Source organism: Coptis chinensis, chromosome 2, assembly GCF_015680905.1.
Source record: "Coptis chinensis isolate HL-2020 chromosome 2, ASM1568090v1, whole genome shotgun sequence".
Lineage (NCBI taxonomy): Eukaryota > Viridiplantae > Streptophyta > Magnoliopsida > Ranunculales > Ranunculaceae > Coptis > Coptis chinensis.
This window is the reverse complement of record NC_141457.1, coordinates 47,899,970-48,188,327: the sequence shown is the minus strand read 5'-3', so window position 1 is coordinate 48,188,327 and position 288,358 is coordinate 47,899,970. Positions and strand designations below refer to the sequence as shown.

The 288,358-nt window shown below is 37.1% G+C and overlaps 13 protein-coding genes, 5 long non-coding RNA genes, 2 other non-coding genes and 4 pseudogenes across 31 annotated transcripts; 13 read left to right on the top strand and 11 right to left on the bottom strand.

Moving 5' to 3' along the window:
• Window positions 1–63,916: 63,916 nt before the first annotated feature.
• On the bottom strand, window positions 63,917–64,665 carry LOC147516344 (uncharacterized). Its single transcript, XM_086588990.1, has one exon. The coding sequence runs from the start codon at window positions 64,591–64,593 to the stop codon at window positions 64,096–64,098; it is 498 nt and encodes a 165-aa protein (XP_086445116.1). The 5' UTR covers window positions 64,594–64,665; the 3' UTR covers window positions 63,917–64,095.
• Window positions 64,666–125,799: 61,134 nt separating this feature from the next.
• LOC147516343 (laccase-7-like) lies at window positions 125,800–128,825 on the top strand. Of its 2 annotated transcripts, none has more exons than XM_086588985.1 (7): window positions 125,800–125,986; window positions 126,137–126,263; window positions 126,358–126,509; window positions 126,838–127,082; window positions 127,196–127,324; window positions 127,421–128,407; window positions 128,518–128,825. In XM_086588985.1, exons 2-7 carry the CDS (start codon window positions 126,174–126,176, stop codon window positions 128,646–128,648), a joined length of 1,734 nt encoding a protein of 577 aa, XP_086445111.1. In that variant the 5' UTR covers window positions 125,800–125,986; window positions 126,137–126,173; the 3' UTR covers window positions 128,649–128,825. The 2 variants fall into 2 exon arrangements, with proteins under 2 accessions (XP_086445111.1, XP_086445112.1); XM_086588986.1 differs by having other exon boundaries at window positions 125,849–125,953.
• Window positions 128,812–130,393, bottom strand: LOC147516342 (Cysteine/Histidine-rich C1 domain family protein). Of its 2 annotated transcripts, none has more exons than XM_086588987.1 (2): window positions 129,458–130,393; window positions 128,812–129,345 (listed from the first exon to the last, which is right to left on the bottom strand). In XM_086588987.1, the coding sequence occupies exons 1-2, from the start codon at window positions 129,869–129,871 to the stop codon at window positions 129,004–129,006; spliced, it is 756 nt and encodes a 251-aa protein (XP_086445113.1). In that variant the 5' UTR covers window positions 129,872–130,393; the 3' UTR covers window positions 128,812–129,003. The 2 variants fall into 2 exon arrangements, with proteins under 2 accessions (XP_086445113.1, XP_086445114.1); XM_086588988.1 differs by having other exon boundaries at window positions 129,488–130,393.
• Window positions 130,394–136,713: 6,320 nt separating this feature from the next.
• LOC147516339 (pentatricopeptide repeat-containing protein At1g20230 pseudogene) lies at window positions 136,714–142,988 on the top strand (annotated as a pseudogene). The gene is made up of 3 exons (XR_015211018.1): window positions 136,714–140,544; window positions 141,665–141,990; window positions 142,074–142,988. The product of XR_015211018.1 is annotated as a pentatricopeptide repeat-containing protein At1g20230 pseudogene (transcript).
• On the top strand, window positions 136,961–137,063 carry LOC147516341 (U6 spliceosomal RNA). The gene has a single exon (XR_015214656.1). It is a non-coding gene; the product is annotated as a U6 spliceosomal RNA (small nuclear RNA).
• Window positions 139,814–140,251, top strand: LOC147516340 (uncharacterized). The gene has a single exon (XM_086593216.1). It carries the CDS (start codon window positions 139,814–139,816, stop codon window positions 140,249–140,251), a length of 438 nt encoding a protein of 145 aa, XP_086449342.1.
• Window positions 142,989–144,432: 1,444 nt separating the features above from the next.
• Window positions 144,433–155,000, bottom strand: LOC147516338 (uncharacterized). 3 transcript variants are annotated; one of them, XM_086588983.1, is made up of 5 exons: window positions 154,319–155,000; window positions 154,142–154,238; window positions 145,824–145,989; window positions 145,147–145,724; window positions 144,433–144,750 (listed from the first exon to the last, which is right to left on the bottom strand). In XM_086588983.1, the coding sequence occupies exons 3-5, from the start codon at window positions 145,827–145,829 to the stop codon at window positions 144,603–144,605; spliced, it is 732 nt and encodes a 243-aa protein (XP_086445109.1). In that variant the 5' UTR covers window positions 145,830–145,989; window positions 154,142–154,238; window positions 154,319–155,000; the 3' UTR covers window positions 144,433–144,602. The 3 variants fall into 3 exon arrangements, with proteins under 3 accessions (XP_086445109.1, XP_086445108.1, XP_086445110.1); XM_086588982.1 differs by having other exon boundaries at window positions 154,142–154,228; XM_086588984.1 differs by lacking the exons at window positions 154,142–154,238; window positions 154,319–155,000 and adding exons at window positions 146,890–147,501; window positions 147,582–147,965.
• Window positions 155,001–155,189: 189 nt separating this feature from the next.
• On the top strand, window positions 155,190–155,262 carry TRNAV-UAC (transfer RNA valine (anticodon UAC)). Its single transcript has one exon. It is a non-coding gene; the product is annotated as a tRNA-Val (tRNA).
• A 1,465-nt stretch (window positions 155,263–156,727) lies between these two features.
• TOM6 (translocase of the outer mitochondrial membrane 6) lies at window positions 156,728–157,952 on the bottom strand. The gene is made up of 2 exons (XM_086588981.1): window positions 157,699–157,952; window positions 156,728–156,943 (listed from the first exon to the last, which is right to left on the bottom strand). The coding sequence occupies exon 1, from the start codon at window positions 157,875–157,877 to the stop codon at window positions 157,716–157,718; it is 162 nt and encodes a 53-aa protein (XP_086445107.1). The 5' UTR covers window positions 157,878–157,952; the 3' UTR covers window positions 156,728–156,943; window positions 157,699–157,715.
• Window positions 157,953–159,720: 1,768 nt separating this feature from the next.
• Window positions 159,721–191,250, top strand: LOC147516335 (exocyst complex component SEC3A-like). Its single transcript, XM_086588977.1, is given in 26 exon segments — window positions 159,721–160,052; window positions 160,138–160,205; window positions 160,277–160,357; window positions 160,498–160,565; window positions 160,662–160,764; window positions 161,897–162,054; window positions 163,611–163,728; window positions 165,136–165,240; window positions 165,521–165,622; window positions 165,718–165,852; window positions 166,297–166,425; window positions 166,511–166,591; window positions 166,687–166,761; window positions 168,674–168,847; window positions 168,941–169,085; window positions 169,214–169,278; window positions 170,367–170,537; window positions 170,618–170,697; window positions 175,954–176,035; window positions 177,063–177,160; window positions 177,286–177,394; window positions 177,546–177,614; window positions 189,904–189,928; window positions 189,931–189,968; window positions 190,047–190,136; window positions 190,939–191,250. Coding segments are annotated over 26 exon segments (2,658 nt in total). The 5' UTR covers window positions 159,721–159,874; the 3' UTR covers window positions 191,050–191,250.
• A 120-nt stretch (window positions 191,251–191,370) lies between these two features.
• LOC147516334 (putative CoA ligase CCL6) lies at window positions 191,371–195,661 on the top strand (annotated as a pseudogene). The gene is made up of 10 exons (XR_015213024.1): window positions 191,371–192,993; window positions 193,291–193,354; window positions 193,533–193,625; window positions 193,707–193,763; window positions 194,138–194,186; window positions 194,364–194,440; window positions 194,740–194,776; window positions 194,871–194,965; window positions 195,117–195,281; window positions 195,567–195,661. The product of XR_015213024.1 is annotated as a putative CoA ligase CCL6 (transcript).
• An 85-nt stretch (window positions 195,662–195,746) lies between these two features.
• On the top strand, window positions 195,747–198,583 carry LOC147516333 (putative CoA ligase CCL6). Its single transcript, XM_086588980.1, has 9 exons — window positions 195,747–195,851; window positions 195,937–196,003; window positions 196,126–196,201; window positions 196,277–196,394; window positions 196,510–196,755; window positions 197,009–197,148; window positions 197,541–197,723; window positions 197,806–197,925; window positions 198,247–198,583. The coding sequence occupies exons 1-9, from the start codon at window positions 195,779–195,781 to the stop codon at window positions 198,292–198,294; spliced, it is 1,071 nt and encodes a 356-aa protein (XP_086445106.1). The 5' UTR covers window positions 195,747–195,778; the 3' UTR covers window positions 198,295–198,583.
• A 374-nt stretch (window positions 198,584–198,957) lies between these two features.
• Window positions 198,958–200,215, bottom strand: LOC147516332 (cold-regulated 413 plasma membrane protein 2-like). Its single transcript, XM_086588979.1, has 4 exons — window positions 199,853–200,215; window positions 199,648–199,755; window positions 199,476–199,546; window positions 198,958–199,370 (listed from the first exon to the last, which is right to left on the bottom strand). Exons 1-4 carry the CDS (start codon window positions 200,035–200,037, stop codon window positions 199,117–199,119), a joined length of 618 nt encoding a protein of 205 aa, XP_086445105.1. The 5' UTR covers window positions 200,038–200,215; the 3' UTR covers window positions 198,958–199,116.
• Window positions 200,216–202,861: 2,646 nt separating this feature from the next.
• On the top strand, window positions 202,862–204,706 carry LOC147516331 (octanoyltransferase LIP2p, chloroplastic-like). The gene is made up of 3 exons (XM_086588976.1): window positions 202,862–203,519; window positions 203,602–203,752; window positions 203,841–204,706. Exons 1-3 carry the CDS (start codon window positions 203,148–203,150, stop codon window positions 204,176–204,178), a joined length of 861 nt encoding a protein of 286 aa, XP_086445102.1. The 5' UTR covers window positions 202,862–203,147; the 3' UTR covers window positions 204,179–204,706.
• Window positions 204,702–206,213, top strand: LOC147516330 (pentatricopeptide repeat-containing protein At2g15690, mitochondrial pseudogene; annotated as a pseudogene). Its single transcript, XR_015211017.1, has one exon. The product of XR_015211017.1 is annotated as a pentatricopeptide repeat-containing protein At2g15690, mitochondrial pseudogene (transcript).
• Window positions 206,214–206,412: 199 nt separating this feature from the next.
• On the bottom strand, window positions 206,413–214,223 carry LOC147516329 (uncharacterized). Of its 3 annotated transcripts, none has more exons than XR_015211013.1 (4): window positions 213,039–214,223; window positions 212,731–212,850; window positions 212,229–212,272; window positions 206,413–206,982 (listed from the first exon to the last, which is right to left on the bottom strand). It is a non-coding gene; the product is annotated as an uncharacterized LOC147516329 (long non-coding RNA). The 3 variants fall into 3 exon arrangements; XR_015211014.1 differs by having other exon boundaries at window positions 212,731–213,170; window positions 213,365–214,223; XR_015211012.1 differs by having other exon boundaries at window positions 212,731–214,223.
• A 2,341-nt stretch (window positions 214,224–216,564) lies between these two features.
• LOC147516327 (uncharacterized) lies at window positions 216,565–219,474 on the top strand. Its single transcript, XR_015213641.1, has 3 exons — window positions 216,565–217,085; window positions 219,060–219,149; window positions 219,406–219,474. It is a non-coding gene; the product is annotated as an uncharacterized LOC147516327 (long non-coding RNA).
• LOC147516328 (uncharacterized) lies at window positions 217,275–219,065 on the bottom strand. The gene is made up of 2 exons (XR_015213642.1): window positions 218,537–219,065; window positions 217,275–217,850 (listed from the first exon to the last, which is right to left on the bottom strand). It is a non-coding gene; the product is annotated as an uncharacterized LOC147516328 (long non-coding RNA).
• Window positions 219,475–219,503: 29 nt separating the features above from the next.
• On the bottom strand, window positions 219,504–220,945 carry LOC147516326 (zinc finger CCCH domain-containing protein 24-like; annotated as a pseudogene).
• Window positions 220,946–223,964: 3,019 nt separating this feature from the next.
• LOC147516325 (uncharacterized) lies at window positions 223,965–225,007 on the top strand. 2 transcript variants are annotated; one of them, XR_015213639.1, is made up of 3 exons: window positions 223,965–224,005; window positions 224,132–224,299; window positions 224,412–225,007. It is a non-coding gene; the product is annotated as an uncharacterized LOC147516325 (long non-coding RNA). The 2 variants fall into 2 exon arrangements; XR_015213638.1 differs by having other exon boundaries at window positions 224,114–224,299.
• Window positions 225,008–228,911: 3,904 nt separating this feature from the next.
• On the bottom strand, window positions 228,912–238,911 carry LOC147516324 (uncharacterized). Of its 2 annotated transcripts, XR_015211016.1 has the most exons (7): window positions 238,265–238,911; window positions 237,549–237,611; window positions 236,279–236,703; window positions 235,706–235,785; window positions 234,706–234,903; window positions 234,475–234,539; window positions 228,912–229,030 (listed from the first exon to the last, which is right to left on the bottom strand). It is a non-coding gene; the product is annotated as an uncharacterized LOC147516324 (long non-coding RNA). The 2 variants fall into 2 exon arrangements; XR_015211015.1 differs by lacking the exon at window positions 234,706–234,903.
• Window positions 238,912–239,775: 864 nt separating this feature from the next.
• On the top strand, window positions 239,776–242,903 carry HCF164 (Thioredoxin superfamily protein). The gene is made up of 4 exons (XM_086588975.1): window positions 239,776–240,027; window positions 240,646–240,864; window positions 242,107–242,210; window positions 242,339–242,903. Exons 1-4 carry the CDS (start codon window positions 239,851–239,853, stop codon window positions 242,619–242,621), a joined length of 783 nt encoding a protein of 260 aa, XP_086445101.1. The 5' UTR covers window positions 239,776–239,850; the 3' UTR covers window positions 242,622–242,903.
• A 672-nt stretch (window positions 242,904–243,575) lies between these two features.
• Window positions 243,576–245,527, bottom strand: LOC147516322 (tRNA-processing ribonuclease BN). Its single transcript, XM_086588974.1, is given in 7 exon segments — window positions 243,576–243,980; window positions 243,983–244,046; window positions 244,129–244,197; window positions 244,199–244,254; window positions 244,257–244,289; window positions 244,292–244,468; window positions 244,943–245,527. Coding segments are annotated over 7 exon segments (960 nt in total). The 5' UTR covers window positions 245,352–245,527; the 3' UTR covers window positions 243,576–243,828.
• Window positions 245,528–247,445: 1,918 nt separating this feature from the next.
• On the bottom strand, window positions 247,446–251,383 carry LOC147516321 (wall-associated receptor kinase-like 14). Its single transcript, XM_086588972.1, is given in 4 exon segments — window positions 247,446–248,982; window positions 249,767–249,844; window positions 250,519–250,941; window positions 250,944–251,383. Coding segments are annotated over 4 exon segments (2,052 nt in total). The 5' UTR covers window positions 251,236–251,383; the 3' UTR covers window positions 247,446–247,723.
• Between the last annotated feature and the right edge of the window lie 36,975 nt (window positions 251,384–288,358).

Below are 288,358 nucleotides of genomic sequence, written 5' to 3'. Positions count from 1 at the left end.
TCTTTCAAACCTGGATGCCAATTTTGGCAAGTGAACTGCCAGAACAACCAGGGCGACAAGCTCTATGCAAAGACAGAAAGTTATAAAAACACCAAAATCATAACCATCATTGGACACAGCACGTAGACCAACTCTGCAAGCCCACAAGACATGATAAGTCATCATGCATCGACAAGTGGCAAGACACTTGTGTGCCACCTTGTAAATAAAGAAAAGACAAAAAAAAATTTAATACATGATTTGATGTTGCAAATGAAGAAAAAAAAACAAATTAAAACAAGAAAAGACAAACTTTGTTAATACAAAGTTTGGATTGTTAGTAATTGGAAAAATACAAAACAAAATAAAAAGGGGGTTTCACGTGAGGGGGCTATATATAGGATGGGAAGTTAGAGAAAAGAGACTTGGAGACTTTACATTCTTGCATATTTCCATCCGTAGTTTATATTTCCTTTTGTAGCTTTTCATTTCAAGCTTTTGTATCAAGTACTGTAAGTATTCACTTCAATAAAATCTATTTTCATTCAAGTGAAATTCCTGTTCTTCAGTTACTTCATTTTACTTATTCATTGTATACAGCAAAATTAATCAATTCATCCAAGGACCTTGAGCTAAAATCCTCCCAAGGGGAGGGTTAATGATGCTCATGTGAGGATCAGGTTGCCATTTAATGTTCCAGAATCGCTACTTAGGAATTAGGTTTAGATTATATATCCGGTCCTAAAATAATTAAGTCTGGCCAAGTTTGGAGTGCTGATGCTCCAGAACAGTCTCGCGAGAGACCTACTCAAGTCTCGCATGAGACCCTATGGTGGCTGTTAGCCCTCAGGTTTGTCCAACTATTGTAGAATCAAACCAGGAGCTGAAATGATATTCCAGAGATGGAATGTTACTTCAACTCCTTCTGCTAGTGAAATAAGCTTAGATATGAGTGCATCTCATTAGGGATCAATACTCGACGTCGTTTCGAGTTTGTCTATGAACTCGAAACGGATTAGAGTTGTAGAAATATGGTACTCTAACTTTGGAAACTGATTTTGCATGATTATGATTAACCTTTTTTCTGTATCTCTATCCCAATTTATTTTATGTAGAAATCAATCGTTGTTATTTTACGATACTTGCATTCCAAGTTTTAATTAAGCAACAAACTAAAATCCTACTCACTAATCCCTTAAGGTTGTAAATCCAGTTGTGAACCTTGCCTAATCATAAGGTATGGACGATCCCTTACTCAACCTATGCTACCAACCCACGTGAGTATGGTAACTTGACTAATCGGATGTTTATGGACTTTGGACTGCGAACTGCGGACTTTAAAGGACAAAACCTTAAAGGATTGATTATCATACTACAAGAACTGCGCTCACCCATTCACTATCTGAAATGGGGTATATAATGGCAGCATTAAGTAATCTCAAAACTTCCACTCTAACTACCTCTTTCATAGCAGGGTTCAAACTATGTTGTGGCTCATGGGAGGTTTTCGCATTATCCTCCAAATGTATGCGATGTTTGTATACGCTATGGTCAATACCTTTAATGTCGTCTAAAGACCAACCAATCGCAGAACGATGTTCACAAATAACCCTAATCAAGTTTGCCTCTTTAGTAGCAAATAACTGAGATGAGATAATAATCAGATGAGTGCCATCCAGATCAAGATGAATGTACTTTAACTCAGTGGGAATAGGTTTAAGCTCAGGGGTGGGAGGAGTGGGAATGAGGGATTTAGGAGGGTTTTCCTCCTCTACAACGCAAATTTGTTCAGGAATGAATTCTTCAAACTTAGGAGCTAGATCATGAATAAGAGTAGATTCTAAGAAGGCATGTACTTCTTGGATGTAAGAGTCTAGAGTATTGCCAAAGGAAAGAAATTGGTGCATCTGATTTTCTATAAAAGTTTTGTTAAAATAATCTTGAGCGAGGCTCTCTATCATGCCAATTTTGCCATCTATAGTCGTGTCTGGTGTCTGTTGCATCATCTTAAAAATATTTACCTCAACAGCAAGGTTTCCAAAGGAAATGGACATCGAACCATCGCGGCAATTAATGAGGGCATTGGCAATTGCCAAGAAAGGACGCCTTAAGATGATAGGAATAGAGTCATAAGCGACTTCTGTGTCTAGAATGACAAAATTGGCTAGGTAATAGAAGTCTTGTACTTTAACAAGAATATTTTCAACTACGCCCTTAGGATACTTAATCGAACAATCGGCTAACTGCAAAGTCATTTTAGTCGGTTTTAGATCGTGTATACCTAGTTGTTTCTAAAGGTAAAACAGGAGTAAGTTAACACTCGCCCCTAGATCTAGAAGAGCAGTTGTTGTGAAAGTATTGCCCAAGGTGCATTGTACAATGGGATGACCAGGGTCCTTGTACTTAATGATTATGTTATGCTCAGTTAAAGAGGGAAACTGTTCTGTTAAGAAAGCTTCTTTAGATAAATTTGTTTTCCTCTTTGTGGTGCACAAATCTTTAAGAAATTTAGCATGTTTTAGAAGACATTTTATGGCTTCGAGGAAAGGTAGGTTTATTGTTAAATTTTTAAAAACTTCCCTAATCTCGTCAAAGTTATTGTCCTTCTTTAACATAGCTAGTCTATGGGGAAACGATGGTTTTTCTCTATATTTAGCACAAAGGTCAATATGTGTACTGTCATTTTCTTTAGTTTTTGTCAGTTTCCCCTGAGGTTGAGGTTTAACTGGTACTTTTACCAGTTGTGGGGAATCCTCAGGCATTATTACTCTGTTGTCAACCACTTTCCCTGAACGGAGAGTAGTTATGACCTTTAGTTCTCCTTGTATTATATTTTCATTACTATAACTACCATTTAATTCAAAGGCTGTGTTTGTTGATTTTGGATTAAGTACGGGTTGACCTGGAAACACGCCTTTTTGTTGGGTTTTTTCTTGGGATAATTGTTGGATGGATTGTTGGATAGCTAGTAATATCTATTGTTGAGTTTGAGTTGCCACGGGTTGTGTAATAGGAACTATCTCACGTTGTTTATTAATGGGTGGATTTTGATAGTTGTTATTTACCGAGACTAAACTTCTATTATTATTATTATAATTATCTTGCCCTTGTCCTTGCCTTGGTTGATATTGATTATAGTTATTAGTAGACCTAACGTTTTGATTATTAAAACCTGGAGGTGCTCCTTGATGGTGATTACTACACCAACTAAAATTAGTATTTTGTCTCCAAGGTGCAATAGGTATATAATTAAAAGCACAGACATCTTCTGGTTGTGATTGTGGTTGTTCATAAGCAAGAGGACAATAATGATCGGAATGCTCAAGACTATAACATAAATTACAGCGGAGATAGGCGATTGGTGGGTGTAGGTGGTGTGTGTGTGGTGATTGGTGAATTTCTAGATAGGCGATTATTTTTGCATCTGCAAAAAACTAATATGGCAGGTTTATGTGTACCAGATCTTAATCTCATGCAAGTTTTAAGTCTAATATGCAATTCCTAACGAGCATACAAAAATAGCCAGATTATTACTAGAAATAGAATCCTCTGACAGTAGATTTGAGGATGTATAGAGGTGTTACCTGGAGCATCCTTGCTATGCGTATAAATAGCGTCTTCAATAGCCTTGAAGCACGTCTACGTTATTTGAACAATTGTACGAGTACTGGTTTGGGTACACGTTGTGGATTGTGAAGTCCTGTAAAAATATTAACCTTATTAGTTTTTAAAACTTTAAGAATTAGGAAAAGGTTTTTTACTAAGGACTTCGTGTTAGGCCTTGATGTCAGGCCTATGAATCGGGCTTTGGTAGTGGGTGGGTTTACTTACTAAACTAATATTTAATTAATTTTTTTTTTTTGTATTTTTTATCAAACCAATGGCCAGGTCACTTAGGAATTTGAGGGAGGTTGTCCGTGCATGCACATTCCTTAATTAGAGAACCCCAAATTCTGTCAGTTTGCTAGACACCGTTTAGAATGAAGAAAAATAATTTTTTAAAATTTTGTAGTTGATAGCATACAAGTATTGTACTACACTCGTGAGATAAGATTTCAAATAATATTAAAAAATTAATTTAATCTAATTAACCTAGGTGCGTGCACGCTTAGAATTAGGGCAAATTGGGCGCAGGTCGCATTTAAGATGTAGAAGGCGGGTCGCACTTAGTGAAGGCAATTTGAGGGGGTGTGCGCGCTCGTGAGTTAAAACTAGGGTTTCAAATTTTTAGGGTCAGGTCACGGGAGGGCAGGGAATTGGTTGAACAACTCGTATGCTCTCGAACAGTAGCAAAAAAATTCGAAGAAATTACGAACAGTGTTTTAGTGTGTGTTTTGTGAATAGTGAAAATAGTGTTTTGTAATCTAAACACGTGTAATGTAAGAGACTAGATGGCAAGTAGCGCCATTAATAATATATAATTGAAATGGATTAGAGAACAGTAGATATGGAGATGGAGAAACAGTAATTTATCAAGATATGAAACTCTCTAAATCATTTGAGATAGGGAGGAGTAGTTGTGTTCGCCAAACTCTAGTCGTACACTACTTGAATGCAAGTTTAGATTATCAATATACTTCACTAGTGTTAGTCAAAACAGTAGATTTGAGGGTGAAAACAATGAATTTAAATGATGAATAAAGATATAAGAAAGGGTTTAATCCGCCACGTGATTTGATTGACTATTAGTTAGTATCAAATCGCTTATATTGATTCCTAGTGAACACCAAGTCCTCTCGGATCAAGGCTTCACTAGCATGAGAGTGTAGCTCCACCACAAATCTCTTTGGTGATGGCTCTATACTCTAGTTCTCTGTTATGAGCTCTATCTCTAGTTACTCATAACAAAAAACTTGGCGTTCTTTTATGCAACATAATAAAACTAATAGCTACTCATCCTCACATGGCTTCATAAACCTCATCTAATGGAGGTTTAGCCTTGTGTCATAGGAATCATTATACTAAAGCAATAATAAGGAGACATAATTGAAAAGAAAATTGAATTGAAAATTAACTAAACCTTTTGATTGATGGGAATTAATAGTGGCTACAAACTAAATTATTCTAACCCTAAAGAAAGTAAAACTAATTAAAACTAAACTAAACTAATTATTAACTAAGGAGGGGAAGGAGAGAATAGGTTTAGCCTTAACCCTCTTTATATAGGAGAGGGTTAGGGTTACATTTTCGTGCATGGGCCAAAAAGGGGAACTTTGGGCCTCTAAAATGAGCCCAAAGTCCATTAGGTTAAGTCTAAAGAGGCCACAGCTGCTGGAAATTATTTGTGTGTCATTTTAGTCCATTTTTGCAGCTTTGATTGGGGAAAGGTTGAGTCCATTAGAAATATTATTCCGAGTTGGTCGTTTTGACATAAAGTAGGCCCAATTCCGAGGCCTGAGTCTGAGTCCAAAGATACAGCCTATTGAAGTTATGTTGACTTTTCTTTCCTTTTTCTACCCAAATTGACTTTGACTTCCGAACTTTAACTGGGCTTTTTCTCCATGATTCTTGGGCTTTAAATTTAGAACTTCCTTGGCAATCATCTTGACTCATTTTCCTTGCAAAAGTGGTGCATTTAGTCACCTAATCAACTTCAAGTCCTGAAATGCACAAAAAATACGTAAACAGTACTAACTCTCATTTATTATAAACATAATTGGCCTAAGTAAAATACTATTAAGGGGCTTAAAATACAATTTTAGGTGCTTATCACAAGATACAGTTCTTCAGTCAGAGTCCGAGTGAGACATTTTTTGAAGCATAGGATAGATTCTCTGACCTGCTACTTCATTCATGTTCTCACCATAAACTAGAAAAATCCACTCTTGTCCAATGTTTCTTCAAAGGCCTTCTCCTATAACACAAAGTAACCCTCGACATCATGAGTAATGGTAATTTTTTGGATAGAGGTGCAACTGAAACCTTAACCTTTCTTGAAAACCAAGCTAAAAAGAGTACCCATTAGGGCGACATAAACAATTCCAGAACAACCCAACCCAGTACATCTAAGGCTAGTGGTATTTTTTAGGTAAAATCATATCCATAAATCAAAACTTTGATCGAAACCCTCATAATAAAGATAGATGCCCTCACAACCAAACAAAAAGACCAAACTCCTCATCCTGTCATGAACATAAATACCTCACCATGCAATTTATGTCTAAGCTTAAATCATATAGATGTCACATGTCCCTTGATAAAAAAAAACATATCATCACTTCAGCTAGAAGAATTATGTGTGTTTTCAATATACCAAATTCCCCATGGAGGCAACATCCAAACTTCACATGGACTAACATTCTATAAAACCAACCACCTCCAAGTTTCAACAAACCAACAAATACATTCAAACAAGGACAAGGGCAAGGTACCTATAATAATCAGAACAGAGCATTGGTTCTATCCCAGTTTAACCAAAACTATCAAAACCCACCTGTCAACAACCAAAGAGACCTAGTTCCCATTACACAATCAACTAGTGTCCAAACAAATAAGCCCACCGAAATAATGTTATCTGTCATGCAACAACAAACCCAAATCGTAACATCCATGCAACAATCTCTGAACTTGTTAGCCCAAGATAAACCTCATAAATGTGTGTTCCCAGGTCAAGTTATTCCTAATCCTAAACCAATAAACACAGCTTTTGAAGCAACAAGTGACGTGAACAAAGTTGGAGCACTTAAAACTCTTTCTTAATCATCCCATCTACGAGGATTGAATACTCTTTTCTGATGTATTCCTTTCCCATTCCATTCCATCTTTTGCTTTAAGGGGATACATCAATAAGGTAACCAGACCTCTCAACTTGAAGGGTGTGGTTGTAAGTGTCGAAGCCTTAGTCTATAGTATATCTCGTATATTCTTCGTAATACACTTTTACTCGTCGTTAGAGTAAGTGTGAACCTGTGGAGCGAGTATACATTTTTTTTCTTTATTATACATTTCTTTTACAAAAATGTTTGTATTCTTTGTTTTGTTAATGATAAGACTCTAGATACATCAATAGTTAAGTGATTTTTCAAAACGGACAATGGATTTTACACAGACTAACTCCTAGAACAACGCAATCTAGGGGTGGTTTGAGATCAGCTTTGCTTACTAAGGGTCGCCTATATAATCGAGCTATTCGCCCGAGTCAGGACATTTCATGTCTTGTGCAGTAAATCCCCCAACTCGTGTAGCTGAATCTCTGTCTGTCTAGATTGGGTTCGCCACAGAGCAAACACGAAAGTTGCCTAAGATTATCTGTTATGGTTTGTTTTCAAATAGTAGCATCTAGAATCACAACTTTTGAGTACAAGTTTCTTCAAACATCTCTCTATAGTTTTCAAAACCAGATAATACAAAAATGAAAGTTATACGCCTCGGAGTAACCAAAATGATACCAGACTAACGTATAATTTTATCTTCTTGGCAAAACCTCTATATGGTTAGAGATATATTTTGATTGAGAAATCCAACTAAAAAAAACGGCGTCTCCAAACTAGAATTAAACAAATAGAGTAACCCAAAGTGATATTATCCTCTGTTTAATTCTATCTTTTGCCTCCACCTCTTTATTTTGTCTCGAGAATCTGAAGTTAAAAGACTTAAACTTGTACAAAATTTTCCTTTCTTAAAAATCTTTTCCCCTTCTCAATCCCTCTCTTTTCTAAAAAAAACTTTTCAAAAATTTCTTCTGTAGCAAACAAAAACCCTCCACCTAGCAAGACTAGATGGATCAGTTTCAATGATCATGTGCAAGCACTTCTTAGAGAACTGCAGCTTAAAATATGGACACATATACCAAAAATCATTCGTGGTTTAGGTATCATATGCACGTAAGAGATGAGCTATGAGAGAAAGCTAGTGCTTGAAATGTCAAACACCAACTTACCCCAGTCTTCAACCTCATAATAATTCTGTTTATAAAGCCTACATGTGTTATCCTCCAGTGCATTACGCTCGGTCTAAGAGAGTAATCCAGCCATCTGGTTGGGATTGACTCAAATTTTCAAAAACTTCCAAGTATTGGGGATCTGACTTAAAATAACCCACCTTTTTAAAATTTCAGTCGAACTTATGCAAAACCCAAAAAAAATTATTAATTAATTAAATTTTCCTTCTGTTATCAGTATATTTCCCTACATTTCCTTACAGTTCTTTCCATCATTTGTTTCTCATCCACCATTAGATGTAAGTGTATCCTACCCCATTAGGTTGAATTTTCAATGCTGATCGTTTTGGTATCTCACGAGTCAAGATCGGACGTGTAACGAAGCACAGATCGGCTCTTGAAGTTAGCAAGGCACTGAGGACAAGATCGGAATTTCCTGATTTCATTTGGGCTTGGGCCAAAATTTCAATTTCATTAAAGAGGCACGTGCCATCAAACTATTTAATCCATACGACTGCCCAACTTCCCTTCTTCTTCCTCACAAAATCCCCAACCCTAGCCGCCCACACCAGCTCGCGACCGCCCCTCATACACTCACGACCGCGACCTCACCTCAAAACACCACCACTCCAAATTTTTACAGCCTACTCCATTTTCAACCCTCATTCCAACTCAAAACCCTAATTTTATCAATCCTTACTCTAAATTACTCAAGTTCTTAAAATCGTGCCGGAGCAAAATTTTCAAAACCTCTTCAATTCCGATTTATGTGAAGTGCACTTCAAGGCTGAGATTAGAAGAAGAGGATGGGAACCCTTGGTTTTGTTGGAAAGTGCGGCGTATTCTCTCTCTCTTACTCTTTCATTTTATAACTGCATGCTTAGAGGGGAGGATGAACCGCCTCACGGTTGTCAAGGATGGACGTTCGCTTGAGCTCACCAAGGAGGTGATGAGTGGAGTTCTGGGGATTCCTCTGAGGGCTCACATTCAGATGGAACTATCCCCAGACAGTAAGACCATCAACATGATGATGGTAGAGACACTTCTTGAAGGGTGAAAAATCCCAAATCTCACTGCACTTTTCAGAGTTCGCTACGAAAGAACCAGTTGATAGTATCTCAGTGGACAGCCTACAACCTGCTAGGGTCAGCCAAGCCTTCGGATATAGGTAAGGCTATGCTTCATCTTTTATAGATTCTTCAAGAACAGAAGAATAGCTCCTGCATCAGCTCCTTTATCTTTGAGCAACTCTACAAACCAAAGAAGTCCACCGCTCCTTTACCAGTGCTGGTCACCAAGATCATGCAGCACTGGGGGTTCTAGCCCAGAAACGCCCTAGTGGAGGTCAAGGACGCTACCACAGGTCCTATATATATATGCCCACTGCATCAAGAAGTTATCGCTTCCACCTGAAGCTAGAGCCGCTGAGCAAGCACGCTCGACTGAGAAAGTGGATTACTTCGCTGAAGATGCCACTCGACAGTTCACTCAACCCATGGACGGAATTTACTTCCTCCATGGTGGTCAAAGGATTCTACATTCGTATCTCCACCAGCTCAGGTAAACTCAGGGAAACATTATAGCGGAACAGTAGACCCTCAGAGAGGAGCAGCGGTCCTTCTAGCAGGAGTAGCGACGTTTTTAGCACAATGACACTAGAACACTGCAGAGCATCAAAGATGCGCTCCCGCATAGTGATAGACATGTCAGGACCCAACGTCATCAAGGAGAAAGATCTTCTCGACGTCGAGACGAGTCATGCACAGATTCTGACTAGGCATTTCCCTAGTGTCGGTATAGTTGGATATATTTATTTTTCTTTTTTTCTTTCTTACGTGTATGATGTTAGTATAAGTTTAATTATATGATTAATATCATCTGCTTATTTTATTTTGTTTTTCTTGTGGAATTTGGTATATAAGTAGAAGGTAAAACAGATACATCATGCCAAAATATTTCCATTTTTCTTTTTTTGCATTTCATATATGTTTTCAAAAATATAAAAAGCCAAAAAGATTTCCTAGTAGAATAAATATCCCTAGTATAATAAACCATGTATTTCTCGTTCTATATATATCAAACAACCCACACCCCAAACTTATTTGGGGGTGGCGTATTTTCATCATGAAAAATAGAATATAGGTGTATCGTCATTTTTTCTCATGTTTCTATGGTAATCACTTTCCTTATCTCTTCATACTTTGAGAACAAGCACAGTAATATTTTGCAAAAACTAGGCATTTTCTATATAGTAGATTTAGTATATTTCTTCTTTTCTAAAAAAAAATTTGAAAAAGACCAAAAATATTTTTCCATTTAGTATTAAAAAGTCTTGTTTCCTTTTTCTATGATAAATAAAAAGTTTAGAAGTCTCATTATAGCAATAGAGTAAAGATTCGTTCTTCATACTTAGACTAATATACGTACAATAGTTTCTGCATCTTTCTATGAATGGCAAGCATCAACATTTGTTTGTATATAGTAGTGAGTTTCCGAAGCCAAGGTTAGAACAATTAAGTTCCATGTCCTGTGAGAATCTAGCCAAAAGCCTCATCTGAATGATTATTGAGTGATGACAGAAAAGATGTCCGGATAGAAAGACCACATGTCCACTTGCTTGATCACCACGCCATATCCTAAGAGAGAATTTAGGCCTTTTTTGGATAGATATATCCAAATAAATGTTAAAACCCCAAAAAGATAGTTTTCCTCTAGTTACCCCTTTTGAGCTTTCACCTTTTTCTAAAAGCCTTTTTATTCTTCACAAAAAAAATTTAACCCGTTACAACACACAATAAAAAGCTTACCCAGCTGACAAGTTGAGAACTGGATGGACATCAGAAAAATGAAAGAGAAGACCTTGTACAAAAATAGAACATTTATTTACTTCGAAAAGAAAAGAAAATAAAGACCCATCCAAGAACCAAAACTCCAAAAAAATCAAAGGAGTCAAAAAAATTGAATCTCCCAAAAGTTCAAAATCAAAAGGAGATGATATCAAAAACAAAAAGAAACAAAAGCAAAGTTAGACCTCCAAAAAATTCACAATCATATGGAGTCACAAAGCCAAAGGGCTAAAACAATGTATCACAATTTGGAAGCAAAAGAACAAAACGAGGTTCTTCTCTGGTTACAAGTATCTTGAAGACCCAGTTTCTTAACTTATCAGATTTTGTTTATCCCTTCATTTTTCTTTCTAAACCATCACCCTAGCCCCGTAACTCCTAATAAAAAACCTCTAGCTCGATTAGAAATAGGATGGTGTGATAGTAAGCAAGCATGATCAATCAACCCTAATTTCTTTAGACGTCATTTGAGTATGCGAGGAATATAAGTGCCCACTGCACTTAAGAGAACAAACCTTGAGTGAATCTATCAGAGAGTTGTGATTGCAACACCCCACTGAGAACCCACCTTAAAAATGCTCTCTGAAAGTCTCAGAAACAACTCTGCTTTTGCATTTCATTGTTCATGTTTTGCACATTTATCTTTAGATGATTAAATTACTGTACATATGTTATTCTAAGTTTAAATGAGCTTGTCCGTATTCTCCGCTAATGAGATGTATGAACTTCTGAGAATAAATAAGGAAACAAGACCTTTATACTAAATAGAAGAAGTTTGTGAGTACCTTCACTGGAAAACTCTCACGAAGCTTAAAGCTCATCTACTAGGGAATTCCTAGTAGTTTAAGGCCTTGTTGCATATGGTCAATGCAATCGCACTCTGCGAAACAAGATTAGTATAACTTATAATAAATCACTCATTTGTGATCTTAGTTTTTTCTCTTATCCTTGCTTGAAGACAAGCAAGATGCTATTTGGGGGTGGTGATCAGCTCCCAAATATGCATTTTATTACATTTATATTGCTGCATTACAGCTCATCTTATGCTTAACGAAAAAATAACTCATAGCTTTTATTGTCTTTTTCAGGATTTGGATAATTTCAGACCACTTATCATAAAAGTTGCGTCTTAGCACCAAAAGGAGCCTTAATCATGCTTATTATGAAGACCAGAAGCTGTTATGGAAAAGTGTTAAAAAAGTCAAAGTTAATAGTCAAAGTCAAAGGTCAATGTTAAAGGTCAAAGCCTGCTCAGAAGACCAGAGATGGAGGCCCTTATCTCAAAATATGATATTCTCCAAAACCTACCTTGGTTAAGAAAAAATCAAAAAGCAAAAGCAAAAGTGAAGTGTGAGGTGTGAGGTGTGAGGTGTCTCAAAAGTGATAGAGGAGGGCAAATCAGTAAAAGGCAAAAGTAGGGGTATATAATCTAAAAGTTAGGGAGAAAAAAAGCATCCATTGCTTTACGGTCCAAACCATTTGGTTTGTTTTAATTTTCTTGTCTAGTTTTTCAATTCAAGACCTTTACTTTATTATTGTTCATTTCCTTTTATTTAAATCTTTTTTATCTTGTTTTGTTTGTTTCAATCAATCAATCTTATCTTGTTGTTCTTATTTCAATCTTCAGTCAATACTTCTTTCAATGTTTTCATATCATTTCCATACCAAACAACTTGAGTTTTCATGTTTTTATTAGCTTAAAACTAATAAAATCTATACCAAGAGTCTACCTTTTTTCTTCTTAATTCCCACACTCAAACTCTAAACAATTTAGGATGAACCTCACTTCTTACAAACTCTTTTAAAGTTACACACCACAATATAAAAGCTTCATGCGCCACTTAAGCCTCCCTTAAAGCCGAATAACAACATTCGTCCAATAGCAGTAGGCATGGTTTGGCATTGTCTTGTACGTGTCTAAGATTGCTTTGAAAGGGGTGGCTAGTGATATGGTCCAGTGCCTGGGTGATTTTCAGTTTGGGGTTGGTATGTCTGGAGGAGCGAAAGTAATTCTGGATGTTGTTAATCGATTTGTACATGATAATGCGGATAATAGCTCTTTCTCTATGTTACTTGTGGATTTTCATAATGCCTTCAACCTTGTTGATCAAGCATCTATGTTGAATGAGGTTCTCTTACAATGCCTTTTGTTGGTTTATGGGTGGAATACCTATACAACCAACCAGCTAGGCTATACCCTGGGGGCAGATCACATTTGGCCCGTAACAGGAATTCAATAGGGTGACCCATTAGGCCCCCTTTCTTTTTTCACTAGTTTTACATCCACTACTGTTGTGTATTCAGTCTACTTATCATTTAGAGTTACAGGCATGGTACTTAGATTATGGAGCTGTGATTAGTGACACATAATAGGTTGCGACAGCTTTACACATTATCCAAGAAGCAAGGTCGTCATTAGGGCTTGTCCTTAATGAGACCAAGACAGAGATCTTTTGGCCATCAATGGACCCACGACACTCTAACCTTGCTCTTTTTGCTGCTAGTATATCTCGATGGTAACTTGGGGTCAAGTTACTTGGAAGAGTTGTCAGCATGGATATGATAGGATTTTAACCGGCCTAAATAAATAGACTAATTAAACTCTAATTGTAATACGCACAAGCGCACAAGGTCTATTGTAGTAGGTATGCAAATACGAGGTTTATCCCACAGACAATGCGTGTTGGGGACAATTGAGTTTTAAACTATTACCCAACCTAATTTGAACAATATGTTGTAGGAAATTTGAATTAACTATAACTAAAGCTATTTAATTTAATTACGAAAGCTATAAAATACTATTAATGGAGAAAATACTAAGGCATTCGAATCCACCCTAGACCGTTGTAGATTATTTGGGTTTAATTGATTAAAGTTCTCTTTTTATTACGAGTAGCATGAGGGAAATATAACCCTTGCTTGCTCGAAAATGTGAACGTGAAACTCTTATTGATTGAATTCCAGCAAACGTCAACCTTTTCATACTCTTTGAAGGCCACTAGCTAGTTGCAATGGCTTCTAGAGGAGAGAGAAGGTATGGATTTCTCTCACTATATTTTGGATAATCCTTATCTTTTATTGCTCTTTTAGGAATCTTCTCCATAGAAACATAACCTCCCTCTTAAAAGCTTCCTTTTTTAGTTATTTTTCTTCCCTTGACTTCAGTTGACTAAGCCTTTTTTTTTTCTTAGCTGACCAACTCTAAACTGGAGATCCTATATCCTTCCTAATTGATCTATCGATGGATAGCAGTATATCTTCTTTTCCTCCTCTTCCTTCCTATCCAACTCCACTTCCTCAGCCTCCTTATGCTGACCCTTCCCCCTCAGCAGATGATACACCGTCTAAGCCACTTATCTCCTCAGTGGCAGCACCTTCCTCAGCTGGAATTCCACCAATTGCTTCAGTGCCTACAACATCATCATGGAGTAGTTTATTCTTTCAAAATAGAGCGTCTGGTCTTAAAAAAAACACTAAAGCACTGCACTTTACAAGAAGTGAATGGTGTTACTTAGGTACTGATGGATCTGATTATGCAAGGATGTAATTAATGGAGTGACTACGTGGTGGGATTCTTTATAAAGCAACGCCTCTCATTCCCATATGTGAAAAACGTCCTTTAACAGCAATGGAAAGATAAAGGGACTTTTGAGATTATTGCGGATAAAGATCTGTTCTACTTCAAATTCTTGAGCAATGAAGCTCATCAAGAAGTTTTAGAGGAAGGTCTAATCTTTATTGGTAGTTGTTGCTTTATCATAAGTCCATGGACTCGAGGTGTTGAAAAACAGCGAGCAATGGTAACAACAATCCCTGTGTGGGTTAAATGTCACAACGTCCCTAAGGAGTTGTGGACTGATGCTGGTTTAGGGTTCGTAGCTAGCAAGGTGGGCATTCCTTTCAGTCAAGATGAAGCTACAAAGCAAAAGAAGCGAGTCGATTATGCTCGACTATGTATCGAGGTAAATGTTTCTGCCAAGCTTCCATTATAGTTGAACTAGCACCAAGAGATGAATGGCTTATCTCGTTTGAGTACCCTTGGATCCCAAAAATATGTGAGAAGTGTCAAAAGTTTGGGCATGAAACTAAGAAATGTTTGGGTGATGCAAATTTAGGGCGGAGGCTGAATACCACTAATAGAAGTGGAAGAATGAGTAGACTCAATACTATACAATCTACTGGATTGGATGCTAGTAACGTATGTTGGCAATGGAAGTGGAGAAGATGTGAATAGAAGAATATGGACAGTTATAAGTCGTCTTAGTGCCCTCTCTGAAGGTGCAAGAACAAGTTGCATAAGAAATGATAGAGGTGAAGAGATGGGAGCAGTCCACTAGTACAACTGCCCAACATGAACCAAATGGCCAGAGTAGTGGTGCTCAAGGGAATGGAACAGAGGTTGAAGAGCTCAATACTGGTGTACATGAGATTGGAACTGACTAGCAAAGTCAGTAAAACCTTTGGGTGATGATACCAGAGGTTTGGGGTTCGAACCCCGCCAACATCAAAAAGTTACTGATCTCATTTAAAACAGGCTTGCCAATCAAAAAAAAAAGACTAGAACCGATCCTTCCATCGAACTTCAGCTAGCACTTTATGTGCCTGTTAAGATAATAACTCCAATAGTAAATATGATTGGTGAAACTATAGATACTCCTTATGTGAACACCTTTTCGCAAAGAGGAACTTCAAGTAGCCAAAGAGATAAGAGTAATATGGTCACACCAATCTAGAGTCAGCCTAGAGTTATTCCGATTAACCAACTGCAAAGTAGTAGAAAACGAAACATGTATGAAAGGCTAGTTGCTGGAAATGAGGATGAAGATGATGATCTCTCAAAGAATGAGACTGAGTTCTTTACGGATGCAGTAGCCCCAACACTTATTTTGCGTAAGAGCTCATCAAGGTATGTAGCGCTTTCTAAGGATCAAAATCAATGGACCACTGTGAAGCCAAAAATAAGCAAACGGATCCAAAAGCGTTCTTCAGGAGAAATAAAGCCTACGCTTGCAATGATGAAGAAAGTAAAGCCACTAATGAAACAAAAATATGAGAAATCTTGAGGACTACACCAAAAAAAAATTGGATGATACTTTAGGACACACTTATGTGTGTTGTGCTTGCAAAAGTTTCTTTTGCAACTATGAGAAAGTGCAGACTCGTCTTAGGCAGGATCATTGATAAGCACCCAAAAGTGTATTATGAAACCCCATTGAGACATATAAATTTGGTTCATTATGTGTTTAATAATCATGAAATAAATATGTTTTCATACTTTTGCAGGTATTTGCAGTAAACATGGAAATATTGGTTAAACCTGCAATAAAGCACGAGGAACGGTATATATGAATTCTCCCAAATCCACGCCAAGCATCAAACTTCCAAAGCTCCTACCTCTCAACCGGGACTCGAATGCGACAAGAGAGCTGCTCGGACAATCGTATGATGAACTCTACGCGATAGGCGGAAGTTGTAAAACTGCCCAAAATACCGGATCACCATCGATCGCATTATGGACCCACTATCACGGGGCCACAAGATTGGATGAGTCATCAATCATGGAGCATGTCAAGACAAAGATAACAAATTATTGGTGCAAAGTTGACACCTTGCATGTAATAAATTAGATTAGGTGTTAATAGTGAGAAAAAGGCAAGGTGTCACTTTGTTTTAATGTGGTAGATAAAAATGAATCAATGTGGTTTGATAATTCACGTGGGAGGAAATGAGATTTCTCTCAAATAGAGAAGAAATTAGACAAAGGTGGGGGGATACTCCATTTACTCCCTTGACTTATTTTCCCTCATGGCATTATTTTAGTTCCTTAGTGAAAAAATGAGAAGTTAGTTTTAGTTTTTATTTTGCAAAAAGCTTGTAATAGTTTTAATGGAGGAACACTTGTTCTTCTAGAGATATAATAGAAGTGAGTTTGGTTGTTGTTAATTCTTCTCTCTCTCTCTTTTCTCTTTGAGTTTTTATTAGTTCATAAGTCCTTGTCCCAAGGATCATGAGCTAACTTCCCTTTGGGGAGTTAATCCAACTCATGTGAGGGAAAAACATTGGTTGTGAGTTTGGTAGGTTTTTAGGATGAACAACTAACACTACATCCTATCCCAAAATGATAGTTGGTGTAGTGTCTAGTTAGAAATCAAACAATGAGCTTAGAGATAAGTCATTGTTTGGTTTCACTTGCTAGCATGTATGAGCTCTTAAGCAGTGAGCCATGCATGCTAGGGATCAATTCTATTTTTCCATTAGGGACTTGTCTATGAGTCTAGGAAGAATCAAAACCTTTTTCAAATAAACAACTAATGATAGTTTCACATGAGGAGGATTAACTCTCCACCTTTCTTTTTAGTAATTTGTATTTTGTTTAAGTGCATGATTTCAAACTTAAATGTTTTGCTTTAATGTTTGTTAGGAAGAAACCTAGTATTATAACCTTACTCCTTAGTTCCCTTATTGTAACACCCAATTTGTAGTTGTTTTATACTTTAGGTAGTTCGAATCCTTATTCTAACTCTACTCAACGAAGATCGTGAGTAAGGAACCTTGATTTCTTTTGCTTCAATTTAGAGAGTTCTAAACTCTAAGTGGTCGTAAAAAGCATATATCAAATGGCGCCGCTGCTGTTCTAAAGCCATAGAACTTGGGCTACAAAGCGAAAGTTGCATCAAGGGGGAACCCCCATTCTCTTCATTCCTTTCCTTGTCGTTCGTTGCGTTTTTTTTCGTTCAATTTCGTTTTTTTTATAATACAATTGACCTGTTCGATAAAAAAAAATTCGTTCCACTTGCAGGTACCCAAAGTTAGGACTGGGAATCATCTTCGGCCCCCAGCATCTCCTGATCCACCTTGATTCATTTCCAGGCCTAAATATTAGGCCCTGTACCTGAAACATTCAATATTCCTTTGGGATTATTCGCGTTGACGGATCGAAACGTTCGTTTTCAATTCTTTGGCGAAAACGCGGGAAGCTACAGGTTCCAATTTTCAGTATTATTGTAATTTATTTATATTATTATTATTATGTTTTTCTGCATGTATGCCATGTATATAGTATTAGGAAAAATTTATGGATTATTATTTAAGCTTTAGCCTCGAATTATGCATGAATCAAATTCATATACCGGTAAATATTTATATACGATTACACGGACATGAATTGCATATGAATGTATATTTACATATTAATGGTATTGTATTGCATGGGTATATGTCTTTCTACGTATAAATGTTGCTTGTTAAATGTTTGATATTTCTCTACGTATACGTACACGGTATTGTCTAATATGTCGATTTTGTCAAGAAAGAGGAGAACATTCCAACGAGGGTTAAAATCTTAGTTGGGTAAGTTGTTTCTAAACCTACGGGGTAAAGCTGCTCTCTATAGGACATTCGCAATCTCAATGAGTATTGTCGAAATCGATTTATTATGCAATACAAGAGTCGTATTTTAGTTTGGGTATAATACTTTGCATGTTTAGTTTTGTCATCTATTCTGCGTATGTATACTGTATTCGTATGCTAAGGTATTTAGATACGTATGAGTGATTCAAATTCACCTGTTACTGTTGATATACATTTACGTAATATCGATTTACAAATTAGCGTACATATATATTACTGATGTATATTTGCCTGTACGTATGGAAATATTTATCGATGACACAAGCTTGCCTATTCAGATAGCCATAATGCATTTGAGTAGAGTATCTTCACATGCTACTGCACCTAGTATTGTATGAGTAGATCGTATTTGTATGTTTGTATTTTAAACATTGCATAAATCTTAAAAAAAAAAAAAAAAATTAAATTAAATTAAATTAAATTAAATTAAATTAAATTAAATTAAATTAAATTAAAATTAATTTAATACCACCTTTGCATAAATTTTAATTCCATAAATCTTAATCATATTCCAATGGTGTCTAGGAAACTTGAAAGATTGAGCTTACTTAATTAGAACCGTGCTTGCACGGAAATCCTCCCTCATATCTATCTTGTGACTGGCCGTTGGTTTTATGCACACGTATTCCTAGCTTCATCAAGCACGTTAGCGGCAGCTTTTAGGCATATGTTGTTCAACCCTAATGCTTAAGATAATAATAAAATTCGAGTCCTCATAATTCCTTCGTAAGTTAGATCTAATTTTATGCTTGCATGAGATTAAGGTCCGTTCTACTAAAGAAATTGAACAAACCTATCGTCGAAAAAAAAAATACGATAAGCAATTGCGTAAGTTCTCACATAAAAATTGTTCTTCTTCTCGCTAATTACCTTCATCATAATCCTTCGCCCATCAACTTCTGTCATTATGGCTAACGATCCTCCACCAGAGAAGCCCCTCTCGGATTTCTATATTTGCATTACATGAAGGACCTTCTTCCCCGCATCAAACTTGAGGACATTGTCGGTGATTTTCGTATCCCACCAAACGCTTTTCAGTTTACCAATATATCATGGTTTGGAGCACGAAAACCGCATAATCATCTTCGTAGACTTCAACAAGTGGCAACAACATTTCATCATCCAAATAGCCTCTAAGGAACAACTCTTTGCTTCGATCGCTTCCATTCACTTTAGCGAAAAGCGTCAATCTGCTAGCAGACAACAATCACAATCCATAGACACATGGAATAAACTAGTTCAAGCTTTCATGCTTCAGTTTTACACTCGAAGAAAACAACCAAATGCTTCGAAAATTCAATTCTTCCGCCAAAATCCTCATGAATCCTTTTTACGGAAGGCATGGAGTCGCTTTTATCGATCTTCGTTAGAATGTCCTCACCACCAACTAGAAAAAGTCGTCCTTGTTCGCTCATTCTTTAATGGCTCGTCTGATCATCAAAAAGAAACTCTTGATATAATGAACGGAGGTTGCTTCATGGACAAAGGAGCTAATGCTTATACTTTTCTTGAAAACAAGCTTAAAAAGGTACACACCGGGTAACACCGAGCCGCCTAGATCATCAAAGGATACTTTATTACAAAAGCCACATCTATTTTGAGGTAAAACCCGATCCTCGAAATAAAAAATTTGATAGAATCCCTAACTAAAAAGTAGATGCCCTTGCAGCTTCAAGTAAACGATCAACTACCAAAACCAAATCCATGAACGCTTGACACCGCCTCCTTGTGTCCTTTGTCTTAGTCCCGATCATCCCGATGCATATTGTCCCTTGTTATATGTTTCCCTACTCAACAAGCAGAGGAGGCATGTGCATTCAACATTCCCAATGCACCATGGAGACAACATCCGAATTTCGCTTTGGCCAAAATAACCAACAAATGGGGCTCCTCCCCGGTTTCGCTTAATCCACCGCTCGACCTACCAATAATTTTATTCCATACCGCCAAGGAAATAATCAACAATACCAACAAGGTCAATTTCAAAATAATTCCAATGCTAATTATCGACCAACCAAGCCTTGTTCCAAATTTAATCCAAATCCCAACTATAATCAACAACTTCTAAGCAATAATCGAGAACTACTACCTCATGCACAACTCGCTAACCATTACGGATAGAACAAATGAGACTTTCTTGGCTTACATGAACCAACAGCCTCAAATTTTAACGCCTATCCAACAATCACTTCAAAGAATCGGGCGCAAGAAAAGAGTCGAAGGCGCGTGTTTCCTCGCAACAAGCGCTCCAAACCCTAAACCAAAGAAACACGCCTTTGAACTCACCAATGCCCCCGTACAAGCACAACCAACCAAGGTGAGGTGCATGCAATCACTACTTTACGATCCGAAAAAAGTGTAGACAATCGATACGTGATGCCGATGATCAACAAAAGAAAAAGAAGGTTCCAAGGATTCTAGTTCTAATAATGAACCTACGGAAGATTCCCCTGATACAACAAAGTCAACACCTCCGAATGTAGGAAACAAGCAAGTAGACCCTTCGCTAAATTTCGACCTAAGGCACCGCTTTCCCTCGCGACGCTTTGGCAAAGAATAAACCCGATGACAATTTTGCTGAAATTCGAGACTTTTTTCAAAATTTAACAATCAACTTACCTTTTCTCGATGCCTTAAAATTACTACCAAAACATGCAAAATTTCTAAAAGATATGTGCACCACAAAAGGAGAACTAATGTTCCTCAACAAGCCGCCTCATCAACAGTTTCCTCCATCACCAAACACAATGGTATTGTAAAATACAAGGACCCCGGTCGACCAATCGGTTCCATGCACCTTAGGTGACAAATACACGGCTACTGCGCTATTAGACCTAGGAGCTAGCGTGAACTTACTTCCATATTATTTATTTAAACAATTAGGTCTTCATGAACTTAAACCTACCACCATGACTCTACAATTAGTAGATCGTTCCATAAAGTATCCAAAAGGAATTGTGGAAAACGTCCTTGTAAAAGTCCAAGATTTCTTCTATCCTGTAGACTTTGTTATTTTGGATACAGAAGTTGCTTGTGATTCCATTCCTATCATCTTAGGACGTCCGTTCCTTGCCACTGCTAATGCTCTTATTAACTGTCGAGATGGTTCCATGACCATGTCCTTTGGAAATCTTTCGGTCGAGGTGAATGTGTTCAAGTTAATGAAACAAATTCCGTGAGCCCCGACATTGATGGTGAAGTCAACAGATTGACAAAGATTCCGCAAAGAGTATTTCTCAAACTCTTTTCCCCGAGGATGAAGTGTACCAATTTCTTTCCTTTAGCGACTCGAGTTTGAGGACGATGATTATACAAACGGCGTAAATGAGTTATTAGAGTCGGTACCATTAATTGACCCTACAACAATGATGTCTAGTAACTTGATGATCATCCCTCTCAGATACTACATGGATGATGACCTTCCTCAAGAATCTTTAATACCCAATTCCACCCCCCCTTCATTAAAACCACTTCCTTCGAATTAAAATACGCATGACTTTGATGTCGATGGTCGCCACCCGCTTATTATTTCTTCACAATTAACCGACGATCGAAGCTCGCTTAATTAATGTCATTCAACAACATCGCTCGCTATTGGATGGTCCATCGATGACATTAAAGGCATTGAACCTAATGTGTGCACCCATCGCATACACCGAAGAAAATGCTAAGACGTCAAGCGTGACCACAAATACGCCTAAACCCTACCATGAAAGATGTGGTATGAGAAGAAGTGTTAAAATTACTAGATGTCGGGTATTATTTACCCTATCTCCTCGATAGTGTTTGGGTGAGTCCCGCATTAACGTAGTTCCAAAGAAATCTGCATTACAGTTTGTGCGAAATGATAAAGATGAATGCATTTCCGCCAGATCCCAAAGAAATGGCGAATATGCATTGACTATCGCGAAACTTAATGCCGCCCCACCGTAAGGATCACTTTCCACTTCCATTTATCGATCGATGCTCGAACGCTTAGCCACCATGCCTATTACCGTTTTCTTGATGGTTATTCAGGTTATTTTCGATAGTCATAGATCCTGGCCGATCAAGAAAAACAACGCTTCACCGGCCCATTTGGTACATTTGCATATAGATGAATGCCTTTCGCCTTTGCAATGCACCGGTACTTTCCAACGCCGCATGCTTCATATTTTTCAGTGATATGGTTGAACGGTTTATGGAAGTATTCATGGACGATTTCTCAATTTATGGAGATTCTTTCGATAGTCGCCTATCAAATCTTGAAAAGGTCTTTACACGCCAGGAAGAGAAAACCTTGTTCTTAATTGGGAAAAATGCCATTTCATGGTTACTAAAGGAATAGTTTTAGGACATATCGCTTCAAAGGACGGAATCGGCGTAGACAAAGCTAAGATAGAAAAAATTGCTTCACTTCCTATACCAAAAACTGTTCGAGACATTCACAATTCTTAGGACATGCAGGTTTTCTATAGAGATTTATTCAAGATTTCTCAAAGGTTGCTAGACCTTTAACCAATCTCCCCGCTTAAAGATGCCGCTTTTGATTTCAATTTCAGTTGCAAACAAGCCTTTGAGGTATTAAAACCGCATTAACTACCGCCCTATAATTCAACCACCGATTGGTCTAAACCTTTTGAATTAATGTGTGACGCAAGCTTAATATACTATTGAGTCGCTTCTAGGGCAACGCCGAGAAGATAAGCCGGTTGTCATTTACTATCGCGAGTAAAACCCTTTAATGAAGCTCAACGTAACTATACCACCACCGAAAAAGAGTTTCTTTGTTGTATAATGCTTAGATAAGTTTCGGCCCTTACCTAGTGGGTTCTCCAACTATTGTCTACACTCGACCATGCACTTCGTTATCTATTAGCTTAAAAATATGCAAAACAAAGGTTGATCCGATGGATTCTCCTTTTGCAAGAGTTTACTCGAAATTAGAGATAAAAAAGGTAGCGAAAATGTGGTTGCGCACCATTTATCAAGACTTGTAAGTGATGTTGATAATCGATACCCATCCTATCCTGTGATTCCTTTCCGGATGAACACTTGTACTCTATTTTTTTCGTCCCCTTGGTACGCCAGACATAGTAAATTACTTAGTTACCGAGGAAGTTCCTTTATCTTGGTCTCGTAAATGACCGGAAAAAGTTTTTATCCACTGTGGAAATTCTATTTCGATGATCCCTACCTCTTCAAGTATTGTTCGCACCAACTAATCCGCCAAGCATTCCCGATTTGGGAACACAACGATGTGTTATCCTTCTGCCATGAACAATCTTGTGGTGGTCATTTTAGTGGTAAGAAAACTGCGGCCAAGGTTCTACAATGTGGTTTTTATTGGTCAACACTGTTTAGAGATGCACATGAGCATTGCAAAGCATGCAATCATTGCCAGCAGTTAGGTCGCATTACTCAACGCAATATGATGCCCTTAAATCCTATTCTAATTGTGGAAATCTTTGATGTATGGGGCATCGACTTCATGGGTCCATTTCCAAATTCTCATGGCTTCCTATACATATTTGTAGCAGTTGACTATGTGTCAAAATGGATTGAGGCATTGGCATGTCGTGCTAACGATCATAAAACGGTAGTTTTGTTTGTAAAAGAAAATATTTTCTCTCGATTTGGTGTTCCAAAAGCTATAATTAGTGATGGGGGAAAACATTTCTGCAATAAAATTTTTGAATCATTAGTAAAGAAATATGGAGTCACGCACAAAGTGGCAACTCCGTTATCATCCTCAAACCAGTGGTCAAGTAGAAGTCTCTAATCGAGAAATAAAATCCATTTTGGAAAAACTGTCAATCCATCTAGGAAATACGGTCTTCTACGATTATCCGATGCCTTGTGGGCATACTGTAGCGACTTTTAAGACACCTATAGGGATGTCTCCGTATCGCCTCGCTTTTGGAAAACCTTGTCATCCGGCCGGGTTGAACTTGAGCACCGTGCCCTATGGGCCATCAAAAGCCTCAATTATAACACTAACGGGCGGGCTTAAAAGAGAAAATTGTAGTTAAATGAGCTTGAGGAAATTCGGAGTGATGCCTATGATCTCTCAAAATCTATAAAGCCAACATGAAAAGAGTGCATGACAAGCACATATTGCGAAAAAGAGTTCAAAAATCGGGTCAAAAAGTTTTGATGTACAACTCAAGATTACACATTTTTCCGTAAAAATTAAAAACTTCGATGGTCCGGTCCTTTCATCGTTCTCGGCTGTCACCCCTTTACGGGCTATCTCTCGTGAAAAACGTAAATGATGGTAGCTAATTCCAAGTAAATGGCCAAAGACCTTTAAACATTATCATGAGTTGCGCTTCCGGATGTCGAAGAGACTCTTCTCAATGATCCAAATCTACAATGCACTAATAGATTCACCGGGTGTACTTCTTTCCATGTATTTAAACAGAAAAGTATGCCATTAGGTAGTAGCCGGCCCTCTTCTATTTTCTTTTCTAAAATTCCCTAGAGTGTGTGGTTGCAAAGCCGGAACCTTAGTCCACAAAAACTCTAATTCAGAATCGAGTATAAATGTCTTCTCGATAATCGAGCAAACGCGGCCTCGTGAAAACAATGGGTACCAAAAATTTCAACTCCTTTTTTCTCTTCCCTTTTCTATTCTCTTCCTCGCGAACTCCAACTCATCATTTGGTCCAAATCTCACCCATCTCGAATTGGTAATGGTCGTAGTACTTTTGCTCGAAGCGGCGGCGTTTAAAAGGATGGGGTGGTGTATGAACTGGCAAACTCCTTTCTCGTCCGTGTCTTGATCTTTTATCCGAGATGAGCGGTATAAGGTATATTATTGTCCGACACCAGCCAACAGATAAACTTCGCCGCCGCCGTCCCGCCTTGCTCCCACGCTAGGTTGGGATTCGTCTTGAGGATCACGGCGTTAAAAGACTCACATTCGCCTTGAGGATCCGACGTTAAAAGACTCACATTCGCCTTGAGGATCCGACGTTAAAAGACTCAACATGTATATACTTTCGCTTTTTTATTAGCACCGGCAAAGATGGTGCCCAAAGAGAGTCGTGATATGCACCATCGGATATTTCATAGTTCAGACGGGCAATGGATTCCCCTGTGCCAACCCCGCTTCAGTTTTCTATGTGGATCGCTTTCGGGCGGTTTGAGGCTATACCATATGTACTAAGGGTAATATTATTATTAGACCATTGCACATTGGTCGGGGATGGTACCGCCCCGAACCCTAGGCCCCCCAAAACATAAAGGATAAGCCACACCGGGTTGGATTGGGTTCACCCAGAGCCGACATGAAAGTTGCCCGAAAGTTAAAATTTGTTTGTGATGTGTTGTTTTATTTGGATTTCCGTTGTTGTTGACACGCTCTTCTCGACTTGTACATTTGTATATAAAAGTATAAATAAATAAAAACCTAAGGTTGTAAAAATTTTAAAAAAAAAAAAAAAAAAAAAAAAAAAAAAAATTGAATGTGATTTTCATATTCTAATGGATGGCATTTTTAATAATCGATCGCTTTTGATATCTCATCGGTTAAATTCGAGTTGAAACGAATCAAATTTCCAAGTTTGAAGTTTCCGAACATTTCGACATAACAGAATTTCAGTAATTCATTTGTACTTGGGCCAAAATTTTGACCCGACCCAAAACCCAAGATCCGGTACAAAGCCCACGCCACAGGCACCCACGCCAGTTCCCCCTATTTTCTTCTCCCACAAAACCGGATCTTGGTCCCCACTATACACCTCAGCGACTACTATCGAAATCGACTCAAGACGCTGGCGTCAACCTCCACCAAACTCCACCCCTTCCCAGCAAAGAGCACCTCCTCCACCTCCTCTTACTATTTGCACTATCAAAATTCAATTTAAACCGCTATGGCAAAGAAAGAAAGACGAATTACAGTTGAGAGAAATTTCGCAAAATCTATATAATTCCGGATGTTTCACCCATTTTTGATGAGGAAATTGAAAGTAGAGAGTGGGAATATCTTTTGCATCAATCCCAGCTCAATATTCCGAAGATTTGGTGTTGAAATTTTATAACAATGGAGGTTTCCGGTGACGAATTTTGATTACGGGCGGATGGGATGGAACGTGAACTCACGCCGAGTTGATTTCGAATACCGCGACAGATTCCGATTAACTCGATAGCCCGACTTCGTTATTGTCGAGTATCCGACCACGAGGGATTTGATGTTTGACACGCTTCTCGAGGGAGAGTACAACAACACCGCTCGAATCATGCGGTACCAAAGATTCGCCGTGACGTAACCAATTAGCCGCCACTCAATGGTTGGCGACAATGTCATTGAACTTCAAAGACCTCCTCGACGTGAACAAGACTTTTTTTGCACCTCGCTGTGGATCCTACAGAGAGGAAGCACACTTTTCCGTATGGTCCATTTCCCCGACCATATTCTTACGACCGCCAAAAACAGGTCACCTCTTTCAGACTTGTACTGTTACCTTTTATGCTTAATTTAGGGTTCCATCATACTTTCATTGAAACAAGGGCTTTCGAGAATTTTGGAATTTTGAGACTTGTGTTTTGGACCATTGGGACCCAAGAGCTAGAGATGACATTGAGCATGATAACGCATCTCCTCCTCCTCTTCACCACCGATCGTTTTTAATGAAGATACCATGCTACTAATCAATACTCCTATGGATGCCTTGAGGAACATGAATTCTAGTATCGCTGTAGATGTTTCTTCGCCAGAAGAGATGATTACTTCCCTGCATCGAATTCCAAAGAAGAAATGAGAAATCGCCAAGGCCAATTCCGTGAGAATGATAATGGCAAATCAGCAAAGAATTCCAAGATCGGGCTTTTCTGCCTATAGGCCACATTCCCCGCCTACCAAATCAGTTCGTTCGTGGGGTCAAGACGTAGAAACCCGGGTTCTTCTTCCGCTAACCCGAGGATTCCCAAGATGTTTATTTTCTTTGGTTTAAAATGACTATGTCATTTATTTTCCTAATGCATTGCATTTTTATTTTTAGTGCTAAATTATTATATAACGGTTGATTTCTCATAATTTTGTATCTCCGTGACGGTTTGAATGAGAAATTATTTATGTTATGCTAATATAGTACTTTCAAAAAATATGAGATTGCTCCCTTGATTCATTGGGCCTACTCAAAGCCCAACGGTCGAACCCAACGGATCGATCCAAACGGTCGATGTCCAACGGTCGAAATCAAGTTATAAATACAACTCTCCTTTCCTCTTTCACTCATTCCCTTCTCTCAATCTTCACAACTTCTTCTTCACAAATTTTCAATTTCTTGACAATAATGAATAAACTAGAGCGATGGGAAAAGGAGCAACGCTAATGGGCTATCACATTAATTGTGATGACAAAGTGTTTATCATCATTCTCTTGTCACTCATGCATAACACGATGCAAAGATAACTAGATCTATGTAACCGCTTTTTTTTTTTTTTTTTCTGATTTTCATTTTGTATATTAGTATGGTGTGTTAAATAATTCTCACACATTTGTACCGGTTACGATATTAAATGGAGAAGTTCCAGATTAATTAGTTGTGTCTATTAGTTGTCTTTTTTTAGTCTCTAATAAATATATATATATATATAATAAAAAATAAAAAATATAAAAAATAAAACAATAAAAATAATAAAAAAATATATATATATAATAATAATAAGTAAATAAATAAGCAAACCATAACAAAGAAAGGCCATCCAAAAATTCACCAAAATCATTAATGGATACACATGGTGTTCGAGAAAATCACGACGCTTACAAGGTACACATAACATTTGTCACAGATGCATTTCGATTATTCTATCCATATTCTATTACCGAAGTTATGATCATCAATTCTGAAATTACGTGTAAGTTTAACTACCCCTGCGAAACTTTCCTCCGTATTTTCTAAACATTCAACAATCTCATTAATTATATTTGGATATCCGACATGACAAAGACTTACTGATCCCCTATGATGTCGCTCATAATCACATGGGTCATTAACTACACTTGACTCGTGATTGGCTATAAATCTCTTCTTTTTAAGCCATTCTTATTCATACAATTTTCACTATCCTTCCCTCAATAATGGCTCAACCAAGAAAAATAACGGGCAGAGAAAGACTACCCCGAAATCTTTCAAGAGGGGTCGGTTTTCTCCTTATTTTGACATCGAATCATTCGTCGGCGGTGGGGATCTCTTCTATATCATTCAAAGCAGCCTAGTTATTCCCGAATTGGTTTTGATGTTCTACCAATTTAGCGGTTATGAAGATGGAAGATTCTACTTCAATGCCTATGGACAACGCTTGAATTGAATAAGGACATGATCTCCGACATACTTCAAATCCCAATAAATAACCAGAGTCCCTTTTTCAAGAGTCATCATTTGATTCCGCAAAAAACTTTATCATGAAGCTACCAGATCTCATGGCGACACCGAAAATACACATCACATTGTTCTTCAACGCCTTTTGAAACAGAATCAACGTGTTGTGCTCCACTGGGTCGGGACATAATGTGTTAGGTACATCCCACCAATCTGAAGTCACAAAGCCTCGGCTTTTCACCTACTTTGGATTTTGCAAACTCGTAGAGATGACTTTTGTATGATCCAACACCTCCGAACGTAATCACCAAGAAAACAAGAAGGTCAGCAGCTCTACCCACTTTGGTTACGCTAGATTATGATGCGTTAGGGTTATCCAAGAATTTCTCCGAGACACCCTTCAAAGAGCATATATAAAGGTCTTTCAAACAGGCTACTCTGTTGGTTTTGGACCCCTAATACTCGACATAGATGAGCAGAACACCCAAGCTCAAATTGACCATTTATTTGATGAAAATGCCATGCTGAATATTATTAATCCTATGGATCGCATTAAACTCCTTCATCGGGTTTGAGGGAACTACACGCCAAATATATCATCATCACAACTCTTCAGATTTCCAAGATCGCCAAGCAACTCATGATGTTGAGCAGGGAAGAGATCTTGGAAACTCATTCTCAATCCTTGCAAAATCACGCCCTAATGGAAAATCAAATTGTACTCTCTCTCACAAAATGAAGGGACATTCAGATGCGCATTTCGGCTAACAAATAGAAGACCTAAAACAAATTGCAAAATATGCATCTCCTAGATCAATTTCAGATCCATGATATTACTAAGTCAATAAGTATATATTCATATATGTTATTACGCTTTTTCCGGCCAGACTATGTATTTTATCTTATCTTTTTGTTTTATTTTGTATGAAATGCTTAATAGGATTGTCATCATTTCCATTGTGACTAATATAATTGTAACATGTGCTACGGGGAGGGTCTATTTTCTTACATACTCATTTTTCCATCCAGGTTCCGCACCTAGTTTATTACTTCATCCACCATGGCATCTTCATCAAACACAAAGATCTTCATCATCCATGGTCCCTCCCAAACTCATTCCCCGAAAGCAATCCTTTCAGTCCTATGATGGATTCCAATGTCTATGGCCATCTTTTCCATGATTACATCACAAACATTGGGTGGTCTTCCCTAATTCTTCAACCCCGACCAAACTTATTCTCCTAGTTTGGCTGCATACTTTTATGCTAATATGGATGACACACCAAAGATTCAACCATGCGATGGTTTCTACTTTCAGACGGGTTCACAATCCGAAAGTTGATGACACACCTCATATCTTTTCGAACAACAACTTGCTCTATCTTTTGACCTCCCATATCACTTAACCAAATCAGATCTTGGCAAAGACATCTTTCATAATTCTTACCGCTCCTTTCGGTGGCAAGCGTTTAGCGACTCTTTATGGTGATGGTCTTGAGATCAAATGGGGAAGGGAGATGGCCATGTGCCATGGCGAAACATCACCATTCCATTAGCAAGCATGACCATGAACATGGGGGACCGCCATGTTATTTGTAATTCTAAACATTATGGGAGATTGGCATTTTTCTACGCGCCAATGAGGTCGCCATATTTGTATTCAAGTAAGCACTAGCTCGTGGTCATGCATTATTTAACATTATGGGTCAGGAAAGCATTCCAAATCGAAACGAGCTCGAACTTTTCAGATAAGTATATATTTTTACCAACACCCGCCATTTAATCATGAAAAACACATTTCCCACGCTTGCAACTACTTTTCATGACTGGGTCAAGGTGGATTCCATGTGCCCATCAAACGTAATCATTCGGCCATTGAGGTTTCACAATGGAAGCCATTCCGCCGATACACTTGGCATGTTCGAAGTGTTACCCAAAGGATCTAAAAGATGAAGACCAATTTGAGAGAATCCGAGACAAAGAATGGGCGTAAATTTGGCAACTATTATCTATTGGCGCCATGCTAAGGAAATGCATTTCCTTAAAGAGGACGACCTTCACGTCCTCACCGGATGGTAAACTTGAGTTTGCTTATCAGACATACGATAAGAGCCCAAAACTGTAGTTTTAACCCCTTAATAATCATACCGTTAGACCAATTATGTGAATAATAAGTAAGAGTTAATAATCGACACGTTTTTATGCATTTCGTGCTTCAAAGTCCATTATGTGCGAAATGTGCCATTTTAGCGAGATAAATGAGCAAAAGTCGGCAGAACTTCGAATGCCATATCTTTGACTCAGACTGGATTGAGGCCTACCTTATGTCAAAACGACCGCTCGGAAAGAGCTTTGCAATGGTCCAAGCCTTGACCCAATCAGAGGAGCAGAAGTGGACAAAAAGTCTATGGAAGCCAACTATAGCTGAAGAGGCCTTTTTGGATCGAAGACTGGGTTTCGGGGCCTCGATTCTCCGCCCAAAACATGGCTCCAAGCCCATGCACGATTTTGATCCGAATGTATAAAACAAAAGCTTAACTCTTTATTAATGGTAGCCAGAGTTAGATAATAGTAGATAGCTTAGAATAGAAAGTAGCCATTAAAATAGCTTCTAGATCTAGTTTTATTTAATTGTTTTTATTGCCAGGTTTCAATATCTAATTCATTTCATTAGATTAAACCTTGAATCTTGTTCTTCATTTGATTAGATCAATAAAGTAGTATTTCTATCCATTTCGATTTTGTGTATTTCCAATTTATAGATCTAATTTCAATTCATGTCCTTATTTTAATTTAGTCATTAAATTATATTTCATTATTGTTTAATTAAGTAAATTTCAATGCTTTATATTATGTTTAGTCTTAATCTAAATGGAAATGATTATGAATGATTCAAGGCTAAAACCTCCATTAGGGGGGCTGTGAAGCCTTGATGAAAGCTTGATTCCGATTATCGTGAGAGTCGCCGATTTTATATTCCACTCTAGAAATGATTAGTTCACCATGAGAATGGGTTTAATTGTTCACATGCTAGTTATGAATTGGTAGAAATGCCATTTATAATTAGGGATTAGGAATAACTAAATTGTTCTCAAGCATTTCATTCGATTACGACGATTCGCCGTTAGTGGATTAAGTTGAGTTAAGGTGGAATCAATCCCCTAACTCCTTATCATAGAATCAACGAGCATTCCCATAATTATTTAGATAATCGAATTAGTCATCTTCAGGGGTAGTTGCATCGTAGTATAATTCCCTTCAGAAAACTCTCATAGACTTAAAACCCACTAGTTAGATTAGAAAACATCCATGCTAGAGCACTAGGAGGGAACTAACTTATCTACTCCACTATATCTCATAGATCGAGAGTAGAATTTTGATAATTGAGACTCGTAAAAGTCAAGTTTTAGTTTACTTACGCCAGGAATTCATCGCTCATTTCAGAGGTAGACTATTCATTTTATATCTATCCAATGCCATTTGCCATCTTAGTTGCACTTTAGCATTGTTTTCATAATAGAATTAGTAATTTTAAGTCCCATTTCACCCACCCACCCTTGTTTGATTCATACCGCGGGTTGCCGCTTCAGTTTTGGAAAAATTCGAGGAAATATACCGATCTTTGATCAAAGAGATGCCTCGGCGCCGCGAGAGCGCCAATGTTACCGAATTTGATCAATATTACCGAAGACCTACGCTTCAAAGAGAGCCGCCCGAAATGGCGCGGAAGTTATCGGACTTTCGAATTTACAAAGAGCGCTACTATCGGAAGATAGAGCGCTCTTTTACCTTAAAAAAGAGCTACCAAGACCGGAAATTCCACAGCTTGATTCAAACTTCGAAGTTGTCAAGTTTTTCAGTGTTCTATTCTCTTATATACACTCAACACGCTGCATACAAGACGCTATTCATAAGCTAAGCAAGGACGAATCGGTATTCCTTTCTTCCACACCTCGTGATCTCCCCGTTAGAGGTTTATACTAGTACATCGTAATTGTTTGAGTGTCAGATGTTTAGTTAAGCCCGACTTAGTCTTGCATGAGATTAAGGTCCGCCAAACAAAACACCTAACGAAATACACAACAACAACATCAACAAACAAGTCTATCTAGTATACCACAAACTACACCTCTAGCTACTATTCCATCACACACACCACCCGATATAATGGGGAAGAAAGAGAGACTCCTCTCGACTTCTACAAAGCCTTGAGCGATAGCCCCAAATCTTGCATCGCTCTAGCAGACCCAATCGGGATTTCGAATCCTCCAAATATTTTTAATTTGTTACCCGCTTTTCATGGTTTAGACCATGAAAACCTTACCAAAGACACGCAGATTGAACAAGTCCTTAATAACATTCCACCATCCTACGGCTGGTTCGAACAAATTAAATTAAGGGTATTCCCTTTCACCTTAGTTTTGATAAGGCGGCGCCTTGGTTAACTCCTGTCCTTAATTTCAGGACTCGTGGGCTAAACTTGTTCAAATTGCTTATGGAACATTTTACCCACCCCTAAAGACGGATGAGATGCTTTCCAAGATTCATTTCTTTCGACAAAATCCTCATGAATCATTTTCGAGGGCTTGGAATCGCTTCACCGATCCGCTTTATAGAGTGTCCACACCATAACTTAGCAAAGACACGTTAGTTCGTGGCCTTTTCAAAGGACTTCAACATCACCATAAAGAAGTCCTTGACATAATGAATGGGGTAGTTTCTTAAGTAAAGGAGCCTCGAGGGCTTATAAATTTTAGAGGATCAAACTAAGCTTAAATAACAACCGGGGGTAGTGATGATATCCCCGCCCCCGCTAGTTCTTCTTCCACAGCTAAGGCTACCAAGATGTTTGAGGTTAAATCAGATCCCGAGCTTAAAACTCTAATTGAATCCCTCACTAAAAAGGTAGATGCCATTTCAGACAACAAAAGCCAATCCCCGCTATGAATGTAAATTCAAATCCATGTAGTTTCGTTGAGTCCCCGAGCATCCCGATTCCCATCGGCCTATAGCCTATGAACAGGCTTGTTCCATTAATAGTGAACCTAACTTTGAGACAAAATCCCAACTTCGGTTGGAGAAATAACCAAAACGTCACACCTCAAGGGTACAATCATCAATATGTTAGGCCTACGCAGAGCTTTAACCAAGCCCCACTACGACAAGGATGGTCGTGGTAATTTTAATAATTATAACAACCAAGTGCAACCTCCACAAGGTCAAGCACAAGGTCAAGGTAATTATAATAATTATAATACTAATAGAGGTATCGCTCCGAAATAATAACTACCAAAATCCACCCATAAATAATTCACGGAAATAGTTCCAAAGAATACCACCCGTGACCACTACACCCACACAACCGATCGCCTTGACACCTTTATACAAGTGAGCCAAAAACTTTTCCAAACCATGGCTCAATCCAACCAACAGCCTTCTACAATCCGTGAATAATTTAACCCAACAATTGGCTCAAGATAAAGCCCAACCCAAAGGTGTGTTTCCGTAACGCAATACCTAATCCTAAAACAACAAACACAAAACTTTGAGGTCACCGATAATACTAGTAATGAATATGAAAATGTAGGTGAGATAAATGCCATCACCACTCCGCTCGCAGAGTGGTTGATAACAAGGTAACTATGCCTATAGTTACCCCACCAAGAGTCTCCCTACACCTACTATTTTACTAGATAATCAAAATAGAAACCAAGAGCCTACCAATCGTAGAGGTACCAAGCATAACACAACCTAAGAAACATAAAGCCACGGTTAAACATCCAGTGATACCATTGCTAAATATAGACAAAACCACCGCTTCCACAAAAATTAGCCATGTTAACTAGGGATACAAATTACGAGGAGATTAGGGACGCCAAGAATCTAACTATAAACCTTCCTTTCCTCGGCTATAAAAAAAGCTACCACATCATGCTAAGTTTCTTAAGGAATTGTGTACTACTAGGCGAAGACAAATATACCAAAAGATGCTTTTTAATGTAAACAATTCCCAACCTTATCCGAACATAATGGAATTGTTAAGTACAAGGACCCCGTCGCCCTATCAGCATAATGCACCTTAGAGATTCCTATACTACGACCGCAAGTATTAGACACTGGGGCCAAGTGTTAACTTATTCCCATTTTATTTGTATAGACAAATAGGTCTAGACAAGATGCAACCCACTAAAATGACGCTTGCAATTAGTCGGATCGGTCTATTAAGTATCCTAAGGGTGTAGTCAAAAATGTGTTGGTAAAAGTTCAGATTTCTACTATCCGCTGATTTTGTAGTCCTCGATACAAAGTCGCTAACGACTGGTCCCGATCATTTTAGGGCGCCCTTTCCTCGGCAACCGCCAATGCGCCATTAATTGCCGTGGATGGTTCAATGTCCATGTCTTTTTTGGCCATCTTGTCAAGTGAAGTCAATGTTTTAAAACAAGGACACAGCTACCCGATTCGCCTATGGATGGAGAGGTTAGCATGATCGAGAGCTTTGCTCGAGATTATTTCAACAACACGCTCCCCGATAATCATATGCCAAACATTCTTTCCTTTGGAAAGTCGACTCCAACATTTTCCATTCCTACACTAGTCATACACATATTAGTGATGAGGATCGATAGATGACTTTCTCAAAGATGTAGAGGACTACCATAGTAATGTGGATATGACCAATCTTGATGAGGAATTTGATGAGTTTCTTCGAAAGTAGGTGACAATTCACCCTATCAAGAACTAACTTGCACAACATCCACCTCGATTCCTCCTTCCACCCTTTCAAAGGAATCTCGAGTTTGCACTCGATCCTTTTGTTTCTCCCCAGGTTTCATAATTTTTAAATCCTCCTAGCAAACGGATACTTCCGTATGACAAACTATTTGACACCTTCATTTTTAGAATTGAGACAAATCCCTACACACACAATGAATGAGTTCGCTAAAACCACATCCTCATTGAGTACAGTGCTGTCTTTCTACAACTTATCCATATCCACCATATTCTCCACAACCATTCACTTTTCCACACTTATTTACTAAAACACCCACTCATTCAAAAATTAAAAAGAAGGTGCATGATAGGTTACACAATAGGGTTAATCCGACTTCCCTTTCATTTCACTAGGTTAAGTCATAGGGAAAATTGGTGTTTGATTGTGTTTGGATATGTTTTCTGGGATATTTATTTATGGAATGATCCACAACTATTTCGTTGTCGATATATGATCAACCGTGATGTTCATACATATGTTTTAGATAAAGTCTCGAGTATCCGACTATAAAACCACTCAAATTTCTGTGTTGGTGCATTTCCTTTCATTCCAATATATTGGTGAGTGCACCATTAAGGTAACCGGCCCTCCCTATGGAGTGTGTGGTCAGTAAGTACCGGATCCTAAGTCCACGGTTCACATAGTTCACGCTTCCCACTCTTGCATGTTTTTCTCGGATTTTTAGTCATGTTTCTCTATGGTGTGAATTATGTCTTTATTGCTTATTGTTTTTCCTTCTAAAAATAAAATAAAAAAAAAAAAAATAAAATAAACATAGTAATCTAGGAAGTCTCGAATCGACTTTAAAAAAAGACCCATCGCTAAAAACAAATTTTCTAAGCTTCATTTGTAAAAAATTTGTTTGGGGGTGGGTGTTCGTGGTTTCCGCATTAAAAATGTTTTATGTCCCATTAGAGTTGCTTAGGCCGCTTTTATTGTATTACGATTCGATTGACATAATCTATTAATTTAGATTTCATTCGCTCACATAACTTACGCCATGCACGATTTCGGTATGTTTTCCACTATCACGTATGTCATCCTGAAGTCGGAATAGAGTGTTTTATGGATCATTTGGATAGGAAATTCTCTCCTGATCATTTCCATATCTCATTCGCAAAAAATCGGACATGTAACGGCTGGAATTTTGATTTGAAATTCGCGAAAAATCAAAAAATCAAAATTTCGATTTTGGCTTGGGGCCCAACCCGCCACCACACCGCCCATGGAGAGAGAAATGGAGAAGCCAAGGCCTTTACATTCTCACGAACAGTTCATCGCTTTTTCATCTTCCACCGCCATTAACACCAAGCTTAAAGCTTAAACCTAAAACAAAAATCAAAATAAAAGAAAACTAAAACAACCCATGCCAAAAATCAAATCCCAACCCCAATCGACTTCAAACACCAATCAAAACAAACTCCACCAATTTAACCCAAGAAAACCACCAAAAAAAACAAAAATTGGTGTCTACTTAACCACACCGCCACCACCACTGCTTTTCAATGGGTCAAGTTAAACCACCACTACCACACCTCTTTAAACCCCAAACCGTATTCCAAAACAAATGGCTCAACAACGCCAATCATACCGAGCAAGTTTTTCCTTTACCGACCATTTCGCCCGCTTTACGGTGTGACGAATGGCTAGTAGAGACTGAATAGTCTCGGTACATCGACCGAAGACTTCTACCATGAAGACTTGGTCCGACGGTTCTACAACACCGTGGAGTTGGAAGGGAGTAGGATTTTTGTGTTGGTGAAGAAGAAGAGGAGGAGTTGACTACGGATCGTTGGTGAGATTCTAGGCATTCCGCCTAGAATCCATCCGATGCCACTTTACAGATCCCCGCTTTGACGGGTAGAGCCGCTGATGGGCGCATCGCCATCAATGGGAGTTACAATCCAAACTCCCATTGTGTTCGCCAGTATCCTCAGACCAACCAACCGGCTACAGCTGGATTGGGTCGGAATGTCCTAGGCAAGGACAAGGTCAAGACATCGGTCCGACTCGGCTTCCACGCCCTATTGGGTACTCCAGAGCGAGCGGCATGATTTCTCAGATCCCGGAGTTTTTGGCCGAACATTATTAGGGGTTCGAAGGTCTTTGGCACCTCTCCCTCGTGGTTAATCACCAAGATCATGCAAGATGAAAGCAACTCCCCGGATCCGGAGAGGATTTACATTACCCCGCACCGTGAACACGCGTGATCTATAGGAGTGTGTCCAACAAGTTTGGAGGAGGGGGAGGATAGAGAGGAAGAAGAAGAGGATGGTGGGGCTCGGAATGAAGAGGAGGATGAGGATGCCTCGATGATTCGAGGAGGATGAGGAGGATGGGACTTGCTTTGATAGGATGCCTTCCGAGGTGTTGGGTTCGATGCCGAACGATGGCTATGCTTCATAGGGGCATGCTCACTAAATACTATCCAAGCAGACCTCCGGACTCGACAGCACTATTCATCACAACTTCGAGATCCGCACCCGTGAGGGGAGGATGAGAGATGGGAGCAGGCAGGGTCAGATGGAAGGAAGCCCCGGTTTAGAGTGGATATGCTAGCACGCTTCCCACCTCATACGCATCATCGGGCCTCGAGGACACAAAATTTTTAGGCATGAGCGCCGCCGACGGCGGACGATCACCTTTGGACCTTCCGGAGCCCGTGAGCCACCACTAGAGATCAGGTTCTCCCCACCAATCGGGCGAGGTGTTTAGAGAGGATGAGGAGTGATAGTCGAAGTTATTTTTGTTTTATAAGTTGTTGTTTTATTTATTTTGTTGTTTTATTGTAATGTAATTTTTATTCTCGTAATTTGAATTTTGTAAGTGAAAGGACCTCCGAATGAAAATTATAATATAAGGGGTTATTTTCAGATGTGTGCTTGTTTCATATTGATCCCACCTTCCCAACTTGTTCGGGGTGGTTTTATCATTTCAAGTCAGATTTTTATAAAACCCTAGTGTTAGAATTTACTATCATGAGTAAGGTGAAAATATGGAGTTTAGGCCTATCTATGATTGAGAATCATTGTAGGATGAAATCTAGATTAAATAGGTACATTCAATCATAAAAATCCAAATAAGAGATACCGGGTTTGAATTAGAATCCGTGATACGAAGTTGTTTCCGCTGAAGTTTGGAAATTTTAGATTTCCTAAACCGCCGTAATTAGTTTTGGCAACTTTCCCGATCCATTCTAGCAACTTTAAACCTATATAAACTTGATACAATCTACCCTCACAACTCACACTACACCTAAACCCCATCACTCACCCTTCACACCCGCATTCCCACGCTTTAATCTCCATTTTCACAAAAAAATCGCACCTCGAGCCACTACGCTTCTAGCCAGAGCCGCTCGCTCACACACTTCGCGAAAATTTGCTCGTGAGCTTCAAGTCAAGCCAAGCGCTTACCCGCTTGTTACCGGAATTTAAAATACAAAGAATACCAGCCAGCCTATTTGAGCGCCACGCGCTTCTCTTCTCCGACCAGAAAAATTCCAGTTTTTCGCCGCTATTATGCCCGGGCCGCTTTGCAACTATTCCAGAACGTAGTTTTGAGATGACATCTCCCATAATAATACCGAACAGTCTTTTCAAGATTTGTTCCAAAGCACTACTTACGGTGCTTGGTTTCATGAGGTGATCACATACGCCTAGGAACCTCTTATGGTAAGACCGGCCGAACTTTTATTCTCCAAAGACTTGCATCTTATTTTTATAATAACTGCATTTTCTTTGAGAGACCGGATGGAGAACAAGTGTTCTCCATCACCATTGACGATGAACCAATGGAAATTACCGTGTTCTTGCTAGCATTTGTTCTTGGACTTGCTATGCCCGAGATACAAGACCCATGGTGCTATTGGGTCGATAATATGCATGTCTATACTTATGAGTCTTTGCACGAGGCTTATGGGGCGTGCATTTTCCAGATTGAGGACCAAGGGGACTATAACGCCAGTTCTTGGTAGCCCGGCCCATGAACATAGGAACTGTTATGTTTTGGATTATGCTAAACATTTTAGGGGAATGGCATTTTTTCCTCGGAATGACGCCACTTGCAGCGCGTTTTCCTTTGCTTTAGCCAATGGACGCCGGTTCTATGACCTTCCCAGACTTTGATGTCTAGTTTAGCACGAGCCCATACCATGAGGCATAAGTACCTTCTTATGCCCTGTTTTAATTTCAATATTATGCTATGTTTCTTTCCCCGTTTTTGTACACGCTTCACGGATTGGATTAAGGTAGACACGGTGCGACCCACCAATAGTATTATTCAATCTTTCCGCAATGACTTGGCATGGGTGGCGGATACAACCTCACCAGTTGCACCCTACACCCCATCGCACCAAGTGGCACTTAATAGGTTAGCAACCATAGATGATAAATGGCGGAAGCCCGCAAATTATCATAGCATGGCAGACGCTGGGAACCTCACTTTTTATAGAAGTAGAGGATGACGAAGATGACGAATAACAACGGGAGTGGAGGTAAGTTTTAGTTCTTGTTAGTGTCCGCTTATGTCCCAAGCAATTTAATTATGTTAACCCCATAATGGGTAGAACTCGTTATAGAGTTGTGTCAGTTTTATTTCCTATATTAGTATCGCTTCTAACCTTGTTTTGCAGATGTTTCCCAATTTCACGCTTCAATGGTATTTTTCCTACCCTCTTTATTTACAATGCTTTGAGGACAAAGCATGCTTTTTGTTTGGGGGCATAGAAACACGGTAATTAAGACATCCGCTAGGATATAAATATATAATATGCATTTGTTTTCTAGTTAAAAATTTCAAAAATTTAAAAATATAAATAAATAAGTTATGCTATACACTTAGGAATATTGGTATTGTTTCTTTCTCCATGCTTTTAACAATCTAGAAGTCTCACATAGCAAGCCAGCATCGTAATAATTGTTAGAAACTTAGGTTAATACGTGAGGTAATAATCTTTGCATCTATCTATAAATATATTACATGAGTATCTATGATTGTTTGGCAGAAAGTTTTTCAAATCTAGGCTAGAGTACTTATTCTACAAATCCCGTGAGAATATAGCCTAAAGCCTTATATGAAGCCGAAACATTTGAGAAATGACACAAGGGAGAAGTAAAATCGGATAGAGAAATCACACGCCCACTTGCTTGATCACTAAACCATATCCTAAGTGAGAATTTAGGCCGCTCTTTGGATCGATATAGCCGTAAATTCAAACCTATGAATTATTTTCCGCTAGTCGCCACTCGAGCCTTTCATTAGCCCTCTTCCATAAACCACAATTCCTTTACCCTGCTACAAAACAAAAAACAAAAAAAAAAAAATATATATATATATATATATATATATATATATATATATATATATATATATATATATATATAATAAAATCAACCTACCCAATGAAGATAAGTCCGGAATAAAATGAGTGAAGAAAGAAGAAGAGAAAACCTGTGGTAAACAAAAAATTAGTTAGTTGCCATCCAAAGAAAAAGAAGTTTCCATCCAAGAAAGGAAAAAGAATAAAAAAAAATAAAAAAAAAAACTCCAAAAAAAATAGAATAAAAGGGAGTCAAAAGCCAAAGAAAAAGAAAAAAAAAATATATGCTAAGGATGAAAACAAATTGTAGAAAAAAGTAAATAACAAGGTTTTCTAGTTACATAATATGAAGACTCTATTATCTCGGACTTGTTCTTTTGAATATCCATTTCCTTCCTTCTTAAACCATCTCCTAATCCCCGTGAACACCTAATAAAGACCTCTAGCTCAATTAGGAATAGGTTAGTGTGATAGTAAGTGGCGATGTGTTTGATCGACCCGCTTCCTTGTTGTCATTGAGATTGTAAGGTAAAGTGTGCCCACTGTATTAATCGGAGTAGTGAAACTTGAGTGGAAAAATCAGAGTGTTGTTTCTTGACTATTATTGTGAGAACCTACTTAAGGACGCTTATTCCGAAGTTCTCAAAACAAACCTCGCTAAACATTTGATAGTACTACTTATTGTATATATGTTTATTGTAGATGATTGATTATTATGCATATATTAATTTAGGGTTTTGACTGGGTTATTCTTATGTAATTGCTAGAGAGATGTATAGATAGTTGAGCATGAATAAGGAAACAATAGTTTTATTTTCTTAGTCGTTGAAGTATAGATGAAGTTTGTGAGTACCTTCATCGAAAACTCTCACGAGGCTATAACTCGGCCCACTAGGGAATTCTTAGTGGTTTAAGGCCTTGTTGCATATGGTCAATGCAATCGCACTCAGCCGAAAACGAGAGTAGTTAGAACTCCATTTTGGTCACTTATTCTAATTTCTCATCTTTGCTTGAGGACAAGCAAAATGTTGTTTTGGGGTGGTTTGATAAGAGCCCAAAACTGTAGTTTTAACCCCTTGATAATCATACTGTTAGACCAATTATGTGAATAATAAGTAAGATTTAACACTTCTTACGTTTTTTATGCATTTCAGGCTTCAAAGTCCATTATGTGCGTAAATGTACCACTTTAGCGAGATAAAGGAGCAAAAGTCAGTGAGAACTTCCGAAGCCATATCTTTGGACTTAGACTTGAATTGGGCCTACCTTATGTCAAAACGACCGCTCGGAAAGAGCTTTGCAATGGTCCAAGCCTTGACCCAATCAGAGGAGCAAAAGTGGACGAAAAGTCTGTGGAAGCCAACTGCAGCTGAAGAAGCCTTTTTGGACTGAAAGAATTGGGTTTTGGGCCTGATTCTCTGGCCCAAACCCTGGCTCCAAGCCCATGCACGATTTTTAGATCTGGATGTATAAAAACAAAAGCTTGATTCTTTGTTAATGGTAGATGGTTAGGTTAGAAAATAGAGGTAGCTTAGAATAGAAAGTAGCCATTAAAATAGCTTCTAGATCTAGTTTTATTTAAGAGTTTTAATTAAGTTTAGTTCCATTTAAATTACTTTATTAGATTAAACCTTTGGATCTTGTTCTTCATTTGATTAGATCAATAAAGTAGTGTCCTTTATCAATTTCGTTTTTTTGTCATTTACAATTTATTAGATCTAAATTCAATTCTTGTTACCATTCAATTCTTAGTTATTAATTAGATTCCATTATTGTTTAATTAAGTAAATTTCAATGCTTTATATTATGTTTAGTTTAAATTTAAATGGAAATGATTGCGGGTATGATTCAAGGCTAAACCTCCATTAGAGGGGTTGAGAAGCCTTGATGAAAGATTCCGTTTAGCTTAACGTTAGTCGCCGTAATTTCTATTCCACTTAAAATAATTAGTTCACCATGAGAATGGGTTTAATTGTTCACATGCTAGTTATAAATTGGTAGAAATGCCATGTGTAATTAGGGATTAGGAAGAACCGATTGTTCTCGTGTAGCAGTTCAATTCGATTACTTAATTTTACTCGCCGCTAGTGGATTAAGTTGAGTTAAGGTGGAATCAATCCCCTCTAACTCCTTATCATCATCGAATCAACGTAGCATTCCCTTTAGTATTCTCGATAACCGACTAGTGCATTTCGTGGGTAGTTGCATCGTAGTCTAATTCCCTTCGTAAAACTCTCATTGACTTTAAAGTAGAGTATTGAGACTAGAAAACAAGCATACGGAAGGACTAAGAGTGGAACGAATCACTCTACTCCACTATATCGTACTATTGATCGAGAGTAGAAGCTTTGATAATTGAGATAGTAAAAGATAGTTATAATTTACTTACGTTGTGAATTCATCACTCATTTCGTAGGTAGACTATTCATTTTATAGTTATCATAGACCCCTTTGCCAAATTCCGCCCTAAGGCACCGCTTCTCCCGACGAGCAAAAAGAATAAACCCGATGGCAATTTTTTGAAATTCGAGAGACTTTTCAAAATTTAACAATCAACTTACCTTTTCTCGATGCCTTAAAACTATTACCAAAACATGCAAAATTTCTGAAAGATATGTGCACCACAAAAAGGAGAACTAATGTTCCTCAACAAGCGTTCCTCACTGACAGTTTCCCTCCATCACCGAACACAATGGTATAGTAAAATACAAGGACCACCGGTAGACCAACGGTTCCATGCACCTTAGGTGACAAATACACGGCTACTGCGCTTATTAGACCTAGGAGCTAGTGTGAACTTACTTCCATATTATTTATTTAAACAACTAGGTCTTCATGAGCTAAAACCTACCACCATGACTCTACAGTTAGCCGATCGTTCCATAAAGTATCCAAAAGGAATTGTGGAAAACGTCCTTGTAAAAGTCCAAGATTTCTTCTATCCCGTAGACTTTGTTATTTTGGACCACGAAGTTGCATGTGATTCCATTCCTATCATCTTAGGACGTTCGCTCCTTCCTCACCGCTAATGCTCTTATTAACTGTAGAGATGGTTCCATGACCATGTCCTTCGAAATCTTTTCGGTCGAGGTGAATGTGTTCAAGTTGATGAAACAACTTCCGTGAGCCCGACATTGATGGGAGGGTCAACAGGGTTGACAAAGATTCCGCAAAGAGTATTTCACAAACTCTTTTCCCGAAGATGAAGTGTACCAATTTCTTTCCTTTAGCGAATCGAGTTTGAGGACGATGATTACACACAAGAATTAAATGAGTTATTAGAGTCGATTACCATTATTTGACCCTACAACGGTGATGTCAAGTAACTTGATGATCATTAATCTGTTTACTACATGGATGATGACCTTCCTCAAGAATCTTTAATACCCACTTCCCCCCCCCAATTAAAACCACTTCCTTCGAATTAAAATACGCATGCTGACTTGATCGTGGGTCGCCACCCGCTTATTATTTCTTCACAATTAACTCCGACGATCGAAGCTCGCTTAATTAATGTCATTCAACAACATCGCTTACGCTATTGGATGGTCTCTCGATGACATTAAAGGCATTGAACCTAATGTGTAAGCCCATCGCGTACACTGAAGAAAATGCTAAGACGTCCGGCGTGAACCACAAATACGCTTAAACCCTACCATGAAAGACGTGGTCCGGAGGAAGTGTTAAAATTACTAGATCGCGGTATTATTTACCCTATCTCTCGATAGTGTTTGGGTGAGTCCCGCACCGTGGTTCCAAAGAAATCGCATTACAGTTGTGCGAAATGATAAAGATGAATGCATTTCCGCTCGTATCCCAGTAAAATGGCGAATATGCATTGACTATCGCAAACTTAATGCCGTCACTCGTAAGGATCACTTTCCACTTCAATTCATCGATTAGATGCTCGAACGTTTAGCCGGTCATGCCTATTACTGCTTTCTTGATGGTTATTCAGGTTATTTTCAGATAGTCATCGACCCTGCTGATCAAGAAAAGACAACGTTCACCTGTCCATTTGGTACATTTGCATATAGACGAATGCCTTTTGGCCTTTGCAATGCACCTGGTACTTTCCAACGCTGCATGCTTCATATTTTCAATGATATGGTTGAACGGTTTATGGAGGTATTCATGGACGACTTCTCAATTTATGGAGATTCTTTCGATAGTCGCCTATCAAATCTTGAAAAAGTCTTTACACGTTGTGAAGAGAAAAACTTTGTTCTTAATTGGGAAAAATGCCATTTCATGGTTACTAAAGGAATAGTTTTAGGACATATCGTTTCAAAGGGCCGGAATCGAAGTCGACAAAGCTAAGATAGAAAAAATTGCTTCACTTCCTATACCAAAACAGTTCGAGACATTCGCAAGATTCTTAGGACACGCAGGTTTCTATAGGAGATTTATTCAAGATTTCTCAAAGGTTGCTAGACCTTTAACCAATCTCCCCGCTTAAAGATGCCGCTTTTGATTTCAGTTTCAGTTGCAAACAAGCTTTTGAGTATTATTAAAACGCTTTAACTACCGCTCCCATAATTCAACCACCGATTGGTCTAAACCTTTTGAATTAATGTGTGACGCGAAAGACTATGCTATTGAGCTGCATCAGGGCAACGCCGAAGATAAGCCGGGTTGTCATTTATTATCGCGAGTAAAACCCTTAATGAAGCTCAACGTAACTATACCACCACCGAGAAAGAGTTTCGCCGTTGTATATCGTTAGATAAGTTTCGTCCCTACCTAGTGGGTTCTCCAACTATTGTCTACACCGACCATGCAAAGACTTCGTTATCCGTTAGCGAAAAAAGATGCAAAACAAAGGTTGATCCGATGGATTCTCTTTTGCAAGAGTTTACTCTCGAAATTAGAGATAAAAAAAAGGTAGCGAATTGAAAATGTGGTTGCAGACCATTTATCAAGACTTGTCGATGATGTTGATCGATATGCGAACCTATCCGTGATTCCTTTCCGGATGAACACTTGTACTCTATTTTTTCGTCCCTTGTGCACGCATTATAGTAAATTACTTAGTTAACCGGAATTTCCTTTATCTTGGTCTCGTAATGACCGGAAAAAGTTTTTATCCACTGTGAAATTCTATTTCTGGGATGATCCCTACCTTTTCAAGTATTGTTCAGACCAACTAATCCGCCGTTGCATTCCCGACTGGGAACACAACGATGTGTTATCCTTCTGCCATGAACAATCTTGTGGTGGTCATTTTAGTGGTAAGAAAACTGCGGCCAAGGTTCTACAATGTGGTTTTTATTGGCCAACACTGTTTAGAGATGCACATGAGCATTGCAAAGCATGCAATCGTTGCCCAGCTTAGGTCGCATTACTCAACGCAATATGATGCCCTTAAATCCCATTCTAATTGTGGAAATCTTTGATGTATGGGGCATCGACTTCATGGGTCCATTTCCAAATTCTCATGACTTCCTATACATACATTTAGCAGCAGTTGACTATGTGTCAAAATGGATTGAGGCATTGGCATGTCGTGCTAACGATCATAAAACGGTCGCTTTTTTTGTAAAAGAAAATATTTTCTCTCGATTTGGTGTTCCAAAAGCTATAATTAGTGACGGGGAAAACATTTCTGCAATAAAATTTTGAATCATTAGTAAAGAAATATGGAGTCATGCACAAAGTGGCAACTCCGTATCATCCTCAAACCGATTGGTCAAGTAGAAGTCTCTAATCGAGAAATAAAATCCATTTTGGAAAAAAGCGTCAATCCATCTAGGAAAGATCGGTCTCTACGATTATCGATGCCTTGTGGGCATACTGAACGACTTTTAAGACACCTATAGGGATGTCTCCGTATCGCCTCGCTTTTGGAAAACCCAATCATCCGCGGTTGAACTTGAGCACCGTGCTCTATGGGCCATCAAAAGCCTCAATTATAACACTAACGCGGCGGTAAAAAGAGAAAATTGCGATTAAATGAGCTTGAGGAAATTCGAGTGATGCCTATGATCTCTCGAAATCCTATAAAGCCAACATGAAAAGAGTGCATGACAAACACATATTGCGAAAAGAGTTCAAAGTCGGTCAAAAGTTTTGATGTACAACTCAAGATTACACATCTTTCCGTGAAAATTAAAAACTTCGATGGTCCGGTCCTTTCACTTTCTCTCTGCTGTCACTCCTTATGGGGCTATCTCTCGTGAAAAACGTAAATGATGGTAGCGAATTTCAAGTAAATGGCCACTTTAAACATTATCATGAGTTCAAGCTCTCCGGATGTCGAAGAGACTCTTCTCAATGATCCATCTACCACGGACTAATAGATTCACCTGGTGTACTTCTTTCCATGTATTTAAACAGAAAAAAAGTATGCCATTAGGGTAGCCGGGCCCTCTTCTATTTTCTTTTCTAACAATCCCTAGAGTGTGTGGTGGTTGCAAAAGCCGGAACCTTAGTCCACAAAAACTCTACTTCGTAATCCGAGTATAAATGTCTTCCGATAATCGAGCAAAACGCGTGCCTCCGTGAAAACAATGGGTACCAAAAATTTCAACTCCTTCTTTTCTCCTCCCTTTTCTATTCTCTTCCTCGCGAACTCCAACTCATCATTTGGTCCAAATCTCACCCATCTCGAATTGGTAATGGTCGTGTAGTACTTTTGCTTGAAAGCGGCGAATTTGAAAAGGATGGGGTGGTGAATGAACCGCAAAACTCCTTTCTGTCCGTGTCTTGATCTTTTATCCGGAGATGAGCCGGTATAAGGTATATTATTGTCGACACCCAGCTCAACAGGATAAACTTCGTTGTCGTCGTCCGTTGCTCCCGCAGTCGGGATTCGTCTTGAGGATCTGACGTTAAAAGACTCACATTCGTCTTGAGGATCTGACGTTAAAAGACTCACCACATTCGTCTTGAGGATCTGACGTTAAAAGACTCACATTCGTCTTGAGGATCTGACGTTAAAAGACTCAACATGTATATACTCGTTTTGTTTTATTAGCACCCAGCATGGTGCCCAAAGAGAGTCGTGATATGCACCATCGGACATTTCCTAGTTCAGATGCGGACAATGGATTCCACCAGGCCAACCCCGATCAGTTTTCTATGTGACTGTTTTGGGGCGGTTTGAGGCTATACCATATGTACTAAGGGTAATATTATTATTAGACCATTGCACATTGGTCAAGGATGGTACCGTCCTAAACCCTAGGCCCCCAAAACATAAAGGATAAGCCACAGTCTGGCTGGATTGGGTTCGCCCAGAGCCGACATGAAAGTTGCCTGAGTTAAGCTGTTGTGATGTGTTGTTTTATTTGGATTTCCGGTGTTGTTGACACGTTCTTCTCGACTTGTACATTTGTATATAAAAGTATAAATAAATAAAACCAAAAAAAAAAAAAAAAGTTTGAATGTGATTTTTCATATTCTAGTGGATGACATTTTTAATACTGATCGTTTCGATATCTCATCCGCTCAATTTGGAGTTGAAACGAATCAATTTCCACGCTTGAAATTTCGAAACATTTCGGACATAAGAGGAATTTTGTAATTCATTTGTACTTGGGCCAAAATTTTGACCCGACCCAAAAACCAAAGATCCGGGTACAAAGCCCATGCGCGGGGCACCCACGCGTCCACCCCCCTCACTTCTTCTTCCACAAAAATCGGATCTTGGTCCCCCCAATAATCCACTCAAGGCAGCGCATAATAAAGAATGAATTCGACCACCAAGACGCTGGCCAAACTCCACCAAACTCAACCCCTTCCTCCAAAGACCACCTCCTCCACCTCCTCTTGCTATTTGCACCATCAAAACTTAATTTACACCGCTATGGCATGGCAGCACGCGAAGAAGAATTACAGTTGAGAGAAATTTCACAAAATCTCTATAATTTCCGGATGTTTCACCCATTTTTCATGATGAAATTGCTGGTAGAGAGGGGAATATCTATTGCATCGAATCCCAGCTCAATATTCCGAAGAATTGGTGTTGAAATTTTATAACAATGGAGGTTTCCGGGGTGACGAATTTTGGATTACGGCGGATGGGATGGAACGTGAACTCACGCTGGAGTTGATTTCGAATACTGCGCAGATTCCGATTAACTCTGATAGCCCGACCCTGTTATTGTCAGAGTATCCGACCACGAGGGATTTGATGTTTGACACGCTTTCGAGGGAGTACAACACCGCTCGAACTGCGTGTACCAAAGATTCGCCGGATGTAACCAATTAGCCGTCCACTCAATGGGTCGGGCGACAACGCCATTGGAACTTCAAAGACGCCCGACGCGTGAACAAGACTTTCTTGCACCTGCCGTGGATCCTACAGAGAGGAAGCACACTTTCTGTATGGTCCATTTCACGGGCCATATTCTTACGACCGCTCGTCAAATAGGTCACCTCCTCTTGTTGTACTTGTTACTCGGCTTATGCTTAACTTAGGGTTCCAAATTTACTCTTTTCATTGAAACAAGGTCTTTTCGAGAATTTTGGAATTTTTGAGACTTGTGTTTTAGACCATTGGGACCCAAAGAGCTAGAGATGACATTGAGCATGATAACGCATCTCCTCCTCCTCCTTCACCACCGATCTGTTTTTAATGAAGATACCATCGCGGCTGAATCAATACTCCTATGGATGCCTTGAGGAACATGAATTCTAGTATCGCGCAGGATGTTTCTTCGCCAGAAGAGATGATTACTTCCCATAATGAATTCCAGCAAGAAATGAGAAAATCGCCAAGGCTAATTCCGGAGAATGATGATGGCAAATCAAAGCGAATTCAAGATCGGTTCTTTCTGATCTATAGGCCACATTCCGCACCGGTCATTTCGGCTTTGAAGTTAAATAAAGTGGCGAAGACGAAGAAACCCGTTCATCTTACGCTAACCCGGGAGGATTCACGGTAAGCTTTTATTTCTTTTGGTTTAGAAATGACTATGTCATTTATTTCCCTTATGCATTGCATTTTTATTTTTAAGCGCTAAATTATTATATATCAGTTGATTTCTCATAATTTTGTATCTCCAGACGGTTTGAATGAGAAATTATTTATGCGAATATAGTACTTCAAAAATATGAGTTTGCTCATTGATTCATTGGGCCTACTTTCAAAGCCCAACGGTCAGAACCCAACGGACTGATCCAAACGGTCAGATGCCCAACGGTCAGAAATCAAGTTATAAATACAACTCTCCTTTCCACTTTCACTCATTCCTTTCTCTCATTCTTCACAAATTCTTCTTCACAAATCCTAAATTTCTTGAACATAATGAATAAACTAGAGCGATGGGAAAAGGAGCAACGCGAATGGGCTATCACATTAATCGTGATAACAGTGTTTATCATTATTCTCTTGTCACTCATGCACAACATGATCCAGAACATCTAGATCTATGTAACCGTTTTCTTTTTTCTGATTTTCATTTTGTATATTAGTATGGTGTGTTAAATAATTCTCCCACATTTGTACGGGTTACGTATTAATTGGAGAAGTTCCGTATTAAATATTTGTGTATATTAGTTGTCTTTTCCTCTCTAAAAAATAATAATAATAATAATAATAATAATAATAATAATAATAATAATAATAATAAGTAAATAAATAAACAAACCATAACAAAGAAAGGTCATCCAAAACTCACCAAAATAATTAATGGATACACATAGTGTTCAGAGAAAATCGCGCACGCTACAAGGTACACATAACACTTGTCACACATGCAGCTCGATTATTCTATCCATATTCTATTACTGAGTTATGATCATAATTTCTGAAATTACGTGTAAGTTTAACTACCCTGTGAAACTTTCATCCGTATTTTCTAAACATTAAATCATCTCATTAATTGTATTTGGATATCTGACATGACAAAGACTTACTGTGGATCCCCTATGATGTTGTTCATAATCACATGGGTCATTAAATACACTTGGAATCCAGATTGGTATAGCCTCATAGATTGCTTATAAATCTCTTCTTTTTAAGCCATTCTTATTCATACAATTTTCACTATCCTTCCCTCAGTAATGGCTCAACCAAGAAAAATAACGGCAGAGAAAGACTACCTAAAAACTTTCGAAGAAGGCCGGTTTTCTCCTTATTTTGACACTGAAATCATAAGTCGCGGATGGACGCCTCTTCTATATCATTCAGCAGCTAGTTATTCCCACGAATTGGTTTTGATGTTCTACCAATTTAGCGGATATGAAGATGGAAAATTCTACTTCAATGCCTATGGACAACGATTGGAATTGAATAAGGAAATGATCTCCGACATACTTCAAATCCCAATAAAAACCCAGGAGTCCCTTGTTCAAGAGTCATCATTCGATTCCGCAAAAACTTTCATGAAGCTACCAGTATCTCATGGCGACGTCGAAAATACACATCACATGGTTCTTCAACGCTTTTGAAACGTAATCAACGTGTTGTGCTCCACACGTTGGGACATAATGTGGTAGGTACATCACACCAAACTGAAGTCACAAAGCCTCAACTTCACCTACTTTGGATTTTGCAAACTCAAAGAGATGACTTTTGTCCGATCTAACACCTCCGAACGTAATCACCAAGAAAACAAGAAGGTCAGCAGAGCTCTACCCACTTTGGTTACGCTTGATTATGATGACGCTGGGGTTATCCAATAATTTCTCCGAGACACCCCTTCAAAGAGCATATATAAAGGTACTTCAAAACGGACTACTCCGTTGGTTTTGGACCCTACCGATACTCGATAGATGAGCGTAACACCTCAAGCTCAAATTCACCATTTATTTGATGAAAATGCCATGTTTGAATATTATTAATCCCATGGAAGGCATTAAACTTCTTCATCGGGGTTTTGAGGGAACTACACGCTCGTCGAAATATCATCATCACAACTCTTCAGATTTCCAAGATCGTCAAGCAATGCATGATGTTGAAATGGGGAGGAGATCTTGGAAAATCATTCTCAATTCTTGCAAAATCATGCTCTCCTAATGGAAAATCAAACTGTACTCTCTGCCAGCCAAGGGGACATTCAGATGCAGCTCGGCCAACAAATAGAAGACCTAAACAGTTTGGTGCAAAATATGCATCTCCAAGAGCAATATAAGAATCCATGATATTACTAAGTCAATAAGTATATAATCATCTATGTTATTACGTTTTTCGTCTTACTATGTATTTTGTCTTATCTTTTTGTCTTCTTTTGTATGCAATGCTTAATAGGATTGTCATCATTTCCATTGTGACTAATATAATTTTAACATGTGCTACAGGAGGGTCTATTTTCTTACATACTCATTTTTCCATCCAGTTTGCCTGTATCGTTACCCATTTCTTTACTTCATCCACCATGGCATCTTCATCAAACATTGCATCTTCATCATCCATGGTACCTCCCAAACTCATTCCCCGAAAGCAATCCAATCCTTTCAGTCTATGATGGATTCCAATGCCTATGGCCATCTCTTCCATGATTACATCACAAACATTGGGTGGTCTTCCCTAATTCTTCAACCTGACCAAACTTATTCTCCAAGTTTGGCTGCATACTTTTATGCTAATATGGATGACACACCAAAGATTCAACCATGCGCATGGTTTCTACTTAGATGGGTTCACAATCCGAGTTGGTGACACACCTCATATCTTTTCCGAACAACAACTTGGTTTATCTTTGGACCTTCCATACCACGAACCCGCCGCATCTTGGCGAAGACATCTATCATAATTCTTACCGTTCCTTTCAGTGGCAAGCGTTTCGCGACTCTTATGGTGATGGTCTTGAGATCAAACGAGAAGGAGATGGCCATGTGCCATGGCGTAACATCACCATTCCATTAGCAAGCATGACCATGAACATGGGGATCGCCATGTTATTTGTACTCTAAACATTATGAGAGATTGGCATTTTTCTACCGCCAATGAGGTCACGCCATACAGATTCAGTGCACTAGCTCGTGGTCATGCATTATTTAACATTTTAGGTTGTGTTATCTCCAACTTTGAAACGAGCTCGCACTTTTCAGGATCAGTATATACTTTTACCAGTCACCGCTTGCCGGATCATGAAGACACATTTCCCACAGTTTGCAGCCACTTTTCATGACTGGGTCAAGGTAGATTCCATGTGCCCAGCAAACAGAATCATTCGCTCATTGAGGTTTCATCAATGGAAGCGTCCTGCTCGATACCTGAAGCATGTTCGATGTTACCCAAAGGACGAAAAGATGAAGACCAATTTGAGGGAATCCGGAGACAAAGAATGGGCAGAAATTTGGCAGACTATTATCTATTGGCGCGATGCTAAGGAAATACATTTCCTTAAAGAGGACGCCAGACCTTCACGTCCTGCTGGATGGTAAACTTGAGTTTGCCATTGTACATATATCTAGCTAAACCTTCACAAGGTGTGCTATGGTTTTCATGTTTCAGTATGCTATGGTTCATTATTTAGGTGTGCTATGTTTAGTGTGCTATTGAACATTTTCTTGTTCTTTCTGAATAATATATTATGATCTCCAACCTCTCTATTCCAGCAATCTAGCCCTAATTTTGCTCACGGTTCTCAGGTACTTTCTCTCTTTAATTATTGATCTTTCGAGGACTAAGCATCATTCCGTTTGGGGTGCTTTAAAACCTCAGAGCAAAAATTAGGCATCTTGTAGCCTATATATAGTTTTTATTTTCATATTAATAATTGTACTTAGTGACAAAGTCTTGTTTCCTTTTCAATGATGAAAATTGTCTAGAAATCTCACATTAGTATCCCAATTAGGATTTGTTTTAAGAAACTTTAGATAATACATATGCAATAGTTTATACATCTTTTCATGAATATTCATGTATCGAAAGTATCATTGATGGTACATAGCGGTAAGTTTCGAACCAACGGTTAGTTACTTAAACTATAAATCCTATGAGAATCTAACCAAAAGCCTTGATATGAGTGATTTGTGTGTGATGACACGGAGGAGTAGTTTTTCCGATTAGAGGAAATTACGATCTACTTACTTGATCACCACCAACCCTAAAGCGAGAATTTAGGCCTTCTTTGGATCGACATAGCTAAAAATTCATACTGTTACAAATATTACCGCTAGTCACTCCAATCGAACCGTTCATCAAACCTTTCACTTTCACCAAAAATTCCTTACCCATTTATTAAACCAAATGAAATAACCTACCTAAGTGATGAGTATGAGAAATAGGATGAAATGTGGAAAGAATAAAGAGAAAGACTTGTCCTAAATATAAGTCAGTTACTTACTTCAGGAAAGAAAAATAGAATCATGTTCTTAAGCCATATATATATATATATATATATATATATATATAAATAAATAAAATAAAAAACATCAGTATCCAGAGGCTTAAGAACAAGGTTGGAAAAACTCAGCTAGAAGAAGGAAAGAAAAACAAGGATTTCTCTAGTGTAAATATATGAAGACCCTATTCTCTCATACTCGTAAATTTTGATTATCCATTTCCATTTTCTTGTACACTATCACCTAAGCCCCCACAATACCTAATAAAGACCTCTAGCTCAATTAGGAGTAGGGTGGTGTGATAATAAGTAGTAGACGTGATTGATCGACATCGGCTCCTCTGACTGTCATTGAGATGTAAGGAAACGTGTGCCCACTGCACACTAGAGTTAGCAAAACCTGAGTGGAAATTTTTTGAGTGAATTTGTGTTTCGACATATACCTGTGAGAACCCATTTAGGTACGCTCTCCAAGGGATCCAGAAAAAAACTCTGCTAGTGTATTTCAATGAAAAGTTCACTGCATGAATAATCATATGTAGATGTTTTAATTATTGAATACATATTAACTTGAGTTTCAAAGAAATAAATCCTCATTCCCTGCTAAGGAGATGTATGGATATCTGAGATTAATTTAGGAAAACGAAGTTTACATCACCGAAGTCGTTGTAGTATAAATGAAGTTTGTGAGTATCTTTTCTGGAAAACTCTCACGAGGCTAGAACTCGTCCACTAGGGAATTCCTAGTGGTTTAAGGTCTTGTTGCATATGGTCAATGCAACCGCACTCTGGGAAACGAGAATTAGTTTAGGACTACACATATTTTGGCCACTTATCTATTTTAGTGTCTCTTCTTTGCTTGAGGACAAGCAAAGTGCTGTTTGGGGGTAATGTGATAAGCACCCAAAAGTGTATTATGAAACCCCATTGAGACATATAAATTTGGTTAATTATGTGTTTAATAATCATGAAATAAATATGTTTTCATACTTTTGCGGTATTTGCAAAGAAACATGGAAAATATTGGTTAAACTGAAATAAAGCACGAGGAACGGCATTATATCTGAATTCTCCCAAATCCACACAGAAGCATCAAACTTCCAAAGCTCCTACCTCTCGAACCAGGACTCCGAATGCGACACGAGAGATGCTCAGACAATCAGGGCGATGAACTCTACGCATAGGCGGGAAATTGTAACACTGCCCAAAATACGGGACGCCATCGGATCGCATGGACCCACTATCTTGGGGCCACAAGATTGGATGAGTCATCAATCATGGAGCATGTCAAGACAAAGATAATAAATTATTGGTGCAAAGTTGACACCTTGCATGTAATAAATTAGATTAGGTGTTAATAGTGAAAAAAAGGCAAGGTGTCACTTTGTTTTAATGTGGTAGATAAAAATGAATCAATGTGGTTTGATAATTCACGTGGGAGGAAATGAGATTTCTCTCAAATGGAGAAGAAATTAGACAAATGTGGGGACACTCCATTTACTCCCTTGACTTATTTTCCTCACATGACATTATTTTAGTTCCTTAGTGAAAAGGAGAAGTTAGTTTTAGTTTTTATGAAAAAAAAAGCTTGTAATAGTTTTAATAGAGGAACACTTGTTCTTCTAGAAAATAATAGAAGTGAGTTTGGTTGTTCATTTTCTCTATCTTTCTTCTCTCTCTCTCGCTCTCTTTTTTGTGTTTTTCTTAGTTCATAAATCTTTGTCCCAAGGATCATGAGCTAACTTCCCTTTTGGGGAGTTAATCCAACTCATGTGAGGGTAAACAAATTGTTGTTGGTTTGATAGGTTTAGGAAGAACAACTAACTCTACATCCTATCCCAAAATGGTAGTTGGTGTAGAGTTTAGTTAGGAATCAAGCAATGAGCTTAGAGATAAGTCATTGTTTAGTTTCACTTACTAGCATGTATGAGCTCTTTAGTGAGTCATGCATGTTAGGGATCAAATCTATTTTTCCATTAGGGACTTGTCTATGAGTCTAGGAAGAATCAAAACCTTTTTCAAATCAACACTAATGATAGTTTCACATGAGGAGGATTAACTCTCCACCTTCTCTTTCAAATCTTTATTTCGCATTAAGTGAATGTTTTCAAATGCTAATGTTTATGTAGGAAAGAAAAAAAATCTAGCATTTATATTATGACCTTTACTCCTTAGTTTCCCTTTAATTGTAAATTCCAATTTGTAGTTGTTCTAAGCTTTAGTTTAGTTCGAATCTTTATTCCAACTCTACGAAACGAAGATCGTGATTAAGGAACCTTGATTGCTTTTGCACCAATTTAGAGAGTTCAAAACTCTAAGTAGTGTTCTCCAAGCATATATCACTTTCATCCATCTCTCTTGCTCCTCCCACGTGTCCTCTACTACGTGGCATATCTGTCCACCACCTAGCCAATTATTTGATATCCTCCTCTCTATGGTTTCTGCGTACTCTTCCTCTTTGGACTTCGTCCTAACAGCCCATTCATTCCTCCGGACCTATGAAGCCCATTCAAATTAGACTGTCATAACAACCCATTCATTCCTCCAGACCTATGAAGCACATTAGGCTTAAACAAGACCATAACACTGTAAATATTAGATTTGATGCTGCTTTCAATAAGTAAGGGTGGAATTTGAGCCGAGGGTCGGAGCTTGGCTTGGGCTTGGCTCGAGCTCGCTAGTTTACTATATGAGCCAAGCTCGAGCTCAAATTAAAGCTCGTGTAACAAATGAGTTTGATGAAGCTCAGCTCGTTTAGCTTAAATAGCATATTTATAGTGTAAAATTACCGAGCGGCTCGGGCTCGTCTCGTTTAAGCTCAACTCGAGCTCGCTCGTTTAACTATATGAGTCGAGCTCAAGCTCAATTTAAAGCTCATGTAATTAGCGAGCCGAGCTTGAGCATGGTAAAGCTCGGCTTGTTTAGCTCGAATTCCACCCTTATCAATAAGAGATCTTTATTAGGAACTGCTGCTGCTATGACTTGGAATGAAGAAGGAGTTTTACTTGCTGCTGTAGTAAGGAGATTCAAAGCACAGTCAATAGAGGAGAGTGAACTTCTTGTAGCTGAAGTAGCAATGAAGTTGGCACAACACTTAGGAGGAGGAAAATTTATTTTTGAGGGTGACAACATCAACGTTATCAACAGTTTGAGCTCCCAGGAGCCTAGTATTACTTGGTATTTACAAAGCATTACAAAAGCAATTATCAGAACTGCTAATAAATTTCATTTTTCATGTTTTAGATGATTAAGAAGATGTTTTAATGAGGAGGTTCATGATCTAGCTAAATGGGCTTATAGCTCCTCTGACATGAATACTTTACCAAAATGTTGTTCAGACTTTCAGCTGTACTCTTTTAATTCTATAATATATATATATATATATATATATATATATATATGTGTGTGTGTGTGTGTGTGTGTGTGTGTGTGTGTGTGTGTGTGTGTGTGTGTGTGTGTGTGTGTGTGTGTGTGTGTGTGTGTGTGCTTTATAGCGAAAAAATATAACTATTGAGGAAAAAAAATGTTCGAAGTTACTACTTGTTGCTCACCAGCAACTATCCGCTTATAGCATATTTGCCCAAACATTTTCCAGGCTTAAGCCCTAATTCTGACCTGCCTTACGAGTTGGAGCTAAATAGTTTTCCTCAAATCCTACCTATATTAATATCTGTTTCTCCCAAGATGCTCATAGTGAGCCACATCAGCAAAGTTTTTAAAATAATCCCTATTTGAAAAATAATTACTTGCCTTCTTACCAAACTAACTCTGAATTTGGCTTGCTCTCTAATTTAATATAAATTAAAATTGTCTATGCTAAAACAAAAAACAAAGCTACGCATTATTTCATTATTTCAAATGTACGCATGGGATAAAAAAAAAAATCTAAAAAACAATGGATTAGTTAATTGATATGTATTAGTTATTGGATATGGATATGGATATGTATTAGTTAATAGATATAGATATGGATTAGTTAATGGATCATGATATGTATTATTTATTGGATATGGATATGTTAAATTTCCAAGTGCTTCCCTTAAATATAGGCCCATACATGATGGGTTTAAGAATAACAGGCCCGGCCACAGGTCGGGCTGCATGGCTAGTCCAATAGGAGTTTTAGGGAATGATGCGGTACAACACTATACTTTTTTTTTATAAGATCGGTACACGTATACCGTATATAACAATATTGATTTTTAGTTTCAGAACGACAATATCGATTAATACTTGCTAAAATATAAATATCCATATCAAAACAGAGCCTTAAGAATCGTACCCAATGCGGCAATGCCACTCTATGGTCATGGGTTCAATTCCCACATTTTTGTGCTCTCATCGTTGTCAAATGAGTCAATGACGTTGTGTTTAAGTAATCAAATTTGGTCAATTTCACTTGTCCATATTGTCATTTTATCCTATTGATAACACATTTGCTTCTATAATTTTTATGAGACATATCAACTTTATTTATATCAAATAAGTCTCAATTTGTTTCATTTTTAGACGCACATACGTTTTCTTGCTGTTCAATCCCCACATTTCAAGTTGATCAAGTTTTAGTTGGCAAATAAAAATAATCAAGCCAATTTATAACTAATAGTCTAATATCTTATCTTGCTCAAGTAAAACAATGTTAAAAGAAAGGGACTTTAGTTTAAATATCTAGAACACGGTTTCTTTGATAGGGACTTTAAATTTAAAATAATAAAATAAAAGGTAACAAGTAACATTACAACTGCTGAAACTTTGATTACATCGAGTTGACCTGCCTCATGAGTTGGACCTAAATAATTTCAGTTTTTGTCAAGTCCACTTAGTTTTTATGATTCCGAACGGAATGACGGAATTCCACCTGATATTTTGGTTTTTCAAAAAAATAGAAAAAAAAACATAGAGTCGAAATATTGATGACTCCAAAATTAATCGAAATCAAAATATGGCATAGGTTGAAATATTATAAATTTCAATTTTCTAGAATTCCGATAATTTTGAAATCCCAAACTATGAGTCCACTAGGAGTTTTGGCCCATGATGCGATACACGTACACTACTATACATTTTTGGTTTGAGAACAATAATCCGTCCTTGATAAGTATTTATCTCCACATTAAAACTTAAAACTATTCGACAATGTCACTCTATGTTCAATTCCCACACTTTTCTTTTTTGTGCTCCCATCTTTCTCGAAAAAGACTTCAGTCATCAGCGCTTAAGACCAAAGTGTGTCTAAAGCAGCTGAGGACCACACATTTGGTATTTTTTGTTTTTTTTAAATTTTTTTGAAGACTTTTTGTGTGAAAATGCTGATGTGGATACTAAATGTGTGGTCCTCATAAGACCCTATTTTTTGTGGATATGATCTTCTTACAATGGATAGCATACCCACAAATTTTCATCCTATTTGGATATGTCTAAATGTCCAACCTTGTGAAAACTAATGTTTAATTTTGAACTTTATCTAACGGTTTAGAATTTTCCAATTTCATAATAATATTTGATTAGGTTAGACATATTTGAATAACCAAAATTTGGTGGGCATGCTATTTATGATGGGGAGATCATATCTACAAAATATCAGCCTTTAATATAACTGGTAGGATGAGATACTCTGTACATTTTGGGAGTGGCTCTATCCCTCCCATATATAGAAATGATATACGCATTCCAAAAGCGGACTTGCACATTGAAATAGGGCTGATTTTTGGTAGAGGAGACTTACCTACCATGGATAGTATCCCACAAAAAATCAGCTCAATTGGATGTTTCTAGTCTTGTCAAAAAGGTGTTTAAATTCTGGACCGTCAGATAAATTTCTAACTTGAACTCAACTTTTGGTAGGGCTAGACATGTTCAAAGGAGCTGATTTTTTGTGAAGATCACATTCCCAGAAAATTAGCTTTTAGTTCATTGTGTAGGTAGGTAGGATTGCGTATGTCATTTCTATCAGTCCCGCTCTTAGAAGTACATATTTATTTTAGTGTGTAAGTAAAACTTCACCTATAAAATGAATTTAAACCTAATTTTTTGTGGATATAGTGTACTCACCATAATCTCTACAAAATTTTATCTCATTTGGAATATAGTCCGGCTCCTAAAAGGACCTTAAAATAAGTATTAAATCTAAAACAACCAATAACTTTTTTTTTTTATCGGCAACAACCAACAACTTCACCTGCAAAATGAATTAAATCCTAATTTTTTGTGGGTATGATCTACTAATCATAAATATCGTCTCTATAAAAATTCATCTCGTTTGATATCCTCTAACCTAGATAAAAATTGTTGTCCATTTTTGAAAAAATATCTAACAGTTCAGAAATGTCAAGTTTTGCCAATGTTAAAAATTGTCAAACGAGTTGAATTTTTATAGAAATGATTTTTATGGTCAGTAGATCATATCCATAAAAATTTAGGATTTAATTCATTTTGTAGGTGAAGTTGTGGGTTGTTTTAGATTTAATAGTTATATATATACACACACACACATTTACCAATATATATATATATAGTAAATGTGGAGCCCATGAAATTGACAAAAATAATGTTTTTTTCTTTTTTTGTAAATGAAAAATGATAATTTTTCCCATACAAAAATCTTTAAAAAAAAAAAAAAAAAAAAAAAAAAAAAAAATGCTTCGGTGATTTACAGTGGCGTTTATTGACACTCCCATTACGTCTGGGTAGTTTAGGTATTTATTGTACCACTGATGTCTCTACATTTGCTTTTGTGGCATCCCGCTTTCAAACTTCTGAGCTTCAGGACCATATTCTTAGGAGTTGTAGTACAGTGCCTTTGGATGATATTCTTAATGTTGCTAGCAGTGCATTAAGTCTCCACCTACCCGATTTTGACCTCAATTCTCTGGCTGCAAATGCTATCATCCCCTCAAAACCACAAAATTTTTTGGCGGAAGCGTTCTATAGTAAGATTGTTGCTGGTCTCGAGAGGGAGTCTGATTTATATGTTCGTCAAAAGGCAGTCATGGGATGCTTCCAGTCGGAACACGCAAAAGATTTTCTACTTGCTATTCCGATTGAGGGACTTGGATAGCGTATGTCGTCAGTGGAGTATCGTTCTATTCTTCGATACCGTCTCATGATTCCTTTTACTCTGGCTGTGGTTTATGCCTTGTTTGCAAAAATAGTAGATTAGATGCTTTCGGGGACCATGCAACACATTGTTGACATTTTTCAAGTTTCAAATACCGACATGATCATGTCAAAGACATTTTATGTGATGCATTTTGGAGGGCTGGGGAACAAGTGAAGAAAGAAGCTCCTGTTAACTTTATCACTGATCTGAATGAGGGAAGATCGACTCTTCGGCCTGCGGATATCTTGATTTACAGTTGGTCTGAGAGAAAACATGCATGTGTTGATATAACTGGAGTCTCTCCGTTGGTAGGTTGGGGAATGGTGACTTTGAGGTGGGAGAAGCAGCTAAGAGAGCAGCGACATGAAAGATAGAGAAGCATGAGAAAGTTTGCAAAGCTGACCAGCATTGTTTTATTCCGTTTAGTTTCGACACTTTCGGTTTCTTGGAACAACAGTCTCTTGAGCTTCTCAAGAAGAGACTTCATAAAGTTATGAACAGTAACATTATGACAGTTGGTTCTAACGAATTTGTTTTTAAAAGGATAGGATTTGTTATTCAGAAAGGACTTTTATCCTAATTATTTTGTAAAATTCGTTATCAGTATCAATAAAATTTCCACTTCAAATTAAAAAAAAAAAAAAATAGACAGTGAAATACCAAATTGTTCTTAGGATGTACACCAAAATATTGTTGATCGACTCCCATATTTTTCTCTAGTAAAGATATCAATTTCGATTTGTTCATTCCCATTTTAAGATGAACAAGTTTTACTTAGCAAAATAAACAATAATCAGGTCAATTGATTACTAATATCTTGCTCAAGTAAAACAGGATTAGAAGAAAGCTACTTTAGTTTAAATTAATATCTAAAACACGGTTTTCTTGATAGGGACTTGAAATTTAAGATAATAAAATGAAGGTACTTTGATTATATTATTATTAAATTGTTAATATAATTCCAACAATTTGGGAACCTAAAATTAATACTAGAATTTGACGAGAGGGACACACGAGGTGATCTGGATAAGATCACAGTAAGTGAACCCGACACTTAAGGTTTTTCGATAAAAATGATTTTATTTTCGATCTCATTAACGAAACGTTAAGCAACATAAAACCAAGATATAAGTCATATAACTATGCAAAGGCCACAATGGATGAACAAACAAGCAGGTGGAAATGTATCAGTGGATAATTTCGTAAGCATTTCTCAATATCACAACGTCGAGGTCTTTGTCATCTAGTTACTGATTTTTTGTATTACGCTTCCCATTGACACGGGAGGGTTTGGAGAGACATATATTATAAAAGCAAAACAAATAAACAAATTTAAAATTTTTAGATTAGTTTTTTTTTATATATGATCGATCTCCTCATTACGAAATAATCATGAATAATAAATAAATCTGATTTTCTAAACTTGCCAAATATAGTATCAATAATGGTGAAAAATAACAGTCCACAATTAGCTAAATTTTATAATTTTTGTAATTTATTGACTAGATTTGGCAAGTTTAGAAATTTTAATTTTTTAATTATTTGTGACAATGTTTAGAATAGCTAGGAGATAATATCTACAAAAAATTAGTTTAATCTAAAACTTATAAATACCCTACCGATTTTGAATTTGTTTATGTGTGTTTTTGTAAGATATGTCACTAGAATTCCTCCGTTTACATATCTCTATCGTCATAAGATTTTAGATGTTTTTTTAGAAGATTTGCGTTAAGTGTGATTCAAAGACGTGTCACTGTCTCCAACTAAGATTTCAAATCTTGAAATTGAGTAACAAAAAATAGTTGGATTAGCTAATTTTCTTTAGGCTGGGCTGTATCTGAATTATAACGATTGTGATTAATTTGTAAGTGCCAAATTTGAATTCCTCTCTGCCGTGTAAAATCAATGTACAAACAAAGTGCATTTCTCAAGATAATTCGGACGGGTGGATGAGGTGCTCTATGTCCAATGATGTGGACCTCCACATCGCCCATGTATATTGGTGAGGGGGAGAGGGTGCTGGTTGGTTTAGCCACCGCCCGCTATCAAAGAATTATGTACTGATTGGTATCAAGGCTCGACCCAGGCACCAACGATACGAGAGGAATTCTAGCAGGCAAGTGGCAACCCCCAACCTTAGTAAAGGATGCATTTTTTGTGGTAGGATATGAAATATATATCAAGTAATTGTTGGACCAAAGACGAAAAATGTCGGTTTGAGTTAGATGGCTTGTATGCAACTCTAGCATAACGCAAATACGCAATAGATCCCAAAAACAAATATCAGCACTGATTATTTCTCACCAAACCTAAATAACTATTGCGTATGTCCAACAGAGGCTTAAGGGACCATTCCTTGCCCCTCGTCCCCTTGCGAATGTCTCATTATCCTGAAACAGCTGTTTCATCACATCTTTGTCGCATTCCTTACTGTTTCTGCATGAACTATAAATTGGCGTTTTAGCTAGTTATAGCCATTGATTTTGTCGGATTTAAACCTGGCAACTGATTTGTTATAGGTGCTGCTGTCTTTGCTATTATAATTTCTCATTTTTTATTTCTTCCTTTCCCATTCTTAAGCCAGCACAAGTTATGGTTTTGGATAAGAAGTAACAACCATTATACTGTAGTCGCCAAGAATTAGATCCGAGATGGACCTCATTTTTTTTATCAGAAAGAAATCGAAATAAAAGTACTTCAAGAAAAGCCAAGAAGACATTAGAGTCTTCTTCCCTTGACACAGTGACTAAAAAGTGGCCGAAATTTGATTCCATTGGTAAACATAATTTCATGACGACAAGCCCTGTGATGTAAGCAGCATAATTCATCTGTTAGCTACTTCGCACTAAATTCCATACCCAAAAACGCTCGTCGTTTTCATGTTGTCCTTTGTTCATAAGACCGGCTCTCTAATTTTGTCAAGGTCATCATCTCTTCTTAATAGATCTGATATCCTACATATACGTACTTTGGTGTGTCTATAGACGTAATTTCGTAATTTGACAAGAGAACAACACATCATTCTAAGGTAAAATTGTACAGCAAAATGAGGGTCAGTGCACAAAATTATAGTTCAAATTTCACATTCTCATTTCTCAAATTTTTATCGCATCTACACATCTTGTAGGCTATGAACAAAATAATTTCCAAAATTTTCTACTTACAAAATTAACTCCGAACAAGATCCACATTCATGATTCATGTCAACACAGTAGTTCAAGTGCTTCTAGCTGCTCTATCTTTATTCATTCTGCAATAGCAGTCAAGTTAGTTGCAAATTTACGTCCACTACCCCTACAGTTACTAGTAGATCTCTTCTTTTTCACCACACCCCCAACACTACAACAAGTATCACCACCATTTCTTCTCCTTGTTTTTCCATCATAGTTCAAACTAACCATTGGATCAGCCCCATGAAGCCCACCACCGTATCCGTGCTTCATAAGAGCTAAACTAGCTTTAACAGCCAATGCAGCCATTTCATCAGCCTGAAGTGGGTATCGTAATTTGCTTAATGGAAGTAAGAAATAAAGATGACCAACTTGAAGTTCTTCATCTTCATCAAGTGCTGTAACAAAATCTTCAAACTCCATGTCATCAGAATTGCAAATGAAACTAGAAGGGTATTTTTGTAATAGGCAGGAAACTTTTACTGGGTATGGAAACTCTTGAAGTTGCCCATCTAGAAGTATAAGTTTTGAGGATGCTACTGATGTTGCATCAGTTGAACTGCAAATTCCCATTTTTGATCGGTATGTGACTCACACAGTTGTTGTTTTTGTTGTGTTTGATTGAGTAGCTTTGGTGAATGAAAGGTGGATTTTATAGATGGCAGAAATCATTCAGAATTTAAGATTATTAAAGTGCACCCACATGGAGTTTTGTCGTTTATGACGTTTGATTTCGAACGGGGTGCATGGAAAGTCAGTTTATACCCTTTAAACTTGTTGCTGATGATTACAGGTTGTAATGATTTGTGAAGTTACTACAGTGCACTTGGATTTGTGACCATATTACAGGAATAGCTTCATTTGGGAAAGGCAAGTTAGGAATTTGGAATTGTTTTTACAAAAGTATTGACGTCGATGAAAAAATAGAACATATATGGTCAAGAAATAACCATAAATTTATGTGTTTTACTCGTTTTAGATGGATTTGATGATGGGCAGTGAATAAAGAAATGGATTGGGCTGAATTTGATGTGGAATAGATCGTTCATATCCAAACATTTTGTTTTTCTGATGATGACTTGACGTGGAGATTGTAAATTATCGAGTACTTTTATATGTAATTTTTTTTTTTTAAAATCCATTAGAAAATGAACTAGAACAAGTTATTGAGCTTGGTAGGTCTTCTAACTACCAAAGCTTGATAGACAAATAATGCAAATTTTTTAGCTACCGAAAAAATATATGATGCGGATTTTATTTTGCAACATGCTAATTGATCTTATTTTACTACTCTAAACCTTAGAGTTGATTTTCATTTAAAAAAAAAAAAAACCAAATCATACTAGGAATCGCAGGATATTTTTATGATTCTATCATTATATGTGCATCTACTTTTGGTAATTGTTCCCCTTTAACATAGAGATCTACTTTTGAATTTTAAAAAAAAAATTAGCACATTAACTTAAATTTCGTTGAGGATTAAACTAGAGCCCGTACATTTATTTTCGTATACAGTATATAGCTTATTCCCACGTGCTTTCCAAGAAGAAACCAAATTTGCTTCAAAATAAAAAAGCACGTGTTAAGAATGAGTACACAGAAAAAAGCATGTGAATTAACAACTTTTTGAGTAGTGCAGCCTTTTTCAAAACTAATAATCGCACATTCATAAATGTATTTAATTTACAAAATAGTAATATCAATCCTAATCCGAAACCCTTTATTTGTGTCCTACGCATTATCAAGGCGTGTTAGCTGTCCACTATGCCTATAGTTCACTTGTTTAAACTTTAACGTGCTCCAACAAAGTACTTGGGGAATAAATATGGATAAACACATCGGAGCAGATTAGCATTACACAGTATGGACAATATAATTGGTCTCATTTTGTATAATTGGTCCCATTGTTGGAGCCTTTTATTTCAACCAGAACACTCAATTGGAATTGGTATAAATAATGCAGTCCATCTGCATGCTTTTATTTCCTTAAAGGCATAAAGACAATAATCATTAAGCGCCAACAGCATAGATATCCCATTATCACCAGGGTTTGTATGTAGTTTTTAAGCCTCATGGTTGAATTGAAGTGTTTAACCTACGTAGGCCCGAGTTGATTGAATTTTAATATGCAGAACATCTAAAAATGTACGCTAAACATGAAAAGAAATGCGCACTGCAGCCTCTAGCTAACTTAATTTCTGTTGCATGATTGTGTACGTATTCCTCAAAACAAGAATAAGTTGCTCCCTACAACTGGTCCGACCTTGGGTTTACTCTCCAATTTGGGCTTCACGTGGGTGCGAGTACTGGACTTGTTTTTGCAGAAAAATCTATTTTGGTCTTCCAAAATTGTTTCCATAAAATCAGAAAATCTTTCTTTCCTTAAACTGATCGAGTCAAACCAAATCACGTTTTTCTCGCATTCAAACTAGCCAGTATAGTCGTGCATTACTGGAGTGATTCTAGCTTGCCTTCAGTTGCGAGTGTAGGTTCTATAAAAAAAAGGTTTTCTTGTTTTATTAAACACGTTGAAAAGTTTCTCAAAAACCTGTTTTCTTCAAAAACATGTCTGAAGTGAGTTTCTGCAGGGTTTGTCATTTGCTTGTGACTTGCTCTTCCGCTGTTGTATCCTAGGAGGCGTGCACTTTAGGCTACCAGTTACCATACCGGCAGCATTTTTCGTCTTAAGATTGTATTAATCTTTGTGGGTAAAGGTTATTTAGATGAAGGCTTGTTCAAACTCAAAGTAACTGATTTTGAATTTAATAAAACATCTTCTTCTTCTTATATGGTTGAGTCCTTTGATCTGTGGCATAGTAGACTTGGACATGTTAATAATGTATAGATTAAAAAACGGACGCATCTAGGTAACATATCTAAGACTACTATTTTTTAAAACAAAAGATGTGAAGTATGTATAGAATCTAAATATGCTAGGAAACCTTTTAAAAAGGTAGAAAGAAACACTGATTTGTTGGCATTGATTCACACTAACTTATGTGATCTTAAAGGTTACATGACTAGAGGAGGTAATAAATATTTTGTTACATTAATTGATGATGCTTCACGTTTCTGCCATGTTTATCTTCTTAAGAGTAAGGATGATAACTTAGTTAGATTTATTTTCTTTAAAATTGAAGTTGAGAACCAGTTAGATAAGAAAATAAAAATAGTTAGGTCTGATAGGGGATAAATATTCTGACCCTTTCAATAAATTTTGTGAAGATAATGGTATAGTACATGAGACCACTGCCCCTTATGCTCCCCAATCCAATGGGATAGTAGAGAGAAAAAATAGGACTCTCAAAGATATAATCAATTCCATGATCAATAGCTCTAGGGCTTCTATGAACCTATGGGAGGAGGTTTTGCTAACAGCTTGTTATATTCTGAATAAGATACCTTTTAAAGACACAGATAAAACTCCATATGAGCTAGATGTGGAAAAATAGGACACCGTCTTCTAAATACTTTAAAGTGTGGGGGTGTTTGGCTAAGGTGTCTATACCAACACCCAAGAGGACTAAACTTGGCCTTAAAACTGTAGATTGTGTCTTTATTGGGTATGCACAGAATTTATTGATGATAATATCATTATTGAGTCTAGGGATGTTGTCTTTTTTAAGGATAAATTCCCATTTATTGAGAGGTCTGGAGGGATTCCAAGTTCTTTAAGACATGCTCCTAGAGTTCGGGAAGATTCTTCTGCTGAAGATGAAACTGAATTCAGGAGGAGCAAGAGACCCAAGACTACCACCTCTTTTGGACCTAATTTCTTAACTTTCTTGGTAGAGGATGATCCACATACATTTTCAGAGGTTATGTCATCTTCTTATGTTGTCTTGTGGAGGGAGGCCATTCTAAGTGAATATGAGTCCATTACAACCAATAACACTTGGGAGCTAGTTGACTTGCCCTCTAGTTGTAAAATAATTGGATATAAATGGTTATTTAGATAGAAACTTAAGGCAGATGGATCCATTGATAAATATAAAGAGAGATTAGTAGCAAAAGGCTATAAACAGAGAGAAGGGTTTGATTTCTTTGATACTTACTCTCCTGTGACAAGGATTGCATCCATTAAGATGTTAATAGCCTTTGTTTCTACTCATAATCTTGTAATTCACCAAATGGATGTTAAAACGACATTTCTTAATGGTGAATTACAAGAGGAGATATATATGGATCAGCAAGAAGGTTTTGTTTTAGAAGGTTTTGTTTTAGAAGGCTTTGAGAGAAAAGTTTGTAGACTAAAGAAATCTCTTTACAGTATCATACAAGCTCCAAAATAGTGGCATGAGAAATTTGACAGTGTGCTAAATGGTTTTATTATTAATGAGACGGATAAATGCATTTATTGTAAATTTGAGAAACAATTTGGTGTAATTATCTGTTTATATGTGGATGACATGTTGATCATCGGAACCGGCTTAGTGATCGTCAATAAGACTAAATCTTTTTTGAGTAAGCATTTTGACATGAAAGATTTGGGTATTGCTGATGTCATTCTTTGTATTAAGATTGTGTATAATTCTGATGGAATTACTTTGACTCAATCTCATTATGTGGAGAAAATGCTTAAATGATTTAATAAATTTGACTGTGTACCTGCCAGAACACCATATGATCCTAGTATACATTTGACAAAAAATATTGGATCAGGTGTATCTCCTTTAGAGATTTCTAGGGCTATAGGCAGTCTCATGTACCTTAAGAATTGTATTAGACCAGACATAGCTTACGCCGTAAGCAAACTAAGTAGATACACCATTAATTGCAACAATGAACATTGGGATGCTTTTATCAGAGTATTCAGATATTTTAAATATACATCAAATTATGGTCTTCATTATTGTAGATATCCAATTGTGTTTGAGGGGTACAGTGATGCCAATTGGATTGCTGATTCTCAGGAATCTAAATCCACTAGTGGTTATGTGTTCACTATGGCAGGGGGTGCAGTGTCTTGAAAATCTTCTAAGCAAACTTACATTGCCCGTTCCACTATGGAATCTGAGTTTATTAAGGAAGCAAAGTGGATCAGGAATTTTTTAATGGATATCCCGCTTTGGCCTAAACCTGTTCCACCTGCCTCTATTCACTGTGATAGCCAAACTGCTATCTTGAGGGCCAAAATAATTCCTATAATGGGAAATCTCGACATATTCGTCGAAGACATAACACTGTGCAGCAGTTGTTAAGAGATTGGATCATAGCTATTGACTTTGTGAGGTCAAAAAATAATTTAGCTGATTGATAAGAGCCCAAAACTGTAGTTTTAACCCTTTAATAGTATTATATTTAGACCAATTATATTTATAATAAATAAAAATTTGTATTGTTTACGTACTTTTGTGTGTTTCACGTCTTGGAATCAATTATGTGAAGAAATATGTCATTTTTACAAGAGAAAGGAGCAAAGATTGGTTGTTAAAAAGTTCTATGGTTAAAACCCAAGTTTCAAGGAGAAAAACCTTTTTAAAGCCCAGTCAAAACTAAAAAGTTAAAGTCAACGCGGACAGAAATAGCACATAAAAGTCAACAGAACTTCCGCAGGCCGTATATTTGGACATAGACCTCGGAATTGGGCCTATTATATGTCAAAATGACTGGCTCGAAAAACGCGTTCTAATGGTCCAAGCCTTGATCCAATCAGAATAGTAAAAGTAGACGAAAATGATATTTAAGTAAATTCCCACAGTGAAACCCTTTTTGGACTTAAGTAATTAAGTTTTGGGCTTGATTTAGTGGCCCAAAACACAGCTCCAAAACCCGTGAATGCAATTATAAACATAACTCTCTCCTATATAAAGAGGGTTAAAGCTAAACAAAACTAGACTACTCTCCTCTTTAGTTTAGTTGTAAATTGGGGAACTCTCTCCTCTCCTACCTCTTGTCTCTTAGTTTTTCTCTTTAGTAACCCTAGTTTATGTTTTATTTAGCCTAGCCACCATTAATTCAATTCAAGTTATTTTTAATAAAGTAGTTCTTTCATTATGTCTTCTTCTTTCTATTACTTATTCCATGATAGTCCTATGATTCATAGCTAAACCTCCATTAGAGGGGTTTGGTTGAAGCTTTGATGAAGACTTGATGTGTTAGTATAGAATCATTGTTTTTAAGAGTTTTAATTCTAGAAGGTAGTTCATTCACCATGAGAATGGGTTTAAACTTCTTCTCATGCTAATTATTAGTTAGTTAGAGATGTCATGAATAATTAGGGATAAAAAGACCTAACTTTTATGTTGAACCTTGTGTGAAAATATAAAGATTAGGGTTGCAATAAAAATCTATACTAGCATGTTAGGAATTAATCAAGGTGGATATTAAATCTCCCTAATTCCTTCTTTATATTCACATCTTAGTATTAAAATTGCCATAGTTAATTTAGAATATCTTTAATATTAGTTCTCGCCCTATATTTTTAGTACATCGAAATCCATTTATTTAAATCCCATTTTTGTGAATGGAGATCCTTCAAGGTTCAATGGGGAAACAAGTTATCTATTTGGGGGTACTACACCTAGAGTGAAAACTCAGATCCATCCATATGGGCTTGTTTTTTGTTTTATAGGGGTTTTCCCATTGCAGAAAATTCTCTTTTGGTCTTCCAAAATCAACAAAACACCAAGTGAAGGTTCAAGGTTCCATAAAATCAGAAAATCTTTCCTTAATTGATCGAGTCAAACCAAATCACGTTTTCTCGCATTCAATCTAGCCAGTAGAGTAGTTGCGCATCACTGGAGTGATTCTTGCCTTCAGTTGTGAGTGTAGGTTCTATAAAAGAAAGATTTTCCTGTTTTATCAAACACGCTGAAAAGTTTCTCAAAAACTTTTTTTCTTCAAAAACATGTCTCGAGTACTAAGAGTTTTTGCAGGGTTTGTCATTTGCTGGTGACTTGTTCTTCCGCTGTTATATCTTAGGAGGCATGCGCTTGAGGCTGGCAGCTACCATATTGATAGCGTTTTTCGTCTTAAGGAAATTGTGCCCAACACAATCCTCAATGATAAGTTTCTGATTGCAATCTTATTTCTGTTTTGCATACTAGATTAATACAAGGATTGCAGGAAAGAAAAGGAAGGGTGAACTGATCATGAAAAAGTTCGTTTTTCCCCGATAGTCCCATCATATCCTTCGTTTCATATTAAGTTCCAAATAAAGAGGGTTACAAGCACATGTAAGTTTGTGCTTCAATATATAAGATCAATGCGGATTATAATTGGTGCCTTGGTGGTGCGAACAGAAAAGAAGTGAACGTGGCATAATGAGATACATGCTAGTGTATGAGGAAGGACACTTGGCAAGAGTGCTTCTTAGGATGAAAGAAAACAAAACCAGATCTTTCAACCTCTACCAACCAACAAGCCCCAGACAAAAGGCCCAATGTACAGAGAAATAAGGTTGGCACTGTAGGGCAGAACACCGAAAATAGTCACATGGATTCTGGTGAGATCCTGACTTTCATTCTTTTGTTTTCATTATTAACAAGTTGGAGGCATTTGTCGACCTTAGCTTCGTAGAAAGATTTGAGTTTTTGTTGTGTCGTGCCTTTCCTGCTTTATAATTGCAATGTTGATTGTAAATTGATTAGAGATGGATTTAGTTAGATAATTTAATAGGAGAGGGGGGTTCCGGGAACATACTGATGTTGGACAAATGAACAGACTCATGAAATGTAAAATTTTACATACTTTTGCCCAATACAATCATGAACTAGTTTGTATCCAAATTATATTGTCTCCTGAACCGTTTCCATTTATGATCAACAAGTAAAAACTCATTGATTTTGTGAGTCAATGATTAACACAACACTGAATAGCTAAATTGAACTTGTTACAAAAAATAATAATTAAAACATTGAACAATCTATATATATATATATATATATATATATATATATATATATTTTTTTTTTTTTTTTTTTTTTTTTTTTTTTTTTTCTGTAGACAGATTGTAGATCATAGAGTCACCAACTATGTATGGACAAGCATATCCAGATCCATATATTTAAACAAATATGCAAATCATGCCACACATTGTTGTTGTTGTTTGTTTTTTTTTTTTTTTTTTTTTTTTAAGTCTTGAAACCCGCCCTTCGAGATTGATGGTTTTTTGAATTCTAATTGTAATTATATAGGAGAGGCTCATGTTATTATTATTTTATTTTATTTTATTTATTTATTATTACTATTATTATTATTATTATTATTATTATTATTGAGTATAATTATGTTTTTTTAAGTGACATTAGGGATATTTTTCTAAATCTTATATATAAAGCTGATACTGGATTTTCCAATTAGTTCCCGTATTTGCGGTTTTAGACCAAAGTTTTAAATATAAAGGGTACCGGAAAGTTGGACAACCACTTTTTTTTTACTCTTCGCTGAAAGGGTAAATTGGTAAACATGCTTCGCCCTTAAATTACAACCGCGAAAAAACGGAACAACCATACTCTTTCCTTCGCTCCTTAAATCAACGGAAACAAATAACTGCAAACGAATTATTTTCAACGTTTTTTCATCATCGACCCAACTCTCCTCTCCTCATCATCCGAAACTCTATCTCCCCCACTTTATTTTTTTATTTATTTTTTTTTAAGAAGTGGAAATTTTATTGATAATGATAACGAGTTACAAATAATTAAGACAAGTGTGCAACAAGCTGCGCCGCAAGTCCTTTCTGAATGACAAATCCTATCCTCATAAATACAGACTCGTTAGAATTGAACCAGCTGTCATTACGTTGCAGTCCATAACTTTCTGCAATCTTTTAAAGAGCTCAACAGACTATTGTGCCAAGAAACCAAAAGTGTCGAAACTGAACGAAAAAAAACAATGCTGGTTAGCCCTACAAGCCTCCTCGTGTTTCTCAATTTTTCCTACCGCTGCTCTATTAGTTGTGTCACCCACCTCAAAGACTCCATTCCCAATCCCTACCAACGGAGAGGCTCCAGTTACATCAACACACGCATGCCTCCCCTCAGACCAACTGTAGATCAATACATCCGCAGGCCGAAGTGTCGATCTTCCTTCATTCGGATCAGTGAGAAAATTGACGGGAGCCTCCTTCTTCACTTGTACCCCACCCCTCCAAAATGCTTCACATAAAATGTCTCTAACATGATCATGTCGATATTTGAAACCTGGAAAGTGTCGACAATGTGTTGCATGGTCCCCGAAAGCATCCAATCTACTCATTTTGCAAACAGGGCATAGACCACCGTCAGAGTACAAAGGAATCATGAGACGGTACCGGAGAATAGAGCGATACTCCACTGGCGACATACACTGACCAAGTCCCTCCATCAGAATAGCAAGTAGAAAATCATTTGCGTGTTCTGACTGCAAGCATCCAATGACTGCTTTTTGACGAGCAGATAACTCAAACTCCCTCTTAAGACTAGCAACAATCTTACCATAGAACACTTCCGCCAAAACTTTTTGTGGTTTTGAGGGGACGGTAGCATTCACAGCAAGAGAATTAAGGTCAAGATCGGGTAGACAGAAACTCAATGCACTGCTAGCAATATCAAGAATCGCATCAAAAGGCACTGGGCCACAACTCCTAAGAATGTGGTTCTGAAGCTCAGAAGTCTGACAACGGGAGGCCACGAAAGCAAAAGTAGAGACATCAGAAGCACAATAGATACCTAACCAACCAAGATGTAATGGGAGTGTCGATAAACGCCACTGCAAATCACCGAAGCCAGGACCATCAGAAACCACAATACCCTGGAGAACACTGCGGAGATGCCGATCAAAAGTCTTAGTTGCATATCTGAAAAGCGATGGTGGACAAGTATGAATCCCAAAGACCAACTTAGAGAGCCCAACACAAACTTGTAAAAGTTCTAACTCATACTGAGGATCTTCCAACACAGCTAAACGGTCCATCAAAGTCATAAAGATGTCGCCACCTGTTCTGTATCTCCAATCAGAGTCCTATCATCTAGGTACCAAGCCTGTAGCAATAACTGACAACTGGACTAGATCCGTAGAATCAGAGGATGCAACACCAGTGCAAAGAGAAGGGGACCCAAAGGGTCGCCTTGCTGGACCCCAGTAGAAGACCATATGTAGCCAAATATAACCTTGCAGGTTGACAATACAAGTACTCGACCCAAGGGGCAATAGCTAGGCACCGGATATGAACCTCTCTTAACATGGTAGTCCGATCAACCATGTTAAAGGCATTATGAAATCTACAAGCAGCATTGAAAGAGAGGTATTGTCATTGTTAGCATATAGGGTTGACAACGTGCAAAATTGCTTCTGTTCCACTAGAAACACCAACCCCATATTGAAAATCCTGTAAGTACCCTACCACATCTTTGGAAACTCTTTTCATTGCAATCTTGGAGACCAGACGACGCCAAACCATCCTCATAGCTATAGGGTGAATAATATTATCTGGCTTAAGAAGTGGAGTAAGCGGAGCACTCGTAATGAACTCCGCTAACGGCTGTGGACATCGTCCCTGTAACCAAAGATTCACCATAGGGGTCAATGCATCTAGCAAATCAGACAATATAGCTATTGCAGCACCACTCATGGCATCTGACAAGTGTTGAGCTCGAAGACCATCACGGCCACAAGAAGTGCCTTTCGGAAACGACCTAATACATGACAATAGGGCGTCTCTCTCTACCACTAAAGGGGGCTCAGCAAAAGAAACAGTTGGTCTTACAGGTGATTATCGCATCGGGCGCTTCTCCTCTAATGCACATATGGTCTCCGCAGTATTGGAGGCAACTCCTGATGAAGTAAACACTTTTACCGCTACAGCAAAATGTCCATCAGCAACTTTCTGCAAGCATCGACGCACATTATGAATGGGGACAGATCTCTGGGGTAGCTAGATTGAAGGAGGCTCTATTACAGACTCTAAGAGACAAAACATCCCACTAGGCTCATTTCATGTCGTCAAAGCATGGAGAATCTGTTTCTGCTAAAGGTTTTTTCTAGTACCAGAACAACGTTCCTGACGATTCTGTGGTTGAAAAACTTGTAGAGTACAACGCGACAGAAGAATGAGACGAACCCAGGGCATAACTGAACCAAGATCAACCGTAATATCCCAGAGAACAGATTTTAGTGCACTAGAAAAAGCCAAACGACAAGCACGTGGTATACTATTCATAATACGAAAATGTATATGGAATGCACTATCAAGTAATGTCTCATCAAGATGCGAAACATTACCAAGCTGATTAGAGATATCACCATCATCCCTGTGTGTCGTGAGTGTAAGATCTGTAGTGTTGGGCTTAGAGGGCAGCTGTGGTATGCCCACAATAACACATGCGGGTTCTCCACTCTCCATCAAAGCAAGTGATTCTATGGTATCATCTGGATGACGATACGGTATCCCAAGTGCATGGATGCAAAGATAAATGCCACAAATCCATTTGTCTACTGACCTTAAGGAGTTCTCTAGTGACAAATACAGTTCACGATCATCCTTAATCTCACCTCGTACCCTATCGATACTTAACTGGTAATCCAAATGTTGTTTATCGAAATGTGTGAAAATGTAGGGAACAGTAAACCCATTACCATTCACTCCATTGGTGCATCCATGACGCTCTCGGAAAGGACAATGGACATGTTTCTTAGGGGGTGGGGCACAGACCCCCGAAGAAGTAACTGAGAGGGCAAGATTTTTTTTCCCTCTCATAGCCAAATCCCGCAATCAGGTCAACAAATCCCAAACCAAACAAATCCCAAACTATACATATCCCATACCCCAAAACTCGTCGAACAACAACACACAAAACCCAATACAGACAAATCCCAAAACCAGTCCAACAAACAAATCCAAAACCAAATGCTGTCAGCAATTCAGCTTACTGGCGGGGAATTGGTTATGAATTCTTCGATTGCAAAAATAGACAAGACACTGTTCCAGCAAACAAAAATTCTGAAAAACAAAAACCAGTGAGTGCACTATTGCTGACTGTGGTGAGTGAGTGAGTAACAGTGCTACAACAATGATGCTGACGGTGGTGAGTGATGCTACGGCAAGCTTCGTTTTGCTCTTTTTTTTTTCTTTTTTTCTTTTTTTTAACAGTAATGGTGGTGGTGATGGTGGATGGTGGGGAGCAGGAAAGGATCGGGTTTTAATTTGGTGGATGAAGAAGTGGTGGCAAGTAGGTGGTGCACGGTGGGAGGGTAGCGTGTAGTGCTGCACCGTCGGGTTGTGTAAAGGATTTTTTTTTTGTGTGAAGAAGGGTCGGGTTTTTTTTTTCCAGTTGTGTAAAGGATTAGGGTAGTAGTGGGCAAATTGAGAGCAGGTTATGTCGGTTAGTGGTGGTGAGATGGTGCTAACGGATTGGTGGAGAACGTTTCACTGGTGGAGGCGAAGGAAAGAGATGGTGGAGGCAGCTATATGGTGGTGGTGGTGGAGATTGAAGGAGATGGTGGTGCTGAAATCTATGGTGGGGAGAGAAGGTGTTGGAGGACTGGTGGAAGTCGACGGTGGTGGAGGGTTGGTGGAAGCAAGTAGGTGATGGTGGAAAATGGTCGTGGTGGGATTCGACGGTCGTGGAGGGTTTGTGGAAGCAAGTAGGTGATGGTGGAAAATGGTGGTGGTGGGATTCGACGGTGGTGAAGGCAGCAACAAGTAAGTGCTGGTTGGAGATAGTGGGGTGATGGTGGCGGTAGTACAGAAGGGTGCAGCACAAGTAGTGCGGCGTTGGGGGTGCAGAACAAATTATTATTATTATTATTATTATTATTATTATTATTATTATTATTATTTTTTTATTTTTGGGTTCAGTTTCGCGAGAGAGATGGTACCCGCTAAAAAGATTTTTATTTTTATTTTTTTTATATTTTTGTAAATCTCTTTTAGTCAAAGTTACGATGCTAGATGTACTTTTTTTTTTCTTCCTTTCAATTACTACTTCCTCTGTGCCTTCATTTTAACATTTTCATTTTTGTGTTTTACAGAACCGAAGTGTTTCACATCAGCGACGCGGAACCAAACTTAGAAGAAGAGGTCCTGAAAATGACCAACAAAGACAAAGGTAGAAATAACTATCAAAGGCATATCAATCAACAACACTTATCTTCTACTGTTAATGAAGATTGGGTTTTTTCTTATTTCGTGTTAAAATTTTATTCTTTGACTCTGTCTAACTTATTCTTTCTTTTAACGCTTTTTAAAATATCAGATTCCCATCAACATCCTGTTCTTGCGAACACACGCCTATGACTAACAGCCTTATTGCGAATTGCTAGAAACATAATCGCGGATTTAGGTGACATTTATTGATGTTTCTATTTTTTTACACTTTAAGATTGACGCGTTTAGTTCTTCTACGTCGTTTGCTCCGACTGCTAAATTCGTACATTGTAATAAATAGTTTTTTTTTTCATTCAGTACAAAAGAATTTTCTGCATTTTCTTGACGTTTCTTTAAAGATTTACCTACGTTCATAATGTTATGTCATTTAGAAGAACTTTTCAATACCTTATGTGCTTATCTCTCTACTCGATCTACACTTTCCAGGGAATAATAGACTTAGTACGCATGTAATGTCAACAACTCTTCCATCTTCAAGACCGTCTAGGATAAGTAATGGGTTTTATAAATGTGCAAGAGGTTTTGTTTTTTATCAAAACTTCAAGCCTTACATGTTGCCCGAACCTACACTTTGTCACTACTGTGGAGCCAAACAATTCATTCACGAGACATCTGAGATATGTTGTGCAAAAGGTAGAATAACGCTTCCTAGGCCATCGGCGCCAGCCGAATTAGTGCAACTATTTCGTGATGGCGGTTAGCTTGGGAAACATTTCAAAGAAAACATCCGCTCCTACAATCATATATTTACGTTTACTTCAATGGGTGTTGATTTTGATCAAGAGCTTGTAAATGGTAAAGATGACGTCTTCTCATTTCGTGCAAGAGCTTCTATTTATCATAGGATTGGAAGTTTGTTGTCTGGGCCTTATAGGAAACCTAGATATTTACAGATGTACATCTATGACACTGACCATGAGATTGAGAATTGGAATGCTGAAAACCTTAAATTACGAGCGGGTGTTATATCTTGGTTGAAAAATATCCTAGATAATTGCAATAATCCCTTTGTCGGCATTTTTAGACAATTTGGACAGAGAAATGATTTACAAAGTTGTCGACTAATTATCAAAGAATTAAGGACAGACCGTCGGGAGCATGCACTACTAACAGCATCACAAGTGGTTGCAGTATTAATAGGAGATACTGATCCAGAGAGAATGGAAGCGAGAGATATTATTGTTCAAACACAGTCAGGTGAACTTCGCCCAATTCCTGACACTGCTAGATATTACGACCAGTTAGAATATCCTTTTATGCTTCCTTTTGGTGAATATGGTTGGGACTTGGGTGTTCATCGCAGTGGTACAAGAAGAATAAGTTGTCGCACCTACTATGCTTATATTTTGCAGGTATGCACAAAATTCATTCAACAACCTTTATATTGCTTATAAAAGTTTTCTTTTTTGAGAAATTGTTGTTGTTTGTAACTATTGCCATTGCTATTTTGTGACTTAGGAACTTAATAATATATATATGGAAATGTCATTCAACAATATGGTTTAAAAAAAATTGCTCACTTTAATCTTTGGTAGCATAAACCTTAGATAATGTAGAATGATATGCCCCTTTAACAATGTACAAAGATTAGAATAAGTTGTTTTCATTTTTATTTTGCATATATGGGATCATTTTTTTAATATATATATTGATTGACATGCCTTTCTGTTATTAGGCTGTATAATGTGTATAATGACTCTTCCATTGATAGTTCGTTACTTTGCATTCTAGCAACTAATATCAGTGTTTTTAAGTATATCTCTGAAACAACTGACCATGAAAGATTGAATTTTATTTATTTATGGCTTCAATTATTTTAATAGTTTATATATGAATTCTTCTTCGTGTTATTGTTTTCATGAGCTACTAGCCCGCCCCAAGTCACAAGCTTATATAAAACAAGCCCTATTGGTCAAACAACAATAAGTATTTGTTGTTGACGAGGTTAAACAAACTGTTAAACTACACATGACATTTCAATAAGCGCGACATACTTCTTTATTTTCAAAGTTGGGCACTGACATAGCCTCCGAGAGGACTAGAGGCAAAACATTGCCGTTTTAAATCAAATGGGATTAATGCATGATAACTTGATGACATCAGAGTTGAGGACATATAAGACAAATACAACAAATATTAGAATTTAATCTCATAGTTGTTTCAGAGAGTTAACAATGTTTTTAACAAAACCATATATTTAAAGATCTAATTTCTTGTGTTTCTTCATCTTTCAGATTCGTCTCATGGAAGTCTCATTGTTTTTTTTGGCATATCGCCTTTCGCAACAGTTTGTGGTTGATATGTGTGTCAAAATTGAAACAATGAAAATGAGGTATTATTGGGATAATCAACAGAATATTAGAGCTAAAATGTACCAAGGCAATCAAGATGCATTAAATATAGGGGAAACATCTGCAAGTGCATTATATTTTTCTATCTATATTCATATTATTTACTCATTGGCATTCTCTGTTTTAACTTTTTATCTATTGAAAACTAAATTATTTATACTTATGATTACTAGGCAACATTGGTAGAAGGATCATACTTCCACCATCTCATACGGGTAGCCCTTGGGATATGCATCACCGATATCAGGATGCAATGGCGTTAGTAAGGGCGTATGGAAAAACCAGATTTATTTATAACTATCACATTTAACTCATCTTGGCATGCGATAACATGAGAATTAGAGTTTGACCTGCGTACACAAGATAGACCAGATATGGCAACCAGAACATTCCTTTCTATTTTAGGAGAACTAAAACATGATTTATTTAACAAACACATATTAGGTAGAGTGATTGCATAAGTTCATGTTATATAATTTCAAAAAAGAGATCTTCCACATGCTCATTTTCTCATTATCCTTCATGAAGATGATAAAATAAATAATCCTAAAGATATATATAAGATTGTTTATGCTGAAATTCCAGATCCTGGTACGGATCCTGATTTGTATGCTACTGTTACAAATCATATGATGCATAACGCGTGTGGAACTCTTAATAGGAATGCAGTTTGTTTGAAAAATGGTAGATGTAAAAGTGCATTCCCTAAGTCATTTTTGCACTCGACTTCACATGGTACTGATTCATATGCTACATATATGAGCCGTGATAATGGAAGGCATATAAATGTTGGAAAATACACATTAGACAATAATCAACTCCCAAATGTGTGTTTTATTACCTTTATATTACTGCATTACAGCCCTTCTTACGCTTAATGAAAAGACAACTCATAGCTTTTATTGCCTTTTTCAGGTTACAGAGAATTTCATATCACTTATCATAAAAGTAGCGTCTTAGCACCAAAAGGAACCTTAATCACACTTATTATGAAGACCAGAAGCTGCTATGAAAAAGTGCTAAAAAATTCAAAGTCAACAGTCAAAATCAAAGATCAAAGCCCTCAACTCAGAAGACCAGAGATGGAGGCCCTTATCTCAAAATATGGCATTCTCCAAAACCTATCTTGGTCAAGAAGAAATCAAAAAGCAAAAGCAAAAGTAAAAAGTGATTTGTGAGGTGTCTCAATTATAATGGAGAAGGGCAAATTAATAAAAAGCAAAAGTAGGGGTATATAATCTAAAAGCTAAGGAGAGAGAAGACACCTAGACTTAATCTAGTGTCATGTAGGATTTAATTTCTAGTCATTTATTTTTCAAGTCTTTTTACTTTATTGTTCTTCATTTTCTTTTCATCTCAATCTTGTTATTTTGCTTATTTCAATCAATCAATCAATCTTATTTTGTTGTTTTTTGTTTCAATCTTCATTTCAATACTTTCCTTCATTGTTTTGAATCATTTCCATCTTAAACAACTTGAATTTCAATATTTTTCAATCATAAAATAAACTAGTTCTAAACTAAGAGTCTACCTTTTTCCTTCAAACTCCCATCATTCAAACTCTAAACAATCTAGGATGAACCATATCAAAAACATACTTTGAGATACTCTAATCTAGTCTACTTCAAATGGCGCCGCCGTCATGGATTCAAGGAGCAAGAGTGATTGGTTGAGCATCTAAGGAGGAAGCACTATTCTCACCTTTCCATTTCTATTTTTTTTTTTTTAAAATCGTTGTTTTATTTCACTGTTTTTTCGTTACTGACTTACTTTTTTGCAAATCAGGGTTCGGGATCAACAAGTTGGAGAGGAGCAGAAGCTTGAGAAGAAAAATGATAGAAGTTCACCGAAACTAGACGGGCGATCGCGCCCTAGCTGACGGGTGACTGCAGGCCCACGTCAGCACACCAATACCTGATTTTTTTTCCAGTGCCAGTTGTTTTTTGATGTATAGTTGAACTCCAGACCCGGATTTTGTAATAAAGTAAGATAAACCAGTGGAACTTGTTTGTAATAGTTAGAGATAAAAAGAAAAAAAAAAAAAAATAGGAAAAATGGTTTTTGATTGATTTTTGTGGATGAACATGAGTTGAACTTGGTTGAAGTTGTATACTTACAAAAGGATTAGAGTTTTCATTGCCTTGGGAAGGTCGAGTATGCGAGGCAAGTCGTGAATCATCGCTCGCACACTTTGAATCAACTTGGTAATCAACACTCTAAATCTATTTAACTCTAGTTAATCTAGATAATCAATCTAAACTAGTTAATCTATTAGATTAGAATAGTATTAGTTTAATTTTAAGTTTTAGGCCCTTGAAGGCAAAGTTGTTTAATTATAAAAAAACCCAACTTGTGGGCTTTTTAAGTGGACCTTTATTGTAACTTAAAACAGGATAAAGCTCGAAAGGTTGGGCCTGATTCTCAAATCACGCGCCAAACGATGTCGCCTTCTCCTCAAGCAGTGTGTAAGCACGGCTTGAAAGGTAAACTCTAAACCTCCTCGAAGCCCAAGTAAGAGGATACCTTGTGTGTTCAAGTATGTTTACGTGATTGTTTGAAATTTAATTTCCGCACTACAATTTACATTCACACATAAGGCTGAACCCGAGCCACATAACAACCATATTGGGAAGTCATTCCCCAATGTAGGTAAATTGGACATTGCTTGATTCTTGAAGCCCTAGACCAAAAAATTGAATTAAAATCAATCAACTAGAGCCCAAAGTAATCACACTCTTCCAGAAAAGGACAAAAATATAGCCATGAGGATTTAAAGTAATAAGTTACCAGATTCCGGTGGACCAACTACCTTCCTAACTCCCCTCCCCCAGATTCATCGTGAGTGAGATTCTTGGTAGCACACCACTTAGTGAAGTGATTGCCTACTCTTCTGAGACGTGTAGTAGAGCCATCCTAGTCTCGCACCCAATTGTTCCCTTGAATAGGGCATAGCAAATTATAGACCAAAGAAAAGTTTTCAAAACTCTATACTTGCAAAAACGAATTTCGATTGCTTGAGCATACATTGTACCGTTTGCGCATGTTAGGATAGTTTTGAGGTCTTGATAAAAGTGCATGATACTGCATTCAGGCACTACAGGTATTAGCAAGAATAAAATTTACTCACGTAGGAGAGCAAGTCGTCCTAGACAATCTCCTATTTTTAGTCATCCATCTACTAAGATGGCAGACGAAGTAGTGCAAGCTAAAGAGCATCTCTCCAACTTCTACACACCGTTGCAAGATGGACTTCCATCTTGTATATGACTCACACTGCTCACGAGCGATTTTTGCATTCTACCGAACGTGTTTAATCTTCTACCCATCGTCCACGACTTAGAACACGAGTTACCATATGAGCATCTACGCCGGATACATGAAGTATGTAATATTTTTCACCATCTGGGCGTCGCCGACAATCAGGTTAAGCTACGAGTGTTTCCTTTCACTCTAGCTGGTAAGAGTCACGTTTGGCTTCTTTCGCAGAAGGCCGATTTTTTCGATATATGGGAAAAGGTTGTGTTCTCCTTCATGAAGAAGTACTTTCTGTCGAAGAAAACAGAAGAGATAAGAAGCAAGATACAGTTCTTCAGACAGAGTCCGAGTGAGACATTTTCTGAAGCATGGGATAGATTATCTGACCTACTCCATTGATATCCTCACCATAAACTAGAAATATCCACCATTGCCCAATGTTTCTTCAAAAGTCTTCTCCCATAACACAAAGTAACCCTCAACATCATAAGTAATGGTAATTTTTTGGATAGAGATACAACCGAAGCCTTAAAGAGTACCCATTGGGGCGATATAAATAATTCCAAAATAGCCTAACCCAGTTCATCTAAGGCTAGTGGTATTTTTGAGGTGAAATCAGATCTAAAAATCAAAACCTTAATCGAAACCCTCACAAGAAAGATAGATGCCCTCACAACCAAACAAAAAGACCAAACCCCTTATCTTGTCATGAACATAAATACCTCACCATGCAATTTATGTCTAAGCCTAAGTCATATAGATGCCACCTGTTCCTTGATCACAAACTTATCATCACTTCAGCCAGAAGAAGTATGTGTTTTCAATGTACCAAATGCACCATGAAGACAACATCCAAACTTTGCATGGACCAACATTCCACAAAACCAACCACCTCCAGGTTTTAACAAACTAACAAATACATTTCGACAAGGACAAGGACAAGGTACCTATAACAATCAGAACAAAGAATTGGTTCCATTCCATTTCAACCAAAACTACCAACACCCACCTATCAACAACTAGAGAGACCTAGTTCCCATTACACCATCAACTAGTGTCCAAATAGATAAGCCCACCGAAATATTGTTATCTGTCATGCAACAACAAACCCAAATCCTAGGATCCATGCAACAATCTCTGAACTTGTTAGCCCAAGATAAAACCCAGAAAGGTGGGTTCCCAGGACAAGCTATTCCAAACCCTAAACCAACAAACATAACCTTTGAAGCAACAAGTGACATGAACGAAGCTGGAGCGCTAAAAACTCTTTCTTAATCATCCCATTTATGAGGATTAATTCCTCTTTTCCTATGTATTCCTTTCTCATTCCATTTCATCTTTTACTTTAAGGGAATACATAAATAAGGTAACTAGACCTCTCCACTTGGAGGGTATGGTTGTAAGTGCAAGAGCATTGAGTCCACAGTATATCTTGCACATTCCACATTAGCACTTTTACTCGTCGTTTAAGTAGTGTACCCCTATGGAGCAAGTATACAATTTTTATTTTATTTATTTTACACTTCTTTTTAAAATAGCTTTTCTATTCCTGTCATTTATGATACTTGTCTTTATTTTCATTTACCTGTTTTCTATTTTTACGTTTTCTATTTTTACATAAGCATTTTTCTTTCAGTCTTCACCTTTGACGCTGAGTAGTATTTCCTCTATAAAGAAAAGATGTGAAACAAAGCAGAAGGCAATGGGGATTGAGTGAAGGTGTCTTACGGTTGTCTCTCATGGTTGTTTAGTATGTCTCGTCTTCCATAGACATGTCATACCATGGGATGGTTGGCAGCTGGGGCCCTTGATTTCGAAAACTTTTTCCTTATATGGGTGATTTCTAATTGTTTCGAGCTTCATCTTTCTCTCTAGTTGGAATAGCTACAAAATAGGGCTAACTAGAGATTAGGAGGAGGAGAGACTAGATTATCTAGCAATAGAGCTAGTCCGCTTCACTAGATTCGCTTTCTTGCAAAAGAAGAAAGTGCACAATCTAGGGCAAGCCAAACCCCACGCAGGTTCCCAATTAGAATCACTTAATTTCAAGCACTTTATATTGGGAGGATCACTTTAGTCATAGTGATTTTTCTTAGTATTTTTATAGTTTATATTTTTCTATCATAGTAATTTAGGAACATAAAAACCAAAAAGCCAAAAACAAAATTTTCTTTCTTTAATAAAATTGTTGTTTTCACCGCGCTTATAATGATAGAAACTCGATACATCAATAGTTAAGTAATTTTTCAAAAACAAAACGGGCAATGTATTTTACACAGACCAACCCCTAGAACAACGCAATCTAGGGGTGCTTTGAGATCAATTTTTCTTACAAAGGGTCGCCTATATCACCGAGCTATTCGTCCGGGTCAGGACGACATTCCATGTCTTACGCAGTAAATCCCCCAACTCGCATAGCTGAAACTCTATCTGTCTAGATTAGGTTCGCCACAGAGTCGACACGAAAGTTGCATAAGATTATCTGTGATGGTTTGTTTTCAAATAGTAGCATCTAGAAACTTTTGAGTACGAGTTTTGTCAAACATCTCTCCATAGTTTTCAAAACTAGAGGATATAAAAATAAAAATTATACGCCCAGGAGTAACCAAAATGATACTGGATTCACGTATAATTTTATCTTCTTATCAAAACTTCTATATGGTTAGAGATATAGTTTTCTTGAGTAAACCAACAATCTAAAAAAAAAAATGTGAGGTGTCTCCAAACGAGAATTAAACAAATAGAGGTAACCCAAAGTGATACTATTCTCTATTTAATTCTATGTTTTGCCTCCACCTCTCTATTTTGTCTCGAGAATCTGACGTTAAAAGACTCAAACTTGTACACATTTTTAAAAAAATCCTTTCTTAAAAACCTTTTCCCTTTCGTTTAAAATTTTTCCCCTTCTCAATCTCTCTCTTTTCAAAAAAAACTTTCAAAAATGTCTTCTGTAGCAAACAAAAACCCTCCGCCTAGCAAGACTAGATGGATAAGTTTCAATGATCGTGTACAAGCACTTCCTAAAGAACTACAACCAAATATATGGACACATATACCAAAAATCATTCTTGGTTTAGGTATGAGTTCATACACACGTAAGAGACGAGCTATGAGAGAAGGCTGGTGCTTGAACTATCAAACATCAACTTGCCCCAGTCTTCAACCTCATAGTGAAGATTCAGTTTTTAAGGTTTTCATGTGCCAAACCACCTACTCATCGATCACAGCTAAAAAGAGTAATTCAGCAAACTGGTTGGGATTGACTCAAGTTTTCAAAAACTTTCAAGTCTTGGGGATCTGACTTTAAACGACCCACCTTTTTAAAAATTTTGTCAAACTTATTCAAAACCAAAAAAAATTAATAAAAATTTTCCTTCTGTTATCTGTACATATTTTCCTGCAATTCCTTTTCGTTTCTTTCCATCATCTATTTTTCATCCACCATTGGATGTGAGTGTACCCTATACCATTATATTATATTTTCAATGCTGATCGTTTTGGTACCTCACAAGTCAAGATCGGACTAGTAATGAAGCACGGATCGGCTCTTGAAGTTGGCAAGGCACTGAGGACAAGATCGAATTTCCTGATTTCATTTGGGCTTGGGCTAAAAATTCAATTTCACTTAAAAGGCACGTGCAAGGAACGTGCCATCAAATCTACTTAGCCCACGCGACAGCCCACATTCCCCTTCTTCCTCACAAAAATCCCCAACCCTAGCCTCCCACACCAGTTCGCGACCGCCCTCTTCTAGCTCGTGAGCCCATTCGCCCATACACACCACCACCCAATTTTTTCACAGCATGCTCTATTTTCAACCTTCATTCCAACTCAAAATGCAAATTTTATTAATCCCTACTCTAAATGGCTCGAGTTCTTAAAATCGTGCAAGAGCAAAATTTTCAAAACCTCTTCAATTATGATTTGGAGTGCACTTCAAGGTTGGGATTAGAAGAAGAGGATGGAAATCTTTGGTTTTGTTGGAAGGTGTAGCCTATTCTCCCTCTCTTACTCTTTCATTTTATAACTGCATGCTTAGAGGGGAGGATGACCACATCATAGTTGTCAAGGATGGTCGCTCGCTTAAGCTCACCAAGGAGGTAATGAGTAGAGTTCTGGGGATTCCTCTGAAGGCTTATGTTCAAATGGAACAGTCCCCGGATAACAAGACCATTGATGTGATGATGGTAGAGACACTTATCGAAAAACCCCAAGTCTCACTACGCGTTTCAGAGTTCGCTACGAAGGAATCAGTTGACAATATCTCAGTGGACAACCTACAACCTGCTAGGCTCAGCCAAGCCTTCTGATATCGGTAAGGCGATGCTCCATATTCAATGGATTCTTCAAGAGCATAAGAATAGCTTATGCACCGTCACCTTCGTTTGGGAGCAACTCTGTAAACCCAAGAAGTCCACCGCTCCTTTACCAGTGCTAGTCACCAGGATCATGCAGCACTAGGGGCTCCGAGGCCATAGACGCCCTAGTGGAGGTCAAGGACGCTACCACAGGTCCTATCTATGCCCACTGCGTCCAGAAATTATGGCTTCCACCTGCTGCTAGAGCCGCTGAGCAAGCATGCTCGACTGAGAAGGTGGATTACTTCGCTGAATATGCCACTCGACAGTTCACTCATCCCATGAATGGAATTCACTTCCTCCATGGAGGCCAGAGGATTATGCATGTGTATCTCCACTAGCTCAAGGAAACTCAAGGGAACATTATAGCAGAACAACAAACTATCAGAGCGGAGCAGCAATCCTTCTAGCAGGAGCAGCGACGTTTTTAGCATAGTGCCACTAGAACACTGCAGAGCATTAGAGACGCACTCCCGCGTAGTGATAAACATGCTAGGACCCGACGTCATCAAGAAGAAAGATCTTCTAGACGTTGAGACGAGTCACACACGGATTTTGACTAGGCATTTCCCTAGTGTCCATATAGTTGGATATATTTATTTCTATTTTTCTTTCTTACGTGTATGACGTTTAGTATAAGTTTAATTATATGTTTAATATTATATATGTTTGTTTTATTTGTTTTCTTGTGTAATTTGGTATATGAGTAGAAGGTAAAACAGATACATCATGCCAAAATTTTCCATTTTTCTTTCATGCATTTCATATATGTTTTCAAAAATACAAAAACCCAAAAAGATTTCATAGAAGAATAATTATCCCTAGTATAATAAACCATGTATTTATCGATCTATATCAAACAACCCACTCCCCAAACTTATTTGGGGGTGGCATATTTTCATCATGAAGAACAGACTACATGTGTATTGCCATTTTTGCTCATGTTTCTATGGTAATCTCTTTTCTTATCTCTTCATACTTTGAGAACAAAACATAGTTCTATTTGTGGGTGGTATAGTAACATTTTGCAAAAACTAGGGTTTTTCTATATAGTAAATATAATATAATATTTTTTCCTTTCTAATTTTTTTTTTCGAAAAAGACCAAAATTATATTTCTGTTTAGTATTAAAAAGTCTTGTTTCCTTTTTCTAGGATGAATAAAAAGTTTAGAATTCTCATTATAGCAATATAGTAAGGATTTGTTCTTCGTACTTAGACTAATATACGTACAATAGTTTCTACTTCTTTTCATGAATGACATACATCAGCATTTGTTTGTATATAGCAATGAGTTTCTGAGACCAAGGTTAGAACAATTAAGTTCCATATCCTGTGAGAATCTAGCCAAAAGCCTAATCTGAATGATTATTGAGTGATAACACAAAGGATATCTGGATAGAAAGACCACACGTCCACTTTCTTGGTCACCACACCATATCCTAAGAGAGAATTTATGCCCTTTTTGGATCGATATAGCCAAATAAACATTAAAACCCCAAAAATGTAGTTTTTCCTCTAGTTACTCATGTTGAGCCTTCACCCTTTTCTAAAAGCATTTTTGTTCTTCACCAAGAATGCCTAACTCGTTACAACACACAATAAAAAGCTTATCCAGCTGACAAGTTGAGAACTGGATTGATATCAGAAAAAGAAAAAAGAATACCTTGTACAAAAACATAATAGTTATTTTTGCTTCAAAAAAAAGGAAAGAGAAGAAAGAAAGACCCATCAAAAACCAAATGAGTCAAAAATCGAATCTCCCAAAAAAGTCAAATTCAAAAGGAGACAATATCATAAACAAAAACAAAAAGAAACAAAAGCAAGGTTAGAACTCTCAAAATTTCAAAATCATATGGAGTCACAAAGCCAAAGGGTTAAAAGAATATATCACAATTCAGAAGCAAAAGAACAAAACGAGGTTCTTCTCTGGTTACAAGTATCTTGAAAACCTAGTTTCTCAACTTATCAGATTTTGTTTTTTCTTCCTTTTTCTTTCTAAACCATCACCCTAGCCCCGTAACTCCTAATAAAAGACATCTAACTCAATTAGGAATAGGATAGTGTGATAGTAAGTGGAAAGCATGATCAATCGACCCCGGTTTCTTTGAACGTCATTTGATTATGCAAGGAATATAAGTGTTTGCTACACTTGAGAGAACGAACCTTGAGTGAAATGACAAATCATTGCTTTTATTGCCTTTTTCAGGTTACAGAGAATTTTAGACCACTTATTGATCATCTCCTAAATATGCGTTTTATTACCCATATATTGCTGCATTGCAGTCCCTCTTACACTTAACAAAAAGACAACTCATAGCTTTTACTATCTTTTCCATGTTAAGGAGTATTCCAGACCACTTATCATAAAAGCTGCGTCTTATCACCAAAAGGAGCATTAATCACGCTTATTATGAAGACCAATAGCTGCTATAGAAAAGTGCTGAAAAAGTCAAAGTCAACAGTCAAAGGACTCAAATCAGAAGACCAAAGATGGAGGCCCTTATTTGAAATTATGAAGACTTATCCCTAAACCTATCTGGTCAAGAAGGCACCAAAAAGCAAAAGCAAAAGCAAAAGTGAAAGGGGTGAGGTGTCTGTTTAGAATGGATGAGGGCAAATCTATAAATGGAAAAAATAGAGTATATAATCAAAAAGGAAAGAAGAAAGAACGCATCCATTGTCTTAGGATCCAAACTATTTTGTTTGTTTATTTTCTTGTCTTGTTTTTTCAATTCATGTTTTTAATTTCTTGTTATTTTATTTTATTTCAATCAACTTGTTATTTCACTTCCTTTATTTCAATCAACTTGTTGCTTGTTCTTTGTTTCAATCTTTCCTATTGTTTGCTTGTTTCATTTTAATGTTTTAATCAATCTTCATTTCATGTTTTCAAGTCATTTTAATCAACAATCAAAGCTTTCAAGTTCATTACCTTAGAACCATTCTAATATTCAAGAGTCTACCTTTCTTCTTCTATCTCCCTCATTCAAACTCTAAACAATTTAGGATGAACCTGAACTCTTAATCTAAACTTTTTTAAAGTATACTCACTACAATATTAAAGCTTCAAATGGCGCCGCTGTCATGGATTGAAGGAGTGAGAGTGATTGGTTGAGAATCTAAAAAGGGAGCATCATTCTCATCTCTCCATTTCTATTTTTTTTCGTCATTTCATTTTTATTGTTTCTCTATACTGATCTACTTTCTTGCAAATCAGGTTATGGAACAAAGAACCTGGAGAGGAGCTGAAGACACAGAAGAAAAACCAACAAAGTTCGCCGAAACCGGACGGGCGACCACCCGGCCACCTCAACAGAAGTGTGTGCTATTTTTTTATGGGCCGGTTCATTTATGACACAGTTGTATTCCGAGCCCGGATTTTGTAATAGAGTAGGAGAAAACAATGGAACTTGTTTGTAATAATTAGTGATAAAAAGAAAAACAAAAAAAAATTGGTTTTTGATTGATTTCTTATGATGAACTTGAGTTAAACTTGGTTTAAGTTTAATACTTACCAAGGGATTAAAGTTTTAATTGCCTTGAGAAGTTCAAGTGTGTGAGGCAAGTTGTGGATCATAGCCCACACACTTTGAATAAACTTGGTAATCAACGCTCTAAGTCTAATTTACTCTAGTTAATCTAGGTGATTAATCTAAAACTAGTTAATTAGATTAGTATAATCTTAGTTTAGTTTTAAGTTTGAGCCCTTGAAGGAAAAGTTGTATAAATTCTCAAAAACCCAACTTGTGGGTTTTTTAATAGGCTTTTATTTGTAACTTAAAACAGGGTAAAGCTCGAAAGGTTGGCCCGATTCTCAGATAAAGCGCCAACCGACAGCATCTTCTCCTCAAGCAGTGTGTAAGCACAACTTGATAGGTAAACTCTAAACCTCCTCGAAGCCCAAGTAAAAGGATATTTGTGTGTTCAAGCATGCTTACGTGATTGTTTAAAACAGACCTTCTCCAAATTTTTACGGCACCTTCCCCTAATCATCCCCTATTTAAACCCTTACCATTATTTAAAATCCAACCAAAAAATGGCCCGACCAATAAAAATCTTACCGAAATTCACATTTAACATGGAGATATTCTAACCATTCTATGGTATGGAGATGCGCGCTAGAGGGTCGAATAGAATGTGGTACTATACTGAGGAGTACTACCATGAGGATTTAGTGTTAAAGTTTTATCGGAATAAGAGGATACTTCTTTCAGGAAGGATGTTTGTTGATTTAGACAGAGTTCACCGGGATGTGACTCATGATTTGCTTGTTACCATCACTGGGATACCCGCTAAACAGGCCATCCTAATCTTATAGTGATCCCATTTTGATGGAGTGCATCAGCTGATGCTAGAGACGCTGCTTGAGGGTCGATACAATGATCGTTCTCACTATGTCAGGCAGCAGTCACTTAAGATTAACCACCTGGCTGTGACGCATTGGCTAAGCAAGAACGTATGTAGCACTTCAAAGCCGAGTGACATAAGCTTGTCTTTCTTGCACGTTCTTTAGGTTTTGTAGAACAGGAGGTATAGTTTTTGCCTCATTAATTTTCTGCATGATGAACTTATGGTTGTAGGCCTTAATATTGCACCCCTCCCTATTTTAATTACTAAGATTATGTTTTTTTGTGGTTGCTTGCCTGAGTCACCTAGGACTCATCTTAAGATTCACTCAAACGCAAAGGCGTATAGTGATTGTGTCCAAAGGAATTGGACACTCCCTGAAGAGATAGTTGATGGTTTATATCAGGATGAGGATGAAGATGAATATCCTGTTTGTTTTGTTGAGAATGTTATGGATCGTGCTTCTTCTGATTTTGCACATTTTTTACTACTCCATAGCGGGATGCGTACGCTTTATGATCATCAGTGAAACCTAACTATGCTTTGTGAATCGATACAGAGGCGTCACGGTTCCATTCAACGTGATCACCGCAACCTAGAGCATAACATTTGCACCATAGCCGATAACCATGCTGACATGTTTAACACTTTAGAGAATATGGAAAAGGCGCAGGTAGCTTTTCAGGCCGAGGTCTTGAGACGTTTGCCACAGCTAGGAGGTTCGCCTTCTTCTTCTGGCTCTAGACGTGAGTGTCGTCGTCCGTCTGATGGTTCAGAATCATCTTCTTCCCAGGGATAGCTGCTTTATATTTGAATTGTTGTGATGAATTTGATTTAGAATTATTCTTGTTTTGTAATAACTATTTAAATTCCATACTTATTTCAGTACTTTAGTTTAATTAATTGTTAATTTCATTTTTAGTTAAGTAGATAATATTTACTTGTTTATGTGATTATTTATATATGCACGTATTGTTAAATTTAATGCATGATTAATCACATATTCTTTACCATATAATTTTTCTGTTGACATTCCAAGATGTTTAGGTGATTTAATTGATCAATGTCATGACCCCCCCCCCCCTCTCAAATTGTTTGGGGATGGTATATTTTAATATATGTGAACGTATAAAATTGCATGCCTTAATCACATTTATATAAGTTTTGGGCCAAAATATAACGACCCTTGGGGCTTGTTTAATTAATTGGGACCACAATATAATTAGGTACCTGATATTTCAAGAAATTTCAAAGTTTTACGGAATTTCGGAAGCTAATCTAATAGATAAACCCATTATATGCAACCCACGGGCCTTGTTAAAATCAATTGGGATCCATAATGTAATTAGGAACCTTAAATTTCAGGGAATTTCAAAAGCTAATAATATATAGAAATTTCAAAAACTGAAATAGAATTCATGTATAAGAAACTATTCTAAAAATATGTTTTTTATTTTAGCAACAATCCGGCCTTAGATTTAGCAACCAAACACTATAAAATCAATCTCTAAGCATGTAGTTTCATAACTGAAAACCCTAAACACATCGCTGCATCTCAGAGCGCGCACGCACCTCTCACCAGACCAAACTTAGCGCGCACTGCGCTCGTATTAAATTGCTATCAACATTTTTTATCGCACACCGTGCCCACCCAAGGTTTATTCCAAGCGCGCGCGCGCCCTCACTGCAAACTTCCAAGCTCGGATATCCAGGTTCCACTTTTCTAAATTCCAGTACTTCAATTCATTACTTGTTTGCTATGTCTATTCCAAAAATTATACCGGAACAGTCTTTTGTGGACCTATTTCTCAATAGAAAGTAGTCATAGACATGCAAGACTTAAATGAGTCTCATTTCACAAGTGGGGAGCAATGGGAAGAAAATGTATGATTATAAACAACTATATATGGTAATATTTATATTTCTATTAGAGTCCGCTTATGTCCCAAGCGATTTTCTATTTACTGTTATCTCCATTATGGATGGAACTCATATAGGAGTTGCATCTTCATTTAATTCTTTATATTTATATCGTTTAACTTTCTTTACAGATGCTACCATTTACAAGCACGTTTCTATGGTACTCTCAATCCTTTATTTTCATTCCATACTTTGGGGACAAAGCATGATTCTGTTTGGGGGTGGTATAGAAATACGCTGTAAATGTTTAAGTACATATTAGGTTGTATATTACATATTATTTGTTGTATAAAAAAATATAAAAAACATAAAAATAATTTATACAATGCACTTAGGATAATGGTATTATTTCCTTTTCCATGATGAAATTAGTCTAGAAATCTCAAGTAGTAATAGAATTAAGTGTAGTTCTTATAAACTTAGGTTAATACATAGGTAATAGTCATTGCATCTTTTCATTAACATCTTGCATGAGCATGTATGAGTGTACTTGGCAATATTTTTCTGAGACCTAGGTTAGACTACTTAATTTTACATATCCTGTGAGATTCTAGCCTAAAAGCCTCATATGAGTGAGTATCTGAGTGATTACACAAAGGAGACATATAATATGAGTAAAGAAATTACACATCCACTTGCTTGATCACCATACCATATCTTAAGTGAGAATTTAGGCCCTCTTTGGATCGATATAGCTAAAAATTCATACATATAAATAATTATCCGCTAATCGCCCCTCTGAGCCTTTCAATTAACCTTTTCGCAACCACAAATCCTTGACCCATCTCTTAAACCAATAAAAATAAAAATAAACCTACCCATCTTTGAATGAGTTTGAGAATATGATGAGTAAAGAGAATAAAGAGAAAGACCTATGGAAAATCAAAAATTAGTTAGTTGCTTTAGAAAAGAAAAAGAAAAGAAGTTTCCATCCAAAGAAAATAAAACAAAAATAGAATAAAACAAAAACTCCAAAAATAGAATAAAATGAGTTAAAAAGCCAAAATAAAAAAGCTAAGGATGGAAACTAAGTAAGTGTAGAAGCAAATTAAGAACAAGGTTTTCTCTAGTTACATGTAATTGAAAACCCTATCATCTCAGACTTGTTTATTTGAATATCTATTCTGTTTCTTCTTAAACCATCACCTCAACCCCGTATCACCTAATAAAGATCTCTAGCTCAATTATGATTAATTTGGTATGATAGTAAGTGGTAGATGTGATTGATCCGCGGCTCCTTTGGACGTCATTGAGATTGTGAGGAAGCGTGTGCCCACTGCACACTGGAGTGAGCTAACTTGAGTCGAAAAATCAGAGTATTTTTGTCTTGACAAATTGTGAGGACCTACTTAAGGACGCTATTCCAAAAGTTTCATAAACGGACCTGCCATTGCATTTCATAATATAGTTCATAGCATGCATATATATTTTTAGATGATTTGATTATTATGCGTGTATTAGCTTAGGTTTCAAAGGCATGCATTGTTCTTATTATATTGTTATTGAGATGTATAAATATCTGAGATTAATTAGGAAATTTTATTTTTATCTCTTAGTCGTTGTAGTATAAATGAAGTTTGTAAGTACCTTCTTTGGAAAACTGTCACGAGGCTATCACTCGTCCACTAGGGAATTCCTAGTGGTTTAAGGCCTTGTTGTATATTGTCAATGCAATCGCACTCCGCGAAATGAGATTAGTTATTACCATATTTTTTGCCACTTATCAATTTTTATTTCTCATCTTTACTTGAGGACAAGCAAAATGATGTTTGGGGGTGGTATGATAAACACCCAAAAGTGTAGTTTAAACCCCTTAATAGTACTCTATTTAGGCAAATTATGTTTATAATAAATAAAAGTTAGTAATATTTACATGTTTTTGTGCATTTCAGAACTTGAAAGTTAATTAGGTGACTAAAAGCACCACTTTTACATGGAAAATGAGTCAAGATGATTGCCAAAGAAGTTCTACATTTTAAGCCCAAGAATCATGGAGAAAAGCCTTTTTCAAGCCCAGTCAAAGTAAATCCGGGTAGAAAAAGGACATAAAAGTCAGTAGAACTTCAACAAGTCGTATCTTTGGACTCGAGCCACGGAATTGGGCCTACTTTATGTCACAACGACCGGCTCAGAATCAGCTTTCCAATGGACATAGCCTTGTCCCAATCAGAGCTATAAACATAGATGAAAAAGGTGCTGAAGTAAGTTCCAGCAGCTATGGCCTTTTTAGACTCAACCTAATGGACTTTGGGCCCAAAGCCCCCCTTTTTGGCCCATGCACAAAAATGTAAACCTAACCCTCTCCTATATAAAGAGGGTTAAGGCTAAACTCCTCATCTCTTCCCCTCTTTAGTTAATAAGTAGTTTAGTTTAGTTTTAATTAGTTTTTACTTTTATTAGGGTTAGCATTGTAGCCTCCATTAGAACCTATCAATAAAAAGCTTAGTTCTTTAATATTCAATTCAATTCTCCTTACATTATGTCTTCTTATTATTGTCTTTATGTAATAATTCCTATGACACTATGCTAAACCTCCATTAGAGGAGGTTTATGAAGCCATGTGAGGATAATTAATCTTTAGGATTTATTGTTTTGCAAATAAGAACTTCAAGTTCTTCGTTATGAGTAACTAGAGATAGAGCTCATAACGGAGAACTATAGTATAGAGCCACCACTAAAGAGATTTGTGGTTAAGTTATACTCTCTTGCTAGTGAAATCTCGATCTGAGAGGACTTGGTATTCACTAGGGATTAACAAAGCGATTCGATACTAACTAATAGTAAATCGAATAGCATGGCGGATTAAACCCCTTCTAATTCCTTTATTCATTCTCTAAATTTACTGTTTTCACATCATATCTACTGTTTTGACTCTTATTAGTGAAGCATAATTGCAATCTAGATTCGCATCCAAGTAGTGTACGAATTAGAGTTTGGCAAACACGACTGCTCTCCTCTTTATCACATGATTTTGACTAGTTTTATCTACTATTTTTCCACCATAATTTAATGTTCATGATATTATATATTCACTATGCATCAATCAAACATTATTTATGTATTATCACAGTGGAACTAAACTGAAAATAAATCTCTAGGAAAATGCAATACAATTTATAGATAATGTGATTACGTATGCAACGAGCATACCGGTGTTGGTTGTCACTTCGCTAACTGTTAGAACCTATTATGGTGATTATATTGGATTTTTAATCTATATAGCACTATTTTTTTGCCTTACCTATTCAGTCTTAAATTCTTTCTTTCTCAGATCAATACTTCCTTAATTCAACAAGTGCAACCCAGATCTATGTCAACTGGAAATTCCCGAAGTGTTAGATTTACAAAACAGGTGATAAAAAAAATGGAAACTTATGAAAAATAGAATATACACTTTCATTAATTGGGCATTAATCAAGTATGACAAAAGATTTTATATTTTTACAGCAACAATTCAAAGAAAGAAATATTTCAATGCTACAAGGGTCATCATCAATTGAATGTAATATAAAGGACATATCTTTAAGAAACAAGAAAACGCTTTCACAAATTGTTTAGATGTTTGAACGCAGAATCTGTTGTAAGTTTACTCTCCATTTGCCTATTGGCCATATTTAATTTTACTTTTCTCAATATACTTACACTCCGTACAGGGACAAGTATTCCCATGCAAAGCAATTATTTATGATATTGTTCATGATTATGCACCGTTCTATAAGTCTTGCACCAAAATCGGCTATCGGAAAAAGTAATAAACAAAAGTGATCACTATTGGTGCAATAATTGCAACAACACGATTCCATCTCCAGATCCTAGGTGTGCATTGATATTCTTCTTTTTTTTTCAAGATATTCATTTAACACTTCTCCCAACTTTATGATTGTGATCTGATAGAAATTTATGTTAGATATCAACGGAAAGCTCGCATTCGAGATGACACAGAAAGTACCCTAATAACTATATTTGGCGATGAAGCAAAAGAACTGCTGAAACATCCAGCTTCTGAGTTAGAGAAGCTTATCGAATTGGTAAAACCATTACGACGCTATCACAATTTTCACATTCATTCTTTGTGCCATGCAATGTATCTTTACAAAATACATAATTGTGACTGAGTAATTATCATTTTTGGATTAGGAAAATGGTATCCAGACTGTTAAGTTCATAATAGATGAAATTATTGGTACTTCGATAGTGTTTGAGATAAAAATCAACCAATACAACATCCAAAGTCAAGGCAAGTATGGCTTTACAACTAATAAGGTTTTTCAGGTGGATTACAAACTTGATTCACACCAAATACAAGAACAAATTGAACAGGTAAATAGATATACAAACTTATCCTTTATGTATGTGTTTTATTTATTAAATACATACTTCATTTTTTTTCCCTTCGTACCCGTTCAATTTATTACACTAGCTAGCAATCATATGCTTATTTATCATTGGCTGATATTTTAATGTACACTCAGGTGACAGAGTCATATCAAATTTTAAATGATACCTTCCAAGCCCATCCACCTGACAACATGCATAAGAACAACTCAACTCTTATGAAAGAGAAGGTATTCATTTACTTTTACTCTACTTCCAATAACTAAATACCTATACAAAAAATATGCATATTCCTTTATTCAACGCTTTATTCGTATTATGCTCTTTTGTGTAGCAACAACTTTGTTTGCCAAGGTCCACTGACATTCCTCAATCCTCAAATAAAAAAAGCAGATCTAAGAAAACTTACAAAAAAAAAACTTATGTGGTATGTGTTTTACTTTTATATGTTTCCCTTTTTAATAAATACATAAACATTCACTAATCCTCTTTCTACTTATTTTTCGAAGGAATTTTCGACTGAATGAAGCTTCGAATGAAACATCCCAGACTTCAGCCAATAGAACTCCATCTAAAAGGGTGTGCAGGATAAAAGAATACAGGTATTTAAACATTACTTATAGTCAAAACAAATTTACCTTTACCACAATTCTTCATGATTCTTTTGACTGATTTGATTCACATCTACTTTTGCTTTGTCTGTAGGACTGAAGCTCAAATACGTCAAAGTGAATCATGCGATGGAGATATTTAATATTAATTTGTAGTTATTATTAGTTGTGTTCTTAAAAATAAAACTTATTATTCTATCTTCTGTAACTTTATTGCATTTAGATATGAAGTCCATCTCTATCGTACGTAGTAAAACTCACTATAATAATGTGCATAACTTTATTGCATTTATTGTGCTATCTTCTGTGAGTCTCTCTAAATTATTTCCATCTTACAGTATTAAAAGTCTATAACCATCCGTGAGCTAATCAAACACTTTCGTATATATAATCACTTTTGGTATTACAGAAGAAGAAGGGAGACCTACTGTCAAGGTTTCTAGATTTAAGTGATAAAGATCCAAGGAACTTGAGGGACATGTGTTCCAATTTCTTACATGCTGGAAGGGACACAAATGCTTCCACTATGTCATAGTTCATGTACATAATGTGCACACTTCCGCACTTGAAAGAAAAGGTTGTACAAGATATTAAGGAGGCATTCCAGCTTAAGTAAACTGCAACCGTTACCGAGTTCTTAGAAAAGGTGACCGACACTCGTGTTCTTGACAAGATGTAATATCTTCATGCTGCTCTATCTGAGCCTCTTAGACTCCACCCTCTAGTTCATGTGGTAAACTTACTGATAGATCTATACATTTATCTAACCTTGCATGCACAGATACACTTTTATTATTCCCAAGCTATTTGTGTTTACATGTGCTGATTATTAAAATATTGGCCCTGCTATGTTTTGTATGCAGAATGCCAAATATTGCTTTGGAGATGATACCTTGCCAGATGGGTTTCCATAAGGGTAACTTGAATTATCTCATCCTACGAAGTTCAAAATAAAAGCGAACATGCAAAATATATGATGAATGTTGATAAAGTTCTATGCTGGGAAATCTTTGTAGGTTTGTTATGCCCGCATATGCCCCACTTATCCTGCAAGGTCTCACATGCACTTTTCTTAGAGGCATGAAATCATGCAAGGTCTCACATATCCTGATAGATGGTGCTGATATATCCTTGATTGGACTGCGTGACCTACGGCTCAGGTTAAGCATAATCCCACAAGACCCAACCATGTTTGAGGGGACTGTGAGAAGCAACTTTGATCAACTTGAAGAGCACAAGGATGAAGAAATTTGGGAGGTAAGATATGTTTGAATGTTAGTAATTACATCATATTATGAGATATACTAAGAAGCCAACTCTTAAAAATTTGGTTCCTTTTTTCCAGCTGAGCAACTATTCCTCAATGGAGGGAGTTCTATACTGCAAACCTCACTTTGAGCACCTCTTCAAGGAGTCTGGGAATTTCAACTGGAACTTCCAGTCATGTATACCTTCTTAATCACATCATTTGAATTTATGTTGAATTTTTTACCAGTTGTATTTCTGTTTATTCACTCATTGCATCTTGATTTTCAGCGCTAACGAAGTCGGTTTCAAAGTTAACTCCAGAACTGGTGATTTTCCTCAAACACACCACTGTTGTTGGACAAGTTACTTGATGAAAGTTTTGATGCTCATAGTGGTGTACCTGACTCCTGATATGTTGTGTTGGTTTCAGGCAAGGTCACCTAGCAAAGCTGCTAGAATGTTTTCTGGGACACAAGACAAGTGTGTTACGTGTGGTAAAATGACTTATCCACTAGAAAAGGTAAGTGCTACAATTGTTATTCATCTGAATGAATTATGTGCTTCCTTTTACTTGGCTTCTGGTCTGTGGACTATCTTTGTCATTTTTATCACACAATAATGAGTCTTCTAATTATGGTTTTGACTTATTTATATTGTGGACCTAATAAAGTCCATGTTGTTAGAATGTAAATCTTATGAAAGCATATTACATGCTACAATGCAGAAGAGTCACTGGAGCATGTAAGGAGGAAAATGTGTCTTTTATCCATCACATATTCACATATCATGTTAGATAGTTAATTGTTGGAAAATCAAATTACTTGTTATGATGCACAAAAGGCATTGGAGCATGTGCGGAGCAAATAGTGTCAACTTTGTAAATTTTGAACTGCTTGGTTTTGATTGGCAATTAGTTCGAATTAATTGAATGCCAACCCACAAACAGTTACTGTATTTTGTTTATTCATTTGTAATTGTGCACGCCTCAGGCAGGAGATGGATGTGGCAGAAAGTGACCTTAATAGGGAAGAAGTGGAGAGAATCAAGGTTCTCATATTTGCTTCATTTGCAAATCTAATAGTAGCCTGATCCTTTATTTACTAGTTTTATGTAAAATTGTTTACAAAACAACTGGTAACCTTAGTTGTATTAATATGTAAAATGTATTTATGTCCGCATTTCTTATCAAAAAATTTGGATGGAAATCACTTACCAAGTTGTTGGTATTCTTCGTGGATTCGACCAGTTTATGAATTTGGTGTTAGAGAACACTATTGAGATGAATGGAAATGATAAAAATGACATAAGCATGGTGGTAAGTCAAAATCCTTGGTCGTTCATCACCATTGCTCGTTGTGTTTGGCGGTTTATTGCGAAGAAACATAATTGGCCGTCTGTGGGGACCTTAGAATTCATTATCCATGGAAACAATCAAGATGGTAAGCGAGAAAGCCGGACCAAATAGTCAACATATTCCTCCATAATAGGAATTGCAACCCTCGAAATTCAAATCGTGTCGGCCAATGGGATTTCCTTTAGTTTTACGATGATTCTGGGCATCGAAATCGATAAAATGTAAAACGAATAGTTTTACCTACGCATAAGCTACGAAACTCAAACGAAAGTAAAACTAAAACTGATTTACGCTTAATATTATCAAATTTTTCTACTCTCGATGATATTACAATATAGTTGGAATAGAAAGTTCGCTCCACTCCTAGTTCATTAGAATTCAATGTTAACTACGATTATCAGTCTATCAAAGTCAATTAGAGGACAGATTATGTAATTATTCTAACAACAATGGAAATGACATAATCGAAATGTTCTAAATACTAAGATGGCAATTAAAATACTAAGGTTCAATCTAGATAAAGAATTAGGGTGATTTGATTCCACCTTAACTCGACTTAATTTACTAACAAAGAATTGTCGTAATTCGAATTGCAATGCTTGTGCATAACAATTGGGTGTTTCTAATCCTTAATTGTTCATGGTAATCTCTACCAACTAACAACTAGCATGTGAAGCAATCAAACCCATTCTCATAGTAAAATAATTACTTTCTAGAATGGAATAGAATATTACGAACTATTCTACGCTAATCGAAATCAAGTTTTCATCAAGGCTTCTTCAAACGCCTTGAATCATTACACTATCATTTCCTAAACAAAAACAATTATAACAACTCATTATTGAATAAATAATTAAACTTTATAATCTAATTTAACAATAGTCTAAGATTCAAAATAGATTAAAATAAGATTTAAAACTAATTTAGAACTAAGATTATGAATACTAATTATTAAATTAAAACAAACTAATTATGAAGTTAAGACAACTAAATCTAAATAAGAATTGAATCAATAAACTAAATTGAAATAAAAAACTAATACTTTATTATAAAACTAAATCTGATTCTAAATAATAATCTACTTTATTCTAAAACTAATTAATTGAATGTAAAAACTAGATCTAAACAAAGTTATTGGATAATGGCTAACTAAAAAAACTAGATGCTTAAGAGCTAACTCTTGTGTCTTCCAATGGAGGAGACAAGATCCACTTTTTCATGCATGGGCTGAGAAGCCATGTTTTGGGTCGGAAAATCGAGCCCAAAACCCAATTTCTTCAGTCCACAGAGGCATTTTAAGTTAGATTTGACTTCAACAGCCTTTTTGACCACTTCTGCTTCTCTGATTAGGTCAATACTTGGACCATTAGAAAGATCGTTCCAAGCCGGTCATTTTGACATAAGGTAGGCCCAATTTCCGAGGTCTGAGTCCAAAGATATGGCTTCCGAAAGTTCTGCTAACTTTTGTGTGCTATTTCTACCCGCGTTGACTTTGACTTTTTAGCTTTGACCGGGCTTTAAATGGGCTTTTTGTCCTTGGAACTTGGCCTTTAATCATAGAACTTCTTAACAACCAACCCTTGCTCCATTATCTCGCAAAAAGGGCGCAAAGATTTTCTGCACATATTCGACTCTAATGCCTGAAATACTTAAAAACACGATAACAGTACTAACTCTTACTTCTTAATCACATAATTGGTCAAAAAACAATATTGTTAAAGGGTTAAAACTACAGTTTTGGGCTCTTATCAAACCACCCCCAAACAGTATTTTGCTTGTCTTCAAGCAAATATGAGAAATTAGAATAAGTGACCAAAAATGGAGTTCTAACTAATCTCGTTTCGCCAAGTGCGATTACATTGACCATATGCAACAAGGCCTTAAACCACTAGGAATTCCCTAGTGGACGAGTTATAACCTCGTGAGAGTTTTCCAGTGAAGGTACTCACAAACTTCATCTATACTACAACGACTAAGAAATAAAACTATTGTTTCCTTATTTATGTCTCAATGATCTATACATCTCACTAGCAATGAATACAGAATAATCAAGTCGAAACCTAAGCTAATATATGCATAATAATCAATCATCTACGAATAAACATATATACAATGAGTAATACTATGAAATGCACTAACAGGACCGTTTATGAAACTTTGGAATAGCGTCCTTAAGTAGGTCCTCACATAAATGTCAAGACAAAAACACTCTGATTTTTCCGCTCAAATTTCGCTACTCCAATGCACAGTGGGCACACTTTACCTTACAATCTAAATAACACACAAGGAAGCCAAAGTCGATCAAACACATCTGCCACTTACTATCACACTAACATATTCCTAATTGAGCTAGAGGTCTTATTTAGGTGTTGCGGGGATTAGGTGATGGTTTAAGAATGAAGGAAAGGGATATTCAAATAGAACCAGTCTGAGATAATATAGTCTTCATACTATGTAACTAGAGAAAACCTTGTTCTTTACTATTGCTTCTACACTTTGTTTCCATCCTTAGCCATTTTTTTCTTTTTCTTTGGCTTTTGACTCCTTTGATTCTGTTTTTGGAGTTCTATCTCTTTATTTATTTTATTTATTTATTTATTTTATTTTATTTTATTTGGATGGAAACTTTCTTTTCTTATTTGAAGTGACTAACAAATTCTTGATTGCAAAGGTCTTTCCTTTTTCTATTCTTCATCTCTATTCTCAGACTCGTTCTAAAATGGGTAGGTTGATTTTTTATTTGGTTTTGTTTTTGTAAAAGGGTAAAGGATTTGCGGTTTATGAAAGGCTAAAGAAAGGCTCAGAGGGGCGACTATTGGAAATTAATTCTTAGGTTTGAATTTTTGGCTATATCGATCCAAAAATGGCCTAAATTCTCGCTTAGGATATGGTATAGTGAGCAAGCAAGTGGACGTGTGATTTTTCTATCCGGATTTTACTTCTCCCTTGTGTCATTTCTCAAATGTTTCACTCATATAAAGCTTTAGGCTATATTCTCACCGGATTTGTAGAATAAGTACTCTAGCCTAGATTTTAGAAACTTACTGCCAAACAATCATAGATACTCATGCAATATATTTATAAAAAGATGCAAAGATTATTATCTACATATTAACCTAAGTTTCTAAAAACTATTCTAATGCAAAAGCTAACGTGAAACTTCTAGATTATTAAGAGTAGAGAGAAAGAAAACAATGTCAATATTCCTAAGTGTATAGCATAAACTTTTTATTTATATTTTTGAATTTTTGAAATTTTTGCTAGAAAACAAGTGCATATTGTACATATCTATATCCTAACATATGCCTTAATTACACGTGTTTCTATGCCACCCCCAAACAAGAAGCATGCTTTGTCCTCAAAGTATTAAAATAAAAAGGGTAGAAAAATACCATGGGAACTCGTAAAAGTTTGGAACATCTGCAAAACAAAGTTAAAACATACTAATATAGATAAAGAAAAACATACGTAACTCTATATGAGTTCCACCCGTTATGGGGTTAACAAGAAGTAAAGTACTTGGGACGTAAGTAGACACGAACTGAAACTAAAAACTTACCTTACCTCCATCGTTTAAGCGTCATCCTCCTCCTCTTCTATAAAGAAATGAGGTTCCTTCGCATCCTGCCACGCCATGATGATTTGTCAGGCTTCCCGCCATTTATCATCTATTATCGCTAACCTGTTAAACGCCACTTGGTCGGATGTGGTGTAAGGTGCAACCTGATGAGGTTGTATCCTCCACCCTTGCCAATTAATTGCACGGAAAGATCGAATAGTACAATTGGTGGGTCTCACAATGTCGACCCCAACCCAATCCGTGAAACGAGCACAAAAAACAGGGAAGAAACGTAGCATAATACGGCAAACTAAAACAGGCATAAGAAGGTACTTATGCCTCATGCTATGGGCTCGTGTTAAACTAGTCATTAGGGTCTGGGGAATATCATAGAGTATACGTCCCCCAGCTAAAGCAAGGAAAATATCACAAGTTTCATCATTCACAGAAGAATAACGTCATTCCCCTCTAATGTTTAGCATGATCCAAAACATAATAGTGCCCACGTTCATGGACAGGCTACCAAGGGCTATGTTATAACGCCCTTGGTCTATTACACGAAACACCCCTCCCCCATAATACTCGTGGAAATATGCATAGTCATAGAGGTATGCATTATCAGTCATATATCCCCACGTGTGTATAGGATTAGGCAAAGGCAATCCCGAAACCAAAGCTACCAAATTCTTACTAAATTCCATTGTCGTGTCATTAACTACGACGGAGAATTTTTATTCTCCATCTTGGTTACAATAGAATTTAACATTATTGTAGAAATAAGCAGTAAGCTGAGGTGAATACGAGTCGTCATCACATACCAGTAGATGCTACCATCCTAACTGCAAGATCCTGTCGCGGAACCAACCTCCGTAGGTCTCGCTTCCCAACAAGTCTTCGAAAGACTGCTCAAGTATGACCAGTAGCGGCGTCATTTGATAAAATGTAAAATGAATAGTTTTACCTACGCATAAGCTACGAAACTCAAACGCAAGTAAAACTAAAACTGATTTACGCTTAATATTATCAAAGTTTTCTACTCTCGATGCTATTGCAATATAGTTGGAATAGAAAGTTCGTTCCACTCCTAGTACTTTAGAATTCAATGTTAACTACGATTATCAGTCTATCAAAGTCAATGATAGTACGGATTATGTAATTATGCTAACAACAATGGAAATGACGTAATCGAAATGTTCTAAATACTAAGATGGCAATTAAAATACTAAGGTTCAATCTAGATAAAGAATTAGGGGGATTTGATTCCACCTTAACTCAACTTAATTTACTAACGAAGAATTGTCGTAATCCGAATTGCAATGCTTCCGCATAATAATTGGGTGTTTCTAATCCCTAATTGTTCATGGTAATCTCTATCAACTAATAACTAGCATGTGAAGCAATCAAACCCATTCTCATGGTGAAATAATTACTTTCTAGAATGGAATAGAACATTACGAACTATTCTACACTAATCGAAATCAAGTTTTCATCAAGGCTTCTTCAAACCCCTCTAATGGAGGTTTTAGCCTTGAATTATTACACTATCATTTCTTAAACAAGAACAATTATAACAACTCATTATTGAATAAATGATTAAACTTTATAATCTAATTTAACAATAGTCTAAGATTCAAAATGGATTAAAACAAGATTTAAAACTAATTTAGAACTAAGATTATGAATACTAATTATCAAATTAAAACAAACTAATTATGAAGTTAAGACAACTAAATCTAAATAAGAATTGAATCAATAAACTAAATTGAAATGAAAAACTAATACTTTATTATAAAACTAAATCTGATTCTAAATAATAATCTACTTTGTTCTAAAACTAATTAATTGAATGTAAAAACTAGATCTAAACTAAGTTATTGGATAATGGCTAACTAAAAACACTAGATGCTTAAGAGCTAAGTCTTGTGTCTTCCAATGGAGGAGACAAGATCCACTTTTTCGTGCATGGGCTGAGAAGCCATGTTTTAGGCTAGATTATTGAGCCCTAAACCTAATTTCTTCAGTCCACATAGGCCTTTTCAGTTGGATTTAACTTCAACAACATTTTCGTCCACTTTTTCTCCTCTGATTGGGTCAAGGCTTGGACCATTAGAAAGCTCATTCCGAGCCGGTCGTTTTGACATAAGTTAGGCCCAATTCTGGGTCTGAGTTCAAAGATACGACTTCCGAAAGTTCTGCTAACTTTTGTGCACTATTTCTACCTGCGTTAACTTTGACTTTTAACTTTGACCGGGCTTTAAATGGGCTTTTTGTCCTTGGATCTTGGCCTTTAATTATAAAACTTCTTAACAACCAACCCTTTCTCCATTATCTCGCAAAAAGGGCGCATTTCTACACATATTCGACTCCAATGCCTAAAATACATAAGAACACGATAACAGTACTAACTCTTACTTATTAATCACATAATTGGTCAAAAAGCAATATTGTTAAAGGGTTAAAACTACAGTTTTGGGCTCTTATCAATTACCTACTATCAATTTTCTCTTGAGTTAATTTTTTGGTGAACTTTCCTGCAGGTTAACAAGGGTAATAGTGTGGTTATGATTGAGGCCCTAAACCCTAGCCAAAGGGAAGAAATCCTTACGGCTGTCAAGAATGCCTCTGAAAAGAAACCAATTAACACAAGTTTTAAAGCTGATGAAAAAGGATATGAGCCATTCTCCAGAAGATGTACAAAGTCAAGAAATCATTTTGTATCAAACCCTTTCACAGAAGCTTCCAAAAAAGGCCATGTTGCTTCTAGATTATTAGAGTCAGGTGAAGGCAATGGGGTAGCAGGAGTAGCGGGGACAACTAATGTGGCAGTTTTGCTTACTGGCCTTCAACTCTCAGTTTTTGTATTTCGTCAAATTTTATTTTATTTTATTTTTGTGTTTGTTCCTGTGTTTTGACGAACAACAGAGTCGGCCAATCGGGTGTATGCAACAAATTACTGATACTCGAAGAAGACATCTGCGTAGTATTAGGGATAGAAATAGATATCAAAGGCGATTTCAAACCCCACATTCGTCTACTCCTGCTGAAGGTATTCACACAACATAATTTTTTTTATCAATTTCTCTTCTTTTTTTGGGGAGGGGGGCTTTGTTTATTGGCATTAATTTGTGTCGCTCACTGTTTTGTAGTTTCAACATCTCATACACAAACATACACTGTTGTTTGGAAGTTGGTAGATACAACATCCCTTGTAGATCAAGGTACAATGTCGAACTCATTGCACAACTTTAATCTGCCAATCTCACTAGCAGTGCTGAAGGATTTTGGAGGACTCGGTATTAGGATCGGCAATGGGTTGAAAAGAGAAAATAGGAATCCAACGTGGATCATGCACAAAGATACTTTTATTATTCCCAAGATATTTGTGTTTACATGTGCTAATTATTAAAATATTGGCCCTGCTCTTGGTTATGTGCAGAATGCCAAATATTGCTTTGGAATGATACCTTGCCAGATGGATTTAGTGTGAAGAAAGATGATTTGGAATCATATCAGCCTTATGCCATGGGACGAATGAAATATATTTGGGGTGAGGATGCAGAAGAATATCATCTAGAGAGGTGGATCGACGAAGATGGCAAGTGCTGCATGGAGAGCCCTTTCAAGTTCCCAGCCTTCCAGGTAAGAAATATTATTAAATAAACTTTTCCATTGGTACTAATTTGGACCTCTCGCACCTCTTAAATGAAAAACTCTTACTTTTATCCATGCCATTGTGATTTTTTAGACCAATTACAAACAATCTCTTCATTTTCTTTTTCTTTTTTTAATTTGTGGGAGCAAAGAGCCGAATACAACTAAATTCATGTTATTTCTTGCTTCTTAGGCTGGGCCACGAATTTGTGCTGGGAAAGAATTTGCTTTCTCGCAAATGAAGGTGTTCACTTCCGTCCTGTTACACTTCTTTGCTTTCGAGCTATGGGATAACAAGAAATTGGTCAACTACAAAACCATGATCACTCTTCACATTGATGGCCCTCTCAACCTCCGCGCATCTCCAAGAGTTTGAGGCAAATATTAAGAAGTTGATCAATAATCTTATGTTCCATTCTTTGTCATAAACTATCATATCCCTGGCTATCCTAGCTACCTTGCTTCTTCTTTTTTTGCAAAATTGGTTTATGTGGTTCTTGGTGCAACCAACTATGTTTTCGGCACAAGTTATGCCAATAAACTCGATCTGTATGTTTTCGGCATAATTCAGCAATGCAATATCTTTATAATTATGTATTGATGACAGTGTACATCAGTTTTTTTACTCCATCGTTGATCAGCTCCCAAATGTGCGTTTTATTACCCGTATATTGCCGCATTACAGCCTTTCTTACGCTTAATGAAAAGACAACTCATAGCTTTTATTGCCTTTTTTAGGTTATAGAGTATTTCAAACCACTTATCATAAAAGCTGCGTCTTAATACCAAAAGGAGCCTTAATCACGCTTATTATGAAGACCAGAAGCTGCTACGGAAAAATGCTAAAAAAGTCAAAGTCAACGGTCAAAGTCAAAGGTCAAAAGTCAAAGCCCTCAAATCAGAATACCAGAGATGGAGGCCCTTATCTCTAAATATGACATTCTTCCAAAACCTACCTTGGTCATGAAGAAACCAAAAAGCAAAAGCAAAAGTGAAGTGTGAGGTGTCTAATTTGTAACGGAGAAGGGCAAATCTATAAAAGACAAAAGTAGGGGTATATAATCAAAAAACAAGGGAGAGAGAAATCATCCATTGTCTTAGGATCCAAACCATTTGATTTGTTTAATTTCTTGTCCAGTTTTTCAATTCATGTTTTTACTTTCTTGTTATTTTATTTCCTTTCAATCAACTTGTTATTTACTTGTTCTTATTTCAATCAAACTTGTTATTTACTTGTTCTTATTTCAATCTTCCTTTCATCTTGTTGTTCTTATTTCAAGTTTTAATCAATCTTTCCTTCTATGTTTTCAAGTCATTTCAATCACAACAATCAAAGCTTTCAAGTTTTCATTAGCTTAGAACAATTCTAATCCATACAAGAGTCTACCTTTCCTTCACATCTCCCTCACTCAAACTATAAACAATTTAGGATGAACTTCACTTCTAAAAACAAACTATTTTGAAGTTACTACCACTATATATCTAAAGCTTCAATCGTGTCATCGATACTTACTACTATCTCAGTGACAAGCTTACATGGTTAACACCCTCAAATACACTAACATGGGACCTACTATCCCAATCTTATGTCTATGTTAGAGCAGTATAGAAGCTCACTTAGACACATATACTATTATAAGACTAATAGGATCCAAGTAGGTGATACCTCATTCATGAATCAATATAGCACTCTGATAAATTAAAAATAAATGTTTCCTACCTATGAATAATGATTTTTATGCTAGGAATAAGAAAGCTAGTTTTTCATGCTTTTGATCAAAGTTTCTACTCTCAATTATCAGGCAATAACGTGAGCAAAGATTCGTTCCACTTCTAGTTGTTTAGACGTAACAATTTCTCTAACTTAAATAATTCTACAATATCAATGAGAACAATGGTTTTATTATACTAAGATGGAGAAAATAACTAATTAAGATATTCTAAATTATACTATGGCAATTAAATATGAAGATGTGAATGAGAAGGACTTAGGGAGATTTATAATCCACCTTGATTAATCCCTAATATGCTAGTACGGAGTTGTTGCAACCCTAATCTTTAGGTTTTCACATAAAGATTAGGTCTTTTTATCTCTAATTATTCATGGCATCTCTACCAACTAATAATTAGCAAGTGAAATCCACCTTGATTAATCCTTAATATGCTAGTACGGAGTTGTTGCAACCCTAATCTTTAGGTTTTCCCATAAAAATTAGGTCTTTTTATCCCTAATTATTCATGGCATCTCTACCAACTAATAATTAGCAAGTGAGGCAATTGAAACTCATTCTCATGGTGAATTAACTACCATCTAGAGTGGAATATCTTACTATAACTATTCTACACTAACACATCAAGTCTTCATCAAAGCTTCAATCAAACCCTTCTAATAAAGGTTTAGCTATGAATCATGGGACTCTTATGAACATAATAATAGAAAAAAGAAGACATAATGAAGAACTACTTTATTAAAGATAACTTGAATTGAATTAATAGTGGCTAGGCTAATAAAACAATAACTAGGTTTTAAAACTAAAGAAGAAACTAATTTATTATCTAATGGGAGAGTTTTTTAGAGTTGTGCCTTAGTCCTCTTTATATAGGAGAGGGCTAGGTTTACAATTTCGTGCATGGGCTTTGGAGCTATGTTTTGGGCCATTAAATCAAGCCCAAAACCTAATTACTTAAGTCCAGAAAGGGTTTCTCTGCTGAAAATTACTGCAATAGCCTTTCTGTCCACTTTTACTCCTTTATTTGGATCAAAGCCTGGACCATTAGAAATCTTTTTCCGAGCCGGTCATTTTGACAAATAGTAGGCCCAATTCCAAGGTTTGAGTTCAAAGATACGACTGCTGGAAGTTCTGTTGACTTTTCTACTATATTTCTGCCCGCGTTGACTTTTACTTTTCAGCTTTGACTGGGATTTAAAAAGGTTTTTTCTCCTTGAAACTTGGGCTTTAACCATAGAACTTCTTAGTAACCAACCTTTGCTCCTTTATCTTGCAAAAGTGACATATTTCTTCACATAGTTGACTCCAAGACCTGAAATACACAAAAGTACATAAACAGTACTAACTCTTATTTATTATAAACGTAATTGGTCTAAATATAATAATATTAAGGGGTTAAAACTATAGTTTTGGGCTCTTACCAAACCACCCCCAAACAGCATCTTGCTTGTCCTCAAGCAAATATGAGAAATTAGAATAAGTGACCAAAAATGGAGTTCTAACTAATCTCGTTTCGCCGAGTGCGATTGCATTGACCATATGCAACAAGGCCTTAAACCACTAGGAATTCCCTAGTGGACGAGTTATAACCTTGTGAGAGTTTTTCAGTGAAGGTACTCACAAACTTCATCTATACTACAACGACTAAGAAATAAAACTATTGTTTCCTTATTTATGTCTCAATGATCTATACATCTCACTAGCAATGAATACAAAATAATCAAGTCGAAACCTAAGCTAATATATGCATAATAATCAATCATCTACGAATAAACATATATACAATGAGTAATACTATGAAATACACTAACAGGTCCGTTTCTGAAACTTTGGAATAGCGTCATTAAATAGGTCCTCACATAAATGTCAAGACAAAAACACTCTGATTTTTCCACTCAAGTTTCGCTACTCCAGTGTACAGTGGGCACACTTTACCTTACAATATCAATGACACACAAGGAAGCCGAAGTCGATCAAACACATCTGCCACTTACTATCACACTAACCTATTCCTAATTGAGCTAGAGGTCTTATTTAGGTGTTGCGGGGATTAGGTGATGGTTTAAGAATGAAGGAAATGTATATTCAAATAGAACCAGTCTGAGATAATAGAGTCTTCATATTATGTAACTAGAGAAAACCTTGTTCTTACTTTGCTTCTACACTTTGTTTCCATCCTTAGCCATTTTTTTTTCTTTTGGCTTTTGACTCCGTTGATTCTGTTTTTGGAGTTCTAACTTTTTATTTTATTTATCTATTTATTTTCTTTTCTTTAGATGGAAACTTTCTTTTCTTTTCTTATTTGAAGCAACTAACAAATTCTTGGTGTTCCACAGGTCTTTCTCTTTCTCTTTTCTTTTCTTCATTTCATCCTACTTCTCAGACTCATTCAAAAATGGGTAAGCTGATTTTATTTTTATTTTGTTTTTGTAAAAGGGTAAAGGATTGTGGTTTATGAAAAGGCTAAAGAAAGGCTTAGAGGGGCGACTAGCGGAAAATAATTTCATATAGGTTTGAATTTCTGGCTATATCGATCCAAAAAGGGTCTAAATTCTTGCTTAGGATATGGTATAGTGATCAAGCAAGTGGACATGTGATTTCTCTATTCAAAATTTACTTCTTCCTTGTGTCATTACTCATATATTTCACTCATAAAGCTTTTAGGCTATATTCTCACAAGATTTGTATAATAAGTACTTTAGCCTAGATTTCAGAAACTTACTGCCAATACAAACATAGATGTTCATGCAATATATTTATGGAAAGATGCAATTACTATTACCTACATATTAACCTATGTTTCTAAAAACTATTCTAATTTAAGAGCTAACGTGAAACTTCTAGACTACTATCATCACAAAAAAAGAAACAATACTAATATTCCTAAGTGCATAGTATAAATACTTATTATTTATATATATATTTTTTTTTGCCTTAAATTACGCATGTTTCTATGCCACCCCCAAACAAAAACATGTTTTGTCCTCAAAGTATAGAAATAAGAAGGATAGAAAATACCATGGAAATACGTAAAAATTTTAGAACACCTCATATCTAGCATTTAAGCGTTGTCCTCCTCTTCTATAAAGAAGTGAGGTTCCTTTGCATCCTGCCAAGCCATGATAATTTGTCAGGCCTCACGCCATTTATCATCAACCCGTGCTAACCTGTTAAGCGTCACTCAGTCTGATGGGGTGTAAAGGGCAACCCAATGAGGTTGTAGCCTCCACCTCGGCCAAGGCATAGCACGAAAAGAGCGTATAATGTAATTGGTGGGTCACATATATAATGTCAACCCCAACCCAATCCATGTAGCGGGTACAGAAATCAGGAAAAAAATATACCATGATGCAGCAAACCAAGACAGGCATAAAAAAGTACTTATGCTTCATACTATGGGCTCGTGCTAAACTGGACACTAAGGTCTAGGGAATGTCATATAGCATACGTCCCTCAACTAAAGCAAGAAAGACGTCACTAGCGGCATTATTTGCAAAAGAAAACCGCAATTCCCCTAAGATATTCAGCATGATAAAGAATATGATAATGCCTACGTTAAGGGACAGGCTACCAAAAACTTGCTGAAATCTATTGTTTTATCATCAATGTCAACAGAGAACACTTGTTCCCCATCTGGTCGATAAAAGAACTTACAATTATCATAGAAATAAGCAGTAAGTTTAGGAGAATAAAAGTCATCCGCACTTACCAGTAAAGTCTACCATCTTGACTGTACAATCCTGTCACGGAACCAGAATCCATAGGTGTCACTCTCGAGCAATTCTTTAAATGACTGTTTTGGTATGATTTGAGGAGATTTCATAGCAAACAAATACACTACTGAACTCCTGGAAGTGACTGCGGAGTGTTGAAGTCCGGAAAATAGAACTGGAGGTGTGTTGAAGTCCGGGCGCGGGCGCACTCAGAATGGCCTATGGAAGAGGGCGTGCGCGCTCAATTCTGACAAAGGAAAATTCTACGATCCATGACCTTGGGTGCGGGTGCACTCTGTTATAAAGCAAAAGAGAGGGCGTGCGCGCTCCGAGTACTGTCTGTATGTGGTAGGAATTGAGAGGTGTGGTGTGAAGTCTAGAGTGAACCATGTATTTATATAACCTAAGTTTCTTAATCTAAGTTCTCCAAGTTGCCCAAATTGTTAAGGCAAGATGATGGAAAAAGAAAATTTTCAAAAACCAAAATAGAAATAGACGAAATGCATAATCCAAAATCAAACTAATAGCTTTTTGGCTGGAATTAAAAATAGCAATCATCCAATTTCTAATCCTTGAGGTTGCACAAACCAAGGGTAGCTAATTCTAGCGACACTCTATCGGCATTTCTGGATGACAACAATTTTTATCTATGTTAGAGGTTTCCAAATGAGCTGAAATTTTGGGAAGATAATCATTATGGTGAGTGCTTCATAACCACAAAAAATTAGGTTTGAATTCATTTTATAGGTGAAATTTTACGTATATACTTATTTTAAGTTAACTTACGTAGCTACTTTTTAGAGAATTACTGTATCAGTCCTTCTCTAAAAAGTAGCTACTTAAGTTAACTTTAAAATAAGTACATAAGTAAAACTTCACCTACAAAATTAATTTAAAACTATTTTTGTGTGGATATAATATACTCAATATTAAGATCCTCTCTACAAAATTTCAACTCATTTGGAAATTTCTAACAATGGCAAAAACCGATTACAAAAATTCAACATTTCTAGACCGTTAGATTTCTTTTTAAAGATGACAACAATTTTTATCTATGTTAGAGGTTTCCAAATGAGCTGAAATTTTGGGAAGATAATCATTATGGTGAGTACTTCATAACTACAAAAAATTATGTTTGAATTCATTTTGTAGGTAAAGTTTTACATACATACTTATTTTAAGTTAACTTAAGTAGCTACTTTTTAGAGAATTACTATATATCAGTCCTTCTCTAAAAAGTAGATACTTAAGTTAACTTTAAAATAAGTACGTAAGTAAAAATTCACCTACAAAATGAATTTAAACCTATTTTTGTGTGGATATAATATATTCAATATTAAGATCATCTCTACAAAATTTCAGCTCATTTGGAAATTTCTAACAAATTTTAATACCTTCATATTAAGTTCCCAGCATAGCAAAATCTTTATATTAGGGAATCATTATTACCATATTAATCTTCCTTATTCAGTCCTTCTTAATTCAGATATTACCATTTGAAACTTCTACTAAAACGCCTAGAACCTCAACTAAGGAAACAAAGCCTAAATGGATGTGTAGCAAGTCTGAATGTTTGGTAAATATACAACCGCGGTGATTATTTACTATTTGCTTTTATCAATGCTTAATTCTTTATAAGTAACACAGGGAAAAAAAATATGCTTATTATGTTGGCACAGGAACGACTTTAACGAAACCGTGCAAACTTCAGACACTACTTTCTCATCTAAGAGAATCCGCAAACTTTACCAGGTAGGACACTTTAGTTATGGTCAAAAGAATGTTACACTTCCATCTATTATGATCTTTAGTTTTAATCAAAGTTTGACCAAAGAATATGTGGTTATAGGACTGAAGTCTGGAGATGGATTAGAGCATGTCAACGGACTTCATTATAAACAATGTAAAAGACATTAGAAAGGTATGCAAAAATTAGTAGGTATAGGTTCTTATGCCTTTATCAATCTCTGAGCACGAACTCGAATTAGTTCTCAAGTGATGAGGGCCCTGCTAGTATGTATTTTTCAGTTATTTTTCATTTTGGTGAATTGTGTATTATTAATTATGGTGATGGCAGCAACTCAATTGGAATCAAACTTTATGACTATATTTGGTTATTAGATAATTTTTTGTTGGATGGATTGTTAGAGCAGTATTTGAGTTCATTTTAAATATTTCCAAATTTGTTCCGACTGTTTTTATTGATTTTGTGCATTTTTCCCTCGCAAAATAATGCTCTAAAGCTGCTCTGATGGTTTTTACCATAACTTTTCCATTAAGCAATCATGAGTCCTAATTGATGAAGGTTTTTCTCCTCTTTTTTTTTTTTTTGGGACTGCCTTCAGTGTAAATCGTTTTTTATTTCTCCCATACTAAACTTATTCTAAATCTTGCAAGTAATAACCTGAGTTCAATATGAGTTCAGATTGAGGAGATTGTTTGAGGCTCAATTGGGCTATTCTGTTTGTGTTCCGTAAAGGGCAAGCCCAGATTCTCTAAAAAGAGGCACTGAAACAAGAAACGTCCATTCGACTCCGTCTGTACAATTTGCTTTCCATTATTGTACTAGCCCATAAGTGCAAACACCCTTTTCGATCCCTGTTCTCGCTAGAGGAGGAGTAGCAGCATTCCAATGTTTCTTATTATATGATTAATCATTTCCCTGCTCAAGGAATTTAGTCAAGGGTGGGAGCTTTCTCCCAACCTTAATTCTACTACTTGGGTGGCTTTCATCAAGGTTGTTCCACTTATATGTATAATCAAGTATGACTCGATATCTTTTCTATATATAGTCATTTAGCATGTCTTCTTTACAAATTTGGATTTGAGCAGTGGACGCAACTCTTTATTCCTCTCTAGGCAAGAATATAAGCTGGACATAAAGCCATTTAGTATTTTACATCTCAACACACTAAATTAAATGATTACTCTATTGTCACAGGCGTGTAAACCGTAAACTGATTACTAACTAATGCTAGATTGTTCTTGACTTATCAGAGAGTTATGTTTAGTCACATATACTTGGCCCTGCTATTAAAGGCACCTTAAACCTCCTTAGAGCTTGCCTAAGCGCAAAGTCGTGACTGTAGCAGGAAGGCAAGCGGTTGGGTAATGTGCTACTCCCTTTGTTGATCCAAATCATTAACACTAAAAAAATTGATCCGATAAATTATGCCCACTTTTGCAGCTCCACCAAACAAAACATAAAAAAACCTATATACCACAAGGAACAAACTATTAATAATTTGTCCTAGCAAGTGTATTTTCTTTTTACATCTTCTCCATCTTTAATCAAAATTTTTTCTCTCCCAAACTCTCTAACATCTTGCAATGCTTCTGCTGGTTAAGTGAGATTCGTTTGGCAATCTTAATCATGAAACCAATGGATTCGATTCATCATTTCAAATACAATAAGGTAAAAGTGGTTCTTATGATTCATCATATACATCTTTTACAATGTACATCGAAAAAAAATGAATTTATTACAAGCAAACAACTATTAATGTTTTTTCAGGACTTTGATTCACTAGAATCTAATAAATTTGCTCAGTCAATGCACAACTTCAAGAACCAAGTTATAACAACAGCGGCATCAAGGTCAATTCGAGTAATTTATTCTCATTTTTTCCCCTTATTTTATATATTAAGTTTTTTTTAATTAAATAGTTCCTTGCACAAGTACTAAAAACTTGCTAAATAAAAAACAGACAGCTAGATACCTTTTCAAATATATTTTTTTAGCACGTGAAAAGGCAAAAATGTGGATGACTAGAGATGAAGCTGCAGTTGAGAAAAACAATTAGTGTTTCCAAATTCATATCCAAAACAATAATGTTGCGAATTATTGTACTTACAATTATCTTATTATTTTGTCATATTAAATTTTATATAAATAAATCAACTATATGACTTACACATGCGAGCAACACACGTGCCCATTTACTAAGAGTTCCTTCAACACAATGAAACCTTTCAAGCCATAAAGGAAGCATAACCTCTCACACTATCGTTCCAGTCTCTGTAACTCCCATCAAAAACTTGGGGTCTCTTATCCCAAGTTAAAGTTCGTATAAATTGGTTTACTAGCTAGACTGTTTATCTTTATTTGTTCTGTGTGATGGTTGTTTTGTTTTCAACATCTTCAAGTTGCATATAAAAGCTACATATTGGTTGAGTATTATTTGCTTATTTATTTTTTGCTTTTGGCATAGTTATGTAGGAAATCATAATATGGAACATAAACAATAGAAAATATCCATCGTTTACTTCTTTGTTGAATCCTGAAACCTGCAAAAAATATTGCATGTGGAGTTGGGTGCTAATAACATTTTCATAATGGAGACCAATAACCAATGCAAGAATTGATCAAAGGATTGTGCGACTAACAACAGGGTGAAACAGATGTAATTTAGTGATGTGATGACTAGCATCCATAATTTCTTTCTTTTGTCGTCGCCTCCAAACAGATGGTTTGAAAAAAACATCGCTCCCTCATTTGAATCATTCAATCTCCATACACATGAAATAAGATCCACATTATATTGAAAGCTTTTAAATGGTAATTTTGCCACATAGACATCTTCCGGAAAGCTTTTATTTACATATTCAATTCACTCCACATATTATATCCGACTTAATAGATCTATAGAACAAATTTTAACAGTGTCCAATGTATTTTTTTTCTAATTGTTTCTCAATGTGATCATTTCTAAATATTTAAAAAAAAATTGTTAGCTAGGTACAATTTCTTTCTCTGTCCAAGCTACATGTTTATTTAATCACATAAAAAAAATAAAAAATAAAATAAAACTGATGGATTCGCTAGATCATTTTGAAGACAATGATAAAAAAAAAGGTTATTCTTCTTGCATATTTTTTTAGATATTTTATTCTCCAGTGTAGAATGACAATTATGTTGCACACCATGATATAATATTCTTATATCTTACAAGTAATACACTCATATGAATCCAACAATGTTCCTCAATCACATATAAATGCTCGACAAGATTTATTTGCAACATGGCAGAGCAGCAAAAATCAAATCGAACAAAGAACACAACTAGCATATTGAATTTTTTTTTCTTATTGAAGTACGTGTTTTGTCAGACCTCGACCTGTATTAATCTAAAATATGTTACATAATCCATTCAAACAAATGTAATATGTTACTATTCTAATTTACATGCATTCATTCCTTTGATTTTCTCCACCCCAATTTTCTCTCCTAGCACGTGCAACTTACGTGCCCGTTTACCAGTTTTATTAATATATATATATAAGAGGGCTTATTCTAATTTCAGTGAGGGAAATAGAGGGTTATTATATAATTTAAGTGACATTAGGGAGGTTCTTCTAAATTATTAATAAAATGGTGGGGAGTTGTTCTAATTTTTGTGAGGGAGGTGTTTTTAAATTGAGCAAATAGGAAGATCACAAATTACATACTCAGGATTCCTAAAAACCCGGCCTATCATATAGTGTAGAGATTGTATTTCGATTATCTAGCTGCATCTTGCAATTGAAAATGTGAGACACAAAACCTTTAAAAAACCTCGCTCAGTTGCAAAAATCAATAATTTCCCGAGTCAAATTCATTAGTCATTACACCCTAAATCAAAATCAACTAGATTATAAACTAGTAATGACACACAAGTAATTGACTTAGTTCTTAATTAAGTCTATATATCTATACTAATATATGCCCCAACATCCTTTGGACAACACAGACTAGATAGAGATTTATTTGTTGGAAGGAACAAATAAAATGCATTAGTTTGCGCACATTCAAACAGTAATATTGAGTTTACTCCTTAAGGCTAAGTCCAATGGTGCGCCATCCCACCAAATATGGCAAAAATCGTAATTCAATTGTGCGTCAAAACACCAACCCGTTAACACTATCTCTATTAATTTACCTATACAATAGCGTGAATTTTAGCAGAATGACATATGGTCTACATGCCACTTTGAAACGCGGGTAGAATATATTTTGTTGGCACGCTACTACGAATGGCGGGTAGAAGTGTTTGCACGCCACTAGGAGTGGTGTTTGGTAATACTTGCTTGATTTGGGCTACACACCATTGGGAGAGGCGGCAGAAACTCCAATATTTTTTCACGCCTTCGACACTGGCGGAGGGTTTAGAAATCATTGGGTGTGACTCACACCATCCCACTAACACTATCCATGTGTTATTGTGCTATAGTGGGATAGCGCAAAAAACCATTGGACTTAGCCTAAGTGGTTTGATTTCTAGTTGTTAGAGGATGCTGACAACATGAATTGATGTAGACTTAGTTGGAATCAATAGTAAATTAAGCTCGTTAAAAGATTCAGCATGGCCTGAAAGTTTAAATTTGAGTTTAAATTGCTTTTTTTTTACAAGTTTAAATTTGTGTTTAAACATGGAGGTTCATTTGCTTCAGCCTGTTTAGCTAGACTATGGGCCTCTACGTTGGTGTTTCTCGGACTAGGAGTATTTATAGGGGCGCAGTATTGGCACCACTTTATGGGATTGGTACCCATTTGGCAAAAAGTTGAACAATCATGGCTATTCCTTATATGTCCTTTTACACCCCACATGCCCGATAGTTCTACGGCATCGGGTTGCCGCGAGATCCCATTTCCCACGGTAGGCCGTTGCCACGAGATCGCACAATCTACGGTATCGGGTTGCCACGAGATCCTATATCCCACAGTAGGGAGTTGCCGCGGAAGATTTTTTTGCATTTTTTGTTTTTGTTTCACTTCAAATTTTGTGTATTAAACACACACGACATATATATGGATACCTCATTTTCTTCTTTAGAGCTTCTTTATACACTCCAAGAACAACACCAAAATCATGAAAAAAAAATGTACGGTCGAGGCATAATTTTGCTATCTCGCGGTAAATATTTTCATATGCTATAAGAAAAGCTTGTGGTCAAATTAATGAAGAAGAGTTTTGATAATTAACACAAGCAAAGACTCCATTTTAATGAACACAACCATCTCGCGGCAACTAACTTTTTTTACGGTGGCTATTAAAAAAAAATTAAAACAAAAAAGGACCCACGACAACAACATTCCGTGGGATATGATATGGGATCTCGCGGCAACCCAATGCCATGGATTGTGCGATCTCGTGACAACTTCTTGCCGTGGGTGTTTTTTAATGTGATTAATGGAGGGGTGCCAATAATACCTTAGAATTGGTCAAAAGGGTGTCAATCCCATAAAGTGGGGTGTCAATACCGCGACCCTATTTATATTCTTCATATGCAAAAGTTCAGCTCCATTCAATAGTTGTTGTTTTATAGGATCGACTATTCAAAAGTTAAAACCCCAATTCATTCAAGCCATGTAAATGAATTCACATGAAGTTCATGAGAAAACAAATATATCCATTAGGGCTGGAAATGGTATGGATTTGGGTCGGATTCTCACTCAAAACTCTTTACCATATCTAGATCCATCTAGAATAGGATCTTAATTCGGATATCCCATATACATTATATGATACAAAAAGTATATATACTACTTTAATGATTTCCGTATATATATGTAAGATATAAATTAATTTGTGGGCTTCAAAATATGAATATTGTTAAATGGTTCCGAATATTCTGGTTCGATTCTAGTCACAAACATAGAAACCATATTCGCTAAAATAGATACGGATAAGGGTGATAATTTGGCCTTCAGGCCCTCAACCCGGCCCTCAAAAATGCGTGTCAAAACCCTTAAAAGTTGGCCCTCACAAATTTGAGTGGCGGGCTAGGGTCTAGGTTCTGGAGCATGGACCTAGCCCTCATTTAGCCCTTCCAAGCCCTCACTTGGCCCTCAATACTCATAAGATATATTTTATTTTTTTTACATTATATATGTAGGGTACCACAATTATCCCTATTTGAACTAAATATTTTCACTACAAATGATGTTTAATAATGGTAGTTTACCACATATCATATGGGGTATTTTGTAATTTGAGTAAAAGAGGTCAAATATAAAAAGAAAAGTGAACTATGATTATTTTGTGTTATATATTTGTGTAAACCCTAAAAGAAAACCACGTTTTCTTGTTATTTTACATTATATTTATGTATTATACTATAATTATCTAAATTGTATAAAAAAATCATTAAATTAGTTTTCAATAGGGGATAAATTAAAACATAATATAACATATGCGCTTTTGTAATTGATTTAGTGATATATATATAAGTCATACATAAAAGCAAATCCAACCTAACAACATAGTTAAGTATGAAAAATATAGATGTTTTAAGAATATCATCTCTTCCACCATCCCTATCTATTTTTTTTCTAAAGACATAAGAATTAGTTTTGTATACTTAGTTAAAATTGATATTCATATTTCATAATCAAAGTATGATAAAAAATAAATAAATAAATAAATAAAAAGTAAACTAGTAAAGTATAATTAGACCGGGCCTGACCCGACCTCAAAAATGAGGGTCGAGGGGAAGGTTAAGGGCTTGAGTTTTCATACTTGACCTTACTCGACCCGGCCCTCAATACGAAATAGGGGCAAGCTGACCCGGCCTTCAATCATGAGGGCTTTTATGGTTTGAGGGGAGGGCTAGCCCGGCCCGGCCCTTTTATCACCCCTAGATACGGATATGGTCAGATTTAGGTTGAAACCCATACCATTCTCAACCCTAATACTCAAATTGGCAGCCACATACAAAGCCGTAGGGCACAGCAACTCGTAAAAAAAAAAAAAAGTTTTAGTATTACACTCTACACAATAGACCCACAATGAAACAGTCCACACAATTGGACAAAGAAAAAACTAATTGTTTAGGCAAATTTGGCCTACTACCCGTCTTCCCCACATGTTTCTAGTTTCTTCACTCAACCAAAAATCAAAACAACTCAACGTCTTACACTCACCTTCTCAACTTTAACTCAGCAATTCTCCAAAACTACCCATTGACCATTGATACAGGCGTACTGCGTACATAATACATCACCTAATCAGTAAACCCTTAAACCCGTGAATCATCCAAGGCTAGACATTTTAATACATTCAAACCCTCAATTTCTCTATGTAAAATTAAATTTAATTCCTAATTTATCATTTTTCGAAACTCAACTAGAGAATATGTTATTGCTTTATTTGTTTTTATTATTGATTATGTTTTGATAATGGGTTATAACTTAATTAATTTGTTTGGTAATTCAAATTTTTAAGGTTCTAAATTTTAAGTATAGTAGTATAAAAAAAATATTTTGAGTCTTTAATATGGAAGAAAAGTTCATAGCAAGGGGACGATCACACGACATAATGCTGAAGATATGACAAATCTTCATTATTATCATGTTGACTTATTCTACAAATGTATAGACTGACAGCTTCGTGAGTTAAATAGTCGGTTTGACAAAGTGAATACAGAATTGCTTCTTATTTGTGTTGCTTGCTTGAATTCAAGTGATTCCTTGCTTGCTTTTGATAAGAAGAGTTTAATACGTCTTACTGAATTTTATCCTAGTGATTTTTCACCTATTGATCTCTTGACCCTTCAAGATTAGCTAGATAATTATGTTGTCGATGTGTGCTCCGACCATCTATTTTCACAGTTGAAAAGGATTAGTGAACTTGCTAAGAAGATGGTAGGTATAAAGATGAAGAAAAATATTGTCTATCCACTAGTGTTCTTGCTGATGACATTGTCACTAATTCTGCCTGTTGCTACCGCCACTGTAGAGAGAACATTTTCTGCGATGCACATGATAAAAAATCGGTTACGCAACCAAATGAGAGATGAATGGTTGAACGATTGTTTGGTTACATACATAGAACGAGACATTTTTGATAGAATTGATGATGAAGCAATCGTTCAACGCTTCCAAAAGATGGGTCATTCACATCACCGAGGGCAGTTGTGAATTGTTAGGTTAGTAGAGTTGAAAAATGTTTTTATTTATTTACTTATTTTGCGTTTATACTATTTATATACAATCAATACTCATTTTCACGATCGTTTGTTGGGTGATCATTTCTAATACAAAGTATTAATTGTATAAGTTGTTACTATTGTTACAGTTGTTCTTTTTTTACTTATTTGTCGACTTGTCTTTACTAGTGGTCGCACTAGCGCCCTCTCCCCCACCCCCCCCCCCGGAAGAAATTTCTGGCTCCGCACCACTGCTAATACCCGTAATACAAATACAAAATATCACGATATATATCAAGAAATTAGGAAACGATATATAAATATCACGATATGCTCTTTCATATCAAAAATTCTACACTGACACAGAAAAACTGACATAGTTTACCAACACAGTGACATGACACTACAATTCTACAACATCAGTATTGTACCATGAAAAACCGTACTGTTACTACAATATCAATGTTGCAATGAGAAAGACCACTGGAACATCAATGTTGGACTATGAAAACCACTGCAACATCAATGTTGCATCATGAAAAATCATTAGAATGGATGGTTTACTATTAAAACATATGAAAATGGAAAAATGAGAATGAAAAGATGATATTGGAAAGAGAAAAAGTGCTTTGAGATAGAGAAATATTTTTTTTTTACTCGATCTTATTTTCACCACTGCCAACATCGATGTTGCAACATGTCACCTCACTATGTCTTGACTGTGTCATTTTTCCTGTGTTAACGTAGTATTACTATTTTCATATATTCTACATTTCTAATGTAAATATTGGTGGTATTTGTTGATATATATCAATGATATAAAAAGTATGTCAATATATTACCAAACAATTTAATTTATCGCGATATATCGATGGTATGAACTTTTCTTGTTTGTATCGGCAAAAATTATCATTATTGGTTGTGGTGGTGGATATTGAGGCCATTGTCACCAAATTCAGCGTTTTTTAAAAAAAAAAAAACGCGTTTAAAACCCGAGATATTGGCAAGGCATCTTGTTCCAGTTTAAAACTTGGGTTTTTCAAAAAAAAACGCGTTTTAAACTTAAAAAACGTTTAAAACCCAAGATTTTGAAAATCTCCCGTTTAAAACTTTATTAAAACTTTTTTTTTTTTAATAATCTAAAAGAAAACGCGAGAAGGGGTTTTGAAATTTACCTTTTTGAAGAGTGAGCATTAGATTGACTTATTGAGACAATTCTATTTTGTTTTGGACTATTAATAATTGGAAATTTTAAAGTTATTAACTTATTTGTAGTACTTGATTATGCCATTATAGTTGATAATTAGTAGTATCTTATTTAGAGTCGTGTTTTGGTACTCAATCTAAAACTTATAGTATTTGGATGAATAATGATAATTTGATACTTTCATGTATTTGAATTTTCTTTTATTTTTATTATTTTTATTTTTATTTTCTGTGCCTATTCTTTTTTCCACTAACAAATCAAATTCCTTATCTATCATATTCTTTATCATCGGTTTTTACCATTTCTTTTATGTATTATACGTTTTAAACCCGTTTTTTATGCTCCACATTTTTTTACGTTTTTTTTTCCGAAACGTTCCGTTTAAAACACGACCTAAGTTTTTTTTCAAATACACCATTTTAAACGTACTTGGTGACAATGATTGAGACAAGAGAATGAGCATCCTCATCCAACGGATGCCTCTCTTTTTCATTTCTATCAAAAAAAGAAATTTGTAATTGTAAATCATTATTCAAGATATTGTTTATTACTTTGTGTGTCATGTGCCACGCGATGTGAGAGACAATATATAATGTCCTAAAACAAAACTCTTAGCTAAGAATGCATATCTAAATAGTAAACAATGATTCAAGAAAAGAATATAAGACTCTAATCGTTAATGTAGGTGACTTCTACCGTGTAAGTTCATTTTCATTTCTTTAATAAAAATTTTAGGGGTTTTCAGCCCCTAAACCAGCCTTATTCACAAAATTGTGAAAATCCAATTTATCTAGGTTTTACATTCGCCCAAGGGAGAAAAAACATTGACATAATCACATATCCCACTTCTGATCCATATAAGATAGTGAAATGTGAGATCTTGTGAAATGATTTTCCGAAGGTTTCAAGTGATAACAATCATGTTATCAAATTTTACATAATAAAAAGGTAAATTTCGTGCGAAAACAATTATAAATGATAGGAGTTCCATAGTCAAGACAGATAACTTGGAATACATGGTCGATCACGACGTGAAATCCCTATCACATTGACTGGAACCACCTACTCTTCTACACCATTTTTTAACTCAAAAGATTTGGTCTCCGCACCCTATAACATATATATATTTTTTGTATCTTCGTACAAAAGAGGATGTTGCCTTTTAATAATTCAAATTTGTTATGAAATCCGTGGGCTTATATGATGCCCAACATTGATATGTGTTTATCCTGATAATCTTATATCTTGGTATCTTGGTGTTTATCATGATAATCTTTTATCTTGGTGTTTATCCTGGTAATCTTTTATTTTGCCTAGTTGTATATAAAGGTAACCTCCTCCCATTAACACTCACCTCAATGAATAATCATTCTCTCTATCTCATTCTCTCAATGATTAATACATGTTAAGTTAGTGTGGTGTTCTCTCCATATTGGTTTAATTCTAACAAAATTTGTGTTTTTATTTCTTGACTATTAGTTACTACGAGCCTACCACTGTCTCTAGTCTCTTGAACATGGGATGTACCATTTTTTTGGCTATTGTCTGTTCTCTTGCTTTGCTTTCGTCTACAACTTCGGCTGCTATAGTTGAACACACCTTCAATGTTGGTTAACAGTGATCTGCATCGCTTTTCTGGTTTCTTTGTCCCTCGGGTGTAGTCTGTTTCGTCTGACTGGCGTGTTTTTCTACACTTTCAGGTTAGTAATCGTGCCTTTCGTAAAGTGTGCGGAGAACAAGTGAAACCTGTGGTGAATGGCAGCATACCTGGTCCAACCATCAAAGCTTGTGAGGGTGACACAATTGTTATACACGTGATTAATAACTCACCGTATAAGATTACAATCCACTGGTACATGTTTTGGTTGTTTGATCATAAATATAAATTCTGGATTTATTGTCGTTGATCACAGGAACGGTTTAATTTGCTTCTTTGAACAGAAAATTGGGAGTTTTTTACACCAAGAAAAATGACTAGAACAGGGTATAATTAAGATGGAAATCTACGGAACACTTTGCTGCCAATCCAAAAATGTATTATTTACCCCGATTCACATCCTTTTTGGCAGAATTATAGTGTTGGAAGTACCTATTAACTCCTAGCTTGACTTCAAAATTTTAATCGAAAGGGCAGCCATCTATCCTCTTCTAAATGTGGTAATGGTGGTGCCGTGGTGCAGGCACGGCGTGTTTCAATTGTTTAGTGGATGGGCTGATGGACCTGCTTATGTAACCCAATGTCCAATAATTCCTGGAACCAGCTACACCTACAAATTCAATGTCACAAAGCAAGAAGGTACTCTTTGGTGGCATGCTCATTTCTCAATGCTTCGTGAAACAGTCTACGGTGCGCTCATAATTCACCCAAGGCGAGGTCATTCATATCCATTTTCAAAACCCTACAAGGAGGTTCCCATTTTGTTAGGTGCGCCTCTTAATTCAAGGCGTTCTGAATTGCCATACACCGACGTTTTCCATTTATATATACTAGCTGACCAAAAATTTCACTAACTTGTTTTTATTTTTTGATATCACTAGGTCAGTGGTGGAATGCCAATATTGTGGATATTGAGCAGGAATTTATGACTTATGGTGGGGAACCAATGCCTTCAGATGCTTTCACAATCAATGGCCGACCCGGCGATCTTTACCCCTGCTCAAGCAACAGTAAGACAAAATATGTGCACAGTGCAAAAATATATAAGTTTTATAAGTTGCTTTAGACATGAACTTGGTTTTCAAAAAATCTAATTTTGCTGCTAGAAACATTTAAGCTGAAGGTGGTGCAAGGCAAGACTTATCTTCTTCGAATGATCAATGCTGCAATGAGTGATCATCTTTTTTTCAAAATTGCGCAACACAGTTTCTCCGTTGTTGCAATTGATGCTCGATACACTGAACCATACCACACTGATGTCATCGTGATAGCACCGGGACAGTCAGCAGATGTTCTCTTCACAGCAAATCAACCTCTTGGTAACTACTACATGGCTGCTCATCCCTATACTACTACAGCACCCATGGAGTTAGCAGGTGCGACCACCACGGCCATTGTTCAGTACTCTGGTGCAACATCTTCAAAACCATTGATGCCGATTCTACCATGGTATAATGACACAATGATAGCTCACAAATTCTTTAGCAATCTCACAAGTCTTACAACAAATTCACATTGGCGGCCAGTCCCACAAAGTGTGGATGAACACATGTTTATAACCATCAATATGGGCCTTGAACCTTGTGGCCCCAATATTACTTGTAAAATGCCCATGGATAGTCAACCTAATGACATGGATATGGATAGTCAATATAAGGACTCTGCAAACATGAACAACGTATCCTTTCAATTTCCATCCAAGTTATCCATGTTGGAAGCATTTCACCATGGCGTCCAAGGGATCTACACCGAAGATTTTCCTAATTTTCCACCTCTTGAGTTTGATTACACAAATCCCAACATGACAATGAGCATGGAATTGCTAATGATCGCGAAGAAGGAGACACGTGTCAAGAGATTAAAGTACAACTCAGTTGTAGAGGTTGTGCTGCAGAACACGGCGTTGATGGCAACTGAAAATCACCCAATGCATATTCATGGATTTGATTTCTATGTTTTGGCGCAAGGGTTTGGGAATTATGATCCTATTAATGACCCAAAGAAGTTCAACTTGGTTAATCCACAAGAACGCAACACTATTGCCGTGCCTATTGCTGGATGGGCCGTAATCAGGTTCCGGGCCAATAATCCTGGTGAACTCTCACTTCTACTCGTCTCAGTACTCTTTTGTAGAATTAATCAACTTAACCAAAAAAGATATCCCTTGGCCTTGGCTAATCTTTCTAGCAATTGTGATTAACAGGTATGTGGCTGGTCCATTGTCACCGTGAACCTGATGTACTGCGGGGACAAAGTATGGCATTTCTAATAGAAAATGGGCCAACCCCTTCGGAATCTCTTCCCCTGCCACCTCTAGATCTTCCTCAGTGTTAGGTTTTTTCTCCATTCTTGAGCTCTAGTTTGTGTTGATTAAATATATATAGGTCCCAAATTTGTTACCATGGAATGGCAATGGGAGAATATAATATAGGGATCAGTGTGAACGTTGTTAATGTAAATACATGTTAACATGTCAATGAAAAAGTTACTAGGCATAGATAACAAACCAAACTCATATAAATGTCTTATGTACTCGGCCTATGAATGCATTGAAACCTAAGCATTGATAAACCATAAAGTCCTTCTATCCCTAAAAACCACTTTGATAATCCCTTACGAAATCCCAACCACTGAACCACCAAACAACAATCAATACAACTTCAAGAGTGGTACCATATGTCCATATATATTATTTAGACATCAAAGTCCCAACAACTCCAGCGATAATTGCTGAAGGATCGCCAAGCACAGCTGAGATAATGAACTGAACTGCCAATCCAGCCATCTCACAACATTTCTTCACCTTACTCTTACTTCTATGATGATTTTGAAGTGTTCCTTTTAGGCTAGGAATTCTAGTTTCCAACTTCTTATTTTTTGTTGTACCCCCTCCGTGCCCAAAGTATAGCTCATGCCAACTCTCTACCAACATTTCTTTCACACATGCCACATGCAAGTTATATTTCTTGCAAGGTGATCGATAACTCCAACTTCGACCTTTTCTTCCACATCGGTGGCATGCCGCACTTACCTATTATTTATTGAAAAAAGTTGAACTATATTAGTAAAAAGAAAGTTTATAAACAAAAAGAATCTCTAGTTGCATAGTAATTCAAATAATTACTAGATATACTGCTGCTTACAAATATACCGAGACATGGAGCTCCGCCTACCTTCCTATAGAGGAAAAGTTTAACTTCACCATCGTCAAGCATTTGTGGTAGTTTTGCGCAGCAGGGGTGAAGATCGAATCCACATAAATTGCAGTGGTAGACAAACCCTGTTACATCCTTTTCACAAGCATTGCAGAAGCGCGGAGTATTACCTGGTGGTCGACGAAGGAACTGGAAGGAACATTTATGATAGAAAGGGTGATTTATGCTGGCGGAAGGGAGAGCACAGTGCATATGGAGGTCGAAATCACAAGTGCTACATTTGTACCGTGACCCTATGCCCACTTCTTTGCACCCATCACACTTAAAAGGTACTTCTACGTACTCAAACCTTAGTTTGTGTTGAGGGTGGCTAAAGTGTGTAATCAACTCTCCATATCTCATGGTTTTGGTAACAAAAAAGAGGTGATAGGCGAGGTTTATATAAAGGGAGAGAACACCTGAACGTTGGTAAGATGAGAAGATAAAGAAAGACTAAAAGCTCTAGATAATACTTGAAGATTTAGTCAATTTCAAATGTTAAACTTATTATTATAAATAAAGGTAATAAGATTGATGGCTCTTGGCTTTTGAAAGAAGCGTGTTAGAGAATAATGCTAAGAATGGTGGTGGACTGGTGGTGCATATAAGTATTGGAAGCTTGGAACTAAGCACTTGGTGTACATAAGCATCCACTTCTACATCAGGATGGTAAATGGGCGGACAGAAAGTATCGAATTGGTTCACATATATAAAATCGAATTCTACACTTTATTTGATTAGCAATGTGATACTGACTTTGATACTGAGCAAGCTTGCACGCACCACCACCGCCATGTTGTACATATTCAAATAAGACAATATTCGTACAAAAATGTTTTAAACTAGCTGGCTTATTCATGGAATAAAAGGAATATTTTGTATGACTTTAACTAAATGATTGTCAAAGCTCCTCATGTCTAAGAGAAAACACGTGAGGAGCTCTAATCTTTGAAAAGTGACTCATTCGTGCAGTGTTTTCTTGTATTTTTAGTACACATTTTTATACTAAAAACAATAAAAATGTGAGTAAGAGTGAATTTCGTAAGAGCCGAAATGAAAAACTGGAACTGATGGGTATCTGCAAGGAACTGGTATCTGCAAGGAACTGGTGGTTATGGCCTTATGGGTACGGTTCCACAATTTTAAGAAATGCCAATAACCGTAACCGGAACTGGAACCACAAAAGTAAATGGTTCTTGGTTCTTACAACACTTACCCCATACTTACCCCATACCGAATTATTCCTTTGCCACAAGAGAATAACTAAATGAGTTGGAAATTATCCTCCACCACAGCATTTATGCATGTACATCACTATTTATTGTGCCGTGGGAGTGGAAAATAATGTTGAAGAACAAATTCCCACAACAATGACATCATATCTATCACTGTTTTCCTTACTATATGCATCATTATTCATTAGTTTCCTTCCTCCTCAATATGCTCTATCTTAAAACATAGTCTTATCTGCTTCCATAAAACTAAACAATTTTGACCATTTAGGAAAATATTCTTCTTCCAAATAATAATATGCCTGAAAAAAGAAGGAATAAGGGAAGCATAGTTCATTAGTTCAGTTCATCCCATGCTAATCTTTCACTAGATATGGCATGCGGGGGGAGAATATTCTTGTGATTGAGTGTGTCTTCAATAAACAACGAACAGAATCACTTTTAGTAGAGAATTGATTTAAATAAAAGGTTAATAATTAAGGTCCCTAAACCCATCGAAAGTTGCTAATTCCTTGAAGCATCTGCTTTAATTATTGCCCCAGGTGCCATTGTTTATAGAGAATTGTCTATATTGAGTTCTTGTTTATAGAGAGTTGTCTATATTGAGTTCTTGAAATTACGTACTTGTAAATGAATATGCACTCAATGTGTGCTATATCATGCCTTGATCAAGAAACCAAACTAATTACCCCATGTCATTGTAGACGCGACTAGACGTGCACTTTTGCTTTAATGTTTAATACTCATCAACTAGTCTCTGGAAGCAAATTGAAATTAACAATTTATGTGCTAAGGAGTGTAAATGGCCTGAATTGGGTTGGATTCATTATTCAAGCTGAGCTTGCTTCCTGGTTGAGCTTTTTTCAGCTTGCAAGTATCTCCCTGAACCGGCCAATACAACATGAGTCCCAAGATCCAATAATGAGTTCAACTCTAAGCCATTTGGTAATGGACATCAAATATTGAAGATTTGTGTTTAGAAATTAGAACCTAACCGTGTCTGGGTTGGCCTAATGGCTGATGTTAAATTAGAACCTAACTTCCTGTGCGTGTCTGGGCTGGCCTAATGCCTGATGTTACATGAACAGACTCACGTACTGTGAAACTAGTAACAATGAACAGGACACTATTTGGATTACTTCTCGTACAAATGAAAAGAAAGGTGTGTGAACCCAGTTAGTACCCTTTAACTTCACACCTCCACTCTCCTCTGTCTCTTCTCAAAGATGAGACTCCCTCTCTTTTGAACCTTTCAACTAAACCCATTTAGGGCTGCATACCTCTTCTGTTTCTCCTCTTTTTAATATCAATGTTCCAGCTTATTATCATAACCTATCAACATGGAGTATTTTCACTATTTTGATTACTTCTCGTACAAATGAAAAGAAAGGCCACCAAAAGTAGCTATTAAATATTCAAACGATACACCGAATTGCATGTCTATCTGTTGCCTCAGAATTTCAGAAATGCGTTTTAGTTAGGATAAGTAAACTTATATTCCTGGTCAATAAACTGACCAAGTCACCCGGGCTGATTTATTGATTTGTGTTCTTTGATGGTAGTGGACTACCTGACATGTATGCTAACTATTTACCGATCTCGAAAGTACGTACGTTGAGCTAGTCCGAATACTGAATACACATTAGAATGTGACTTTTGAACAGTTGAACACCCAAAAGATTTTGTGTAGAGATACTAGAATTTAAATAGAGAGTTTTTTTTATCATTCTGAATGGGACGATGATAACAGTGTGGTTTTTCACATTGGTGCTCTGGATTACAAATTGTTATAATGGAAATTTTACGTGGCAGTTTTGATTTTAAAAAACATATTTTCCCCACACTCACTTTTTGAACGCACAAGAAGAGCCATATGTTAAAAGTCCCTAAAACTAGAAAACCAAAAAAACACCAAATGTTTTTAACCAAACTAAAAAAACACCAACTTATTTTTAGGAGAAACATTAAATTTTCGATATCAAATAATGCGGTTTTAGATAGACTGCGCTATATAGCCCACGCAGTTTTCTCAACACCGCACACTGAAGCCCATCTTAAAAATCCAAGTACACACGGTTTTGGAAAAACTGCGTGAATGTGTCGCACATTAATTTTCTTATTTATTTTCTTTCCAAATCTCTCACGAGGTTTTGGCAAAACCACGTCATAGAAGTCTACTTAGAAACCCAAGCCCATGCGGTGTTAGAAAAGTCGTACGGTTTTTCCAAAACCGCATGAAAGATTTGATACAGTACCAAAGCTGGAACCAAATTTTAGCCGATTTGGTGTTTGGTTTGATGTTTTCATCAACATTATGTGACTCTCCTGAAGATGAAAAAACACCAAATTTTTGGAAATTTTTGGCCGATTTGGTGTTTAGTTTGGTGTTTTCATTTGGTGTTTTCATCAATATGTGACTCTCCTCAAGATAAAAAACACCAAATTGTTGAAAATTTGGTATTTTATGCTAGAAAAGTATCTCTCCTAAAGATGCTCTTAGGAGAGCTACCAAAAAAACACCAAGCAATTTTAGGAGCAACATCAAATTTTCGACATCAAACTACGCGGTTTTGGATAAACCACAACATATAGCCCACGCGGTTTTCCCAAAACCGCGCCATAGATACCCATCTGACAGGCCCAAGCCCACGCAATTTTGCCAAAACCACACGGTTTTTCAGAAACCGCGTGCTATAACCATTTAACCTTCTTGGTCATGCGAGGTTCTCTTCATTTTTCATGTTCCCTCTCATCTAAACTCATCTCCTTGAGCAAAAAAAAAAAAACACTACTAAAACTCTTGACAATTTTTCAATGGATCATTGATCATTCATCTTCTTCTGATTCTTCATCGAGCTCTTCAAATGATAACACTGCAGTTAAAACTCGTAAATTAGTGGCTATTGCTCTACCTTTGGTTCGATATTGTCTGAGTTTATTGCGTTAGCAAGAAGCGGAGTCTGCTTATAGACCACATGGTGGTTCGAAGAAAGGAGAAAAATATAAGAATCGTCAGTACGAGGCAACACTGGCTCGTGTAAATGCTAACTACTTCGGCGCAAATCCTATATTTCGTGACCACGACTTCCGACGCCGATTTCGTATGGGTCAGTCATTATTTACTCGTATTTTCAACAAAAAGTTAATATTGCGGATAAGTTTAGGATTAACCCAAAAATAAAAGTAATTGCTGTTATACGAATGCTTGCTTATGGGACTGCAGCTGATCTAGTAGATGATATGTTACATGTTGCTGAGCCAACTGTTCATGAATGCATCGTTATTTCTGTAGTGGAATTATTAGAATTTTTGGAGGTGAATACTTGCGCAAACCAAATGCTGCAGATATTCAACGTTTGCTTAAAGTATCTGAGGAACGCGGATAGCTTAGAATGCTAGGAAGCATTGATTGCATGCACTGGCAATGGAAGAATTGCCCATCCGCGTGGCAAGGGTCTCACACTAGCCATAAACATAAATCAACAGTGATTTTGGAGGCAGTTGCCGATCGTGACGCGTGAATTTGGCATTTTTTTTTTTGGAATGGCAGGTTCTCACAATGATCTTAATGTGTTTGATCGCTCACCAATATTTGATGATATAGTCAATGATGAAGCTATTTCTTGTAACTACACTGTGAATGGTCATCATTATGATATAGGCTATTACTTGGTTGACGGTATTTATCCTAATTATGTCACCTTGATTCAAACGATTGCTAAACCGACTATTGCACAAGACAAACATTTTGCAAAGAAGCAAGAAACTGCTAGAAAAGACATAGAGCGGGCGTTTGGTATATTACAGTCGCGTTGGGCTATTTTAGCGAATCTGTGTAGATTATGGTATTTGGAGAATATGGCTACTGTTATGAGGGCTTGCATCATTTTACGCAATATGATTGTGGAAGACGAATCGCGAAACGAATATCCCGCAGTATATTCCTGATTTGGAAATACCAAGTAGAGAAGGTGCATCTGAAGATCAACGCCAATTTGTTCTATCTCGTTGGGCATCTGGCGTCGAGAAGGTTCGTTCAAAAGTTGTTCATGATAGATTGAAGAATGACTTGGTCAAGCATTTGTGGAGTAGGCGTGGGCGGCGTGGTTAGACTTGATTTCTATTTCTATTTGCACTTCATTTGGACTTTGTGTTTATTTATCGTTTCAATTTCTATGTATTTGTGTTCCAAGTTTATTTCTATGTATTTGTGGTTTTATAAAAGGATTTGTGTATATGAGAATTTTGAAAATACAAAATAGACTCTGCCGAATTTTTTTTAGAAGGATAAAAAGTATCAACTTTAAATTAAGGTAACTTAACTCAAATTAAAATAAAATATTCAATTAAAGTACATTCTAATTAAAATCAAAATACAAACTCAAATTAAAGTACGTCATTAATTATAAGACATAAATTAAAAGACAAATTAAAATACTCAAATTAAAAGACATACAAACTCAAATTTAGACTATGCACTACTTTGACTACTACCAGTGATATTGCCAAGTCGATTTTTCATTTTTTGTAAAATTTCTGCCCTTTTGAGTTGCCAAATTTCCGGCTTCGTCTTGGATAAATCCTTCTAATTTCATTCCTAATATTTTTGCATCATTTTCATCTTCTCGAACTCGGAGCGCATCTTTCTTCAATTGAAGTTTTTCTTTTTGGATTTGGAGCTTCCAATCCATCGAACTTTTCTTCAATTGAAGTTTTTCAAATTCCATCTCATCTTTCTTCAATTGTCTTTGAGCTTCCAATTCATAGCATTCTTTTGTGGTTTTAGAAAGTTCCACCAGAAAATCGTTAAGTTTCTTAGTAGATTCCTCCAATTTAAAAACACCTTCTTCTTTCTCTTTTTGCCTTTTTTTCTTGTCTTCTTTCTTTCCAAGAGGCCTATCCTCAAGCCCATGAACTTGGTGTAGATCATAATCCATTGGTTGAGTTGTCGCAGTTGATATTGGAACTGATGAACCTCCTTCCCCACTGTTTGACTTCAACTTTTTGGTGGGATGCAAATCATTTCTCAACTGTAGCCTCTTCCATTTGAGTGAGTCTTTCACTATATTATAGCATTGGATCCACTTCCAAACCCCATTATGCATCACATATGCACTTATTGCCTTCTCAACCTACCAATTAAGCAAAAACTAAATTAGAATTGAAAAATGTATTTGTGAATCAAAATAACAAATAAAAAGTAAATACTTACCATCATATTGTCATTATAGCCACTTGGAGGAGATGCTTGAATCTTAGAAAGAATAGCATGAAACTTGTTGATATTAGCTTGAATGAGAGTCCAACGGTGTTTCATGCTCGTCAAGTTGCGTTCGGTCATTCTTCCTAGATTTGCATGAAATGCATTTAGAATTCTAGCCCAAAAATCGTTCGACTTTTGCTCATTTCCTACTACACCATCTTGACTAACTTAATTGTAGCCAACTATTAGTGAGAGCAACATCTTCTTCTTGTATCCATGAAACCCCTCTAGATTTTGATTTTGGTTCTTGACTAGTCATTGTTGTTTTAAAAGTAGAGAGTAGAAAGTAGAGAAAAGAAATGAGTGTAAAACTATGGTGTGAGTGTTTCAATTTATAGGGTAGAAAGATATAGTCGTTTTTTGCCCGTTGTTGTCATTGAGAGCACGCGGTTTTTTGCCCGTTGTTTCAACAAGCCCACGCGGTGTTGGCAAAACCACGCGGTTTTTCTAAAACCGCGTAGATGATTTGATACAGCACCAAACCTGGAACCAAATATTAGCCGATTTGGTGTTTGGTTTGGTGTTTTTTTGGTGTTTTCATCAACATGTAACTCTCCTGAAGTTGAAAAAACACAAAATTGTTGGAAATTTGGTGTTTGATGCTAGATTGATATCACTCCTAAAGATGCTGACCGAAAAATAGAGACTTTGGCAAAAGAACAACTATAACCGATGCCAGTATCTCTTCCAAGTATTCTGGGTAAACAACCCATTCTCTGAAGAAGAGGTTAGAGTTTGGCAAATATACATAGGTTGAAAGTCGAAACAACTCTTTTATTCGTGTTAAAAATTAGATACACAGTTAAGCAAACATATGCAAAATAATATACTCCCTAGTCCATACCACTTGGGGGGTCTGGGCTGGGGAGACAGCTTAGTATTTCAAACCTTAGTCCCACATCGACTCAAAAAACATAAAGCTTTACCTTTATATACAAGTACGTGGAAGATAGCTCTGTCCCTTCGGGGACATCCGTTAAAATTGGAACGATACAGAGAAGATTAGCATGGCCCCTGCGCAAGGATGACACGCACAAATCGAGAAATGGTCCAAATTTTTTTTTCCTCCACTCCTTTCTTTATCCTTGTTCACTACACTAAAGTTTTCTTGTTTTGATATTCTGTTTATGTCATGCTTACAAAAGTGCCGACCAACTTACCATCACACCTAAGCCACAAGTTTCTAAAACACTACTTAAACTCGGGTGACTTGATCAGTGCACGTCGTTTGTTCGATAAAATTCCTGAACCTGATCTTCCAACATGGACAATCTTGATATCTGCTCATACAAAACAAGGCCACCCAAAAGAGTCTATTCAACTCTACACTGAGTTTCGTAGAAAGGGTATACAGCCTGATAGTTTAGTTCTGTTATCTGTTGCGAAGGCATGCGCGGCGTTGAGTGATAGTGTTAAAGCGAAAGAGATTCATGATGATGTGGTTAGATATGGGTTTAGTTCTGACCTTGTACTTGGGAATGCATTGATTGATATGTATGGGAAATGTAGGTATGTTGAAGGGGCTCAAAAGGTTTTTGAGGAGCTACCAAGGAAGGATGTTATTACTTGGACTTCGTTGTCAGCTTGTTATGTGAAATGTGGGTTGTTGATAGAAGCTTTATTGGTTTTTCGTGAAATGGGGATGAATGGTTTAAGACCAAATCCTATAACAGTGTCGTCTGTACTTCCTGCTTGTTCGGGTTTGAGATATTTGAGTTCAGGGAAAGAGATTCATGGGTTTGTTGTAAGAAATGGGATAGGACATAATGTGTTTGTTAGTAGTGGGTTGGTTGTTATGTATGCTAATTGTTTAAGCTTCCAGAAAGCTCAACTAGTTTTTGATGGCATGTCGCGAAGAGATAGTGTGTCTTGGAATGTGATTTTAACAGCATATTTTTCAAATGGAGAGTGTGATAAAGCTTTGAGTCTTTTCCATCAGATGAAAAGTGAAGGGGTGAAGTTGAATTCTGCGTCGTGGAATTCCATGATTGGTGGGTGCATGCAAAACGGAAGGACGGAACAAGCCCTTAAGTTACTTGTTCAAATGCAAGATCTTGGGTTCAAACCTAATAATATTACGGTTTCGAGTGTCTTGCCAGCTTGCACTGATTTAAAAAACTCAAAGGGAGGCAAAGAGATTCATGGATTTAGTTTGAGGCATTGTTTTATTGAAGACATAATGGTTGGGACTGCCCTAGTTCTTATGTATGCAAAATGTGGAGAATTAGAACTTTCGCAGAGAGTGTTTAATCACTTACCCAGAAGAGACACTGTTTCTTGGAATACAATCATCTTGGCAAACTCAATGCATGGTAAAGGGGAGGAGGCGTTGTCGCTCTTCAACAAAATGATAAGCTCGGGGATCAAGCCAAATTCTGTTACTTTTACTGGTGTTCTGTCAGGCTGTAGCCATTCACGGCTTGTTGATGAAGCTCGCTTTATTCTACAATCAATGAGCAAAAACCACCATATACAGCCAGATGCGGATCATTATTCCTCCATGGTAGACGTCCTTAGTCGTGCAGGTCGTGTAGAAGAGGCATATGATTTCATAAAAAAAATGCCAATTGAACCAACTGCAGGTGCTTGGGGAGCATTGCTTGGAGCGTGTAGAGTGTATAAGAATGTAGACTTGGGGCAAATTGCAGCTATGAAACTATTTGATATTGAACCGGACAATCCAGGAAACTACGTGCTGTTATCTAACATTTTTGTTGCTGCAAAGCAATGGGACAATGCATCACATATTAGGAAACTGATGAGAGATCGAGGAATCACCAAACTACCGGTATTAGTTGGGTTCAGGTTAAAAATAAAACCTATTCTTTTTCAGCAGGTGATAAGAGAAATGAACAGAGTGATAAAATCTACAAATTCCTAGAGGAGTTGGGTGATAAGATGAGACTTGCAGGTTATCTTCCCAATACTGATTTTGTTCTGCAAGATGTTGATCAAGAAGAGAAGGAAGAGGTTTTGTGCAGTCACAGTGAGAAGCTTGCTGTTGCTTTTGGCATACTCAATTTAAGTGGTGGTTCTTCAATTCGTGTGTTCAAGAATTTGAGAGTATGTGGAGACTGCCATACTGCCATCAAATTCATGTCAAAGATTGTTGGGGTGCAGATCACATTAAGGGACTCCTTGAGGTTTCACCACTTCAGTGATGGATTCTGTTCCTGTCAAGATTTTTGGTGACTCTCCTTTCATCCAGTGGATGTGACTCTATCCAGAAGAATACTCTAGCTAGTGGCAAAAGAGCAAAGGGGTTCCTCAGAACTTGGCTCCTTTTTTTCGAGGTTGGCATGCTAAATAACTTCTCTCTCATGAAATAGCGAGCATTAGATGTTGCACGTCCAGCCATCCGCAAAGGATGTTCACAACAACCCGGCCTAAACTTTACGCAAGCTTAAGACCCAACTCAGCCTTGTCCATCGCTGAAACCTTCTATGTTACTGGTCCCTTTGATCTGAAGCTTATTTGTTAAACATATCACAAAACATACTTGGATCCTCCTGCAAATTGTGCAAGCTCCTCATGATACTTGCATTGATGTATAACCCTCATTGAATATGCAAGCAAAGCATTGGCAGATTCTGCCAAAAGCCACTTTTTATTGGATTCTACTTCGATGGAGAAAGTATGTAATTGTTACTCTTCTAGACTGTCCAGAAGCAGCCTGGGAATCAGTTGGGAATCTTAACACACCTGGGAATCAGTTCCCAGACTGTCCAGAAGCAGCCAAGACTATGTCAGTGGAATAAACCCCCACCTCAAGCTTTCATGCTTAATGCTGATGGCTCTCTCCAACAACACATGGCAAGCTTTGGAGGCACTATAAGAGATGAGGAAGGAAATGTCATACTAATGTATGCAGGAGCCTCAAGAAAGAGATCCATCCTTTTTCTGGAGCTAATGGGTATCGCTGAAGGATTGAAAGCAGCAAAGATGGAAGGCATTAAACATCTTGTGGTTAATTCAGATTCCCAAAGAGCTGTTAGTATAATCAATGAGGAAGAGCCAACACCATGGTACTGCCTGAACCTCATGTGTGGCATTAGAGCATATAAAATGTCATTTATCTCTGTATCAGTACAGCACATACTCAGGGAAGGAAATAGAGCAGCTGATCATATTGCAAGAAATCATAATGTGAGAGAAGAGGGAGTTTGGTATAGTATAGGACCTATGGATGAAAGATTAAGTGCTATAGTACAGCAAGATGCTGAGGGTTATGTTTATACTAGAGCTTAATTTTAATGCAGGTTTGGGTCTGCCTAACCCACAAAAATTTAAAAAAAAAAAATCTAAGGGCCTGCTTGATAAGTTTTCCCGCATGCTGGGCAAATATGGAAGAGGGAAAACATTTTCCCATGATATAATTTGCCGGCAAATTACCAGCAGGAAAATAACTATTTGCCGCTGCTTGTTTCGTCGAGAGGCAAATGTTGGCAAATGTCATTTGCCAAGTTTGACGGTGCTTGATAACCCAAAAAAATTTGCCGGCAAATTCGGCAAATATTTTTAACCCTAGATCTATTAAAAAGGTGACTTCTCTCGCTCTCTCCTCTCAGTATTCTCTCTCTCTCGATTAACGTGTCAGCCCTCTTCCTCTTTTAATTCAATCAAGGTTAGAAATTTACTCAAGTTTTGCCATTCTTACTTCTCTTTCGTCTATTTATTTGTTTAATCAAGTAAAATACTTAATCAAATCTCATAATGCCAATATAACACGATACATTATCACACAAACTCAACAAAGCACCACTATCAACGAATTTACATTGTTTTACATTATCACACGTTGTTTTGTTTACATTGTTTTACATCGAGATGTAGTTGCATGGAGTTCTCGCATGTTAAGTTCTGTTTGTTGATGTCCATCTACGTTAACTAGATTCAAATAAAGAGAAGAAATAATTTGGACTTTTTTTTATAAGGAGCTCTCTTTTATTTCTTTTCTCGTTTGGAATACTACTTCTAACTCGAATCGTCACATACACAAAGTACGGTTAGCTTTCTCTGTCTTTGCTTTTTGTGAAAGATTTATTTATATATTTATATTGGGGTGTTTTAAGTGGATGGCAATATGGCATGGATACTTGTTTGTCATATTCTTGTTGGGAGATTCTATTTCAATGATTTGTGTTAGTTGGAGAATTCAGCTTGAATAGAATTAAAGTGAATGCATGTTAGTTTTTTCCCAAGGTACATGGACACGGATAGGTGTGCCTATCTCTGACACAGATACAACACGGCAAAATATCAAAAATCGAGGTATATTACATACAATTTGTGTGTGTGTGATGTGTGTCCGACACGGAGACGTAGATAGGTATCCGACACGGATTATTCTCAAAATATAGCGTGTCCATGTAATATTTGTTTTCCCCATAATGGATATGAGAAAATCAAGATAACATGAATTGTAGTCAGCATCCATAGTTTGCATGTCGGCGCACTTGACGGAACTAACATCTAAGCACCTACTAAGCTGGGTTGTTTTGGCCCCCTATCTAGTGTATATATAAAATGGTTGTAAGAGTAATTATCATTATTTATACACAATGTTGTTTAGTGTATATATAAAATGGTTGTAAGTGTTAGTTTGATTACTTGTGAATATGTTGTTCAATTAGTTCACATTTAACTTTTTTTTTCTCGTAGTTATGGCAAGTCGTCAGCATATCCGTTGGTCTCCCACGATGGATAAGATCCTAATTGAATTGTTGTTGGATCATACTGTAAATGGTACGGGCAGAACGTCAAATAATAGGTGGGAGAGTGAGACCTTGTCCATGATGGCTAGGGAGTTGAATCAACGATTCAACTCGTCAGTTGGGGATGAGACTGTACGTTCTAGGATGAAAACGTTGAAGAGAGATTACATAGCTGTCAAAGAACTTCTCGAGAGTACTGAGTTTGGTTTTTCATACAACCAACAAACCAAGTGTATTGACGCTGATCGTCAAGCATGGGATGCGTATTTCAGGGTAATTTACTTGACTATCTTGTAACAAATTATTACTATGTTTATAACCATAGCGTGCTTGTTAGAAATTGTTTATTGTTATAGGCGCATCCCGCAGCGAGACACCTAAAAGGGAGGATGTTTACCTATTTTGCTGAAGCTTGTGTAATTTTTGGGAATGACTACTCACTTCATACTCCGAATGTTTGTGAAAGCTTTGGGCCAGTTGTTGGTGACACTCCACAAGCTGCGAGTGTACTTGGTGAAAGCTTTGGTGATACACAAGTTGAGAGTACTGAAAACGTTGGTGGACTTGGTGAACCTTCTAGTGTGGTTGATGATACTACCCCCTCCCTCCCTTCAGTGGAGTATTCATTCCCTGCAGTGGAGTATTCATGGCAGTAAACTTCGTATTTGTTGAAGTGTATGTTGTTGTGTGTGAAGTGTAGGCGAGTGTGTGTGGTGTGCTGCTGTGTGTGAAGTGTGTGTTGCTGCTATGTGAAGTGTAGGCGAGTGTGTGAAGTGTGCTATTGGTGGCTGCTGCTGCTGTGTGAAGTGTACTTGGATACCATTGGTGGCTGCTGTGTGCTATTGGTGGCTGCTGTGTGCTATTGGTGGTTGCTGATGCTGTGTGAAGTGTGCTTGGCGTGGCTGCTGCTACTGTGTGAAGTGTACTTGGCTACCATTGGTGGCTGCTGCTGTGTGAAGTGTGCTATTGGTAGCTGCTGCTGCTGTGTGAAGTGCTATTGGTGGATTGTTTGGAATCAGATGCTACGTAGACTATTTACTTTCCATTAGCGTAGAATAGTTGGTTGGTTGCATTGTAGTTCCCACTAACATAATTGGCTACAATAAGTTATTTTAGCAGCTTTTCCACATTAATAAACAGGGATAAGTGTATGTTTCATGTGGTTCCAAGCAGATATCATTTTGAAATTGATTAGACTACATTTCTGTTTATATGTTAAGTCAGTTTGACAATATATTTTCAGATGGAGATGGCAGAATCACTGATTCAAACTTTTCTTATTAGTTGTTCTGACAAGGTCTTTGGCATCTCTGACACTGATCGAGAAGTCAGGTTTCTGTTTTCACAATAAGTTTTGCAGTGTCTATGAGTTTCTGCTGAAAGTCATCTAGCCTTATTGCCACACTGCAAATCTTGGGTTGTTGTATGCTATACTGAGATCTTTAGCTGTACCAAAGAATAATCAAATGTGGTTCGTCTTATGAGTTCTAGGATTTGGTTTTATTTTTCCAACGTTTAGCGAGCTTGAAAAAGCTTAAAAATATACGTTTGCAATGGTTTCAACTGCTAATGGAGAAGGTGTGGAGGAAGTTAAGTGAAAAAATTCAATATCAAATTTGAGTACCACGAATGGTTGTAAAGTCAAGAGTCGAAGTCCTCTTCACATTTCAAAGGGGACTATTAGGCCATGAAAACACTAAAAAGGTTTCATGGAGTCCGTTACAAGGATGGCTGGCAGAGTGGGTTTCTTGAAACTTGATTCGTCTCGGCATAGTTTATCTTCACCATCCGCTAAGTTCCGGCAGTTTGTGGGGGACAGAGACAAGATTTCACGTTCAGTTCCTTCTTCTCCAAGCCACATATTTCGTAAACGTTTCCATTTGCCCTTTGTTCGTAGAATTGATTGGGATGCACTGTGGAAAATGAGCAAAGAATGGATCAAGAACCCTATGAACATGGCCCTTTTTGTTTGGATCACTTGCGTTGCTGTCTCTGTTCATGGTCATGATAGGCATGTTAAACCACGCAATACCAAAGAAATCCCACAGGAATGCATGGTTTGAAGTCAATAATCAAATCCTGAATGCTTTGTTTACTCTTATGTGCCTGTCCTGTACCAACATCCTCGAAGGTTTTATCACCTTGTTCTTTTATGTAGATGGAAGACGGAGGACATTACTAAACTCAGAAAGATTTACACTAGCAGTGCACACACAGACCACCTGAAACAGTGTCTGCACTCGCCTACACAGAGCATTTCTAGTAAGCTAACTTGAGCATTTCCTTCGAGATGCAACAAATCCAGAGATTCTAGTGTACAAAAACCTGAAGGGCTCAAATACAGCAAGTGGTGCGCATGCTTCTGACTTTGAGTTTGGATAAGTCATAGTAGAATCTGACAGCTCGCTCATCAAGCACTCTACGGAAATTCTGAAGCCTTCTTTTGGCAGAATGACAACCAGCAGAGCATTCTTAACTTGACAGTAAAATCTCAAGCAGTTGGTTCTATTGATGTACCTAAATAAAGGTCGTCAATACCTTTAGAATATTCACCTCATCATTCTTAGAATCAGAACACGGCATCAATAATTTAGAAGGCTGTTTTTCATGAAGCTAAACAAAAATTGGTCGAGACAATTCGATATGTGATAGCGCACCCGGTAGTGCTTAGACTAATATTATAAAAGCACGGCACATGATAATTCCTCATATCTGTTTTGGTAAGCAAGACATCCACTTCAGCTAATTAGATTATAAGAAACAATTCTAATGTCTACATTTTCGAGCATAACATCATAGCAAGATATCATTTCAGTCACAACTCCATAGCAACATTCAGGAAACTAACGCATAAGGTTAAAAAAAACCCAGACAAGAATCCATTACTAGGCATGAGACACATCTATAGATGGTCCAACTCTACCATGGTAGTTACTGGGCACCAAGGACTTCAATCTCAAACACCAAAACTGAGTTAGGTTGTATTCCCCAAGCTGCACATCCTTTAGCACCATACGCATAGTCAGGGGAGCACTGCAAATTAGTAGAACAAGATTAGAAGACACCTAAAAATAATAATGTTCTATTCTCAACATTCAACAGCCACAACAAATCCATTAACACCATCTAAACTGATTTTGTTACTTAACGAGAGAAAAATTGAATCTCCCTATATTAGGCTAAATCATTCAAAATTTACAATCATCTGCGAAGCTCTCATAAATTCAAGTCCACCATAACTTCCATGTCTAGTGCAGTTGGAATTTGATTGCAGATCAGGCTCGAGCCATCAATTTATTTAGCAAAGGGGGATTAATTATATGCAGCTCTTGTATATAATTCAGAGAAGTGCAATGTCCTCATCAGATATATTATGAATGAGGCAAACACAGTGAGCGAGCTATCCATGAGTATACTTGAGTAACATACCTGAATAGAGCGTATACTGCAAAACATTCTCCACATTTTGTTTCACCAGGTCTTCCATTTATATTTAACTTTGAGAATTCTGACAAAGTCATTTTCAAAGTAACAATGGGTTCTGCATTCAATCCAATGGCCTTCTTTCTGGATGCTTTTTTCAGAGCGTCATGAAGCCATTCAAATCCCCCACACCTTGCGCATTTCAAGTACTTTTTTCCAACATTCATTCCATACTTAGTAATCTTAACAGTCCTCCTTCCATTACAATCTTTTTTGTTGCATTCACAGTCTACCCAAGGGCACTCGTCCATCCAATGGCCTGCCTGATCACACTTAAAGCATTCGTTCGTTGATGAGCTTGATCCAATCCCAGAAAGTGTATCGGAAATAGCTTCATCTAACCACTGCAAATAGCTTCGACATGACTGATGTTGACACCTCAAGTACTTCCTTCCTTGATTGCTTGCTGTTTTTGACATGCCCAATAATCGGATCCCATCACATGTAGGTTCTTTACACGGCGAGTACATAAATTGGCACTCAATAGCTGAGTGTCCAAGTTGATCACAGACTTGACATTCAACCTGTGAACAAAACATGTTAGTAATTAGAAACTTATGAACTTTTAATAAACTTATGAATTTGCGATGAAGAGTTGCTATGAATTTAGAAAGGGAAATTACCTTCATATTTAAAAATTATAACCTGGTTCCTAGTTCATTCTGCTTGCCTGAGTAACGAAGCAAATGAGAAAGAAGTACTAGTCTCAAAGAGAACCTTTTCACAAAGTGCTCCGAGCCTGCCCAATGCTAAGCGTCCATCAAATCAGGTGACAACAGCTGTTCCAACCTTTAAGAAACAAAATCAGAAGCCAAGAACTACTGAGTCGCTCTCTTCAGCCTGCACACCATAAATAAACACACACCTACACACACAAACCACTCACCTACGTTCACACAGCTTGCACACACACATAAACATATAATAATGTAATTTAAACATTAAAACAACAACACATGTATAACAACATTCTGTTAAATAACTTGACTAAATATAACGGATAAAATATAGTTTGACTATCCAAAAGACATATAACAAGTTCATACATTCATACATATAGCAAGTTCTAATTCAAACACTCATACACTACACACTATATTCAAAACTTGAGAGGTGATGGACCAACCAACTATATTCTATTTACTAAAACCAACTATAAAACATCACATTCTAGAAAAAAAAAAAAGCGAGCCTCCTTTGTATTTCGACATTTCATATGCACACATCCCTGCCTTAACCTGAAAATCCAATAAATATACATCTAAAGCTTATATAAAACCTCATACCTCGATTAAGTAAACCCAAGAATTAAACCAACTTAAATCAAAACCCTAAGTCACATATACAAACAATTATTTCAAAAGTTTACTATCATTGCTCCTAACTCAACTCACACGATTCCCGGTTCTTGTGCTAAAAAGCACCGTCACTCGATCCATGTCGGGAAGAGTTTTTTAGTGAGTGGTAGAAACCTATCCTCATATCAAAAGAAAACTACATAAACTGTATTTTTAAACAACCCGGACATCAAGCCTTATATAAAAGACAGCACAATAACCAACGTTAATCTATATAAAAGACATGCATTCATACATATAGTTATTTCTAATTCAAAATATCATACATATAGCGAATTCTAAATCAAAATATCATTATAAAATATCCAAAAGACACAAGTTAACGACCTACATTCTACTACTCGATCTACTTCCCTTACTGCTCAAGCTTTCTCATAAGCCACGAATACTTCAACTGAGGATTACGTATCCCCAAAAAGAACTTAAGCAAGGCCTCATTCTCTACCAACAAATCAAGGGCCCTCAACATGAGATCAGGTTCCATGTTAGGAAGTTCTTCTAAAGCAGCGATTAACAAGGTGGAAGGGTCAACAGGAGTGAAGGCATTAGTTAGTTGACGCACCTTTGCCTCGGTCAACTCCTTGAAATCACGGGGGTGGAGGCATGGCCTCAAGACCAAGACGAGACCTCTTAAGCTTCACTAAAGGAGGGGTAGTAATCGCCCCGACTACCGGCTTGTGTAGAATCACCAACTACAAAGCTTTCACCGGTGAACTATCACCGTCATTGGCATTAGGATCTTGGACTTGGAGGTGACTTGACTCTTCCTCCAGTATTCTCTCTCCCCTTCATCTCCAACTTCTTCATCTAGAATCACTACTTCCTCATCATCGTGTCCAAAGATTGCCCCTTCCCCAGTTGCCACATCACTCCCAAATACAATACAAGCTTCCTCAAAATGAGGAAACATCTTCTTTCGTAGAGGCCTCGCTGTAGGATGGGCCTATAACAATAGTCAATTGCTTAGAAGATATTGTAATAATAAGTAGTAATTTAGAGTTATAAGTTAGTAAAATATATTACCTTGCAATACTCTTCCCATGCCACATGATCAGCAATTCAATACATTTGGTTTGTAGGTTGTACGAAAAACCAAAACCACTAGCCTCGGCAAAATGCCTTGGCGAAGGTAATCTTTCTTCATTGTTTTCAGCCTAGAACGTACGTTGTCATTCCCGATTGACATATTCAATCGTTGATTCACAGCCTCAGCAACCTCTTTTAAGGTCTCGGGCTTCCACCCATTGTCCGACTTCCTACCTAAACCATTTAAAGTCTTTTCTAACAAGACCTCGATTAAGATCTCATCCATTGAGGGGTACCAACGAATTTGTTTCGCACAGGAGCAACCTCACCCTCACTAACAACACCACACCGTTGGATGAGTTGCCGCCCCCTAGCCATAATCTGTTAGAAGTATCATTAAAATACAAACAAAGAAATAAAAAATAATATCAAATTCATTAATAACTAACAACCTCTAATAAGTATTCATTAAACAAATTCATAGATAACAATATCCATTAAAACCATAATTAATACAAGCACCAATTCACTAATAAAAATTCACATTAAAAAGACAACGTGATCTATTATAAAAGATAATTAAAACACCATCACATATTTAATGTGGTCCCATGGTATCTTGCCACATCATTAAAGCCAAAGCATCTCTCCAATTTGTCCAACCGTGGGCAGGTACCATATCAATTGGTATTTGTTGGTCTTCATTATCATTAGTGTCATCTTCATTAATGCCCGCATCCCCATTTTCCTCATCCGAGCTCGATTCTTCATCGGTTAACATACTGTCTGGGTTTTCCTCTCTCAAGAAATTATGGATAGCACAACATGCAAGGATTACTTTCGTATGTACACTCGTATCATAATGAGGAGCATGCCTAAGACATGCAAAACGTTTCTTCAACAACCCGATTGTTCTCTCAACAACCATACGCAATGACGAATGCCTAAAATTATACAACTCTTTGTAATCTTGAGCATCCTTTGTGCCTATGTCACGGAGATGATATCGCGTGCCACGAAAGGGTGTGAGGAATCCCGGGACTAATGCAAAACCAGCATCCGCAAGATAGTACTTCGATCCTGGGACGGTGTCATGTTAAGTTTAGTATATGACATTTTTATGTGCTAAGATATATTACAATTATAAACCTTGACATACCAGTGGGTAGAGTAAGTTTGTGCCGAGGCAGATCTGCACTCCTCAAGACTTCGACCATCATGGGCGTAACCCTCCCATCCAAAGAAGTACATAAGTAAACTTCATGTCAAATGTACAGTAACCAACACATTTTGGTGACGACACCCTTTCTATTACGATATCTACCACGGTCTTCCACATCTACTTTGGTAGCAATGTGAGTACCATCAATAGCACCCACAAATATCCTAAAACCAAAAATGGTTGTTAACGACAATTTTATAAGTCAAAAGTTTAATAGAATGGACATCAACATCCTTCTATATCTCTAACCCGAAAAAATCTTGCGATGCCATTCTTTTGTTTCCTAACACTTTGCTTAGGAGAGTTTGCGTACGGTAGCATTATTGACCACTTTTCTATATAATCTCAAAACCACTTGCAATACCACATGGAAATAACGATGAACTGTTTCACATGAGCGGAAGAATTGCAACTCAATATTTCGTTGTCGCATGTCATGCCCAATTGTGTACAAGAAATACGCGACTTGCTCCTCGACTGACAGATACCGGCTATCATTAAGACCAAATCCACAAAACAAAAGCGGCGTAGGCGACGCGCCGAAACATTTCTCTATTCATCCTCAACATGTTATGACAATAGCGGTCATTTGTCCATATAAAACCTCCTCAACACAACACTCCGTTCGCATCCATATTCCTACGCTAGAGCCCTAGGTATGCGGGTGCTGTATAGCTCTAAACAACCCTACGCCTAGTCATATATATCCTATACCACCAATCGTAGTATGCCATCACAGCTTGAGCAATAACAACAACCACCAAAGTCGCGACTGCCCTACGCTCACGTGTAGTTCTCCTCATTCTACACAAATTCATAAAGTGTAATAATAAGTAACAACTAAAATATCCACAAAGTCGAGATACAAATACATATATACGAAATGACTAGCAACAAGCCACATGCATAGGCAGGTAGTTACTGGGCACACACCACTTGACACACACACACAAACTATCCTATAGGAGCATTCAAAGAGTCCCATTGTACACATGAAAAGCAAGACAATGCGGTCTAAGTGCAAGTGTCAGTAGTGGCCAATATCTGAAAAATAAGTTTTTCATGTAAATAGCTATGGTAAGGCCAAACTCCAAAATCAAAACCTATGGACATGGACCTATAGTAAGGCCAAGCTCCAAAATCAATAGCTAACATCGGTTTGATCAACTGAACACAACACAATCTGAACAAGTATTTACACTAACTCGCGATTCCTATCCAACTGCACCCCACAGCCTTCGTCAGACCCCATTCTTCCATCAATTTCCTCAACGTACTTTTGAATCTCATCCCACATACTTCTACATACTAACCTAGAAGCAGTAGCAGAGGCAGCACACACACACACCTAACTCTACCAGCAGCACCAGCCACCACCAACTCCACCAGCATCCACAGCAGCAGTAACAGCCACCAGCATCCTTGACCAACTTAGGCTGTGCTTAATTTCATGTATGAGTGCTGGTTCTGATTCACTTGTTGAATCCAGCATTAAGCATCACTTTTCCACTGATTGAAAGTTCTGAAGGAGGGGCAATTGTTCTCACTGCTGACCAAATTTTGAAAATGAAATTCTGAACAAAAAAACCTAAGCAGACAACGTATTTGCTAAGATTGCTGGACCCATAAGTGGGCTACACTTCTAATCAGCATTCAAAAGCTGAAACATTCGCCTCATTATTAATCCTCAACTTCCACCACCTCCTTTTGATCCTTGTTCTACCATGGCTACACGACATATTTATGGATGATGGGTTTGAGGGGGCACCTCAAACCCAACTTTAACTTCATGTAAAATTATGACCCCTTCCTCGTAGCTCCTCTGATTCTTTCTGTTCTTTAGTCAATAAAACATATATCTATTCCCATGAAATTGTTAGCTAAACTTTAACAAGAAGCAAATGTTAGCTAATTACAAGCCCACAACGAACCCAGATACAAGAAGTGGCTTATAATACTAGAGTATCCCTACTACTGATTCCAATAGTGATTCTTCTAACGAATCTTTCCTTTGTGGTTCTTCTGAATCTGATACTGAGTCACTTTCTGGGACTTTCCCTACTGGTTAGCGACTCAAGTATTCAGCTGAGATAATACTAGATTATTAGTCAATTAGCCGTGTTAACTGATAGAATCGAAATGAGAAAATATTTGCGTACAAGGGCATGTCTGACTCTAAGTTTGGCATGTGCTACTGAATTGGTTACCTATCCACAGGTTTGGTAGGCACATCCCTTTTCTTTCTTGACAGAATAAATAAATACATAACAATGAGTAACTATCAAACAGCAGGTAATACTCATATCCTTTACAGGCAAAAGAAGAAATAAGCCTTGCAGTGAGATTGCGTTCCACACTCATGAGCGGAGATTTTTTATTCGACTTTATAACTTGAGACAGCCTTTGTCCATCTATACAAGTTCACACTGAAGAGCTTAACCTTCTTTTTGTAAGACTCAATACATCTGCTTCAATATTGAGACATTAATGGCTTACATCCAAAGATTCAAGTTGATTAGCTAGGGTGTTTAAGCCTGATACTGTTTGTCTGACTAAACTCTTAGTTAGAGGGAAGCAAAGCATTGTTAGTGAACTAGGATTGTCTATGAACAACTCTGCTATCATCCATAATCATTCAAATGACCAGTTTGGAAATCTATGGTGCAAGAATCAGCAGGAAATGAATATAGCAAAATTAATAGAGATCTGATGAACAATGCTTAGCATTTGAGGCTTCCAGGTTGGAGATACAGAGATGGCTGCATGGCTGCATCTGATCATTCACCATTAATATGAGAACGTGTTGAAGTACCAAATATTCATAGTATTCAGTTTAGATTCAATATATGCTGGGACGCTGGCCAAAGCATGAGGGATTTATGAAACTTGTTCAGGAAAGCTGGATTGAACCGTTTTACGTTTATAGTTTGGAGTTTCCTCACTATATCTACTTTAGATTTAACTCATTTAAGTGATTTTGCTCTTCAATGGTACCACCCATGATTTATCACCTTAGTGGTTGAGAATCAATAGGACCTACAGTTAGAATAAATTCTTGCTAAACAACATATATAAGAATTATAACTATGATAAGCAAATTTATCTTGTTTTCTTTCATTTTACGAATCTGTTAGAACCAAACTTGGCATTTCTAACCAACTAACTACAAATCCCAAACCTTGATCTCAGTAAGGGCCAATGGAGCCTCTTCAATATGAGATAAGGCGAACAATTCCAATTCAAAAACCATGACTAAAGTACTTGATCAACTCCATGATGCTACTTTTTCCTTGTAAATTCAAGGGTAAGTGACCAAATTTTTCTTGCAATGCACCAGATTTTTCTTGCAATGCCTCAGTGGATTCAGATCCTTGATTACGCAGATTCGTATGCCTATGAGAGACTACGGAGGGACTTTCGATTTCCATTTTGCGGTCCCCGGTTGGCTAGGGCTTTCTATTTCATTACCTAAATACTGTCTGTCTGATACGAGTTATTTCGAGTTCGTGAATCAATTCCGCGGACCAGGAAAGAATCTATCACCTATATATGTGAAAATGCTCCGCCTTACAGCCTTGCTTCCCAGGGTATCCTGCTTCTTGACATTTGAAATCAAAGAAAGAAGGACGATAAGGCAAACTTTTCAATTTTGGAAATGTAAATATGCGGGGATATATAATATTATGAGATTGATTAACCTAATCGGTTGGTCATGTTCTTTCTGGAAGAGACTAGCTGGGTACGCTGGCCAAGTGACTGGACTCTACACCGGCTCCATTCTAACAATTCAATCTTTTTCTTTTTCTGCAGGAAAGGAAGACATAGGGCTCATCCAATTCCGTGGGTCTCCCTGACGCCCTCTCTCTCCCAAAAGATAGCACGAGAGGTTACGATCCTCACCCATGCCATTGAAGCCGGTCAACCATCGAGTGGCTTAGCTGAGCACTGCTTGAAATCAGGAAAGCTAAGATTCCACTAAAGAAATAGCTGCATAGGTTTAGCAGCCCTTACTTTGTGTGTAGCTTGCATTGAGGTACGCATGAATTCACTCCCCACTCCAAGAAGTGCGCGACTCAATGTCAACTTCAACTAACGCCGAACCTTGCTTGGAACGAGCAAATTCCTTGCGCCAAGTTATGCCGGAATGAACTCTTACCTGATATTTTTTTACAATCGATCGTCCCTGACTTGGCCAGGAACCTAGTCCCTTCTTGTGACAACAGAAGAGAAGGAATTGCCTTTTTCCTCTCTTTTTCGCCTTTCGCCTGGTCAAAGCAAAAAATCCACTACCGACTAAGATTTCCACGAAAAAAACTGCTAGTTGAAGATCAGTCCCGGTTCGCTCGATGACGGCAAACTACTCTATTCGGAAGTGGGGGACTGAGGTCGACAGAGTTCGAGAGGAAAGCCTGTGTGACCATTGACTGTGAAATTAGAGCTTTGATTAAAGAGGCCCCTCTTCTTCTCATCATATTACAGTACAGGGCGCTCTGTATGAGGCTCGTACTGCAGAGCAAGTCTGGTCTTGTTTCCACTCACTAAAGATTCTATCTACAAAAGAAGGTCAACGGGGGATACTAAAGTAGCTCTCACTGACACCCGCGTAGAAAAGGGAAGTGCGCTCCTGCGCCCCATGGGCAAGAACAAGCTTCTTTTAGGTGTAGTGTAGTCAGCATCCGTAGTTTGCAAGGTGAGGTCGTCTTTCTTTCCAGCCGCCATACGGTTCGACCGAGAGGAGCAGTTATCTATGTAATTACAGTCTTTGTTGCCCGTTGTTCCGGTCGAACTGTATAGCGGCAGGAAAGAAAGACGACCTCACCTAGCAAACTACGGATGCTGACTACACTACACCTATAAAAAAGAAGCTTGTTCTTGCCCACGGGGCACAGGAGCGCACTTCGAGGAGCAGTTATCTATGTAATTACGGTCTTTGTTGGCCGTTGTTCCGGTCGAGCACTCTCTGTTCTGGTCGATAAAAAAGCATCAACATTACATCTGTGGAAAATCGACGTGGTGCCTAAAAGGTGTCTGACTAAAAGATTCGTTCTCTCTTTATCATAACAAGACTATTTATTCCCTTCCCAGTTTTAGATTCGATGTGTGTTCGTTTTCAACATTATTTCTCCTAATCATATATTCTCGCTTCTCATGTATGTTATCATCAAAGTGTTTTAACAAACCACAGACACAAAAGTTGAGATGATAAGAGGACACAATTAATCAAGTCCGAATAAAAAAAAACAAATAATCAAAAACAAAATAGTCAACACCCAACAAGCAGATCAACAACAAGAAAAAAAATATATATCAAGCTATAATAACTAGTAAAAATTACCTCAATGCTTTCTTTGGTAAAACAGATTAGTAGATTCAGGAACACCACCAATATTTCTTCCAATCTTCTTACAAACCGTGCGAATCTCTACACAAACCTTGAAATCACAGTTATTAAAATCGATTTTTTCTGAAAAAAATCAAAAGAGAAAGAGAAAAACAGAGTTGCGGCGCTAACCTGAGAGAGAGTGAGTATGAAAGAAGAGAGTGAGTACGAGGGATTACGCGACCTAGGGTTGATCAAATTTGGCAAATGAAGTGGGAAAATTTTGGGCGATTTTCTTGTGGCAAAATATATCCATCTCCGAGATGGATAAATTTTTCTTGCTTCAAACGGGAAAATTGGGTCACGTGACACATTTGCCGGCAAATCACAAAAAAGTTTGCCAGGTCTTAAAATGCTACCAAGCAGCGGCAAATATGTGTTTAAGTGGGAAAATCTGGATTTGCCAGCGGGAAAATGGGTTATCAAGCAGGCCCTAATTGTTACTCTTGGCATCATAATCAACAACTCTAGTTTTACACTTTCACCAATACTTGGATTAATTATGAATTCTTTCCAATCGGATTTCAAGATGGTTGTACTATTTGAAGACAGTGGTTCCATATACACTTTGTTTGGTTCCATATGCAACTTCTTTGTACCAAAAGCTGTTATGTAATCTTGTATCAGATATTCAGATGTATGCACCCTGGGTATTATCCTCAAAAGTAGACAGCAATTCGGTGTTTCATATAACAACAACAATCTTATCATGAACAAGAAAACATTCTTTAGTACAGGATGCAACTACTTTTTCTTAGTTTTACAAGTTTCATTTACGCTAAAAGCGCCCCACAAGGACCACCAGCAACTATCTTTCTTCTTATTTTTTCTGCTGTTTTTTTTTTCTCTTTTAAATTTCATTTTTACAGGTTTCATTTACCGGTTCAACTTGCCGCAGAACACATCAAACTTTGCATACGCCAACAGTATGATACGGACTGTGGCTAGACTTTTAAAATGCGATTATTATATTTACCTTTAAAATACGTTCAATGCCAACAAAGTTGCTGTAGTGTAGTGGTTATCACGTTAGCTTTACACGCTAAATGTCCTCAGTTCGATCCTGGGCAGCAACAATATTTATTAGTAATTTTTTTTCTTCATTTTCCCCGTATGCATGGAGTTCAAGATACTGTAACGAAGAACTATTATCAGCTCTACGAATAAGGGTGGAATTCGATCCTGGGCAGTAACAATATTTATTAGTATTTTTTTTTTCTTCATTTTCCCGGTATGCATAGAGTTCAACATACTGTAACGAGGAACTATTATCAGCTCTACAAATAAAATTCGATCCTGGTGGAATTGTAACGAGGAACTATTATCAGCTCTACAAATAAAGGTGGAATTCGACTCGAGCTCGCTAGTTTAACTATATGAGTCGAGCTCGAGATCAAATTAAACCTTGTGTAACAAATGAGCTTGATGAAACTCGGTTCGTTTAGCTCAAATGTCATATTTATAGTGTAAAATAACTGATCCATTTGGGCTCGACTTGAGCCAAGCTTGAGCACGGTAAAACTCGACTCGAATTCCACTCTTATCTACGAAACGAGTTTGGCAGATTGGCTACCCAGACACCCAGCCAAAATGAACATAGGAGGGGAACTGGCCCTCTTATAAAATTTGCTTTCTGGTGCTCAATTGCAAATTTAAAAATACATCATTTAGGTTATGAGGCTGATTCTAATTGCATGTTAATGAAAACTCCATAAACACATTGGTGGATTCCAAATGTTGTTTCTAGGAAGAACAAAAGAAAAAAAAAAAAAACAAATAAATCATTCAATACTTCACATCTTTCTTCTATATTTGACCCCTAAAATAGAGTGTAGTGATACAAAAATAATAAAATTTGTTTGTTTGCACATGTGGCAAGTTAAGGCAGTTTGGGAGTTAGTATGGAATGACACTTAATTAGGAGTGCAAATGGATATCCAAATATTCGAATTTGAAAAATTGGATATTATCCAAAAATTTCGGATATCGAATTCGGATAATTTTTTTATGTTCAAACTGGTTTCGGATACGGATTCAGATACTGCCATATCCGCATCCAAAAATATCCAATCCGATTTAAAAAATTAATAGTTATTATATATAATTTATTTATTATTGTATAAAATATTATATAAATTTATAAACTAATAATATAAAACTATAATAACAAAATAATAATAATAAATAACAAATGACAAATATATATATATTTTATAATAATTTTTATAGTAGTAAAATGAATTATTCAAAACAAATAAAATTATAATTAATATTAATTTTCGGATCAGATATTATTCAATATCCTATTTATCCGTCAGATTCGGATATCGGTATAAATTTGCACCCCTACACTTACTAAAGCAAATCAAACTCTATATTTTATCCCCAAAATGGAATGTGGTGAGTTGTCCACTTATATAGAGCATGGGTAGATTGGTGTGGAAACTTTGAGCTGCCCAATCAACACGTAGAACTATAGAGTAGCATTGAAGATGCTCTAACGAAGACAAACACAATCAAACATAATGAGTGAGAGAGCGCTTTTAAATCTTGTCTGGAACTTAATATTTCAATTTAACGAAGTGATGTCTGAAACATGACAAATACTAGATGTTCATACAAGAAAACCTTCGTAAACAACTATGACATGCTTGAAACCAAGTCATTATGGGACATGCTGGTTGGAGAAGTGCTCTCATTAGCATTCACAAGCTACTGCTCCTTTCTTTCTCATCCTGATAGCTCCTACTAAACACCCTGTGAAAATTCCAATTATTTCAGATGCTTATAAAATAGGAAGAAGAAAATGGATTAGATGATACAGAATCCAAATGAAATTAGACAGTCCTTTGCACACACACCACTTCAGTCAAAAAAAATCCAACCATTCCAATATTTGGCAAATGAGCAGTGCATTTCAAAGGATCACCTAATTCATTGATAGACACAGTATCACCTAATCCTTGAAAAGTGAAATACATTACAAGATAAAAGCCTTGTAACCTCTTATTAATTACGCACGGTTAAGGTCTTTGATAGAGTGATTAGGATATCCATGAGCTAAACTACTGGTATTATCATTTACAATGCAGGTGGTTTCCGTGACAACGCATCACTATGAACACAACAAGAAACTTAATGGGTTGATTATATCAGTAAAATAACGGTGTGTCCGACCCAGTAAAACTTCAATTTTGATGTTTCTTCTACACAAAGTCAATATCACAACTAAGAGTCCAAATCCCTAATGAAATTGATGCATCTAATGATTTCAGGCACCTCAAATGATCAAGTGAATCCTATAGTAATCTTGAATATAGTACAATTTGAATGACAACAGAAATTAAATCTATTGGTGTATAATTATTAAAGGCTACCCATAGACAGTCGTACAACTAAAGAAAGTAGAACTTAACAAGGATCCGCATATTGATACAAGAAAATAAATCAAAGGCATAGAGATCGTTAATCACAAACTTAATACAAAACTCTTAAGTTTTAATATTAGTTACCTAGATAGAAAAGGGAATTAGAACTCCAGAGAGAGTTCTTGTGGTTCTTGGTAGATGTAATTAAGAACATATGGGATGGCTCGAACGAAAGCCACGTACACTCCAAATAACACCACGTGTGATTTTAACTCCTTAAGTGCTTTCTCCTTGTCTGGCTTTCGCATCTGTCCCAGAAACATCTTTGCTGTTGGGTGTTTGAGCTGCGGTTTTTTTTTTTTTTTTTTTTTAACTCTCAGCAATGGAAACCCTAGCCAGATTATTTGTTTTGGGTTTTAGCAAAAGGAAATTTATATATGGTGAGTTAAACCGCTTGGCTTATGAGCCCAAGGCTTTTAATTCCAATTTCATTTACACTTGTCCAATAGACCCTCTTCCCACCCCCAAAAACACAAACCCTTTGGTTGTGAAGCCCACCCCCGAAACACAACTTCAAAACAGAAGTTGTCGTCGCTTGTGACTTTGTGAGGCTGGGTGCAATGGCTCCCTATTCCCTCAAAACTAAAGAGAGTGGCGGTGGTTTTTCCCCATATCTCAATATAATTCTTCATAAAGAGTGTTATCGAGGAATATAGAATGCATTCTACGCCACTTGAAATGCCGTGGTTTGTAAAAACCAAAACGGCACCACTTGAAGTGGCGTGGAATTAAGTCAATTGTTTTGTGTCCCCACCAAGTCATAAACTAATTATGACCAAAATTATTTTGTGTCCCCACCAATTCAAACGACGCTATTTAAAGTGGAGTGGAATGGTCCGAACCATTGGACACCAAAATTGACTCCCCATCCTCAAAACACTATTTTTTTGTGGAATGGAGATAGAGAGTGGATGCACCATTGGACTCAACCTGAGTAAATCATTATAACTACGGTGTGCATACCAATGACCAAAATATCAAATCCATACAATATATTGTGTACCCAAAAAAATGAGATATAGAGAGATATTTATTTTTTTGTTGACCAATCAAAATTTTGTTTTGTATGTCGATATATCGAAAAATATTAAAAATATAATCGATTATACTAGAAATATCATTGAAATATTAATAAAAATCGGTAAAAGTCAACAACTTATATCAGATATATCGGTCAATATATATCGATATATTGGAAATTGAGATATAGTCAACAATTTATATCGTATATATCGGTCGATATATATTGATATATAAGAAATTGTGATATATATCGACAAAAACAATATTCAATATTTGGTGGAGATATATCGAATATTTCCATCTCGTATACCCAAAAAACGATATATATAGACAATATTTTGGGCCTTGGTGTAGACAACTGTCCAAACCGACTAATCCGAACCTAACCACATAGTAACTTTGATAGTAATATGGTTTGGTTTGGTTCATTGAAAACCGTTAACCGAACCAAATATGTCGTTTTTTTAAATTTAAAAAATAAACTACATATTTGGTTCGGTTAATGATTTTCAATGAACCAAACCAAACCATATTACTATTAAAGTTACTAAAATTAAGTATGGAATTCTAGCTAATAAAACCGAGCTTCATTATGTTCAAGCTCCACTCGTTTATTAAGCGAACTTTGAAAAAAAAATCAAACTTAGCTCATATAATATATGAACGAGTCCGAACAGTTTGGTTATTTTACACGACGATAATGCTATTTGAACTTATCGAGCCGAGTTTCATCAAACTCGTTTGTTATACGAGTTATAATATATGCTCAAACTTAGCCCATTTATTAAATCAGCGAGTTAAACGAGCTGAGGCCGAACCGCTAGGCTCAAATTCCACCCTCAACTAAAATAGATATTTTTTAACTTATAACATAACATGTCCGACTATTCTTCAATAATTTTCGGCTCGGTTACGATTAAAGTCGGTTAACCGAAAAATTGGTAGTTCGGATCGGTTTTGTAGAAATAGATCGGTTTGGTTAACCATAGGATGAAATGGGAAGTTAAGATGTGTATGTACGTGACTACGTGTTGCAACTTGTAAATGATACATAATTTATTTCGTGACAAATAAGAAATTGGATTGGACCATTAAACTTTTTGGTTTTGCCACTTGGCGTTTGGCCAATAAATACCGAACCCCCCTCATTTCCCTCCGTACACAAAGGATCAAAATACCGATCAACCTGAACTCATTATTCATGTAACCCACATTTTGCAGAAACAAAAACACCAAAATGGCGAAATCGAGTGCTGACGATGCAGAGCTAAAACGAGCATGCGAAGCAGCAATAGAAGGAACAAAACAAAAAATTGTATTATCTATTCGTGTAGCTAAAAGCCGTGGGATTTGGGGCAAGTCTGGTAGATTAAGCCGTGGTCACATGGCTAAATCTAGAGTTCTAGCCATTTCCAGTAAGCCACTTCAAAATGTTTATGATTAATCACATTTGTGTATTGCATGAAATCTAACTTTCTACTTGTTTGTTTATGTATATAGTCAAAGTAAAGGGTCAGAGAACTAAAGCGTTTCTCCGCGTCTTGAAAGAAAATGGAGGGATATTTGAGGTCATGTTTCCTTACACCGTCTTTTATTCCATCTTAACATGTTTTGGTAAAACGTTTTTTTATGCATGCAGCCTGCAAAACTATACAAGCTTAAGCATCTGTCGAAAGTGGAGCTTGTGTCAAATGATCCTAGTGGATGTACATTTATGCTAGTAATGTTCGACACTCTTTGTTGAGTATGGTTCAGCTCATTAACTAACTTGAGTATAAACTATAAACACTAGACAGTATGTTTTGACAAAGGATAGATACACATGAGTTTATGTTTATATGTTTGTTGAATTGTGTCTAGGGATTTGATAATCTTAGAAGCCAGAGTGTTGCCCCGCCTCAGTGGACAATGCGCAACGTTGACGACAGGTGTTATTATAGTTGCGTCTATAAAGACATAAAGTTGTTAGTCTAGCTTAATATGTTTGTTTACTTTTCATTTCCTTTTATGTTTTTTTTTTGTAGGAACCGTCTTCTAGTTTGCATTTTAAACATTTGTAAAGAAGTACTGACCCGTCTTCCCAAAGTTGTTGGTATAGATATCGTCGAGATGGCTCTGTGGGCTAAGGTGTGAACTATTTACCATTTTTGATAATTCAAAATTCTCTGCCTTAGGGTCATATGTTATTGGATGATCTAGTTTGAACTTTAAAGTATGCTTCTATTTGGTGAGTTTTTCGCCCCATCTCTGATATTATTGCCATCATTTGGTTTATTCCCGAGGAAGATGTACGGGACGTTCTTTGGATTACTTTTTATGTCAAAGAAGTGGTACTCGTTTGGGATTCTGGAGTTTTAGATTTAAGGAGGTTGAAGTTTGAGGATGTGTTTATAATTGCATTGCCATTGGAATGTAGCAAGTGTAAAGCTTTTGGCTATGATTCCTCCTTTGTTGTCGCAGTAAAGCTCTTTGTTGGATATTAGGAATATTTGGTTATTTTGTTGCTAGTTTTTATTTATTTATTTTTTGATAAGTGATCTTTATTAAGAGGGTAGTGCATAGCACAAAAGAAAATATAAGTGTAAAACAGTGAGTGAGGACCTCACTTGTTTACAAATAAAATAAAACAGAACAAACTAACTACGCACTAAAGTCACCCAACATCACCCTCCTATTAAGACATGTGACCAGTCTAAAACAAGGTCTTTGAACCTATAATTCCTTCTTTGATATGTAGTGGACATCCAATGCCACAGTAGCCCTTTAACCTCTAGCATAGTATCCGAACTGCTAACACTTTGTTGCTAGGCTGAGGATGTTATGCATGTGGAACCTTGATCAGGGTATCATGTTGGGGTGATTGAAGTTTTGGATGTTGTTTATTTCTTCACCTGTATTTGTACATTTCTTTCAACGTGAATCACTTTTGACATCACATATTTGATACCTTTAGCGATTAATAGAGGTTTTTTTTTTCTCTTTGTTATAATCAATGGACCAATTATTCTGTGATAGATACATGTGGTATAAAGCTTTAACATGTCGTGGATGCAATTCTACACTTAAGTATTCCATGTCAGTCATATGAAGCATCAGATACATAGGTTATATAAGACCAAAAAGTGATAAGTTGCGTCGAGAAAAAACGGTGAATTGTTAAAATAAGAGAGTTACTGTTTTTAGAACCAAAATCATATTATGTTCCTGTAAAGCTGTAACGTATCTCCCTTAATTATCAACATGCCTAAATACCATGTAGGAAAATAGTCAAAATACGACTTCTGTTGCCAGTCAAGCAAAACCCCAAAATGGAGGACCTGTGGCAACTATTGTTGCAGAAGATGACTTGAAAGTGACTGTTGAGAAAGATCTTGTCTCACAAGCTGAAGAAGAGGATATGGAGGCCCTTCTGGGAACGTACGTATTGCTTCATCTCCTCTTTTCTTGTATGCAGTCTTAATATTCAAATGCTTCTATTTTTTGTTTTCAATGAATTTTTTTTATCTTTCTTAAAGGTTACATCTTCTATAGCTCCTATTTTTCAATCATTTGGATGGTTATTTTGGCAATGTCATGGTTGTGCACCATTCACACAAGCTACACACTTCATGTTCAACATTTTTATTTTCTGGAAATTATTATCATACATAAGACTGATCTTAAAAGTTTAGATATCAAGCAACTAACTGAAATGGCTCCACCTACATCTGTTTTACAACCTCACCATCAACGAACAGATGATCTAATGATACTTCGATAGAAGGTAGCAGCTCATAAAATCCAAGACATATTTTAATGGCAGATCTATAGGAATCTCCCATTAAGAAATTTCCAGCAAGACTTGACTTTTGGCTGGAACAGCTCACGCAATATCCTATGTGAAAGTTCGTTATGTGCTCAAAAGTACTAATCATTTTATTCCATTCACCATGATTCACTAAGCATTTTTTTTCATGAATTTAGTCCATCTTGACTCTGAGAAACTAGAAAAAACTCTATTACAAGAAAAAAGCTACTCGCGTATCAACCTAAATTTTAACCCATAGGACTCGTTCTTCCTACACCATTTTCTTTGTTGATTACCTTTGAATTCACGCCAAAAGTAGCTGCAAGAGTTTCAGTCCTCCTTAACATTCCCAAGGCAAAATTTATTGTCACGAACATATATTTCGATTTCAATTTGAGTTTTGTTTTGAATCCAAACAAGAAAAGTTGTAAGTGAAGAAGATGGACATCCAACTTAAAACCAATTAGTGATAAGTGGAGAGTCCCATGAACTTATATATTTCAATGCAAGACTTAACATATCCCATGTGGGACTAAACATCTCAACACGCCTCTCACATGTGACATTCTTGATCCTAACACGTGGACAAACATACTTGGGTTACATAGAGTAAACAACAGGCCTTTTGGGCCAACAACAATAGCTCGCTCTGATACCATGAAGAAGATGAGCATTAAACTTAAAACCAATTGGTGATAAGTGTAGAATCCCAGGAACTTATATATTTCAATGCAAGGCTTAACCTACCCCATGCGGGATTAAACATCTCAACAATACGAATTGACCAAAAAAAAAACAAAAAACGGAAATAGGTGAGATTTGTAAATTGCAAAAATCCCAGAATTCTAGGTACCTTTTTAAATCTGTAATCTGTATGCCATGTAATGAAGGAGATCTTTGAAGGGATCCATGTCTTTGAACCTCAGACTGAAGAATGCTCTTATAGTGACCAAATTAGAAATTCATGAGATGTTGACACTAAAAACTTGTCTAGCTTTGTTGCAGGTTGGTAAGAAGAAGGTATTGATTTTCATAGATGTTAGTTATCAACTTCAAACATTCATCTCTAACTTGTGTTGTGAACTGCCATTATATGTGTACATTGATTGCTTTCTTTAGCTGTTAATAGTCAATTTAACCCATCTTTATTTTAGCATTAGTGTTTTTAAATGTTTTTGATTTGCAGGTATGTCATGGGCATAAGTGAAGCAGAAGCTTTTTCTGAAAGGTTGAAGCGTGAACTTCTTGCTTTGGAAGCAGCAAATGTGCATGCCATCTTGGAAACTGAACCTCTGATAGATGAGGTAGCCCTCCTTCTTTAGAACATACTTTGATTGATAGGTTGGACTTTGGAGGGAATTAATAAGAAGAATCGAGTTATCAACAATTTGGCATTATTGTTGATTGCCATGTTAAACCCAACAGTTTTACTATACTTAATGTGGTATAGACCCTTGCACATAAACTCTTACTTCCTCATATTAGAAAGTTTTATGATTGCTTATATTCTGTTGGGTTGGTGGCTGACTAGTTGTGCTGATAGTTGATTCTAATGACAGCTTAAATTAGGCTCCAGGTTTTGAGGATTATCCATTATGAGAAGACTTAGCCAATCTATAAACCCGGAAATGAAACTAAGGTCGTTCACTTATTTATATTATGTTATAAGTATAAGGGGAGGTTCTTAGAATACTGAACACAATAGCTTATATGGTTAGGCTGTTCATCACCGCTTAATTGAAATTCTTATAAGTAAGAGGCTAAGAGCTTTAGCTTAGGTAGCTTGGTGAAATTATAGTTTAGCATGTTAAACTTTTGTAAGTCCTTGTACCCTCAAACAAGGAGGACCGTTGAGGTTTTGAGTGAAGTTTAGGAAAGGATGCTTTGGTCTAAGAAGATCTTGAGGGAGGTGTTAGGGTTGTTTCCTTAGAGATTTGGGAGGGAAGCCAATCGAGTGGAGCCAAAGGAGTTGGGGGATTTAAGGTTAACCATGAAATATTAGGAAGTTGGGCCTATGGTCTAGGTCCATGATGCCCCAAGTAAAACAAAAATCACTTGTAGCACTAGAGAAAGTGGCGATCCTTCATTAGACAAAGTCTTCGTCTTTGACGAGGTGATTAGGTTTCTTGGTCTTCATAATGTGAAGTTATATATTATAGAGATAAAAGACATTTGTGGTTTATGATACATTGATCCAACAATGGTGGAATACATATAATACTTTTGCTACAAGTTAGATGATGTGTTCTCACTCAGCCAGCTCAAATTGTTGTATCGTGGCCTCGTGGGGAATTGAATGTTACAAGGTAGTTCAATATAAGAAGGATTCTTTGATTTTTCAAAAAAATCAGAATAAATTAATTGTAAATTTTAGGGCTCTCCATTATATGGAGGAATATATACCTGGTCGAATCAGTAAATTCTTCCCCTCCTAAAAGATCGGACAGTTTCTTGGTGAAGGGGGAGTTGGATGTGTGTTTCCCCAACTTTATTTAATTGTTCCACATGTCTCCCTACTAGATCGGACATGTTCTTGGGGAATGGAATCTGTGCAAATTTGTCGCTCAAGAGCAAGGAACCTTTGTACTTGATCCTTTACTACGTCCTCATACGAATGAATGAATAGATTATATATTGTAGTTTTGTTTCTTTTTCATTTACGAAGTGTTTTTCTTTACTGATAGAAAAAACTACATTTTATGAGCACACAGGTATTACAGGGGCTAGAATCAGCAAGCATTTGTGTGGATGATATGGAAGAATGGCTGAGCATTTTCAATGTAAAGCTGAGACACATGAGAGAGGACATTGAATCGGTATGTGTGCTCAAACCAAAGTGATCTCAAGGCTTCTTAGACATTAAACTCCATTTCGGATCAATGATTCAGCTGAATCTAGGTACCGTATCCTGTATTTTTATTTCTTTTTAGTTGTAGTACTTTGCTACTACCAATGAAGGCGGAACGGCTCTTGGTGTTGGATTCTGACCAAAAGAAGCCGTAAATCAAACAAGAGAGATAACATATGGGAAACTGTTTCATACTTGGTTGCTTGATATATTGTAATCCCAATGTCTATAATGTCTGTTGTACCCAGATAGAAACTCGAAATAATAAGTTGGAGATGCAGTCATCAAACAATGGAGCACTTACTGACGAGCTTGATAAACTTCTTCAACGCTTGCGGATCCCTTCAGAGGTTAGTCCTACGCTGCCTGATGTTGCTTCATTGCAAACCCTATTTCTATCGTTGGCATGTGTTTGTTGGTAGTTCTAACTGGAATCCGTTGGCAGTATGCAGCATGCTTGACTGATGGTTCATTTGATGAAGCTCATATGCCTCGAAATATAGAAGCATGTGAATGGTTAACTGCCTCCATGCGTGGTCTAGAGATGAATGTAGAACCTGCATATGCAAGGATCCGAGGTGTAAGTCATCCTTCTTCATTTGGTTTTTGCAGCGACCTTTTCCAACAATCACATGCTTTAATAGATTGCCTTTAAATCATGCTAAAGTTAGTGTATAGAATATTTGGACAGATGTGTAGGTTCCAGGCTTGCCTGAGATAGGACATTGCATTTACATATATGTGTAGGAAAACTGTTTGCCTGTATTTCTGATCTACCTTTTTTTGTACCACAACTTTAAACCATAATCTCTGTAACAATGACTTTGACACCTTTGTCCATGCCTGATACGGTTCAAAGTGTTCAACACACTGACCTACAAGAACCTGATAGACAAATATATATAATTGAAGTGGGCTGGGTATGTCTGGTATCAGACACTGCATTACCATTAAATTTTTGACCATGATCTCTACTATGCTTGTTGAATAAGCTCAAGGTATTTATTATCATTAAATACTACAGGTAAAAGAGAAACAAGCAGAGCTTAAAATAATAAGATCAACATTTGTTAGGAGAGCATCTGAGTTTTTAAGGAACTTCTTTGCTGGTTTGGTGGATTTTATGATAAGTGACACAAGTTATTTTTCCCAGGTATTTACTTCCTGACTTCTGAGAAGTTACCATTGTTTTCGTTGATATTGTTTAAGCTTTTACTTTTCTGCTTGGATGCACACAGCGAGGACAGTTAAAGAGGCCTGATCATGCTGATTTTCGGTACAAATGCAGGACATATGCACGTCTTTTGCAACACTTGAAGGTTAAACTCTAAAGCTATACTGGTATATGAACTTTCAAAATATCCTGGCTTCTCAAAATGCTCTTTTTTTGTCTTGCTTTTTTTCGGACTTCCAGATTCTTGATAAGAGTTGCTTGGACCCGTTGAGAAAAGCTTACTGTCACTCTCTGAATTTGCTCATTCGTCGAGAGGTTAGTTGGCATTCTAGCTTTATTTAGTATTCTAAAATTTGTGTTAGATGTTGTGTGTGTGTGTGATAAAAATTGAAATAGCTTTGTAAAACACACAAAAAAAAGGAGAAAAACTGATTGAAAGAAAACTGAACTGTCATGGGTGTGTTTTCTCCTATGGTTAGAATGGTTAGAGCTTGTATGTTTGCCATTCTTGGGTAATTCACTGGTGCTAGCTTTTGTTGTCTTCATTTGTGTTGTAGCTTTTTCTCATGTTGTTGTTGATCTGATGCTTATTGTTACTTGTATTTTGGTTGGTATATGGGCACATTCTATTCATGACAAAGCGCAGCATGCATATCTATTGTAACGATCCAATTCATACTGTTACGCTGATACTGTATGTACTTAGTCACTAAATGCCCAAAGCCCGTCTTGGGTGTGGGTTTTCCTCAAAATGCCTCAAATATGTGATAAAGTGGTGACCATTACTATATCCAAGATCTAGGTCGCAATCTAGCTAATGTAGGACTAAACCTTGGCATTACCATCACCAGTCACAGTGTAGGTGCCTTTCCAATATAAAGCCCTTGTGCTAAGTGTATGGGGTATCTGTAGGCTTGTATGGATCCACCCCATCCTATCTCAACTTAGTCACCCACCTGGCCACCCCTACGCCCATAGCTTAGCCTCTTCCATGGCTGTGGGGTTTTCTCAAAATGCCTCAACATTAGTTTGTAGTAGATCATTACTTTTTATTTTGTATCAATACATTAATATAATTGAGCAATTACATCACACCTGTAACTAGCCAGCAGCTAATACTAGGAGCAGGACTCGACACCCAAAATATCTAACGCCCTACTAACATAATCCCATACATAAGCAACAACAGAAAATTAGAAAAACATGGAGAAAATCAATAAAGGCCAGAAAAACAAAAAAGATAGGACCACAACAGGTTCCACCAAGCCCGAGCCACTGACCACCACCAAAGCACCAGCCATCCTCATCCCGAGCTATTCCTCTCCCTATGTCGCCTTGTCTCCTTCCAGTCCATAAAGAAGTATCATCCCCTTCCAACTCCTCATGATATATTTACAGTCTAAATCGAATGTACCTTCTTCTTCCTCATCGTCGACATTAGTATGTGATAGATCATTACTATATGTCCAGGACGTTGGATAGCGTCCTAGCGGATGTGGGACTAAACCTTGGCGTTACCATGCTACCAGCCCCACTTATGAGCTAGGTGCATCTCCAGCATACAGCCTTTGGCTATACGCATGGGGTATCACATCCATAGAATAAAAACAGGATTCAATTGGAGTATTTTTCCTTTTGAGGAAGGAGATACTCAAGGGCTAAGTTTTGAAGTTGGTCGTATTTGCTAGTCTGTGGCCTAGATATTAGATATGAAGTATCACCGTAATTGTAGTTGATATTCACGACGTCGCTATTATTATAAATTGCAGTGTCTCTAAACACAAAGTATGTGAGAGAAAAGTGCAATGGAAGCACAAAACAATATGCATGGATGGTTGAAAGGGATTGTTACATGGGGCAGGAAGAGATTGCTAAATTTTGAAAATGCTAAAAATTTATAGTGTGAACCGGTTTTTGATAAGACTGATGTATTGGAAAAAAATCCAGCAAGATCTTTTACAAGCGAGACCAATAATGAATACAAACTTCTAAAACAAAGTGATCTGTCAGTTTGGAAACCAAATGCTTCCCAGGGCAAACCAGAGCTCCACCAACAAACATAATGACAGAAGACATGCCTGATAAATGATCAGCTTTGTGCATCAAACATCATCATTAATGGCTATATTTTCTAGATCACACTATCTATGCATCCGTTGTGCGGATTTCTGTTTTGGCAAACACAGACCAGAGTACTGAAGTGTTTGGTAACTCTTTATTTTCTCAGGCGCGTGAGTTTGCAAATGAGCTCCGTGCTAGTACAAAAGCACCCAGGAATCCGACGGTTTTGCTTGAAGGATCGACTGGTTCAAGTGTAAACGTCAATAATGCAGACACTTCTATGGTTTCTGAGGCATATGCAAAGATGCTTACTGTTTTTATTCCCCTCCTTGTAGATGAGGTTACTATCTCCATACTCGTTCTCAATGTCAAGGCTTTAATTCTTTATGTGTTGGATTGGAACCTTCAGTACTTTTTATTGATTTAATCGCAGAGTTCCTTTTTGGCACACTTCCTATGCTTTGAAGTTCCCGCATTTGCTCCAACTGGAGGTTCATCCGGTCGTAAAAACAGAGGCTCAAATGTCGATGAAGACAACTTGGGGATTATGGACATTGACAAAAACGATGGCAAAAATAGTAATAATCATTTACATGTGTACTTTTATTCAACTCATTCTACAAGAATAAATTTTTAGTGTCAGTTTTTACTTGGAGAATGATACATATCGCTAATCTGAAAATAACCGACATACTTCATTCTGTAGCTAACAGTTCAGCCGACTTGGGAGCATTGAATGAATTTCTCCGTGACTTACTGGACGGAATACAAGTAAGTCTAGGCAAATGTATCTTATGTCATTTAGAGTAATATCTCTTGTTTCCTGATAACACTCAGGCTCCAATCCAATGGGCTTGCAATTTTATAAATCTATCTCATTATGGTTATTCCACTTATAAGTTTAATGTGTTAATAAGAATCCAGTTTGCACTCTCAGTTTTCTCCCAGGTCTAATTGTATTGACTCAACTTCTTGAAAACTTATCAAGGTATTTCTTTCTAATAATGGGAAGAAAATGAATGGTGATGACTTACACATGCTGATCTAGTTTAACAGGGACCTGTAATTGCTAGCAGTGAAACTCTCTCATTGACATAAAATTGTACTAATTTCTCACTGCTAAATCACATTCCTCTATGTTACCCCAATCCATTTTTTCAACATTTTTTGAATGCAAAGGGGAACCCAGATGTGATAAAGGGTTAAGTTTTGTAATTACTTTCTTTCCAACTTAGTGTCTTAGGGAGACTGAAAAATGAATATGCAACTTACTGTCACTTTTCCCTCTTTTGGAGGCAAAATAAAGATATGATATGAACTTATGAAGCACAAGATCTAAGTAGATGATACAGGGGTATGTATGGGGGAAATGGGAATGATGCTGCTCCCTACGGCTTGAATAAAACTGATGATGTTGGAACATAAAGTGCTGTTATTTTCATTGTTCTTTTTTCTTTCCCCTCTCCCACATCCTGGTTGGGGCAAAGGACGGGATTCTGTGTGTGTGTTGGGTCGGGTTGTTTTTTGTTATTTAAAAAAAAAAGTGTTTTTAACTATACGAACAATATAGTCTAAGTTGAATTGACGTGGACACGTGAGCCTGTATGTGACACGGCTAAATATCACATACAATGTGTTGATGGCATGTCTGACACGGACACTGGATACATATCCGAGACTGATTATTTTTAAAATATGGCATGTCCATGTAGCATAGATTTTAGTTGATAACCTTTTCCGATCCCAAAAAAAAAAAAAAAATGTTTAACCTTGTAATTACTTACATATTTCTCCAGCATTATTAGGATTATTTTTTGGGATATATGCTACGTATTTAAACATTCTTTATGATTCTGTAGGAGGATTTCTATGCTGTGGTGGACTGGGCAAACAAGATTGATCCTCTGCGCTGCATATCAATGCATGGGACTACAGAACGATATCTTTCTGGTCAGAAAGCAGATGCAGCGGGATTTGTACGCTTGTTGCTTGATGACCTGGACTCAAGAATATCTATGCAGTACAACAAAGTAAGTTTCAATCCACAAGCTTAAAGATTTTGCTTTGCGTTCCCAGAACTACTAATAGAAACATGCAATCTGTGTTGCAGTTTGTTGATGATGCATGTCACCAAATTGAGAAATATGAACGCAATGTCCGGCAGATGGGTGTCTTGTCTTACATCCCTAGGTAATATGGATTCTGTGGTTTGGTTTGCAGATTGTTTAGCTTATTTATGTCTGCACTTTGGAAGTCTATTTTGTCATAGGTAACTACTTAAGATGTGTGTGAGCTATGAGATTGTGGATAACCTTGTCTACTTTACACCCCCAACTAGGCAACTGCTTAATTAGGGAGTGCGCACCTTCAAGAAAATCAGACTTTTGAATTATCAACATAGTATAACTGTATAACCCATTGCATGGTGATTAAAACACACTACAGAGATCCAATATCATTTGCAGTTGGTTCCAGATGAAATGGATCATTTATTTATTTTATTTTATTTTGCTTGGTAAGTTATAAATTGTATTAAAGAGAATGAAAAAAAAAATTACAAGGAAAAGGAGAATGCAAGAATGCATTCCCACATCAAGAAAGCATGTGGTAAACATGATATAGAACTTCCCATTTATACACCCATGGGGGCTTGACCATGTGTTCGAAATATCCACCTATAGGCATTGATGTAGATTTATGAGCGGAAGCGATTAAGAAGAAGAAATCTACAACTTACATGAAAAACAATTAAGAACCCTAAAATAAAGAAGTCTATTTTATTGACGCTAAGAAAGAAAATCACTACTAAACATCAACTACTTGAAACCCTAACCATAAGCCCTTATTTATACTAGTATACTGCATTGCAGTGGGGGCGTGAGCGGATCCCCTGCGTATGCTATGGTTATTCGACAAAAATAATAAATTAAAGAACCACGAACCTGCAAAGTCTTGGTGGGAATTTGATCACGGCCACAACAATGATCCTCGTAAAGAGAAATCTCATTACTAGAATTATGATAAACACAAGCATCCCTCTGAGCAAGAACTGCCCTTTCAACCAAATATTCCAACCTTCCATCCGGCACAATAACATGTGGCGGAAACAACTCTTCCAACTCAACCAACAACTTCCTCCTCCTCCTCTTCCTCAAATCCTCATTACTACTACAACAACTACCCATATCCTTATTTCCACTAAAACAATCCCACCAGCTAACTTATGTACTCTCTCCTTATCAACACCCAACACCGATATCCGTTTCCGAAGTATCGACAATGCCGATAAATCATCCCCAATGTTTAAAAACTCGGTAAATATATGTTTAAACAATAGAAATAAAGCTGATTAAGTAAACACCAAGGAGAAGTCCTCTCAAGATTTCAATGCCATGTAGTCATTCCTGATTAAAAGTAACGATAAGATCGAGAAAGAGAAGTACCTCTGCAAGCATGGCAACAACAAGGGAGCACAAATACAAATACATTACTGCATCATCTTGCACAACCAACCAGGAGCACCAAATTTCATAAGCTTCTTCAAAAATCAAGTTAGAAGTAAATAATAACCACAATAAAAATAAAAATAATAACATGTAAGGATGTTGTCTAAGGCAGCCCAAGGATTACTTTCATAACCTAACACCTGGCCTCACAACAGGGGAGAAAGGAAAGTACCTCTGCAACAATGGCAACAACAAAAGTGTATATTAACTATACAACAACATCTTGTATGACCTGCCAAGAAACCAAATTCAATAAATAGTTAAAAGATAAAGCATGCATCAAACGATTAAAAAGGTTTACCAAGCTTAATAATTAAAAAGGGTCATCCTTCCAAAACCATATAAATCATCTTTGTTCCTTTCTTTCGTCGTTGTTGAAACTTGAAACAGTAGCAACGAACAACGCTTCGAGATCGTCTCTCTCTCTCTTCAAATCGTCTATCAGTCTATGTCACTTTGTTTGTTGAATCCTCATTTTCTAATTTGGTAGCAACAGAGATATATACTAGAGTACTGAGGAGAACAAGAGAGAGATAGAGGAGTTGAGACTTGAGAGAGGAGAGTTTTGGCGGAGAGAAAAGCGGACAGACAGACAGAAACCAACCAACCGACATTTTGGGCCACATAACCCCCTCGGCCCAGAACGTTCGCTCCACTCACTTGACTAATAACAATAAAGCAGCAGCAACTAAACTAGTGGGCTCACGGCCTATGGGCTTGACCACCGAACCTTGAAAGAAACGATCTCATGTTCTACATCATTCTCTCCAGTTTGAAAAGAACTCGTCTCGAGTTTGTATACGCAATTGACTGATGAAATTCACTGTAGCTGATGCACATCACTCTCCCGCTATTCAAACGAATTCGACCTCGAATTTTGCCCAGATAATTACTCACAAGAAGAAGAATGTACCATAATGTCTGCAAGTTTGCAAAATCACCATATGCAAAGCGATGCATGAAGAAAGATGTAAAGTCACCAACATGATTTCTCTGCTCTATGGGAATACTACCACATCCTAAAACAGAAAATACGCATACCTCCAATTGTAACTTTAGATGCACAGAAATAAAGAGCTTTGTATAATTACTATCAAAATCATCCCAAACCGGATTGGCATACTCAACAAAAGGATTCTCAGACAAAGAGGGTAGTGACACAAAATTCAGATTCATCTGCTCCGTATTCATCAAATATTGGTATAGTATCTAAACTATCATGTTCCTCCTCTGGACAAACATTAAAAATAGGAGGGGAATCCCAATCAACACAGTTTAATTCCATATTACAGTCCTCGGCCAACAAATAAATCCTCAGTAGAAGAAGTAGAATAAGCCATAACGGGAATAAAAGTGGATGCATCATGACTGTCCACTGTAGGGCTTGGTGCGGCTTGAACAGGGCCTGCTGTCTCGATTTCTGGTTTTTTATCATACTTATTTTTCTCATGTGATGTAAGAGAGAAAAACATACCAGATTCTCGTGCTTCAGCCAAGAATGTCGTACACATAGTGGTTTCTATATCTGGTGGTTTGAGCAGTTCCAAGATTAATTTCCTGTCGTTATGCAAGAATGAGTGAGTGTTCTTGGCGCCATCATGAATACTCCTGATCAAACTGCCAAGGATGCCCTAGTAGGAGATGACAAACGTCCATTGGAACAACAGTGCACATTACTATATCTTCGTAAGGTCCTATAGTCACTGGAACTAAACATTGATGATTGATTGCCACTGGATCTCCCTTTTTAAACCATTGGATAGAAAATGGTTTAGGATGTTTAGTGGTCTGTAGTCCTAGTTTATTAACCATCTCTTGAGAAACTAGGTTATCAGTAGAACCACCATCAATAATAACAGTACACAATTTACTTTTACTGATACATCTGGTTCTGAAAATAGAATGGCGCCGCCATGATTCAGTACCCGTTTCTTGGGATGGGGTCGCCATTAGGGAGAAGTGGGTGTTCAGTAGACAAGGTTGTGACTTGTCTGATTCGGTTTGGACAAGTGGTGCAGGCACGCTGCACTGCTCTTTCCCAGTAGGCGTTTCAATGGAGTAGTTACTCCATAGTGCTGCTACATCCTCAAGCATTGTACCCCAACCATCTTCTCAATCTTGCTCAAATAACTGATTTAAATTTGAATTTCTTGACATGACTTCATCACTTTGATAAAAATTGGATCTTGATTTGAATGTTAAAAGAAAATTAATTTTCTGACGAACAGTAACACGATGAATAGTAAAGCGTAAATAGTGTTCCCGATGAACAGTATTTTCGTGAACAGTACCCGATGAACAGTTTTTTCTCAAAAAAACAAAAAAGAAGAAATCTACAACTTATATGAAAAACAATTAAGAACCCTAAAATAAAGAAGTCTCTAAAGAAAATCACTACTAAAAATTAACTCCTGAAACCGTAACCATAAGCCCTTATTTATACTAATAACAATAAAGAGCAGCAACTAAACTAGTGGGCTCACGGCCCATGGGCTTGACCACCGAACCTTGAAAGAAACGACCTCATGTTCTACATCAGGCATACTTGATGCTTTTTTAGCTACTACGTCTGATACAAGATTAGCCTCTCTCCATATGTGTTACACAAAAATGGATTGAGCTCTCCTCAAACAACACTCCCATCTTCCTTTTAGTTTCCACGGCATGGAGCCATTCCTATACATTGTGGCTACTGCTGCCGAATTGTACTCAAACCACATGTTAAGTCATCCTCTGTCAATTGCTATTTGTGCACCTTCAGTAATTGTGTAACACTCAACTCAATAGTTGTCTGCAATCCCTAGAGCTTTGCCAACTAACAACATGAAGGTGCCTTCATTATCTCTAAAAGACAGTCCATAGCCAGAAGGTCCCAGGTTCCCTTTCAATGCGCCATCAACATTAGTCTTGACCTGACCATGAGCTGGGGGAAGCCATATACAATTGATGTAGACAAGGGGTAGGTCTCAGTCTCATCGATACTCTCCATGTTCGGAGAATCTCCATGTCTGAAGTGTTATTGTGCATGTATCCCTTCGATAGATGGGCTGCAATGGCAACATGTTGCTTGATCACACGGTTGCAATATTGGGTTGATGTTTTCATATCTCGAAGTAAATCGAATTCCTATGAGTCCATAAGGCAATCATGCCCCCAACCACTGCTGCATTCCACAACTGTTGAATAATAGAACTCTGCCCAACTATATGCTTCATTGCCTCTTTGTACATGAAATGGATCATGGGTAACAAACACGTGTGAGGGTTCACATGTAGCCACAAGTACGGTGGGAGCATGGCTAACCACATACATGCTACTGGGGTGGGGGTACGCATCAACGCACCCCACGCCAATAATACCAACGTCAGGGCCAAGAATCCCACCTTTCACCGCCGCGACAATTTTTTTCCTTTGAGCTCAAGAAACTGTCAGACGGAGACTAGAATCAACACTTTGCTGCAAGGGAGGACACCAATTTCGCTTATTACTAATTTCCTCCAGTTGTCTCAGCTAAAAGGATAATACTGATTCCCTCCATTTTCTTCCGCTCACTCGGTCAGCTCAAAAACAAAAGCAGTCTAAAAAGAGGAGAAATAGGAGAAAAAAAGGTACCCTTGCGCAAGGGGTTGAACGAGCTGCTGTGGTGTAAGAGCTCGTGCTTGGAAATGGGTGCACCAACAATATATATCAAATGGATCATAGATCACACATGGTAGGGACATGCCTAACCACATATACCAGGGTGGAAACACATCCTACAATAATGTTTAACACATGTTAAATATGTCACATTGAGTTTGTGTAATATGGACGAGGCCTGCATTACAACTTTATTACATATACCTTCAGGGGATTTCATTTATTAGTTTTGTATTTGTGTTAAAATATCGGTATTAATCTACTCCTGCAATTACCTTTATGGTTTTCTGTTTTCCTAAAGGTTTGCAACCCTTGCAACACGTATGGAGCAATACATCCAGGGACAGTCTAGGGATTTGGTTGATCAAGCTTATACGAAATTTGTAAGTACCATCGCCACTATCGATTGTGTAAAACCACCTTACTGTTTGTTGCAAATATTGCTCTTCTGGCATCACGGCCAATTCGTCAGTAAAATTTGTCTTCCGCAATGGAATCTGTTTAGTATACTATACCACAAATTGCAAATGTGTGGAAAAAGTCTAGGTGCTAATCGCAGTGTGAATGGAATTTCCACAATGACTGCAAACTCCTCTGATATCATTTGAGAATTCCTCATTAAATTCACTTATTGAGTTCAATAACTGGCCACAACAATGTTGAAGAGACAAATGTCTCACTTGTTTTTTTCCTATAAGAGTTAAAGCGAAGAATTATTGAATGGAGTGATAACTATGCTGATAAATGGAAATTTTATCTATAAGACCCCCCCGCCTATATTCAGTTTTAGCTAATATCCATAAGTCAATCAAACTACATTATTACGAGTACCTCCAAGAATGGAATATTTGTTTTCCTTTACCTTTTGGGACGGTTGTGGGCGAGGAGGCGTGGATTATTATCATAAGAGATTGCAATTGTATAGTATATATCATTCTGTTAATTGTTAAACTGCATGTCTACAGTATGACGTACTGGAAAAAAAAAATCACTGAACATGCTCAAATTTCTGAAGTAAATTTCATTTCTATATTTATTAAGTTAGTCTTTGAAGTAGCTATGGAAACACGCATACAGTTTTGACTTGGTTATTGAAGGCTTAAATATATTTTTGATTTTTTTGTAATGCATGTCCATTCTTTCTCTGGTGAAGATCTGAATAAGTTTTTTTTACATATATAAAAATTTACATAAGTGATCCTTACATATTGGAAATTTGTTAGACTTTCAAAAATTGAAAAATGATCTGTTGTTTGTTAGACTTTTAAAAATTGAAGTAAACCCATAGCGGGACTAGATATGTTTGATTATTGTAAATGTATATGATGTTTTAAAAGCTGAAATTGATTAATAATGTTTAGCTCATTACAACACCAAGCTTATTTAAAATGGATACTAATCTTTGGACAGGTTAGCATGATGTTTGTAACTTTGGAGAAAGTTGCACAGATTGACCCAAAGTATGCTGATATTGTGCTGTTTGAGAACTACGCAGCTTTCCAAAACAGGTACTTTTAAATGTTAACAGTACATCTATTTCACGAAGTGTTTGAGATGGGAAACGCTCTATGTTTTAAAATTGGTATAATTCATCCATATGAGTTGAAGTAATTTAGTAAGTAATTACGTGCAGTCTTTATGACCTTGCCAATGTTGTGCCGACACTTGCTAAATTCTATCACCAAGCAAGTGAAGCTTATGAACAAGCTTGCACACGTCATATCAATATGATCATCTACTATGTGAGTGTTTCATCTCCCTTTGTGCATCTATTTTTCCTACATAGGATTTTGAATTTTTTTTCTTGGGATGGTTTCGAACCCTAGTAAATTGGTCTTCCACATTGTATAATGGAATAATATTTATGGTGTCTTTTACTGAATATCTTTACAGCAATTTGAAAGACTATTCCAGTTTGCTCGAAAAGTTGAGGACTTGATGTATACAATCACTCCAGAGGAGGTTAGTGTTATGTGGTTAATTATGTCTCTCTTCACTTAGTCTTTTCATTGCCTCTCCCATCATAACTGGTCTTTAACTCTTTATCCTTGACACTCAAATATCATAACTGGTATGTATCCTTCTATTCAGATATGGGTTGATGTTGGTGTCTTAGTTTAGCCTTCTTTGGGTGGTTTGTTTTGCACTTCTTGTTTTCTTTTTGTAACTGTAGGCTCCCTCGGCCTACTCCGCTTTTTATTTTCTAATGAGAATTCACTTTATTGAGCAAAAATAACTAAATAATATTTTTTTTCAAAAAAAAAGAAAAAAGAAAAGAACAAAAACCACACACCTAGGGATGTCCAAGCGGGTACCCGAATTGGACTGAACCCGACCTGTTCTCAGCGGGTCGGGTTCAGGTAATTCATTGAGAAATGTGATGAAATCTTACCCTAACCCTATATTTTGGGTACCCATCGGACTCGGGTGGGGTATGATAAAACATTAGAATCCAGTATAAATGAAGGAGGACAGTAGGAAACCCTATTTGAATCCAGCACAATTAAATCTTTGATTTTACCCCTCCCCCCAATTGAAAGCAACTTCAATGAAGAGAACAAATCAATGAGGAGAGACCACCACTATCTTCATAAGATCATCACCACCTATCTCCACCATCACCACTATTCATAAGGTCATCACCATCCAATCTGCCATATCAGTGGGTGGTGTGAGGGAGTAATATTCACTGTAATATACACTTACAGTGAATATTAAGCACGTGTCAAGCACACCAGGACGATCACACTCAACGACACTTCTAGGTCGCTGATGATCAGTTCATACAGATTAAGCAACCTCATCAGCTATTCTCCCAGAACGTTAAGTACCCAGAATGCTAACACCATCCAACACCCCAACGGCTAGTAAGGTATGTTACAGCTGGCATCATCAAGGCCAGAGCTTCAGGTGCGCATACCATTACTCCACCGCAGGATGTCTTCATGGCTCATTGAATGTCATCAAGTCCAGAACATGACCCGACGCGGGTGAGGAGGAGGTGCATGCACCTTTGCCTATATAAAGAAGAGGAGGAACTACGTCTGACCTGATTCATGTTCCCCCAGAGTGAGCTTGATACGTAGGCAGTTCGTTCACACGAACTCGGTCAAACACAATCTACCAACCCTTCTTCCCCCCAAATTGCCTACTTCAGTAAGGTTAAACGAATCTTAACCTTTACATTGGCGCCGTCTGTGGCTCGATTTCTTGAGTTCACAAACCTTCAAACAAAAAACTGCAAACAAAATCTCAAGCCCACGAAACATGGAAAGCCTCCAGGGCCAAATGAAGAATATGGTCACCCAGATGGGAGCCATGAACGACAATATCAACATCTTGCGACAGGAAAATGCGGCACTAAAAAATCAGGTCGCTACACAAAACCCGAATGGAGTCACCGCTGAGGACGGCATAAACGAGATGAACCAACAAATCAACGAGTTATCCCAGTGTATCGAGCAGAGTACTGTGAAGAAGGATGCCACTCATATCGTCCAGAAGATGTTGAAGACATACAGAGCGTCCCCACTCCTCAGGACTTCATCCAGCCGCGCTTTGCGATATGATGACATTACGTGTCCCGGTCAACACGTAGCTCACTACATCCAGAGCCTCGCACTCTATAGTGCACAGGAGTTCAACCACCCGCAATGCCCGCTTGTTCCCTGCAAGCCTGAAGGACGGAGCTCTCGACTGGCTTTATTCACTGGAACCGAACTCCATTGATAGCTTCGAGAAGCTGACGGATCAGTTCGCTAACCATTACGTCCACAACAGACGTAAGAAAACCGACCTCGACTCACTCTTCTTACTGTCCCAGGAGTCAATCCGTTCCTTCTTAGGACGATTCAAGACCGAGTTGCTGTCTATGGACAACAACCTCAAGGAGTCCTTCGCAACCTTGGCATTCACCAAGGCGATCTAGAAAAACACTTGGCTATACAGGTCGCTAATGAAGGAGCATCCTGAAAAATTGGAAGACCTGTACACTCGCGTGTACAAGTATATAAAGCTACAGGAAGCTTTAGACCACGAAGGCGAGTAAGGGGAAGTCGCAGCAATCTCAGACGCTACCCCATCCTCAAAAAAGCGACCCAGACCACAAGGACAGAAATCTGGTACTAGGATGCACACGAAATGCGAGTTCTCTGTGCTGACAAGATCTCCAAGCTACATTCTGGAGAAAATAAAAACAGCGGCCTATTACTGACCTGAGGTAAAACAGCCAGAAGACACGCCAGGAAAGCCATACTGCGCTTTCCATAAAGCAAAGTGCCATGAGACCAACGAATGTCGGGGGCTCAAGCATTACCTACAAGACCTCATTGAGGCAGGATATATCAAACACTATACTGATATTGCCGATGGTGACATGTGCCACAAACTCATGGCCCGCAGGGAGCGAAGCTGAACTCCACAACGCAACACCAACAGAGAATGCTCCCACGCTCTAGGACACTCAAATGAGCAATCTTATCATGAGCGCCCAACACTCATCTGACAGAGATAATAACAGGACGATCAACATGATCACCTTCCAGGACGATTCTGTCACGTCTTCTAGGGAGAAGAGGAGAAGAGTTGGCGCTCTCTAAGAAGTATACCGGTTCTCCTCCCAAGCAGCCACCGTTCCACGACCAGCTGGCCACAGCTAAGGAGACATAACTTTCACTAAGGCCGACCTCAATAAAGTTTGCCTCCCACACAATGACGCCTTAGTTGTCCACGTCAAAATCAGCAACTGGATAGTCAAGCATGTCCTGATCGACCTAGGCAGTTCGTGTGATATTCTGTTCTATCAAACCCTCAAAGAGATTAACTTGCCTAGGTTGGTTATGATTGATCCAATGACCCCCCTCTATTGCTTCAATGGATCTCGAGCTGACCCAATTGGAGACAGGTATTTTTACCTGTCTCAGTCGGGTCACGTGAGGACAAAGTTAGTATCAACACGCGCTTCAGCGTTCTGCATGGCAACTCGTCCCATACTGCTATGTTAGGACATCGTTGGATCCACAAGATGCAAGCAGTGCCATCAACTAGAAAGCACAGATACCGATACGCGACACGGATACGACACGACACGGATACGTGGACACGACATTTTTCAAAAATATAGGACACGGATACGTCATGGACACGTTTGAATAATATATATATAAATATTATATAATTGAGCATTTTTCACCAAATTCAAATTAAAATGACAATTCTACTTCATAAAATGACCAATTCAAACACATTAAGCAGCAACTGACATGTATAACTTGGATTCACTTCATCTTTCTTCTCTTGCATCTCTTATTTACTTGGATTTTCTTTCACTTGTTTTTTTTTTGTTGAAGTTCCAAAAAAATTTATTGTATGTGTGAGATTACTGTCCCCCGCGTATGCCCCGCGTGTCGGAAATTAAAAAATTAATTATAAAATCAGATACTCCAAATCGCGTATCTGACATGTATCAGGGCGTATCTGTGTCGGACACGGATACTTCACCCTTAAGGACGTATCGGTGCTTCATAGGCCATCAACACTCCATCAGGTTTTACGCTTCCCTGGCCCCAGAGGCATGATGGAGCTCAGAAGCAACTAATTTGATACTCACAATTGCAACCAGATCCTCTCAGTCAACAAGCCTACTGGGGCTTCACTTAAAAACAAAGGAGTGGTCGCCAAAACAGCTGGCAGAAGAGTTCATCTCTGAGGTCAAGACCCTGACCAAGACCCCTTGAGGCCAACTGATAAAGGAGAATACTGGGGGCTCGGTCAAAAACGCCCCTCCAGAAGCCAAGACCCCAGAGGTCGCCCCACCTCTTCAGGTCAAAGAGGCACCTCAAAAGACCAAGACAACAGAGGTCGCTCAGTCCGAATTGAAGGAAAAGGTCAACCTAGGAACTGAGGATGAGCCTAAGTTCGTTTATGTAGGAGTTAACCTTGATCCTACTCTCAAGGCACAACTTGTAAGCTTTTTATCATTGAATAAATATGTTTTTGCTTGGTCGTACATCGATGTGCCTGTAATTGATCCCAATATTGCATGCCATAAGTTAAATGTTAACCCAAATGCTAAACCAATTTACCAACGATCTCGAAAGTTATCTCTTAGATTTTAAAAAGCAATCAATGAAGAGGTCGAAAATCTAAAAAAGTTGGCTTCATTAGGAAGGTCGATTATCCTGAATGGGTCAGTAACATAGTAGCAGTCCTAAAAAAGAATGACACAGTTCGCCGTTGCGTGGACTTTACCAACCTAAATCAAGAAACCCCTAAGGATAGTTTCCCCTTACCAAGAATCGACCGACTTGTGGACCAGACCTGTGGCCACGAACTCCGGTCGTTCATAGATGCCTACAGTGGCTACAATCAAATTCCACTGGCAGAAGAAGACCAAGAAAAAACCTCATTCATAACAGAGCAAGGAATTTACTGTTACAATGTCCTCCCGTTCGGCCTCAAGAACGCTGGAGCGACCTACCAACGACTTGTCACTGATATGTTCCAAGACATGTTAAGTGACACCATGGAAGTCTACATAGACGACATGGTCGTCAAAAGCAATAAAGCTGGAGATCACTTGTTAGATCATCTCACACAAGCGTTCTCCAGACTGCGGCGAACTCAGATGAAACTTAACCCCAAGAAGTGCCTCTTTGGAGCGTCCTCTGGGAAATTTCTAAGGTATCAGGTCTCACAACGTGGGATAGAAGCTAACCCAAATCAAGCGTTTTTGGACATGCCCGACCCACAAACAAAGAAACAGATACAGAAACTGTCAAGAATGGTGACAGCTCTAAACCGATTCATATCGAGAGCATCAGACAAATGCTAACCTTTCCTGCAAATTCTCAAGAAGGGTGAACAGTTCTTATGGAATGAGCAATGCCACTAAGCGTTCTCCACTCTCAAGGACTATTTGTCAACACCTCCTGTGCAGGCAAAACCGATTGATGGTGAAACTCTAGGGCTGTACTTAGCTATGTCTGACTTCGCTATCAGTTCAGTCCTCTTCAAAGAGGAACAAAACGCAGAGAAACCGATCTATTTTACAAGCAAGACATTGTTGCCAGCTGAGAAGAACTATTCCCACATTGAAAAGGCAGTACTGACATTACTTTACTCTGCAAGAAAGTTCAGGCTATACTTTCAAGCACATCCAATCAAAGTGCTCACCGACCTCCCGCTAAAGAGGATCCTCCTTAAAGCCAACAAAACAACTCGCATGACAATATGGGCAGAAGAACTCGGTGAACTCCACATTGAGTTCACCCCAAGAACCTCTTAGAAGGGTCAGGTCGTTGCCGATTTCTTAGCAAATTTTCCAGTTGACGACTTGAATTGGGAACCAGATATCGACACCACGACCTCTAAAAAACATGATGCGTCGGCATGGTCACTCTTCGTAGATGAAGCTAGCAATCCAGGTGGCAGCGGGGTCAGAGTAGTCCTAGTGTCACTAGATGGCGCTATGGTGGAAAAGTCAGTTCACATTGATTTCACGACCTCTAACAATGAAGCTGAGTACGAAGCCCTGATCATGGGGCTTCGCATGGCATTAGAACTCAAAGTTCAGGAGCTCAAGGTCTTTAGCGATTCACAACTAGTCGTTCTCCAGGTTGCAAATGAGTATACCACCAATGAAGGTAATCTTTCTAAGTACCTTTAAGTTGTAATCAATTACTGCCTTTTTTCAAGAAAGTCACCATACACCATTTCCTACGGGAAGAGAATCGCCACGCTGACAGCTTGGCATATCTCGCGACCCAAATACTAAACTGTGACCTTAGGAAACTACTCATCGAAGTAATTGATAGACCTGTTTACCAAAACGAGCACGTCCTAGAAATCATCGACCTATGCCCACTCTCTGACACTTAGAGGAGTCAAACATGGATGCAACCTATCATAGAATATATCTAGCTAAGCAAAACACCAACAGATCGCGCCAAGGCCAGACAGGTTCAATACTAGTCAGGTCACTACTGCCTAATGAACGACAAACTTTTCAGAAAGTCCGCTGAAGGGCCACATCTGAGGTGCATAAGCCCAGACTAAGGTCAGATGATTTTCGCAGAGATCCACGAGGGAGAGTGCGGGAATCACGCAGAAGGTCGCTCTTTGGCTCACAAAGCGATTTCACAAGGATACTTCTGGCCAATAATGCAGATCGATGCCAAGAAGTATATACTAAAATACATTAAATGCCAAACATTTGGCCATAATATCATCCAGCCAGCTCGCGAACTCATTAACATTGCCCGCCCTTAGCCATTTCACATGTGGGGCTTGGACATCATGGGTCCATTCATTCCACAGAAGAGCACAGGTTTCCGGTTCGTCCTAGCAGCAACTGACTACTTCACCAAATGGGTGGAAGCGATCCCCTTGGCTCATGTCAAAGAATCTAATGTCAGAAACTTCATTTGGACTAACATCATTACCAGATTTGGCCTCCCCCACACTGGTGATGGACAATGGCTCCCAGTTCAAGGAAAAAACAGTTAAGTAGTTTTTGGCTAAGTGGAAGATCGTTCACGCGTTCTCCACCCCCCAGTACGCTCAAAGTAATGGTCAAGCAGAAGCCAGTAACAAGGCAATTCTGGGGAACTCAAAAAAGAAGATTGAAAAGAACAAAAGCTAGTGGCCAATGCAACTAGAAAACATTCTATGGGCGCATAGAACGACAGCTCGTTCTAGTACAGGTGAGTCACCATTCTCACTATGCTACAGTACTGAGGCCGTCATTCCTACCGAGCTGACAATTACAACGACTTGATCTGAGATCATCGAATTTGGTACCGTATATTCCATTCTTGCTCGAGAGGTCAACTTACTTGAAGAACGCCGCGACCTAGCAGCCATTCAAGTGGGCATCCTACCACCGAACTCTGAAGAAGACATACAACAAGTGAGTAAACCCTCAAAGTTTCCAACCTGCGCAACCTAGTCTTGAAAAAGACTAAGTATGATTCGAAATTGGCTCCAACATGGGAAGGCCCTTACATCGTAGAACTAGTCGTAGGCAACGGAGCATATTGGATCAAAACTCAAGACGGACAGGCATTACCACGTCCTTGGAATACTTTCTTATTAAAGAAATTTTATCAATAAAAATTCTATTTGCATGAGTTCTTACTCTCATCACTATACACATAGTCTTGTTTGCATCAATGCACAGCAGCCTCTTAATGTTAGCAAACATATGCACAACTCGCTTACTTGAACTAAAACACTCTCCAGAGCTCAAATGTTATCTATGCTAAAACGCTCACTCGAGCTCACAGGCTACATAGCCTTAACACTTCTTACTAGTTAAGGACCTACAACTCTAGGGTCAATTCAGTGCAGAACGCTCTCTAAGAGCCAAACGAGTACTTGAACTTAAACGCTCTCTAGAGCTTAAATGCTAAGAAGCATGGATACGGATACGTGACACGACACAGATACGCGGACACGACATTTTTCAAAAATATAGGATACGGATACGTCATGGATACGTTTGAATAATATATATATAAATATTATATAATTGAACATTTTTCACCAAATTCAAATTAAAATGGCAATTCTACTTCATGAAATGACCAATTCAAACATATTAAGCAGCAACTTTGTATAAGTGTATAGCACTGTAAGCAAATGCCAACAAAAAAGTTCAAAAAAATACAATGGATTTGCCAATCAAGTTGTCCAACTTCAACTATGTCATCTTCTACATCTTAATTCACTTCATCTTTATTCTCTTGCATCTCTTCTTATCTTGGATTTTATTTCACTTGTTTTTTTTTTGTTGAAGTTCCAAAAAATTTTTGTGAGATTACTATTCCCGCGTGTCCCCCGCGTATCGGAAATTAAAAAATCGGATACTCCAAATAGTGTATCTGACACGATCCGAGGCGATCGGGCGTATCATTATCGATCGTGTCGGATCTGATATATTTCACCCATACAGACGTATCCGTGCTTCATAGCTTAAATGTTCTCCACAATAAAACGCTCACTCGAGCTCAGGGCTACATAGCTCCCACCTCTCACTAGTTAGATATCTACACTTTTAGGGTTAACTTAGTGCAGAATGCTTTCGAAGAGTAAACGCGCTCACTCGAGCCCAAAACGCTCTCTAGAGTCAAAACGCTCTTCATAGCAGTATGCTCAATCGAGCTCAAATACTTCAAGGCATCCTAAGTCTTCCTAGACGATAGGACATACATCTCCAGGTCAAATTCCTACTGAGATGTCAAAACAACACGCAACAAGCATTCCAGCAAAAGTAAGACAAAGCAAACATGCATTTTATAAGTGCAAAATACGAATTGCCTGAACATACTCAGGAAACCAGTTCTTTAAAGTCTACTGAACTGCCACTTATGTGAAAACCAGTTCGTTCAGATATAAAAAATAAAGCGGTAGATAAAGCGAACTGCCCAGGTTACCCTAGGATCTCAGCTCTTAATGTATCTGGCCAATGCCACAACAAGCATAAAAGGCGAACTGCCCAGGCAAGCCCAGGAAACCAGCTCTAATGTTTCAAGCTCACGTTTTCAAAAGTCTCAACTTGAAGCGGATCCAACTCGGTAGAGGAAACAGGATCGGTCGAGATCGCAGCAGGAGGGACTACAGGGTTCATTCCCAGTTAAAGTCCACCAGCAGGAGGGTCGAAATGTATGGCAACAACAGGCACCATGGAAAGAGCAGCATCAACATCTACGGTTGAGGAAACCTCCCTCCCACCTACAACCATACGAGCATGCTCCTCCTTGAGCTACGAGCTCTTCTAATTTGACGCATATCGAATCGTGCGCCTCCTTCGCCTGTAGTGTGACCGATTTACATTTCATAGCGAAGTCGTTGACTGTGGCCAACTTCCCCCTCAGGTCGCTCAACTCATTAACCGCAACCGTTCTCTCCGAAGTCATGGAAATGAGTTGAGCTTTCATATCGTTCAGCTCCTTCTACTCAGCCTGCTACACATCCCGAACATTTGCCAGCTCGTCTTTCAGCCTATCGAGTTCGCCTTTCTCCATCTCAGCAATCTGGGCCGCCGTCTTCAGTTTTTGGTAGCCAGCTATAAGCTGCACCCATTTACAAAATATCACACACCCAAATACAACATATATAGATCGAACAAAATCAATCAGTTGTAAAATTTGGCACTTACCAAACAAATGGGCGGGTTCATTGCTCTCAGATTCTCTGTCAGGTCCTTAGAATCCAAGTCCTTCCTGTCTCCGTCCAACGTCATCCTTCTAGCAAGTAGGATGCTATAGGTGCGGATTTATAGCTACAATCCGACCTCTTCACGTCGTCTTCCTCCCAGTTCTCTCTTTCACATAGACAAGGTTGCGCTCCAGATCATCCTTACCCGCACTAGGACCATCCTTCCCAACCTCCTTCCCTGCAGCCTTCTCTTTCCCCTTACCACAAAAAATCCCCTACAGCGGTGATCGACCCAATTTCAGCATCCCCAAGACCTAGAACGCTGAAATTGACTTGGGTCCTCGATCTGGGGACACGAGTTGTCTTCCCACCACTTTGGTCACCACTAGCAGCCCCAAAACTGCTACCAAGAATGTGCTCAGCCGCTTTAGCGACCTTCGTAGCTCTCGTGTCAGGCTCATCAGCCTTCCTCTTCAATGAACTCTTCCGTTCACGAGGAGTGAAGGAGATGTCCTCCAGATCGAAGGAGGAGCTCTCCTGTCCTCTACCCCTTGGGACAGCCCCAGACCTCTCTACATCAGGTTGCTTAACCGACTTGCTACCACCAGCACCACCTCTAGGTCGTACCTGCCCAAACTGGTTTTTGTTCCTAGCCTCCCTACTGACAATACCACTATCTTCAAGCTCCATGCTCGAGTCACTCGATAATCTAATTTCGTCTTGACCTCTTGACCTCTTCTTCTGTTGCTTCCTCTTCGCTCTGATCCCTCGTCCTCCCCTTTCAACAAAGTAGCTCGCTACTTCAGGCAGCTTCTTCCGCTTCTCAGCACAAGTAAGACAAGCAAACTTCTCGATCACATCACGTTTTTTCTTTCTGGTAATAGCGACCTTTGCAACATAAACAGTTCAAAGGTCAGTTCATTAGCACATACTTCTCAATATACAACACAGAGGCATGATACAACAAACAACCTAGTACGTACCAGAAAAATTACAAACTCTAGTCTGGACACTAAACCTAGAAGTACAATAATTCCCAAGTATCAACAACGGCCTCTTCTCCCAGGGTTCGTTACTAACCCTATCCAGAACACTTGACTTCCCAGTCAAAGTTTGTAAGCTAAAGTTGTTATCTCCAGATTGCTTCACAGCAAAATGCTCAACAACATCAGCGACCTCAATGTGGTACTCACCCCTTTCATTCAAAAGGTCGAAGACTCTAAGCAAACGCCATGTGTTTCCAACGAGCTAGCACGGCGCTTTCTCACATAAATTCAATAACTCACATGTCAACCTAGATAACGGTAATCTCAACCCTACTCTCAGTTGCCCCTCACAGATAACTACCCCATAATCCCGGGGAACGAACGCATTACTAAAGACGTCAACATCCTCTCCCAGTTCGTGAATTTCCAGGCCGCTCACACAAATATCATACGCACGCCTCAAATCACCAAAGCTTCTCAGAGCTCGCTTATCTACTACCCTAGGAGGCAAACCACTAGAGGATGATGCAATCCTATCACCATAACTGCTCGCCACCACGACCACAGAATCAGAACCAACCTCCTCTACCTCCTCACTCAATGAAACATCTCGAATCTCCTCAAATCGTGTCATCTGAATCAGATATACTTCCTCTTCTTATACAACTTACCAACAACAAATAATGACAGCTAAAGCCTAGCGAACCCAACAAAACAAGCAACAAAGAAAAGATAAACACAAAAAAAAATGGCATAAACTAACCTTTGCCTTTCGAACTCAAGGGGTGCAAATGAGGAACTCTTCAGTTCTCTAGGCGTATATCACAAGCCACCGATTTGTTTTCCAAAGCAGCGCAATCATTTTATTTAAACCCTAACGTACCACGTCGCCCCACAAAACGAGGCGGTTCAGTTAAGACCTTTCAAATCAACCGTACCATGTGCCATCCACGTGTCAACTTAAATCTCTCACCAGATAGCTATCCAACACTTAACGACCTGCTGAGAGGGGGCTGTGTGAGGGAGTAATATACACTTACAGGGAATATTAAGCATGTGTCAAGTACACTAGGACGATCACACTCAACCACACTTCCAGGTTGCTGATGATCAGTTCATACAGATTAAGCGACCTCATCAGCACCCTGAACGCTATTCTCCCAGAACGTTAAGTACCCAGAACGCTAACACCAGCCAACACCCCAACGGCTAGTAACATATGTTACAACCGGCATCATCTTGACTGGAGCTTCAGGTGTGCATACCATTACTCCACCGCAGGACGCCTTCATGGCTCATTGAATGTCATCAAGTCTAGAACTTGACCCGACGCGGGTGAGGAGGAGGCACGGGCACCTTTGCCTATATAAAGAAGAGGAGGAACTACGCCTGACCTGATTCAAGTTCCCCCAGAGAGAGCTTGATACGTAGGCAGTTCGTCCACACAAACTCAGTCAAACACAATCTACCAACCCTTCTTCCCCCCAAATTGCCTACTTCAGTAAGGTTAAACGAATCTTAACCTTTACAGGTGGTCTTAATCTACTCAATGGAGGTGAATATGACTAGTTTGAATTTCTAAAATAGTAGCACATAGAGCAAGATGTGCATTTTTTTTTATGAAAATGTAGGAAACTCTTCAAGTTGTATGTACATCTTGGGGTTCGGTTATTTTACCCTTTTAACAGGTTTAGGGCCAAAATTTTAGGTCGGTCGGTTTGGAGAGTGTGACCAACCATACCATGTATATTTCGGTCTGAGTTCGGGTTCGGGTAGGGTGCAGTGCTGTTTTTTTTTTTTGGTTTCATGCAAGATGGTCATTTTAGTTGTTGGTATGTGATCCTTGTGTGCGGATTTTCTTTTTTTGGAAACAGTGGTGCAGCAGTATAGGGTGTTTTCTTTCCGGATTAACAATATAAAGTCTTTTGAAATACTGCACCCAACCAGTCCAACAACCTGCTTCTAGGGTGTACTTGAAGCAGTGCATGGACTGTTGCTTCCAGTCCATTTATGACGCCAAGTGTAGATTATATCTCTCTTCTATTGCTTTTAAGCTGTTTTTAGCAGAATGTTTTCGCTGACTTTTTGGTTATTGAAAAACAAATCAGATTCCTTTCCAGATTGGTTTTTCAAAATGGATCTTCGGAAGACGTTGAAATCCAGTTTATCTGGGGTAAGTCATTGTGAAATTATTCAGAACTGTTGTCGTTATTACATGCTCTATTTAAGTTGTCTTGGCTTCGTTTGGCAGGTTGATAAGTCCATCAGTGGAATGTATAGAAAGTTACAGAAGAACTTAACTTGCGAAGAGTTGCTACCTTCTTTGTGGGACAAGTGCAAGGTAAGTTTTAAATATTTTTCAGGTCATGTGTGGGTTCAAGTGCTAAGCTAACTGGAAGGTTCTATATTCTGAAGATTCATAAACTTTAAATAGGAAACCAGTTAGAAGCAGAGAAATTTGTTTCTGCAATTGACTTCGAAATACCGTCTTTGCCTCATTCTCATCTTTCTGGTTCAGCATTCAGCTCTAGTGGGACTTAATCAATCCTTTTTTCCCATGCCATGTTTTCCTAGTTTAATTCGCTCAGTTTTGGTAAATTCTTTCCCTTTCAGAACCCTCAGCTTGCACCAAAGCACTTAGTGGCTTTATTTAGTCCTCGTTGTGCTTGTCCAATTCCCAAAACATCTCAAGATGCTTGCCAGATCTTCAGAATTACTTTCTAGTCTTTCCACGTGAATTGACTGAAGAAGCCTACGATTTCATAAGACAGAAAGAAATAAGTTTCCCAGACTTACAGAAAGATTTAAATGGAAAGTGCATTCAGGTGGTTTCTGCACTTTCTTTGAGGGTCCTAATAGTTTCAGACACAGTTTTTCCAGGTTACCATTAAAATTAGCTTATAATAGTAACTTTTATTAATAGTTTTTCTCTATAGTTTGGTGCTATGATAGCCACGTACTGGATCTGCATGAATATGGCATTATAAACTTAAAAGTTGAAGCATGCAACACGATATGCCACCATAGTAAAATGTCTTTCTTTTTTTATACGCTGATAAAATGTACGCAACTTTACTTTGTACTCAATTTTAATTTGTCAAATTGTTGCATATCTATTAATGCGGGTGCTCAATATATGGCAGAAAGAGTTTCTGGACAAGTATGAAAGCTTTGCACAGCTGGTAGCTAGGATTTATCCAAGTGAGACAATGCCATCTGCTGCTGAAATAAGGGAACTTCTTGCCTCCATGTAGACTGTTGTACGGTTCTAATATGTACATAAGAGTAATAGCTTAGTTGGTTCATCATTCTTTCATTTTCATCCGTATATTCTATCTATCAAAAGATCATATTGATCTGTCTCATTATCTCCCACTTTGAAGGACTGAACTCAAGCCTTTGGGCATAATATTTTTTATTTCGATTATTATCCTTGTTATTATTTTCTTAAGAAATGACATGAGCAATGCCAAAGGGGCATGTCACAATCTATAAGAAGGCACATGAAAAATTCTCCTACTATGCCTCCTATATTCCTAAGAAGCCTGTTAAATTGCAATTGGAACTTCATCACTGCATCTTATGCTTTCTTCGACAGCCAACCTTTTGTTTCCTTTTTCTGGATAGCAAGACTAGTTTCTATTAAGCTGAATACTATTTTTCTTCATATACCGGAGGGCCCCAGAATATCACCCTGAAGTAAATTAGATGATTACCTGCATGAGTTACTTGATTATCCATATCCATATGTCATTCGGCAACTACAGATGGTGATCCTTTGGACCCATATGAGCGACTATGTGTTCTAGTATGCTGAAACATTTGGAGATGTACAAGCCATGTTCTTAGAAACGTACAGTTTGTTAGGTAAAATGTTATTTGAGGTTTCAGTAGGGTCTCTGCTCAAACTCCTTCCTAGCGCAGTAGCGCTACTGTACTCTATTTGTTAGATTGCAAAAAAAAAAAAGATTACAGATGGGAAGTTCACACTTATCTTGAAGGGCATGCTTTTCATTTACCGTGGTCGAAGTTTCAAGTCATGATGAAACGAGGGAATGAATGCTTCACCACCTGACCACCATTTCAGACTTTCAGTTGAGACTTAAAAAGCACCTGCCGTAGCCAACCGTCAATATCCAAACAAAATCACACTACTTGGCCAATATCGGAACTGTGTTGGTCTGTAGCTCCCCACTAGATGAAGCTAGTGAGCAGAAAACTCAGGATCATGGTAGTTTTAACTGGTACACCCCGCACTTAAAATTTAACAAAATTTGAACGGCGTGAACAGCTGATAACCTGATTACTGTACCTGCAAAAGGAGCGATAATCCAGTTTCATCAGTCAATTGGCTGGCTTAGAGCCATCATTAGGTGCCACAAAGCAAAATTTCTTTTGTAACTGGTTCACTAAACTGGAACTGGAATAAGTGCCAGTTTTTCCAATTATGAAGCTAGGGTAAGTGGGACATTCACATTGTACGATTACCTCGGTGATTTGACCAATAATGGGTCAAGAAGAAGAATTATGAATCAATTGACTAATTGAGGAAGTGATTAGTGTTTAAATTGGGCTTGCTATATATTCAACCACCATCATATATATCTTATAAACAGGAAGAACAGGGGGTCCACTTTCATACAAAGTGCAGCTGTCTATGAGTTATATGCATGCCAATGTAGTTGTTTGACTTTTGAAGGACATACCACCTAGCTCATTCCGTGCGACTTTTTAAAGCATGTAGTGATGTTGAAAACAAACGTTGATCTCCATACTGCAGATCCAAGTTTCTTAAAGAGGGTGCCAGTCGGCAGAGCCCCTATGGTTAAGGACTTAAGGGTGGTAACCATAAAAGCGTAGCACTATAGAGCTCATAAACACCGGCACTACATTTAATGCTTCTGCTACCTAACATCTACTTGTCATTATGGTGTCAACAATGTATACTACTATTCAGTCCCCAGTCCAGCTTCAAGTGATATTCTTTATCATCTTCCCTAGAAAAGAATCTGAAACACACCCAGTACTCAATTTTGAAGCTTCAACAAAATGCCATCGGTTTATACAGTTCAGGTTGAAGAAGCAAGGCAGTCCATTGGTGAAAGGCCATCAGCTGGGCCTGTTTATAGATGCATTTTTGCCAAAGATGGTCTCCTGGAGTTGCCCACTGGACTTGAGTCCCCTTGGGAGTTATTCAGGTGGCAGAAATTGTATTTACATTGAACTATTTCTTGTTATATGTTTGTGATTGCATTCACTACCAAAATCATGTTGATTAGAGTAATTTTACGACTTTAAATGGTTTTGGTCCTTGGAGAAAACTTAAAAAGTCACAACTCATGCATTACAAAAATTTTACAACCACCAAACCATCCAGTGAAACTGTGAACATATGCACTTACTTTCCTTAGTTGTAAATCCAATAATTATACATTAATGAATAATTCTTCTTCCATAATATGTGTAGTTCTCATGTGATCTCTCCCGGTTTGCAGTCATTCTGTTGAAAAGAACCCGAGAAACCAAATGCTTGGCCACCGTGAGGTCGTCAATGGGAAGGTGTAGATTTGTTTCTTATTTCTGTACCCAAATGATATGTTCTCTTTTAGTACTTCAACTATTATTATCATATTCTCAATTAGCAGAACTACAGCTCAATGATCAAGTTCAAAATTCCAACATCAGTTGGGGTCGTTGCTTTGTTTTGAACTTAAAACATTGGAAATTAAATTTGCAGGTGAGTCCTTATTTGTGGAAGACATATAAGGAAGTTTACTTAATTTAAGCCATTTTGATTGGCTCAGCCATTAGAAACCGTGGTGTTAGTCCTGTAAGTCAATTTCCACAATGCACTATGTTTTGGTTATAGCATGGTTTGCATTATGGTCTTTAAACTTTGCTTGTTTTTTAGGGAGGACGTTGCGGCATCTTTGGAACCAACTGCCCTGAATGGATAATTTCTATGGAGGTACACATACTTGTATTTTGTATCGAGAAACATATGTTGCAATATACAGATGCAGCGTATTCTGAATTGTACATCTTCAAAATGGTTTTGTTTAACAGCTTAGCCTGCTCTTATTAACGTGGCAAAGTTTTTACTGAGTAGATATTATTACTATCACAATTGCAGCTTGTTAAATTAGTTGGCAATATACTACATATTAGATCAATACTGTATAGGATGTTTCACAATATGCGTCATCACTACAACTACAACAATTGTGTTGAAACTTGAAAGCATCTTTACTAACATGTATTTTAATTCAAATATTTTTCTAGCTGTTCATAGTAGGTAATAATCATCATTTATCTGAAATGTATCAACCATGCCTTTCACAGGCTTGCAATAGCCACGGGATTCAGTATGTACCTCTGTACGACACCCTTGGTAAGCATTCATTTGAAGTTTCTGTTTTTCCCCTGCCATTTCTTTCCTTCTGGTTTGTGTATTTAGTTCATATTTATGAAACTTGTCACTATTACAGAAGAAGTGATCCTACTTGGAAAACTATATAATTGATATGAGCAGGACTAAAGCAACTGATATGTTTTTTCTATGTTGCAGGTGCTAATGCAGTGGAGTTCATTATCAACCATGCCGAAGTCTCAATAGCTTTCGTTCAAGAAAATAAAATACAAGCTGTATGACTATTTATTTCTTTCCATCCAACCTTACAGTCATCGTGGGATTCAAACCTTGTTAGAAAGCATTAATTCGTGTTGACAATAATATTTTTGCTTTCCAGGATTAGTTTGCACATAAAGGTCAGTGGTTTAAATTGGAAAAAAGAATATGATTAGTGCGTACTTTATAGTAAACAAAATATTTTAGAAGATTTACTGCAATGACAATGCGTTACCATGACTAACTTAAAAGAAAAGCTCACCCTCCAAGTGTAATTATCTTCTTTTGGCGATCTAAGTGGTAATATTTTGTGCAGATGCTAACTTGCCTTCCCAGATGTAAATATCTCAAAAGTATGTGGCAAGTAAAACATGTGTATGTCTAAGTTGTAACTGGTTTAAGATAATACATGAGTCCGGGCACTCAGTTTTGAATTCCATTATTCAGCTATTGTTAGCTTTGGGAAGATAGCCGATGCACAAATGAAGGAAGCTGAAGAAATAGGAGTTTCTTGCTTTTCCTGGAAGGAATTTGCTTCATTGGTATGATCTTGACTATTCTGTCAAATAAATAATTTTTTCTTGGTTCAATATCTTATCGGCTGTCTTTCAATTTCCCTGATGGGCCAGATCTTTAGAACTTGTGATTTATGTTTCTACAATCTTATATTGATGTAATTGTCATTTTTCTCAGGGAACCCCCGATGATAAGTTGTCTACAAGAACGAAGAGTGATATATGTACGATAATGTACACAAGTGGAACAACTGGAGAGCCAAAAGGTGTTTTACTGAGTAATGAAGCTATAATGGAACAAGTCTTCTGTGTGGACAAACTACTGGAAGAAACAGATAAAGTAGTACGTAATTCAGCACGCAGTCATTTCATTTGGTTTTCAAAGTTACATGGATCTAATTATTTACATGTGCCATATATATGTTTGCTTATATCTAGCATAGAAGCTTAACAGTGAGGCCAGTGATTTTATTAAGACATTAAGACACTGACCTAATTAACAAAAGGCATTTGACTTACAACAGTCCTCAGAAACAGATATGATTTTCCCTCTTCACTACTGTGATTAATCTTATTTGTGTTAGACTGTTAATAAGAACAATATAATGACTATTATCTTCCATCGCAGCTGACAGAAGAAGACTGCTATTTTTCATTCCTTCCCTGGCTCATGTCTTTGATCAGATCATGGAGACCTACTGCATTTACAGGGTGCGTCAATAGGATTCTTTTCAAGGGGGTAAAAAGATTTTTTCCCTCATTTCCTCATTTGCATGTATACTATTAACATTTGGGTCAGTCTCATTAGTCTTCTTCAACAAACAGGATGTTAGATATCTTATGGAAGACCTTCAAGAATTGAAGCCAACAATGTTCTCTTGGGGTTCCCCGGATTTTGATCGCATATACACAGGTCTGAAAAGTACTGTTACTTTGTCGAACTGATCAATACTTATTTCCTCTTCACTTCTGAGCAAAGAATCTAAACGAATACGAAGGTACACAAGAGAAAATTTCAGCGGGAGGAACATTAAAGAAGATTATGTACCAATATGCCTATAACTAGTACGTTCCACAAAACTCTGCCCTTTCAAATAAAAAAAAACCTATAACTAGTATGTTCCACAAAACTTTACCAATATGCGCTTAACTAGTACTTATCTATAACTTTGTTGTGCTGACAACAGCAAGTTAAAGAATTTGGAGGCGGGACTAAAACAAGAGGAAGCTGCACCTTTGTTTGACAAGCTTGTTTTTAACAAAGTAAGAATCCCTCATGTTTCTTCAGATAAATCTATTACAATGTTGTCAAATACTTCTGTAACTTTTATTTTTTAGATCAAGCAAGTACTAGGAGGGCGAGTTCGTATTATAATATCTGGAGCTGCACCTTTATCTACACATGTGGAGGAATTTCTAAGAGTAACAAGTTGCAGCATCTTGTCACAAGGATATGGTATGTGAGAATACAAGAACTCTGCTTGAATGATGTAGTTGTTAGTTCAGCCTGCACAGTTTGGAGGACCCTGAGTAACCTTGTTTGCCGCCATCAAATTTTGTTCAACGGGCAGGTCTTACTGAAAGTTGTGGAGGATGTTTTACATCCATAGCCAATGTTTTCTCTATGATTGGAACTGTTGGGGTACCGGGTTTGACCATAGAAGCAAGGCTTGAATCTGTGCCAGAGATGGGGTATGATGCACTCTCGACCGTTCCACGAGGAGAAATTTGCTTGAGGGGTAAAACATTGTTCACTGGCTACCACAAGCGACCAGATCTAACAGAAGAAGTTGTTGTAGATGGGTGGTTTCATACAGGTATAATGTCTTGGATAAACCTATATTAAAGAAGTTTTTATATTTATGAAAAAGGCAGAGCAAAGGACTAGAGTCAGCTTCTTGCTCACTGCAGAGAAATCCAAAGCTGAAGTATTTTGTGTTTCGCGTCTGACGATTATATGTCAATCTTCAGTTTGTTTTAGCTCCGATAGAAAAAAAAAATGTTATCCAGAATTTAAGCTGTTTGTGCCTAGTACTTGGATATATAGGATATAACTTCAGGGTATTGCAGGTGACATTGGGGAATGGCAGGCAAATGGAGTAATGAAAATCATTGACAGGAGAAAGAATATTTTCAAATTGTCGCAAGGAGAATATGTTGCTGTGGAGAAACTTGAGAACACATTTGGACAATGCCCTCTAATTACTGCGGTACGGTACTAGAGAATTGATGGCACAGAATACTAATCTTTACAATAAAGACAACAAAATGTAGTACCCCTGTTTAGCTACTTACAAGATAATACAAGAACTACCTAACTCATAATGTGTTCAATTTTTTATTGAAAACGCGTTTGTGCAGTCTTTTCTATATAAACTGTACACAGTCAATTTGGAATTCATTTTATTTTAGCAGAACATGTGCAACAAGTTGATCCTCTTTTCAAACATTTTTCCTAGGATGGAAGCCATCCATGGGTATTGTCTTAGCTAATGCTCTTTCTGATAATATGGTCAAGATTTTGCTTGATGGTCGGCCGTCAAAGTCTAAGTAATATTGATAAAGCCATAAGTAGGGTACTTACATTGGTCAATGGTTGCAGATTTGGGTTTATGGGAACAGTTTCGAGTCTTTCCTAGTAGCTGTGGTAGTACCAGACAGAAAGGCGCTTGACGATTGGGCAGCAGCTCACCATGAGAACGGAGAGTTTCGATCAATGTGTGAAAATCCAAAGGCTAGGAAGTACATTCTGGATGAACTCAACAGTACAGGTCAGAAACAGAAGGTAAGTACACAATTTTGCGCAAGTGGAGAACATTTTTAAATTGAACTTGAGTTCTTGTCTGACTCCAAAGCTATTGCTACAGATTAAAGGTTTCGAAATGTTAAGAGCAGTACATTTGGAGCCAATTCCATTTGATTTTGAGAGGGATTTAATAACACCAACTTTCAAACTGAAGAGGCCACAATTGTTGAAATACTACAAGGTAAAGTTGTTTACTCTTTCATACTTTAGGGTACTGAAGAAGTTGTTGTGCACTTTATTCCACAGCCTTCGAATGCGCTGATGCACAAAATGCATGATTGCATTCGTGCTTTCTTAGCTTATTTGTTTATTTTCTTTAGCAAAAACTCAAACTTTGTTAGTGTATTTGTTTATTTTCTTTAGCAAAAATTCATTAGCTTAATTATGCAGAACGACATTATTAGCAAAAGTATATTTACAGTTCTTCCAAACAAACCACACACTTCAATATTCTGGTTTCTTTACCGCACAAGAAGTAATTCTGATTCTTGCTTTTTCACAGGATCGCATTGATCAACTCTACAGCGAAGCTAAGAAGACAAAAGCATGATACCTGGAATACCACTTTGGTATGCGATCATGGATTCTTCTTATTCGAAGCACAAAATCTTGTGCCGAAATTCTGCCTGTCATTTATTATTAGTATTAAAAATTCCAATTGACTTTGATGTAGCCTCTTCTTTGTTCACATGGAAATGGTAGCTTTGATTTTTACATGAATAAGAGAAAAAAAAAATGTACAAGATCCTGCATGTCTGCGCGAGAGAAGTAACAGAGGAACTTTCTTGTGAATATGTACCATTTCTTTTACATTATTTACATGTACCATTTCTTCATTAGGTTCCAGTGCAGCTGCTCTCACAACAGAACCCCATCTCCACAATGTGACTTGCTAACAGTTAATAGGAATTAGAGATTTTCCTTTTTGTAGCTCAGTAATATTGTGGAGAAAGAAACCCAAAGGTATCTTGTATCATTCATCTAACGTTATACCTCCTAACACAATATCAAACTTCATGATTTCAAGGGTTCATATTTAGTAAAATGATGATAACATTAATAATGCTTGATCGGGAAGTGATGGCCAATGATAAGAACCTGTTTTTGCATCATTGAAAATGCATGGTACTGGGTGACCTTTATCCCGTCGCTCCTTCAAAGAATTGGAAGATTCCAAGTTCAGAGAGTCAATTAATATGATTGCATGATAAGATAACTCAGATAATATTATTTAATTTTTATTCAGGGCTGAAGGAACATAGAAATTATATTAAAAACTAAACACATTGTTGACAACAGATAGCAGGCGTAACAAATGAAGGATACGCTGATTTTCGTTTTAAAATGTGAATGCTGTTTAAGAATAAAGGACCTACACAAAAAGGATAAACAGGCACCAGATAGGATAGACCAACAAAAGAATGATGCCAATTGTATTTGAGATACCATGGCTCTGAGTGAAAGAATTTCTGAACCCTCCACTCGCACGTATGTGCTCTTGCAACAGATAACACCCAATGGCAAGACATACCGCAACACCAACCCAGCTATCCCTCAGGGTGTCAGCAAAAAAGCTTGGAGCAACCACCAAAAGAAGAATCAAAGACCCAGGCATCTCTAGCCACTCTGCACCATTTTAAAATAAGTCACAACCCATAGTAGCATACGAGTATATACGGTTTCGCCCAGTAAAGCTTCAATCTAGTCTAATAAGCTCATATAAAACTATACCAGGGAAGTGTCGTGGGAAAAAGAGTCGTAAAACAACTGCAACAAAAGTAATCCATGTCCCGAACTCTCCCCTAACCGATGCCGAAAACAATTTAGTTCGTCGAAGCGACAAAAAAACTTCAGTAGCAACGAAAGAACGATTATATTACAGCAATGAGATGTCCAAAATCACCTTAAGAAGCTGAAAAACATGTGAGGAAAGCTGAAGAAAATGTAAGGTACTAGAAGTGAAGTCAGCATGTTTGTTTTCCAGTTTGTTCGATCCAATATTAGCAAATATCTGCATTCAATGAAGAGAATTGATAACCTTCAGAAGGAACATAATGACAACAATATGTCTACATTACAATACAAAAATATAATGATGGTGAACGCACATTGCAGCGAAAGAAGCAAGCCATTGTAAGAAACAAGTACCAAACCCAAGGCCTTTATGGCTCATGGCATCATTGAATAGTTTTTTGGCAGCATTTTGTAAGTCTTGCATGTCCGAGCTGAGTAGTTTTTCAGTGGCTGGATCAGTTTTCATGGCCAAGTAATTGTTGTTACTCAATCTCGTCATTCTTTTAGACGTAGTGGAGAATTTTTTATTATTATTTTTTTTTTTTCTTTACAGATTTGGAAAAAGTGGACAAGAATTTGAAGAGATTAGCAAACTGATTATGTTAAAGAATAGAATTAGAGATAGAGAGAGGCAGTTTTTTAGTTAGCTGGAAAAGACAGCTAGGGATGACACGTGTAAGTCTGTGAACGTAGGTCTGTGCTTTTTACTGGTTCTTTTTCGATACCCCCGAAGTTTCGACGCTGAATTCGGAACTTTGGATTTGTCTTTCTCCTTTTTACGGGCTTCGGCCCGTCCAAGCCTTGCCCTCAAGTCCTTCTCTGGTCCTAATTCAGGCCTTATTAAGGTGCTCAAAAACCTATTTGAATAGATTTTCTGTGCTCTTGTTATTTTGTTTTGTTTTCATCATGTGGGTTGTCTCCTTGCAAATGAAGCTTTCATGAACATTGAAAATGCGTATGCGAGGGTGGGTAGTGAAAAATGCAAGCATGTATTCTACATGATCTCACCAGAAATGTCATAGGCCCGGATAAGTAATGCACATATTTTTTATTTAATTTTTTTCCAATCCAAATATTTTTATTGATATATAAAAAAAAGGCCTGGGCTACCCCGAGGATATCCTCATAGGGATGAGGGTTTGAGATGTTGGATGTGTGATCCAACGGTCTGAAAATAAAAAACAAAAAGAAAGAGAGAGAATGTGAATTTGTTTTTGATTTTCGGACCGTTGGATCACACATCCAACGGTCTTGGATCTCGTCCCTATGAGGATATCCTCGGGATAGACGACCTCATAAAAAAAACACACAGAGAGGTGGCAAGCATGCCTACTATAAATTGCGCCACTAGTACTTTTTGAATTGTAAACCCAAGGATGTCCATCTTGTCTGAAACCCGCCCAAAATTCTAACAAAATGCCCGCACTGAGTCTGAACCCGACAAAACCCGAACCCGAACCCAAACCGAAATACATAGAGTAGGGTTTGATCACACTCTCTAAATCCAGACCAACCCGAGCCCGATCCGATAATTTAGCCCTAAACCCGTTAAAAGGACTAAAAACCCCGAAATCGAACCCGGACTGAAATCGAACCCCAAATCCGATTTCAATTACATATTACTAATCTCATATAAAAAAATGAGTTAGATAAATATTTGGATTATGATCTCATTCATGTTTATAATGATGAGTTATTTAATATATTGGATTATAAAAAAATTTATATCAGGATTTCCAATTTTTTCAGTAATTGCATGATATCATGTGTCTATAGTTTATTCTGAGTCCATCTATTTTTAAATTATATCAAATAATTATGTCCGAATATAGGTGATAATTACTTCCAAAGTTCATTAAGTTTTTATTTTGTTTGAAAGATTGGTGGATAGCTAAAAAAAGAATTTATTTTGTTTGAAGGATTGGTGGATAGGCTGAAAAAGAATAAAATGTAAATATATATTTCAAATAAAGTTTTTATTGTTTCTTTCTTCATTTATACCGGGCTTTATCCTACCAAATCGAACCCGAGCCCAATGGATACCCGAAATATAGTGGTTAGGATAGGATTTGGTCACACTTCTCAACAAAATACCCAACTCCAAACTTGACCCGTTGAAAACCGGTCCGATTCGAAAAAACCCGATACCCGCTCAAAACCCGAAAAATTGATTCGGGCCGAAGTTGGGTACCCATTTGGACATCCTAGGTAAACCCTATTCTTCTAAAAACAAATACATTAATATATTATAACTATCGGTGACTATCACACTTATTCTCAATAGATACATGAATATGGAATGAATGTATTACACGGAAGATATTACATTCATATATATTCATTTGTGGCGTCCAATGGTTCACATTGTTTAAATACAATCTTTTTCCCTCTATGCAATCGCTTGATATTAGATTAGGTAAAGTTTGGGAGAGAATTTTTATAGATTTGGCATGCAATACCTAGTAATGATATAATTTTGAGATATTGGCGAAAATTGATTACATATTAATCAGATCTAGTTTTAACAACAAGTCATTAGAGAACAATATTGTGTCACATAAGCCTTGCAGGGCATGAAGGAGGTTTCACGAATCTGGTTTTCAGTATCCGATATAGAATCCCCAAACTGAAATATGGAGATTTCGATTAAGATAATAAAAGTTTGTCTTCTCATGCATTAAGGTATTAGCCAAGAATGATTAACTGAGATTCAACATTGTTAAGGGTAAAGATGACGAAAAGTTGTATTTATAGGCCTATCCAACTAATATTGCAAACCCATTATGCAATTTTTTTATTTTATTTTATTTTTTTCTATTCCGTTATATGCAATTTTTCTACCCTTCTTTTATTTGCTATGTAGAGTTCTATACCACATTTATTCCCGCTTTGGAGACAAGATCCATGGAATCTCAATTTTACATATGTAGATTGGTGGAGTGGCAGTTCATTTTAACTATTGTTTGTCTTAGATATTGGAATCAGGTGGTGACTAGCAAAGTCGGTAAAATTTTTGGGTGATATCAGCGATCTGGGGCTTGAACCCTTTAAAACAGGCTTGCCAATAAAAAAAAACAGTTTAGAGCTGATTAGAATCCTCAAATTAAGCTTTTCAAATTTACGCCGTCATCAGTTTAAGTCTTTAAGGTTAACAATGTAATACTAGTGATCGGCTGCCCATTAGTCAGTGGGCTTGTCCAGTCAGCGGAGCAAATGGTTTTGGCCCAAAAGAGATAAGGGGCCCAAACTGTCCACTTTCTCCCCTCGTCATCATTTGACCTTATGAAGATTAACAATTTAAGTATGAACTCGAAACCCCTTCCGTGGTACCCCAATTTAAATTTCTGTGCCTATTTCAGATGAAAAATAAGGAATGACTAAAAGTTTTGAATATCACAGATTATTGCCAATTAGTTTACTGAACGAACCCTCGTATCTAATGGTGTTTTTGTTAGTTAGAGGATGCTGGATTGAAACTGACTCATTTGGATTTTCAGTCAACTTTCACGAAAACAAACATTTATTATTTCCTTCTGTCTGAACTTCCAAAGTTCTCAGCCATTACCTCATTTTCATCTACACCTCCACAAATACTAAATCACTCAACAAATGATCATAACACATCTATCCTCAAATCCCAATTTCCTTATAACTAGTCCACCCAATTCACGTGCCCATAAAACAATATCAAACCCAAGCCAGGCAACAACAAGAAAGTGCGAATACTTTGATTTACACAAAGAAGTAATTCCATATAACAAAGCGTGGGAGTGGCAGAAGTCGATTGTTAAACAAAGACAATGTTTAATAGACTTAGATCAAGATTGTTCAGATACACTTATTATTTTACAACACCCACCTGTTTATACTTTGGGTGCTGCAAGTTCTGAGGAGTTTTTGAAGTTTGATAGGAATAACACTTGTTATGATGTTTATAAGACTGAACGTGGTGGGGAAGTTACTTACCATGGACCTGGACAGGTAATAATTATCTTTTTGGATATGTTAAGACTAGTTTGGTTTTGCTCTTGCTGATTGTTTTTATTTGTTTGTTGCGTTATAGATTGTTATGTACCCCATTGTCAATTTACGATATCACAAAATGGATCTTCATTGGTACCTTAGGACACTAGAAGAGGTGGTCATTCGTGTTCTTTCCTCGACATTCTGTATTAAGGCGTCTAGGCTCGAGGGTCTTACTGGGGTCTGGGTTGGTAAGTTGTATGATTCCGATATCGTCATTAAATCACTGTTTTGCATTTGTATAGTCCTTTCTGTTTCATATCTGATTTCCTCCTACAGGTAATCAGAAACTAGCTGCGATTGGAATTCGGGTCTCTCGGTGGGTAACATATCATGGGCTAGCGTTGAATGTCACCACAGACTTGTCTCCGTTCCAACATATAGTCCCATGTGGCATAAGGAACCGTGAGGTTGGAAGCATTATGAGATTGTTAGAAGCATCGAGTTCTCCTAATGGGATTGGGAAAGATACAATTTCGGCACAAGCTTGTCAACTACTGGATATAACCTACAAATCCCTGCTCAAGGAATTCTCTGAAGTGTTCCAGCTTGCTCTATACCATAAACCCATTTGCAATATGAACTTATTGGAGCAAAATTCGCCGACTTGCTTGTGAATTGAGGATAATAGTGCAGCTTGGTATTGTAATAGACAAGCAATGAGTCGTCACAGTAAATGTAACTGAGAAAACGTTTTATGGATCTTTTTTCGTGGTGACTCAAGGTATTTGGAGCGTCTGCAAGCGAATTATGGGAAACTTTAGTAACAGTAGATAACCCAGAACCACTGTTTGAAAGGCCAGATTCACAAACATTCCTTAGTAAGTGAGATATAACCGTATTTATAAGCATTCAACCTCTCTTCTAGTGAGAGGTGTCTATGGTAGCAGGGTGTCTTGGGTGAGCCGGTGAGGTCTATTGTTTGGTGGCAAGGCTTGGGGGCATTGGTGGCGTTTTGGAACATAATGGCACCAATAAGGACATGTGTGTAATTTGATATTGTATTGTAGGATATTTTCTTGTGAGTCTCAATGAGCTCCTTTGATATGGATAAGAACATCTACTGCCATAAACATATTCTGGTTAAGCGCAACCAGAATTACTTCTTTCTTGTAGTGTTTGAACTTTAGCACTTTTACAATGGTCCAAGGGGCTTCAATGGCTACTTTCATGAAACTCTGTCCTTTGCCAAACGGAGGAAGTTTAGCAAATTCATGTTTACCTGATCACCCTCTTATCTGGACGAAAGTGAAGTTTGGTTTTTCAGTTCGTAAGAAAATTCCTGTGGCTGTTTCTAGAGTGTCTCAACAAGAAATTCCTCACATGCGGGAAAAGGTTCGAATAAGCTCGGATTTAGATAGTTTTTGCAGAGAAGGGAGAGTTCAAGAAGCTCTTGAACTCATGGAGGACATTGAGAAACAAGGCCTAGTTGTAGATCCCAATGCCATTATATCACTCTTGCAAGCTTGCATAAATTTGAAACTGTTGGAATCTGGAAGAAGAGTACATACCTATATGATGAGATCTTCATCCAGAGGTATTAATAAGTTCAATAAATTGGTTGAGATGTATTGTAAGCTGGGTAGCACAAAAGATGCACTTGGAGTTTTTGAGGAGATGTCGTGGAAGAATTTGGATTCGTGGAATAAAATGCTGGCTGGTTTAGCTGAAAATGAGCAAGGGAAAGTAGTACTTGAGATGTTTACTGAAATGAACAGAAGTGGAGTGCGACCCGATCAGTTTACTTTCAGTGCAGTTCTGATGGCTTGTGGAAGCTTGGGGGCTGTCAAGGAAGGAATCTCATATTTTGAATCAATGGGCAAAGACTTTGGAATCAGTCCTTCCATGGAGCATTATATCAGCATTGTTGATCTTCTTGGAAAATCAGGAAACGTTAGCGAAGCCAAAGAGTTAGTACGTAAGATGCCAATGAAACCAAGTCCCCTTGTCCAAGAGACACTGCGGAGGTACTCATCAATTGGATTGAAATCGGTGCTGGACGTATTGGGTAATCATAAAAATGCATCTGACTTAAAGACTAGCGATATAAAGAGGACGACGAAGAATGCCACTCGGAATAAAAAGAGTGTCAATCCTAACAAGGCTGAGGCATACGAAAAAGCTAGATCTTTAAATGAAGAGATGAAGAGGGCTGGTTATGTGCCAGATACGAGGTATGTGCTTCAGGATATTGACCGTGAAGCCAAAGAGAAGGCTCTGATGTACCATAGTGAGAGGCTAGCCATTGCATATGGGCTTATTAGCACTCCTCCGGGGACTACCTTGAGAATCATGAAGAACCTAAGGATTTGTGGGGATTGCCACAATGCTGTCAAGATAATATCTAAAATTGTTGAACGAGAGATTATTGTAAGGGATAACAAAAGGTTTCATCATTTCAAAGATGGCAAGTGTTCATGTGGAAACTATTGGTAAACTAACTTGTAGAAATCTCTGTTAATCTTTTCCTATTTTAGGAGATCTATAATTCCAATCCAAATCCAGACAGATGACGCTCCTTTCTTATGATCACTAGGTAAGAGCACGTGCGTATTAGGCACGTTATTGTTACTTTGTAGTTGGTGTCTGTATAAATGTGTAATATCATAACTGGAATTAAATATGAATGAAATTTTGAAAATTTTAATGGTAGCTAGATTGTGAAAATGATGATTAAGACTTAAGAGTGAAACACATAAACTTTCTGTTGATCAAAAATATAATCTATTCCAACCAGCTTAAAGCTAAGCTCCATATAGGCAGAAAAACAAATACAGATTTTTTAAAAAAAAAAAAAAAATTGGGAAGACAGATTGCATATTTGCTAAAAAATACATCAATCCATGGAAAGTCAAGCAGAAAAGAGATATCCTAATTCAAATCATAACGTCTCTAAGAATTAAAAGTTAGAACATAAACAAATAGGCTAAAAAATATTCAACACCATAACATCGACCGAAAGTACCTAAACATACAACCAAGGCCAATGCCCGTGTGAAACAACAATTAAGACTGGTGGAAAACTCAAAGAAAGAACGGTTTATTCTTTGGTTGACTTGTTGATGAGTGATTTGTGAATGTGAGGGATCACACCACCACCTGCAATTGTTCCCTTGATCAACGTGTCAAGCTCCTCATCCCCTCGATAGCTAGTTGCGGATGCCTTGGGGTGATACACTTCTTCACTTTTAGATCTTTGCTTGCATTGCCTGTCAACTCCAAAGACTTATGTTTGTAAGGTACTCTAGTATAGCTGCTGAGTAAACTACAAAGAGATGGGCTCAACTTCGCCATTTGCACCAATCCTCGATTTCAAATGACGGTGGATACAACCTACCGAAACTGAAAACCAGCTCGTGACATCCATCCAGAATCTTGCATGAGTTGATATCGCTTCTAAACATGCATTTGCCATACTTTTCTTCGCAGACAATATGAACATTCAATTAAATTCACCATGATTTCACAGTTTAATGCAGATAATGAAATAAAGTCATTCTCTAGATCAATATAGTCCAAGAGTCCACCAAAGACAACTATCAAAACATGTTAAGACTGACCCTTTTTAAAATTAAAACTGCTCATAAGCATGTCATGAAACCGAAAGTGACACAATTATCGTGGTATTGGAAGTTTGGAGAATCGCTTTACACATGGTCAACAACGGTATCTATAAAATGCAAAACAGATAACCCGATTTTCTTATAAGGTTCTCAAAGGCGTCCAATTAAGTACCCGATGTCGGCTTCAACAAATCACTCCCGACAGTTATTCTTCCTTCTCGAAGTCTAAAATGGAGGCCTATTGGTCTTGATCTTTAACAATTGGTTCACCACCATGTTCACACTACAATGACACAAATTTCCCCAACCACAAACCCCTTGAACACTCATCGCAGCCTTAACATCCCCTTAAGAAGCCTTAGTCCTATCATTGAACTCGACAATCTCTTTTTGAAGAGCGTTCATGAGTTTTCAACTTAGTGGTTCTGAGATAGCCTGCTCATCATTAATAGAAACCGGAGGTTCATGTTTTCTCTAGTCAAATGTTCATCTCTCACTCCAATAACCTAACCCTCTCGCAAATCTGAAACTTCGGAAGACAAATACCCCTTCAAACGATTAAAAGCCAGCAGTTGAGCATGTGCAATTTTAAGTTCCATTCTATCACCTTGACCACATGGCTTAAAGGCTAATGCTTTGATATACTCGATAAGTTTATCAAGCTCAAAAGATGTCGCACAGGAGTTGCCTAGACCAAACAGTGTCCTTGCATCTTCCCACGTCTCGGCATTACCAAGAACGTCAGATCTTAGCTATTTTTTTTTGAATGATAGCTATGGGGTTAGGCTGACCCCTACCTGCATTCCTTAATCAAAATCTTACATAGATTGTTCCTCTTGCATCCTCCTCAATGATTTTAGTCAATTGTTCATCTAGAGGGGGGGTAAAATACAAAAGAGTCTCGAGAGAGTCTTTTACACACTTAGCTAATAAATCTGCGACCTTGTTGGTCTCCCTATAGCAATGGTTGACACTACTATAACCGAAGTTTCTTCCTTTTGCTCCCGATAGATAGTACAATATTCTCGACAATACCATGGTGATGTAGTCAAGCCATTAACTATACTCACAAAGAATCATAGAGTCGAGTACACCTGTACTTTGGTAATTCCATGTTTCGCATTAACACCCCTCTAGCCCCTCGCATCAATAGCCATTAGCTCTGTTGAAGTATAGACCTCTTTGGGTTAGAGCCCATATAGGCAAAATGCATTGTGCCATCTTCTTTTCTTGCAATACCACCGAATCCTTGGTCTGAAGGAGTCAAAGACCCATCCGTGTTTAACTTAACATGGCCTGGATCAGGTTTACGCCATTGGCAGTAAATAGGTTCCTTTGCATGGTAGTTTGCATCTATACCAAGGTTTTGAAGGAGGACTCTCACTGATGTGGAATCTGGTATATCCTTTACAACCCTTTGTATGTATAGCTTCATATCTTCTAGTATTCTCACCATGACCAGCTGAGGGGGACGATACTTTTTCTGAAAGATTCTAGTGTTCCTCTCTTGTGAAATAGCACTTACTTGAGCAATGGATATATGCTCCTCTGATATCACCTTCCATAGAACTATTTCTGCTAGTCTGCAAGATACTATGCCACTCATTGTTAGAGTCTGCTACTCTGAAACCCATACCAATCTTTGCTTTGACCCCACTCCACACTCTCTTTGTGTAAGAACACTCAAAAAATAAGTGTTTGGAGTTTTCTCTTGCTGTTGTTCCACACAAACTGCATTTTGAATGATTGATTATACCTTTGTTAACCAACCTGTCTTGAGTGGAGAGACTACCAGAGAATAGTTGCCAAGTGCAAAAGGAATGTTTAGGGATCACCAATTTTCCCCAAACAAGCTTGGACCATTTGACTTTGTTCTTAACCTTCTTTAGTGCTATATAAGCAGATCGAGCACTGAATTTTCCTGAATGAGTTAGAGACCAAACTACTTGATCCTTGTTCATGAGATCATATATATCCGTTCCTAGTATCTTGGTCTTCAAGTCACACTCTGGAAGAGAAAGAACTATGTCATTCCACCTGCCATTTGAGATCAGTTCACTAACTTTGGCTTCCTCACCAAGCTGTAGCATTTGTCTAGCATTGTTATCCCATAGGAGGGGTGTCTCTGTACACCACAAGTCGTGCCAGATGAAAGTGTCATCTCCATTAGCAATGATGTTTCTCGTAAACTTCATAGCAGTCTTCCTATGCTCTAAGATGCCTCTCCATACCCATGAGCAGTCCTTAGGAGCTTCCATAGTCCAGAAATGTTTGTTTTTGATGCTATGAGTCCACACCCAGTTACTCCATAAAGAATTCTCTCTTGATGCAAGTTTGAACACTAGTCCACAATACGCAGCTATATTCCATGTGTGGAGATCAATCATGTTCAACCCCCCTTCATCCTTAGAGAATCGGAGTAGCTCATGACTAGCCTTGTGTAAACACTTAGTTAGAGATGGGCGGACCCGGAGGAATCATTGCAAATTTTACTAACCTTGTCGAGCACAGTTTTAGGCAGTACAAAAGTCCTAGACCAATAAGTGTGGAAGGAAGAAAGAACAGAGTGAATCAGCTGTAGTCTTCCGGCATGAGAGAGAACTCTATTCTTCCAATTAGAGATTCTACTTGTGATACTCTCAATGAGAGGTAAAGCGATCTTTACTCCAAGTCTAGACGCAAAGAGAGGAAGGCCAAGATACTTCTTCACGGAGGATGTACCACAACAACACCAAGAACATCTGCAAAGAGCTTGAGATTCCACTATGCTCATACCACCAATAAGTATAGTGGACTTGTTGAGACTAATAATACAAGGCCCTGTAGCTTCAAAGTGAAAGTGACTAGGATAGTCTTAATAGCCCTTATAGAGTCAACATCCCCTTTTGAGAAGATAAGAACATCATCAGCAAAGCTTAGATGTGTAATAGAGAGTTTCTTGCACTTCGAGTGGGGTTTAAGTCTTCTACTGCACAAACCATGCTTGAGAAGGCCACCAAAGACTTCCATAATCAACACAAACAGGTAGGGAGATAGTGGATCTCCCTGTCTCAAACCTCTCTTTCCTTCAAAATACCCATGAGGGCAACCATTAATAAGGATAGAGTAATGAGGGGAGGCAAAGCACATGATGCACCAATCTATGAATTGTTGGGGGAAGTTAAACCTTTTCATCACCATAATCAGGGCGGACCAGCTGACAGAGTCATAAGCTTTTTTTATGTCGATCTTTATGGCACACCTTGATGATATATGAGTCCTTGCATAACTTCTGAGTAGTTCATGAGCCATAAGAAGGTTGTCCTGGATGTCTCTGCCCGGTATAAATGCTGATTGGCAGTCTTCCACAAGTGTAGAGATATAAGGCTTCAACCTGTTCGTTAGGACTTTGGAAATGCATTTATAAATCACATTACAACAGGCTATAGGCCTAAACTCATCAACTTTTGTGGGGTTGGCAACTTTTGGCACTAAACATAGAAAGGTAGAGTTGACACTCTTATGCACATGTGAGATATGAAAGACATATTTAACTGCTTTAATAAAATCTCTACTCACAGTGCTCCAATTATGCTTGAAAAAGTATGCATTGAAACCATCCGGCCCAGGAGCTTTGTTGTCTTCCATACTGAATAGGGCCTCCTTTACTTCAAGATCCGAGATAGGTGCTATAAGTAAGGACGCTTGCGTAACAGAAAGAGTACTCTTCACAACAATATTGTTGAAAAAGTCCATGTCAGCGTTGATGTGATAATCGACCCCAAGAATTTCAGAGTAGTACTTTATAAAGGAGTCTGCAACATCAGCTGTAGTAGACTTAATCCCTGAGTTATCCTCCACAGACCATATAGAGTTTCTACCTTTCTTTTCTTGTATAGATTTATGAAAAAAGGCATTACATCTGTCACCATACTGCATATAGTCACAATGACTCCTTTGTTTGAGGTCCACCTCTTCCATGCTGACAAGAGAAGTATAGAGAAGTCTTGCTTGTTTTTCCTGATAATACAAGCTCACATCAAGAGGGGAGAGGTGCATTTTAGTTTGAACTTCAAAGAGGAACTTTCTGGCCTCTAATACTCTTGACTTAATGTTAGAACACTGACTTCTTGCCCAATTCTTAAGTTGAGGTTTAAGCACCTTAAGCTTTTGAGTAAGGATAAAAAGAGGATTACCAATGAAGCTAGACTCCCAGGCCTCCAACAAAGTATCCTTGAAATCAGGGTGAAGGCACCAAAAATTACAGAATCTAAAAGGTGGATGATACTGATAATTGTCATGCCATGAAACTACAAAGAGGGAGTGGTCAGATACTCCTTGAGTGAGAAAAGTGACCGAGGAGTTGTGAAACTGAGAGTTCCAGCAAGAATTCACTAGACACCGATCAATTTTAGACCACTTTCTTACATAATCACTGTTATTTGTCCATGTGTAAAAGCATCCATGAGCCTTGAGATCAGATAAACCACAAGAGTTCAAACAATTGGAGAAGTCCATAGTTACTGCTATTAGTAGGCTTCGTTTGACTATGTTCCACTACTACCATAATATCTTAAAGGCTTGAGATCCTGAATAGGAAAGTACTTCAGAACTGTTGTGAATTAATGAATGAAAACACAATCTAGGTTCCATTGTACCTAGGATAAGTGGACGCCCATGTGGAAGTGCTTCAGAACCTTAATAAAATGTGTTATGTGGAAAAAAAAAACATCATAATAGAATACTTAATTAGCATACAAAAGGCATTTAGTCATAGATGCAAAGAAAGCAATATCCAAAACACACAAATACATATTCATATTTTTAAAAGGGGTACATGAAGCACTTGAAGGTAAAACTCATTTACCTGTAGTATTTAAAATATGTTCATGGTACTTATTTAAGATTCCAAGTCCCTCAAAAGAATATACATATAACCCAAAATTGAATTTCTATTCCAAGTAAAAAACACAGAGATGGATGGATGTACTAACTATTTTAAATATTCACAACCTTAAATAGTGCAACTCAAAAAATTTAGGATGAATTGCAGTACATTCATTTGATTTGTCACAGTTTTTGTTTGATAAAATATACATCAATTAAAAATATAAGAAATCAAAACCTTGGAAGTGTTCAATCCAACAGGAAGCTTGCTTGCAATTGCTCCTGCAAAAAATTCACATCTTATCTATAATTTTTTTGGCTTCTCAGGTTATACTTAGTTACATATGATGACTCTATGTTTCTTATTACATTCTCTTTTCAAGCCAATAGCTTACTACAACCCTCTTCAAGCATTAAACATTGAAGTCAAAATCCATATTTCAGCTAAGGTAAGCAGTAACTTTAAATCAAGCTTAAGTAACGACATAATATCAAGGACCAAAAAACGTGAAACATAACAAATTTGCTTGAACAAAGAGGATATAGAGTGTCGGGGAAAAACTAACAATTGGGAGCTAAACAAACAAAAACCAAAGGGAATGAGGTACATTTTATGCACCTTTTACTCTCTTGTATAAGACTATAACCATGAATAACTTGTATCACATGAAATACATGAAGGTACATTTTAACATCAATGAAAAATGAAATTTATAAACAGGACTGAGTGAATTACAAACCAATGATGCCAACTTGAATGCATTGAAAATTTTCCAGTAAAGCTGAAACTCCATATAGGTGATGTTTGGATCAGTAGCAAAAGGCATTAAGCTCCAATCCACTAACTTCGATTAAGGTAACTGTCAAAAGTATGTGACACAAATATATGAGACTGAAATCTAAGGAGCTACAAACAAATACCTAGACACCTAGTGCAGGAGTAGTAAGAGCTTTTAAGCTTCCAGTAGATCACTTGTCATACTCAATGAAAACCTTATGCTGTCTTAAAGCAGTCCTCAAGGAAAAAAAACGATTTATAAATAAATACCAAATTGGCAGGCTTCAAGGCATCAACATATAGAGCTCAATTTTCTAAACGTTGAAAGTGCTATCACACTAAAGTTGAAAGTGCTTGTGGCCATTCTGCTGAGATATCTACTCAAGGGGAACTTGTGTCAGTCTGCAACACATAATTTCAGAGCCGAAAAATGAAGGACCTTCAATTGCTTTGGACGGTCACTTGATTTAGAGAAAACTTAGACAAAAACTAATACAAAGGACTGGAACTTCAATAATGAATAAAAAAATCGGGATGATGCAAGATTGAAGGGAGAGGAAAACTTGGTTTAAGCGTACTCAAAGTTTCAGTATTACCTGCCAAATTCAGCAACAACAATTTCCAGGCAGTACAATGCACACCATTAGCTACCTCTATTGCGACATTTCATGGTATCTCTATAAAACAATGCTCACTATTTAGCCTCCTTCATTATAGCAAAAATAATATTACAAAAGAGTGTCGCACACCACATTCGTAGTACGCCCTGCCATATAGCATTGTTATTTAGAGTTTAATCTGCTCATTCATCAAACATAAACATCCCTTCAATATTTTCATACCAAGTTAGGACATTAAACAGTCTATTCCAGTTGGAAACTTATGTTGTCGATAATAAGACCATTTAACACAAAGAGGATGGCCAATTATTAACCAAAAAAAAACAATTTCAGAAGCTTACAAGTAGGTTTACAAAAGTTAAGACCTCTTTATAGTTTATAGACATGTTGCTAACAATTTAGTTAGAGATAAAAAGAGAACAGCAAAAACGAAGAACAATAGATTTCATAGGTTGACATAAACTTTTTGGTGGAATAATTATGCTTATATATCATCATATCAGATATAAAACTCGGACAGCAGTCAAATTTATTGCCATGATTTCGATTTCAAAGTTGTAAATACTTCAACCCTCAATCGTGTATAATTATGCTATAGATTTGTTTCAATATGATCTTAGTATCATTTTATTTTTACTTGCAGAAAATGTGATATCTTAAGCTACTTATAAATTTTTTTATTAGAGATGTTTGACTGCATATTGTTGATGCATTTCACATTCTAATGCATAGCTGCTTATATTATTGTGCTGACTTGACACATGTTAGTGCCTGATCAAACTTTTGGGCATGCTATTGGTTAGAAATTTAGAACAATATACTAAGCCATATCTTTATATATATATAATAGCAGTCCCTTTTCCTGCTCTCTGAGGGTGTCCACGTAGGCAAATTTTAAGTACCCTTTTTACTCACGAGAAATCAGGATGGATTGAGAAAAAAGTGGAGAAAAAACTGGCCGAACCACTTAAAAAGTAAAGTGGAGAAAAAAACTGCGATAGATGTCTCCCAATAAATTCCTCTACTCATAAATACGAATAAAACTTTCGCCGAGAACAAAACACTAAACCCCAACAAAACAATTTCCTCTATTCTTCTCTATCCTTTCTCCACTTTCCTTGGACGGCTTGATGATCCAATTATAAAGGGTTTTCTTTGGTTTTGAATGATCGGTTGAAAAAAAAATTTGAAGAGCTCTCAATGAGACGAAGAATGAACTCTCATTGATGAACTCTCATTGATGATGAAGGTAAGAACGCTTTGATATCTTCAAAAAGAATAATAAATTTTTAGCATTGCAAAAATGTTGAAGTTGCAATGGAGATGTGGTTTCGGTTGAAAAAAAATTTTGAAGAGCTCTCAATGAGACGAAGAAGGAACTCTCATTGATGAACTCTCATTGATGATGAAGGTAAGAACGCTTTGATATCTTCAAAAAGAATAATAAATTTTTAGCATTGCAAAAATGTTGAAGTTGCAATGGAGATGTGGTTTGTATAGTTAACTTTAATCTAGACCAACAATACTAGGTCTAGATTAAAGTTTGCTAATCTAGGGTTTTCCAGTATAGTAGAGTAGATATATATGTGTTGTATATAATATAATTTACCACTTATTTTTTGTTCATGGCTATGCTACAAGTATAAAACCATCTGGGGCTCTGGGCATCTGGCAATGTAAAGTCAAAACCTAAAAAAGGGTTCAGTGTAATCAAAGAGATGATGTTTTCTGAATCACGTATTGGGTCTTTTGGAGTTGGGCTCCTTGCTTCCGCTCTAATTCTCAGGTGAAAGCGCAAAATTGCATTAGCCTAATTTGTGACTCTCCAGTATGGACTCTCTACCTGTCCTCATATACAAGTAATATCTAACCGGTCATGATCTCTATAATATCAGGTATGTCTTATCTTTTTCAATTCTTTTGGTAGATCTATAAGACTTATTTATTAGCAGCATGAGGTTTACAAAATATGCATCATTTGCGAGGCAAGCCTTGAGATTGTTGCATATGTTGGTAGTACCAACCTGGTACCAATAACACTGTTAGTTACAAAATCAAGGATTAGATATTTGATTGTAATTCTTTCTAGCCACAGTTGAGTTCCTGTACATGTTGCATTGTATTTGAGTGGTTTTGAACCATTACATGCAAGCGATTTTGTTTCCAACAATTAATGTTAGTTGTTGCTCTAGCAATTAACACATTTTTGTAATACAATTGAATGCTTGAATTATACACGAATAACAACTTCTAATATTGGATGCATGGTTCATTACTAAACCCTCTTCTTCTTTGCATCAAGCTAATAATAATAATGCCGGTAAAGCCTTTGCCAAGCAGCTTAATTTTGTGCACGGAATCTCATCCCCTTGGAGGGGAAATAGCTGTGCAGAAAGCTTGGTTAAGTTTCCTCCAACCCCACCTTCAGCACTAATTGGGGGCTTTAAGGATCGATGCGACGGTTTGTTGCAATTTGTTTCCCTTTTGTTATTCTTTGCCTCTGCAATTGGTGGTCGATGCAACTTTCTAGGAGTTCACAAATTGATCGCCTTCTAGCCCAAATCGAAACTTTGGCTAGAGAAACAGGTTACATACAAGGAATAGAGTTCATCAGTCGAGATAACACTTTCTACATTTATTCTCATGCAAGATATGTAGAAATATTTATTCATGCTGGTGACTTGATAAACATATATTATTTGGCTACTTTCGAAGTAGAAGTTTCAACCTTTTCGCGTTTTACATTGGTTAATGTTTTTCATTGACAGTCAAAAGCTGATTAGCCCGTGTGGATGGGAATCAAGATGGGTTCTTAACGCCTCAGATCGTGAAGAACACTCCGGCTCAATCAACTAGAGAGACGAATGCTCCTTTGGTCCGAATGCAAACTTACTCGCCCTTCACATCATCCCGGACCTATCAAACATGCAATCTCTGCTTCTCTTAAAAGAGACACGAAAAAAAAATTAGTTTTTCCCGAGTCAAGATTTGAATCTAGGTCACCTATGTTGGATTGTAGCTTATGTGGCTACTGATCAAAATCTAGGACTTCCGACCGTTGATCCAATCTTAGGATTGCCGGGGATTGGGCAGCCTTCAGGAAGTGAGGTTGGTGATCGCAAGGGGACCAAATCACGATAACCGAACATCGAGGGTGGTGGGAGTACAGTTGACAATCCACAGTTGCAAATGCAGGAGGCTAATAATGTAGAATGAACTGTCATTGAATGATGCATTCTCAATCGCTGAATTAATCCCAAACAAAACAGCTGAAGCCAATCTCGCAGGCTTATTTTTCAAACTTAGTCGAGGAAGAAAGGGTGTTTCGAGTGATGAATTAGATGATTTGGATTTAGATATAATCTTGAATTTAATCCTTCGATCTTCCATGTATTGGTAGAATATTGAAAACAGGAAACACACGAGTAAAGAGAGTGAGTAGTTTAGGTATGAATCGGTTTTCTTCTTATTTATTTTGGTGTTACAGGCAATGTCGCATTACGGATATGAAATAGTTCAGACTCTTATCGTGGATATTGAACCTGATGAGCATGTGAAAAGAGCAATGAATGAGATCAATGCAGGTTAGTGGTTTTACTCAATAAGTTGATGACTTTGTTGAAAAGTTGATTTTTGTTAATTAGAAGCTGGAGAGCACAACACACGAGATGACTGTTGGGTCGTAATTGATTGAAAGGTAATTTCCCGTGAGTAGTAACTAACAAATCTTTATTTTCCTTATTAGTCTTTAACTCTTTATGTAGATTGGCATTGTTTTGATTGTTTTTTTAGACATTCATTGGAGTTACACAATATGCTATCAATTCTCCGTAAAACCAAAATGCTATACACAATATGCTATCAATTCATATTAGTAAGGGATTCACACCATGCAACTATTATGCAACTATTAGAAACTACGAATATACAATTATTCCCCTAAGACCACTTCTCACCATAAATAAATTAAACAATAAAGGAGGGTATATTTATGACCCTAACATGATTCTTATTAGGTAGATGCGAGATAAGAGTCTTGGATCATTAAGCCTAGATTTTCTCTATATACGAGTCTTATGACGAGTGCTTCTTGAGAGCTAAGGGCACAGAGTGAGTTTTAGATTAATGGTCGCAACTCGCGAAGGCTCAGTTAAGTAAAACACATGGAGGGAAAATAGTGGAATACCAAGTTACCAACATTTCAAAACATATTATCAATGCCAGGAAGAGCTGTGGTGCCATAACAGGCCATTTAGAAATACGCTCATCATAATAACCAAGAATATCATGTACTCAAAGTGTGAAGGTTGCAAGTTAGAGGCATAAAGCACATACGCTGAAGAAATTCACAAAGGGAGAATCATCGGGAACATTTGCAACGGCAGAGAACGTTGACGATGTTGGTTCCAGCAGGCCCTCCATCACAACCATAGTTGGGACAGCTTCTAATTCCTCAAACTCACTAAGTATCAAAGAAGAATAAATGGTAAATGATATTAGAAAAAAAAATCAACTGAAGGAGAACTAATCGTTAATGTGAACAAAAATATCAGTTAGAACTTAGAACTACTGATGACTGAGGAATAACTTTAGTTGTCAGGACTAAAAACGTTTTTGACATACACCGATAATGCGCAAAGTGGATTTACAACTTCCTTTATTATAGGTAATCACTAAAATTCTATTAGCCTCGGCCATATATGACTTGATCACACACCCTTATTGGTACAATACTACTTCATCGGTAAGGATCAATCAAAACAGAGTAAGATTGCGGATAAGTAAAAAAACATAAAACGAAAACACAAACAGATAATAGCTTGGTGGGATTCCCACAAATGCACTCCAACAACCCAATACATAAAATCTTTTTGGCATACAAACAATTGCTCTAAACTATTTTACAATGAGATTGAAACGTGCTTCGATGTATTTAGTTTGTGATGGGGCCAATCACCGCCCCAATAAAACTAATACTGAGAATTTCGTGGTTCTCATGCAAGTCAAGATATAGCTTTCAATCTAGAACATTTTTAGCAGAAAGTCAAATAATAGCATAAATGTTGTAATATACAAGTGTAAACAAAAAAGAAAGCTGTAAAGAGATAAACATAAACTATGTTCTTTTTTCAGTTTTTCCCTTCTCACCTTTTGTTTGAAGGTACTTTTGGCTTTGGAGGAACTTTGGAGTATGCATTGAGAATCCTGAATATAAGAAAAACAGAAAGAATGGAGTTAAAAGACAAAGATATTTTATATGGACCCATCCGAGCCTTACAAAAGTCTGAAGGTTGTAGGTTCTTCCTATGGATTTATGGACTTGAAGTTGGATTCTAGATTGCAAATGAGCTACTGATACTGATTTCATAATACACAACTTTTACATTTTTCTTCATTTTGATAAATAGAATGCAACTGCACTCTAAGATCAAACAATTATTCACGGCATGGTATGCATTATATAGACTCTAAGTGTAAGCACTATGGGACATGAAGGTTTATCTATTCTAAAAGACAAAATTACTCAAATGAATCTGCTTTCATTTCTAAAGTAGGAAGTTCTTTAAAAAAACATCACATTATTTTATTTTATTAAAATTGACAAGATATATAAGTTGTAAATCGAGACTTTTTTTGAATTTGAATATCACTTTGTCTTTGCTAATTTCAGGAAAAAGAAGCGATGTTGAGGATTATTTCAGTTACAAAAAGTTTAAACGTTGGAATCTTATCGAGTTTGTTTTGGAATCTGCTTGAATAGGTACTATTTGTCTTTGTCATTGAGCATGATATCACTTCAATACTGTTAAAATATTTCATTTAGAAATTTGAATTCTTTGTATTCTACCTTTTCCATGTTGTATATATAATTTTCTTTTTCCAAATTCTGATTCGAATTTGGAAATAAGGATATGGCTGCATAAAAAATAAGCCTTCATGAGTATCCAATTTCTACATATTAATTTTGCACTGCCTCTTCAAACCTATTTTGATGTATTATTTGTGCTATGTCTCAGTCGATCTAGAAATCTTCAAATCCATCAAAAGACTTTTATTTCTAGCTTAGGTTGGATCCAAGATCACGCTGAACCCAGTATGTCTTTGTTGAAGTTTCTCACGCTTGAGAAAACACAGCCCTAGCGCTCATTGGTGAGATGGGTTCCATGCTTCTTGGTGACATTCTTCCTGGAGAGTGCAGACCACCAAAAGAGGCCTGTAAGAGAGGGTGATCAACATTTTTGGGGGAGAATACATTTGTGTTTATCGGAGAGAGCATGCTCTCATTCTTGCTGGAATTGATTGAGGAGAGCTGATTTGTGTGATGGCGAAAACATGCTAGATGACATAGCCCGATCAAAATACCGGGAGATGAGGACATCTCTCGACCAAGAGGTCTTCCAAATTTGATGGTGCTAGAGATTTTGTACAAATGGGGCGGTTGGCGGATGTAGGAATTAGCCGTGGTTGAGAGAAACATGATAATTCATTGAGGAGCTCACGATGTTCTGTTGTGCTTCAAATTCCGCCAACAAGCTGAAATCATCGGCTTTGAATATCTCTTCGTTAAGGGATGATCCGAAACGACTAGGATCGAGATTGCTTCCGGGAAGATGCAAGGTAGGAACATTTGGTTGTGGCCACGCCATGGATAAGTGTGAAATGCCACCGGGCCGACGGAGACATCGGTGGCGTGAAAGGATTAGGTGACATGACATAGCGAGGGGCGGGGAGGCTGGCGAGAGACTCAAGGCAGCAACCATTTCCATAGCAGCAGATGCAAATGAACGGGAGAAGGAACAAATGAGCTGTGGACACATAAAAGGACGGCTCTTCAGTTGTGTGCGCAGAGAAACACTCTTTGCATGCAGCCCGCACCATCCTTTTGGCGTGTCCGATCCGACATGCGCGGTGAAGCCAACACTCAAAAACTCCATGAGCATAAATCACCCTCCCCGCGCGCTCCTTCCGAACTCGGGCAAGGAACACAACTGTAGTGAAACTTCCTTGGTCTCTTCTTCTAGCATTTTCACCCGGTGAACAAAAGGACACTCCGTCCAGTCATTAGAATATGTCCTTGAACAAGGCGAAATTCATCAGTTGCATAAATGCTGTTCTTAATGTCGGGGAGTGATGGATCAGTAGGGTATTCTTTCTTCTCTGACATCAAAGAAGCTGGGAGATCATTGTACTTTGTCATTGGCGATGAAGTCGAATCTGGCGTAAGATGGAGATCCATTCTCCGTGATGATGAGAGCGCGAGAGTTTGAATTCGATGAAGCTGTTACAATCCTTAGATTGTGTTCCCCAGAAGAACCAAATGATCCATTATTGGTGAGGAGTTCTTCAAGTGCAATTTTCATATCAGGAAGCTTGGGAGAAACATTTTATCAAAAATTTTGACCCGTCTTTGCACTTGATAAGTTATTTTGATATATAGTATTTCTCATCTGCAGTGTAAATGATACTGTACACGATAAGCTAATGACACATAATTAGTAGAGAGAGAGAGAGAGCCTTGAGGTTGAATTTCGGTACTTTGTACTGTAGGCACTCAAGTATCGCTCGAACAAAATCAGTCCAGCTAGCTACTTGGTGTTACTGTGTTTGAATTAGAAGTTGCTATTTGTTGGTCCCCCTAATTGAGAATTTGAGATAAAATATCCCAGCTGTAAGCCATGAGCCACCATAGAGGACTGCACCCAAATCGAACAACCAACTCATTTTGTGTCCACGCTAACATTTCATCCATCAGTTTTTCTTCGCACCATAGGACCATGTTTTGAGAATGCTCATTACTAAACCCTCTTCTTCTTTGCATCAAGCTAATAATAATAATGCCGGTAAAACCTTTGCCAAGCAAAATTTAATTTTGTGCACGGAACCTCATGTCCTTGGGGGAAATAGTCGTCGGAAAGCTTGGTTAAGTTTCCTCCAACCCCACTTCAAAGACTAATTGGGGGCTTTAAGGATCGATGCGACAGATGTTACAATTTGTTATAATTTACCACTTATTTTTTGTTCATGGCTATGCTACAAGTATAAAACCATCTGGGGCTCTGGGCATCTGGCAATGTAAAGTCAAAACCTAAAAAAGGGAAAGCAAAAGCGCAGAAGAGTAAAACGGCTATAACAAATGGACGACCCAAACGTTTGGCCAGAAGAGTGAAGTATATGCCAATGCAGAGGAAAAAAATTCGTGGAGCAAAGAAACGCAAACAGGGTAAATCCAGAAATCAACAGTGTAATAAGTCTAAGAAGGGAATGTGTTGGTCTAAGGGCAGAAGGACACATGTCTATTACTCTTATTGGCGAAATGGTCTTAGGTTTACTAGATCTCCAAATGATGGGTGTGCAGTGCAATTTAGAGAAACGAAACTTCTTCTTCCATCAAGGCATGCGTTCTAATCATTTTACCCAAATGCTGCCTTTGCTCAAGCAAGTTCTGTCCACACACTAATCTATGTCAATTGTGAGAGCTGCCAAGGTAAGCAGTTTATACTTGCTTAGTATAACTTATTTCAGTTTAGGATAAGATATAGCATGTCTATGTTTAATAAATTGAATCTTACTCTTCATGTAGAACACAACACCAATTTAGTGCAAAACATCCTGATTGGGGATTTTGGAATTTTATTCCTCTTAGTGAGCTAAGGGACCCTGACAGAGAGTTTCTTCTTGATGATACTTCAATTCTCGAGGTGGAGGTTAAGGTCATGAAGTTTTTTGATGGTACGTTTTTGTTGATTCATATTAAACTTTGATTCGAAGCTAAATATTTTCTCATAGATCGAAGAGTTTAGACACTGAGAAGGGTTTTCAGGTTTTGATTTGTCTTGTCTTTTTTCTTGATTGATGGATAGTGCAAGCTGCAACAACTGCTAGCACTGTGGTCATTCGGCACACTATTGATCTTCCATTGTCAAGATTCACATGGATTGTTAGAAACTTTTCTCAGTTGAATAATAGAAAGTATTATTCTAACATCTTTCTAGTTTGGCGGTTTTAAATGGTATGTTATTTTCTCTCCCTCTATTTAATATCTTTAGGCGGCTGAAATATATGTTATAATCAGTTCTTTTTGTTCTCTGATCAGTGCGTGTTTTTGTTAGGAGAGTGCTGATTTTTCCAAAGGGGAACAATGTAGATCATTTGTCTACGTACCTAGATGTACAAGATTCGTCTAATTTGCCTGATGGTTGGAGTAAATATTCTGAGTTCAGTTTGTCAGTGGTTGATCAAGTGCACAACTATTGTTCGTATTAAATTAACTATTTCGTTTGGTTTGAGTTCGTATTAAACTAACTATTGTTTGTTTTCTAGAAAATTGCCAGTTTCATAGAGTCATAGGTATTTCTTTCATCGAATATAGATGTGCTCATCTTCATTGGCTTCTTCATGGATCTATCCCGAAGTACCACCTTATTTACCACAAAGCCCTGGTGTACTTTTCTTTCTTTAGACTGTTTATTTTTTTTCCTGAAGTTTGAGTTATTGGGTTTTGGTTTTTGGGGTTTTCTTGAATTGGGTGTGGATCTGAGATCCTCTCTCCTCCTTTCTGTCTTATATTGGCTTCCACAATTCAAGAGTGCATCTAAGATCCTCTTCGTGACGGGTTGTTCGATAGACTCGCAAACTTTTGTTGTAAGGGTTCCACTTCGAAAGTATGAACGTAACCGTCTTTTTCCTCGAACCTTTTCCTACACTATTTTTGAAGCCTATGCCTCAATATCATGAGGTGTTCTTTCAAACTGTTCTTCCCCTCAAATGAACCCGATACATGGATACTAATGGGCATGTGGTCGATTTGGATGTCCAAGGGATTCTGCTCCAACTTTTCATTTCCGTGAGCATTGCTTCTCATTTTAATGATATATTATATATTATTGTTAAGCTTCAATCAAGATAGATTATAATTCTCTTTAAAATGGAATTTTGTGGACCGAGACCATTTGAATTGGTAGGCGGGCCAACTATATATGATCTGCTCATTGTTTTAAGTTTGTGCTACACACTAAAGATTGATGGCCCGGTATGTTCGATCATTAGAGATAATACAAAAGGCCCTTCTAATCATTCTAGGATTGGCTATGTCTCATTTTGGTTCAGATTAGAAATTATTCATTTTCATCTATATAGTTGATGTTTCTTCGAATTTGCTTTACCAACTTTGATTACATATGTTTTATTTGATAACTTTGTATAATTTGTTTTACTTGGTTGAGCAAATTTGAGATTTGATTTGTCTTTCCTAATTTATAGTTTTCTTGGTTGAATACTTACTTGGATATGGGAATAAAAATCTAGAGCATATTATGGGAATCAATTGATAGGTGACAATTTATACTAATGGTGATGATCAAGCAATGGGAAAATTTCAAGCATCTAAGGTGATGTTGTTATTTTACAACCTCAGTATGATAAAGTACATCAAACCTTTTGATGTATCTAAGTAAGATCATATTTTACTTTATTGTTAGCTGTATTTGATTGATATTAACTTTTATTTTTTTGGGTTTACCTTTTGCGTGTTCAAAACCGGAGTTAAATCGTGGTGTCAAGCCTCTTTGAACACGATGAGCGGTTCGGTTCCGAATGGTGTATTTTGGTGATTCTTGGGTATGGCAGTACTTTGTTTATCCTTGGTTACATACCTTGGGATTTTCATATCGCATTTAAGACATTTTTTAACTATTAGATGCAATTTCCTTTTTTTTTGGTTAACAGATGCAAATTCCTCGACAGGTGGTTTAAAGGTGTGATTGAACAAATTAAACACGTGAACAACACATGATGATTTTGCAGTCACACGTTTTCACTGATAAGCTAACAAGGTGGTTGCTGCCTTCACATCTACTTGCATGAGCTAGCTAGGACATCTGTTTGACCAATGAAGGACATCTGCAATTCCAGGTAAATTTTTGACTATCTTCTTTCTTTTTTTGTTTCACTGTAAGTTGGGTTTATGCTAATATTTTCGTGAACATGGAAACTGATATGCAAATGTTCTTTTACTTTTGGCCAGGCGGACCCTCCAGATCCCTCAAAGATACGCGAAGAAGATATCATTGGGGTGACCGTACTTCTATTGCCTTGCTCTTATCTGGGACAGGAGTTCATCAGAGTGGGATACTATGTGAACAATGATTATGATGATGAACAGGTTGAGAGAAGAACCTCCCCGAAGGTGTTGATTGATAGGATCCAGAGAAACATATTGGTGACAAGCCACGACAGTGACAAAGTTCCCTATCAATTTCCATCCCGAAACCAATGAGAACGGAGGGGAGCAGGCCCCTTCACCTGATCGACTTGCAGAAAATATTGAGAGTGGAGAGCATCCTCCATCACCGACCATGCTTCGATGAGGCATAGCATTGATCTTCCAAAGTTTTGATTAGAGGAATTGAATGCCATCGAAACCCGGTCATTCTCGGATTAGGAGGCATTATGGGAATCTACTACTCGCGAAGTGGGCTTGCCTTTTATACACTCATGTAGTTTCTATGATTGGACAAAGCATAGTTTTTGGTGTTTCTACCCTGTAATAACATTTTATTATGGGGTTGTGCAAGGATGTAAGACTTCGGATATTAGTTAAATACGAGATCTTTTGTAGCATGTATAAGTGTCACCGCTCCAATGTGAAACTAGAGATCTAAGCACGTAACCTGTTCTAATCAAGAACATTGCAACATTGCATGGCAATGTCGAAGATGTTAAAACAGTTTAGTACTTTAGTTATGTGTCGATTGGCGTTTGTTAGCTTCCGACTTTCTGTTCATAATATTTAATTTCTTGCACTTGAGTTCTATTGAATTTAAAGCGGGGGTAGCCCTGTCAATTTGAATATTATGGTCTGTGGGTATAACTTTGGGTGTTAATATTCTTTTACTGAAATATCTGAAATTCTAAATACTACTACAACCCGTCTCCACTGCCAGTTCACCACTGTCATGCAGCAGCACACTTTTTTGAATGAAACCAATACCTCAATTATGGTTCTACCGTACTTGGAAAGAGGTAAATGATGCATGGAAAGTGGGGCTCTTCAACTGATTCTTTGCTAAATCTTCATTAGCATGATACAAGGAAGATAAAGAGAAAAATCAACAAAAGCATATCATCGCCAGTCAGTAGTGCAAGTGGAATTTGAGAAGAGCGGGCTTTCTTTATATATATATAATAGCAGTCCCTAAAGCTGCCCATGGTAATCCCCCGACATTCATAATTTCTGCAATTGATTCTAGAAGAGTTTCATATATCTGAGGATCTTGAGCTCCTCCTAAAGCATGCTTCAGTATGTCCAAGAATCTTTGTTCTTTAGTTTTCTCTAATGCTTCGTCATCTCCAAATAAGCCATTTAAAATGGGGACCTCGAGGAAGCAACTGATCTGTGTGCAAAATGCTTCTCTTATATTTTTCTTTTTGCGAAGCAACATAACTTCAATACATTGAATCCATTGCTTCCTTGATTTGAGTAAGATATCTTCAGTTCCATGCATAAGCACCCTAGGCAGGGTTTCCACACAGGATTCAAGTTTGATGAAGGAATCGCCATTTATATATTAGCAGCAAAGACGAGAAGAAGGATTTGAAAATAAAGAAAAGGAAATCCTCACAATTAATACCGAGGTTTAACGTTTCTTATTTATGAAAGTTTGTCACTATTGAGTCATTCTTTAATTTTTAGTTTAAATTTATAATATTAGCTTAAATTTCATATATGATTTACAACTATGTTTAGTGATAATCTCTTCATGTTTATATGCACTAATTTTATTTCTTATCACTGTACATTTCATAATTCTAGCAAATGACCTTTTAGAGATATTGGTCCATTCACCAATCTCACTATTTGCTTAATATTATAGAATATGGATGCTAGAGTTGCAGGAATACTTTCAGATGATCAGCGATGACAAATTTTGAGTGGACATAAAATTTCAATCAAAGGATTTTAAGCACTTTCCTAGATTAACTTTCTAGACTATATTGTGATGTACAAGTATCATGGCAATTAAGGGTTCATGAGTTGTGGTGAATGCTCAAGAGGTTTGTTATGACTCAAAACATTTGCTTTTCCGATCCGACTACTTCAAGTTATATTTTGTTCGTTATTGAAAAAAATAAAAGTTATTTGTCACCTTTGGAGTAGGTAGTCGTATCATAGCTTTGTTTTGTTTGGTGACCTTCCAAAAGAAGTGAGTAAATGTAATCATTTTTTTAGCCAAGATTTTGTGTACAAATGACTTTTAAGAGCTATCCCCAGTCATCAAACCACAGGGAAAAGAATGACAAATATCTCTAAACAGAGAAATTGCTATAGCTATGTATATTACAGACAAAAAAAAACTTGCCTTGCCACTTGCCAGTATGACACAATCTGCCACATTTTGCTGAGATATGATATGGTGGTGAGTAAATATATGGATCGAGCAGTTGAAAGCCTGAAACGCAAGGTATATGACATATACTATATACACTATTTTGAATTATATATTGTACAAGAATTGATCATGAATACATGCATTTTAGTATTACTGCAGACTAGGTTCACCACAAAATCTGAACTTAAGCCAATTTTTTCATCAGTTGGGCAATACATACATGATAAACTTCGAGGGCTATTACCTCATTTCAAACATTAGGGCAGATACCAAATACAAGAAATTTAACCTCGAAATGAACCATTTTTCTGTTAATAGTTACTTAAAAGGCTTAATGACCTCCACTCAAAAGTGAATTAAGTTCCTCCTAACCTGTCAAACTATCTTTACTTTGCCATTTCTGCGCTACATTTAAGCTTTTTCTACATTCCTAGCTCTAAACCTCCTAACTGTTGTTCCAAGATTTTGTCTTCACTATTCGGCTATTCCATACTATGCTCCCAAAGACCAGCCCATCCAGTTCCCATTGTAATGGAAGCGTCAAACCCGATAAGAAGGATGCATTCATTCTAAGAAATTCAAGGTATGGATAACCAAAAATTGTAAACCTGATCAAATGCATTGAACTAACCTAAAAGTTAATTAAATTGGATGCAACTATACTTAACTTAACTCAAAAGAATAATTAATAGGAAATCGAAATTTTTTATAAATACATTGAGCTAATCTAAAAATAACATAGTTGTATTATATGTAGTGGGGATGTCTCTACAAGTATAATTTTGCATTGAAAATGGTATTTATCATATTTCTTTTCCTATGTTTGGGTATTTCTTGATTTTCAAGTAGCTTCAATATCATCTTCGCCCTTTATTCAACATTTTCACATAACTTCAATCAAAATTCTATTATTAAGCAAAAAAAAAAAGTCCAAGAGATTTATCAAATGAGAGTTTTTTCTTTTTAATTATGGAGAGGGAGAAAATTTAGATAAGTGATCAATATAATATTTATATCTCATAACTCTACATAGTTACCAATATGTTTCATAATAATTTAATATAATAGCACCCGTTCGTAGGACGGGTTCGAAAACTAGTTGTCATATATTATTGAAGCCATATTGAAGAATCGAAGGTGAAAATCTACTTAACTGATCGTATTTCTATCATCTCAACGTAAAGTCAATATCTCACCGATAAGACTTACCTCTTCTCAAATGCCCATCCGACACATAGAGCATTAGACAAAAAATATTGTCATAAGACACGATTAAGGCGTTCTCAAAAATTCTTGCTTCAGATCCTAAAATCGTTGTATCATGCATTATCAATTTATCATTCTAATAATTTAATTTCGCTTTGTGAGGCCAAATAAGGGCATTAACGACTATAAAGAGTCTTGAGTGCCTTCCCCTCAAACCAACTAAGGCAACTCCGATTGAATGCAAAATCCTACTAGCCATTATTAAGTAAGACTTACTCCTAGATCCATAAAGGAAATGGGCATCTCAAAACCGGTGTAGATAAGCGAAGAGCGTAAAGAAAGAATCACAAACTAAATTCATTATTTCTTAATTTGATTGAACTTCTTGGTATGATGATCTTTAATCTAAGCTAAGTAAAGAAGATTTCATAAGAAAAACCAATCCTGAGCATACTTCACAACTTATCAATTCTTCGTGATTCAACACCATTAAAAAATGACAGAAATTGATTGTGTTCTCTTTTGATCTAAAACAAAGCCGAGGTTTAAGCAAATACTAAATATCTAAATATTTAGTTTTTCGTGTTTCATTAACTATTTGCTTATACTGATCTTTTGTAATTAACCTTACTGACTATCTAATAAATTAGTTAATAGTAATGACTTATTTTGTAGTTAATAGTAATGGCTTATTTTGTAATGAATATCATATTAGGATAGTAATTAATCTCATTTAGTAGATACTTGTAAAATAAGATACTTTGATTTTGAAACGAATAGTCAAAGTAATAACGACTTACAAATGAACCAATAATCTATAAGCCTTAGGTCTAAAGTCACAATGAACCAATATTTAGAGGAAGCTTACAAATCAGCTTCTTAATAGATAAATGTGCATCAGGAATAAAGAGCAAGGACGGATATATACCAAACCAATGAAAAAACACAAGTATAAGGGGGATCGACAATGGCAACCACTTGTCTCACAAAGGCTGCTTCAATTGTTATTGGTGCCAACTGCCAAGTGACATTGCACTACCTTATCGATCTGAAAAAATACATCAAAAAATAAAACCCACATTAACCAATTGTGCTAATATATCAAACCAAAGCAAAAACCTCAAAAGAAAACCATGGAGAGCTAGTTTTGTCTTGGGCGGGTTCAAATCAATTCACTTTGTTTTATCATGCAATGAATTTTTTTGGCAATGACAATCATATATATAAAGTTTTTAAAAGAGAGAAAACTATAGAGAGTTTATGTATTTAGTAATATTGTAATAACCTCTAAGGGCAATTCTGTAATTCAGGTATTTAGATTTATATTAAAGGGAATTATCTCATTAGATAATTCCCCAAGATTCTCACTATTCTACTTGGTATCGAGAGCAGAAATAAGAAAGAAAGAAAAAAAAAAAACCTAACTTGCTTCTACCACCATCTCTTACCACCACCAAAGAATCAAACCATCAACATCTTCCCCCTTTGGGGTTTCTTTCTTTCTACAAGGATCAATGTTTGTAACTACATAAAGGTTATGCCTTTATGAAATCAAGTAGCTAATTTCTGTAAAGGTACTACCTTTACACTTTGACTCGATCATTTATTTGAAATGGATACATTGGGGAGAGTCATGTTTCAAAGACAAGGTCCTCAAGCTACTACCACACCTCGCCTATAACCTCGAGAGGCTGAATGGGATCAACTTTAAGACATGGTCTAGATCCATTGTCCATTATCTAACTAGTAAGGGTGTGGAGGGATTAGTCGATGGGACTTACGCCATACTATTTATTCAGGGCGAGAAGAAATACACTCAATGGAAGAAACATAATAGTATGGTTATTGGTCTGGTTGTTTAACTCCATGGATACACCAATTGTTCGATGTTTCTATATCATGATTTTGTTTATGACCTATGGTCCTCTTTGAAAGAGACATACTCCAGTAAGAGTAATGGCTCTCGTGTGTTTCAGCTCTACCGTGAGGTCCATTCCACCTCACAAGGTGATCGATCAGCAGCTGAATATTTTGCACAGTTGCAAACTCGTTGGGAGGAGATTGACCATCATGAGGTCATTGTTGAGTTGACTGGAGAAGCCGCGATGCTTGTTGCGGCGAGCGTCCGACAAAACGTAAAAGTGTTTGCTTTTCTAATGGGTTTGCGTCCTGAGTTTGAGACCCTTGGTGGACAAATCGTTAACACACGACCATTCCCCTCTCTGATGAATGCCTTTGCGACTATCGACGACGATGACAGACGAAGAAGTATTCGTCAGGCTACGTTACCGTCTGCCGCAGTTCAGGGTATCATTGACCAATCAGCGCTTGTTGTGGACTCCTCTTATCTTAGAGGTCGGGGACAGCGGGAAGAGGTCGTGGTCGTGGAGGTCGAGGACGCAGCTTTCGCCATTTGTTCTCACCGTGGGCAATCCGGACATGAGAAGTCTAGATGTTATCGCTTGTTACTTGTTCTCACCGTGGGCAATCGGGACATGAGAAGTCTAGGTGCTATCAGCTCATTGGTTATCCAATTGGTTTCTTTGAAAGATCTCAATCATCATCCTCCGGTAGAGGCCATGGGAAGAGTCCAATAGCTGCAATTGTCGACCTTCCTTCTAGTTCATTGAGTTCTCCAAGTGTGGCTCCTTCAACTATCCCATCTCCTGCTGCGTATAGTCATATATCGGGGACAAATACAACATCTTCGGGGCCAACTTGAGGCTATGTTGGGTAATCGGACTACACCTTCTTTTGGATCTTATAATGCCTCGGCATCTACTACTCATTCAGTACTCCATCTGCATATCATGCCTCTCCATCCACTTGGGTCATTGACTTCGGGTGCCTCGAAACACATGACCGGTGAGTCACATTTTTTCGAAAAAGTCTTCTAGTTTATCTATTGCTCCATCCGTCGCTCGCCTTGCTGATGGTTCTTGTACTCTATTCAGAACTCGGATGTGTTCCTTTATCTCCGCCTTTATCTTTATCTTCTGTTTTGCACGTTCCTAAACTTGCCTTAAATTTGTTATCTGTGAGCAGTTTAACCAAATCCCTTGGTTGCTCCATAACTTTCTTTCCGGATCATTGTGTCTTTCAGGACCTGAGTTCGAAGAAGATTTTTGGAAGGGGGTATGAGCGAGATGGTCTCTATATGTTCGGAGAACCTCCTACAGCTTTGGCTTCTATCACACCGGTGTTTTCTGATCCTTGTCAAGTTCCTTTTTGTTCTAAGACTCTACATTTATGGCACGCCCGTTTGGGTCATGCCAACTTTCAGCATCTATGTTCTTTACTACCTGTTTTGAGAAACTCATGTCAATCTAACAAATTTCAATGTGTTGTTTGTGAGTTGTCCAAACATACTCGTGTATCTTATATCTCACACATGCATCGATCTGCTTGCCTTTTTGACTTGATACATACTGATGTGTGGGGACCTTCCCCTGTCACTTCTTTTGATGGATATCGCTACTATATCACTTTTATTGATGACCACTCTCGTTTTACATGGCTTTATTTGTTGAAATCTCGAAGTGAGGTTCTTCCTACTTTTCTAAACTTTATGCAAATGATTCAGACCCAATTTGGTGTTACCGTGGAGTCCGGCATGCGTTGGATAATGCTAAAGAGTATATATCTGATGATTTTAAACAACATCTTTTAAAAAAGGGAGTCATTCAACAACTCACATGTCCTTATAGTCCAGAACAAAATGGAGTGGCTGAGCGGAAAAATCGCCACCTTATGAATGTTGTTAGATGTCTCCTTCGTGGTATGCATGTCCCTAAACGTTTTTGGAGTATGGCTGTTCTCACAGCCACTTTTTTAATTAATCGTACTCCCAGTAGGATTCTTAATGGCCAGGTTCCTTTGCATTTAGTCAGACCTGGTCTTCCTCTTTTTTCTATCGAGCCTCGAGTCTTTGGTTGCATTTGTTTTGTACAAGATCGTACTCCAAAGAGGACGAAGTTAGATGACAAGGCTATTAAGTGCCTTTTTCTTGGTTACTCTACTCAATCTAAGGGTTATCGTTGCTATGAACCCGTCTCACGTCGTATCATTCACTCTAGAGATGTGACGTTTTTTGAGAATATTCCTTATTATACTTCTCCCTCTAATGAGCTGGAACAACCTCTTCTTATTCCACCTGTACTACCTGTTCCTGTTTTTTCTGAGTCTACTGCACACCTACATAGTCACGGCTCTACGAAACAACTATACGGCAAGGTGTACACACGGCAGCCCAACAGATATTATCCCCCTCCACAATCTTCCTCGCCCTCAGGTACTACTCTCCATCCTGATTTAGTACATCCAAATTCTGCTCTTCCTACTCTCATTATTGATGATTTAGAGCTTCCAATTGCTAAACGCAAAAGGAAGCGGGCATGTGTAACTAAACACCCTCTTGCTCAGTTTGTCTCTTACAGTGGTATTTCTCCTTCCTATTGTGCCTATCTTGCTGCCACTGATTCTATTAGGATTCCACGTCATGTTTCTGAGGCATTGGAGCACCCGTCTTGGAGAGCTGCTATGTTTACTGAGATGCAAGCACTTGAGCAGAATCACACATGGGAGATGGCCTTACTTCCAATTGGTAAACGGGTTGTTGGGTGTAAATGGGTTTTCACAGTGAAATACAGAGAGGATGGTTCTGTAGAGCGCTACAAAGCGCGACTTGTAGCGAAGGGATTCACTCAAACACCTGGAAAAGATTTTGGTGACACATTTGCTCCTGTTGCAAAGCTTTCTTCCGTACGGCTCCTTATTTCCCTAGCTGCACAACATCACTGGTCTCTTCACCAGTTAGATGTAAAGAATGCATTCCTTCACGGTGACTTGACCGAGGATATTTACATGTCTCAACCTCCGGGTTTTGCCCTTCAGGGGGAGTATTCTGGAAAAGTGTGTCGCCTTCTCAAATCCATATATGGCTTGAAACAGTCTCCACGAGCATGGTTTCATCGTTTCAGCACGGTTATCTTATCCATGGGATTTATCCGATGTGAGTCAGATCATACATGCTTTATTCATCGAAGTGTAGCTAATCTCCGTACAATAGTCTTGGTCTATGTAGATGATATTATCATCACTGGTGATGACACCATACACATAGCAAAGGTGAAAACAGATTTGGGCAATTTTTTTGATATTAAAGACTTGGGTCCTCTTCGGTACTTTCTTGGCATTGAGGTAGCTCGCTCACGACATGGTATTTCCCTCTCTCAAAGGAAGTACACACTAGACTTGTTGTTTGATACTGGTATGATGGGATGTCGACCCTCTCGCACTCCTATGGATCCAAATCATCGCCTCCATGCTGATATTGGTGATATTCTTCCTGATCCAGGCCCTTACCAGCGTTTAGTGGGTCGTCTTATATATTTGACTAACACTCGACCAGATATTGCTTTTGCCGTCAGTGTAGTCAGCCAATTCATGCATGCCCCACGATCTACTCATATGGATGCAGTAGATCGGATCTTGAGATATCTTAAGTCTTCTCCAGGACTTGGTTTGTTTTATCCATCTTATGGTCCACCGGATTTAGTTAGTTACTCAGATGCAGATTATGCTGGGTGTCTCACTGATCGTCGCTCTACCTCGGGTTTTTGTACTTTCTACGGTGGTTGTCTTGTCTCCTGGAAAAGTAAGAAACAAAATGTTGTCTCACGCTCATCGGCCGAGGCCGAGTATAGAGCTATGGCTCATGGTGCTTGTGAGATACCGCGGGCTACGCCCCTTCTTACCGAAAGTTAGGGTCTTTAGTAACAATGGGTCTCCCCTTCATTGCGACAATCAGGCTGCTATTCGGATAGCATCCGATTCAGTTCTTCACGAAAGGACTAAGCACATTGAGGTTGATATCCATTTCCTTCGAGAAAAGGTTCAATCTGGCATCATTGTCACGATTCGGTTAAGCTCTTGAGCGGTTAGGCCGATATGTTCACCAAGTCTTTGGGACCTACAGTTCTTCACTCCAACGCGGTCAAGTTGGGTTTGATTGATATCTTCGCCCCAACTTGAGGGGGAGTATAGAGAGTTTATGTATTTAGTAATATTGTAATAACCTCTAAGGGCAATTCTGTAATTCAGGTATTTAGATTTATATTAAAGGGAATTATCTCATTAGATAATTCCCCAAGATTCTCACTATTCTACTAAAACAATTAATCTATTCCAACGCAGTTATTCCTTAGTAATGTACTCTGAAACTAAAACCAAAACATACCCATTAACCAACGATGAAGTAAAGAAACACCCACAAAGTTGTGGACACATGAACTACATAAACCCACCCATCTAGAACCGAAATTTTTGAGAATTAAACTTTAGTCCCCCCTTTCAATACACACATACTTGAATTGTCGGATAGAATTCGAATTTTTTTATTTCATTGTCTTAAGTTTCATGAACATTACTTTACTGAAGCTCAACATTTAAAACCAGCCATAAAACAACATCAAGCTATTAAATTTGGATTACCACCGCAGGCTTGCTTGAATCCCCACTTTTAGAGACCCTTGAGTCCATAGTCGAAACCAAGTCCTCTGCAGTTATCAAAAAATCATGTCATAATTAGAATTACACGATAAATCGCTAAGAAAAGCACAACTTCAACAAAAAAAAAAAAAAAAAAAAAAAAAAAAAACCCAATAGTCATTGAAAATGAAATAGATTGATGCAGAAATAAATAACTAAGAAATCGGAGGTTACTCAGATATCTCCACCTCCATTATCTCCAAGTTGGGGTACTTAGATTTGGGGATAAAGCAGCGCAGAAGAAGTGAAAAAATAACATCTTTGGGAAGAAGTGAAGAAAAAACATGCAAGCAGATTCTCTCTCTAGCCTTCTCTTTTGCATCCCTTCATACTCCCAAATCCCTTCAGATTATTAACATACGGCTAATAACACTAACCATATGTTCTTTATTCCAAACAAATATCACTAACCATGTGTTCCTAGTGACAACAATTTTTCAAAATAAACTAATATTGAAGTAGAATAATACAGTTAAAACCTACATATAGTGGTTGCAAAGTAAAATGAAATCAAAGAGTAAATCAAAGTGGGTCTTCTCAACTATTTTTTTGGCATAACAAAAGACTAAAGGTGTATGTAAGTAGCCAACCTATATCATCGGTGCACAAAATGAAATGATATTAATGGTTGGCCATAACACAACATGTATAGACCAAAACATGAACTCTTTCCATTCAAACCGACAAAAGAGTGTATGTATGATCGCCAAATTCCTGATTCATAAGTTTGTTTGTAAAACCACATAGCACATTGGAAAAAATGCATTTTTTAAAGTAAAAGTTGACATGCCTACTCTACCAGCTCAATATCACAAAAAGCAGTAAACCGAATGGAAAACAATAACCAAGAATTCCATATTTTTTGCAAAATCATCAAAACTTATCCAGCTCCAAGTTCAGGGAAAAAAACACTCGAATTATGTAAACCTCATAAGTGAAAACTCAAAGCCACTCCAATACGTCAACACATTACTATAGACTACTGTTGAAAACAACAAACCAATGTTAAATAGTTACAAAATGGCTTGCTGCAATATATTTTTCAAGCCAAACACAATGTGACCAAAGACCCCAATCCCCCTCCCAAGCCCAACACTACATATTCCCAATCCGATGATAAATAAAATTGAGAAAATAAAAAATGTACTTTGATAAAAATAAAGCAAAGTGAGACCTGCATTGATCTAACTGTCACGTGTTTTCTCATCTATGTCACATGTGAGGCTTCACAGGACATCAACGTCATCACCTCGCCTGGAAAAAACGAAAAGAAATAAGAAGCCATTTAAACAAATCATAAGAAACCGTATACATAAAATGCGCAGAAAAAGTTTCATTAACAGTAAAAAAACATCATAAGTGAGTATGTACTATTGAGGCAGAGTCCTTACGTACATACCATTTACCCATCAAATATATGCAAAGCAAGCCATCTATAAGCCTTTAAATCATCTTCTCTATGAAAACATAGACTTGAAATGAATGGGGTTTATTAAATAGAAGCCACTTAAAGCACATTGTGTAAGGAATTATTATGGCAGTGATTATAATATGTCATAATGTCGAAGATATTGCATTGTATAATAAAAACTCGTAAGGCACTTAAAGCTTGAGGATTATAATCCCACCTACAATAACCACCGTTTTTTAATACAACACAATGAATAATCACTTAGAGCATGCTAGTGATTATTGCAAAGCTAGTGTAAGGAATTTTGGAATTATGAAAGTGGTCTATTGGTCTTACCAAATCGAAGATGCACCTGCAATTGGCTTTAGCATGCTCAGATTGAGCAATAAGAAGGCCACCCTGTTTTATAGTTGTTGCGTTAGGAATGTGAAACTCTTCACTGATGGGTCTTCTTTTGGTAAATTGAGTTTGGTGATGGCAGTAGAATAAATGAAACCAAACAAACAAATATTGAAACCGCTGATATCATATAAGAAGAATACTTAGAGATTTCATTTCTTGCACCCCCAACAAAAGCTAAGAAAATTGACTTTCTGTATGATTAAACAAATCTGACATATGTAAATAATATATATCCAAGTATCTAACCACTCTATAGTTTTTCTATTGCATCAGTCGTAAATCCACCCTCAGCAGTCACCAACATCATCTCTATGACCTTACACTACTATCTTCGGTACCGGGTTTAGGCAGGAAACACGCTGAAAGGGGAGTGAATATAACTCATCGTGTGGTGTGTTTGGGGGATAGTCAATAAAGTTATGCAACCATAACATGAAATGAATCAATTTGAAACTAAACAATTAGAGTTTAAAAGGCAAATTTGACAGCAAACATTTAAAAATGTGATAAAGAAAGTGGTAGTGAAAACATGTAATGAATGACTTTCCGGCATGTTTCTAATGTGTCTAGGTAGTGGCTCATAGAATAATGACTCCTCTGTGTATACTTACCTTCAATTAAACTACACTTCTTTCCATTGGTGCTGATAGGGTATCTACACCACTAATGACACCCAAATCATAAATTTGTTTATTTTTGGGGGAAAAAAATACTAATTTATACTAGGTGGTTCCAGAGAGTGGAGAAACCAAAGGCTTAAACTATGCTCCCTATAAAAGACTTAAACCGTGGCCCCTTTGACCAAGCCCATTGAAATTGAGCTCAACGGTTCTATTCCAAGGAAAAAAAAAATCAAACAATAATTTTAAAAAGAAAAAATGGAAAAACAAAATGAAATAGGGGCATAACTTTGAAATTAAAACGGCATCTAATCTCTAGCAGTAACCGCACCTAAATCTAATGATAGTACCATTGAAGCACCATGGTACCAAATTAAAGCCCTAAAACAAACAATATATTTCATAGTAAAGTACCAATAATTAAAGAAATAACAAAAACCCATTTAACGACCAAGCACTCCCATAAGGTGAAATCTATAATTCTTAAACTCTAAAAACAACTATCGAATGTCTTGAAAAATTAAAATGATTTTGATAAGAATATAGAGCATATTTATCTACAAAAGAGAATGGAACATGCATACCAAGTATTGGGCATATTTCTTGGAATAAAATTCTCCAAGAACATACGACTTTAGTAGGCAATCCTAACATCAAACAATAAATGAAATAAGGTAAACGCAATCAATAAAACAAAAAAGGAAAAAAAAAAAAAAAAAAAAAAAAAATTGATTTAACAACCACGTTTAGTTGAATTCTAACAATTCTTAGTAAAAGAAAACTCTAAAAGAAGGCTATGACCTATGGGCCAAAAACTAAATCTTGAAGAAAATGGATTAAGAGGTGGCTTGAACCAATGCATTAATAGAATCAAAATTGCCACTAATTGTATGAAAGCTACTAGAGGTAATGTATGACTTAAGGAAGCGCTATAGTGTTCTTTGAATAAAGTAGCAAATGTGAAAATGTTAGTAAAGATCATAGATAAAATTGATTCCGTGAAACTTTAACACAAAAATTCAAATATTATTTCTTACTTGCTCTATTATAGGGTGTAAACACTTGACCTGGAAGTGCTAAAGTGGGAAAGCAGAACAAATTTTCTAAGAGCACGACTCGAGGCTAGGTTTCTCCACTTTTTCTAGAGTTTGGCAAGATTCCAAGATCTATAGGGTTGAAAAAGTTATTCTCTAGTGCTGATGCAGATGCAGATGCTGATATTGACGGCTAACACTAAACCTGTGATAAAGTCGCTACTTGAATACTAAGCGCGCTTTAAAAAAAAATGAATATCACTAACCAAAAGCATTAAGCTAGACACTCCGCTCACATATCTGCATAAGTTTAGAGCTAGATTCACTTTAGAGCTATAGGAAAGGGAGGGACTCCATGCTACACTTAACTGCAAAGTGCAAACAAAGTCATACATTACACAAAGGGGCCGACCTAAAGACTAACATAGTACAATACCCGTGGATGTTATTATCCATCTGACTAAGTAGTATCATTGAGCTCAGTCAAATATTAATATTAGAAGTGAAGAAACATGATAATAAGGGCAATAGAATAATGCTACATTGCTACTTTCTTATTCCTTTAAGTAATAACATTGATATATTAATGTCTAACTCAAAAGGCACCTTCATAAAACCATATTGTGAAGTAAGTAAATAGATTCACATATATGCCTATGATCAAATAGAATGAAGATAAATAGATGGTGCACCCTAATCATTTTAACAGCCTAAAAACCAAGGTGAATTTTTGTTGGTTAAAATAGAGCCCAATGTGTAGACAGACGTAGTTCACTAAAAGCATGAATAGAATAATAGCAGAGGATCTATTGACAGCCATGTGTGATCTCAGATCTTAACATTAACAAAAATAAAGACATTAAGCATTAGTAGCTCTTGGTAAGACGACTGATTGTAGAGGTGGTAAAACAGACAAAATCACTCACAGATACAATGTCAACAAATTTCCATAAGCTTGGATTGCTCTATGATACCCTTCAAGGCTTCAACCCATTGAGACCCTTTGACAAACACAGGCACCGGAAACAGATACAACAACGAAACTATACTAATCCAACCATATAAATTCAGCCCATTCACTTCCTTAAATCCTTACTAGGGATAATTAATATTTAGTACTTAATAAGGTAGTGGCATAGGGAAATATAAATCACTGATGCAATATTTGCTCGAGCGAAAGATACCCACTCTACCTATCTCCTCATTGAATAGAATTTCACTCAGGACTAACCGGTGTATGAAGCTACAGAAAGAACATTTAACACGTGCATATAATTAACTCTATAAGCAACATACCTTTGTGAAACCAAAATAGACTTTGAGCTGTAAGATAAGTGGTATACATGTCCAGAGGAGCTAAGTGGGAGTGGGTCCACATTTTCATCAAACATCTACAGCCTTGGGGTTCTTCTATTTGAGGTGCAGTGGTATTCTGATCTAAAATTTTGAAGGCAAATGTGTTTTATTAAGGTGTCAGTTTTTTTAATTTGCTGTCGTGTTTCTTTTATATAAATACTGTAACAAATTTGTGCTATCTTTTGAATTTTGAATTGGTGCGTAGCTACTACAATACAAAATGACTTCTTAACACATAAATACGTATTCTTGGTGCCAACTATCAATACAGCAGACAAACTTCAGGCGCTACCTAGTCTTTCCAGTAACCGAATATGTGCCAAAATGGAATCTACTACACTCTACAGACATAATGAAAGTTTCGCAGTATTTCTCGACATCTCAGTTATCTGGCATTTTGCTCACAACACGAAAATATACCCAACCTTATCAGCAGCTTTTTGAATAACAGAATTTAACAGAAAACTGTTTTCCACAGCAAACAAAATAATAAAAAATGGCGCGTGTACTTTCCAACCCAATAAACCTTAACAGATTCCAACCATCATTTCAAGCATCATTTCCAAGAAGAAGATCAGCTAGCCTTCCACGTCAGAAAAACATTGGTGGGTTTAGAGGAAATAAGTTAGTTTGTCAAACAAACCCTGATCCAAATGATTCTGCACCAACAACGGTTAGTTAGTTGTTAGTGACTATGGTTCAAATGAGTGTGTTTTTATAATAAATTTGTTGAATGTTTTAGGAGTAATTTAGTAGAAGTGAATTTGAGGATTTATTCATTTGAAACTCTAGACCTGTGACTCTGTGAGGACCTCATTGGCCATGTGCGATTGTACTGACTGGCCTTTTTTCAAGTCGGTTTGGCTTAAGTTAGAAAAAGGTTGGTAATGGTTTCTGCTGGTAAAGCCGTGGGAGGGGAGAGAAGAGGCTTGTAGAAACATTGACAGAATTTATGTATGCTTCTTAAATTTCTACCAAGTGGTACCTAGTCTTGTAAAACAAAATACCTCTTTACTTGATATTTATGTTTGTGAAGCAGTTTATGTTTTTGAAGCAGACTTCTCTTGTGGGATTGGCTGTACAGGCATCCCCACTTGATGCAAAGACTGTTTAAGTCAACCAGACTTTCTAGGTATTACTAGCCTCATACAGAGGCACACCCCTGTACTGTAATGTGATGAGAAGAAGAGGGGGGGCTCTTTTCTTTTTTTGCACCAATCCTTATGAGCTTAATTTCTTTTAAAATCTCTGACTGTCTCTAAGTCGTTATTGATTGTTTGTATGGATGCAGGAAGAACCTGTTAGTGTACCTGATTCAGAAAAAAATCAAACTAGTGAAACTACGAATTCTACACAAAATGCTGGATCCATTGAGTTCCCAAACAGAAGTATTAATAGGAAGATAGCTTTGGCATCCACTTTTGCCGCTGTAGGGCTTTTCCTATCAACAAGACTAGATTTTGGTGTTTCTCTGAAGGACCTATCAGTAGCTGCTTTACCTTATGAAGAGGTTGGTTCATCTATGATATTCTTATTCTCTTTACTATGTTGTAATTAAATGGTTGGAGTGAGGCTACCCTAAGTTAGCAAGGCCATGTTGGAGTGTAGAGCTTTTTAAGTTGGAAAGTAAAGTCACCAGGACTGTGATCAAGATCTAAAGTCGCTCTTGTCACCTTTAGCTTCATATGTACACCACTCCATTCTAGTGTAAGATCATACTAGGAAATTACTATCTTTAGATTTCCTGATAGTTGACCCATAAACTAAACATATGTGACTATAATGATATGGATGTTTATGTTTGAGAAACTATTTGATCATCGGCCATATTTCACATCAAATACACATGGTGAGTGATGTAGTGTGTCAACATCCATCGGCAATTCGGCATCACAACTTCAATGAAGAAATGGAGCAAATCAAAATGCACATAAGTTGGTCAACAAATGAATTTTGTTAGTGAACAGAGATGACCTTAGGAAGCCTTCATCCAGAAACGGGAAACCTAGGATCATATGGAAAAGAACGAAAATGATTCGAGTACAATGATTTTGTTTCAACTTATACTACTACCTAACCAACACGTCGTAATTTGGAGATCTAGTTTCCTTCTCGTAATCCTGGCAAGAATCATTTGAGCACTGCCAACTTTGTTTTTTGTTGCACCACCAAATTTGTTGCCTTTCTACCATAACCTGATGTCTCAATATGTCTCATATATTCCCTAGTTCTGAGCACTTGTTCAACTGTGTATGTCCAAGGAAAAGTGTGCATTTTCTCATGGCCTCTTTCCAATACAAGTATTAGATATTTATTTCACATTGATGACACCTAATCCATGATTTACCTCCTCCTCTATGAAGGTGACCTGTTGCTGTAGTTAGTTATGAGCTCGTTAACATCACTCATTGTCTCTATCAAGTCTCTTCTACATCGTGTTTACACCCTTCATTAGAACTCCTGAGAAACTGAATTACACCACCTTATTGTTGGGTATTCAGAAAGTCTTCCCCATATGATTCCAGAGGTGTATCTGATGTCTTTTGTACGCAAAGCCTTTCAGAGATTTTGCATAGAGTATCTTTATTTCCTATTGTGCCAACCACATTGTAGTAACCCCAGCATGTTATCTTTAGAATGGACATATGGAGATGACTTTAAAAGAGGCAAGACTAGCAAACCTGGTCTTTTCTCTGCACTATAACAATGCCATTGCATATAACAATGGCTTTTTCTCTTACTTCTTTTCTAGGCTCTTTCAAATGGAAGGCCCACAGTTGTGGAGTTTTATGCTGATTGGTGTGAAGTTTGCCGGGAACTAGCTCCAGATGTGTATAAAGTTGAGCAGCAATACAAGTAATATGCTTTAAACTTTTCCTAATGGCATCTGTAGTCTTTCGTTGCAGTTTGCTTGTGTATGGATAAAGATTCTTCTGATACGTCATTATTGTTAAATTAGTAGTTCTTGGTGTTAATGATTCCAGGGATCGTGTGAACTTTGTGATGCTGAATGTTGACAACACAAAGTGGGAACAGGAGCTGGATGAATTTGGTGTTGAGGGTATCCCACATTTTACGTTCTTGGACAAAGAAGGGAATGAGGAGGGCAACGTTGTGGGAAGGCTTCCAAGGAAGTATCTGCTTGAAAATGTGGATGCCCTTGCACGAGGTAAAGCTTCAGTTCCTCATGCTCGCGCTGTAGGACAGTATACCAGTGCAGAAGCCAGGAAGGTGCACCGAGTTACTGATCCTAGAAGTCATGGTTAGGTGTTATACCCTTATTTCGTATTCCTATCCGGCTCAAGCTTGTAGAAAGTGCAAGACTCACAGTGCATAGGTATTCACTCCATCCTTGGGTGAACATTGCAGATTGAATGGTACAGCCAAACCAAGGTAGTTGTTCGTTTAACAGTGCCCAGTGTACAATTGTGAAGAAGAGCAACTCGTGCATGGAATATGAATCCAGAAAATTGAGTTAATTCGAATAATTGCATACTTTGATATATGGTGTTATGGGATTGCCATATGGATATACACACATTTAGCTCTTGTGCGTGTTTTATTTGGCAGAGCATATTGTGGTAAAGTTGGGGTAAAAAAATCTTGAGGTCTCCACTTTGGCCATTCCATTGGGTGTTAGTGTTACTGAAGTCCTACACCAGGGTAGGCATGACTGTAAAAAAAGAGTAGAACTCTAGCAACAAGCTAGCCCCCAACTCTTCAACACTAGCAAACAACGGCATAGATGCATATTCTCACCTCTAGCTTCTGCATTGTGACTTATTCAAAAATATTCTGTAAGCACGTCTCAAAAGTCAGTTTTGTGATATAACTTTATCAGTAGAAAATGCAAGTTGTCAAGCCAATCACACACGAGCTTCTAGCTGAATTGGCTGTGTACCCTCTCCTCAGGGGAGAGGTTGCAAGTTCGAATCGCACCAAGTCCCTTCGGGGTTGTGCTTTCAAGCTAGGGTCCTTCAATATAACCGGTGTGGGTTATAGGCAGATTCTTGGTAATCAGACTCAATTTTCAATAAAACTCGATTTTTACAGTAAAGCCGCTAAGCTTGCAACACTAGGCATGGAATAAGTGAATTAGAGTCTTTCTAAACTGACGTGGCAAGCAGAGAGACCTTGATTGCAGTACTTTTGAGCAATACACACGCACCCCTGCTTGATGAGTGCCACACCAGTTTGTTCAAGAGAGTTTGTTCAAAAGAGTTTGTTCATATAAAATTTTTGTTAAACTTATTATCTCTTGTTCGAAAGCAAATGGCATCTACAGACAATGCGACAAACCCATCAGATGGCGGGTACACCATATCTATGCCATGTTTGGCGCACATGCTGACAAATTTGCCAACTCTATTGGGTTTCCATGCTTCCTGTTACAATATGGTGGAAACCTAGCAAGCAAGAACAGCTGTTGACATAACACCACTTGGAACTTGGAAGTTGGAAGTTGGAACAATACTTAGTACTTGTCGGCAACAGGCCTAGATGGGAAAAGCCTAAGAAGAAATGTCATCAACGACCACAAGCAAACTACACCAAGAACTTGGAAAGAAACCAACATAGCAACCAAAGCTCCACTTCTCTCCAATAGTTGGGGAGATGATGGTGCCCCTTCATTGACATAATCAGCCTTTCAATGAAATGTGCAGCTTTACTCAACAGATAAAGTCTATAAACCTGTAGAATTTATCAAGGGACTCATCAAAATCTCTGGTTTGCAAGGAGGAAAAGTGTTTTGAGTCAAAAGATGTTAACATACCTCAAAAATAATAGGCACTATAGGCCAACACGATGACCCACGCTTGTCAAGACGCACCTCAAAAAGCAAATTGAGCAGCACAACTAATTAGAAATGGAGCCACTGCAACCGGAGCAGCCAGGCCAAAGCTGGCCAGGTTGCATACACAGCAAAAGTGGGGCCATCACCTTGAAGCCCATGGTGAAGAACGCAGATGACAGGTATCCATTTAAACCTGTAATAAGACCCCAGCGTTTTGGAGTGAACTGAAGATATGGCCTCTGCACATGATCAGCTATGAGCAGAAATGCAGCAAGACCAAAGTAAAACATGGCTTCTGATGAGAAAGAGGCTACGATTTCTGCAGAGTGATGGCAACAACTGAACTTAGTAACAAATTATTTTCCTACGTAGATAGACAGATAACCTAGGCAATCAGGAAATTGTTCACAAATAAAATAAAACAGCCAAAAAACACAAATCCTAATCACAATGGGGCGCAGGGACATTTTTCCGAGTCTAACACGGCACAGACAACCCTGTAAATAAATACTGAAATATCATACAGAGGGGATGTTATAGTGGATTCCATGCTCCGTACTAAGATTTTCAAATTCTTTTTTATCAACTGCAGTGCTCCCTTCACCAATCCGTTTATGTTTCAGTAAATGCACAGCAATTGAATTATTGTTCAGAATTTTTAGCTTTTCAGTATTTACAGCTAGATGAGACCATATATTGTATAGTTGGCCACTCAACTTATATTTAGCTTTTACTCATCCAGCACAAAAATGGATAATAATAATAATAATAATAACTCGAAATAGGAAAATACCAGCAAGAATTTCGTCCTTTATTAGCGAATCAATGGCATTGGTAAGGAAAAACTGCGGGAGTATTAACGACGATATAAAAGCAAAAGGAGCCAAAACCCAAAGAATTGAACTCTTGCCATCCTTAAAAGGAGCAGAAACCAACTGCCCTTCTTCTATAACTTGGTGAGTCAACCCGTAAAAAGAAACCGAACCCGATTTCCCACCAAACGGTTCCGGTTTATCCAAATTACGTAAATGCCCATTTGCATTTGACTTGTCTGAGCTTGAAGCGTTGAGGATAAAGTTGGGATATGAATATGAAGTTTTTTTTCTTCTGTTTAATTCAAGTTTGGGAGTTGTCCATTTTATATGGTTGGTTGGTTTGTTGATTGAAGGGAAATGGAAATAATATGTGGATTGTAGTTCCATCTTTTTTATTGCCTTATCAGCCTTATCTTCTATTTTTTTTTTTTCAACCGTTTAAACCCTAAGCTCACAGGTCCTAATTTCTTAAACCCTTACAGAAGCTGATATTTGCACCCTACGATGCTTAAACACACCCATGGTTCTACATAATTGCACAAGAGTTGCTAGTTCAATTGGTTGTATACCCCCCTCCTCATGCTCATAAGAGAGATTGCAAGTTTGAATCCCACCAAATATTGGTTGGGATTTCTTTCTTGTGTAATTATGTGATGGGCCTTTGGGCCAGGTGAACTTTTGGGCTAGAGACATGGTATTGCGACGATGGATGGACTAAAAGAGTGAAAACAAGTCTTCAAGGATAAAGTAGGGCGGTTGGGTCTACTAAAAAATGACGCATCGACAAGAGTCTTTGGGCTAGGTTCCCTTCAGGGTTTATGAGCGTTCGGGCTAGGGTCCTTCAATGTAACCGGTGTGGGTCTGCCTTAACCCTCTAACTTCAAAAAAAAAAAAAAAAAAAAAAGAGAGAGCTCACTTACAAGGTGGCAACCAGTGCACAAGCGGATAGAGATGCCCACCCTATCACTAGGAACAATGTCATTGCTAGAGATGCACCTAGCTAGTCAACATGATCGGCTTCATGTTCCCTCTCTAGGATAGATTCTAAAGCTCCATTGTTTGTTCATTCCCACAACCCCGTTATTCACATTCATGTATTTCCCCGAAAAGCTTTTCAAGGCCCATTCTTCCCTATCTAGATGTTATTCCCAAGTTGGTTGCTAATGACACGACCCATGTATTTGATCCAATCACGAGAGTTGTCAGTGTTTTGGCACTTGTACACTCTATTCGGAATTTTAACTAGCATTCCATTCATTCATTAAGGCTTTCGATGTGCAACCTCCGATCGCAATCATCCGATACAGTATTGTCAAAAGAGACACTCCCAAAAGCACTCTCTTCTTAGAGTCGTGGTGAATGCGGTTGATATAACGAAAGGGATGAATGCCCCGGGTCTGATGTAGCCTTCTTGGTCTTGCTATGGTTTTCTTTTGACCACCCACCCCCAATAGACCTACAAAACTTGCAAAGTCTTTTTCCTCCCACCATGATGGACTTTTCCTTTTTCTTTGGTATTTGTTATTGACAGACTCCATATTGTGTTGGGCAGACTCGACAAAAAAAACAATTATTACAAAATGTTGTCGGGTCCCAAAAAAAATCCAAAAAAAACAAATATTACAAATGTGTCATTGGTCCCAAAAAATTGAATTCGAAAATCTCAAACTTAAACGATCCGGCTAAGTTGTTCATTGTGCAAACCCAACGATGTGGCCACACCGTTTGAGATTTGAACTTTGAAAAAATATAAAGTTATGTTTTTTGGCGTTTGAGACTTAGTCCAAACGGTGTGGCCACACCGGTTAAGAGGCCATAAAACATAACTTTATATTTTTTCAAAGTTCAAATCCCAAACGGTGTGACCACCATCGTTGGAATTTCTTACACACCGTTTGAGACTTAGTCCAAAACGGTGTGGCTATCGTTGAGACTTAGTCCAAACGGTTGGCTTCAACCGTTGGGATTTGAAAAAAATATAAAGTTACGTTTTTGGCCTCTTGAAATGGGTGTGTCACACCGCTTGGACTAAGTCTCAAACGTTGTGACCAAAACCATTTGATTTGAGTCCCCAACAATGTAGTCACACCGTTTGAGACTTAGTCCAAACGGTGTGGCTACATCGTCGTTAGGGACTCGACCAAACGCGGTGACTACATTGTTGGGTTTCTTTCGATGAACAACCTACAAATTGGCCCAGATTAAAGCGGGGTTTGGGGTTTTTCGAATTGATTTTTTTGAGCACCGATGACACACTTGTAATATTTGTTTTTTTAGACTTTTAAGACCAATAGTACATTTTAATAATTTTTTTTTTTTTTTTTTTCGTCTGCCCAACACAATATAGGTCCGTCAGTAATAGGACCCTTTTCTTTTGGATGTCCTATATTTTCTTGAAAGTATTGATCCATATTTTACTTGGGCTAAGCATAAGTTGTGCGTGGAACTGTTGCCTCTTATTGAGCGAATTTAAAACGCAAATATGAAATTTACCGTTGCTTTCTTATACTTGTTACAAGTATGAAATAATCTAGCTTTTACAACTGTTTAATACGCTGTATCTTGTGTATCTTTTAGTAAAGGATATCTAACAAATAAAAAATGGAGTACGTACCATAATAAGTTCTAGCTAGAGTGCACAAAAATATTACTTGTAATGGATCTATGGCCAAGACTATAGGGGGGAAATGTAAAAGAAAATTGCTTGATATTCACAGTAGGAGATGATGCTAACAACCAAGTGAAGAAGTAGCCTTTTGTCAGTTAATTGCATTGTCCAACAAGCTGGTTGAAGACGGCGAACTCTGTTCGCTATACCATATTTCCTGCACAGAGACAGGGGAGCTGTCTTTTAGCTCCTCTAACGGAATCATTAAAGTACCCTTCAATGGAAGAACCAGTCTCCGACTATCTATCCCCACTTTCTTAAGCGTGAAGCCTTGTGATTTCTCACTTCCGACAGATGGAGATGAAGCAAGGCATTCATTCTCTTCAGAAGGCCCCCATGAACTAAGCCTGATGCACTCTAGCTCAGCTGCTACTTCTACCATAGATGGCCTCATGTCCCTGTGGAAGGCAAGGCATCTAAATGCCAGCTCGGCCACCTTGTGCACAGACGACAGGGTCCATGCATCACTATGGGGGTCGAGGTATGGATCCATTATCTCATCAACACACCCCTTCCCAATCTTTTCTACAGCAAGAGCAGCCAAGTTTACCTCACTGTGAGCACGAGAGAAGTCCACCACTTTCAATGCTGTTATGATCTCCGCAAGAACTACCCCAAAGCTGTAAACATCACTTTTGTCGGAAAGGTGAAAGTTCTGATGGTATTGAGGATCAAGATACCCTGGTGTACCTTGTGGGGCGGTGGAAATGTGAGAGGTTTCAGTCATACCGAGCCTTGAGAGCCCAAAATCTGCAACTTTTGACTTGAAATTATAATCAAGTAGTATGTTGCTTGATTTGATATCTCTGTGGTATATTGGGTTCTGAGCGGAATGAAGATGAGCAATGGCTTGGGCAGTTTCGGTGGCGATATTTAGGCGAACTGTCCAAGAGAGGCCAGAACCCCTCTCCCTCTGCAGATGTTGTGATAGAGTTCCATTTGGCATGAATTCATAGACAAGGATCTGCTCACCCCCCTCAATACAACAGCCTAAGAGGCGGACAAGATTTGGATGACTCACAGATGAGAGGAGCTTGATTTCGTTCATGACCTGCTCAATGCCATCAGCTTCCCTATGTCTGATCTTCTTAATGGCAGCCCACTCGTCGCTGTGAAGTTTTCCAGCATAAACAGTACCATATGCACCAGTTCCTATCCTATGTCTATCTGAGAAACAGCTTGTTGCTCGTTCAATTTCTTTGTAGCTATAAAATGGAATGCTACAATCACCGGCAGCTTCTGCAAGTAGATGCCTGGCACTCTTTCTTGATTTTAAAGAAGAAGACTTCCTCTGAATTAAAAAGCAGAGAAGAGCCAAACCAGACATTAAACAAGCTCCTACAATGATGCCTGATGTAGAAGATCACAAATTAGAACATCCAAAATCGGTTAGTGACTTTAAGGCCATATGGCATTTAGCAAAAATTAAATGGAAGAGATTTATAGCAAGACATGATCCAGTCATAGCACAACAAATCACATCTGCATACAATCTTTGCTTGGGCAGACGACAGCCTAAGGTTATATAATTTAAGTGTTTGTAATAAGTGCATCAACCCAATCATTTCCTCAAGTTAAGTACTGTTTAAGTGTCTATAAGCTGAGACACAGCGGTATTCAATAGACAAGTTATGGATGAAACACATAACATTGTGCGGCAGAAGCATTGAGCATGCACACTCGGGGGGCTATGACAACACTCCAAGCTGAGTGTTTCACTCAGTGGCTCAGGGCAACATCAATTGCATTATCCACTAAACTTGAAAAAGAAATAAGGATGGGATGAATGTCACTACTGACATGATGTAGATTATACCCATTTCAATGAGGCAGCATAATGAATTGATTTTACTAATTCAAATTTCTTTTAGGGGGTCGTTGGAAGCTGCTTGCCTGCCTGTAGAATAATACTGAGCCATGGTTTTTCTTGGAAAAGCAGGAAACATCCCAGCAACCTAAAAGGGGCCTAATCACTTTCCAGATTCCACAAATCTTCAATCTGATTATCTAGGCTATTTGATTAAGATAAATGCTAGTCATCATTTAATTTTAAAAGAATCTATTCTTGGAATAAGGAAAAAGATAAGAGGAACATTTTTCTTATTTAAAGAACTTTTGAGAAAAGAGAATGTACCTCCAATTAAAACACCAACTCTGTTATTTCCTCCACATTGACCAGACATATATTTTGAAGGATTGCATTTCGAAGAAACTGAAAAAACCAAAAAAATAATATAAAAAAATCAAAGCATATCACATAACTAGCAATAATACAGTCAACCCTGATATATTCTCCAAAACCAAGATCATACTGCAGTATAAAACTGAAATATTGCTTGACCAAGAATTTATCTTAAGTTGTCAGAAAATTGCATTTGGCTGACCAAATTGTTCAAATTATCAATCCAATTATAAATTTATAATCAAACTTTACGCAATAAATCCATATACTGTACATGGCCAATCCGCAAAATTTTGAATGTACTAAACCATGCCACTAACACAAAGATGCTTAAGGTGATCAAAACAATTGGCTCAAAAATAGATTTATCTGGGGACCAGTTGGTGCAGTATTTGCTGTTAGTCAAAAACTAAAACGTCTAACTACTATTATGTATGACTTGAGAAGCATTTGACTGGGGTATTAATCCACAGAACCTAGACGCCAGACTCAGAGAATAATAAAAGTCCATGGTCCAAAATTACAGCAAATTGTATTATATATATTCATAACATGTTCTTTACAAATTAACCATTGGATTACACTAATGTCAAACACAATCCCATAATGAAAACTTAAGGAACACATTATCCACAACCAGAAAATAACTCAATAATGAAAGTTTTTAGTCAAAGTCAAAATTAACAAAAAAAAATCCACTTTACCTTTCCGGCAACCATTTCCGTTAACAAACCCATCACCAACAAACCCATCTATACACCGGCAACGAAATCCAGGCTGTCTATTAAATGGTGAAATAAAGTTCGTACAGTTGGCATGATCAGAACACTTACAATTTCCTTCTAACCACCATCCTAGATTCACTCTTTGAGACTCAAAAGCAATTGAACTACTACTTGACAATTCATCATAAGCAACTGAAGATAACAACAAATTACACCCACTTCTATTCACATTACCCAAAGTCACGAATCCACTTTCTTGTGAGTAACAGCTTATAGGTTGGCTGCATCCTTGAAAATGTTTCTTCATTGCACCAGTCGAAAACATGCACTGATTTACCTTATCATTTCCACAGTTGGTCAGTAGTATAACGTTTTGCGATGTGATCGCGTAGTTTTGTTGTAGAGATGAGACATTGTTTCCAGGGGACGGTTGCAGTTAGCTGGAAGTTGTAAAATGAGATTGTCTGATGTTATATTCTTGATTTGGAACTCTTGTAGTTGTATGTAAACTTCTCCAGTTGTGCTACAGTTTAGCTGGATTTCGCAATCTGGGGAGAAGCCAAAAGGGTAAGGAAGGTGGTGGAATTGTTGAGTCTTGTTTTGGCCACAGAATCTATTGCAGAGAGCAGAAGCTTTTGAAGTTATGTATAAAAGAATGAGGAAGAAACTGATGAGATATCCATGCTCAGAATTCATGTTTTTTTTTTCTGAATCAAAGTTCAAAGATGAAAATCAACTACTCTTGTTGTTCTAGCTGGAATTGCCATATTGTTTTGTTGGTTTGACTATTTGGAGTAATTGAAAATTCTGTTGGTGTAATAACTGATGAATAAGAAATCAAGGTTGTCGTTGAAAATAGTAAAACTTAACAGCTATCTGTAATCATTTATTGCTGCTGTATAAATTTTCTCCTGCTGAGTTTTGAAGTCTAGGAATCTTACCAGTTTACCAGACTTTCTCTTCAATGAAACTGAGAGAAAACAGAGTTGAGTTCCTAGAAATTAAGTGTTTATTCAATACGCGCACAAGAGAGAAAGAAACAAAGCAGAGTACATGGAGAATGCTTTTTCTTTACACACTTTTATATTAATGAATGTGAATTAAGTAGACCGGAAACAATTAATTAACTAAATTATATACCTAATACGGCTGTTTTAAATCAATGGTTTGACATATTCAATAGCTAATTTCGATCTTTCCAAATTTTTATAAAATCTCTGTTCTACATATTATATTGGTGTCAATTGCTCAATCTTTCTTTTCGTGTTTTATTTTTGACAAAAAAAACCAAGTGATTTTTTGCTCCCAGCCCGTTAGTTTCTCCGAGCGCTCCAAGGGAATTTTGAGTCATACACGTATCATTTTTTTCACAAAAAGAGGGAAATTACAACCGTCACAAAATCCTCAAAATTTCCAATTTTATTAGTTTGTCTCATAAAAGAAATAAAAATATGAAATAAAAAAAATGTAAAGTGGAATAAACCTACAATCATGTGTATTTCTTCTTCATTTTCTTCCCGCAAAAATGGGTTAATAACAATAATATCTTCTTGTTAGTTTGTTCTTAATGCATCCATCGTGTTTTTCATATTTTGATTTCTATTTTTTGTGTTTTGTTTCCGTTTATTTTTATTTTCTTTCTAGTTATGACTGAGGGACAAATTAATAAAATTGGAAATTTTGAGGATTTTGTAGGAAGTGTAACTACTCTATTTTTGTGGAAAAAATGAGACGCGTGTGGCTAATAATTCCCTTGGAGCACTTGGAAGAATGCTGGGAGCAAAAAATCACTCAACCGATTTTCTATATTACAAAATGTATTGAAATATCATTGTTTCGTAATGTCTATTGATTTTTCAAAAATTACCATGGATATACAGTGTGTCAATGTTTTAGCCCGCCTTGACTAAGGCACGAGACACACTATGAGCGCACCTTATCATTATTTACAATTTTTTTTTTTTTTGAACACTTTTTGGTATATGTGACAATATTGGCTTTTGATCCATACTACTCAATCTACAAATTGAGTGTTACGCCCTATAAGTGCACATTAATACCTTGATTACACTGGTTTTAGGGGAACCGATTTTCTATATTACAAAATGTATTGAAATATCATTGTTTCGTAATGTCTATTGATTTTTCAAAAATTACCATGGATATACAGTGTGTCAATGTTTTAGCCCGCCTTGACTAAGGCACGAGACACACTATGAGCGCACCTTATCATTATTTACATTTATTTTTTTTTTTTGAACACTTTTTGGTATATGTGACACATCCATACTACTCAATCTACAAATTGAGTGTTACGCCCTTAAGTGCACATTAATACCTTGATTACACTGGTTTTAGGGGATATTTGTTGACATTTCAGAGGTTGATATTTTGGGGGATACTGATATTTTCTTCACTGCATAAGTCTAGGACTGGACCACGGATGAGCAGATTAAATTCAGGCAATAAACAAGTTTGACTTGGAGAGACCCATGGCTCACGTAGACGTTGAAGCATTGGTTAATTGGTATTTATAGAAGCAGGACCCCTCATCTCCCATTATTATCTCAGCATGAGGTTCACAAAAATTCTCTCTTTTGCTCTTCCAGTAGCTTGCACTCAAAAATCTTGTCTGGTACGAAAAATTTAAGTCTTTCGTAGTTTTCGTGGTTCAGTTGACTAAAACCACTTAGCCACTCGGTAGAGTGGGTCACAGCTCAATGAGTTTTGTGGGTCATTCCAACACTTATTACAGAGTTTGAGTCACATTTATGATTTATCACATTGAGTTTTTGAGTTTTTGTTGTTCAAGCCAAGACTATTTAGGGCATGTTAGTTTTGGATGAAATGCTAGGAAAAAAAAACAGGAAAATAGGTGGGGTTCATTTTTTTAGTAGTTTTTTTAGCTATTTGTTTGTCCATAGAAAGGAAATATTGTTTTCCGTGCGAAAACAAAACTAAAGAAATGGAAATGGTTTTAAGTCTATGGTCTAGACTTAAAAAATTTAGGGGAAAAAAAAATAAAAAAACAAACACAATTTACTTTCATTTCCACACTTTCTCAAACACACAATTTTAAAATTGTTTCCATTCCATTCCTTTCATTTCCTTTCTATAGTTGACCACTCTAATTATTTTATTTCCTTTCTATTAGTTAAAATTTAACAAATAGGTTCTAAGACTTTGGAGTGCTTCTTCTTTTCCACGATTTTCCATTTCTACCATCAGTGTCCAAAAAACTGTCGTACTTTTAACTTTTAGAAAAAAATGATTAGTCATTTTTTATAATTTTGATAAGCACCACCAATCCTGCTGTGTAATTGTAGATGTGTAGATTATACCAAGTTGAGAATAGTGCACTTAACAAAAATGAATATTAGTTCAAAGTGAACTTCGTAAAGTAGGTTGTAGTAGATTAATAGTGCACCTACAAGGCTACCAAAACATGAAATCAACACGTTTATTTGCATTGAAGTTCATAACTCCATATCATTTCTATCTATTTAGAGCATTTTAGGTGGACGCATTCGTGGTCGCATTTTCAAATTTGAAGAAATGCGTCGAAATTTTCCAGAATTCCAACTCTAGGTGGACACATTTATGCGTCGCATCACCGCCTTGTTCGCATTCTTGCATAAATTTGACAATTTGGATCGCGGATCTTGGTAGCGGCATTAGTAATGTCGCCCCACAACTTTTTTGACTTTGACCAAGACTTGTCAATGCGTTCGGTTATACATTGGAGACTCGCGCCACTCTTAATTGTGTCGGCGTTATTGTTTTTTTTTTTTTTGTGCACTTTAGTATTAATATCGGCGTGGGTTGTTTTCAAATTATACATGGGAGACATTCTGGGTAAGAAATGCGTATTAGGATTGTAATGTAATTGTTTTTTAGTATGGTCGAAATTTATCTTTCTAGATGGAAGTTAAATGATTTTAAATTTGGACGTCAACTTCTTCGTCCGAAGTCAAGCGTGTTGAAGTTCAAGTCAGAGTTTTAAGAAGAGTTATTTTAAAATGGCGTCTACTTTATTAACAATGGCGGAAGGGGAATTCCCACCCACCTATCTGTTATTAAATGATATTTTGGGTGTAAAATTTCCAATTTCTATACAGTTTACACCCCCATTAGTAAAACTATTAAAATCAGCGCTGTTATAAAAGGATGTTCCGATCAGTGAGATTGAAAAGAGCAAAATAATGAGTCGAGTCTCTTTCATTTCTTGTCATTCTTATCAGATTTTCCCCGTGATCCATTAATAATTTCTTTTGGTTGACCCTTAAATTTCGTTTGCGATGGTTCATAGACTTTATTGTTAGTAGTGAATAAAATAGGAAGAAGATGCCATAGAGCACGGGTTCTTGGATATATATTATGGACTTCACGTCCCAAGATTAAATTGACACGTCAATCGTTAATGAGGTAGACCATAGACCTTTCACCATTCTACTTGAATTGATCAAATCTGTTCACTTCATAATCTAATAAGTGAAAATATAAATATTATGCAGCAATGCCCTATGCTCCATGATTCATCACATGTATTTATTTGTTTGTATCCTTTTTCTTTCTTGTGAGCGTAAGACCAAACACTTAATGCTTTCCGCGTACACCTACAAACATTAGGATGCAGCCATGTGCAGTAGTTGCGTTGCTCACTTGCTCTTGACTAACTACTCATCCTACCAATTTCTTCATCCCCTTCTTTTCACGTCACAAGCAGATCTGGGTCTCTATCTTCAGCGTAAAAGTATATCTTTTTTATCAATTAAACAGCTCATGCACCTTACGTCTTACTCGTTAGTGACTACTGAGCAACTTTTGTAGATTATAATTAAGAAATTTAAATATTTGGTCACAACGCTGGGTTTTAAGGTTATTATTATCCTAACTTTCAATGGTAATCAAAATCACACACTATAGGACTCCAGGTAACAGCTTGCGTTATTAGTGTTTTAGGGTGGCTTAATTAGCTATTCCTCTAAGAACTTTCTTCTCGATTTACATCGTCTTGATATAATCCTCATTTAAAAAATTATTAGTTTGACAAGTCATAGATCAGGACAGTTCACAAATATCTTTAGACCGCAAAAACCATTGAAACGACGAAGAAAGTGTCGTGGGAAAAATGTCATGACAGGACATCCAAAGTTGCAATTATGCAGGAGTTTCAATTTTCAGTATGAACTTTAGTGAAACATCAATGTTTGCTCCTTGGTGTTGGGACCATGTCCAGCTCTTTGTCTATTTGCACTGGACTCATGGCGTACATTTCTTTGGAAAAGTAAGGGATGGTTAATTGGTTATGAACAGTGGGGGATCCAAGATTGCCACTCAAGGGAGGCTGCTACAACTAACATACATTACAAATATTTTTTTGGGAAAATTATATACACTATTATAACTAGTATTTTTTTTTTTTCAACAGAAAAGTTAGATGTGGTGCAGCACACCCCGGCCCCTAGAGATCCGCCCCTGGTTATGAAGCATTAAACTACTAACGGTCTAATCTTTTTAATTTTTGAAAACTATTGATGGAATGTGGTTTGCAACCAACTAGTAAATTATGATGAATTATTCAAGAACATTGAACAATGTGGTATAGTCCAGGAATTGCATAATGCAAATCTTACATGGTTTCTTAAAACTCATAAAAAAGGATACGCTTATTGAGTCATAGTTGGACACCCTATCTAAACGTTCAATTGTTCTGCAAATGTAATATCTGTTTGACGGTTTGACTAGAACCATTCTTGCGTTGCCAAAGGGGAAAACAAGTAGTCAAACAAAACAAGTAGTATGTGGTTAGAAAGATGGGTAGTTTAAAGTCTCCTGGACCTGATGGGTTCCAAGGGATTTTCTACTAGAATTGCTGGGACATCATAGGTCCTGCAGTGACTGCCTTTGTTCAGGATTTCTTCACTTATGGCTTCCTTAATCCTGGGTTTAATGAGACTTATATAGTTTTGATTCCAAAGATTGCAAATCCTGATCATGCCTCCAAGTTTAGGCCCATTAGCCTGTGCAATTTTGGGTACAAGATTATCTCTAAGCTTCTTGCCAACAGACCTCAAAGGTCTTATTAATAAAATTATTTCCCCATTCCAAGGGGCTTTTATTAAAGACAGAAGCATAGAAGATAATGTTGGTTTAGCCTATAAAGTCTTTCACAATATGAAAAATATGAGAACAAAAAATGAGGGCTGGATTGCCCTAAAATTGGATATGGCTAAAGTCTATGACAGAGTTGAATAGTCTTTTCTGGATAGTATTTTTGAGAAAATTGGGTTCAATAATAAGTTGAGAAATATGATTCAACAATGTGTCTCTACTGTATCTTTCTAAGTGATGCTGAATGGGCCACCTCTTGAGAAAATTTTCCCTGAAAGAGGGATTAGGCAAGGGGATCTTTTGTCCCATTATCTTTTTATCTTGGTCTCTGAGGCTTTGTCTAGGATGGTGGCAAAAGCTGAGCAAGATGAGGAGTTGCATAGTATAAAAATAAAAAAGATATTCCCCTGCTCTAACTCATTTGTTTTATGCTGATGATCTGATCTTATTCTCTAAAACAAATATGGTTGAAAGTGGGAATCTTAAAAAGATTTTGGATGACTATTGTGGGGCTTCAGGATAAATGATAAATTATGAGAAATCCAGTGTATTCTTTAGCAGGAATGTCAATTATAGACAAAAAATTAGACTCGAGAGATTCTTGAAGATTAAAAACTTTGCTCCCAAGGAGAAGTATCTAGGGGTCCCTATTATGTTATCCAGGAAAAAAGTCTGAGGACTTTGACTATTTGGTGGATAAGATTCATAATAAGATTAAAGGTTGGCAAGCTAAGGTGTTGTCCCAGGCTGGGAGAACTACTCTTATCCAATAAGTTATTCAGACAACACCTTTACATGCCATGTCAATTTATTTTCTTCCTATCTCCACTTGCAATAAAATTGATAAGGCATGTAGAGACTTCTGGTGGTCTAGAAAAAAATAAACTAAATGTGTCTATACCATAGGGTGGGATCACATATGTCAACCCAAACAAACTGGAGGTTTGGGGTTAAGGAAAGCTAGAGACATGAATGTAGCTATGTTGGCTAAATTACCTTGGAAAGCTGCCATAGATATTTTGTCCCTCTGGACTATAACTATGTTTAGTATCTATATATGGTAAACACTGGATTGGAGACGTGGAAAAACCCCAGATGAAGCCTCTTACTTTTAGAAATGCATACACAAAACTTTCAATGCTATAAGTGGAAGCCTGATCTGGGGAATTGGAAAAGGGGATACCACCTCAGTTCTGAAAGATCCTTGGCTTAAATGCCAAAATAAACCTATGACATTGGAAGAACTGGGGGTGGCAGAGCCTTTTCTGCAAAATCTTGTTGTTTCTGATTTGTTTTTGCAAGATAAGAGTGGTTGGGATGAGGCTAAGCTCAGCCATCATTTTGATCTTTTCATATGCAAAAATATTCTTGAGGTTAAAAGTAAGACATGAGGTAGCCTCTGCAGATAAACTGAGGTGGGATAAGGATAAGTATGGGATTCTAACAGTTAAATCGACTTATAAATTCCTTAAGCCAGAGGATGAAGTGGGTCAATGCTCAAGTTGCAACCCCCTCACTCTCAAGTAGATTTGGAAGGCTCCTCTCCCAGCTTATATCCAATTTTTTCTCTGGAAGCTGTACATGAATATATTTCCTATGGGGTATTCTAGGGTGAGGAGGATGATGAAGGAACTTCTCATGTCCCTATTGCCTCAAGGAGTTTGAATCTGCAAAACACTTGTTCTTTACTTGTGAATGGATAAGAACAGTTTGGTTTAGCTCTCAAGTTGGCATGAGGATGCACAAGGATCAAAAAGCATACTATGAGAGAAAGAATGGATCTCTTCTTGTCATGGAGCTGTAGTACAGACAAAGATAAAAGTCTGGCTGGTATCCATATAACTTTCTTGCTACAGCAGATCTGGAAAACTAGAAATGAACTCAAGTTTGAAAACAGAAGTGCAAATCGGGAAAGGATGATCAGGGAAAGCAGGGCCCTGGCAAACAAATGCTATCTGGCATTCATAGAAGAACATCTCAATCATATCCCTTCTTTAATTACAGTAGATTATAACATTGAGAACTTATTTCCTGTTATTCCAAATGAAAGCATAATAATTAGGTTTGATGCTTCTTTCTACAGGTAGACTGGATGGACTGGAGCTGGGGCTATAGCTACTGATAATGAAGGATACATAGTGGGAGTAGCTGTCAGACGACTTAGGGCTTTGGAGGCAGAAGAAGTTGAATTGGAAGCAGCAAAAATTGTAGTCTTGCTGGCTAAGCAACTCAGGTTCCAACATTTTGTGTTTGAAGGAGACAATATAGAGGTGATTAGAGCTTTACAGGGCCAATCATGTAGATGGGTTTGGGAAGTTGTAAGAGCCAATATAAACTCCTTGGTGTCAAGCTTCAGTTCCTATGTGTTCAGATGGATTAGTAGGGAGTTTAATGGGGATGCAAACTCACTAGCAGCTTGGACTAACCAACAGCTAGGGAGTTCTGATCTTCCAAGTTGTATGTTAAGTAATAACTGCGTTCCTATAGTTGATTGAAAGTTGCTTATATAAAGTAGTATGATTTGCATAAAAAAATAAATAAATAAATAAAATAAAAAATGGCCATATAAGAGCATTCCCAATGCAAGCAGTTTTGAGGGGAAATAACAACTTGTCATCCTTGTTGAGCAAAAAACAATGGCCCAATGCAAGAGTGACAATGAGGGTAGCTTTTCACTAAGTAACAATAATAATAACACTTGATATTGTTACCGAGTTGTAAGCTTTGGATGGAACTTTTTATTCTGTCTCGTGTGTTATTTTGAAATGTTTTATTTCGTCCCCGTGTTTTTTCGTTCCGTCCGATCGTTACACCTGATAGCTTTTCACCAACAAGATAGCTATGAGGGGAAATAGTTCTATATGGAAGTAACTAGCTTTCGAACCCGTCCTACAAACAGGTGTTGTTATATTAAATTATTGTAAAAAATATTAGCAACTATGCATAGCTATGAGATATGAAAATTATATTAATCAGTCATTCAAATTTCTTGCACCACTCTCTATAAAAATGAAGCATCAAACCTTGATAAAACTCATCGACTTCTTTTTGTTGTTAGGTTTAATAATAGAAGTTTGATTAAAATTTTGTGAGAATGTCTAATGTGACTAAGATAATATTGAAGCTACTTGAATAGCATGACATTCTTAATCATAATAAAAAAATTATGATAAACACTACTTAAAATGAAAAACTATATTTGTCGAGGCATTTATTCCCTCTACTTATAATACAAACATGTTTTAGGGTTATTAGTTCAATGCATTTGCATTAAATTTATGATTTTCCATTAATTATTCTTTGAAGTTAGTTCAATGTAGTACATTGCATTCAGTTTCCAATTTCTCATTAACTATTCTTTGAGGTTAGTTCAATGCAGTTGCATCAAGTTTTCGATTTCCCGTTAATTATTATTTGAAGTTAGTTCAGTGCAATTGCATCCACTTTATAATTTCCCATTAGTTATTCATTAAGGTTAATTTAGTACAGTTGTATCCAATTTTTTATGTTTAATTAATTAGTCTTTAAGATTAGTTCAATGCATTTGCATCAAGGTTCCAATCTTCCGTTAATTATTCTTTGAGATTAGTTCAATACATCTGTATCCAGTTTCTGATTTTCCGTTATTTATATTTTGAGGTTAGTTGAATGCAGTTACATCCAATTTCCGATTCCCGTTATTTATTTTTTGAGGTTAGTTCAATGCAATTGCATCCATTTTCCGATTTCTCATTAATTATTATTTGTGGTTAGTTCAATACATCTGCATCTAATTTTCAATTTCATGTTAATTGTTCTTTAAGGTCAATTCAATGCATTTGCATCAAGTTTCTGATTTCCGGTTAATTATTATGTGAGATTAGTTTAATGTATTTGCATCCAGTTTCTGATTTCTCGTTTATTATTTGATAATATTGCATTTGGATCTAGTTTCCGATTTCCAATTAATTATTGTTTGAGGTTAGTTCAATGAATTTGCATCCAATTTCCGATTTCCCATTAATTATTTCTTGAGGTTAATTCAATGCATTTGCATCCAATTTATTATTTATGCTTTAAGGTTAGTTCGATGCAATTACATCCGGTTTATGATTTCTCGTTAACTAGTCTTTGAGGTTATTTCAGTGCATATTTGCATTTAGTTTCTGATTTCTCACCAATTATTCTATGAGGTTAGTTCAATGTAGTTGCATTTGGTTTTTGATTTTATGTTAATTATTTTTTGGGTTTAGTTCAATGTATTTGCATCCAATTTCTGGTTTCCCATTAATTATTATTTGAGGTTTGTTTAATGTTTAATGCATACCGTTTACGATTTCCCATTAAATATTTTTCAAGGATTTGCATCCATTTTCTAATTTTCCGTTAGTTGTTCTCTGGCGTTAGTTTAATGCAATTGCATTCAGTTTTCGATTTCTAGTTAATTACTTTTTGAGTTTAGTTTATTGCATTTGTATAAAGTTTTCGATTTCCCGTTAATTACTCTTTGAGCTTAGTTATGTATTTGAATCCAGTTTTCGATTTCCTTTTAATTATCCAATGTGGTGTGTAATACCAACTTCTACTGATCTATCTATAGTGTCCTTCCAAACATGACATAAAAAAAAAAATTATGTTTGATTTACTATGTTGGATCATCAAAGATTATCTAGTTCCCAATTTCATGTTAATTATTCTTTAAATTATGCATGACTCACTATGTGGAATCTGTAAAGATTATCTACGAACGGGTATTGTTATATTAATTATTCTAAAAAATATTTGCAAATATGCAGAACTATTATATATTAATATTATATTGATCACTCATCCAAATTTTTTATAACGTAAAAACCTCACTCTTCATTAAAAAAACTCACATTTGATAAAACCTTCCAATTTCATTTTGTTGTTTAATAATAGAAGTTTGATTGAAGTTTTGTGAGATTGCCTAATAAGGCGAAGTTCATATATATTGAAGCTACTTGAATAGCAATAAGTTACTAATCATACGGAAACAGATAAGATAAACACAATTTTAAATGCAAAACTATACTTATCGAGACATTCTCACAACATATAATCCAACTATGTTTTGAGGTTAGTTCAATGCATTTGCATCCTGTTTCTGATTTTCCGTTATTTATATTTTGAGGTTAGTTCAATGCAGTTGAATCTAATTTCTGATTCCCATTATTATTATTTTTTAGGTTAGTTCAATGCAGTTGCATCTAGTTTTCGATTTCTCGTTAATTATTCTTTGCAGTTAGTTCAATACATTTGCATCCAATTTTTAATTCCCTGTTAATTGTTCTTTGAGGTCAGCTCAATGCATTTGCATCAAGTTTCTGATTTCCAATTAATTATTATGTGAGATTAGTTTAATGCATTTGCATACAGTTTTTTATTTCTCGTTTATTATTTGATAAGGTTGCATTTGCATCTAGTTTCCGATTTTTCGTTAATTATTGTTTGATATTAATTCAATGAATTTGCATCCAGTTTCCAATTTCCTGTTAATTATTTCTTGAGGTTAGTTCAATGCATTTGCATTCAGTTTATTTTTTAAGATTAGTTCAAGGCCGATTCAAATTAATTATTCTTTAAGATTAGTTCCACGTATTTGCATCATGTTTCCAATTTATAATTAATTTTTCTTTGAAGTTAGTTCAATGCAGTTGCATCCAGTTTTCGATTTCCCATTAATTTAATCTTTGAGGGTTAGTTCAATGCATTTGCATCCAGATCCGATTTCCCGACAATTATTTTTTTATATTAGTTTGATGTATTTGCATCCAAGTTTTAATTTATCGTTAATTATTCTTTGAGGTTAGTTTAATGCAGTTACCTCAAAGAATAATTAACGAGAAATTAAAACAGCAGATTTCAAAACAGCATCTAAACAGCAAAATTCAAGTCGTTGGATCATAGCTGATCAGATCAAGATTAAAAAACAAAATTTCGGAATTGAACCCATAAAATACGAAATTTCAGTTCTCACAAAATACGAAATTTTAAAATTTCCCACCAGCAAACAACAAACTCACGATCACGATCACGATCACGATCACGATCACGAGGGTTTTGAATTCTCCAAATTCATACAAACTCAACAAAGGTGGGCTTCTGTTCATTTTGTGATTACGCTTGGGTTTGTTGTTTTCATTTACTTGCCCTAGATAATCTTCAAATGTTGTTTGTACTTCTAGCTTAATTCAATGAAGATTTTTAAAAAAAAATCATTTAGCTTCCTTGACTACCTACAAATTAGTTTCTTTGTGGTGAATGGTGCAAAAGTTTGTCATGAATTACATTAAGTAACATACTTCCCCTAGAATTTTTTCTATGGCCAACTCTCATTATTGCAACTAATGTATCTCGGTTTTTTTTATCCGTATTAGTAAGAGACTTTGGGGGTTAGGAAAGATGTTGTGTTTGGGGAAGTTGTTTATAATATGGATGTTGTTATGGCAATTAAAAAGGTTGGTTCTCCATCCGGTAGATATGCTAAGCTTTGTTGGTTTTACTGATTGTGGCCATTTCTTAAAGTGGTTTTTCAGTAAAAAAAAAAAAAAAAGGTTTCATGAGATATATGTTCATTGAGTTGGAATGAATTTGGTTGATCTGGTTTTAGTGATCCGGGTTATCGTTGTCTCAATCTTGGTTACGGTGTGATAAACATGAGATTCTACTACTAAATAAGGTAGGGAAATAGTTTGCAATTGCCTTTATAATTATCTGAATCTTTGTTTTAGTGAATCAATGCTTCTGATGGCTTATATTTTGGTCCTTTTGCAAATCTGAGAGAAGTTCATATCCTCGAGATTTTAGGAGGTAAAAGAAACTCAAAAACAGAAAAAAAGTAGAATTGGGAAAAAGCGTGAACTTGGAACTCATACACGAACCTGCTCTTGGTCCTCTATGATTAATCGGTGTTAGATAGAATTTATTTTGCATTTAACTTGTCCTAAAATGATGCTTGCTTTGAACATTGAATTCTTTATTTCTTGTAGAAGTTCAATCTTGCAGCCGATACATTCTAAGTATGGTGGCTTGCCGAGAGATTGAGGCAAGATAAGAGTATATAGTGAACTTTGTTAAAGGGAATTCCCACCACTTTGAAGATTTGAAGATACATTCTCGACGGCTTTGTTAAAGTGTTTCGATAATTTCTAGAAGCAAATACATTCGGACGACTTTGAAGATTTTAAATCGTTGCTTTGCGGCGGTTAAGCAAAAGCCGAGGCAAAATCCCAGAGAGAAGATCAGCACCAAGAGGCAACCTTGTTTTATGGTCGAGGGAGCCACCCTTGAAACTATTAAAGGTGGTTCTTGAAGCATCCCCTATGATGTGGTCAATGACCTTAAAGGTGGTTCTTGAAGCATCTTTGTTTTTGGTAACGTGAAAACATTTTTGGACAAGTTCGATTATGCATTTGTCTAACAAAGTACTATTTTTTCACGTTTTCACTGTAAAGATCTTGTTTACATTAGTTTTGTGATAGTTTATGTGTAGTTGCTACATTGCATTGTGAAGCCGATGAACTTGATTTTACATTAGAGAGAAATAGGATAGTGAAATTTGGTTTATATTTAAGTAGTTCAAACTTGTCGAAAATGAGACTAGCTTTTCTCGACTATTTATAAACTTAAAGTTGATTGGGTTGTAGACTTGTCGAGAAATTAGTTCTTCTTAGGTTGATTGGGTTGTGGACAATAATGAAATATCTGGATACAAATATATAGTTGTTGTTTTAGTAGTTGGCGTTTTACTGGCGATTCTGGAAATTTTAGCCCTTGTTAATGATTGAAGGTTTAGTCATTTCACGATGAAAAATGAAGTTTGGTAGTTCTGATTACTTCTTTCGTCATATTACAAGTAGGCATTAACGAGGCAAAACCAAATGTCTATATATCTAACAGTTGTTAGTTTGGGACTGGATTGGACTTGCTTATTCAAATTCGGGCATGGATAAGATGAGCTAATTTTAATAAGAGGAAAATTCTCAAGAGCTTCGACTAAGGTACAAAAGATATCACAATTTCGGTTCGAGAATCTCTACATCTTGGTTTTAACATATTCAAAACAGGACTACCAAAAATGCTAAAAGTGTCATTACATGCAAAATCTATTACAACTTTCTACTAGTTTTACAAGCAATAACATTTTGATAACTCTTTGCCAGTTTAGCTTTCAGCTCCCCTTAAGCTGTAGACTGCTCTAGACTCCCTTACGCACATTCTCAAATTTCCCTTACATTCTCACCGCAACAACACCCCTTTTCTCACCAACAACAACAACTTCTCGGTGACAAACTCCCGATTTGATCAATGTTTCTTGAAAATTCCCAATGAACTAGATCAAAATCTCATAATCCACAAGCTATTTGTACTATTACAAGATCACATTAAAACACTTTTCTTGCAATGCTTGAAGTCATAGCAAGTATAGTTTATATTACAACAATACTTCCAAGTTAGGTGAAAGAAGACGATATCAAGATAGATTGCAATAATTATGTGTATGAGCATATTTAATATCCCAAGGAGGTGTATCGAAAAGTCTCCTAGCTCATGAGAAATGATTGTAGCACCATGGTTTAGTCCCAAATCGGTTAAGAAACTATTATATGTTCATTAATTGAATTATCATTAAAATCCATAAATCAAATTATCATTAAAATCCTCACCAATTCCGACGGACTCGGACGATCGTACACACGGAAAAAAAAAAAATAACTCAATCAATCAATATATAAAAATAAAACTTAAATATGTTAAAACTTGACCGACATTTACGTCGGGAAAGGTTTGATCAAGTTTAGCTTTAGTATTCTCGTAGTAAGCGAGAACCACCACCTGAATTCTTGATTTCGCGTAAATGAAGTAAATAATTATACCGATCATCACGGAAATCCAAGTTCTAAGATGAACTTCGAGCGATGCCAATACAATGAAGGCAAGCCCGTTTTAACAACATTCAAACCGAAGCTACATCCAAAGCAAATCAATTTGCATAATGTCCCATCATTCTGGTAAAGTTCCATCGTTCTTTGCTCTGGAAAGAAGGAAGCAACAGTTCGAATACTACCCACGGCATCGTTTGCAACTTGACAGGAAGAGCACAAGCCAATAGACCACTTCGAGCGTCCAAACACTTTCATGTTGAACTGCAGCTTGTAACAGACTACTACTACTACTACAATCTCAACAAGTTGTCAATGAGAACAACACCATCTGCCTATGGAATCTGTCGAATAGGGAAAATGAAATTGTTGCGAATACCTGTCTTGAGATTGCATGACATTTCCAAGAAGCCAAGCGGTTGCGATGGTTCCAAATCTATTTTGGTGCATTGAAAAATACCAAGCGGGAGGGGTCATGTATCCCAAATTTTTAGAAAGATGTGTTCACCACCCAAAACTATCCCCATAACTCCAACTTAAAACACAGTGCGACCTTGCTAAGTATCGCGTTTCGAGGCGGTGGATAGTTTGCAAGAATAACATCAGCCCCACAGGAAAGCGGTTTCAACCCTTCTTTATAGTTTCCAGCCTCCCCGCCAAACAAAAAAAACGCCAATCAATTTTCCAATTCCAAAATGAAATTTCAAGAAAAAGGTTCCTGGGCTCCGCGGCTCCTCCCCGTAGTCCTAGAACGAACCCTCACGACATGTGAGTGAGTTGCACAAGAAACACAGTACTGCATCCTAGCATACAGCTTAGGTAGAGTATACCCTTCATTCAAAATTACCCATCATAAAAAATGATACTTAAAAAAAAAATCAAAAACATTGAAAATGATAGAGGCTACCTTCATTGACACAAGCTTCTTGAACATCTCTAACAGCGGCATGTTCAACTATGTTCCTCACCAAAAACCTCTTAATAGCCTTGTCCTATTATTATTATTATTATTATCCAATTAATAAATAAACACGGATCTCTAATATTACAATAAATAAAAATTGAGGGGATCTAATAACCTTAGGGCAGTATTTTCCTCAGTTGGAACAACGGATGAACTTGACGTGACCCGACCGGTTTTTCTGCAAATATAAAAAGCGTAATATTAGCAATTGAATTAGTAAATAGTGTTTCATTTGGAAAGTAGGGGAATAGAAAGGAGAATGGCAAATCTAGCTATTCAAGGTGTTTCGGTTTTGATTGCTTCACCCATGAACTTGAATTATTTGGGTTTTCAATTTTGGGTTTTGGGTTTGATTTTGTTGTTGATGATTTCGTGGTTTGATTTAAGTAAAGAAGAATTTCAAAACCCAAACCCTCCGTGAGTTTGTTATCTGTTGGTGGGAAATTTCAAAATTTTTTTGTGAAAACTGAAATTTTTATGGGTTTAATTTCAAAATTTAGTTTTTTAATCTTGATCTGATCAGCTATGATCCAACGGCTTGAATTTTGCTGTTTAGATCTTTGTTTTGAAATCTGTTTGTCTAACTAGCCTTATTATATATATATATATATATATATATATATAGTGTTGAAAATTTATAAAATTATAAATTTAATTGGAATATGTCGTAATTATTGTGGCCAAAATTGTGATTTTTAGAATCCTTAATTATGAATAAATGTTTAAATCCCATTGTGGATGGCGCATCAAATCGAAAGAGTTTTAGGAAAATCGTTTTCGGTGGAAACTATTTTTTTTAGCAATTTAGTTTTTTGTCTCAATCTCATATATATATATATATTTTTTTTTGTAATTAGCTATATTGTTTAGGAAAAGTTGGAGACTGTGTGACACTCTAGATGGGATTATTTTTTCATAATTAGTTATAGTGTTTAGAAAAAGTTAGAGACTCTCTAAAACTTTATATGAGATTGTTTTCTTATTTATATCATACTTTTTTATAAATAGTAATAGAGTTTAGAAAAAACTGGAATCCCTGCGAGTGTTCTAAAAAAATAGATTGGTGAGGGTATAACTATAATATATATCTAAGGAATTGGAATATGTCGTAATTATTATGGCTGTAATTGTGATTTTTTGAATCCTTAACTGAATAAATGTCTAAATTACATAGTGGATGGCGCATCAAATCGAAAGGGTTTTAGGAAAATCGTTTTCGATGGAAATTATTGTTTTTAGCAATTTAGTTTTTTGTCTCCTATTTTTTTTTTGTAATTAGCTATATTGTTTAGAAAAAGTTGGAGATTCTGTGAAACTTTAGATGAGATTGTTTTTTTTCGTAATTAGCTATAGTGTTTAGGAAAAGTTGGAGATTCTGTAAAACTCTAGATGAGATTGTTTTTTTCGTAATTAGCTATAGTGTTTAGGAAAAGTTGGAGAGTCTGTGAAACTCTAGATGGAATTGTTTCCTTATTTATATCATACTTTTTTATATTTAGTAATAGAGTTTAGGAAAAACGGGAGTCTCTATGAGGGTATAGCTATAATATATATCTAAGGATAAAGATAAATATTTGTTTCCTATTTTATCTCATACTTTTCCTATTTTATCTCATACTTTTTCTTAATTAGCCATGATACGTGGACACCCACGCTTCCTCAATTGAAGAGGGTAGAGCTCTAATATATATATAAATCCTATTTTATCTCCTACTTTTTTTTAATTAGTCATGACACGTGGACACTCTAGAAACGCTTTCTCAATTGAAAATGATAGAGCTATAATATATTAGTAAATCTACAATGCACATACCTTTAAATGCATCCCAATGAGCACAGATCTAGACCACACATCTGTCATCTTCTAGCATAAAGATGAGAAAATGTACTAAGGGTGAAACTGGCATAAAACTGGATGAAATTTTGTTTAGGTTTCCCATTATTCTGTAACAAGAAACTCGTGCCCAGACTCCTCTCCCCAGTCTCTATTTTCGATAACTCTCTCCTCCATCTCTCTTGACTCATTGACAAATAGGTTTTGCTTGCATTTTCCTTTTATTGGTACTATCCAATCTAACGAAGATAATATTGAACTTATAACCTAAACACAAATACACACAAAGACACAAAGCTTATCTTTGAGGCCTTCAGCACGCTAGCTTTGGATTTCTGTGGATGGAAGGATTATGACATCCTATGGCAAAAAATGTACGAACTACTCTTCCTCATGATGCAAGGAGGTATATCATTTACTTGAACCCTGGTTGAAATAATAGTTGAGACTTATATTATCAAGTGTTGCAAGTTATTATTTTTCTCTTATATGATGTTAATTAATATCAGAAAATTATTACTTGCCCTTTGTAAGAGGTTTAACAATATGTTTGCCATGTTACAAAAAATTATCACGATTCATGGATACTAAGTGACACAATGTGTTTAACTTTTTGATGTTTTTAATTCTACGATGTATGTATGTAGGAAAATTATTCACCTCTTTAGCATTGATTCTAATTATTTTTTCAGGATGGATTGGCGTCGCTATTGCCAAAAGTAGTTGATCTCATTGCTGGTCAAGATATACCCATCATTCTTTGCGGTGGTATTGTGGATGGGCGTGGTTATGTTCTTTGCTTTGGCCCTTGGGGCTCGGGCATCGGACTTGTCACTAGGTGAGCGGTATAATGGTTCTTTTTCACGAAGCTAAGGTAACAACTTTCTTGTAATGAAAGTTGTTCTATCTGTGAAGGAGATGTTTATAGTAAAAGTTAGAGTGATAAAAGTCCTCGTTCGAAACTATGTATAGAACACCACTTAGGTTTCATAGCCGGGTTCTGATTTCATTTTTTTTTTTACACACTTATCATTTAAACTACTTCAGTTTTTTGCTTTTTAAGAAGCTATCGTGCGACCGATGTCGGGTTCCAACATAGACATGCAGTCTTTAAACTAGTGTGCCGAAAAAATATGATCTTACCTTAGAATTTGTTCCGTTATTTACAGATTTGTCGCAATCGAGGAAAGCTATGCCCATCCAACATCCAAGAGGAAGTTGGTTGAACTAGATAAAACTGAATATACCGATATATTTGGCGTGTAAGGTGGCTTGATGTTCCACGAGGGTCCTTCATACCCCTTTCTTAACTGACTTGAGGCTTCTTCCAGATCATGAAAATGAGGCAAACCAACCAATCATTGGCCATACTACGATACATAGAAGGGTTGGCTTCTCCTAACTTTGTGTACCGTTCTAATGAAATATTTAATATTTTCAACAAGTTGTTATATTTTGGCTTGCATATGTTTTTTTTTATGTAACGTCATTTTATTATTACGAGAGATGCAACACATATGATTGCAAGTACTATTCTATTACATTATATATATCAAAGCAAGCCCGGTAGTCATGATGAAAAATTGATGTTTGATATGCTTGACTCAATTATTCCATCCCCTTTCTGCATAATAGTTTAATAGCATCTCAGCTTGCATATTTTGACCTGCCGTGTGCTGAATAACCCCAAATTGTCTACTATCTCTGAACGAAAATGCTTTAAGGCAGGGTAGTCATGTTCAAAAGTTCAAGGAAGCGATGCCTCTTTCTACATTTTAGCGTGTTATTTTCCCACATTCAGTTTTTTAGAGCACAATACAAAGAACTGCCTGTGTGTCAAGTTATTTCCTACTGATTTGGTGGGAACATAACAGTGTTCCTTCAGGACTTTGAATTGCATTACTTACTTCGAAATAAAGCTCGGATAAACTAAAGCTCTTGGAATACATGAGCAATCTAATTACCTGAGCAGTGAGCGCATACAAGCATACCTTGATGAAGTCTATTTTCACTTGCTGCAATGTTATAACTTATATCTATCTTGAACCTTTTTAAAGTGAATCTCCTACCTTTTCCCTCATCAAATCACCCTTAAATTGATTTTCTTGTACCCTTTGTATGTATATTAGATCAATACGACTTATGATATCTGAACTTGTTACTTATCATATGGTGAATGTTTGTCTTTGTCAATAGATCCATAAGCTCAAAAGGGTAAGAGCGCTCATTATTTGAGAGGCTGATGGTTCGAATCCATCTGGATCCATTTCTAACTAGTATACTGCATTGCAGTGGGGCGTGAGCGTAATATATCATTTATTTGGCTCTCTTTTTTTATATATAATATAATATATTTTATTTATTTATTTATTTCCACGACTTGATTAATTATTTGATAATTAGACAGATAAATTAAGAAAAATAGAGTATATCATTGTCTAGTTTATTACAAGTGTAACAATATTGAATGAATATTTTTGCTAAGGTTATTTTATTGCGTACTTGAACCAACAGTCGTGTATTAACATGTGTAACGCTTTAGCACGTACACAGAATTATATATCAATGCTTACATGTGTGGTAAATGTGAAGAAGTAGACCTTTATCCCAACAATGAAAGAAGCGAGTAGGTGTAATCAGTCGGGGTTAATCGGGATTAATCGGACAATTTTTGGACGAACTCACTTCTTGATTTTTATCACAGGTGTGGTGATTTGGAGATGGCTTGGAGAACTTTCGACAAGATGCCTAAGAAAAGTGTGGTATCATGGAATACCATGATCTCAGGTCTGGCTTATAATGGACCGGGGCAAGCTTGGGTTAGAAATGTTTGAGAGGATGAGTGTGGATCCTAATGATGCAACATTTGTAGGTGCTCTTGGCGTGTTGTGCCCATTACGGAATGGTGCCAAAGGGCCTAGAATTGTTATTTTTATGACAGAGAAGTACAAAATCAAACCCGGACTTCGAGCACTATGGATGCATGGTTGATCTTCTTGGTCGACCGGGTGTGTAAAGGAGGCTCTAGAGTTAATTAAAGGAATGCCAATGATGCCAAATGCTGCTATATGGGGTGCACTTTGCTTTCGGTGCTTGCCGAGTACATGGACATCTAGAACTTGCGAGAACAACGCGATCAAGAAACTAATACATCTCGAGCCAGTGGAATTCGGCAACTATGTATTACTATCCAATATTTATCTTTGAACAAGGTAAATGGGGGATCAAGTGGAAAAGGCAAGAGTGATAATGAGGAAAAAATGTATCTTAAAAGTGCCTGGACATAGCACAATCCAATGAGTAGTGCTACAATGGAGCTCTTAAAGTTGGAGTGTTTCATTTTAGTATGGTACTTGAACAAAGAAGTGTAGGCTTGAACACTGTAATTGAAAGAGAGATCTTGCTACTCGAACTTCATAAGAATTCCTGCATGAGCTGTTCACAATTCTTTTTCTCCAGATATCTTTTCAAGGATCGGTAAAGAATTCCTGCGAGAAGTTTTCAGCAGAATCATAGATGGTGTGCTTATATTCAACAATTTGTTCCAAAGCAAGCATACAAAATTTCAGAGGCTCAATTTGGAGAGAAACTTGTTCAATGTTAAAAAACAAGTCTGGGTAAAAATACACAGAAGCAATTACACTTGAACATCTGTCTAGATATTCTTAATTACAATGCTGAAAATAAGAAGTATCAACATATGAGTCGACACATATGAGCTCCAAGAGTAGGAATCGAATCTAAATTTCCAATCTCAATCTGCTGTAGTAGTTAGCTTCTCTTCATCTAATTCAAAAGCCTTCCTTGCTTGCTTTAGCTCCTCGAGGAAATTACCAAAAGCCACTCCTACAACAATTAACACTTGTGCTCATCCTAGGAAAGTAAAAGACATAGTCGGTTATGAACTTGTTTCTATATTCGGTCAAAAGGAAACCATATTCTTCTTAAAATAAGAATAACTACCAACAATGATAATAGGACATACCTTGCCCGTTTGCAATGGATCAAAACAGGGTGATTTCGACATCCTAAGATACCAAAAGACAATGGGGAGTTAGATAAATGGAAATAATGAAAAACCAAGATAAAATTTGCTCGCTGGCAACTGTTTTAACAAGTCAGTACCAAGTAAGACTTTCAGAGCCTGCACATGGAAATAGTTGCAACAAATTGGTATCATTACTTAAGACCAGATCCTATCGCAATTCTTATCAAAGACTCAATAAAGCATACAATCACGGACAACGTAATATAGAGAAAACATTATCCAAGTTCGTTTGTATTCCCTCCCATGAATAATCTATTTACCTACATTTTTAACTTAAAAAATCAAGCAAGTTCCAAAACAAAAAGTGAAAAAACGAGTTCATCAAACTCATTCCAAAAGTGCAAACACATGAGCAACACCCTCAATTACATGGAAGTTAACACATGAGCAACACACTCAATTATATGGAAGTTGTATTTGTATAAACCACCTAGTACAAATCCAACGATGAAACCAATGAAAATTGAAAGCTCAACATAACTCAACAACCCCAACACAATGCGCCACTTAGTTTGGGCTTGTTTTTTGAGACAGGAGTCGTTAAGTAACAAACACCTATCCTATTCATTATAGCTGTTACAGAGGTGGGCACCTGATATTCAATTTTCCTACTTTTGTTGTACTCGTAGGTTTTCTCGAATCTCGACCTACTTTTGTTGTAACAACCACCTATCCCATTCGTTTTAATTCATATAAGGTTTTTTTTTACTGGAATTATTCACTTTACGGATTGAAAAAAGCAAAACAAAACAAACAAACAAACAAACAAACAAACAAACAAACAAACAAACAAAAGGTTCAACCTAGGGCGAGTCATCCACCATAACCATCTTATGGAAACTTATTTGTTTCCAAAAAGGAGCAATAAGTTTTTTGTTAAGGGAAGGGCGTCAATCCCTTCCAAAAACATAAAAGTATGCAATGATCTCCGTACCAAACAGACCATGTTGAACAACTCAGCCATTGTACTCAATTATCAGCTCTAGTTCACTTTCTATAATGTGTCTAAAATTACCCTGAAAGTAGCGAGTGAACGAGGTTAGGAGATATTTAACAGTTCAAGAAGTAAGATATTTGTGGATTGTGAACAAGGAAGGTAATACGACAATACACAACATTCCCTCCTAGTTTCTGGTCTTGTGAATGAAATATGTTCAGGTTGAGGTAGCTGAAAATTGAAAAGCATGTATTCAATTATGTTATATGAGCATTCTAGGGGTGGCCAAATTCATTGCAGCACTGATCATAGTCGGGATTTTTTATTCAGATCAAGCTCCAGATGAATATTATTTCAAGCAGTGATAAATGTGATAAAATAGAGTCATAGATGTAGTGATGTACCAATATCGGACTTCTTCTAGCATCAATGTCAACACCAATGATACGTGAAGCACCACCGGTTGCTTTTGCACCTTCTCAACCTATTGGATTAAAACAAACAAAGAAATAAAGAATAAATAACACTAACTATAGCACATGTAGTATTAGAAATGTAATATGAAACAGTGTTTTTTGACTTACTGCAAGACCAACGGTGCCAAGACCAAATACAGCCACAATGGAACCTCGCTTCAACCTTTGCTTTGTTCCATACAGCCCCAAGACCTAAAAATAAAAACTCCAAATTTGAATATTGATTTTGATTCCATGAATAGGAAGAGAAAGACATGTGATCTGAGCAATCGAGTTCGAGACATTAACATTGAAATACAGGGCATAAAACAAAATAAAGCAAAATAAAATTGATTACTTTCGGTATTCTCGAAAAACACCGAAGTTTCACACTTGGCAACATTTTAAGAAAGTGTGTGCGGGTAGAAAGTCTCACCAAATGGGAACACCATAACCAAGTTCTTGGCTAGCACTCCAAGTGCTCACGCGCCAGCTATTCACAGAAATAGTTGCACACCATTTTTGTTTTGTTAATGACCGGGGAGAGATTCATAAAAGAGAAAAGAAACCTTGATGCAACGGTGATAAACTACATCCCCTAACAGCATTATTGGAAAGAAGCGACTAACCTTGTGCTTGAGGATTCAACGATGTACACCAACGCTTAGTATGACCTGGTTGACTGCAGATTCCACACTTGAACCTAATTCACACAAATAACATTTTCCTTACTAAGAAACAAAATTTATACCAGTGCAACACATTTACAAATATTAACTCTTCAGCAATATGGTTACTTGTATCGGAAAAATTTATGCGATAGTAAATGTAACCACTTACCCCCAACTTCTGGATGTAAATCTGGGTATGTGGGCTTTGTATGCCCTGGCTGATTGCAGATTCCACACTTGTCGTCACCATATCACTAATAGGAATGTGATGAGCAAGATAGTAATATCAATGATGTTCTTTTTTGAAACAGCTCTGTAGCCCAATGTAACATCACTACAGTACAAGACTACAAAGTAACATCAGCATAACCATATACAAAGACCAGACTAAATCAACAGCATATGCAACAAGAGATCATTTAAATGACCAAATTGAGTTGAAGGAAAACACTTTCCGCAGAATAGCAATGGAAACACAAAAATGAATAAAGAAAGAAACTTATCTGCACCCAATGTAAAACACAGTTATGACAAACTTGGAGCACTAGCACCGTACGTCCGTACCATATCCTTCCCTCGTATCAAATACCATTATTTGACCACCATCAATTTAGAACTTGATAGGATATCAACTTAGGCATAAGAAATAATAAAATTTTAACTTAAGTACATCACAATAAAAACCAGATAGAAAATTCAATGTTGTTGCACTAACTGACAACATCAACAAGAGAATGTTTGTCAATAGTCTAATCCAGAAAACAAAAGCATACACTTCTACTCAATAACGAAAAATATTTTCTTAATACTAACTGAAAATATCAATAAGAGAATGTTTGTCACGTCATTTGGGATGACGAACCATCCTTTCTACGAGAGATGGCCTAAATAATATATGAAATGTCTTCCTGGGGTTTACACAAAAAAACCATATTAGTTCAAAATAAGTGTAAAGAAGTCATAAAGTTAGATGCATAAAAAGTAGAATGAAAAAGAAAATTTTAAATATATCGACAATGTAGGAGCCTCCTACCAAGTCGGTCTGAATCAATCACTCGAGAATCACATGGTCGCCCAAATGATCATCTCTGCAAAGAGGCAAGTGGAAATGCATCAAAGCGAGACATGAAATATGATTTCCACTCATTTGCGATTTCACGATGATGTTTTTCCCAAAACGTCGCGATCTTTGGCATTGGACAATTTGCTTCCAAATTCAACTTTAAAAAGTGGTTTGGAACACGCCCAATACCAATGACTTTATAGTCATTCTCATTGAATGCTGACTTTAACGGCAGAAAAGTGTGACAACCTGCCATTGAGAAATACACAATCGCAACGCTATACTTTGACACTGCAAGATACCCATGTTCAGGTAGCAACATCCATTTCTCTTCAGGAGCATCACTCTTAAAGTGTAATAGACTTCCCTCACAACGAGTCACGTTTTCATGACCGAACATCCGTATGTACTCTTCCTTACTTGCGCAACTCTGAAATCAGATTAACTCGTACTTGGACCCAGCCCTCCTCGTCATACCCCAATGCCATGGCCAAGGCCCTAAATCCACAGTTGTTGCGTCACCCTTTGGATCTTCAATATCCAAAATTAAAGGTTGTAGAATGTCTGGGAAGTAATCCAGATAGCGATAGAAGGAGCAATCACCAATATCCTTACCAAACTCAACCTAAAACAATAACAAATAATTATCTTCGTACTTGTAACAAGTAAAATGAGTATTATGTGAATGCACCTTTTTCGTTGTTACAATGGGGGTATTGTCTAAAGAATCTCTAGCACACACCGTTTCAAGGGTACAACAACATCTCACTATGCAACTATTTTTCTTTTCATTAATATAGTTTCTACTTAATCATAAAATCCTTAGCATAACATGATTTTACCTTCCATTTTGCTTTCATTGTCTCCTTCATCACTCGGGATGATAGGTAAAGCATCTTTATATCTAATAATTGGCGCAGGAGTATTCTCTAGTTCCACTAAAGTTGCTTCGAAACGTCTCATCTCAGGATCATTCTCCCATTTCTTTGCTGATATTTCCAACTTAACTCTATCCTCAATTTGGTTGGCATGGGACTCTAAACCTTTAAAACTCTCATCAAGATACGATTTCATTGCACTTAAATCTAGCTTCACGCCAACCACCTCCTTATGTACTTTTTCCATTGGTATCTGAAAATCAAAACTAAATAAATAAGCATTAATATTTGAGGCTTCAACGACATATTGATAACTCTAGTCGAGCATAACAATTGACCCTTAACATTCTTTAAACGTTCATTTTGACTCATAAAACGAGGCGGTGCAGATATCTGAATATATGAGAACTAACATAGCAAAATTTAGAAAACAATCGAACTTCTATTACTTCTCGGGGAAGAAGGTGCGGTATTATCCAACAAAAACAATAATTACTACCTGGGAGACATAATGAAACTAAGTAACAAAACCAAGGAACAAAAAGAAAAATAAAATGACGGACTAAAACTTCTAAGCAACGGGGAAATGGGTCTATACCTCGAAATGTGAAGTCCATCGATATCCTTTAATGAACCAATGCTAATAAAAGTGTCACCTCTAAGGGTAATGAGAGTTGTAGAGGAAACAATTTAAGAAAACTACTAGAGACGTGGGGTTTGAACCTTGTTGTTGGGGTGGTTTGGGAGTTCCGAAATAACCTCAGCATTTTCTTTTTTTTTTAAGATTGATTACCTTGTCAACCCTGTTTAGATTCGGTTTACCTTGTCAACCCTTGTCAACCTCCGAATCTAATGCTAACTGATTAGATTCGGTTTAGCTCATCAGTTACCTTGTTTACCTCTTAGAGTCCATTTGAGTATTCCTGATTTCTCAAAACAAAAAAAAAAAAAAATCACTCTTCATTCTCATCCTCAATCGCAGGCACGAGTTCTTTGATAGGTACTCTTTCTCTCTCAGCATTCACTTCGATTTCTTCTGAAGGTTTCATCGTTTAACTAAGATTTGATTCTATTTACAATTCAAGGTTTTCGATTTAAATGAGATTGACTGTCATAGAAAGATATATTTGTTTTGATAAGATAGATTAGCTTGTGATTTTTTTCGTTAAGTTTGGTTGTGTTTGAGGTGGTTCATGTGTCTGCATGTTTATAGTTAATATACAAACTCTGACTATTATAGTTTATAGTTTGCATGTTCATATATATGAGTTATATAGTTACCAAATATCATTGAGGATAATTATGGCCTATTAATGCAAAGACATAATCTGATTAGGTTTTAAACTCACCTATTACATTACATCTGACAATAAGTATCATAGATTAAATCTGCGGAATGGTTTTTTGTCTGACAATGAGTATCAGAGATTAAATCTGCGGAATGGTTTTTTGCTTTTTCCCTTCGGACTTAAAATTTTATTTTTGCACTTTTTAACTCAGTGCAAAAAAGTTGTTGACATGGATTTTATTTTTTTGTCTAATTAGGAACACCCCGTGGTCTAATTGAAGTCATGATGCATAAGAACCGATTGCAAAGAGTATGCTCGAAAATCCAAACCGCCACTTCCAACCTATACTACTAATGCTTTGAACTATGTACCACAATTTAGATCTTCTGTTTCTGTTGATGGGGGAAATTATATGTCAGTTGAGACATTTCTACATAAGAAAGAGGCAGAACAGAATGCTGCTAAAGTTGCTATGGAATCTATATTGAAGAAGGTCAAAGACAAAGGATGTCCAATAATAGATGAGGTGTGTTGCATGTATGCGTGTGTTTGTGTGTGTTATTTTACTATTATGTTAAACTTTGTTCTACTTTTTCCTCTTAGGTTATATATTTTTATTTGTTTTTGTCACTCTTGTAGGATATGACCTATTGCAAATCCATCCTTAATGAATTTGCTGTGAAGATTGGTTTGAAAATGCCTATTTATACAACTACCCAGTCAAATTGTCTTATTCCAGTGTTCATCTCAACTTTGGATTTTCATGGTAAAACATATACCGGTACTCCCACTAGAAGCAAAAAGGCAGCAGAACAAATGGGTGCACGTTCTGTTATCAAATTAATTTTAGGTAGTTCTTTATGTTTTGATTCATGTTAATTAGATTTGTGGTTATGGATTTTACTTTAACTACCTCTTAGATTATATTATCATGCAATTAGACCTGTTTGTTAGAGTGCTTTGAGTTAAACTTATTGAAGTAATTTGTAGGTACCGGTAGGGATCACTTCTATCTCAAATCATCAAATCCAAAAGGAATGGTTTTGATGCATTGCCCAAAGTCGATAAGAGAACGCTTAATGTTGCCAATGGTTCTGTGTTCAAAAAAATCTGCACAAATTAGAGATGCCCCAGAAATGCATTTGGATGTCCAACCATCAAAAAGAGTAAAGTTGGAACATTTGTGTGGATGTAGTACGGGTGTGGTTATCAGTGTATTGGCAAAGCAAGCTAAAGATCAATTTATGTAAGCCTTGCGAGGTATCTTCGATCATGGAATTAAATTGTAGTTTGTCGTAAATTTTTTGATTATCCACACTTGTTTGAATAAAATAGGGCAGTCTGGTCTAGTTGTATTCCTCTGACAGTATAAAGCTTTTCTAGTAACTGTGTTTATCTATGTTAGTTGCAATGGTATGAGGCTCATCAAGTTTTGTGCCAAATTAGCACTTTAGCACCTACTTTTAGCATTGTTAAATAGCAGATTTTGGCCTGTTTAATGTAACCGAAATGAACTGAAAATTCTAAAATTGTGTCGTCCTCATGGAAGAAAAAGCAACTCTTAAGGACAAAAATCAGATTACGATATATTCTTCTGAATCAATATACTTGATTTACTTGTTGAACTCAACATTCAAGAATACAATCACTATTTCTAAAACTCAATGGTGGAACTGCTATTACATGAGACGTGTCAGCAATCTCAAGGACTTTCCTTGCAATTGCCTGCGAATCTTCACTCCTGCCAAACTTTCTAGGCTTGGTTAAATCTGAGGTAGGGGTGGGAGGACGAGATCGCTTCTCCAAATTGAGTTTCTTCATTTGCAGTCTTGGGCTTACAGATCCCGAGCTTCTTCCTAAGCTTACCATGTTTTCTCTTGGCAACCGTGAAGACCTTGCTTTGGACTGTTTTGTTGATCTTAGGTTCTTGGTACTCACTTTCCTATTAGTGGAATTAAGAGGGAGCTTGGCGGGCTCTCGGGATTTAGCTTATAAGGCAAGTCCTTAGCCATTCGATTGTTAACCGAGCTCTTCTTGTTTTCAATCATATTTCATCTCTGAAGTTTTTGAAGATCCGATATACCTTCAATAGGTATAACGAGGAAGCGAGGATGCCGGACTTTTAACGAGTCCGGCTGGTTTCATTATCACAATTGGAGACTTCGAATGTCCTTGGTGAACTATTTCTCTTGGTGGTGGTAGAAACAGGATATCTACTTACCGAACTTTGTCGTGCCAATCTTTCATTCGATCAAGGATATTCTGCTTTAGATTGTCATAGTTTCGTCGGAAACAAAACGCTTGATCTTCTTGCTTTTCGGTTTCCAACAACCCTTTGGCATGCATTGTGTCCAAAGATTCCGCTTAAGAGCTCTAAGATCTTTGTCCGATTGCTTGAACTCAAGCTCCTTCAACCTTTTCTCAATCTCGGCATTACCTGAGAAGATGAGCCACTAGTTCCCCTAGGAGGGCTATCACGATTCCTGAAGACGGGTTTCGACGGTATGACTACTATCCATCCGCCTCGACGGGGAACCGTGAATTTGGCAATGGTTTAAATTGGCAGCATCGGGATTTCTTAATCGTGGTGAAACAGACTCCTTAAGGTAATTTCTGGGGAGATTGAATTTTTTGCAATCACTTGTTGTTCTTGATGACTTTGACAAAGAATCATGATTACCACCGGTAGATAGAGGTCCTAGTCGGCCTCGTTGAGCCTTCATTGGCAGCTAAGGATTTGGGGATAGCTTCCAAGCCCATCAATTTCGCCACAACACCGTGATTGTGCTTGTGACTTTCCAACCCTTGATGTGTATTTGAGGTTCTATTCAATTGCCACCACCGCTTTGGAAATCCCCCAAAATGAGTTTGATTTGGAGTCGATTCGAAACCTCTCATAGAACTTTGCCTGCTATCCAAAGAAAGCCTTGGCAGCTCTCTCGAAGTTTTGTGTTGGATTTGAAGGTGTCTCGGGAATCAAAAAGAAGAGCGAGGCATTTCCGTCCATCATAAGAGAGCCGAGGGGTGTCCTTTGGTGCTTGCTTGAAAGAAGTTAAATGCGAACTTCATACGGTGATGATCTTGGCGGTTCTCTTGTATCATGAAAATCTCGAGGGCACCTCTTAAAGTTTAGTGAGGCCATTCAGGAGGATCAACAGACACCTTATACTTCCCATTGATCCCCTCTCAACAGATTCATCTACGGATCTGTTACACTCAACCGAGGAGAATGAAGATGAACAAGAGGAAGATGAGAAAGAGGCCCTTGTCGACTCCATAGAAACTCTATGATTCTCAATCACGCTTGCTTTCGAATTTTGTCCCGGCAATTGCAAGTCAACTATATTATATATCCCTCACATAATATTATACAGATTCCAAATACACCAAAGTGAAGCCGTTAATAGCTGAGTTAAGTTTTTACTTTAGTCAGTATGCAGGTCACTATGACACTCATCTCCATGGTTGCTATTCTTTGCTGAAGTGAGAATGGACTGTTAAGAGAGAGATGCATGGCTTAGAATATGAGAAAAAATTAAAATGTTAACATACTTGAACTTGGTAATACAACAAACGAAATGGGAAATAATAAGAAATCACAAGTCCATTAACCCTTCTTGAACAAGCAATTTGGCCTACAGTCCAGAAATGTATATAGGATAGCTTACCAGTAAAGAGGACATCACCGATTAAAAATAAAATTATGTATCCATAAAGTGATTTTGTAGCAAATCAAACATTTCTAGACTGTAGGAACAAAAAGCGTTGCAACATGAAAAGCTAAAAACTTCTAAGCAATGGGAAATGGATGAAAAGCTAAAAACTTCTAAGCAACGAGAAATGGATACGTGTATACCTCGGAAATGTTAAGTCGCGAAACAAATGAAGAAACGACTAGAGACGTGGGGGGTTTGAACCTTGAACATGGGGGTTGGGAGTTCCGAAAAACCTCCAAAATAACCTCAGCAGTTTCTTTTTTAGCTAGCGTCTGTTTACATTGAGTTCGTTTAACTCGTCAACGTTTTCAATATATGGATTCGCGGGCTTTTCTCTTTTGGGCTTTTTTTTTTTTTTTCTTTTGGGCTTTTTTGTGGACTTAAATTTGAGTACTGCTACATGGACCTACTTTTTAGATCTACTATTGAACTCACTATTTGTATGAAGTTGGTTTGCATTGCAATACACACACATACATATCTCTATGTAAATCAATGATTAGGACTTTTGACACATCAGTAGGTTCAAATAGTAGGTCAAATAAATTAGGTCGATGTAGCAGCATTACTTTTTTTTTTAAACAAACAAACAAAACCTGCAGACCTTGAGTATTACCAAACAGCAGTTAACTTTATTACACAATGATTTTTTTTATTTATCAGATACACATTGAAATTACTTTAGTCAAATCAGGCCAAGCCAAGGCAATATATTCTAAAAACAATAAATTAGCCGTAGGCCACAAGTTCGTTTCAAAACAACTCTAGAGGATATGATTTTTTTTTATAATCACTCACAAACAATGAGCTATGAGTACGAACAATGAGCTATACATCAACATGAGCAATGAGTACGAACAATGATTATTCATATCTATAATGATTGTTCATACCTATTTTGGGGTTCATACCCTCAACCTGAGCTATGAACAATTATTATTTATATGAATACTCATTGTTCATAGCTATTTAGGGTATGAACAATCATTGTTCATACTCATTCATACCTCAGTATGAGTATAAACAATGAACAATTATTGTTTATATGAATACTCATTGTTCATAGCTATTTAGGGTATGAACAATCATTGTTCATACTCATTCATACCTCAATATGAGTATAAACAATCACTGTTTATACCTTAACATGAGTTATAAGTAATCACTATTCATAATGTATAAGTTCATATCTTAACATAATGTATACTTAGTAAGAACACATATTGGAGTATGAATAATCATTGTTCATAAGTTCATATCTTAACATAAAGTATAATCAGTAAGAACACATATTGGAGTATGAACAATCATTGTTCGTACGTATTTGGGGAATGAATATACATCAACATAGTGTATGAAGCATAGTACAAAATATCGCGATATATCGTGATATATGGCGATATATATTGAGATTTCAGCAAAGGATAAGTAAATATCGCGATATGCTTATAGATATTTACAACTACAAAAATCAGCGATATTTTTGATATTTTGAGATATATTGCGATATTTAAGGATATTTGGCGATATTTTGTGTATGTAATAATTTTATTTAATATTTACCATTATATTTCAAATAAATATAAATTATATATCATGATATATCAAGAAATTTCCATAATATAATAGATACTTGTCAATATTTTAGATATATCCACGATATTTGCATATGAAACAATGTCAAATATCTATTAAGAAGGGGATATATCCACGATACATATACATAAATCGAGAATCGATATTTGCCTTATCCCCGATATTTTTTGTACTATGGTATGAAGTATGTTAACCTATTTGGGTATGAACAATCACTATTCATATATCACATAAGGTATGAGCAATGACCAAAACGACATAAAATGCAAAATCGGAAAAAATTAATTTCAAATCCGGGATATTTGTCATTACACGTCTTAAAGTAGGTATTTTTTCTAGGACTATTTAATGAGTTCATTCTTTTTCTTTATTCTAATGCATGTAATGACATACAGTCTTTTGATTAATATCGGTTTAAGATCATTCTACAAGTATTGCTAACAAGCAATTAGATGCTTCAATTCGTTGTGGACGCTCGGTCTCATTCCCTAAGTTCATGTTCATATTCATTGATCTTATGTTTGTATCCTTCAAATTGAATGTTGTGTATCATATAACATTCAATTAATAGGTTTACATCACTTTTCTATCCTTTGTTGTTTTTTTCATTATATTTGAGTTATCTATATTACCCAAAAATTAAACCAAGTTATTCATATAGTGCCTTTGAGATGGTTTTTTTTTTCCTTTGGGTAAACAAATTATTCAACATTTCAACATAAAAAGTAAGACTGTAGTTCAACTATTCAAGGCCTTCAAGGTATCAAGGTAATGGGCCTGAGCTTTCACTGCACGTACTATCTCAAGTTAATTCATATTATACATTGAAGATATGGTCGAATAAATTGTGGGATTATAAGATGAGATTTCCATCGATGACCATGGTTAGAGAAGTTCACTATAGGTTGGGCAATGAAGCTATATACGTATATTGACAAAGGCCACACTAATAAAGCAAGTTTTCTTTTTCATTTTTCTTTTCTTTTATGAAAGATGACTAAACATGGTATACATTAGCTTATGCAATTTCAGTTTGAAACTTGATTAAGGTATATTTGATTTTCATTTCAAAAACAAAATCGTTTATAATTAAGGTATATATGTTTTCCTTTTGACTGAATTTGCCTAATTAGATCAAGGATTTCAACTCACCTTTTCTCCATCACTGGTGTTCAACGTCCAAAGTACATATCAAGGAATATAATCATGGATTCATGGTATTTCTAAAGTTGCTCCTAGAAGCATGCTCATATATAAGGAATCGTGTAACTTGCATATTCTCTATTAAGTGGTTTCTCGATTGCCAATGCATGAACGCCAATATCAAAACACATTGAAGTAGTACCACAATTGAACTTATTAGAAGATCAATGTTTTCAAAGTGGCATCCACGCTATGAATGAGGAATTGGAACAAGTCTATGTACACTCCGCTACGGATGAACAAATTGTTCTCAATACATATTCTCGGCAGAAGATTTTCTAAGGCATATTCAATTAAGGGGTATCACAATGACACTAACAAGTTCAATTTAAATGTCAAAGAAAAAAAAAGGGTAATTCTGTTCTAAAAATTAAATTTACATGTATTCATTTAATTATGACTTTCGAGTATGAGCCACGGGTTAAATTTTAGTTTAAGGATCTAAAATGAGTTTGTGAACACTCATTGTTCATACTATACATTAACATAAGCTATGAGTATGAACAATGACTCTTCCTACCTATAATGATTGTTAATACCTATTTGGGGGGAGGGGAGGGGAGGGGGAGGGGTCATACCTCAACCCGAGCTATGAACAATCATTGTTTATATGAAGACTCATTGTTTATACCTATTTTTAGGTATGAATAATGAGTGTTCATACCTCAATATGAGTATGAACAATCAACTGCTCATACCTTAACATAAGTTATGAGCAATCACTATTCATATTCACAATCATTATTTATATCTATTTGGGGTTATTGAGCAAACACATAAGCTGATTTTACTTTCCTCCTAAACCAAAATTGTCAAATAAAAATGTTATTGAACCCCTAACTTAGTTATTTTTCTCTCCAACCAAGGTCGAAAATATCGTCCGATATATCAATATATCGAAATATGGGTACATGATATGGAAATAATGTATATCGATTGACTTGGATCGATATATATTAGCAATATATATGATATATTTGATATATATCGATTGACTTGTTGATTGTTGACCGATTATATTTACTGTTGATAGATAATTCGACATATGTCGTTATATATCAAATGATATATCGAATATATAATGATATATATTAAAATTTTAACTATTTCAAAAAGCTGGAATCTCTGAAATATCGATATAGACCGTTATATTTTTGGTTTTGGGTGTGTGTGTGGAGCTATGTTGCACCGACGCCGACGCTTAACATTGACGCTGACGGACACACGACGCCTGGGCGACTTCGGTTATATCTCAAAAATGTAGGGCCTTGAGGGACGCAACAAAGGACGCAGAAATTAATTAATATTAATAATTTTATTTTATATAAATTGAACATTAAAAACTAAATTAAATGTATCAACATTTATAAATTCAAAACTATTAAAGATAAATAGCCACAAAATTAAGTTTAATATTTCCTAATCAAACTTTAAAAACATGTCAGAAGTCTTAATAAAACAAGAAATGAAAAATTTTAGTTTTTTAAAATTATTTTGATTTATTTTTTATTTTTTTGGGTCAAAATCCGCGTCCTGACCATGTTGACCCGCGTCCAGTTTAGTTGACCGCGTCTGACGGGCGTCCATGTCCGCGTCCGCGTCTGTCGCGTGTCCGACTTGGACACAGCCCATGGGTTAGTGCGTCCGTGCTTTAGAGATCGACAGATATGGAAAAATTGGGCCATGTGGATTTGCCCCGTTACCCACATTTCGGATGAAGTGCAATTTTCAATTTTGTTTCAGTTTATTGGAATTTTCAAAATTTCAAAACTTCAAAAAAATTAGATAATTTATTTTCGCGGCTTCCCCCACACACACCACGTCCAAACCCACGATCCGCAACTACCGTTTATCGTCACCTTGGCTTATGGCTCATTAACCATGACCACTTGCTGCTTTGTTGAAGCCTCAAAGTATGGCAGCAATCAAATAAGCCAATTAATCGACCTTGAATGTGACGTGGATACGGTTGAGATTCATTCATAGGCTTTAGGTGATTAAGCAGGTCAAGTTGAAGGGGAATAACTTTCCAGTCCGTCCTTGGGGACGGAAGCCTCCGCATCACACGTCCCGGCGATAGGCGGAGACCAAGATTTGACCATCAGCTAGAAGGTTCTAGTACCTTTGTTAGCCGGGCCCATGGTCCATATTAATATCTCCACAAGTCTTATAGGCTATCCTAGTACAAGCGTCCTGGCGTCGGGCCTAAGTGAGCCATATTGTTTCATACAGCTCGTGCCGTTCCTACCGGCTCTGTGACGTTAACCTAAAGCTCTAGTTCTCACTTCGCGCAGCTCCGTTCACTCCCTCTGGGGATTCTTCTTTCATACGTAGTCTTTCAAACTTGATTCAATGGTGTCAAGCTCCTTCTCTGCGCCGCTAGCGCTACTACTTTTGAAAGCCCGCCCCTGCTTAGTGTCCGTGAATGAGGGAGGAAGGAATTTCTGCTTTCTTACTCTCTGTTCAAGGAGACAACACACCAGATTTGCGGCATCCACTGTATTTGCCGAAAGAAGGTTGAAGAGTGAAAGCACTCTACGATTCAGATTTCGCTATAAGTTAACCAGTCATGAGCTAATATCATAGCTCCAATCATAGCAGCCAATGCTACTGTTCGAGTCTTTGGCTTAAGCTGCAACGGATTAATCAAATACCTCTGCTCATCTGTCGTAACGCTAACACACTACTCTATCCATCTATAGAAAACCCCGGCAAAGGACTTATTTTAATGGTCTTTCTGATCGACATTAAGCTTTCGCAGTCAATATCTGAGATTGATGATGTAACTAAGTGGGTATCACGATGCCTTATCTATCCAAGACAGAAAGAATGCCTATGATTGGACAAGGCAGTAGGAAAACCAGGGATATTTTTAATATTTTCATTCGTGTATTTAAGTAGAAGAATAGCCAACTAGGGCTTATCGGGATATGAATGAAATGGTGCTCCACAAGGGCATCTTCGAAGTTCAAAGCAATAAGAAAGTCTTTGAATGATTCTCAAGGGCTCTAGTTCATCCATGGATTCTATTTTTACCATTTCACTAAATAATCAAACTAAGGAAGCCCGGGCTAGATTATTAATCATCTCAGTGGGAATTTCCCTCAAAATGATGTCTATAGGCTGACCTTTTCGGATTAGTAACGAAATTGTGACTATCACTCATCTGTGGACGAGGGCGGTTAAGCCATTCGTATCCTTCCTTGTATTGAAGTCTGCGAACAATGACAATATCCCCGCCTTTTAAAGCTTCAGGGAGTAGTAGCCGTTCTCAAACATTGCTTGCACCATTCTTTCCATCCCCCAGAAGGAAAGGTATAGGATTCGAAATGTGGTAGTCCCCTTTTTCCATCGTCAATCGAGGGATGCTTGACGGTGACGGATATATACCCCCGTCCGTCACCTCCTTCTACATCAGCAAATACCATCCCGATGGGTCTTCACCCTATACTCATACTTTTCGGCCACTTCCCAGAATCTGTCATTCAGCAACCAGGTGTCCGATCTCATATGGTGGGGCCGAGGAGGACAGCCTGGCCGCGCCAAAAGACCAGCACCGTCCTTTTATTTTAGTATCACCAGCATCGCGCTTGTGAGTACCCTACTTCCGAGTCTGATGGCTATGAACCTTCCCTTAAAGCGGATGAGAGGAAGAGATGTTGACCCTGTCCTGCTTCGTCGTCCGCTCGACCGGTCAAAGCCAAGGAAAGACGAGCTGGCCAAAAGGCATAGGGCCAAGGCTGAGCTGGCGGGCTCATCTCACTTATCGTCTGTGTGCTTTTATGGGATACACTTCCATCAAGGGAAAGTGCACTTTAGCTCAATTCCGTTTCAACAACGTATTTGTTTCCAAACCACCGCTCAGCCCCCTCAAAACTATGGCATCAAGGTCGGCAACCCCAAAGGGTCGGGCCTCAACCAATCTACTTATAAAGGGAAAGCCAGGAATCTCGGGGAAACATTTATATATAATAGGTTTTTCTTAAAAACACGGGCTAGAGTAAGCGCCAAGCGCTGGCCCATTAGTGGGTTCAATTCTTGCTTGCCTTTCATTTTTCATTTAAAAAGTAGTCTCGAGCCCGCTCTTCGCCATCTTGAAGGGAAGATCGGATTGAACGGTTAGCGAACTCAACCCTTGCGGCAAGAAAATCGACTAAATAGCTCAT

Bases quoted from the DNA above. Each gene is read 5' to 3' on its own strand.
- TOM6 (XM_086588981.1), bottom strand. From the start codon at position 157,877: ATGTTTCTGGGACAGATGCGAAAGCCAGACAAGGAGAAAGCACTTAAG.
- LOC147516333 (XM_086588980.1), top strand. From the start codon at position 195,779: ATGGAAGACCTTCAAGAATTGAAGCCAACAATGTTCTCTTGGGGTTCC. The intron at 196,004-196,125 runs GTACGTTCCACA...TGCTGACAACAG, and splicing joins TACCAATATGCCTATAACTA to CAAGTTAAAGAATTTGGAGG. The intron at 197,724-197,805 runs GTAAGTACACAA...CTATTGCTACAG, and splicing joins GTACAGGTCAGAAACAGAAG to ATTAAAGGTTTCGAAATGTT.
- LOC147516338 (XM_086588983.1), bottom strand. The intron at 144,751-145,146 runs GTATGTTACTCA...ACTAATTTGCAG, and splicing joins GCAGTATACGCTCTATTCAG to TGCTCCCCTGACTATGCGTA.
- LOC147516332 (XM_086588979.1), bottom strand. From the start codon at position 200,037: ATGACGAGATTGAGTAACAACAATTACTTGGCCATGAAAACTGATCCA. The intron at 199,547-199,647 runs GTGATTTTGGAC...GGCATCGGTTAG, and splicing joins ATGTTTTTCAGCTTCTTAAG to GGGAGAGTTCGGGACATGGA. The intron at 199,371-199,475 runs GTATAGTTTTAT...AAAATGGTGCAG, and splicing joins TTTCCCACGACACTTCCCTG to AGTGGCTAGAGATGCCTGGG.
- LOC147516343 (XM_086588985.1), top strand. From the start codon at position 126,174: ATGGGATGTACCATTTTTTTGGCTATTGTCTGTTCTCTTGCTTTGCTT. The intron at 126,510-126,837 runs GTACATGTTTTG...GCCGTGGTGCAG, and splicing joins TATAAGATTACAATCCACTG to GCACGGCGTGTTTCAATTGT. The intron at 127,325-127,420 runs GTAAGACAAAAT...TTTTGCTGCTAG, and splicing joins TTACCCCTGCTCAAGCAACA to AAACATTTAAGCTGAAGGTG.
- LOC147516344 (XM_086588990.1), bottom strand. From the start codon at position 64,593: ATGGGAATTTGCAGTTCAACTGATGCAACATCAGTAGCATCCTCAAAA.
- HCF164 (XM_086588975.1), top strand. From the start codon at position 239,851: ATGGCGCGTGTACTTTCCAACCCAATAAACCTTAACAGATTCCAACCA. The intron at 240,028-240,645 runs GTTAGTTAGTTG...GTATGGATGCAG, and splicing joins ATGATTCTGCACCAACAACG to GAAGAACCTGTTAGTGTACC. The intron at 242,211-242,338 runs GTAATATGCTTT...TAATGATTCCAG, and splicing joins AAAGTTGAGCAGCAATACAA to GGATCGTGTGAACTTTGTGA.
- LOC147516342 (XM_086588987.1), bottom strand. From the start codon at position 129,871: ATGAGATATGGAGAGTTGATTACACACTTTAGCCACCCTCAACACAAA. The intron at 129,346-129,457 runs GTAAGCAGCAGT...AATAAATAATAG, and splicing joins CTCCATGTCTCGGTATATTT to GTAAGTGCGGCATGCCACCG.
- LOC147516340 (XM_086593216.1), top strand. From the start codon at position 139,814: ATGGCAAGCTTTGGAGGCACTATAAGAGATGAGGAAGGAAATGTCATA.
- LOC147516331 (XM_086588976.1), top strand. From the start codon at position 203,148: ATGATCATAACACATCTATCCTCAAATCCCAATTTCCTTATAACTAGT. The intron at 203,520-203,601 runs GTAATAATTATC...GTTGCGTTATAG, and splicing joins CTTACCATGGACCTGGACAG to ATTGTTATGTACCCCATTGT. The intron at 203,753-203,840 runs GTAAGTTGTATG...TTCCTCCTACAG, and splicing joins TCTTACTGGGGTCTGGGTTG to GTAATCAGAAACTAGCTGCG.